A 271,162-nucleotide genomic window follows, 5' to 3' on the forward strand; every position below is an offset into this window, starting at 1 on the left:
CCTTGGAATTTAGCAACAACAAAGTTTTTCTTTTGTTGTATAGTCTTTTTAAAATGAGGTTGGCGCTAATACTAATTATTTTCGTAAAACTTAAAATCTTTAATCAGCAATATATTAACACTAACAAAGTGAACCAAATTGGTTTTTTTTTTTTTGAAAAATCACAAAAAATGGGCATTGAGTTGATGCACAAAAAGTAACTTATATGCACTTTTTGACCCTTTTAACCCAAAACCTAAACCAAACCAAGCGCGTCTGTTTAGATCGAGGCCGGTGCAGCGGTGCTGAACTGATCGACGTGGGGTGGGAGAGACTGGGAGAGCAAATTAAGGTATATATTACTGGTATTTTCATACCCTAGCCTCGTAACTAATCAGTAATCACAATCATATGTTATATATAATACCCAAATGCTTCTGTACGTATTAGCTACAAGGTAAGGAAAAGACAGATTAAATGAATCGCAGAAGGATAGGGGTGTCAGGGACTCAGGGCCTCAGGAGTATACGTACGTATACCTAGGTACGTACTTGAGGTTTAGGAGAAAGCGGGTTGCGCGCGTACTTAGCAGCATTAGCCCAACATAATTTGTATGAGCCAATTAAGGGCGTATGGTTATGTGTACGGCCTTCATTTTTCAGTGGAGCTGCTAAAACTGTCGGTGGCAGCATGGTGGACCGGCGGTGCTCTCTTAAGTCTCAATAATTTGGTTATATATAGATGAAGGCGATTTAATCTATAATTATTGTAATTAAGATAAAAAATGTGGGGTTCAGGTAAACCGATCGAGATGTCCGTTGGCCAGGTTTGGGGTTTTCTTCGTTGAATCGGTTGTACTATCAGGACGAGCAGGGTGAGTAGTCAAAATATTGATCCTGGCATCCAGCAGTTCATCGTAAAGTGTGTACTTCTTCAAATATAGTAATCCTTGAACCTATAATTGCCCACAAGTTTGTACCCATATTCTGTAGGCAGCACACCACCTCTCAGTCCGACTGTAGAAGCCGGATCCGTCACCGGCCACCTCTCTCGATCACTCCGACTGTGGAGGTCGGATCCATTTGGTAATTACCAGAGAGAGATCGAGATCGAGAGAGAGAGAGATGTTAATGAGCTGCGCGTCTGAGCAGAAAATGGGCCGGAGGATATTGCTGATTGAGTGGGGATGGGGGAGGATGAGTGGATGATTCACTTTCTCTCTGGTTTGATATTTCCTTTAGTTTTGTCCAAAAGGTAGGTACAGTGATACAGTGGATTCTGAATATTTTTTTAAACTTCTTCTCAAAATGAAAAGAAAGGAAGTTTGAACCAAAACAAAATTTTGTATTATGAGTGTCGACAGATCTCTTATTTCTCTCTGTTAATATTTTCATTAGTGTTTTTCGTGCATCTCACCTTATTTCGATTTATAGTTTTCTCATTTTGGGTGAAAATTGTAGAAAAGGGAACTCATGAAATTAATATACAAGAAAGTGATTAAAATATATTTTCTTTTCATCATGATATATAGCGATAAAAGTTGATGCCAACAGAGTAAATGATATCGTTGTTACGAATAACTGAACAAGTATGTTGGAGGTGCTTATTTGTATGGATCACTGATAGCAATTATATCTATCTCTTCATATGATAAGTTTTGTTCGAACTAGAAGTTTTGCAAGGGAAAATTAACAAAGAGTTAACATTATAAAATTATTTTCATTTTCATGTTCGAGCTAATTGCATTATGTATATATGTTAGAGCAAACAGTACGAAAACTACCGAAATGTATCCCTCTGATGACTCCTTTGCCTATAACCTGGATCGAAGTTCATATCAGCTGCAGTATAGGCTCTTCTTTGTAGTCTCATTTGTATATAAGTAAAATTCATCAAATAGAAAAACCTATACAAAATCTTTTTGATGCTATCCCTGTACAAAGTTATCATTATTTGCAATATATTCATTGACCAGGAAGCAAACACGTACGCACATAATCAATATTTTTATCCCGCATGACCATTTTTTAAGGTAATCACCTAGCAGGGACTAGGTGTCTCAATTGTTATTAATAATAAAAACATTATGCAACGGGGGACGTAAAATTAAAATCATGTACTACATGAGAAAAACCATATATATCCACGTAGAACACATTATGTGTAATCTCAAGAGGCTCCTCAAACCATACAGTATCTAAATCTCCACCACAAGCAAAATGACCTAATCTATCTGCAACACAATTTGCTTTTCGGAAAGTGTGACTTATTGTGGAGGACGACAAAACACGTAGATACTGTTTGCAATCCTCTATAATACAACCCACCTCTAATATATCCACTATGCTATAATTAACAGCATACACAAACACAAAAATAATCACTTTCAATGTTTACATTCTCCCAACCTTGGCAAATTCCAATAAGCAAACCCTCTCTACACGGTTCGACCTTCATAGCAAGAGCTGAGTTAGCATATAGATATGACTTAGCAAGCACAATAATACTCCTTCCACTATCCTCCCTACACACAACACCAATACTACCTTTCTCCATTAGAGTCAAAAGCTTCATCAACATTAATTTTAAGCCGACTCTAAGCGGAGACTGCCACTTCACATGATGCATTTTCTTAGAACCAACAGACCAGGTTAATTTGTTACATGATATAGAATGAGATTTGAGACATAATTCACGTTTTGGCCAAATAGGAATTCATTCAAGTTGATTTTATGTAGTTCATGGACTGATGGACCCATGTACCTCCAAACCTCCAAAACTCATTGTGATTATGAAAGCATAATGTTTGGGAAGTTCGTTCACTTTTCTCCTTAGTTTGTTCTTTTGAATCTTTTCTCATTATTCTCGCCTCCTTGTACATGCAATTCGACGTACTTTACCGATCTACTATTGTAGTCGTAACACTCATAGTGGCGCCGCCGAGCTACACAATAACCAAACCATATATTAATTCCAATTAAGGAAAACCAGAGCAGGTAACTGGTCAGATTTTCTTCTTCTTCAAGCATGTTGCCGCCCTGGCTTCCCTCCTCTCCCGCAATATGAACCATTGCCGACACGCCGTGGGTGACTCATCCTCGCCCTCAGTCATGCTAACTGATATAGTTGCACGGTGTGAGTTCAATAAGAACATGTGTAATATTTTGTTGAGGTGAAATTAAAGGGTCATTTGAGTGGTGATCTCAAGTGAAATTTACTTTCCTAATCAAATTTACAGATTTTCTTACCAACTTTCTTAATATCAAAACCTTTCTTACCAAGTGAGACCTAAGTTACTCTAAAAAACCTTTGGAGCTACCTGACGCATCGAGAGACATCCCAACGAGAGTTACCTGAAAATATATAACCTTACACCCCGGGTGCCGAAATTGGTTTTTAAGAACAACCATGACTCAAAAATAATGAAGACCCAACATCGACCGTCACCTAGCATTCATAGTAAATCATAAAATCATAGTTATATTTACTATGGAAAGGAAATTGAAGAGCAGAGGAATCCAAACAGAAAATGAAGAGGACGTATTAGATATTCCATGAGTGTTTTGTTAATTGTATTTAAGTAAGGGCGTAGCTACACACATGACTACGGTGGGCTCAATAGTCAATTTCAAATTACTACAAAATTTATTTTTCTAGCTAATTTTTAGTGTAAAAATTAAAATCTAAATAGTAGCTAACCTCAAATTTTTATATTTAACTCATAAATAATTGTAATTTTTGTTTAACCTAATTCATGATAAAATATGGCCCCGCCCTTATATTTAAGTGAATAAGGACAATTGAAATTTAAAAGAGGCTAGGGCTAATGCAAACCTTGTAACAAACGTGTACTTGGATTAATAATAATAAACACTTATTTCTATATATCTTTTGAAATTTGGACAATACCGAATAAATGTGTAATCCAAAACAAAATAAATACAAGACCAAATGATGTTTCTAAATAATTCAAAAAATATTTATACAGTAGATAAAGGAAGGGCACAATATTTACGCTGAGCCGCCGCGAGACAATTCATTAAAAAAAAGAAAAAGAAATCTCGCCCTTTCTCTCTCCATAGTTTTGAATTTCAGCCGTCCATTAGCTCCCTAGGTCAAGCACACTCAATCGCCACCTTCCACGTGCCCCCATTCACCAACCCCTCAATCCTCCCCCAGGACTCCAATTAGCGCCAAATTCCACTCCCGTCGCTTTCCCAGATAAAAACCTAATACCCCACAAAATCACACGGCTCCCGACTCCTCCTCACTCCCACGCTAAATCACCACCGTCGATGAAACATTCAACCTGAACCGTCCGATCCTCCAATGGGCTCATCAGACCCTTCGTTATTTAGGAAATTGAATTTCAAAAAACGTAGAGAGGGAGAGAAAAAGAAAAAAGAGACTAAAAGCGAGCGAGAGGTTCTTTCTATCTATCGTCCCTAATCTCCCGAAATCCCCCAATTCCGTTCAGCCTTCGCCGCTCTCTCATCGGCGGCGGGGCTTCCAGAAGCTTCCGATTCAGCTAATTCGATTCTCTCCTCCTTCTAAATCTCCGATATTTTTTTTTTCAAATATTTTTTGCTTCGTAACTTGTTATCTCACCGCCGCGGAATTCCGGCCGGTCCGCGAAGGTTTCTGGTACGGAAGCAGATCGGTTTAATGTGAGAGTAGTCTGAGTGTTTACAACGATTTTGAGGAGTTTTTATTTGAATTAAATGTGAGATTTGGAGAGAGAAGGCCAATTTTTCCGTGCTCGTTTTTTTGAATTTGAGAGATTATATGGAGCAGAGCGAAACGGCTTCCGGCGCGGCGGCGCCGAAGAAATTGGCGAGGCAATTGGATTTCACGGCCCCTCCTGTCCAGCCGTCCGCCAACGCCGCGTTGCCGGAGCGGTCTGGACCTCCGTCGGTTCAGCTACAGCCGCCGCCGCCGCCGCCGCCAGTTTCTCAGCCGCAGCCGCATCCGCGGGCGCATCCACAGACGCAGCCGTGGGTGCGGCCACAGCTACAGACACAGTCACAGCAGCAGTTGCATAAGTCAGCGGCGCAGCTGGCCTTGCAGTCGCAGCAGCAGGGGACGGCGGCGCAATCGCCGAAGCCGTATATGACGCAGACGGTTTTGCACTTCCAGGCGAGGCCGGTGGGGCCGACGATGCCGGTGAACGGCCGGATTGCTCAGATTCCACCTAGGTACTAAATTTCATAGCTGAAAGATTTGAATTTTACTGTTATTTTGTATGTGAAGTTTGGAAATTTATGTTCTTTGTGGTTGGAAAACATTGCAGAATAGGTAAGGTTAGTGTGAAGTGCAAATGTGTGGGTTTATGTACTTGTTTTAGCTATGCACATTGATGGTTTATCAGAGAGAATATTAGTTATGGAAAATGGCGGTGAGATTAAAGACTAGCTCTTTTAATCGTAGAGAATATTGTAAAGACTGAAGAGCCTGACTTTATACATGCATTTAATGCTTTGTTTTGGTACAAAGAGGCTAGAGGGAGAAAGGAGGTTGTGATTTAGGTCTTTGGTCTGTGTGCATAATGCTCCCTCGTAGGAGTTCCGTGCCTTCCAACTGCTTTACTGTTTATGTGATCAATTTTGGTTCACCTCAGTTTTAATAGGCATATTTTTCAATCCAACTGATGTTGAATGTTGCGTAATATTTGGTTTATATTGGTTCTGACATTTTTTGTGCATATGCTTTTTCAGGAGATATGAGTCTCCTAAACCACGTGCCCGCAGCGAATCTAAAGACAACACTCCAAAGAAGCAAAAGCTGTGCAATTGTAAAAATTCCCGGTGCCTGAAGTTGTAAGGACACATAATCCTCCTTTTGGCTTTTAGCATGTAGAATGGTCCATCTGTGCTTTACCCCTATGATGTTTTGTTAATTTGAACTTAAACACCTATGTGGAATTGTGGATTTTCTCTCACATTACATATGGAGATTTTACAGATACTTACATTATTGCCTTATTGGTACAATTCAGTTTACATATCCTTTCAATCTGCCTGAATGAAAACTTGAAATGCTTTGTGCTGCTCTCATGCATGCTTTCTAGTAAAATGTTTTCTTGGGGATACAGTATAGCATTGCGTTATAGCCTGATAGGGCATATGCATGAATTTTGCCAATCACATAAGGCCTCTACCTTCCTTTAGATGAATACAGAGGTGGCTCATAATTTATCTGGTTGGACTATGATTCAAAGATTGTTCATTTGGCAGGTACTGTGAGTGCTTTGCAGCTGGAATTTATTGTAAAGGCTGCAACTGTTTGAATTGTCATAATAACGTGGACCATGAAGCTGCTAGGCAGGATGCGGTTGGAGCAATTTTAGAGCGTAACCCAAAAGCATTCAGACCAAAGATTGCTAGCAGTCCACATGAATCTCGCGAGTCTTGGGTATCTAATCTTTACTTATTTGGATCTTGAGTAGTTAGTGGCTATACTTTTTATCACAGTATCACATAATTTTCTTTGTAAGTAACTTGTGCCAGTACAGTCTGTTTAGTAATTTAAGTATTCATATATTTTGTTCAAGCATGCATTGATAACTCTAACAGATCCAATTCAGAGTGCATTGACTAGTTGTTTAAACGTATTCAGGATGAGGCTGGCGAGGTTCAAAAGCACCACAAAGGATGTGCTTGCAGAAAATCTGGGTGTCTCAAGAAGTATTGTGAGTGCTTCCAAGCCAATGTTCTATGTTCTGAAAACTGTAAATGCATGGACTGCAAGAACTTTGATGGAAGTGAAGAAAGAAGGGCTATCTTTCATGAAGATCACAATACGATAGCCAACTTGCAACATGCAAATGCAGCCATTAGTGGGGCCATTGGATCCTCTGGGTATGGGCCTCTTGTGTCTAGACAAAGACCGAGTGATGAACTTTTTTCTGGCGTTGGAGCCAGAGATCAATCAGCTCAACGTGTTACACAGGCTCAGCAGGTACAGTTTGTTAGATTACTAGAATATATGAGTATTGCTAAGATAAACTGATTGCTTACAATGAAGGATGCATTATGATGTTTCCATTAATGTGTCAAGAATTAAATAAACTTGTTATTGCCTGGCTTAGAGATCACACCATGAATGGTTATGCTGCTGTTAAATTGTCACTGATGCATAAAATAATGAAACATTGCAATCTCTTTAAGTTCAAACTAGGTCCTTTTTTTTCTTCTCCATTTTCATTTTTTCTACTTTAGCCAACTGGCTGAATATTTATTTATAAATAATTTTTATTTATTTCAAATTTTGACTTAACTCAGGAAAATCACTTAGGACCTCTGATGACATCGTCGTCTTTGTCATCTGTTCCTACTCCTCATGTTTCAGTACCAGGATCTTCAAAAACCACATACAGGTTCTCAGAATTGCTGTCAAAAATTTTTTTTTGGTTTCCATTTTTCCTTCAATATATAACTTGTTGTCAGTTTTATTACTGAAGATCTATGTTGGCAAATATCATCCAACCTGAGAACATAAAGGAACTGTGTTCACGTCTGGTTGTAGTTTCAGAAGATGCTGCAAAGGCGCTTGCAGGTTTGGCTATATACAGACTTTCATCTTTCTTTTCTGCACGATATCTTTGCATCTCATTATTGTAGCCTTTGTTATCTATATTGTTTAATTTATTTATATGTGTGTCTTTGTGTGCCTGTGTGTGCAGTGTGCACCCTATAAGGAAACTTAGGGGTTAATATGAGGTTGAACCTTAGGAAGTAGGTGAACTTACCATTGGCTGTGTGCCCAAGAATCAAACTTTCAGTTGAAATGGCCACCTTTTTAGGTTCAGAGTTTTTCTTTTGAGCTACTAGAATTAACTTCTCTAATAAAATAACACTGGGGACAGTGGCGTAGCCAGAAATATCATTTAGGAGGGTCAAAATTTGAATAATTCCGATCGTAGTAAACGCATACGAGCATTATGAAATAACATAACATAACGGTTATTAGAAACAAATAATTATTTTATATGTCATTCTTCTGATTTCAAAGGGACATTCTTCGTATAGTTATATATTTTAATTAACTTGTACACGTACATTTTTGTAGCGTATGTCAAATCATAAATCTATTCTATTAATTGATCAACTTATTTATCTAAACTACTCCTTATCACGCAAATTTATCTATACATACAATAGCTAATTTAATTATATCTAGAATAGATATGTCAAACAAAAAGAGATAGTGACCATGAGAACACAAGAAAAAAAAAGTATATAAAAGTGAAGCATATAATCAAACAAATTATATATGGATTATAGGGCAAAATCATTATTTATTAATAAATAAATGCTGTAAAAAACTACATAAGCAACGAACTCTACAGATGAATGGGCCATAACTTCCTTTCATTTCCAGATATTCTTATGTGAGGAGGGTCATTATGTATGTTATCTGTATGTAATTAGCACAATAATCAAGCAATGGCTGCCTAGCTTCAGAAACTGAGATGGGTCAATTGGCCCTTCTCGCCCTACCCTCCCTACGCCTATGACTGGGGAGCTAATGAGTTACGTTTATTAACTGACATCAAGCATAGCCTTTTTCCATTTTGTATTTTTCTTTGTCATATCCATTGTGTTTTAGTTTCTTTTAGGGTACTATATTTCTGATTTTGTTTTGAACTACGATGTAGGAGACCTATTGTTTGGCATGTAGTCCAAGTCAATATACTGATACATATAAGCATCTAATAGATAACTTCTTCGCTGGTGTATAACCAATCTTCCCCTACTGGATCACTAGAGTCTGGTCAGATGTTGTTTATGTGCATCGAGTGATGTGCTATCTTTTGAGTTCCATTCAACTTGTGTAAACTTAATATGCTATGAGTTGCTTGTCCTTTCCTTTGTGTAATTCAACACTCAATTTCTACCGTAACATGTACAGAAAATAGGCAAAAGGTGACGGTTGATAAGACTACTACCATTTCAGCCACTATAGAGGGGAAAGAAAGTAAAAGGGAACAGGAGCAAAATTCTGCGCATGGCGACCATTTGGTAATGAATCAATCGGATAAAGATGGTGGCAGTGGTTCTGGATCAGATGGAGGTGATGTGCAAAATAGTAGGCCAATGTCCCCTGGAACACTGGCCCTGATGTGTGATGAAGATGATAAGATGTTTATGGCAGCTGAGCTGCCAAATGGAAACACGACTAATAGTCAAAGCACAACTCAGAATCAATCTCAGGAAATAGGTTGCACAGAGGTTTATGAAGAGCAGGAGAGGGTTGTCCTCTCAGGATTCAGGGATTTCCTGAACGTTCTTATAACTCGTGGTAGCATAAAAGGTGAGCTTTCTTAAGTTCAATTGTAAAATTATACTTGTTGAAAGCCAAAATGGGATTATATACTAGGGAAATTGCTAACTAAGGCCCAAAGGTGTGCATTTTTGAAATGTAGAATTACTTGATCCAACTAAGTTTGAACGAGTTACCAAATGTCAAATATGGTAAAATGAAGCAGGACCCTATATGACGACCACATATGTTTTTTACATGTCCAACTACGAGACAGTCCTTACTCATTTGTTTCCACATTGCAGAAACAATGTATTCTCCTGTAGTTAAAAGGGAGAGGGAAATCCAAAAGGATCTTGTGGAGGGTGGAACCCCAAAGAAACCCATGGGCCAGAAAGTGACATGCAGCAATGACATTGGGAAATCTCCTTCCACAAATGGTAAAGTGCTTCAGTCAGTAGTCACTTATGTCTCGGGAGTTGGAATGGCCTTGAAAAATAATACCGGGCAATAAAATTTAACATTAATAGAATCGTTACTTTAGGATAGAATTAGTTCAAGTGCTATCACTGTGCACGATATTTGGGCATGATTTCTTGTCATATATTAGTTGACCTTAGGTCTTGTAAAACATTTTTGGAGAATCTAGTCACAAGTAGACCCTTCTGTTTCAGCAGAATTTGAACCCAAAAATAGCTCTATGTTTGTTATGCTTTCTATATTGATGTATGATGCCGTGAAATCTGGGTAACTTTTAAACTTGCTAAAAGAGCTGTTGTTTAATATTTAGCTCCTCACAGTCACAGTTTTACATGAGAACTTGCTTCACCGAAAATCCGACATTAGATCAGATATAGATAGTTGATATAGTTGAGTTAGCCGTCTTCTGTGGGCCTTGTGGATTTCACGTATTGTGCTAGCTCGTAGTTTTTTTATTTTCTCTAATAATGCTCCTCTCCTTTGGTGAGTGTAGGTAGTGTAGCGGGTCTCGACCCTATATTACGTTTAGTTTAGTTTTATTCTGTCTAATAGATAGTGCCTGCCTAGGATGGCTTGTCACCCTTTGCATGATCCTTGTGATCGTTAGAGCCTTGTGCTCGTGTTGGCTTGATGCCTGAGGAATTTGTTTCATTCCCCTAAAAAAAAAATTACAGAGCAGAGGAGAGCATAATACATAGCTGTTCTCCAGTTGAAACACTAATATCAGGGAATAGTTTGTTATGCTATTAGATACATGACTCCTTCTATGTCCTTCAGTAATTTGATACATGATAGTTTCTTTGTCTGTTTATGCCTCTACTCATGTACCTCTGGCCTATCGATGTTTTAGTGAAATGTCATTGTGTCGATCCAGATAGCTGGGTTTTTCCTTGTTATTGCTCGACTTTTCGTCCCAATTGCGTGTTATACATGCATAGTGCACAACAGTTGTGATAATTTTGAAGTCTAGAATTTGTAGTAAGTTGCACAACAGTTGTAATAACTTTTCGTCCCATCATGTCCAACTAGGAGACAGTCCTTACTCATTTATCCACTTTCTCATTGCGTCCCAAATAGATGCCTTGGAACATTGCCGTCACCTTAGCCTCTTAAATCCACGAAATGACTTTCATGAAATCAATCTTGTTGTACTCAAGTCTGGTGGAGCTTCATTGCATCTTCCTACTCTTGTTTGATCAGTCTGAATTGTGCTTCCTACTGCTTTCGTTTCCTTTGGTCATTTTCATTCAAACAAAAACTTGTTTACAGCAATGAAGTTTCGCCAAAAATACAAGCTCTTGAACTCAAATCCTTAACGGACTGTTGCTTGTGGACTTAGATAGTTTTGGGGTTTTGTTATATCCTATTCTCTAGCATAAAATTGCAGGATGTCCCTCTCAACATATGAAAATAATATATTTTGTTTGCATCTTAATGAGTGCTAATCAAAATTGCATTTATTTTGTTCGGACAAAGTTTGTGTGCTGGTATAGATTAAAATAGAAACGAATCGAATCAGAATAAGGCACATAAACCAGAATCATGCATTAACAAAACGAATAAAAATTGACTATAAATCCCATTATAGTCCAAGAAGATCAACTCTCTCTTCACCTCATGCAAGAATTTGTACCCAAAACACCATCTGCTTTAGGTTTAACTTATCAAGTTAACCCCCCAAATTCAAATTAACCATATCAAGAGCTTCATAAAACCCAGAATTATCATCAATGAGACAACACTCCAAAAACACCTTCACAATTTGTAATTATTATTTCCCCAAAAACAATAATAATATTGTTATTTCAATAATTACACCAACACAAACACAACCTTTCTCTCCTAAAATCACAATGACCCACTCTCTCATCATCCCTCTACCTCTGCAGCACACCACTCTATCATCACCATCATCCCATTCACCACCCACCACCCTCTCCGACGTGTCACCTCCCCTGGCCCACACGTGGCAACGCCAAGGCCCGTACCCGCCACAAATATTCCCCTATAAAACCCGGTGCCTGTCTCAGTCGACAAGACACAGATCAAACCGCAACACTCAGATCACCCAAATGGCCGAGGAAGCTGTTGACGCCCAGAAGCTTCGTTCCGAGTTTCACAAAGTGTTGAGTAGCAGGCGATGTGGCGAAGGTGAGCTTATTCAGAAGTGATTTGTCTTTTTTTATTGATCGGTCATCAGTTTTAAGTTTCCAGTGACATGAAAAGTGGCGTTGTTTCAGTTCCGTTGACGGTGGAGCCGGCGAAACCGGTGACTGATCCTCTGTTTCAGGAGGTTAACCCTCCAAGCTTCAGCGAGGTTTGAGTTCTCGCGTCCAACGTTTGATTCCTAAGTCTAATGTTGTTGTATTATTCAAGGTTTGAGTTCTGTTGTTGTATTATTCAAATGTTGTTGGTTTGTTGGGTATTGTACATTAGGCAATGAATGCTTGCCCCAAGGCTAACGTTACTAACTTTAAGGAGAAGCTTCAGGAGGAAAATCTTTACCTAATTACTGAGGTAATTGTTGTGTTTGTTTTGAGATTGTTAGGATGGAATGATTTAAAAAATTGTGTTGGTAAATTTTGGATTGAGTTGATAGGCAGGAGAGCAGGGGAGGTTACCTGTGTTGATTTTGAGCATGAAGGAGGAGAATGGTGACCAGAAGAAGCCTGCTGTTGTTTTTCTGCATAGCACTAACAAGAACAAAGAGTGGCTAAGACCACTGCTTGAGGTAGCTGTGTTTGATCTTTATTGTTTCACCCTCAAATAGTTGTTTATGATCATTGTTTCTGTTTAACCACAGTTTGTAGAAATGAGGTGTATTTGGCTTTTCTTTTCCAGGCGTATGCTTCGAGGGGATATGTAGCAATTGCCATTGATTCTCGCTACCATGGTGAACGTGCCACCAATAGAACCACTTACCGAGATGTGGGTATTCTTATGCCGTGCACTTTAGTTATGAAATATTGGCTTATTGATACTAAAATTACAATCTGCAACTGTTTTGTTTGACACATTTACTGTCTAAGAGCTAGTTCATTGGCTTATCTCTGCAAAAATAAAGCATCATATAAATACTGATTCTAAGAGCAAGGCTTGGTTTTGATTGGTAATCTTATTCATGTGCAGGCTCTCATATCAGCATGGAAAAGGGGTGATACAATGCCTTTCTTATTCGATACGGTAATTACTAAAATCCCTTATAAAGTTGTCTGCAAGTTAGATAGTTACACAACTATTAACGATCTTCATGTAATAGTTAAATCGAAACATAGTTGAAATTCTACCCTGAGAAAGTATTGTTAGTGAAATAATTAGGGTTAGTACTTTGATGGTTTGTTTCTTGAACGATGCAAGTTTTATTATGGCAGGTCTGGGACTTGATAAAATTGGCAAATTATCTAACACAAAGGGAGGATATAGACCCTGCTAGGCTTGGAATCACTGGTGAATCACTGGGAGGTGTGCAAAGATTACTTCATAAGATGGGAACTTTTCAACATGAATTTTGTGAAAAAAGAACTGATCTTGTTAAAACGCAATGCAGGTATGCATGCATGGCTAGCTGCTGCTGCTGACACCCGCTATGCAGTGGTTGTCCCTATAATTGGTGTTCAGGTATCATGTCTAATTCATTTACCTCTATGCTTATAAAATAGGAGTACAACCAATTCACCCTTTATGCTACTATGGTAGGGGTTTCGATGGGCACTAGAGAATGATAAGTGGCAAGCTCGAGTTGCCAGTATAAAACCTGTTTTTGAAGGTAAAAAATAGTATAATGTTCAGTTTTGATGTCCATTTTAATAGCAATTTGCAGAGCTATTTTTGTGTTTGGTTCTCTGATTCTTTTATTTTGTTGGTTGCGTTTCCAGAAGCACAAACTGATCTAAACAAAAGTGCGATTGACAAAGAAGTAGTGGAGAAGGTTAGTTGCATACTTCTCTCCTGAGTTCTGATGTAATATCTGGATAGAGTTTGGTAGCATACTGAAGTTGGATGCATCTACCAATTTTACATATCTGAACAGGTGTGGGATAGGATTGCTCCAGGTCTGGCCTCTCAGTTTGATTCTCCCTATACGGTTCCAGCTATTGCACCGCGTCCTCTATTGATCTTAAATGGTAAGCCCTTGTTTGAATTTTAACCAATAATCATCATACCCAGATTATAATGCAGTACAATACTTAAATTTATCATTATAACCCCTGAAATTTCTGTTGTCCACTGAAGGCTGGACAAGTCCTACAATGCTCTCAAATGTGTCAAATTTTCTGTTAACCCTCAATTGAATAATCACCTATATAATTTTTTTGTTTGTTTCTGGTCATGAAAGATCATATCTTTTATTCCAGTCTCATGTAAACTTTTTCCAAATATTAGGTGCAGAAGATCCTCGATGTCCACTCGCTGGTCTAGACGTTCCTAAAGCGAGAGCACTCAAGGCTTACGAAGCTGCAAAGACTGCAGATAAATTTAAGGTATCCCCTTCTCTTTAAACAAGTTACCTTCATCAGAATATGTAGAAAGCGGGATATTCAGTTTTAACTCTACATCCCATATTTTACAGTTAAATGCAAAGTAGTGTTTCCTTTGTTTTTTTTTTTTTTTTTCAAATTGGAGATTAATTGGCATAGCTGATGTATATTCGCCACTTTGTTTAAACTCAGTTAATAGCAGAGCCCGGCATCGGCCACCAAATGACCGCTCTTATGGTAAAAGAGGCAAGCCATTGGTTTGATCAATTTCTCATGTGGTGAGGCGCTGTTTGGTGAAAATTGTTGTCTAAAATCTCTCTTCCAGTGTATAATAGATGTGTCTGTCATTTCTTGGCGCTTGTAAGAATAACTGTGAGAGTTGTGGTTATCTCATTTATGTTGTATTCATTATTGGTGAAGTATGTAAGAACCATGCAACAAATTAAATGCTTAGTAAGAAGAGTATGTCAGTTTAATCGGTTATCCTTATTTGACTTCGTATGTTTACCTTTGCTCATTAGGAATGAATATTGGTTGATTTTATACATCTAGAATTTGGCTGTTTACCTCTGCTCATTAGGAATGAATATTGGTTGATTTTATACATCTAGAATTTGGCTGTTTACTTTTGTTCATTAGGATTAGGAATCAATAAACAAAATCTGAGATCAAACCAGGGCTATAAGTTTAAATCAAACAACAAAATCTTAGAGATGGAGCAGGTGGCCAGTATAGAAGACCTCTTTGAGATTCTTGTGCGCGTTCCCGCTCGACCTCTGGTCCGATTCAAATGTGTCTCCAAGCGTTGGCTCTCTTATCTCCGATCCACACCCTTCAGAACCCCCGCTCCTCCGTCTCTGCCGTCTTTCCTATGATATTCGAATTCACTGCTGCCTTATCTTTCATCCCTCTAAATGATCTTGATCCTGGAAACCAAAATCTATCTGGTTCACCCAACTCAGGCAACCCTCTTAACATCGTTCTAGACCTGCATGAGTGGATCGAGATTCTCCAGTCCTGTAATGGCCTCTTTTTATGTCGTTCCTTCAGAAGAAAACTAGTAACCCCATCGGTCTATCACTTCTATGTTCTTAATCCTACTACCAACCAATTCTCCACACTTATGCTTCCGCCAGGTCAAACAGGTAACATCGTCAATCAATTGCAAGCTTTGGCTTTTGACCCTTCCAAATCACCTCATTACAAGGTGATCTTCTTTCTTCTATATAGTCGTACGTGATGTTAATTCTCGCATGTCCGAAACTAAAAGTTGGAGACAGAAAGAGATATCTCACAGTTTTAAGCTGTGTTACGATGGAGCGGTATACTGGAATGACACAGCTCATTGGGTAGGGATTCAGAAAGATATGGTGTACTATCACATAGATGATGAGCCTGTCGGACAGCTCGTTGGATGTGGCATGTCATCCCTCCTTTCGTGTATATCCTTAGCTTCACTTGCCAGTTGCCATGGTCGTGCAGAAATCTATTTGTGGTTTAAATTCTAAACCGATACTCTCTTCTTTCAATAGTAAAATAGCCATGTATGAAAATTGTTCTCATAGTTTAATCGGGTTATTTGACTCGGCTTGTTTTCCTTTGTTCATTAGGAATCAATAAGGATGAATAATTCGATTCATAGACGTATTCATTTGACTGCTATCTTTTGTTCATTAGGATTAGTAATGCATTATAATTCAGTATTACTTTTCAGATTTGATGGCTATATAAAGCCCAAAGAGTTATAAAATACTTTCAGAGAGATTTTATTGAGATATAACATGCAGCATTTCTCCAAGAAAAAGAAGGATGACATGGAGCAGGTGGCCAGTATAGAAGAGCTCCTTACTGAAATTCTTGTGCGCCTACCAGCTCGACCTCTGGTCCGATTCAAATGTGTCTCCAAACATTGGCTCTCTCTTATCTCCGACCCAAAATTCTGTCGCCGCCACACCCTTCAAAATTTCAGCCCCTCCGTCTCTGCCGTCTTCCCTTATCCATCCAGATCCACTACTGCCTTATCTTTCATCCCTCTTGGTGCTCTTGGTCATAACCCTAGAAGTAGTAACCATGCAAACCAAACTCTACCGTGTTCCACCAACTCATGTCATCCTTTTAACTTCGTTCCAAACCTGCATGAGATCATGATTTTCCAGTCCTGTAATGGCCTCTTCTTATGTTGTCCCAGAGTCACAACTATACCACCACGATACTACGTTCTCAATCCCACTACCAATCAGTTCTCCACAATTATCTATCCAGGTCATGTAAGCACTTACATCTCCCATCAGGCTTTGGCATTTGACCCTTCCCGATCACCTCATTACAAGCTGCTCCTCTTCCGGGGAGTTAGCTTTTGGGACTCGGATTTGTTCATAGACATATATTCGTCTGAGACTAAATCTTGGAGAATTGCCGAGTCCTCCTTCAGTAATCTCGATTGTCATCCCAAATATAATGGAGTGGTATACTGCAATGGCGCAGTTCATTGGGTAGGGGATCCTAAACAGATCTCATACTACCACATAAATGATGAGCGAGTCGGACATGTCTTTGAGCTTGACAGACGTACTCATGAGTCTAAGTATGGATTTCTTCAGGAGTCTCATTGTGGTGGCAGCCATTTGCATCTTATTGATATATATTCTTCACATATCCAAGTGTTGGAGTTAGAGAGAGACTACTCTGGTTTTCGTCTTAAGTATCATATTGAACTTGATCGCATTTTCACTACCTTATTATGGCCAAGAAAGATGAAATTTTCTGTTCTCTATCTTAGTCGAGAGAAAATTGAAGGAGATGAAAGTTCATACTTGCTACTGCATAATCCTGGTCAAATCTTCTGGTATAATCTCAAAAGCAACATCTCCAAATCTTTTCAGCTAACTCCCAGGCGAGCAAGTAAGGAGGAACTACGTGTTGGATTACCCAATATTAAGGGGGTGTTGAACTTTCAATATATGGAGACTTTGGCTGGTGTTTGATTCAAGTTATCAGATTGCTTGCGGTAACGGCCACAACAGGTTCTTACAAAAGGAAATTTTCCAGGCACTGTTAGGTATTTGATGGTTTACCTGTTGACTTTACTTCCATGTTAATTTCAGCTTGAATTACTCCTACCTGGTTCTTCACAACATTAGGTAACCGTCTTTGCAATCTAGCAACTCTTTTTTCAGTGTGAAATCCTGGTTCTTGTAGGTTCATAACATTTTGTTTTAGCTGCCGCTATATTTCAGCAAATTCTAGCAATATTTTTACAGAACCAAGATACTTTGGAAAATGAATGTTGCTACTAGCTATTATTTTTATACATGTTTAAGTGATGAACAGAAAGACTGGCTGATCCCCAATGAAATTTGACAGTATTATTACACAATACCATACACAGTGGCCGAAACCCTCACAACAATTGAGAAGTTTTACAACACTTCACCCTTTCTTGGGCATGGCGGCAAGCCTAGTGTACATTCTTGCCATGGAATGGTACCCCTTGATATCGCCAGCACGCAGAAGATTGCCTGCAAGGAACATCAATCGCTGAGGAATAAAAGAAGGTACATCAAAAGATTGGATCTCTAAATATCAGGATCTGACATATTTTCATATCCCACAAAACATGTTCTTTGATAAACTAAAACTACAATATCTTATCCTACTTTGCCTTTTTCTGTCATTTTGCCCTATAGGAGGTATCGACTCACTGAACGAACAGTCACTAGCCCACTTTTAAGTGAAAGAGCAAGAGATTTATGGTGTTAAGCATCCTTTGAAGATTATAAATATGAGCAAGCATCTGTTTGTCGTTATTTTTTCTGGCTCTTGACCATTGAGGTTGCTAGAATTGATAAATTCAAATGTATAACTAACTTACCTGAATCACAGTTTAGCGGGCTATCAGGTTCTGGATGAGCCATTAAAGCAATTATGGCCCTACAGACAGACTGAAGTGTCCAAGCAGGGCTCCATGCATTCTTCAAGATGTCAAGGCATATCTCTCCTGTCTGCGTTAGAGGAACAACTTATTATATGGATCAGAAGTTGTTTTCAGTTGGTGATATAGCACTAGTTGTAAGAGGATAAACCCAGTTCAGGAAACAACTACTCATGGATTTCAAGAAGTTAACAGTAATGAGTGGCCCCCACCCCAATAAAAACAAGAATAAGTAAAAGAGCTTCAAATAAGTCAATTTTCATTACTGAATAAAAGGCTACTTCAAACTCAGAAGAAATTTAAGTACTCCTAAAAAAAGGTGACTGAAATCCATGACTAAAATATCTTGGAGCCTTTAACGCACGCTCATCTTAGAAATCTTTCCACATTTTGAAACTTGGATTATACCTAACATAAGGTACCACATGAAAGTTTTAGTCTTCTAGAGAAGCTGTAATTCAAGTTCAAACATATCAGAGAGTTTTCATACCTTGAAATGCACATTTGGATGGAAGATTTTTGTCAGGAACCTGACTTGTGGGGGTTGCAATGGATATTGCTCGGGCACTGCAAAAGCCAGCTGAAATATTCCACCCTCAAACGGAGTCTCCGACGGTCCCTACATAATAAGTACACAGTTGAGATCAACCCATATAATTCACCAAGTTCAACTTGACACAACCGAGCTTACCTTGACGAGAGCCGTCCACTTAAATATGTTGGAGTCATCACAAACTAACTGAATATCTGGATCTGCAACTTTCTCTCGTTGAACCTCTTTATATTCCTTGAAAAGCCTAGCTCTTGATGCCTGCACAAAACCTTAATCCGTCAACAAAGGCCATAGTCAGTTAATTCACCTCTGACACCGTACGCAACATAACAATCACTTAAGTTTCTTTCATTCATAACCATCCAAGGAGGCTTCATACTCTCTTCATGTTCTCTCTCAATCATTAAGTAAACTCCCCTATGTCTTTTTTCGGTTACCGTTCTCCCCTCAGCTCCCAAAACTTATGTTCAACCTGCATATCTGATCCTTATTCTCCCTCATATCTCACCTTTATACCAGTTTGCCTCATATTTCCCTCCGAAACTAGTATTAATCAGCTAAGCTAACCCTCATCGAATTCTTAATGTTCTAAACCTAAGCAGCATTAGGATAAAGCATTCACACACAAAAAACCCCCAAAAACTCAACTAACCTGCATCTTAATAATGGTAAAGCTTAGTATACAAGCACTAGACCGCAAAGCCCAATATCCTGAACGGGTTCTGATTGGTCCTACATGTACATAACAAACAGTAAAAATCATAAGCGAATGGATTTCTGATATTGAGTTAGATTAAAGCTGAGCTGAAAGTTTGATTCAAACATAAAAACAATTATGGTTTAGCGACGACTGATTTTGTCTCTATCAGAATTGAAACTACTGAAGATTTTACGAGTCGTACCTTTTTCCGGTGAAGCGACGACGGGAAGAGAGAGAGAGAGAGAGAGAGAGAGAGAGAGAGAGAGTCGAAGATCTGCGAGGGAACCCTTTTCTTTACGATGGAGTTAGGAATTGGGTTTTATATATCGTGCGGGAAGGGGTACTGTAAGAACTCTCTCGTCTACAAATGACAAAGCGCCACGTCAGTAGACGAGTTTTATCATCCAAAAACAGAAACCAAGGTTTCTAGCGTCTTCGTGTTTTGGTCTTCAAGACTTCAACGATAAATGAGGTTTCATGTTCAAATGTTCTTTTTATTGAATAGAAAAATAAATGTGATTACGTCTCTCATGTAATTGAAAAATAATAGATTAATCGTGGTGAGAGGTCATGTCAAAACGCTTATTCCTCTTGACGGCTAAGAACGGACTCTAATCAAGAGGTTTTTAGTAACTCAACTACTAATCAGAGTTGGGAAGACTACAATGTAATTAAAATGAGGAAGGTTTACACTGTTGTGATTAACAAATTACATGGCTGGATGGAGAATTACATTATTTGTGCTGTGATCTGAAAGTTATCGCTATATCTCGAATCTACACTGTTGCGTTGGTAATCATATTGACGACCAGTTAAAAACCCTCACATCGTCAAACCAGGCGGCCACAGGCTTACCCAACAACAATCAAGAATCAAACAGATGGGAAACAAGGTTCAGACTAATTGGAAAGTAAACTGACAAAAGCAAATTTCATAAATTCAATCTAATCCACAAGGCCTCCCTTTTTTGTCTGGGTTTCTTTTTTCTTTTTTCTACAAAGAATGTACATGATCCCAATGCCATACAATGTGCTAACCCAAATTTGGAGCCAAAATCTCATATAAAAATTATATATAACGAAAGAGAAAAAAAAAAAAAAAAAGGCAAATCAACTAAGGTGGCCAAAATAATGGGGAAGGGGCAAAAACCACCAACAATTTCAGAGACTACCAGTTGTGCCGGCAGTCGGTTTTGATGGTTTCAGTTTTGCAAAATCAACAAGGTCTCCAAACAGCTTGTCCTCTGGCTTGGCTGGCCTGCTAGGCGGGTTATACGATGATGTAGGAGCCTGGTAGGCGTTTCTCATACCATTATCATTGACAGACATACCGTGCATCTGCTGCTGAAGATAATGCGCCTGCTGCTGCTGCTGCTGCTGTTGCTGATGATAGTATTGCGCATGAAGCTGTTGCTGCTGAAGGTATTGCGCTTGTTGATGCTGCTGCTGATAATATTGCCCTTGTTGATGCTGCTGCTGAAAGTATTGTGCTTGTTGTTGCTGATCATAGCCATAGGGGGTTATTTGATTGCCATACATTTGTTGAGGGTACGCAGATGACATTTGACCGGCTTGAGTAGGTGGCTGTGGAACCATACCCATAGATGGACCTTGAAGTGGTTGAGGAGGTGCCAAACCCAACTGACTGCTTGGAGCAACCTGCTGATTGATTGCCGACAAATGGTTACTTGTAATTGGTTGAATGTACATACCAACTACCGGGTCACTAGTTGACCGTTGAGGACCCTGTGGAACGAAACCACCCTGTGCATGTGTGACAACCACTTGAGTGACTTGCATTGGTGGTGCATATGGAGAACCTGCTACTGGGCTTCCATCATCTACTGACTGAGCCTCCCAAGGGGGTGGTGGTAGTGATCCACTGGTTGGTGAACCTGCCCAACCATGTGAAATGTAAGAGCATTGTAAATTTACAGTATCCAAAAGCACAGGATAAATAGCAAAGCATAAATATTTTTTATGCCTTATGCAATCACCAACTGCTGGCACATCACCAGAAGTGGATAGGAGATCAATCTCACATTTCTATCTAACAATATTCAAGGAAATGAAGTCATAATCATGATGTACGCATGCGGTGATTGTATCTGCCTATGTGCAAAAGAATGTGAATGCAATGTACTGTTTTGTGCCACATAAAACAACAATAAGATCAAAACGACTAAAAACTATCAAAATGCACCATATCCTGGTGAAGATGGCTGCTGCATCTGACCATTCCAAGCAGGACCACCACCTTGCGCGTACTGTGACTGCTCATACTGTGGTGCTCCCATGTTTGGGACAATTCCATTTGGGTGAGTTCCCCCTTGTGTGCCTTGAAAATTCCGCTGCTGTTGAAATTGAGGGTTTAATGGACTGGTTTGGTTGGTCGCATGAGGAGGATTTGGGGCACTGTTACCGTCAGAAAACATGTCCATAAGAACAAGGGCATTGGATACAGGAGCACTACTTGTCTGTTGATCACCTACAGGAACAAGAGCCAGCGAATCTGCCTTTGGTGAGCCAAAGTCATCTCCGCTAAGAAGATCCATCTTGGGATCAACCTTTGTCGTAGGAGTTGCACCATTAGTAGTTGGAGGTCCAGTAAGTAATAACTGATTAAGTGGGTTTGAGCTTGCACCAGCACCTGAAGTGGATCTGTAGAAAGAAGCCAACAAATACAGACAATTCAAAAACCTAGTAAAAGACGAACTTGATTTTGTTCTTGAGAAAGATGACGATTATCTTTTCTTTGGTTTTAAGAATCACAATTATCTTTTCTTAGCTACAGAGTGCTCTAAAAGTTACGACTTTGAAAACTAAAGCACACGGGTCATCCAACACAGTACATTAATTCTCAATCAACCACTTGGAAGACAAGGCATATTCTCAATAATGTCCCAACTCCTGAGCAACTGCAGAAAATGGGGATCTGTGCCAATCATATACTGAAGACACATGATTGGCACAGATCCCCATGAGAACCATATATCATAAATGCCAAAATTAAAGATAGGATGCTAAGACCCTACAATTCTGCTGTTGTATTCTATTTATACACTGCCGGATTGGTCCTACATCATATAAAGCTTGTAGATATGTTGCAATTACAATTACCTCCCATCAAGCTGTTTGTTATCACTTCCAGTGTCGATAAGAGGACCACCAACATCTACAAGATTTCCAGAAGGTTCTGCCTTGGGTTTATCTGGTTGAACTGGATTGCCTGAAGCAATAGCTTCATGTTTGGCAAGAAGACGCTGCAAGTCATCATTAAGTGCTAGTCCTTGACACAGAAGTGATTCATCCCTGACCAAGAAAAACTCTGATAAGTAAAGAATACTAGATTACCATACCATGGCAAATACTTATATATATATATAAAATATACAATCAACAGAACACATCCTAGTAATGTCTTTAATAATTTTTAGCATTTTTTAATGTTACATGAATTTAATTTACTCAAATAGTGGGCACTTACGAGGTCGAGTTAACAAGGTGTACCACCCTTTGTTTATATGTACGACACTGTTCAACTAGATCAACGATAACCTCTTGTCTAAGCCCCTGCCAATGATAAATAAATGTCAGAAAAGTTGGGACTTTAAAACAAAACAAAAAATGTAAGTTCCAAATATATATAATTTTTTTTGACTTCATGTCACATTTACTCTTAGATGAAGTGACAATGGAATATAAATTTCAAATAGATTCAGCCAACTAGTATTAGTCTGTATTCTATTGTTACAGAAGATTACTTTGTTAGGATTCGTAACAGCAGACTGCTTAATTCAATTTTAAACTCCTCGATATTAAGTTATCAACACATTAAAATCCAGATCATGAAGACTGTTCTTCACTATATATTTCAGCATATATGCTCGCTGAGTTTTGACTGGTTAGAGGTTTTCTCTTTGAAATCGAAGGGAGCAAGATTTGTTTAGAAGTGAATGCATATAATACACAGCTAAGCACATATATACAACTAAATATTTAGTCATATCATTAATTAATATCACACTGCAAGATTAATTTCTTCATATCTAAAACAGAATATGTACCTCTCTGTTCTCTGGATCTATAGCACTTAGCATTTCCGCCAGGACATCCATAATACCCCGTGCATTCTGAATTTCAGTCAAGCTAAAAGACAAATTTATTAATAAACAACCATGATAACATACAAAACTTTGACCATGCATATCATAAAGAATGAGAAATGATCCTAATGCTATTGACTTCTACACTATGGGATTTGCGGCTGCTGGTTTCTTTGGAGTTTGGTTGGGATAAATGGGATACAAGTACTCTTCTCCCCCATAAAAGATGCAAAACATAGGAAATGACATCATCCCCAGTCCTCTAAAGTCAAAATTCTTCAGTTTTGAAAAAGATAAAAGGTAAATTGCACCGATGTATGCACGATAAAAATATGAAACACAAGAGCAAAGCAAAGCTAACAAAGTGCTTTTATTGGATGTTTCTTCAAGCCATCCACCTAATGCTCTAACAAATCCCAATACAGCACGTGAAAATTCAATCAAAATTAAAAAAATCTATAAGGGCAAAAACTAATTATCATACTGGTGAACAAAAAACCTGGCAAACACTATTCAGTCCACTGAATACCGTTTTGAATGCAAAGAAATGCTATTATGTTGACAGAATGTTCATAAATCAAGCATATATTCAGAGGAGGAGGTAAATCTGTACGTTAATGTTGGGAAATCGGGCTCTGCAGAAGGCTCAGGTATGTCTCTCGGATTATCTAGATTTTGCAGATTTTGAGGGAGTGACGACAATGGTTGCGTCTGAGGAGGTGTAAATACAGGAGCAGCTGCGTCAGACCTGTGGGGGAATACTGCTCCAGCACGCTGAGGTTAAGAAATCATTTTTGTCAGACAATGTTGAAGAATAAAGAACTACAACTGTCTAAGGAATGGAAGTAACCATTTCCTGCTAATTATAGTTTTGTCAATGCTTGTGGTGTTGAGTTTATTTTTTTTATGATTCAAGGTATCTCTTCAAGAACATACCAACAATTCCTGATATGCAGCATAATATTGTGGATATCTTGCTCTTGGGCCACCGAAAGCTTCTTGCCAGGTATCTATCAATATCAGTATCTTCTCTTTGACATGATAGTCCGGCTACAAAATACAAATATACCATGAACAATTTTCAATAGAGGTGAATAGCGAAAGCATTTGGGTTGCAATCAAATAATTGAAGAGATACACATACCTTCTTTTTAACTATTTTTACCATCTCATGAAGGAGGTCTTTCTCTGCAACATGCATATGAACAATATCTCCACAATTCTTTATAATTGTTTCCAAAAGCTAGAATAAAGCGAGCAGACCAAAATAAAACCAATTTTAGAACTCTGTAATACAAAGCCATTATATACAACAAGAGGTATGAAGGTATCAGCAGCATTTACAATATAAGAGACTAACATACAAGTTCAATGATATTCCCAACAGCCTGGCATATTACTTCTACACCACATCTAACTTTTAAAATATGGTACCTTATCCTAGTACGACATTCATTTTGTGTTATAACTTATAACTAAATATTTTAAATGAAGACTAACAGGAACTGGCCAGGAGCTCATACAATAGTACAAGCATACACAGGTTGTTTATATGACGGGGCATATTTGTTATGACACCTAGAACTAACTTTGACTTAACATTTAACATCTTTTACTAATGAAAGTACACAAAAAATCAGCCACTACACTGGATTAAACAAGACATAAGAAACTTACAGTAAGGGCAAGAAGTTGAACTTTTGAATTCCTACTTCCAAGACGCTTCTTTATGCCTTTAACAACATCCTTTGCTTGCCTGATATATAAGAACCAAAGGAGAACTTCAAATCTAGGTATTCTATTACGAAAAATTTCAATCATAAGCATAACAAATACATTCAATCAACGCGAAAACCTATACATCACAGTTTCGACTCAAAGAGTTCTCATCACTTTACACCCTCTCCCGTGCTTACTTTACTCGTAGTCACCATAAAATAAATCGACAATCGATGCTATCATGAACATTCAGCTCACTAATGTACACTAACCAATCCTTTTGCAAACACTGACTAACACACATCGAATCGAACAGGTTGGAACTGCCCAAATGTAGACATACAAAAGCCTAGGCTAACCGTACCGCTTGCTTCTAGATCCAAACAAAATCAACAAGTAATACAACACGAAATTCTAACTTTCTTGAATTCTATTCTCACATTTCCAGCCAATTCACTGTTGGATCAAAATTCAACGACCATTTCAAACTCCACCATTATTTCTCTTAACTTTCAAAATTCATATGCCAGATGACACACACATCCAATACCACTAGAAAACTCAGACCACAATCAAAGTAAGCCAAAACAAAAGGAGAGATTGAAATCCAGTGCGGCACATACACAGGGTCGTGGTTGCATATGTCACAGATTTCGATGTTCATGGCCCAATCAGGACCGATGAGCATGTCGCTCGTGGCGCGCTCCACCATAGAATTCACCATCCCTGCTCCTTCGCCGGATCCGAACACGCACACGCGCCTCCGATCACCGTAAACTCCTTCCGGCAGGATCGCTGATAGCTTAAGGAATATTCCGGCGGCTTTCTCTCTCTCTCTCTCTCTCTCTCTCTCTCGGAGTCTGTGAGATCGCTCAGGCTCTCTTCCGTTGAGGAACCGATTTTTCTTGCTTTTTCTTCGTGTCTTTCTTTCGGTGAGGGAAATAATTTGACTGCCAATCAGGAACCTCCACGTAATGGGCCTGGGGGCCTTAAAAGAGGTGTGGTTGGGTTACGCCGTCTGTTTGGCCTACCAGTTTTATTAACGGTTGACTGTTTAAGTTCCGTTAAGTCTTCTCTTCGTCACCGACTTTTGTTATTCAAGTATTTGTTTCTGATTAGGCTTCCATTAATTATCCTAATCATGTTTCCATTTAGTGAGGCTAATACCAAACTAGCATGATGAATGCATCTTATCAAGTTTCAACTCCGATCATATTTCAATTCAATTTTCTGAGTTTTTTCTCGGAAGAAAAATATTCCGGGTCCATAGTCGGCTTATCTCGATTATACAAAAGAATTATTGGTCCCATTTAATTAGAATTGAGCATGATACATGCTTTTAAAAAAATTAAGTGGTTCGACTAAAGCCATCAATTTTGTATAGTAGATTTTGGATGGAAACAAAGTCCAGCCCAACATTTTGTGCCAATTTTGATGAAAATGATGTCTTAATCTTTGATCTCATCATCACAATCTCTAACCTGCTAAGCATACAGAAAATCCAAACACAAAGCTCCATCACAGAAACAAGTGGATAATAATTTTACCTCTAATCTCTGATAACCGCCCCACTACTGGATCAAAACAAATATTTTCAAACACAGAAAGGTGAGTACAAAACAAACAAGCACCCATCCCTTTTGCAATTAGGAATAATCTCCAACTTAGGTAACAACTATGCAGCAAGCACCATAACATATGCTCCACTATATTATAAAACATTGGAATATTTATGTGCTCTTCTCTCTGTTTTAAGCAGTGTTGCAGTAAATTATCTACTATTCCTCTTGGTTTATCAGAATTATTATGAATTAATTTGTTTGATTGTTTCTCCGGTCACCAAGTTTGGTTTCCAAATCCAAGTTTGACCAATCATTAGTAATATTCAAGCTGCAATGCTTGAAACAGCGAAAGCTATGCAAATTATGTAAACTGCCTTTATTAGTCTCAATTACAAGAGAGCTGAGCTCCAAAGCTTACAGCGGATATAACTGTCACAATTGGGTAGTGCTGGTTTGGTGCTTGAGGTTTCAACATGATTGACAGTATCAGACGGCATCAACTAGTAACGAATAGGTGTTCGGACAGTAAGGGGGCCGGATTCCATGTCTTTGACGATCAGATTCAGTAGAATCTGAGTCAAGGGTCCTTCGGTTCCTGTAAAGAAGAAGCAAGAACGGTTAGTTATGGACTCAAAGCATTTCTAAGCAACACCAGTTCAACATGACAACAACATGCACTGATATGAACCTTCAAATGGTGGAGTCAAAGTCTCTAAGCTACTTTTTCATGAGATGTATGTTTAAATACACTACGTAGGGGAATGATTCCGGAATTCCCCATTACCAAGACACAATATTTGGAGGACAACAGATGCAATAACAACGCGGTGAACAGTACTAGTTTTATAATGAAAGCTGTCAAAAGAAAGCCAAAATATTTACTGAGACTGATTAGGTTCAGCCTCATGAACATAGAAACTAATTTATGCAGAAAATTGGTGCAAAGTGTACGTGGCCAATTCAGTTAATCTACAAAAAAAAAGTGCATTGCATATATGTGCCTTGTGTTTAAGTCAACTAAGTATTCTAAAGTTGCGTGACATATTGAAATTAAGCTTTCAGTTCTTACCATCTCCGATGATTTGCTCGTCCCATTGCACTATAGGGCGAACAAGAATCCCACTGCCGATAAGCATCATCTCATCTGCCTTCTTCCCTTCCTCAACAGTCACATTTTCAACTCTCACTCCCCTCAGCTTACCCTCCTTTACCAGGCCTTCTGCAAGCGCCAACACTCTCTTAGCTGTGCAGCCACTTAGTATTTTGTCAAACTTAGGCATCAGAAGTTCCTTATCTTTTGTGACAAAAGCCACATTCATGTTAGGCCCTTCAGCAATGAATCCTTCACCATCCAGCCAAATCGCTGCAAACGCACCTTTTTCTTCAGCCTCCATCTTTGAAAGCACATTCGGAAGATAATTCACACTCTTCATAACAGCAAATTGGGGTGGTTTTATAGGGATCGACGAAGTTACTACTTTAACACCCTTTGAACTAAAAGGCGATTTGTCTTGGACTACAACAGCATAAAGAGCTGGCTGATTGCAGCCAGAAGGAGATAACTGAAAATCACCAGGTCCCGCCGAGAGCCAGTACCTTAGTGATCCTGTTTTGCACTTAGAAGCACTCACTGTTTGTGTTAGTATGCTTCTAATACTTTCTCGATCAAACAGTATGCCAATTTTGGCCATGGATGCTGACCTCAAAATACGGTCAATGTGCTGGTCCAGCTCATATAGATATCTATAATGTAGACATAAGCACAGAAACATAAAATCACCAAACTGCTCTCATTTTAAACATTTAGGATCATAGAGTAGTATTGAATGGTTCACTACTAACCCATCCTTTATAGCAGCAGTGTCAAAAACCCCATGCCCTCTGTGGACCATGTGGTCATCAATGGGGATCACCATAGCAGCTGGATCTGTAGTTATACCTCCAAAAATGCTAGAGTACATGGCTAGAAACTCCTGCGTGCCCTTTCGATTTTCGCGGTTTGTTTTTAGCCTTTTCATTGCCTTTCTAAAAAGGAACAAATAAAATCAAAACCGGAGACATGCTCAACCTAGAACAAAATTACCATCATTTCCAATCATGATGAGTATATATCAATCACTAAATCACCATTTCTTACATAAATCACCAGAAGTGTTGAACCAAGTCAACCAAATATTGTGACACTCTTATCGCAGTTTGCTTTCAAAGAACATTGTAGTATCTTATCTTAAGGAGGGGTTTTAACTTTTAATTGAAAAAGGTGAGAGAAAAGGACCTCAGAGCAAGTAAGCAGTGGGACATCAGAAGCTTGAATGCTGTAATCTGGCATACAAAATGACTCGGTTAGTCTCACTGGTAAATATCAAAATCAATAGTTACACAGAATCTGTATTTTTTTTTTCAAAAAGATTACCATAGAGGCAGAGACCAATACCAATTATACCATAAAGAGTGAATTTATTTGACCAAAAAGAAAAGAGTGAATTTTTACCAGTCACAGCTTCGGTTTGGTTGGAGCTTCTGATGATCTTCATCTCTTTGCCCAACCCATGTTGAATATAACGTAACCCAGGTCCTGAAAATGCAAGGTTTCGCGAAACTAAACGCGAACTAAGCGAAGGACCAACTGGCTTTCTGGTAAGATGTGGATTTTGCGAGGCGGGTTTTGAGAAAGATTGGAGGGAAGCCATGGAAGCTATCAGAGAGCTCTGATAAAAGGAATGCTTGTGAAAGCTCCAAGGTTTAGATACCGACTGGGGTTTTATTCTGGCAAGTTCATTTTCATCTCGGGAGATCAAAAGAGTAATCAAGTTGTCTCTATTTGTACTTTCTCTTGTATCATATGGATGGGTGGGTCCTGCCACAGAAGCATATTAAATAAATTATAGTACCATAATGGAGGGACAAGGACATCACCGAGTTCACTTGGTGGCGCGTGGAGATTACACTCGGTAAAGGGCTAACTTTGGAGATTAGTGGTAATATGGCCATTGTGCTGAAGTCGTTTACATTCAGATTGAATAGAACTATTTCATTCATCGACTTAATTGATTTTAGTTCTTGAATAGTAATAAATGTGGGTGAAAATGTTACCACTAATCCATGTGGAACTAAAAGGGTGAAGATGTTTGTTATGCAAACAAAAGTTAATTCAAACTTAAAAAGATGATGAGTTTCATATATAAACCGGTAAGTTATGTAGCGCCTCTGCATAATGTTATATCAAATCGAACATGAAATTGAATTTTATAATATAGCATGAAAAGCTAATTGATTTATATATATATATATTCTTTATCCGGTAAGGGTATCTGCATCTTAGCTTAAGATACAGATTTCTATTTTTTGCCAATTTTCCGATCGAGATTTCACATCTTCATCGTCCAGTCCTTAGGTAATAACATATAGATTACCTCTGCAATTTTTTCAACCAATTTGGTAATCGGTAAGGTATCTAACTAGATTAAACCAATAAACGGATTGAATATGTCGAACTTGAACCGTTCATGTCTATAATAAAAAAACACATGTTTAAGTGACTTAATGATTATCAAATTGGCTTAAAATTTGCAAAGGTACTCTATACATTATCACATAAGAACTGGACGGTAAACATGTGAAAACTCGGTCAGAAAGTTGACAAAAAGTACAATTTTGTACCTTAACTTAAAGTACAAACGTCAGCATCTGAAACATACTATATATATATATATATCGATTTAAATAGATAAACAAAGACAAAACACACTAGACCTAAAAATTGCCTTAGTTATGGTTATTAACAAGGCATGTATAGACAAACCGCACTAGCGCATATGAACAATGTTATTTCAAATCGAACATGAAACCGAATTTATAATATAGCTTGAAAAACTAATCGATTATATATATATATACACATTGATTTAAATAGATAAACAAAGACAAAACGCACTAGAGCTAAAAATTGTCTTAGTTATGGTTATTAACAAGGCATGTATACTTGCTAAGTAAACATATAAAAGCAAAATGTTGCACGGGCTAAAACTCAGAGCTATCTGCCATATCCCCAATCTATTGTGGCCTTGTGGGTAGATCAAATTAAGAGTAAACGTCTTCAATTATTTTGAAAAGCAGAAATACAACTCCATTAACATTCCTAACTAAGTTGTGACCGAAGATCATATATCAGAATAATTCAGAACGTTCCATCCATAGTTAGTGACGGCCGGTTTTTATTAGAACTTCTAATCAATTAATATTAACGGCTTAACGCGTATAACCTACCAATTCACTGGACAGTCCAACGAACCCAAGTAGTTGGTGGAAGTATACGCGCCACCGCACAGCCCAACCCCGCCAAATCTCACTCGGCAACTAGCGTAAATATTGGAGTTCATCTTTATCCCAATTCCAACACCCACCGACTTCTCTCTTTGACATTTCTTAGGCTTTACCCATTTCTAATCTCCAACTTCCAACTCCCCCAATCACACTCCGATCACTCGCCCCCAGATTCTGGCCCCAAAAAAATCGTAATTCCTAGGGTTTTGCTACTAGTCATCTCCCCAATTCGGAGCTCTGGGGTTTTGTTGACCGGCGACTGAGTTTCCAGATGGAGATAATCGGCGACGCGCTTCGCCAGGCGTTCATGCCCAAGCGCGAGTACGAGTGCCTCCGGGAAGAAGACCGCGCGTGGGGGAAGCTCCAGAGGCCGATGCTCATGGCGTCCGTGGCTTTCATCTGCCTTGCGATCTTCGTCTGCTCGATTATCAGCTTGAACATTGTGTTTCCCGCCGACGCATCCAAGCGGCCGTTCTGCGGTGACCGGAGGCTGAATTCGCTGCCGATGAATGTGAGAGGCGGCGACTCCGATTCGTTTAGCGGCGCGTTTGATCTGACGGACCAGGAGGTTGTGGATTACTATTGGATGGTGGTGTTCCTTCCCTCCATGATCATTTTCTTGGCCACGGTGGTTTATCTGGTTGCCGGTAAGAAAGTTTTAACCTCTAGTTCGATTTAATTTTTTTTACTATCAAGTTGAAACTGAAGTGGGAACTTGGTAACTTTTAGTTAATGAGTGCATCAAGAAATGATGTTATGATAAGAGAGTTTCGAAATAAGGATATCTATCTCTGATTACTGAATTACAGTTTCGGCATGATGAATAATTCTTTTCTTATACGGATTTGATAGCTTTGTAGTTGATTGAAAGACTAAACATAATCTAGGTGCTGTGTATTAAAGCCCATATTACCAGGAGGAGCATAGTGATATTCGACATAGGGTCTCATCTGCTTGGAATGTATGTTATGCTTATTGAGTTATTGTTAGTACATGTGGGTGGTTCTATTTTTCTGTATCACGATTATAAATTCGTCGTAAAGCAATGAAGAAGAATGCAGCAAAACCCCAACTTCACCTAATAAATCTATATGGGACCGCAGCAAATGAGCTTTTGTTTGGATCATGAGGTCCTATTTGTAATCTTGAATCTTGATGTTTTGATGTACATGCACTGTTGTGAGAGGGACATTGGATCCTTGGATATGGTCTGCACAGACGGCGTCTAATTAATTTAAGGGCAATGTTTGTTTTGGATGTGCTAAATGGATTTCACGTATTCATAGATTTAATCTGGTTGCAGGAATCACTGTCGCTTATTCTGCCCCAGCAAGGAATGGATGCTTAATGGTAGTTGAAAATAACTACTGCGCTTCAAAAAGAGGTAATACCTCTCTGTCTCAGTTTGTGTGTGGCTTGTAATTCTTGTTTCTTCTGTCATGCTGATAGTTTGTCGATTTAGAGAATTTAGTGCGTCACATTTTGTTGATACTTCATTTAGTTGTGAATTAGTTAGTGTAGAGAAAGTGATTCAAAGATTCTTGCATCTAATTTGTTTGGTAGGACAGCATTTTATTTGTTGATAATTGTTTGCATTGCTTTCTTAAAACTTCCCATATTCTCTTGGTAATTGTTGGTGTTTTTATCCTTACATAAGCATAACAATACAATTGCCATATCATGTGATCCTAATAGTCATTTCATTTTATCATATCATCTATGTTTTGTAGATTAAAAATATGTAGTTCATTTATTGGCTTTTAGTGTTGTAGAGATGTTGACTGCAACTAAGTTTTGTTTTTGAGAAAGTAATGTTTTTAAAGCTTTTATTTTGCAAGACAATTAATTGACTTTCAAAGTCTTATCTTTCAGCGGAGTAAACATAATAATAATAATAACAATGCTGTGTCATTTTGTTTTTATCATTGCATTTAGGCCAAAAGGCTTGGTGTTGCATGATATATTGTCCTCTGTGATGTTTGAACTCCCATACTTCAATCTGCAGGTGGGGTTCGATGTCTATCAATTCTGAATGCTGTCTTTGCTATCATATTTGGTCTTCTTGCCTTGTTTCTTGGTACAACCCTCCTGACATTAGGAGGTAGCTACTGCTCTGTGCCTTTATTTTGGTGCTATGAGACTGGCACTTGGGGGCTTGCTATTCTCTATGGAGGGACTGCCTTCTTCCTGAGAAGGAGAGCAGCTGTAATCCTTGATGAAGGGGAATATGGTGGCCGAAACTTGGGGCTTGAAATGTTGGAGAGTCCGGTGGAAGTGACACCAGACGTGGAAAGGCGGGTTGATGAAGGGTTTAAAACATGGATGGGCTCCTCACTCCTATCATCCGATGAAGATGAACCTGACAATTATTAGGAACTTCCTGGTGCTACTTCACCAACTCTAACAGGCGAATGGTTTGACATTTGAAGGAAGCCTTTGGAACCAAAGCTTTCCGGCAAAATTTTCCACACTTACAGAAGAGGATTAGTATTGAGACTTTGGCTGATCGAATCTTCCTGCTTGAAAATGATTCAACAGATGATGTAACATGAGGGAATGCTAGAGTCAGGATGTCCATTTTGTAATCTGTCCGCTACACATGTGCGTTCTTCGCCAATCGACAATAGCCTGTGAATATCAAACCAGTCTGAAAGTGAAAACCAATCCGTTCGTTTCTGAATCTCTGCTCTGGCTTTCCGAATTCACACACTTGGTCTAAAGTTGACAGCACAGGTTTTGTTTGTTTGAGTTATGGAGAAGGTTATCTCATAAATGGAATACAAATCATATACTGTATTTTACTTGTTCATTTTCTTCATACTTTCTTCAAACCCAACTCTAATTGAAATACGGTAAACTCATCCTCGATTATCACATGCATTACCTCTGTTAATAATTGGGGATGAACACGGTACCTTTAAGGTTAGAAATCTTTACTGTGGACGGTCATGTTATAACTTTCCTCTCCGCAAGCAATCAAACTCGAATAGTGAGCTGTTTGGTGCATGTTGGGCCTTTAATTAGTAAACGAAGCCCAAACCCAATCGTTCATGGAGATCCGTTTCATGACCCGGTAGAAGTATAAAACCCTAACCTCTCTTTCGCTCACTCTCTCTCACCGTCTCAACTGTGACTGGGACTCTGGGAGTCTCATATCCTTCTCAGCTCGAATTCCCAAAAGCTGCGACCAACCATGGCGGCTTACGACTACGACGAGCCCTCGGCGACTCACCGCCAAGCCTCCTCCGACGCGCCGTCGCAGGAGCCCGGATACGACCCGAACCACGTCCCAGACTCCGTCAAATCCTTCGTCGTCCACCTCTACCGCCACATCCGCGAGAAGAACGTCTACGAGATCCACCAGATGTACGAGACTTCGTTCCAGGCGATCTCCGAGCGGTTCTTCAAGGACACGCCGTGGCCCTCCGTCGACGCCGTCGCGCACTACGTCGACAACGACCACGTGTTCTGCCTCCTCTACCGCGAGATGTGGTTCCGCCACCTCTACGGTCGGCTCCAGCCGACGCTGAAGCAGAGAATCGACTCCTGGGACAATTACTGTAGCCTGTTCCAGGTGGTGCTCCACGGCGTCGTCAATATGCAGCTGCCGAATCAGTGGCTGTGGGACATGGTTGACGAGTTCGTGTACCAGTTTCAGAGCTTCTGCCAGTTTCGGGCTAAGATGAAGAACAAGGCTGAGCAGGAGATCGCTCTTCTCCGCCAGTTTGATCAAGTGAGTGAATAATCCTTCTCCTCGTTTCGATTTCGAATTGCGGTACATTTTGTGGTCTTCGAATGTCGAATTTCGACCGGTTGTTGTGTTTTTGCAGGCTTGGAATGTGTATGGAGTGCTTAACTTCCTGCAAGCTCTGGTGGAGAAGTCGGCGATTATTCAGATTCTGGAGCAGGAGAAGGAAGGCTTGGAGCAGTTTACGGCCACGGATGGGTATGATTATGACGGTGGGAGTAATGTGTTGAAGGTGTTAGGGTATTTCAGCATGGTGGGGCTGCTGCGTGTGCATTGTCTTTTGGGGGATTATCAGACTGGTCTGAAATGCCTGCGGCCTATTGAAATTACTCAGCAAGGGGTTTATACAACTGTGATTGGAAGCCACATTACCACCATATATCATTATGGTTTCGCCAATCTTATGTTGCGGAGGTAAGCTGCTTTGCTTCGTTTTGTTTGTTCATTGTGATCGAATGTGTCCCAGTATATGCATTTATTTATGTTAGATGACTGCAGTGTTGTAAATTTGTTCGTCATTGTCCTGTATTAATTTTGGATATTTTTGCATCTAAATTGTTCTCTCTTTACTAAAGTATGAGAATGAAGTGTGGGTGAAGGTGTGAAAACCTCTGATGAGCCTCTTTGGTTTTCATAGGTATGTGGAGGCAATTAGGGAATTCAATAAGATTCTATTGTACATCTACAAGACCAAGCAATATCATCAGAAATCTCCACAGTATGAGCAGATTCTGAAAAAGAATGAGCAGATGTATGCCTTGCTGGCAATTAGCCTGTCACTATGTCCCCAGATTAAGCTTGTTGAAGAAACAGTGAACGCTCAGTTGCGTGAGAAGTATGGTGAAAAGATGATCAGAATGCAAAGATATGATGATGAAGCATTTGCAATCTATGATGAGCTCTTCTCCTATGCATGTCCCAAATTTATTACTCCATCTGCTCCCAGTTTTGAGGAGCCTCTTGTTAATTACAACCAGGTAAGAATTTGGATCCCAATGTGCAGTTCTTCGAGTTGTTATTATGACATTGACCATTGTATCATTTAGTTGGTAATTTAAATTATCCCAAAGTACCGTGAGTCAGTTATTGATATTTACAAGGAAATCCTAAAAATATGAACTTTCACAGAGACTAATGCCACATAATTTTAGTCAGTTCAAGGTTCTATTTGACATTTGACATGATTCCCTGATTGTTAGTTCCTCAGTTATTTGAAACAATGGTGAGAACACACCATTATAATGGTGCGGTGAAGGTTTACCTCTGTTTTAAGCATTACATGGCCCATTCTCTCTCGCTCTCTGTTTGTGTAATATTCGTTTCCACATTTCCAGGATGCGTATAGACTTCAGTTGAAACTTTTCCTTTATGAAGTGAAGCAGCAGCAATTACTGTCAGGTGTCCGGACTTTCTTAAAAGTATACTCATCCATCTCCCTTGGGAACCTTGCCAAGTATATGGAAGTGGATGAATCCAAGTTGAGGTGCTTAATCAGGATTTTCTCTTGACCTTTCTTGTCTGATTCTAGTGTGGTATTGGAATAATGTTAATTTGCTACTGCCTTACAGGACTATCTTGCTGACATACAAACACAAGACACATTCAGTTGACACTGATGGAAAGACCATTTCCAATGCTGATGTGGATTTCTATATGGACGATGTATGTTAAATTTCATCAATGTTCACTTATCTTGTTTATTAAAATGTTATTCTAGGCATTGCACCTCAAAGTTCATGGGCATATTTATAGACTAAAGTTTTGTATATACATTGAGTGCGTGGGGCAAATGCCAATTGATGTGACCTAAATTATTCGTGTGCAGGATTGGGTTCACGTTGTTGACTCAAAATCACCAAAAAGATATGGGGATTACTTCTTGCGTCAGATTGTGAAGGTGCGGGCAATTTCATGTTTTGTAAATTTGTATCCTATTGAGCAAGCTATTAGGGAGTTATTAATACTCTTGCAATGTCAAAGTACACTAATTTTTGCAGAAAGATGATAAAATACTAATCTGGGTCTAGATTGACATTATAGCGGTGTTAATGTCCTTTTTAATTATCCTCCTTTTTGGTTTGTTCACTCCTAATCTTCTTCTGTTGCAGCTTGAAGCGGCAATCAACGACCTGGACAGGATAAAGCTGGATTGAGTCCTCCATTAATTTCTAGTCTACTTCTCCCCTGCCATTTTTTGCTCATTTAGAATTTTCCTATGATAATTGGAGAATTGGTTGTTTTGTTTGAATTAGCCATGCTTCATGTGCCTGTCCTTTTGATTTAGTGGATGTGGTTAGCTGAATTAGCTCTATCTCATTGTAATCATACCTGTTATGCATTTATGTACTTGATTTTGCCACCACACAAATTTGCAATTTATTTATGGATGTGATGCTTCGCCTGTCTTGGAAAGCTCAATATGCTTCATAGTCATGAATTGAAATGGGCTATTCTGGTTCTAGCCGGCCAGAAAAAATTATCCATGATATAATTGATTTCCTAGTGTATCCGAGTGTGACCTTTACAACCAGATAGGAAGTGCCTTGTAAATCTCTGATGTATCAAGACAGGAACTAGCAACTACTTGTTTGTTTGCATTTAGTGTTTAACCAGAAGACCTCGATTGATGCTGCCCTTTGACATTTTCATTTGCATGATTGAGACGTATACTTGCCTAGAATTAACTATCAAACAAGAGAATGAGTCTGATGTACTTAATTTCTGTTTTCGGTATAGAATGAAAATGAAACTGGAGTAGGGCTCGTTTAAAACAACAGTAAAATTGTAACTTTTAGTTTCATGAGTGTTCCATGATTGAAATAACAGGCCAAAAATTTGTGCAACTCGAAATTCCTAAGAGAACAAGTCATCCACTTAGTAGTGAAATTGAAGTCTTGTGTTGTTAATACACATGTTTGAATGGCAGGCTGGTAGGTGTGACTTGAATCAGTATACATTTTCACACCTGCAAGCTAACACTCAACGAAATTCCAGACCATATCACAAAGCAGGTCACATGATCATCAGATCGATCATGTACGCGGTCCAAGAACTATGATCGGATCATTCATTCCATCCCATCATGTATAGCATACAAAAGATACATAGAAATGAAATTCCACATGTTCAACCTACACCAATCACCAACCCCCGTTTTCGATCCAGTCACTTCTTCTATACGCATTGATCTTCATTATTGCAATTTTCAACTGATAAAGACTCAAACTATTTGTTCTCAAGGCATATGATGCGGAAGCCGATGAAGAACAGATAGAAGAGAATCACTACTACTCACCCCGCCCATTTATAGAATGGTATACTGTGCAAGATGCTGCTTGCACTACTCCATGAGAGGTTTGAATTTCTTTGTCAATATCTTTGGTGTCGTAGTGATCATCTACACCCTCTGGCTGCTCAAGAAGTGGCAGGATGGAGTTACTGAGCTGCCTCCTGTCCCAATGGTACCTAAGCCATGGTATACTACTCTTAAATATTTCATTCTATATATACATCTCACTGTGTTATTTGCTCTCATGCTTTGCCTACTTTCTTCAACCTCCATGAAAAGAAGAGGGAAATTGATATGTTTGCTCATTGCCTTGAAGTTTATCGCTTGGTTCTGCTTGACAGGTTTATATATGCATGTTTAGGTGTGGGAATCGCTGTCTGTTTCAGCACTTTCTACAGCTATCTGGTTGCTCATTGCATCACCGATTCTACTCTTCTTCTCATTGTATCCTTTCTCATAATCCGAGCACAAGTTACAACAAAATTTTACTATCTTTTAGTCAAATTAAACTAATTTCATTGGAGAAATGGAGATCCTTGACCAGTTTTAACTAGTACATAGTCTCCATCCTCACTCTTCTCTGCCTTGAAGTTGCAGTGGTTGTAGCAATTTTCTACAAGATGAACTGGGCAGCGGTATGTACACTTTCTAAAAATTGCAACATTTTTTTTTCCCCAAATTTTCGGGTTTCTATATAGCAACTAATTACCTTGATCACATTCACTACAAGGGTTCAACTCTGATTTAGAATTTTGGTGTTTTCTTGCAACAGAAGCTTGCAGAGTACATAGAAGACGACCCTAAGTTCAAGAACTTCATGATATTTCATCTTTACTTGTGTCGTCTCATTGCTATTCTAATTTTGGTACCGCAGGTATTGATACAACTTTGTTTGATCTGATTTTGAAGTTTGGTTTGAAGTGAGAGGAAGTTCATTACACTAATGCTTGCAGTTCCATTTTGCAGGTCAAATGTACAATTTTAGCAATCATTCTTTGGGCTATTGGTACCGAGTCACTCACTCACTGCAACTACTCTGATCATGTAACTGAGTTTAGATATTATTCATTTTTGGTGATACCAAGCCCAGCTTCTCTACTCAATATGACAGGAAATGGCTTGCCAAGATCAGATCAATACCAATATCTGCCACGGCGTAGCTTTTTCTCACATATCAACAGATTTTTCAGAATGCAATTCTATAGAAGAGTCACACTTAGTTAGAACAATAGTACATGAATACTGATTTGATTCCCTAATTAAGTCTTGTAGCATACACTCTTACCTCGTTCATACGATTTTTCATTTAATTATATTGGTGTTGTTAGCAATTAATCATCTAATAATACACAAACCCGGTGTTAAGTTTGGTGTAGAACTTGTTTTGATTTCTTTAGAGTAATTCCTAGAGTCTCCTAGACCTTTCAGGAATTGGAATATATGTTTCTATATTGTAGAGTGTAAAGATTTTAGTTCCCAAAGTTGAAGTCCAAAAAATTGTTCCTACCAATCATATGGAGCTACATGCTAAAATAGAGTTCAAGTGATTCAGGAGGCAATGTTGAGGGTCACATCCAGTGCCTATTTCTATCAATTTGAAGTTTTGAACTACTCGTAACATTATCACTGCAGGTTGTTTCTCGGGTAATATATAGAACTAAAATTTTAGAAATAACCTTGCGTACAAGGCTCCTTTTTTTTTTTGTTTCCGAGGAAATCCCTCGCCATTTTGGGAGAGGAATATACTTTCGAGCCGCGTCGGACCGCTGGGACGTACAAGGCTCTTGAACTATAGCAGAAGTCAGTTTCCAGGATAAAATACGAGCTAGCCTATATGATGTGGCGAGCTGGACCTAATTACCATAAACACCAACAGAGAAACACTACAGAAAAATATCACTCATCATGCCTCCTTGTTGCCTAGAGATAAAATCAAACAGTTGATAAGAAACTCCCACACATCAAAACAAATCGCACTATCAGTCGATCACATTCACCTCATTTTCCTTGCTATCACAAACTTTTTGACTGTGGCCACACATGCATTAACATGTTGTGATCTAAAGCAGTAAGATGAGTTCTCTAGTGGTTTAGTTATCATGGAAATACTTCTGAATCATTTGGTGTACACCAAAACAAAAAAGCTTAACTATGAAAACTGAGATTTTGGAGGAAACTAACAACTAAAACTAATAAAAAAAAACAATTCCAAATGCATGTGATCGTTCATTTCATAATTTATTCTAATAAAAACTTCAATATGTTTACATACATCTTAGAGCCAAGTTATTCATTACTGTACTTGGTAAGATTTTGATTGTTCTCCGCATTGGTTCGATTTAGCTCTCCCATTACTTACTGCTTTTGACGATGGTGACAACACTGCTAGCAAACATTAGTGTTGGGTGTGGTAAATTTGTTAGTACAGCTGCTTTTATATTATTAGTAGGCTAGTGATTGTAGGACTTTTAACCGACGGTGTGAATTATTGAGTTCTTCATAATCTTTATCGTTTGATTGAGTTGGAGTCTCCTACTCTTTGTATTAATTTCTTTTCGGCCTTACTCGTCTTGTAATTGAGTTCGCCCCAATTTATTCATTTCTCATAAAAAAAAAAACAATTTTGGTTGAAGCTTAGTTGCGATTCTAGCAAAACAAACGTATTTAGAAATATATTTTACCACCAAAAATGTTAAGATTCGGTCGAGCACCAAACTCCTCCGACACCGAGACGCGCCGGTGAAAACCAACGGAAAAAGGCTCCTCCGAACTCTCAAAACTGTCGACCACAATAATAAGCACAGCTCCTCCACCCCGACCACTGATGGAGTCTACAGAGCCACAAAACGGTGATTCAGTGTTCGCACACGTTCCTCAGGTTGCTGAAGTCCCAATTTACGCGGTAGGCTGGAAATGAGTTCGTTAATATATACTCTTTCTCAACTTTGATTTCTTCTACGTTTGCCCACCAACTTGGTAATATATTTGTTTAACAGATGATGGCTGCTTTCAGCAAAGACCCAACTCCACTGAAGCTGAATTTAGGAGTTGGTGTCTATAGAACTGAGGTGGGTTACCATTGTGTTTCTACAATTTGTTTTTGTGCTCTGTTAGCTGCATAACTATCTGAGATTAATGTCGTTCAAGGTTTATGCAACTACAGGATGGGAAACCTTTTCAATTGAATGTAGTTAGACGAGTGGAGCGGTTACTAGTCAATGACATGTAATGTGGATGTGATCATTGTTTTTACAGTTGTAAATTTGCTTCAAGTTGTGAGTGTACATTTTTTTTTTTTTGATGAAATGCAGGTCAACTACCAAGGAGTATCTTCCTATTACTGGAACTGCAGAGTTCAACAGATTCAGTGCTAAGCTAATTTTGGGTGCTGACAGGTTTAAGTGATTTTGAGCAACATATTTATGATGCATTATCTTGCTGATGTTCTTGTTATACTCGTTTTCGGAGTTTTCTTATTTCAGAAAAGTGGGTTTCTTTGTATTTTTGTTGACTGCATGTTTCATTTTTCCTTGGAAATTAGCCCTGCCGTTAAGGAGAATAGAGTGACTACTGTCCAGTGCTTGTCTGGTAGTGGATCACTGAGGATCGGAGCTGAGTTTCTAGCAAACCATTACCACCATGTAAAGCACTTAACTTTTATATGTGAAACTTATATGCTTATGGATGAGTGTCACTTAACCTTATTGTATACCGTGCTCGGCAGCATACAGTCTACATGTCCAACCCAACATATGCATCCCACCCGGCATTTTTCTCTGCAGCAGGGCTAGCTATCAAGACTTATCGTTATTATGATCCGGGAACATGTGGACTGGACTTCCAAGGTTGGGTAATTTCCAGTAGCTTCTTTATCTTTTGTTTATGTAAGTGTAAAAATATGCAATGTGTCTGATAAGGTCTGGAAATTGTTTCCCTTGCACATGTGATTGTGTAATCTCCTATTCTCATTTTGTTATTCCATTTTTGGTTAATGACAGGAATGTTAGAAGATCTTTCATCTGCCCCATCAGGAGCTATTGTGCTTCTCCAAGCATGTGCACATAACCCTACAGGTGTTGACCCAAGTCTTCCACAGTGGGAGCAGATACGACAGTTGATTAGAGCCAAAGGGCTGTTTCCTTTCTTTGATTCAGCTTATCAGGTAGGGAAGTGTTTCATCAAAGGTTGTAGCAGTTAAATTTTGAAGTTCTCTAATAGCCTCAAGTTTGAAAGCTTGTGGGAGCTTGCACTTGAGAACATCTGGGCAAGTCTCTTTTGTTTTTTTTTGTTTTTTGTTTTGTTTTGGTAAAAGCCTTGGCTTAATACCTTCATGACCTGGCTTCTATGTAGGGTCTTGTCAGTGGAAATCTGGATGAGGATGCACAATCTATTCGCCTGTTTGTTGCTGATGGTGGTGAATGCCTTATAGCTCAGTCATATTCGAAGATTATGGGATTGTATGGAGAACGTGTTGGTGCCCTTAGCATTGTAAGAAACTAACATTTCCTAGCAGTAATTACCTAAGGCAACATAAACAAAAGCAAAAAACAATCAGTGTTTCCGTGTAGAACTTCTGAGGGAATGTGTTCACTTTAACTTTCATCAGTTTCATGGCCTTTTGTCGATTGAACATTTGAATGAAATGCTTATTGTTTCATAGGTTTGCAGGACAGCAGAAGTGACTAGCCGTGTTGAAAGCCAGCTGAAACTTGTGATCAGGCCCATGTATTCCAGCCCACCCATTCATGGGGCATCCATAGTGGCTACTATCTTAAAGGATAGGTAGAAATCATGATTTTCAGATTTTGTGTCTGCTGTAGGCTTTTCCACTGAAAACATTTTGATCAGGGATTCCAGATATCGTAGTTAACTCCAAGAAGTTCTTTTTCATGAATGCTCATTACAAGACCAAGTAAGGTGAAATGTGGCAGAATAACCAATATATAAATTTAAAAAAATTGCTTCACGTCTGTGATTAAATTATATGTTATTCTGGTTGGCACCACTATACATATACTTTTGTCGATGGTGGTAGGGGTTCTTTTGAATAATGTTAGCTGTACACTAATTGAAATAATTATACGGTGAGGGTATGCGTATGGATTATGTTTTTCTCAGGGTAAATTTCAAATTATGAGACATGCCAAGTAGATAGCTGATAGACTTTTTTTCTTAGTTAGATACTTAAATTTGTCCTTCTAACGTGTGCATGCTTTATTTGCAGGGATATGTATGAGGAATGGAGTATTGAAGTGAAGACAATGACTGACCGCCTTATAAGCACGCGCCAACAACTATTTGATGCTCTGCGTGATAGAGGCAATCTTCTCTCTTTCTGGACTGTTACAAGTGAAAACATGAAATAACTATCTAATCTGTTCTTCAACCTGTCTGGATCATAATAAGTAGACAGGTTGTTGAGTCACAGTCAGGCATTACCTTTCATTTTCGCTGGTTGTACTCTCATGTTTGGTACCCTATCTTCTATTGCCTGGCAGGTACTCCTGGTGACTGGGGGCACATAACCAGACATGTTGGATTGTTTACATTCTCAGGACTGAACACTGAATTAGTGGCCTTCATGAATAAAGAGTACCATATCTACATGCCATCCGATGGGTAACATTCCCAAATTGATTTATCTTGACATGATATGCTATTAAAAACAGTGTACTAGGACTATAATTTTACAATCTGAAGTTTACTATCTACTGTTCTTTCCAGGAGGATCAACATGGCAGGTCTGGGTCCTAAGACAGTTCCTCATCTTGCAGATGCAATACATGCTGCTGTTACCATCGGTGTATGAATTGGTCACTGCATTGCCGGTACACCTCAAATGGCTCAATCTCATCTAGTTGTTGTATCCTCTTCTGTATGGTATACAAAATGCTCCATTTCAATCGGTAAACCGGAGTTGTATGTAAACCTCTATAAAAAATCATGTCTATATTGGTGGTGACTTTACTCCTAGAGTTTGGTGTTGTTAGCAATTAATCATCAATACACAAACCCGATCTTAAGTTTGGTGTTGAACTTATTTTGATATCTTTTAAGTAATTCCTAGAGTCTACTAGACCTTTCAGGAGTTGGAATGAAATTCGAAAGATTTTACTTCCCAAAGTTGAAGTCCAAAGAACTGTTCCTACCAATTATAAGGAGCTACCTGATAGGATAGAGTTCTAAGTAATTCAGGAGGCAATGTTAAGGGTGACATCCAGTACCTCCTGTATTGTATTGATTTGAACTACTCGTAACATTATCACTGCAGGTTGTTTCTTGGGTAAGATATATAGAACTACAAATTTAGAAAGAGCCTTGTGTACAAGGCTCTCCAACTATATATAGCAGAAGTCAGTTTCCAGGATAAAACACCAACAGAGAAACACCACAGAAAAAGCCTCACTTATCATGCCTCCATGTTACATAAAGATCAAATCAAACAGTTGAAAAGAAACTCCCAAAAAAAAAACCTTACTATGAAAACTGAGATTTTGGAGGAAACTTTAAACCAAAACTTATAAATTTGATCTTTAAATGAGATGAATCAAAAGTGGGTAGATTAACACATTTACAATGGTAATAATCTTATTCATAATCCGAGAGCTTTGACAAGTTACGAAATATGTAAAATAATAACACTATCCAGATTAGTTTCTAGTAACAGTAAGAAGTTACATCAGTGCGCTTCCGTCACGGGTCAATGAGGAGCGGCCCATAATCCAACCTCGAACCACGTGCCAGTAGATAGCGACACATCAGCTGATAACAATTCCGATCCGACGGCCCCGAATAAACTGGACGGCGGGTTATCAAAATAAGAAAATAACTTGGAGAAAAAGTAAAACAAAACACAAGCGTCACCTCCATAACCTGACACGTAAACAAGAATAGAGATTTCCCTATATAAAACGGAGCCCTGAAAAGGCATATTATAAACCGGGATTCGAAACCGTCTACAAAAATGAGCCCACATAGTTCTTCTTCTACTCTTTCTTCTGTTACTTCTCAAGCTAGTGATCGGAGGCTAAACGCTCTCGTGCGTCACCTCGCTGCTGGAGACTCGTCTCCGATGGACTCCATCTCCGCTTCCCCCACCGCCGCACGTGCCGATTCTGTCTTCGCTCATGTTGTTCAAGGTCCTGAGGATGCCATCCTTGGGGTAAACTATTCTCTTCCTCTCTCTCTCTCTCTCTCGGTAGTTTTACCTTTTGATTTAGTTTATCAGATGATCGGTTTTACTCTAGTAATTTTCAGTTAATCGTGCTCATTTTCGTTTCCGAGTGCTGTGTGTTGGTGTTTGATTGAGTTGAATCGCTAGAAATATTTACTGTTGTTGTTGTGGATCGGATCATTTACCGTCTTCGAGTTGGTGTTGATCGTGATACGCACGTCTTCTTCACGCAACTGAGTTTTGACATTCAGCTAGTACTTGATCGTGATGTGTAGGAATATTCTATTTTATGTGTTCTGATCTCTAATGGAGTTTTGTTTTTGATTTGAATAAAATGAACAGGTGACGGTTGCGTATAACAAGGATCAAAGCCCTAATAAGGTCAATTTGGGAGTCGGTGCTTATCGAACCGAGGTGAGTCTGCTGAATTTTAATTGCTTTTCCTAAGATTTGATTACAGTAGTGTTTGTACTGTTAGACTAAGTATGTGTTTTCTATTTTATAGTGCTGATATATGTTAATTCCTCACCGGTTATTTTTCCTGTAATATTTTGTTCTCATGATAGGAGGGAAAGCCACTCGTTTTGAATGTAGTGAGAAAAGCAGAACAGAAGCTCATTAATGACATGTAAGCTATGTTAATGTAATTAAAACAATGTCTGTCATTAGAATCATTACTTAGAGGAGTATGTTTGTTACTAGACCTGTGTGGTTACTTATAAACGAGTTGTTGAAATATTCAGGTCACGAGTTAAGGAGTATCTTCCTATTGTTGGACTGGCTGAGTTCAATAAATTGAGTGCTAGGCTGATTCTGGGTGCTGAATGGTAGGGCCTTGTTAATGTTTTATTGTTTTCCAGTCTCGCTTTTTCACTTGTTTAAGTTGGTTTCATGCATGGTACTTTCTTGATGCAGCCCTGCTGTCAATGAGAACCGGGTTACAACTGTCCAGTGTCTGTCAGGAACTGGGTCATTGAGGGTTGGAGGTGAATTTTTGGCAAGGCATTACCATGAAGTAAGTACTTTAATTGTTACCTCACTTCATGCCTACTCCATAAGTTTATGATTTCCCTTAAAAAAAAAGTTTATGATTTATTGAACTTGACCTTCTCCATTTTACTGCAGCGCACCATATATATACCCGCACCAACATGGGGGAACCACACAAAAGTTTTCACTCTGGCGGGTTTATCTGTGAAAACTTACCGGTATTATGATCCAGCAACACGTGGCCTCAATTTTAAAGGTTGAGGAAACTTGTTAATTGTTTGTATTTTCTGTATCATAGTGGAATTCCTTTCACGCTTGTCTGTTGTAATGTTTATGATTCTTCTGTCATTGTGTTTTGATATTTCTTTCCGGTGGTTAACAGGCCTCTTAGAAGATCTTAGTTCTGCCCCAGCTGGAGCAATCGTACTTCTTCATGCATGTGCTCATAACCCCACTGGTGTTGATCCAACCCTTGAGCAGTGGGAGCAGATCAGACAACTTATGAGATCAAGAGCTTTATTACCATTCTTTGACAGTGCTTACCAGGTATGTTGTTTATAAAGTTCCGATTCTTAGCACAATAATTTCGTTGTTTCTTGGTTTCTTATCACACTCTATGCACCTCTCTGTAGGGTTTTGCTAGTGGGAGCTTGGATGCGGATGCACAGTCTGTCCGTAGGTTTGCTGCTGATGGTGGGGAGTTGCTGGTAGCTCAAAGTTATGCAAAAAATATGGGTCTGTACGGGGAACGTGTTGGTGCCCTAAGCATTGTAAGACTTGCTTATTAACTTCCCCTTGGAGCTTATTATTTATGTAACTACAGTTGATAATCAAAAGAAACTAGTATCATGGTTTAGAGATTGCTACAAATAGAAGTGAATGTCAATTGTGCACGTTAATTCTATCGTGAGATACTAGCAGTATACATCTTGAGCTCTCTCCTGATTTGCTGTTGCACTTAAATATATAGGTTTTGAAGACTTCTGAGGTTGCGACCAAGGTTGAGAGTCAGCTGAAGCTTGTGATCAGGCCCATGTATTCAAACCCACCCATTCACGGTGCATCTATTGTAGCTACCATTCTCAAGGACAGGTAATCTTCGATTTTGGACTATATTTCTTTATTATGTATTTACTATAGAACTTTCTTATTAATTGATCTTCCCCTCCCTCTTTTTATCAACCTGAATAATATTGTTACCTTATATCTTATTTTGTGATTAGGGACCTGTTCAATGAGTGGACAATTGAATTGAAGGCAATGGCTGACCGAATTATCAGCATGCGACATCAACTATTTGACTCCTTGCGTGCCAAGGGTGAGTGTATTATACGTTTTATATGAATGACATAATTTGCTCCATAGATAGTTGAATTAGTAATGCAAAGAATAGGGAGAAAATGATCCAACTTACAAGATCTCCTCTTTTATATTCCAATTGAATGTTTTCAATGATCCATAGGTGCATTTGCCTTATCCACTTTCTTATTGTTTAGGCACCCCGGGTGACTGGAGTCACATCATCAAGCAGATTGGAATGTTCACCTTCACAGGATTGAATCCGGAGCAAGTAGCTTTTATGACTAAGGAGTACCATATATACATGACATCTGATGGGTAACCGCCTTTTTATGTTTGTTCTTAAGTGTTACACCGAGTGAAACAACTGTCCTTTGTTCCAAACCTTAAACCTGAAAACTAAACATTGCCTTAAACTTGAAGACCTTAAATGGAATTGATTCCACAAATAAAAATGTTTCTAAATTCTCTCTCATTTTACATAAAATTGCAGGAGGATTAGCATGGCTGGTCTGAGTTCCAGGACGGTCCCTCATCTTACAGAAGCGATACATGCAGCTGTTACTCGTTGTGCATGATTAAACATTTTGAAGGGAACAGTCTTGTACTCAACTTAAATATAAGACCCTCTGAATTGTTTTTTGTAATAATTGTTACCTCATCTAATGAGGTTAACTAGTGGTTTTGGGACATGGTTGGGAATTATAAGCATCTAGAGAAGCAGCATACCGTAGGGACTCTGCTCTACACCCATGTAATGTTTTAAACATTAATGATGTAAGTGAAGGTCTTTTTGTTCAAATAAATCTATGATACGTCTGTTAGAACAGCTTCCATTCAAAGATTGCTGTACTCAGTCGATCCAGCACGCTCAACATGAGGCGTAGTGAGGGCGCGTTAAGGAGAATTATGGTGCCTTCCTTGGGTACGTATGGGGAAAAACTTGCGTACAAACTAGTATGTACGCGTGTGTACAAATTCTCATTTATTTGCACATTTTGGGAATATAAATACATGATTTTAAACGTTTAAGTTATTAATAAAAATCGTTATCAACATAAATAAAAATCATTTGTTTTGTCGATTGCATCAAACAAATGAACGGTTATGGTGAAAGTTAGTAGTCTTATGATCAACCGTCAATTTGTTTGATGCAATCGACTATGAAGACGATTTTTGTTTATATTGATCTTTTACAGAAATGATTTTTAGTAATAATTTTAAACGGTTAAAATTATATATTTATATTCTCAAAGTGTTTAAATAAATTAGAGTTTAAACGCACGTGCACATACTAGTTTGTTCGGTTTGTTCCCATCGTCATGGTTCTTGAGGTTACTATCCTTTCAATTGTATTACGAAACGCTGTATTATTCTTGCTTTGAGGCTTTGAGCATTGCAAGTCTGGGGCTAAGAGCCCGATGCTTATATCTTTTAATATTTAATTCCTTATAATTGGAGCAACTGCAACTAAACGAGTTGTGAAATTCGCCAGTGGATCAGAACAGAAAGTGCACGAACAAATATTCAAATTCTTTTAGTGAATCAATTGAATTGAATTCGGCAACTGTATGAACATTAAGAATAATAAAATTTACATACAATATATATATATATGGTTGCAAGAACTAGAATTGAATGGCTGCAACCTAGTTGGCTTCCAATGGCTGCAACCTTGTTGGCTTCCAAGAGCTTATTACCTGCATCCCTTCAACAAATAGCTCGATGGACTTGAGAAGCCTATAGTATTCGAAAGTTTTCCGCTTTCCTTGCCCTTCCCGGGTGTTCCACACTCGCTGAAGTCAAGGGTGCGACATTCCACCTGCATCAACAATAGATACTCATATAGATAAAGCACATAGCTGCATTGATATGAAACCAGTGGAGTAAGCTTTCTGAGTGTAAACTCAAGAGACAAATTATACAGGTTCAAGGATTAAGATTGCTTGACTCAATTTCCAAGGAGAAACATTAACCAACAGCAGCAGGGTTAAATTTTTGTAGTAATTATCTCAAATTTAAGTAATATTTAACACTGGCAGAATAATCATACCATAACATTTGGAGCGGAAAGGGAACTACTTCCCAGCTGATCTGGTGGTGCAAGATTTTTATCCAAGTCCACAATGCCAAGGTCTTTCCGTCTTTCCTTCAACAATGATTCAGGAGTATCATTTCCCAAAACTTCCTGAGCATCGGCATATGCAGAAGCAGTATGCTCGCTTATCTGTTTCATTAACCCTATGGCATCATAACTTCGATCTCCCGGGCTCATAAAGAATTCTATATCCTGCAGAGACATCTCACATATTAGTAAACATGCACCCATCACATCAAGTAAGGAGATAATTGTCTGCTGGAATTTGTGCTACCTCAATCGTTATGTCTGTATCAACCCTTGGACCAGGAAGAAAAGAGTTGATAAACCAGGGGGATTTCCATGCCGAAGGAGATTTCCAAGCTGATGGGGATTTCCATGCTGAAGGGGAATCGATACTTCTTTTAAGTGGTGTAACGCCGAATCTAGAGAAATGAACAGCATCATAAGCAACCTGTCAGATATGGAAAGTAATTCTAGCACTACATGAATCAATACTGACTTCAATCTTTAGACATGCCATATAACAGTATCAGAAACATCACACTGTAAGTTATTAAGGTATGCAAGTCTCAGTTGGAGAATTGACTATTCCCTATGAGATGCCCCAAGGAATAGACAGATGGAGCAATTCCCACAGACCACACTTTCAGCAGTTACAAAGAGAAAAGTTCACTTACATTGTTTCAGTACTAGCACCATTCCCGGGATTATCACTAGTTGTCTCCAGGGGGGCTGCACATAAATCGGATTGTGTGCGTGACTGTGAAACCAAATAACTTTCTCGCTTCTTCACTGTTATAGTTGGGGTAATAACAGAGGCACCTTGTTTGGCAGAAAAAGATTTACAATGCTGTACTTTTGGAGTTCTATCACTCAAGCTCAGGGATTTCTCAGCTTTACCAGGAGCTTGATTAGGAGAATACAATAGCATATCATTTGTGTTTTGTTCCAAAAGAACCCCAGAAGAATGTTGCGCCTGGAAAGAAAAGAGGCACCACCAAATGAAAAATTAATGTTACCTACATATACTGACTGTCTACCAACATAATTATGTTCACTATAAACTCAGGGATGACCTAATTCGGTTCTCTGATACAGTGAAAGATTCAAAAAGGTGATACATGAAATGAAGAAACTCACATCATGGGAAGAGGGGACTGCAGTAGCCTTTGTTGTGCCATCAACATCAGCATTTCCATGCTTCATCTTTTTTGGTGATTCACTGTCATCAAATACTTTTTGTGCCATTTCATCAGCAGATATTGCAGCAGTATCAATGCCTTCTTCTATTCTGGTTTCACACATTTCCATATTCTCTTTGTCTTCTTCATGCACATCAGATGTCATGTGCTGATTTGAAGATGGAGAAGGCGATGGTGCCTCCTGTGTCTCACTGGCTTCAAACATTACCTCTAAACGTGAAAAATCTCTGGCCAGACTGGAGGTCACATCAGTTCCAAGCTTTTTATCAATCCTTCTATCTGATAATGGCGACAATGGAGACAACAGGTCACGGTGGCGTTTCTTCAAAATGGATGGTGTGCCTGTAAATGTTCTAGCAGCACTTTTCAGAACAGCATCAGGGCTACCGTCGCGAGAAGGTGAATCCCACAACCTAAATGGAGTGAGACAATTCATAGAGGACATCATCAGCTGACGAATTCCAAGGGGACTATATTCTTGGTGCATGTCATTTCCTGATTGTACAAGATCACAACTTAAAAATGGAACATCCAAACTCGGAAAGCGAGGAGGTTCGTAACATAGAGCTCTGTCGTCCTGCTGCTCTGTGTGCGCGTCTGATCTCACATCCATAGCAGGAGAAGTTTGTGTGTCCAATGCCGAATCAAATGTATTTACAGGGACTAAATTTGAAGAATCATCAACCAAATCAGATTGCTCTTCCATTCTTTTCTTATTTCCATCAACATTGCTGGGAGATGTGGCAGTGTCATTAGTGTAGACCAACGCATCCTCTGAATGTGTGATATAATCATGTTCTTGAACACTGAGTAAATGATTAGGCTCTACAGCAAACATCAGTGGACCATCATGAGCTGAAACTGGTTGAGAGCATGAAGTTCCAACTACATCCGAGTTCAAAGCACAATAAAGTTGAGAAGGTCTAATGGTTTCAGACATTTGGAGGTTTGACGATTCTAAAAGTAATGAATCTGCACATGTAATCAAATCAACCAAGCTTGTCCCATTTGGAAGCTCTCTAGAGAAACAATATCCCTGATTCATTGCCTCAGAAAACAAAGTCCTGCAACATTCATCGTCGGATATCAACATCCGCTCTGATTTTACCGAACCATCAGCCATATTCCCCATGGAAATAGAACCACATATCCCAGTTTGAAATGGAAAGTTCATCACATCATGGATCTCATTAGAACTCATACAATGGGTTTGCATCCCAGATGCCTCGTGGCCTGATTCTTGTGATGAAATATTAGTGAACTCCTGCATATTAAGCTGGAAATCCACACTCATCAACTCTCCAGCATCATGTGAAAAACTCTGCTCTATAAATTTGGAAGAGCTAACAATTTCAGGAGGTATTTCTGGGATGGAAAAATTGGCATCCCCCATAGACGGGTAATATGGTTCTGAACAGGACGCTGGACTGGAGCTCGGGTCATTTCCTAATCGGGATACTTCACGGATATGCGAACGATCTCTCTTATGTAATACCACATTGACCATTTCTGTTCCAGACTGAAAGCAACCAGCTAGGTTTGAATCTTGGCTGCATTCAGACATTTCTTCTCCTTCAGCACCTCTAGGAGTACTATCATCTCCACTGGTCTGCACTCTTGAACAAGATGAGATTATGGGTTGGTTTTGATGTCCAACATGAGGCATTCCTTCCAAGTCTGGTAGTAAACCCGACTTCAAGTAAGAATCCAACTTCTTTTTCACAGAACTGTTCCAGTGATTTTTTATAGCGTTGTCCGTTCTGTCAACCATACAAACATTAATTATAGCTGATTCTATTGCAACATGATGGAAGAACATCCTGTTCTCATACTCTAGTTAAAGTAAAAGGTGCACACTCCCATTTAGAAAAGGGGATATCAAATTATTTCAAACTTATGTAGAATATCTGATGACAGGCATACCTTCCTGGCAAGAATTTTGTTAGTTCTGCCCATTTGTTCCCATAAATTTGATGAGCGCGAATCAGAGCCAACTCTTCTTCCTGTGTCCATGCTTCTTTGTTTATGCCAGGATTAAGATGATTATGCCACCTAAGGTAAAGAAATAATCAGTATAAATAATCATTACAATAGCTACTCCACTAAATGGTTAACATGGTGCATCTGATCCTGGTTGTCTTCAAAAACAAATAAGTATTTATTGAATGACATTATCTATACATGGTTCTTGTATCATACCTTTCCCTGCATTGCTTACCAATACGTCCAGGTAAATGCTGTGCGATAGTGGACCACTTTTTTGGGCCATACTTTTTCACCAATTCAGTGATAACTTCATCCTCCTAATCATGTTCCAAAAAAAGTAAGGGAACAACCGTATATCAAAAGATGAGGATTCATATGATTGAACAAATAATACCAACAATAGAAACGCAACGAGGATATTGACACACAGAAAAAAAATTAAATAGTGTGGATCACCAACCTCTTTAGACCATGGACCCTTGACCAACTCAGGATTCAAAACTTTCTGCCACCTATGCAGGCATTGCACATCAGTCCGTTCCTTGAAACACTCCGCTACAAATAGCAAGAACGCAGCATTGACAATTACACAATGTCCAATGTACAAGGCATAATGAAAGTAAAGAGTAGCATTACGGTTGGGTCACATTATATATATGTGTGTGTGTGTACAGAGAGAGAGATGACATTCTGATACCTATTTTCTTCCAATTCTTTCCCTTAAAACTCTGAACTGCCCTCCGCAATATCTCATCCTGAAATATAAGAAATCATCGTATTAACTTCATGAAAATGATTAAAGAAAAAGAGGTACACCAAACAAGTCAGCAAAAGAAAAGAAATCCATATTCTAAAATAGATTACAAGGGGTATACCGGTACACTATGTACAAGCATGTAAGACTACAAGCATACAAGTATGAGGTATCAGTGATTTACCTCTTCAGGTGTCCATTGTCCTTTTGTAGAACGCCTCGTAGGCCCAGTAGACCTCCTACAGTGATGTTCAATAACGTTAGAAGATTGAGCATTACTATTGACTGATCTTCTGCATTGATACAAATTAATATGAACTACGACCTCCAAGATTATATCTCAATAATTTTTAGACTTTAAGGGTCACAGAACTATAGCAGTTATCCCCTTTTCACTAGACGAACCTTACCAAATAAGTTGACAAGAATAAGCATATAATAGATTTCCAAACTAGAGCTGACATGAGTGACATCTAAAGACCAAGAATGAATAACGTCGAGTGGACTTACCCGTGAACAGGCCGAGCTCTCGGAAGACTGTCACCACCAGGCCCTTCTGGAGTAGGAGTAGAAATTTTTTTGTCACTTCCCATAGTTATGCAACAGGCAGTTAAAGCTACATACGCCGATCCCTAATCGACAACTTCCTCCACTACTTGTACTCCAAATCATACTAGTCCCCCTATGATATGGCAGGACCAACCCCTTCGCACATCAAATCCACAAGCTGAACCAAAAGAATCGATAAAGACAAAACTTCAGATACATAATGCTCAATCTCGACAACAAATGCGGTTATTGAATCGAATCAGACATCCTGAAGTCAACAATTGAAGAATCTCAGCTAATCAAAGTTATCACAAGCATACAAAAACACATCCCAAACACCAAATTCACCAATCTCAAACTGATCAAAATTCAAACTTGAGACCGCGATTCATTAGGTTCAAATCAAAAGAATCAAATCGAATCAAACTCAAAACTCAAATCCAATCCAAATCAACAAAACAACATTACACGATCGAAACTCCAGAACCGAAAAAAAAAATTAATTTTTTTTTAGAAATGCAACTCTCAGATACCAAGCTCGGGACCGCGAAAGCTTCTCTTATCTATTGAATTGAAGAAATGTTAAGATCAAATTCAAAAATTGATTCAAATCGAAAACCCTAAGTTACTGACCGAACTGAGCTGCGAGGAGCGAAGTGGAGAGCATCAAAGAATAGAGAAAGGCCAACTATTCGATCGAAACGGTGCGTTTGAATCCGAAATAAGAGAGGGAGAGGGAGAGAGAGGGAGAGAGAGAGAGAGAGATCTGGTCACAGAGAAACAGTGAAGATTTAAAAAGAGAGAGAGGAGAGTGAAACGGTCCGGAGCTCTCTCTCTCTCTCTTCTATTCAAAATTGAAGGGGCGGACTTTGGACCTCCTTGAGTTTCAAACCCTTCTCTACCAGAGGTTAAACGTCGAGCAGGTTCCAGGATTGGACGGTGGAGATTTAATAGGGAGGATGAGTTATACCTACTTTGCCGTCTATTTTTTAAAAAGTTCAACGGACAATTTCCTTTTTTTCTTTTTTTTTTCTTCTAGTTTTTGTTTTGTTAAGGGCCAATAATTAGGAATTTGAAATTCTGAACTGTAGCACCGGATTTTCCACCACGTTGACCGCGTCTTTATATAGACGGGTCACTCGTATTTAAATGTGTATTTGTTGGATAATATTTCCAAATTTAATTACAGGGATTAATGCAAAATCTAAGAGTAATGCATTTATTAGAGGGAGATATGAGAGACAGTATTGTTGGATTCCGACACGCACAGATAGATATTAATCATATTAATAACATATCATCACCTGCCAGAATAAATTTTTGCTCCTTATTCGTTATAAATCACTAGTGACATGAAACTATAGAATTCGAAAATTCCCACACTTGGCACAAACATTTTGCAAAATTGTGAAATATTGAAGGAAAAGATCATGAAAAATGAGGGAGAAAGGGCAAAAGCTTGATATAGATTATTTGTTAAGGTCACACTAATAGCAAATGGAATACATTATTGTTCACATATTATTTAAAAAAATGCAACTTATAGGCTTATAGCTAAGAAACACTAGGCCATCATTTTCGCCTGGAATCCGGTATTGCACAAAATTGATTCCAGATACAGGTTAATTCATGGAACTCAAAACTTCCGGTGTTTGTTTGGGCGACCTCCGTTGTTGTCATCCCTTGAACGGCCATGTTTGTAGCCACCCCTATGGTGTCTGCCTCCCCTGTAAGCACAAAATGACGGTCATCAACAAAGAACCGATACATATAGGTCTGAAAATCACTACAATACAATGAATAATACAAACCTTCCACGATTGCCACCCTTGCTTTCACGGAATTTTTCTTGACTACTGCGGAAATTCTTCCAGTACTCCTTCTCAGCCTCACCTGAAAGCATAATAGGCAGTACGTCATTCATTAATAAGAGAAAAACAAGTGCTCGTGCAATATTTACAGACAAAAGGTAATTTATAGAAATAAGGAGGCGACTATGGCTTCCTTACCACTGACTGGTTCCAAAATAGCAATGAAGTTTTTCACAACAAGACCTCCCAGCTCAGTAAGGACTGCAGCAGTACGTGCTTTATGAGCTGCTTCGGGTTCTTCAAACCTAACGAATCCTGATACTTCTCCAATCTTGAAGTCAATGTACTTCACATGACAAGAACAAGGGTAAAAGGTCAGAACGACACAAGAAATCAACAACACCAATCCAGCATTTGTATGGTAATTTCATTTCATTCAAGTGTACAGGTAGAAAGAAGATGATTAGTAGTGCTTTTACAAAGAAATAATAGTACCTACTTAGAAACAAGATGCACACAGAAAATATTCTTGAGCTAACAAAGAAATATCAATAACTACTTCAAAACAAGAGGCACAGAAAAAATCACAGCTAAAATGCAGAAAATATTGTTGTGGTACCTTCACGGTGCCAAATTTTCCAAAGAGAATCTTCAAATCCTCGCGCATAACAACGTCCATATTATCTTTGTAAGTTTCTACAGCATTGAGTTTTTCTTCCTTTTCTCCAGCCTTTCCTCCTTCAACAGGCTTTTCATCATCTTCAGTTTTCTTTTCTTCTTCATCCAAACTACTTTTCTCATCAACATTTTCCTTGTTATCCTTCTCAGCATTCTCCGTGTTAATATCTCCCATCTCCTTTTTTGTTTCTTCAGGAAAACCGTTCTTCTCAGCAGAATCTTTATCTGATGAGCTCTTTAGAGTAAATGCAACAATCAAGCCTTTAGGGTAGCTGCAATGATCCAGAGTGGAGTTAAGCATTTAAAACCCGTAAAAGGGAAAAGTGAAAAAGAGATAAGATAGCATTGTCTACTTACTCATCCTCTTGGTTTGTGTTATTCTTGCGATTTGAACCTTTAAGAGGTCGAGTCTTCTCATATTCCTCCGTCTCTTTTGCTCTTTCAGCGTCAAATTCCTTCCTGTATCAGAAAACTCATCATTAGAAATCAAAGTAACCAACAAACAATACATTCAGACACTCAGATGCCAATAATATTCTCTTAAGAATAATACGGGTAAAATGATACTATACATATTGTTTGTTTTTATTTATGTTCTGAACTGAGTAAGGAAAACTTACTTAGGTTTTAGTTCCAACTGAACACCTCCAAAGTTCAAAGTTTCGGTCAGAATCTTATTGGCGTCTTCCTCTGTCGAAAACTCAACCAAAGCAGTCCCACAGAACAACTTCTTATCCGCAACATGACGAGGCAGCCTCACGCTGTTAACCTGAAACCAATTGACAGCAATTACAATTTACAACAATCATTTAGTTCAGCATTGTTCAATGACGCTTGCATTCGGTAAACCACAATCATCAAAGAACAAAGCATGTACTGCAAAAAACGACAGTCAACACAGTACTACCTTGCCAAATTGTCCAAAAAAGGCTTCGACATCCTCAAGCTTCACATCAAACTCAAGCGGTGCGGCAGCTACTGTTCTAATGTCTACTTGCTCAATAACCTCCTCCGGCTTCAGAATCTCGGTAGCCCTACCGACTTTTTGCCCTGAAACAAACAATGTACCCAAACACTCAGTAGTTTTAATCAAAATACGCTTCAATTTTCACTATTTTTAACTATTTACTCCAAATAACAAACTCACCGTCTTCGGAAACCTTGATAGTGGTGGATTGTTTAAGAGTCTCGGCAACAGCTTTAACGGTATCTTCAGGGACAGCGTCGGCCTTCACATCGCCCAAATTGAGATGACCTCTCATCCTCGCAAACGAGCACACCAACGCCATGCTTATCATCCCATCCTCGCTTTCGCTTATCGTTTTCTTCAGGAAATCGTCTCTCGGAAGATTGCTATCGCTGAAGTAAAACTCAACCTACAAATAACAATCTCACACTTCAGCTCAAATTTTGAAGAAATAACCAAATCGATCGATATCATAGTGAATTCGTATGAAATAGAATTCGAATTTCAAACCTGGCGAAGAACTTTCTTGGCGGTTTCTTCGCTGAGGGAAGCCATGGTTGTACTGAAGCGACTGTGAGAGAAAGAGGATTACGAGTTTCTAGGGTTTTAGGAGGAAGAGTGGGATATTTTTGAGGTTTTGGGCATCTAATTGGTGACTTGCTTTAAATAGTGAAGTTTAATGAGCGAGGCCAATTGGGCCGGGTTAAGTTGAACCCGTACAGTGCGTCACGTCTGACTATAGTGGTGGGACCCACGGGTTAAGTACTTGCTGACCGGGATTTACTGCGTATCTCTGTATTCAATTTTCTTATGATCGAAATGGTCAATACCATTCTAAAAAAAAAAAAAAATTGTTTGTCTTTACAGTTTAGTGGGGGATCAACAACGAGAGAAATTCGAGTTGGTCTCGTTTTTCTTATCTTTGATCAACGACCAAATAAAGTATGGTTTCTTGGGTTACTTAGTCATTGAAGCTCAAAACAAAACTTTTTCTATTAGATGAAATTGTTTCAGTTTGAACATATTTGTATGAGGGGTGAAACTCTTGAATTTCTGTAGTCTGCTCAGTGGTTATTGAATTTGTACTCTTATTAATGTATGCGCTTCTTTGCTTGCATAGTTGCATTTTCTTGGGGTGGAATTGGGTGCTTCTGCAATTTGTAGTTTGTGCTTATGTTTGATGCGGTCTCACTGCTATAAGTAGATTTACTCTTTAAGCTTATTATTGGATAATGTGATATTATTCAATTTTGAGTGAGCATTTTCACTGTCGTGATTTGGTTTGATTCAGAGTTGAAGGCCAACAACAATGTCAGGTCGTTGGTTAACTATTTGTGATCTTAGTTTGTAGTTAATTAAGCTATGTTGGGATGAGATATTTGTTTGGTTTGTATTTTGTTGATTGCAGCCCCTACAACCAAGAGTATCGATCGTGCTACCGTTACGAAAAAAGAGCTATTCACTTGGATTATGCCATCATGGAGTTACTAGATTGTGTAATTTAATTTGGATTTCACTTTGAGACTTTGGGTATTTGTGTTAAATTATGGATTTTGTAGAACTTAGAACTAGTATGAGTAGCAAACACGCATTCTTTTACTTTTAGTCCAGTTTTTTTTTCAAAAATGAAAAAATCGAATTGAACCGAATCAAATCGGTCAGTTTAGTTTTTAATTTAACATGTTAAGAAATCGTGAACTGAACCGAACCGAACTGAATCGAGGTAAAACTTCAGTTTAGTTTACAGTTTTGGTTCAAAATCGAACCGTTTGAACCGAATTCTACCCCTAATAGAGACGATAAGATCTTTGAACTATTTTTATTTTCGATATGTGTATATAGAAAGTTTGGTGTTTTCTCGTGATAGAGAGATTAAGCAAATTTTGTAATTGGAAGACATCATTGATATGTAAAAATCATCTTAGCATGAATGAAAATCAACGAAACTATTAAAGTGAAGTTATCAATTTTGTTTTTACAAAATCTATAAACCTTTTTATGTAGATTTGAAATCTACAAAAACTTCATGATTTTCTATCTATATATTGACATACTCGTCATTTACTTCCAGATCGTTCCTTAATTTAAAAAACTTTTTGTAGAGTAGCTGTCCTCTAGGGTACAGTACTTGTTTCTACAGAACTACAGAAGAGAAATGTTAATTATTTCCCTTCACTAAATGGTTGTTTGTTTTAGTTCTTCTTCCTTGGAAGGAAATGCGGATGCTATTCTTCTACCCAGTATTTCATTTCTTATCCAATTTTCCATTGAGGGCATCAATTTGTCAATTGAGTTTCGTTGTCCTCAATCCAGCATTGCCAAAAATACCACCAGTATTATAGTTTAGTCATTAAAGTCAACCTTATATCCTCAAATCCAGAAACCAGAATCATGGCATCATCGTCCTTACTCGAAAGTAACCCAAACATGTATTCAAGCTAAACAAACATACCCATACCAGAATTTTATGGGTTTCATCCCCATGAGATGGGACGGAAGAAGAAGGAAGATAAATATCCATTTATTTTCCCTAATTTACCGCCATGGTAGACGATAAAATTCGAGCGCGTATTCAGGATTTTGTTATCTCCTTCCAGTCTATATGAGACTCTTTTTTTCTTTTTTTTTATATGAATTCTATATGTGAATCAAATTCATTATTCCATAACCTTTAGCTAGGTTGATGATTTACAAATAAACAACCCACAACAGAGGCACTGCTCACATGAGCAGAATCAGCAGATGAAAATGACTAAATATGACAGTTTTTTTTTTTTTTAAATCAAAACATAGAGACGATAAGATCTTTGAAAACACATCATCACCAGTTTCTTCAGAAAAATTTAAAAAAAAACATCAGAAATTAGTATTCGGTTTCTGTTATTTGATTTTCTATGTTATTATGGTTTCTGGCCAACAATTATATAAGTGATTTGGGCCAATCTTTGGAAGTGCATCCTTGAATTAATAAATTCTTAGAGTAACTAAGTGAACTTCGAGTACATTATTAGCATTTTATGTTCTCTCTGGTGCACTGGTAAAACTGCTGATTTGAAATCGAGTCTTGTAGTTAGCTTTCTTATGCACTACTCCTCTCACCTGCCAACATCAATAATTTCCTAGCACATATTTGGCGTAGTCACCAGTGAAATGATTTCTTCCAGGATCTCTTCGTATATTATGTACAATAGAGTGATATGCATTGATACGGTCACTTTGTCTATCTAAATACTTGGGTCTTTAGCTGTAGAGGGTGAGTGGGTGTATATTATCTGATGATATTATCATGCAGGTATTTTAAAAACAACAATTTTTATGTATAAACTTGGTGGTATCGTCCTTCAATGCTTCATTCACCCACATGTGATAATTTGATTATTCAGTGCATGTCTTCTCTTTGAGGACTGATGAATAATATTTGTCTCTTTGACAGATAAAGGGATCTCTTAAAGATAATGGATATGCTGCTAATATCAATCAGAAATTGGTGATGCTACAAAAGGTGACCTTTTTTTTTCCTCAGAACTTTAATCTTCTAAGTTTTTCCTCTTAGCAGATTCTTAATACAGATCCAGTTTTTGAAGCTCTTGGTAAACTAGGATAAATGAACTCTGTAAAAACCATGAATCAGACACGCTTGTACGTATTATCACAATCGTTTGTGTTACAAACATCTTCTACTATACCCTAAATGAAATCATTGTGCTAACTGCACTCTATGACACATTTAACTTTTATCTTTTTCTTTGACCTTGTTAGTTCTGATTATCAGTTGTTTTAGAGTGTTAAAAGGTTTGCTTTAGAGCGGATCCTGTCCTGTACTTGGAAGTCCTTGATTTCCAGGAAAATTTTGCTTTGATTGAAGGAATGGAAGCCTTGAAACAAGAACTTGAGGCTGAAAAGCTGAAGTGCAGCCTGCAATAGTTTCTGATTATGATCAATCTCACTCTAATTTTTGTACACATCCAAGAAAACTATTTCCAGAGCTAGCACAATCTCCAAGGTTGCTGCTTCCATTGATTATGCGAGAGAGGTGTATTTAAGCTAAATGCTCGCACGGTGTCCGTTGCAGATCTGAATTCGTGATGCTTTCCTGGAAATTGAGTTTTTCTCATAAATTTGTTGTGGACTATCACTGTTTTCCTTTTTATCCCTGCCTCCCTGGTGATAAGTTGTAGTTTCTATAGTTCTAATTGTGATCACAATTCTCCAGATTAGACATGTTAATTCGTATTAGAGAGAAATTAATTTACATGATAGTGATGATACATTGTAAATAAGGTAATTAAGATTAAAGTCTCATGATTCCCAAAGTACTTATTTTGCATTTACAGTATTGGCAAGTTGGCAGACTCGATGTAAACTAATAATTTAGTCCATTTTAATCTTAATTGACCATCACTTACCTTTTTTAGATGAGCAAGCGACTAAAAAGGTGACCTGTAGAAGGTCATGTTAATTCCTCTCAAAACACGACGAATCTGAACGAACTGAATGAAGGCATCACCCCAAATGATATGAATTCCTCTAAAAATCATACAATTAAGCAAAATATCAACAGTCACACGTATTACACGGCCTCTAAGTTGATATACTTTTATGAACATCTACTATAATTTCAATTGATGTCTTTTGTTAAAGAAAAAGAAGAAAGTTACATTAGTGGGAAATGGACCTTCATCCAGCATAAAGTAGAGGATGGTAGAGCTTGCTCAATATTTCAAATACGATATTATCAATATGCAATAATAATGGATCGAACGCGCACACCATCTTTTCTCCTTCTCTATTCGATTAAAAGCACTGGCTCTTACGAAGCTATACGTTCGTTTCGTTGTTTCGTTTAAAAAATCTCTGCTTGAACTCACTACTAGTTGCTAGATGCATCTTTTTTCTGTTTGTCAGTAAACCAACCAGGATATATTGCTGGGAAGTAGTAGCTCACCAGGTGCGTAGCTAGTGACAATGAAATGGCTAGTTCAATACATGATTTTCATTCTATTGTTATATAAATGGAGCATGAGTACAGCATCATCATCATCACCAGAGATAGCAAAGAAGAACTGTATGTCGGTTTGCGGAGGAGTTAACATCCCGTACCCTTTCGGGATTGGACCTAAAAACCATTGTTACTTTAACGACTGGTACGAAGTAGAATGCAACCTTTCTGTTCCAGTAGCGAAGCCGGTCTTGAGACGTCTACAGCTGGAGGTATTTCTGTTGAAAACATCACGCTTTTGGTTGCGAGTCCTATCACTTACTTTGGTTGCAAGGGGAAGCAATCTCGGCCGGCGGCAAATCTGAGCGGAAGCCCTTTCATGTACTCGCTTGACAACAAATTCGTTGCAGCCAGTTGTGGCTTCCTTGTCTCGGTTATCTCAGGTCCAAACCAGACTACTGTTGCTGCGTGCTCGTCGATGTGTGTTGCAGATCGAAGTGTAGGCTACTGTGATTGGGGCGTCAACTGTTGCTGGACTGGCATTTCTCCATATCTTTCCACTTTCAGTGCTGTCAGAAAACAACAAGATGAAACAAGAAATGCGACGGATTGCAAGGATTATGCATTCCTGGTCAACCAAAAATGGTTTGAAAAAAATCTATTAGGAAACACTGACGACATCTTAAACTCTAGCGTTATAAAGGGAATGGACGTCGTTGCTGTAAACTTGGATTGGGGCTTAAGCTTAACGAGAAACAAGTCATTAATCAAATCGTTTGAAGCACTCGTCCACTCCCCAGATCAGAGGAGCCTGAATGACTCGAGACCTTCATGCATAAAAACTTTTGATGTCCTGGGTCAATGGTCTGATTGGTATCAATGTGCGTGTCCGCCAGGCTTTGAAGGAAATCCCTACCTTCTCCAACGTTGTACAGGTAAATCTATAAATTAATGGGAAAAACTTGCGTACAAACTAATATGTACGTGCGCGTCCAAACTCTTGTTTATTCGCACACTTTGAGAATATAAATACATGATTTTAACAGTTCAAAAGTTTAGTTTATTACTAAAGATCATTTATGTAAAAGATTAACATAAACAAAAATCGTTTGCTTTGTCAATTGCATCAAACAAATGAACGGTTATGGTGAAAGTTAGTAGTCTCATGATCAACCGTCAATTTGTTTGATGCAATCGACAAAGCAAACGATTTTTGTTTATGTTGATCTTTTACATAAATGATCTTTAATAATAAACTAAACTTTTGAACGGTTAAAATCATGTATTTATATTCCCAAAATGTGCAAATAAATGAGAATTTAAACGCATGCGTACATACTAGTTTGTACGTAAGTTTTTCCCTAAATTAATTATATCCTTTCTCAAATTACTGATCGAACATATGTTCTTTAATCAAATTATTACTGAACATTTTCAAACTCACGCTTTACAATATAAAAAAAAAAGAAATCTCTTATATAAACCAATTGGCGGAGCCAAGATTTGGTGTGAGTGGGGGCGATTTACTTATATAACTAAAGTAATGAGGAAATTGGGGTGAACTATTAGATTTTATAGAGAAATTAGGCTACTATGATTTATTCACAAGGAAAAAGAGACAAAATTTTCAGTGAGCACAGCAGCCCCGGCCTACTCAACTCTATGCAAGTCCAATGCCGGATCCAGAAATCATACTACGGGAGGATTTTAATTTTTTTTCATGACTGATAGTGATTAAAAAAATGTAGCTCTTGTTAAAAAATTTACTATGATATACTAAATATATACTTTATCGGTTTGAAAATAAAAATACATCCAACATTACTATTAAATCATCGATTATGGACATAAAGTTTTTGGAATTAAGCATATATAGAACTTAATCAAAATTAAAGACAAAATAATCAATTTATTCTTGTATGGACTTAAAACACCAATAATAGTAAGATAAAAATACATCTACATGTAATATAGAATTATTTGGGTGGGTTTGGTGCTCAATGAAACAACATAGCAAAGCTGCAAGACTAAAATATGTAGTGATAGTTGAGTATAGAAGAAGAAAAGAAATTTAAGGAGAGCAAAACCATATCTCAAAAAGACTACATCTTGTGTATTTTTGGTTAGAAACAAAAGACTATAACATTTTCTTTATATCGTCCCATGTAACCTATTGATTGAAATAACCTTAACCTTTCAACATAACCCCTATATTCTTAACAGTGATACCATCTATATATCCTTAGTAATTTTCCTTTAAATTTTTGGGTGGACTTGAAACCCCCAACCTTGCCCCGCGCCTGTGTAAGTCCGCCAAACAATAATCTCTATATCCAAATTTTAACCAATTGTTGACTTGCTGGGAACATAATGTTCCTGACTTAGCGGGATGTGACGATGTGTGGGACAATTCAAATTCATCTTGGTCTCCTTTGAACTCATGATACGTATATGCTTTTTTTTTTTTAAACAACTGAAACTCATGATACATATATGCTGCGTACACCCTTTTCTACATTTTTCTATGTGTACGGGTTCACCACGATGTTTATCTTGCGTTTATGTATTATGTGTTTCAGATATTGATGAATGCAAGGATAGTAATCCATGCGTGGGTTCTGATCTTAATACAACTAAGGGCATGCGGAATATTAGTAATGCGATATGTAAGAACACAATCGGGGGTCATACTTGCTACTCAAATAGAACAGGCCAAACCTGCGAGTTGTTTGCCGGAAATAACGTAGCTCAATGCTTCAATAAAAGTAGACATCACTCTCAGCTCAGGCCTATTCTCTCTGGTAAGCTCCATACGTACTGTCAACTAATTTGCATGCATGTTGGCATCAATTAGCTCAATCCTAGCTGGTGAAAATTGTTAATTGTGAGTAGTAGTACGTTAAAAGAAGAACTAAAAACAAAAATTGTTAATTGTACTTTAATTGCCAACTACATCCAATCTGTTGATATATATGAACAAGAGGGCCGGGTGGCCGATTTACCAATAATATGAACAGCAACGTAGCAACGTATTGATCTTATGCTAATTCATTATGATCTCACTATTATTATGCAAATGGACGTTAAATGTGCAGGTCTTGGTGCTGGTATTGGATTATTGTTATTTCTCAGTGGTGCATGGTGGGTATACAAAGTTGCAAAGAAATTGCAAAGCATTAAACGTAAGGAGCTGTTCTATAGACAGAATGGCGGTTTATTGTTAGAGCAGCAATTATCGTCCAGTGATATTAACGTCGAGAGAATCAAATTGTTCAAATCCAAGGAGTTACAAAGTTCTACTAATAATTTCAGTGTTGATAGAATTATTGGCCAAGGGGGGCAAGGTACTGTTTATAAAGGCATGCTGACGGATGGAAAAATTGTGGCTGTTAAAAAGTCTAAGATTGTAGACAAGGCAAATCTTTCAGAATTCATCAATGAGGTTGTCATTCTCTCCCAAATCAACCACAGACACATCGTTCAACTCTTGGGTTGTTGTTTAGAGACCGAAGTTCCTCTTTTGGTATATGAGTTTATCCCTAATGGAAACTTGTTTCAGTACATTCATGAACAGACTGAAGAGTTTCTACTTACATGGGAGATTCGTTTACGAATTGCTACAGAAATTGCAGGAGCTCTTTCCTACTTACATACCTCAACTTCGTCTCCGATTTATCATAGAGACATCAAGTCCACGAACATACTCTTAGATGACAAATACAGAGCTAAAATTGCTGACTTTGGAACATCAAGATTAGTTGCCATCGACCAAACTCACCTGACCACAAGAGTACATGGCACATTTGGCTATTTGGACCCTGAATACTACCAATCAAGTCAATTCACTGAGAAAAGTGACGTCTACAGCTTCGGAGTGGTGCTTGTTGAGCTCCTGACCGGAAAAAAACCAGTGACAAGGTCAGACGAAGATGGAATGTACAAAAGTCTCACCACATATTTCCTAATGTCAATGCAGGAAGATTCTCTATTTGACATTATTGATGCTCGAGTGATGAATGAAGGCTCTAGAGATGGTATTTTGGTAGTCGCTAATCTTGCCAAGAGATGCTTGGCTTTGCACGGAAGGAAACGCCCCACAATGAGAGAGGTCACATCAGAATTAGAGGCAATCCAATTGTCTGAGAAACCTTCCGGCCCTCAGGAAAGCTTTGAAGGGGTTGAACTTGACCGTGATTATCAAATTGAGCAGTGGGATGATGTTGTTTCTAGTTCAACAATGACAACTTGGGAAGCTGCTCCGACTACATCATCCAGTTGAATTTCCCTTGATGTTTGCGAAGATATGCTGAATAATTCGTTTCTGGTAATGTTAAAAGTATTTTGAATTTGCTGCTTTTGACATTTTATGTTATTTTCCTCTAAATATTCTTCTTTAGTGTGTGCTATATACTTTGCTATTAGTGAATGATCACTAAACCAGAAACGTTGCAAGACGAAGCGACTACTAATTTTATTTTGGTAGTTGCTAATCTTTCAAAAAGGTGAAAGAGATCGATGCTTGTGATCTTGTTTAATTAGTGTATGCTCTATATGCCATTAATCGATCAAAGCACCGAGATATTGGAGTAAATGGTACTTTCATATTTCTTCAGAACTTCTTTATGTATTTACCGCACAAAGTAGAGTACTCGTGATTCCTCGTACTTGCTCAACCTTTAGTCAATACTCAATAGTTTAATCCTGACTCACCAAATGTGGCAAGTAACCCTGGCCATATCCAGCAAGTTACCTAATCACTGGTTGGTAATACTTTAGCAGGCAATTGATTAAAAAAATCTCCAGTATTAGGCAGTTGGTTAGCTATTAGCACCAAAGGCTAGTACAACCCTTAAGGGGAAATTAACCAGTATTACAAGAACTATTATAATTTGATCCAAACAAAGCATATGACTACATAACGTTATCATTCACCTCCAGCACAGCATACTCATGGACATGAATGTGTACTTGAAAAATGGAGACAAACTTGATAGATGGTTTCAAAACGTGAAACATAAGAATGATAAGGAAAACACGTATCAGAATCAGAAAGACAATGAGAGAAATGCCACAGTATATTTCAATTAAGTTCCCATCTGTTCTCTCTGAACGCAGATTTTTAACTGATCAATGTCCATATATTTACCATTTAGGAGAAAGCTAACAACTCTGTAATATAAACAAGGGAGCTAAAACATAATCAAATCCTTTTGCAAGTGAATTTGACGACAGAACAACAAATGTATCTCCCAATATCCAGGGTGATGTTTACTTGTGTATCATCAACATGATTCACATACAACACGCGGTGGTGACAAGAAAGAGATTTTGCCCCAACAGACCCTAACCCATAATTAAATTTTTTTCTCCCTTGGTTTTTGCATCTTTTTTTTCTCTTATCAATACCAATAGAAATAAAATGTTTATGACATATATTACTCAATAAGGGGAGTAGCTGTGAGGACCAACTCACGAACACAATGACAAACTGTATTCTTCTCCAAGGGCGGCGGCAGGTAGCAACCTCTTGCCCAACACACAAACAACATGATGCTTACATAAAGTCCTCTTCCAGCTCCTGCAGTGACTTGTTTGCAGATGCAATTTGTTTGTTGGATGTCATATTTTCATGAACCATCAAGCCTTTGTAGCTCCTCAGCTCTGCTTGTTTCTCCTTTTCAAGCCTTTCCAACTCCTCACGCCGTTTCTGCAAAATACTATCTTTTAGAAACGATTTGTTCTAGAGAAGAATATAACAAAGGTCACCCAAAAGAACACAAAATGCAGCCAGATTCTATTCCACTACAACCAGTTTCCAATATTCTGTATTTTAACTTTCACAAATCCACTACCTCTTCTTTTCAGAAGAGGTAATAAACTTTTGAGAAAAAAAATGGAGCTGTTATAGGCACATATTACTGATAAGTAAGAGTATCATCCTCAGAGAAACCAAAAATTGCACCTAAATAGTTTCAGAAGTCACAACTTAGAAGCCTTGTATTGGCCAAAACTGAACGGTGGAGACTTACCTTCTCTCTCAAAAACCGCTTTCTCTCATCTCTTTCTGCAGAGTTAACTGCTTCTCGCTCAGCTGAAGTTAAAATGTATTTAAAAATGTTAGTTGTAGGCTTGTAGCTCTATCCTGGAAGAGTTAGATAAGCACAACATTTGAAACCATACTACATACAAGCCGTCATGTATGAGAATAGAGATATATAAGAAATCATAGTATACAAAACCGCCAACTTACCAAAAAGAGCCGTAGAATATCGAATGGAATTTCATTTAGAGAAAACAAAGCTGAGAATATATGTTTACCTTTTAAGTCGGGTTTCCTTTCCACTTTAGTCTTGTTCAGTCTATTAACAATCTCATTAACCCTTTTCTCCACTTTCACAGTTCGAACCTAGAGAAACCATTACTCACTATCAACACGTGTTTGTTAAACCCAATGAGAGAAATACATGAATCCAAAGAACAATGCACCTAGACTACCATCCAAATAAGCTTACATTCTTCGAACTGTAGAAACCAACTTGGCCAACATCCATGGATGCAGTCTTCTTCAAATTGGACCAAGGAGTGTAAACCACATCAATATTGTTCACCTTGTTTCCTGCAAAACAACAACTCATTAAAACACCATCCAATGCAGTAAAAAACCAATCGGACCAAAGAAAAACAAAAGCCCCCTTGCGTCAACAGAAAAGTAAAACGAAACCAAAATTACTCTAAAGAAGGAAGAATCAATCTAGATTATGCCTTGGATGGAATTTGCTTTGACAAGCTGCACGCAATCCTCCAGTAAACCTTCACTGATATCATCAATGGTCTGTCCTTTGTGCAGTCTCACATAAACATGCGCCGACGACATTTTATCCACATGGAACCTGCAACACCCCCACAACAAACAGTCCTAACCTCAATTCCAACATTTGCAATAGCATCACAACATTCTCAATCCGAAACAGCATAAATCAAATCAAACCAAACCTCAATTACACACCTAACTGAATCCTATATACACAGTTACGAGATGAAATTGGTAAAATTGAAAAAGTAGAGGGAAATAAGAGATCACCAGATGTCTTCGGGGAAGCCGTATTTGATGAGCTCCTCGTTCTCGTACTTGTCGAGGCCCATGAAGATGGTGAAGTCGCCGACCTCAGGGCGGGCTTTGAAGTAGAACACCATCTTCTTCTTGTTGCTGGCTTTGGGGCCTTGGAAACCACCGATGCAACCACAGAGAGAGAGAGAGAGCGCCTGTGAGGAGCTAGGGCTTCGTTCCGCCTTCAAGCTTTCCAATTGGGATTTTGGGAACGCGGTTTCTTTTCCATTTTTATTACTACGAATTATTGTGTGGTTTTCTTTTTGGGCCTGTTGGGTTTACGAATCGCCCAGAAGGTTAGTAGGTTACAGTTGGCAAAAGGATTCTCCTACCAATTGCAAAGTATTCTCACCAAATCAAACAGGGAATCAAGAACGCTCGGACAATTTTTAATTTTTTATGTTCGTTTCATCTTCTAGAAAAGAATTTTCATTCCCCTTATTTATTAAAATATGACACGATTTGAAAAATGAATTCACTCTGTCACAATTTACACGCTTAAGAATCTTCTTTCGTTAAATGTTGATTTCAAAATATTATATTCTCACCAAAACAAGTAAGCACCATTTGTAAAATTAAAAAATCGGTGAAATTATAGTTTCGTCACTTCGTCTCAGTTGATAGTATGCTTAATAACGACTTACAATGGTTCATTTTATAGAGCAACACTATGATTACCTCTGCAAATCCATCAAATTGTACGTTTGGTCATTTAGTTTCATAGAACAAATTAATAATTCTAATCTCGAACCCAGTAATGATGGTAAGGCTTCCATTATCTTTCAATTTTACTGGCAAATGATAATCATTTTTGTTCTCTTGCACATAGTGGATCATCCAACTATTTTTCAGCGGAAAGATCATCAAAATTGACTAGTCATAGATAAGTGCTCGACTTTATTTTTGGTCAAAAGGGTGCTCGACTTTGCAATTGCTGTGATCATAAGCATTCAGATTCAATGTATCTATGTGTTCCACTTGAGCTTAACTAAATGAAGAACATGTTCCCCCTCATTATCTAGACAGAGCATAGTGACGAAAAATGCTCATGATCTTACCTCAGATTGTCCAAAGGTCGTGTATGTTCATAATATATTCTTACCAATACAATATGTTCATTCTAGTGATACAAGATTTGCACAAACAAGAACATTTAGAGAAAATAGTTATTCGATTTCATCTGGTGTGACCTAACTTGTACAACATGTCATCTATGATGAAACTACAATTTTCTTTTTTCCTCTAGAGAAAACAAGAAGAAGAAAAAAGAAATTTAAGAAAGATAAAAATTGCATCAAGTTCGACATGCTAGCTTGTAAAGCAGGTCATCTCTGATGATACTACATTTTTCTTTTTTCCTCTAGAGAAAAAAATAATAACAAAAGAAATTTTAAGAATGATTCACAGGCTCTACCCATCATACTTGCAGAGGTTTTCGAAACCCATGTATTCATTATGGTTTATCTTATAAATCATGTTCGATATTCCAACCCCACCTGCCAAAAAGAACGAGCACCTCTTAGAAGTTGTAAACTAAATTTGAAGTTTACATATAGGATGTAGTTAAAAACTTAAACTAAAATACTTACCGAGTGAGATTGCACTAACAAAAATCATAAAAGATAGAATGAAAATGATCAATGATGCCCTCCCAAATAAATTGATCAGCCTCCTCACAACATGCTGTCCTATAATGGCGGCAATGAATGCCACAGCCGTGTAGTAAGCAGCTGCAGAAAGATTGCAGAGTATAAAAGCATGCCATGGACTTTGTCAAGAAGAAAATTATTTTATTGTATCTCTCTATTAAGTAACAATAATCGGAGGGAGGAACTTACCATAAGGAACTGGAAATCGTTTGAGAAGGAAGTATTCTACAACAGACATAGATGATGAGAACATCATTGCAAAGGTAGCTGTGGCGCTGGACACCTGCAGGCAAATCATGGAGCTTTAGAAAAAGCTAAACTACTTGCTGCTTATTTGTTTTTTAAGAAATTGGGATTGTAAGCATCGAACACAGATCTGATATCACAGATGAAAATTACAAGCACACACCTGAGGGGGGATTCCGAGCTCCAAAAATAGTGGACCCATAATAAATCCTCCACCTAGTCCTAGCAATCCTCCTACAATTCCTGCAATGACGCCCATGAGACAGTAGACAATCAGCTGGTGCACTCGCCAATTTGTCCCTTCCTCTCCCTTTGAGGCTATTACTTTCCTTCCCTGGTATAGGCCAACTGCCTCATACGTAGATACACCTAAAGAGACTGGGATCTGCATAACAAGAACAATTGATGACAGTGTTCAGGTATAGGGTTCTAAGTTCTAACATGTTATATATGCACAAAAAGCAATATGTCAACAGACAGACAAAGCAAACAGTGGAGGCTACTTGTAGTACCTGTAACAAATTCACTACCCAATAGGCTGTTGAACAAGTAGACGTGTGATGCTGTGGTGGACATAACATGATTATTTAACTGTTAGTTCAACATTATAATATATCCAGGGAAGCTTACGGTAACTTTTTTCTGATAACTAAGTTGAAAGAAGTAAAACCTTGGCGAGTTGCAGTGCAAGAAATGCAACCCAGACAAAAACCAGAAGTCCACACTCTTTCCAGTAAACATTCTCCACAAGAGAGACCTGAAATGTTCGTCTAAATTTAGTTTCAAAACCAAACTAAATGGTCAATACGAGCTTCTGAGGTAGCACTTACATCTGGATCCCTTTGTTGGTCACTTTTTGGGCCACCTGGAAGAGGCTTGTATTCTACATCCCCACCAGCACCTAATTGAACGAGCAGATATATTATGGATGACCATAAGATCAACTAGACAAAAGATTTTCAACTATGTTGGCAAACAATGAATGAACTAACCATTTGACTCTCGTCGCTTTGCAGCTTCCTACAATTCAGAAAAATTGATGTTACAGATACATTTAGTAATTTGGGATAGAAGTTAGACCAAAAGAAGTTGGAAATCATATAAATTCTATAGCTTCTCCCCATAATGCCATCCTGAACCTGATTAGATTTTAGGATGACATGACCAAACATGCAGTACTAGATGAAATAACATGCTATAATTCTTGAATTATCTTATACTAAAAACAGAAAATTGGGTCTCTTCTAAGAGCAATGAAAAGGAACTAGTTCTGATGTCATGGCAGCTTCGGTTATAGATGAGTTACCATTTTCATGATAGTTTCTTTTTTCCATGTTTCAACACCCTTGAAGAATGCTTTTGTTGATGTGCCTGCAAATGACAATTATAAGTAATCCGGCAATTCAGGATCGATATAAAGCCTAGCAAGTACAAAACTAAGCTGACCATTACCTATAAAAAGAACAATAAGCAAAACTGTGACCATCCAATCAGCAAAGATCACATTGAACGCCACTCCTACACTAATTCCCAACATGAGCATGGGTTGGATAAGCACCGCCAAATCATAGTCGATAATGGGCATATCCAGCGTGGGATGCCTCAGCTTAAGATTGTAGTACACAGTTGAGGCAGCTGCACCCATGATCATACCTGATACAGATCAAAACATGATCATGTAATTCCAGTCAGTAAATCAATATAACAGTTAATCAAAAGCACATCGCAATTGAAGAAAAAGGGCTTCATCAATCTGTTGCTTACATTTCGATATAGCTGTTGACGACTTTGGATCAAACCCAACAATCAGGCTAAGCATGGGAACAAAAATCCCACCACCACCTACGCCGCCGACACTCCCGAACGCCGCTCCAAAGAATCCAATAGCAGTCCCAACAATGATCTGCCACCCGAACTTCATCTCCTGTAGACCAAAAAAAAAAATCACATATCTCAAAATTACAACTACTATAAAAAAAAATGTAAAAACTACCTACAAAAATTTCAGACTCCATTCATACATACAATGCACACTACGCAAACCAATCCTTACCGGCCAAACATGTTCGTAGCCGACTCTATCCGATTGCCACAAGAAATTAACTGCTCGTAACAGAGCATCGTTGCCGGAAACAGATCGCTCCGCCGCAGCGAGCCTCGAGCTTTCGAGCCTGAGCCCTCTCTCGGCCTTAATACACACAAAGGCGACGGCGAAGTTTAACATCACCATGCACACGGATCTCACGCCCTGCCATTTCGCGCCCAACACCGCCATTTTCCAATCCCCGAAATTCAAACGCAGCTCTTCTTCTAGAAGCTCGAGCGTCTCAAATAGACTGAAACCACCACCGAACGATTAATCTGGAGGATATTCCGTCAAATAAGCCGGAAAACGCGGGAGAAGATGACACCAGAGCGAGCGAAGCAGAAACAAGATTGCTGAGGAAGAAAGATATGATGTCTCGTTTGCGGTTAGGGGTAGAAAGGGAATATAAAAAATTGGAGGAGAGTGTTTATTTTAAGATTCAAAGGCCAGAAATGGCAGAAGGGAGGGAAGAAAAAGGTGTCTGGTTCTCGACGGCTCTGGTTTGATGTATCAGGCACGGATTACGTAGGCATTATAATAAATGGCAATGAGAGGTGAAGGGTTGAGGATTGGCTAATACGACGTCGTTGGTTGTTGTTGGGATTCGGAGAGTGTGTGGGATTGATTGATTGAAGACGAAGAGGAGAGAAAATCAAGGGAGGGAGGTCAGGGTAGGAGAGGAGAGGAGAGGAGGAAATGAAATATATTTCGGGTCTCTTGGGTTTTTGTATTTATATATATCTTCGATCAGACGTAGAATATGTATTTTCTCATAGAGAAATTTTGATACCTTATCAAATGATTCATCTTTTTTTTTTTAATGGTGTAAAAGGAATCTAGATGGAGTTTAGGATAAAAATGTATGGTCACTTTTTGTGGTTAATGTGGATAAGAGCTTAATTGTCATTGTATAAAGGTTTGGTTGTATCACCCGTATGTGTGGTTATATAATTTCTCTATGATTTAGTGCGGAATTGATTATCATATCTTATTCATTTACGGATATGATTTAGTGAGACTTATTATTGGTGATTGAGTACATTCCATTTTTATTTTAGATAAGTTGTTGCTTATTGTTCCAAACTTCAACATTCTTGCCATTAAAAATAGATTAAGATTTAATTTCAATTAACATCGGTAAAATTCAAATTTGGGTATTGGGGTTTCATACATAAACTTGTACCAGTTATCACATTAACATGTATCATCTAATGTTTAAATGATATTGTAGACTTTGATATCATCCCTCATGTCATCCAAACAAATCATTCAAATTTTTTTTTTGTTGATTATGCATGCGTATGATATATACCTTTTGCTTAATGATATGATATACTCTTCAATATGCACGAAAACAAAAACTTTGTTAGGTTCATCCATAGATAATAGTATTAGGTACATTCATAGATAATAGTCTTTGCACGAAAACAAAAATGTATTAGGTGCACCCATAGATAATAGTATTAGGAGAGACCGTGAGACAAGAAAACTAATTAGTTTTTGATATTTCACAAAACATAGAGAAAATAATGTTATGATGTGAAGGGCAATTGTTTGGTAGCCAATTATAGTTTTAAAATGTAATTATGATTCATGATGAGGACAAATACAAGAAACATGTTACATACAACTGACACAATAATAATAATAATAATAATAATAATGATAAAGAACAAAAAGAGTGATATTGATTAGGACACCATGAATCCAGCTTAACAGTGACATTATGCTACTGGAAGTCAGTAGGTAGGCGCATCATGCACTAATGCCCTATCGTAACTCGCAGTTGAGTTAATCCGTTTAGACTATAGACTGTCTAGAGGAGGTAATTGCTTGTATATTTTGCAATATGATATAAAATTAGTATACGTAAATATTCAATATACGGCGTAATACTGATCTAATTTTGATAAAGATATACGGAGATCTCAATATATAAATGACTAAAATTACACCGTATATTTACATGTTGTGCTTAAGAGATTTCTAGCGAGTACATGGGTTCATTTCCTTTATTTGGCAACCCAAGAAAAATTCATGTGGGGGGAGGAAATTGGGGAAAATTCTAGTATATATCAATGTATGCTATACATCTCACATCCGACGGTTGATATTATTTTATGAGTGGGGTCAAAAAAATAATATCCGTTGTCAACCGTTAGATGTGAGATGTATAGCATACATTGATATATACTAGATTAACCCGGAAATTGGTTCCAAAATGAAAGAAAAATTGGGTGGAAAACGTTTCCCTCCCCACCCCATGAAAACATTTTCGTTTCCCGGTTGATTTCAGTTCTTTTTCTTTTCAGTTATCAAATGTGGCCAAAAGGTTGTAAAAGTGTGAATGGAATCATTCGTGTAATTCTCTTCAACCAAAAGAAACAAGCATGATGCACCTTGGTCTGATAAAGAAAAAGCCAACTCTTTTCTAAACAAAGAATCGATGAATTTCTCATACTATTTTATGCACTTTTAAATTGATGAATAGATTACTCTACTCATTCCATTTGAAAAGTACCAAGTATCTATCTGACTTATATTATTACTGTCGTAAGCTGCTCAATATATAAACAAGTAGATGAAAGAACGTTTATCAAAAGAGAGAAAAAGAAATGAGTAAAGGAGTTGCTCAAATGTTTTGTTAACTGAGTAAAGAGTAGCTACCAAGTTTTCTATCTTTCATCATATATTAATTTTAGAATTGAATCTATATCCGTCTGTTTGAAGTAATCGGATGAAAAATAACAATGAACTGAATGAAGTAGTACGATTTTCTTGACCAATTCACGTAACTATATATAAAAACCTACTAAGTATAAGCATCAACATCCCAAGTATGAACCATTTGCCAATTTAATACACTCAATTCTGCATCTTACGTAGATCCAATGGAATATTCAATGGCTCACGGTCATCGACACGCATGGATGACTTGTATATAAGCAAAAATAACATTACCTTCTTGTCTCTTTTGTCTGTTTTTGGTCCCATATGATTCCCCTCTATTGATCCCTAAACAAGTCTCAGGATCTGAGATCACAATCATTGCTCATATTCAACAGAGAAATAGCAGTCAATTTTGCAATGGCGCCACTTGTGCTGCGCTATCTGTGCTTTCATTCGTTGGTCCAATTCGCATGTGATCATCTCAACTATAATGAATGCCGGTCCATCTTGATCGACCATGCTTGCAATATGGTCCCATATTTACTGCTCTTTGCTTTCCAGCACTGTTTCCTTCTTCAGAAACAGAGCATTACTGGACGGCACTACCTTCATGGAAGATTTGGCAACATTGAAATGGAAAAGCAGGATTGGAGTTATCATCATCATGTCCACGACTCCATGAGCTAAAAGGAACGACGAGTCAGGAGAAACCTTGGAAGCCAAGTTACTTAGCACACAACTGTTCAGATACATTAGAATTTCTTTAGCAATGGTTGGGAGGCTGCATGTAAAACCCACACATGTGAATCGTGATTTGATGTCCTAGATTATTGTCGGCTGACAACAAAGTAAAACCTCTAGAGGAAGACATCCCCTAGAGAGCTGTTAAGGTGTAATTTCGTGCGAGTAATACGTACGAGGGCATGTATATTCCTTATTTTAGTTCATGAAGCTGTTAAAGTGGCCGATACTATGCTGCAGTGCAGAATTGGAGCACTTCATATGCGCCGAGAATTAGCTATTAGGTGTAGAAAGCGTTTCAAAATACCAGTTTTAAGATATACTTCACAATATACATATGGTTAAGATTGCATCTTGTAATCGTACGGCTTACGTATAAAAGTTTATTTTTCTTCTCATTTTTCCCTTTGAAAGGTCTGCAGAGGATTATATTGTTCCATGCCAACAGGGTTTTTTTTATTAGTGCCTGGAGGCTGGCCTTTTGCTATCATTGAATCTAGATACACACGTTCAATTCATGTGATAGCGTAGTAGGATCATGTTGTACGTTAGCTTTTGTCAACGCCTCATTGGTCTCATTGCGAATATAATGAACTTTGATCTTATCCCCATAATGAAATTGAAAGATCCTTGTAGTGCTACCAGCCAAGCCTGGAGTTGAGGCGCGCAACCACACCTATGGGAAGGAAAGGATAGGACGGTGACACTGACGGCAATGGCCATGGAGTGTGTCATTAGCTCGAGAACAACTAAACCAGATTTGCACACGAACCATCTCAATTAGGATCATTACTATGCGATTGTCTCGGCCTCATGATCATAATTCAACATCTTCTGAGACATTCTGGTGCGAATCATCGTAAAATTGCTTTGCAATGAAAGTGGGGAGCATTGGCTTCACCTAACACATGGATTCAGAGAAAGGAACTCGGTCATTCCATTGCTCTTAAAACTGAATAATTCCATTCCCTCCTATGGTAAGGAAAAGAAACCCCACTTTTACCAAACGGGGATTTGCATGTGATCGATAATTACGAGGGTGGGGGAGCATCAGATCCATAAACAAGATAAATGCCTAGGAATTATATATATATATATATATATATCAGAGTGAAGGTTCACTCTGAAGTTTCAGAGTGAAGTTCCAATTTTGGCACACTTTTCGATCAAATTTTTTCACCATAAATGATTCAATATTTAGGTATGCTATTCAAGATCATCTCTACAAAATTTCATCTAATTCAAACATCGTTAAGGTATTGAAATTAGATTAAATCAATGAATGAATTAAAACTGTTCAACGTGAACCGTTCGTGTAAATCTCAATTTTGAAAGCTCAAATCATTGTCAAATTGGATGAAACTTTATAGAGATGATCTTGAATAGCATATCTAAATATTGAATCACTTATGGTGAAAAAATTTGACCGAAAAGTGTGTCAAAATTGGAACTTCACTCTGAAACTTCAGAGTGAACCTTCACTCTGGATAGGGACTGTATATATATATATATATATGAGAAAAGAAGATGGAACAAGTTGAAACATAGCTGTGTTATAAATTGTACGAAACTGAAAATTATATTATTTCTTCCTCATTTCAAAATCTGTTACAAATGTGTGCGGGTTCATAAATTACCAAGATAAGCTTTAAGGCACTCGGTAGCCTTGAGAGAAACAGTTTCTTTTAGTAGGAAGGGTTTGGTGTGTCGGTGGTTTCTCTGTATTTCAACTTACTCCGTCTTCTTGTTAGGTTTGTCATCATTATCTGCTTCAGATTTTGTACTGGTCTTCGACTCATCGAACGCCAATAACTGCATAATATAATTGACAAACCAGTCAGCAAAGTGATCAACATATCTGAAGTAGATAGTCTAAAACTTGCAAGCAGTCACTTTTCTAAACTTAACATTATTTACACTACATTGCCACATGCATGTAATTGCATAACCAAAACATATACAAAAAGGGAAATGCCAGGGTGTATGAACAAACCGGTTTGACATCACCATTCCAGAGGCAATGGGTAGCCAAAAATCCAATAACAGCTGGTACAATATACAACAGTGCAGGCTGCAAATAGAACGCGACAAGGAGGGTCAGGAAAATAATTCACTCAGATGTACTGGAGAAACCAAAAATTTACTGCAATGGGATCCCCGTGCATGTACTAGTTCAACATGAATGCTCATCATGAATGCGTGCAACATAATGAAGAAAATCTCGCCTGTGCAGCCTGAAACCAGTTCATTACAACTATTGTAAGGACCAACCCCATTGTGTATCCCAAAAACGCACTCTTGAAATACTGGCCTTCTTTCCCTCTAGATACATCAAATCTCAATGCCAGCGCCACAAAAATACCTGAAGGGAAGATAAACCCCCGAAGTTAGTAACTAACAAAGCAAATGAGTTAATTCATTTTTCATTAATGCATTAGCCTACTTCATAATTGCTGGTTAACAACACATTGAAAACCTTCAACCTTCAGTAATCACAAAAAACAGGAAGATTGTAGGCTACGACTATTACAAAAACCATTATCACTCTCACCGGGGATAACAATATCACCAAGTCCAAGCATGGAAAATGGACGTGCAATATCTGCTGTAGGAAACAACAGCTGCAGGACAAGTTGAATGAGGATGTCAACAGGTGTATTTGAGCTCTAAAACACATCAAAACTCAGAAGACCAAGACACTGGAAAAATGCTCATTGATTTGATTTACCAACCTTAATAGGAGCATCGAAAGATTTTGCAACACTGACCATAACTGGAGTGAAGAAAACCCAGAATATATCATATACGAAAAGACCAGCCTGCAACGCATAAATAGTTGAGAACTAAATTACAGTACACCTTATATGAGGACATCAGATAAGAACACATTCAAATGATTTAAAAATCAGTACAGGAAGACAGGAGCACAATTGAGGGCACATTTCTTACCAAAAGAATGGCTCCTGTCTTGAAAGATCCAAGAGATAGCATTTCTATTCCCTGAAAGAAAAAAATGAAAATCTTCGTTACATGCCACTCGCAACCAATGGGTTTCAAAAAGTTCACAAAATACAGAACAGAAGACTAAAACTCAAGAGAACAAAAGTAAGCACACATAAAAGTTACTCAATATCTATCTGACTTACCTGAATACAAAAGGCAAGCCCCAATATGTTGTTAGCCAGCCAATGCTTCTTCGAAGCGTACCAAGCACAGAAAAAGAACCCAGGGATTGCAGCAAATATCTGAGACCTTGTGAACTCAATCTCAACAGCTGTGTAAGAACAGTGTAAGATAACAGATCAATCAACATGCTTCAAGTAAGATAGTGTCAACTATGTCGAGTGAGAACTCGGACAGTAAAGTTAGCATGATCATCTCAGGCAGACAGGACACACTGAATAAAATTACCATGATTGTTCTATAGTCTGAGCCAATAACACCCGAGCAAACATTAACATTACAATAGCACTTTTCATGTACAAAACATCTACGTTGGATTTCCAAAATCTTGAAAACTTAAACACAAGATAAGAATGATAAAGATAAAATTTTGTAACTAATGGTGCCATAAAAAAAGATACGAGAAACCTTATGATGATATTCAGAGCAAAATTGAACAAGTCACATACAACGGAAATATGGAAGATGCCAGATGATAAGGTCATTATTCCAACGATCTGGCAAATATCGTGCAATAGCAGGTAACAACGTCGCCCTGAAAATAAAATAAAATAAATGTTGCACTATAATTTAAATTGCAAAGGATAAAACTAAAACTAACAATAATATAGCAGTTTAAACTAAAGTACTAAACAGATGAGAAAAGGACATACGAGAGAGCGATAATTCCAAGAACAAAGAAATAGCACGTCAAAACAGCATTAACCAAGTCTTTGGATAAGAACTTGAAGAGTAAAAACAGTGACAACAGCATCGCACTCCCAACAAACGGGAAACGCATGGCATGTTCATTAGACATCGTCTCCTGCACGATTGAAGGAGCACTATTACAAATTTTCCAGGCATTGTAATCAAGAGAACAACAGATACATAAGTAAACAGATAAAAGAAGCAGCTGTGCTTACTGTGGGGGGAGTTGGCTTCACAGACCGGTAGCATCCCACAAAAACTGTGAGACATGCAGTCAAAACTACATTTAAGTTTGGATCTACCTTCACAACAAGTGGTGCTAACGTTAAACCTGCATATAAAAGAAACATAGTCAAGCTCACTTCTTGTAGGCACTACAAACTTTTAACATAAAGCTAGTTAATACCAAATGATATCGAGGGGCCCCTTAATTCACATATAAACACTAGTCACTACTATTAAGGGATAGCTCATTAATCTTCTAGCATGCAAGCACATGCATTGTAAATTTCACTAGACACATAAGAATCTATTGCACTTATTACACTGAAATCAGTCACAGGCAGGGGCGGATCTAGGGCATTGGTGAGGGGGGGGGGGGGGAAATACTTACCTAAGTACATGCCATATATTCATATGGTGTAGTTTTGCATGCTTGGTTTTGAAGTTTTGTTAATATCAAGCCCGCCCAAGATCAAACCCAACAAATGCATATTTGTGTCTATTTTTCCATTTACTTCCAATCTTCCTTGATTTCTTCAACATGTAATTAATCTATTTTATTTTCATTGTGCATGAATTTTGATTAAGGTCTTTGATAAATTCCAAAAATTTCCTTTTGCAATTGACTAAACTTATGACAATTTTTAATGGATTTCTATTTTCACATCAACAAGGTATACATTTAATGTATTATAGTTGAATATTTTATGCACTATAAATTTTTATCACTTCGGCCATTGAGAAAAAAATTTAAGTCCCCCAAGTTGTGAATCCTGGATCCGCCATTGGTCCCAGGAAACTACAGCCATCCTTGAATATGAATTACAAAGAGCAACAAAATATGAGTATAGAACCAAGTCCAGCACTCTATATATGGGTCTTTAACACCAAAACATGCGCCTACTTTTCTGCACTAACAGCATTGCTATAACAAGTTCATTACAGACTAATCCGGCTAATCTGAGTACTGTTAAACTCGATACCCTAACAACAACAACAATTCTATTCGTATTCAATAAGAGATTGAATTTTTACCGCCCAATTCATACAATGAACAACTCAACCTCAATTCTCTACATGCAAAATAAAAATTAACAAGAACATCAATTCAACAATTCAAATTCGGATTATAAGAACAAACCTGCTAAGGCGATATTGGCAAAACGCTCAATGTTCTTCATCGTTTTTGACGTAAAGAACAGAAATTCAGATCGAATTTGAATCTCACTGAATGTGTTCCCCTCCGCGACGAAACCCTAGAAAAATCAGAATCGAAATTTCGGATGCCCAAATTACAATCTCGAATTTAAAATCGACGGAAATTGCGGTCTGGGTTTGTAAGAGGAGACAAATTACCCGAACCAGTGGGCCGCGTTGCACCTGAATTTTCCACCGGGATTCGTTCCGTACAGATCGGATAGAGAGAGAGAGAGAATTAGAGAGATTTGGGATTTTTTGGATTTTGATTTTGATAAAATTTGCAGAACTAGGGTTTTACCTGTTGAACATTGCCGTGTGGTAATTCAATAGTTGACCAAGCAGACAGTGCTGTGAGGTAGGGGTTGGGTGACAGCCAATGAGAAATGAGAGTTGGTCAGAATGTAGATTCACGAGTGGGTCAAGGATACGTGGGCAGATGTTATTGGCCTGTTTTTACCAATAGTTACGTGGTCGCTGTTGATATCAACATTGCAGATTCGTTAAGCCAGTTACAAAGTTGATGACGGGTTCGGATCTTTTTACACGAGCCACGTAGGTCGATGCCCCGCTTCCAATCAAGTTTTGCCGTGTCGGATATTAGTAGCCTAAACAAATATCCTGCAATTTTACTGGCAGTAATTACTTTCAACCGTGAAACATATTATTCAAAGTACAGTAAATGATAGTTATGATGCACAGTGCCATTGGACAACTCGAAGTATCACATTTCTTAGAAATTATTGCATGCACACATCAATTTAACCGTTATATGTTCCGGCATTAGGACGTGTATTTACATGTCGTACACCGAAAAATAGATAGCATGTTCAAACGGAAATAGACTTTGTTTTAAGTGAGAGAACGAAAAGAGATTGTGAGGACATATGCACAATGGTTATGGTGATATTTAAACAAAATAAATATAGATTGTATCATATGGGCACAAGAGACTTCGCTTCATTTGAGAGAACGAAAACAAATCGCGGAGGACAATGAGGGGCAAAGGATTTTGCTATAGTTATGGTATGGGAAGTCATTTTAGTTTTCAGCTCCTAGAAAGAGGTATTTCGAAACGAATACTGAATAACAACATAAATTTATTTAATATAAAATCGTCATTCTTCTTATTTTATATGATACTAGACTCTCGCACCCTTATAATGTAGATGTTAATTTATCGCACGAATTTATTGTGTAAAAATAAATAAAAAATTATTTGTCGTTACATGTTTTATTTTATTATTTGAAGATTTATTCGTTTTGATTTTTTTAACACAATTTTTTTATTTAATTGTATTTAATAAATACAATATTTTAAACAAAATATAATTTGGCGATTTTTAAGATATTTACGTCAGAAAATCTTGTATAGACGTCAGGTAAAAAGATCGTGAGACGACACGCTTTTATTTTGGAGCACCTAGGTGAATGTTGCGAATGAAACCACCAAAGAAAGAAGGAGAAAAAAGAATAGAAAAAAGGACTGGAAAATATAACAAGGTTGGAGGAGAAGGAGGGAGCAGACACAGCAAAAGGGAATTCCTGCCTCTCTGGAATCCCCAAGAATGGGTCATCAGTTTCAGTACTTCCACCATCTTCAAACAACCCTAAACACTAAACCTCTCTTCTCTTACTCTTCCCACCACCCAATCCCCATCACTTGCTTCTCTCACCGTCCCAACCTCACTCTCTCCTTCCCTCCTTCCCTCTCTACCTACCAAAACCCCTCTACCAAACCCACTAAACCCCTCCGCCTCTCTCTCCCCTCCGCCCTCCGATCTCGCTTTGTCTGCAAATCCAGCGGCTCAGGTAATTTCTCTTCTTTAACTAACTCTACTCGGGTTTTCAATGTCCAAGGATTTAACCAACCTTGTTAACTGTTCAATTTGGCTAGAATTTGATATCCTATCACAGCCAGAAGAGAGAAGAAGACCTCACAGACGCGCCAATGGAATCTTCTGGATTTTACTTGTTAACATTGGGATATACTTGGCTGATCATATTTTTCAGGTACTGTGATAAATTATCATTCTTTGTCCAAGTAATTCATGCAGTACTGAACTGTATTTGAGTTTAGGGTGAATTGATTATGTGCTTTTTATCTCTAGGTTCGCGCAGTTAAAATGCTCTACTTGTATCACAGTTACCCTGAATGGTACCAGTTTCTAACTGCAACATTCTGCCATGCTAATTGGTGAGACCTCTAAAACCCAGTATGTCATAATGCTCATGTAACACATTGAGCTTAAGATCTTAATATGCATTCGTTTCAGGAACCATCTTTCGAGCAATCTTTTCTTCTTGTACATTTTCGGTGAGTGTTTGTATGTTTTCCATTTCCAAATAGATTCAATGAAATACTAAATTAGATGCATAAGTTTAGATATGGTAGGTATCCGATAAATAGTGACGGCCTTTTGTTTGTTCTACAGGCAAGCTAGTTGAAGAAGACGAAGGGAATCTCGCGCTGTGGCTTTCTTATATTCTTACAGGTGTTGGAGCAAATCTTGTTTCATGGCTTGTTTTACCAACAAATGCAGTTTCTATTGGAGCTTCTGGTGCCGTCTTTGGACTGTTTACTATCAGTGTCCTTGTAAAGGTATTACTATTTCTGAATTTGTATGACTTGTCGTGAGAGAATCAGTCTATGCTTAACTAACTCACCCCTGTTTTGTTTCATTTAGATGTCCTGGGACTGGAGGAAGATCCTTGAAGTTCTTATATTGGGCCAGTTTGTCATAGACAAGGTGAGCTGAGCTAAGGCATTTTCGCACTATATTAAAGCAATGTCATATCTTTTTGTGCATTTTCGTTCTTTTGGTTCAGTATGTTTCAATTCATTTTAATAATGTTATGATGCGTGTAAAAGCATAGATTACCCATAGAAGTTTCATGTTGCTACTTATGGCCATGACTAGGTTATGGAAGCAGCCCAAGCTTCTACAGGATTAGCTGTCCGCGGAGGCTCCTCTTTGATGAATGTCAATCACATTGCACATCTCTCGGGTGCTCTTGTTGGCGTGGTTCTAGTTTGGCTCCTTGGTAGAATTCCTTCTGAACCTCCAGAACAAGAAGGATTGGATTTGAAAAAGTAATAGGCAGAGATCAATCATAAGGGGAGTACGTCTGGAACTGATGTGCCACTAATGCACCACTATCTTTTGTATTCTAATTTTTGGTGATCATAAGATCATTTGTATATGGTTCTGATACTAATTGATTCAAAAGAAAAGAGAGAAATAGCCCAATTGGGGTTTTATGGTTATGCCCTGAATCTTGTTGGAGTTTATATGATGTTGATATCCTATCTTCATGAGCAGAGCTTCAAATAAATTTGGATACCCTTATCCATGGCCCTTGGATACTTCTTTTTCGGGTTAGAAAACAAGCATATATATGTTTCAGTTTTTGAACTAAAGCTATTTTGGTTTTTGGTGTAAGATACATGGTGAAACATATTGGTTTTCAGTACATATTCAGCGTGCTCACAAGAAGCAGTGTTCATGAAAAAGCATATAGATGTTTTCAGTATTTAGTATTTACAACAATAATATGCTGAAACTTCGTGAAGACTTTATAAACCGTGTTAAATCCAAAGCAGAATCTCTCCTTCAGTTCAAGAACCCAACTGTACATGACTGTCCAAACTGACCATACACACCAAGCTGCCCACGAGACTGCTTCTGGCATATGATCGGCAATCTTTCCCCAAATCCACAAGTATGAGACAGATTCATAGATTTCGCAGCAAATGATGATACTGCTGATGAAAAATCACCATCTCTCATCATCATTGTTCCTTTCCTAGTTGCTGAAGTTGGCCCTTGATCATTTGTTACTGGTGGTATCTGTAGAATATTGGGCTGATAGGCACTAGCAGATTTCTTTTGATAAATTTTCTCCAAGCTCTCGAAGGTCATTTCTTCTGTTTTCACCTGGTTGGTCTTGACTTTAGTTTTCAGAACACCCAGTATCCGATGTGCTTCTTTTGTTAATCCAATTGAACGCCAAGCATCTGCAACAAGCAAGACTGTAGATTTCTCTGGCTGAACACGAAACTCCTTCATGATCTGGAGTATTTCTTCAGCTTTCCACGGCAGCTTTGCTTCTCCAAATCCCCATATCAGGGTCTCAAATGTCTTCAAGTTGGGAGAAATGCTATATTCACACATTTTATCAAAAACTTTGATTGCATGTTCCATTCTGCCAGAACTGCACCATCCACTCATGATGGTTGTGAATATCACAACGTTTGGATGGACTCCTGCTTTAATCATGGCTGTCAATAGCTCTTCGGCTTTCTCTACTTCTTGAGCTCGAACATAACCTTTAGCAAGAATACTGTACACATGGACATCAGGTTTTATGCCAGCCTTCACCATGTCATCGAAGACTTCCTTACACTTCTCCATAAATCCTGCTGAGCTCCATGCATTCATGATAGTGCTAAATGTTATGACATCCGGTTTTACCCCGAAATCTTCCATCAACTTCAGGACCTGCAAGTGCAAAATAATATCAGTGTTACCACCATTTTGTTTGCGAATACAAGATGAAACAATTAGACACTTCTTTAGATCATAACTCACCTGATCAACCCCATCTCTATCCATGGTGTCAACAAAACCCTTAATAAGTGAATTGAAGACAACAACATTAGGACGCAGTCCAAGATCTTTCCTGTGCATAAACCTTAAGGCCTCCTTCAGTTTACCTTCTTTACAATACCCACCAATAATGATACCACAAGTCCTATCATTTGGTTGCACTCTATTGTTCTGCATCTCAACAATCAATGCTTCGGCCTGACATGTCTCTCCGTTTTGAGCATATGCTGTTGCTAATGTGTTGTAAGTTACACCATCTGGTTGCAACCCAGAAGCTACAATCTTATGCACCACATTCCATGCCTCCATAATGTTCTTCTTCTTACACCATGCTCTGACTAGTACATTAAAGGTCCTAATATTTGGTGTCACATTTTCCTCGCTGGACATCATGTCAAGCAGTTTCATAGACTCTTCAGGCTTACCCGAAATCCCATACCCTTTAATTAATGTATTATAAGTGCTAGTAGTGGGTTTCAATCCACTCTCCTTCATCTTCCTAACCGTGTCCATTGCTTCCTCCATTTTCCCAGCTTCAGAAAAAGCATTAATAACAGCATTGAAAAATATAGAATCAGGCTTCATACCATTCTGTTCCACCTGTGATATAACCAAATGAATGGACTCAAAGCGCTTCTGGGATGTCAAGGCAGCCAGGAGTGTTGTGTAGGATATCAATGATGGTCTGTGTCCTTCTTCAATCAAAGCATTAAAAATGGACTGGACTTCCTGCGGTTTCCCTCTCTCTATCAAAGTGTTCATTAGTTTTGTCCTTGAACGCACAATTCGGCAGCTATCTCTATTCATGCATACAAGGCAATGGGGCTGGCTCAATGAATCTAATGACTTTGAATCTAAACGCAATCGATCCTTATCATCTGGACAAGTTTCCTGTGTGGTTAAAAGTACCAAAACTAGCATTAGTTTTCTCACTACACAAACCTATCTTGCCAAATTATAAACTAGTAATAGTACAATTATCTAACACATAATCACAATCAAATGGCATGGTACCTTGATTGGTAGCGATTGAACACGTCCATTGGTAACAGCATCTACTTCACTCCTTATAGTTACTCTAGAAAAAGACTTCACTTTCCTCGATTCTTCCATATGGGTCATAGCACTGAAAAAACAAGAACAAAAATGATTACTTTGTTTCCTTCTTCACTTTTACATTTCTGGGTTCCTAAAGTATATGGCAACCAAGAAAATCAAGCTGGGTCTTTTATGGTCAAGAAACTTGAAGATTAAGACAAAGATTAATCACAAGGAGATAAGAAGTCCAACCCAGAAAACAACACTGTGTACAGTACTAACCCAATAGTACATGAAAAAGCTCCAATCTTTTCAAAGTTCTAGTCTTTAAACCAGTCGAGCTGATCAGTGAAGAGCTAGCTAGAAGAAAGGTTACAACTTTCAAACCAAAAACAGAAGAAAGGTTGTACCTTTGGGTATTGCAGAATGCAGACTACTACTGCAGGCAGAAGCAGGGATGTGCTACAGTGCTTGCAGATTCAAAAGGGCCAACGGGAAAAATATAATCAACCCATCTCAGACAAAGACAAGAGTGATATGGGATTATGGGATAAGAGCCAAAGTGAGGGGCTCCTAATTTTTCAGAAGATTTGTCTCTCTTATTTTCTCTATTTTCTTTTCTTTGGTTCTGAAAATATCTAAATAACTAAAGAGGAAAGTTCACCAACACTCCCTGAACTCATGTGGTAAGGACAGTTTGATTCCTGACCTTTAAAAAGGATCAAATAGATCCCTGAACTCTTATTCTGATATCAATAAGGTACTTCTGTTAAAACTTTTGGAATATTCCGTTAAAATATTCTTTTTATGTTAATTTTGTCATTTTGTTAAAATTTTGACGGAGCATGGTGGACCTAATTCTTAAAATTTATTTTTCTAAGAAGTTTACTAATCTTTAAATCTACCCTCTATACTCAAAGGTAAACAGTTATTTTATCATCATAGCAATTATCATAGCTTCTAGACTTATGCTTTTAGCGTTTGCTAAACTGTCTTTAAAAAAACTGCAACAAGAAAAAGAAAAATATAAAAAACTAATAACAAAATAGGAAGAACCTTCCAAGAAATACCAAAAATTATTAGGATATTATCTACAGAATACAGCGTAGAATCTACGCATCCCAAGAAAATATTGAAGTTCTTTAAGAAATTTTTGAAGAAGATCATAAACCTCTTCACATTTTGAGCATCGGTTAGATTCGCCCTAGCTGGTATCAGAGCTTGTTTCGCTCAGAAACAAGTGAAGATCAGGCTTATGCCACAAAATTGGCTCATTTTATCGAATAAAAAAGAAGTCAGACATAAAAATTACCAGTCTTTTTGTACTGAAAAAGCTACTGATAAGTGGCAAATGTGCTTTCATTCAAAACATATTCAAGAAAGTCAGTACTCCATAGAATACGTTTGTAGAATATTAAATGTCCTATACGACGAACATATTCATCTCCAAAAAGAGATTGGAGTAGCAGATATTGATCCGTTAAGACCTAGCCGGATTGAATTTCTAGATTATCTATATAGAGAAAAATGCAATAACAAAGTTGCAGAACAACGCGAAAGGTTTAATCTTCGATTAGATCAATTCAAATAAATAAATTCCCAACTAACAAATAACAAAATGACAAAATTAACAGAAAAAGAATATTTTAACGGAATATTCCAAAAGTTTTAACAGAAATACCTTATTGATATCAGAATAAGAGTTCAGGGATCTATTTGATCCTTTTTAAAGGTCAGGGATCAAACTGTCCTTACCACATGAGTTCAGGGACTGTTGGTGAACTTTCCTCATAACTAAATATGCAAAGTTCTTGTCAAAAGGAAAAGACTTGTTTGACCCCTATATCCAGTATTTTTAGGAACACGCGACTTTTCTGATGTTTAAGATGAATTCCCGGAGATGAGATATAACTCATATAAGATAGAGAGAGAGAGAGCAGAATCAAAACAACCAGTCTTTGTCTATCTTTGTTCCTCATCCTCTTTTTGTTTCTTGGATGTTTTGTTTCTTCGTTTGCTTTTACGATCAGAAAAACAGTACCATGTTTGAAAGTTAGATTCATTTTGAATATTCAACCTTTGACAAGATGAGGAACACCCACAATCCATAACATTGCAAATAGTTTGGAATCTCAAATGTTTAGGCTGTGGAAATGGTACCAGAATTGCTTGGGGTCTCACCCAGTTAAGACGCAGGTGATTAGCTCTGGTTTGATTTGGGGGTTTGGTGATATAGCTGCCCAGACCATCACTCACTCCACAGCCAACAAGGACAATCAAATTCAAGCTCATCAGGTAAAACTACCCATTACTTTGAGTCTTAATAACTCTGAAATTTTATCAACATTTTAGACATTCTTACTATTTGCCAGAATGGGTGTGTATTGTTTTGTGCATATCATCTTTGAAGCCTGCTTTTTCATGCTTTGGATGGTTTGTTCTTCGTTCTTTCATCTGTCAATATTGGTTGTTTTTGCAACAGGGATATAAAGTTTGATTTTTGCTTAATGAATCGGTTGTTGCACCAGGATGAAGTAAATCCTCGACTTCAAGCTTATAGGAACCGAGTTCCTACAATTTTTTTTATAAACATCGGTTGCTGGGTAAAAATGTGGTTGAGACCCTGAAATGTTGTGAACTCTCGGCCTATAACTTTGTTTTTGAACTTCACAAACATCCGGTTAATCTCTGTAATAGTTGATGATATATAATATCAGTGATGTGATATTATAAGCTAATTGGTCTGCGGCTCATCTGATATAATGTATGTATCTAGTATCTACCGCGACTGTCTTCCAAAACTAGGCATGGTGATGAATGTTTCGACCAACATTGCTAGCAACATACTGTTAATTACCTTTCTCTTCTAATGACATAAAGTAATCTCTTTTCGTTCATACTTCATAGAGAGAAGAGGAAGAGTTGAAGATCAATTGGAGAAGAGTGGCTACAACTAGCTTGTTTGGATTTGGATTTGTTGGGCCAGTTGGTCACCTCTGGTAAGCATTTTTGGGGTTGAAAATCATACATTCTGAATATGTGGGCATGAAACTTTGACTGTATTTTGAAGGATACACTAGAATTTTACAAAATAAAGGAACCACTAATCAATAATTATGGGCCTTTGAGGCAGCACTTTATTAACTGCAGCAATGCATTATGTTTCCCCTCCTTTTTTGTCACAGAGATAAGAGTTAGATATATGGGTTTCTTCTCTTCAGGTTATCAGTTTGGTTTTAATCATCTTTGGCAGGTATGAAGGTTTGGATCGATATATTAAATCACGCCTTCTACTGAAACAAAATTCATTTCGGTTTGTTGCTTCTAAAGTAGCGATTGATGGATTTCTCTTTGGGCCACTGGATCTACTTGCATTTTTCACTTACATGGGTTTCGCTACTGGAAAGAGTGTTCCTCAAATCAAGGAAGATGTTAAAAGGGACTTTCTCCCGGCCTTTGTTTTGGAAGGAGGAATATGGCCAATTGTGCAAGTAGTAAATTTCCGATTTGTACCTGTAAGGTATCAACTCCTCTATGCCAACTTCTTCTGCTTGTTGGATAGCTCTTTCCTGTCCTGGCTTGAGCAACAGGAGGATGTTCCATGGAAACAATGGTTGAAATCTTGCTTAAGTTTTACCGAATAAAAAGGCAAAGGTGGATGATTGCCCGCCAACTACTCTTTCAGTTTATTATTAGGTGTTAACTAAGCTTTTTTTGAAGTTAGGACTTAGTAAGTGATCAATTTGCTCTTGTGCCTTGTGCAGTCCTCACTAGTCGTGAGATTTACTGAGTCGTGACTGTCAATACATGTTTCCATACATACTAAATTCATTTTCTTTGATTCCAATTGAGTATTTCCATTTAGTTTTCTCTGATATTACCATAGTCACATGTTTTAAAGGAAGATAATTATTAGGAATCTCAATTTGTATTCCCTGCTCCCTGAACCAGGGGAGCAAGGGGCTCTGGTATCTTCAGTGATTAAAACCTTCATTGTCTCATTTCTTTGGTATCTTTTAAGTGTCACAACTCTCACACAGATATGAACAAGCAAATCACAGATTCACTAACTTCTGTATTAAACCCAAAAACGGCAAGAGGAAAGCCTGCTGTTAAACTATTTACCAAAACAATTAGTGTAGCTTTGTTATCTCAGAGCCTATTGTTTGTAGTGTTTCGCTGCTGGAGCCTGAGGGATTAAGACCATACTCACTGGTAGTTTCAGTGTACCTACTAATGCCATACTCTTGACTTGGCATTGTTATGGTGGAATTCTTCAAATCTTCCTCATATTGCCGGGAGTTGTAATATGAATTCTCCAAGCAATTGTATACTGCACTGTTTCCTGGTGTAACACCTTCTGGATCCATCAATGAGGCAACTCCTTCTAAGGCATTGACTATCTGCTTGGTTTGGAATAAGTGCAAGGAATGAGTCAATTCAAGTTGCTGCACAGTGTTCTGTCAGCTAAACCGTTAATGGTGAGGGAGACAAAGGAACTACCTGGCTCATTTGTGGTCGAAGCCATGCTGAATGTCGTACACAAGCAGCGGCACAGGCAACCATTCTAGCCATCTCGTTCTCATTGTAATTTGTCTCCAATCTTGGATCCACAAGACCATCAAAGACACCTTCTTCCAGTGCTTGAGTGAGCAATGGCCTTGCCTACATTGCCAAAATGAAACCTCAGTCATTTGTACACTCAATTTCTAAACTCAAGAACCACAAAGGATCCCCAGCCGAAAATGATTACCATCCAAAATTCATGTATTAACAGACAATTAATTTCATACCCCTTACCTATCTTGTCAAACCAGAATTCACCTAAATACGGGTGCTTATGTAAGAATCAATACTCTGCAAGTTTTACTTTCTCAATTCACACTAATGAAACCATTTTTTTATCTATTTTTTTTAGGTTTTAGAGGAAAAGAAACTCGCAGTATGATGAAAAGAGAACTCACCCACTGAACCAGACCTTCATTTCTTAAGGATTCTATTGTACTGATAGGCGGACGGCCAGTTATAAGTTCTAGAAGTACAACCCCATATGAATACACGTCTGATTTCTCTGTGACTTTTCCGCTCGATGCGTACTCAGGAGCAAGGTACCTATATGGTGTAAAGAACTAATGCATAAGGGATGCTGCATCTGACAGTAATTCAGTAAATAGTGAAACCAAACAAGTAATGACTACATAGCCGTAGTACATTATAGCATAGTCTTACCCGAATGTTCCCACCACTCGAGTGGAAAGGTGAGTATTGTGAGTGTTGGTATCAGAGAACGATTTGGCCAGTCCAAAATCACAAACCTGAACATAAACCCGAAGTTCATTCTCATCATTTACATATAAACTGTCAAAGGAGGCAAAAGAATCATGAAACTTAGATGGACAAAACTAGACTAGATACATAGAGTAGCTTAGTACCACTAAAGTACTAATACCGGATCCTACCTTTGCTTCAAAATCCTGATCCACAAGAATATTAGATGCCTTGATATCGCGGTGAATGATTTTCGGATAGCCTGCAGCCAAGAATGTCAGTAACCACAGATTTGTTTTTCATGTCTTGAGCAAAATTGTGCAATTCATTTAAAGATAAGTGGAGAAAACTCACAATCTTCATGGAGATAAGCTAGTCCTTTTGCAGAGCTGATAGCTATTTTCAATCGAATGTCCCATTCCAAAACAGTCTGTCCTAGTCCTGCAATGCAATTATCCATTGCAACACATTAATAACATCCAATCTATTCTTAAATCACTTTCTCAATAGGACTAAAGAACAACCAAAATAGACTACTCTTACCATGTAAGTGGAATTCTAAGGTGTTGTTTGGAACAAACTCATATACAAGCAACCTCTCAGCCCCCTTAATGCAGTGCCCCACTAATGCAACTAGATGCTTGTGATGCACCCTGCTAATGATGTCAACCTCTGCCTGAAACTCCCGCTCCCCTTGCCGGCTTCCTGACTTTAGCTGCTTCACTGCAACTTCCTTCCCACCTGGAAGTACCCCCTTGTGGACATACCCGAAACCGCCTTGTCCAAGAAGATTGGCATCTGAAAACCAATTTGTGGCTACCAACAACTGATCATAGGTAAAAGTTCCATTTGAGGTGTCCATGGGAAAACCAAGCCACTGAGGTTGATGTGCATATGAAACATCAGAGCCAGTGACACGACGCATTGGAGATGTTGAGGTACTGGATAGCACCCTGATAACATGGACGCCAAGTTGATGAACATTTTGATGGGGCTGTACCACATCATAAGAGCCATCTGATAATTGAGAAAAACTAAGCATGATCATCCGAATGGCAAATAATCTAACTACATAACATGCTACATTGTATGGAAAAGCAAAATAGAAATCTTATATAGGTAATGAATTCATAGAATTATAACCTTTTGGTCCCAAGGACGGTGATTTATGGTAATCATCCGGAATAGTATTGTTCTTTCTACTCCTACGCTTATAGCAAACGAGTACAATTCCGAGAAGGATGAAAAATACAACAAATCCTACAATGACACATCCAACTACGAGACCTGCTGCTGCTTTTGGTTGTGGCTTCTGAACTTGCAAGGGTGCAGGCAACAAGGAGGGTGATGGTGAATGGAACAACGGAGGTGGGGGCAATGCTGTTGTTGGCAAAGGTGTTACAGTATTACTTGGCGACGGTGGCAGATTTCTTGCCAACGTGAGCGGCGGTTTAGGAGAGCTGGCTGCTGGTGGAAGCAGAGTTGCTAAATCAGGTGAAGGAGGGCTGCTGCTTGGAGTGGCTAAAAGAGGTCGAGGAGTACTAGCAGTCACCGGAGGTAGGTGTGGAGGAGTAATGGCGGTCACGGGAGGTAGGGGAGCTGACAATGTAGGTGGTGGAGAGTTGTTGATTGGAGTTGTTGAGGATGCCAGCGGCGGTGGAGAAGTTAGTGGTTTTGTTGGAGGAGAGAGATGTGGTGTTTTTGGTGTTGGTAATGGTGGTGGTGATACTGTAGGCTGTTGAGGTGGAGATGGAGCTGGAGAAGGTTTTGATGGCAATGGAGTTGGTAGTGATATTGAAGGTGGCGGCGGAGAGGTTAGTGAAGGTGGAGGAGGAGAGATGACAGAAGGCGGAGGTGGAGATGTGACTGAGGGTGGTGGAGGTGTGACCACAGTTGGCAATGGTGATGAAACAGGAGGAATAGAGTTGTGTGCAGGAGACAGGGCAGGAGGACTAGTAGGTGGAGATGGCGGGGACACGAAAAGTGGTGACTGTGGGGATGGTGGAGGCAATGCCGGAGGTGCTCCTATTACTGGTAACTGTGAAGGTGGCAGAGGTGGTTGTGTGGTGATAGGAGCGGCAGCCGGAGGCAGAGACCACGGCGGTGAGGACATTGTAAGTAAGATAGTAAGATTCTTGTTGGAATTTGTTACTTGAGATCCTTAACAGCCTATAGCAAATGCAGAATAACTCAACGGCGCCCGTGAACGACATTGATCATTTTTTAACGTTTATTCCAAGGATATACAACTAATCCTTTTCTTATTATATTTCAATGAGGACGTGAACTGTGAATCTGTGATCACTACTACTAGTTGCTGCTTGCTCTAGTTTTGTTTCGAGTGGAATTCCAGTTCACTTTCCACTGACTCAAACTGGTAGTGTGTACCACTTTAGGCTCAGAATGCACAAGCAATCATGCTACTGGAGCCTAAAGCTCTCACCCATTCTGGACAAGTCAGACTGAGCAAACATGTAAGCCTCAAAGGACCACCGATATTCTCATATTCATATAGAAGTCTACTCTGATTGGCTTTTCTTATTGGCAGTGTCTTGCTGAAACATACAAACATGTGCAATTGGATGGAGAAGGTGACAACTAAGCTAAGCTAGGTGCCCACGATTAAGTTACAAGAGTAGGAATGTAGTACTGTCTTCTTCTTCAAGCACTTATTTTCTTGTAATGTATGGGATGCTTTGATCCACGACCAAGTTTCAGATCATCCAGCTTGTCGGATAACCCAGCTCTTCGATACCCAGCAACCAGCAAATCATGAGTTGAATCTGTAAGTTCATAAGAACCCTTGATGCATTCCAAGAACAACTCCAGCCTATCGTACTCCAAGAGCCTGAAATACGAGCATATCACCTTCTCTAAATCATCCTTGTGTTTAAATGACAATCCTTGTTTCAACATTCTTCCCACAGAGTACTCTACATCATCCAATCTATCCATCATGGCACACATCCTTATAATCCCACAGTGTATCGACGACAAAACCTCCAAACTCTGATCTGTTTCCCTTAAAATCTCGAGTAGCTCCTCCAATGGTTTCACCTTCCCAAGTTCAATGTGCAACCCCACAACCATCTCAGCCATTTTTTCACTAACCTTCCACCCATAACCACACACCATTACCAATAAATCTTTGACATCTGCACAGCTTCTCCTCTTACAATGCCCTTCAAGCATACACTCTAATATGGGCAAATTAGGCATGATTCCTGATGACACCATGTCTCTGTAAAACGTATCAGCAAGCTCATAATTCCTCAACTTGACACAACTCGAAATCAAAGACTGATAGGTTTCAATATCAGATTCCAAGCCAGCAGCTTTCTTGGCAAAGTACCAAGCTTGCATCTTCTCCGTTCTCCCCAACTTCAAGAAACCAGAAATGAAAGCATCATATGTGTCGGAGTTGGGTTTGAACCCCTCTGAGCTCTCCATAATCTCAAACAGGCTGATAGCTGTGAACAAGTTCCCAGAAGAGAAGCAAACACGTATGAGGGAATTGAAAACTGCACAAATGGGTCTAACTCCATTAGCCTCCATAGAAGAAAAGACCTGCATTGCAAGTGGGAGGTTCCTCACTATTCCACACAGAGATATCAGCTCCGAGTAGCGAGCATTATCTCTCTCATTCTCCCTTACCAACTTCTCCAATTTCCACTCCAGAACCTGACCAAAACACACACACACACACACACACTAATTAAACCCCAAATAAATTCATGAATATGTTAAAGGTTGAGATAAAAATGACTGATTAATTACCAAGTGGGTTTTTTCACGAGAGGAAGAAGATGCGAGAGAAGTAAGGAGGGATTCCCAGGAAAGAGCAGGGTCTTCCTCCGCCGCAGAAGCAAGTAGGGTTTTGATTCGGGATGTGGGTTCCTCCATCAACCTCAGAAGCAAGCTAGATTGGTTACTGCTTAGCCAACGCCGAGACTGAGAGGTACTCGGAATCAACAAAACCCTTCTCGTCGCCGGTAAAACTCTCGACACTGACGCCATGGCTCTGTTTCTACTCTACACACTACTCAGAACCAAAGCCACCTGAGATAGAAGAAGAGGATGAAACCCCAGCTTTCCTCACAAAACTTTTCTCACAAATTTATTTTCTGAAGAAAGTTCGCAAATAAAAATGTTTTCTGATTAAAGTTCGCAGCAGAGAATTTTCCTTACAAAATTGCTTCTGAAGCTTCACAAAAATATTGAGTAAATTCTTCTTACGGTACCTGACTTGCAACGAAACTGGAGAATTCTATTTTTTCCATTATATAGGTACTGAAGGTCTGTACAGTACCATGAAATTTTATTCTGCTCACTGCTTTTGCTAATACAAAAAAAAAAGGAAAAAAAAAGAAACGTAAACATACCAGTATTTTACATGTAATATTACACAGAAGTTTCACCCCAGAAATGTTCGAGTTGCGGGTTGAGGTACACAGCAGAAACAAGCAACCCACATGCAAATCTCAATTGTAGTTTCATCTACAGCTACAAAATCACTATATTCTTTCATCTGATGAGAACATTGATTGAAGGACCTCACTTCTTAACAATCTATTTTCCGCTTAAGATTTTTATTTTTTATGTCCTCATGGCATGCCGAATTTGGACAAAGCTGATTGGAATACAGATGAGAAGGGCTCTGCTGCACTCTGATCATCAGCTTTGATCTTTATTTGAGCTTTTGCGGAGGATGTGTTGACTATACACTCTACCAAAAATGTTGAAGATTCTTCTGCCTTTTGTGCAAAGAAGAAGAACTTGAAGTTGGGAGATTTGCCACCAGAAGCGATGCAGTGGATGGAATGGCCTTGCATGTGTTTCAGGAGTGACTGGGGCGTCGTCAAAGCTGCAACTCCTTGGGGGTCAATAGAATAATCCTGCACCGAATTATAGATGCCATTTGTTAGAAATATTTGAGGAACTCTGTTCTTTAATCTTTATAACCACAGATATCCAGTAAAGAAACAATTAAATATCCAGAATTACAAGGTCGACCTGTGATAATGATAAGGGCAGTTGACGCCATTTCTGCTGAAAAGTAGTTGGATCCAAAGCAGCTTTTGAATTAAGCTTCAACGGAGGAGGCAGAGGTGCAGGAGCAGCGGGTAAACCCAATCCAAGTAGATCGTCAATTGCAAAGCTAGACTGTGAAGCATGTGCTGGCACTGTGGAGTTTGAAATCATCAAATCCGATAGTTGAGAAGTAGGAACTGACACAGAGGTAAGATCGTATGAAGGAGCATTATATGCAGACGAATTGTAATTGGGAACTTTTGTCTCCTCCTTCTCGGATGTACTTAAAAGCAGATCCTTATCATTTGCCTCAACTCTATTAGCTGGAACAACAGTATCTGCAGATTCTGTCCCAATAGATACATGTCCAATTTCATCCGAGAACTCAAAAGGACCCCGGTGCTCCTTATGAGTGAACATGTATGATGGCTGCAGGCATATAAACATATCAGTATATTTGAGTTCTCCCATCAACAGAGTCCATAACATATGTACGTGTGTGTCAGTGTATTGGAAGTAAAGCAAGAACTGCAAGTATGAGTATTAGTGTATTTGTAGCATATGTATAGATATATTTGGAAGAGACTAGGGGGAGTGCCGTTTTAATATTATTACCTTTTGATATACAACAGACAAACTGTTAAATTCATCAAATATCCGATCTTTGACTTCACTGCTTTGGGTATCAGCAAAGACAGAAACAGCTTGCTTTGGAGGGTTTACCACTCGTTCTGCTACACTTGTGTCGTATTGTAAGAGCCTGTAGTAGAACAAGGCTCTATCATGAACATCCTGCAACCAACTGAGATATTTATGGAATATTCCTTAAACAAAATACAGATGAAGTTACAAAATGGATTAATAATCATAATGAATCAACTAGCAAATTAGAGCAACATTCACCTGGTGAAAATCAGCAAGACCTGCAGCCAGTGCAGCTCCCAAGGACTTTTGAGTCTCAGGCGGCCTCTTAAAAAAGCACTTCATTACTGCTGTGAGAAGATGTAAGCGTACCTGTTCAATTGATAAATTTATACCGTTAGAATCAACTCTAGCTATAAGATGGAGAATGATGGCACCAAACAAACACAAAAAATAATCAAAACTATTGAAATAAATTATAGGTTACAATTGTATAAGTGTGTAAAACAAAGCTGGAACAGAAAAAGTGATTCAAATATTACCTCGGCGGAATGCTCTTCCTCCCAATTCTCCACCAAACCCTCTAATATATAAGGGGCATCCTGCATGTCTTGAGAATACTCACCCAGCATCCATATAAGAGCTGCCTTGGCCTTGGGTTCTTGGACATTATTGCTGCTTATGTTACCAACAACAGCAATGCAATCTTGACTCCATTGGGGATATTTTCTCAGCAGATCTTTTACAAGAACCTACAAAACAGAACTTTATACTTAAAAGTGAACCTGGCCAACTAGTGAGTCTATTTCGTAGTAGTTTGTTGCTTCTTTCTTCTTTCCACTTTCTTTCTCTTGAACTTGATAGCACAATTCTTAGCAGTTTTTGACACATCCGTCACATGAAAGTACAACGGTAAACTATTATGATTAGATTTACCAGTATAGGTGTCTAACTGGGAGAAACAAGAATTTACCAGAGTTTCAGCAGTTACATAGTCCTTCTCCATCTCCAGAAACTGAAGAAGCCGATCAACAATTGCATTCACATCATACTGCTGAAGAGCTATTTTGCCAACTGCACGGATTGACTCTCTTGCAATGGGAATATCAACATTCGCAGCATATTCACATAATTCCGTCACTGAAACAGAATCATGAAATTAAAAGTTTATCGATAAATTAAATGCAGGATGAAAGCAAGTTTGCTCAAATATATGACGGTAGACTGTTTAAAAAGAGTTAATTATGTAAACTATTAGACATCAAAAAATTAAAGTGGAAACAATTCTATTAAAAGAATGAAAGTAAATTTTGCCAAACCACTGGAAGCAAACTTCTACGCAACAAAAAAAAAATTAAAGAAAATAAGATCTTTTATCAAACAAAGGATTTAATAAACTTCTTCACAAACTAATGTATGAAAGTAAACTTGAACCGGACAAAGAATAATAGCACAGTATCCAAGGGGGTCACCCATAAGGAAATTCAAAGTTGACCATATCATGTGCAAAAAGTTTGTTCAAAGACTTGTGATAAACTTGATGATCTTTTCTTACCGATTTCATATGTGTTACTCTCATTTGCCACTGCAGTCAACATCTCAAGCTTCAATTTTTTGACATATGATGGCTCATTATACTGGCAATAAAAGTGTTTATAGTCTGAAGCAAAAATGAAAGGCGCACGCATCACCAAAAGATGCAGGTGGCTTAGAACTGCATAAGATTGCTCTGGACTTCCCGAGCTCACTAAGGTTAGGAGAGGAGCTTTGATACGTTCATAAACCTAGCCAAAAAACAGTTTCATTTGAGAAATGGTTGTCATAAGAACAACAAAATACAATATGGAGATACATCCACTACATGAACACCAAAATGGGAGACCCTTTTCTTTTTCCAATAGTAAATCATTGTGTCATATAGTTACGTAGGTCCTAGCGTTTTCAGTTGTGCAGACTAGTGTCAAAAGACTTTCCACATTTATGCAGGTCATATATAGTTATGCAAAAGATAACTTTTAAAAGGAAAAAAAGAGTAATATAAGATATGTGCCTACTTGTTGATGAACGTCAGTCATTGATAAAGTCATTTGGAGAAATACTTTGATGGTTGCTAGGACGACAGCCCCATTTGCATGCTGAAGTCTATCCTCGAGCAGATTCATAACATCAAATATCTCATTGCTATCTGATGGTACATACTTAGCTACCAACTCAAGCACAAGACATTGTGCCCATTCGCTGAATTCCCGAATCCTGCATAAGATAATGTGAACCAATCTCAGCTACTGTTTAACGCTAAACAGCTCACTTCCATTATCATATCCTTAATCACACCAATTTCCATAATTAATCCCTAAAGGTATGAGCTCCATCAATCTTTATCACATCTTAAGTTTGAAAGTCTTTTATTTTTCATTAAGTTGTTTGACCTTCATTTCTAGAAAATCAGTTGTAAAATGACTAAATCTGCCGCACTGACCTCATATTACAACTAGTATGAATAAAACGAAAGGTACCATGCGCATCACATAAGGAATTCAGAAACAACATGAAATCAATTTAAACTGGCCAGCCCAAAGAGATATACCGATTCAAAAGATAATATATAACTGATTTGCTAAGCAAGATTTCTCTCTCCCTGGATACTTCCTCAGAGCCGCTTCCTTCTAAACACCAAATCTCTTGCAGGGCAGATAAACAATTTGCGACCACCTGAGAATGCAATAATATGAGGTTCTCCTAACTCTCAAACAGATAGAACCGTTCCTAAATCATCAGAGCACTCAACATATAATGGTAAATAGGTTGAGGCAAATGTTAAGATCTATAGTATAGAAAGCTTGAAAGCAGATAGATCCGTCTTGTAAACTGAAACAAAAAGCTTGAAAGCAGATAAATGATAGAATAAAAAGATAATTATTGTAATATTACTTCCAAAACGTGAAAGTCGGTTCTTCTTCATATACTTACAATATCACCTTTAGCAATTAAAACAGCAGACATGTGCCAAATTACGTCATAGTTGACTAGAAGGCATTACCATTTGAAGGCATATGTTTGCATAACAATCTTTATACCAATACTAACGATTACCAAAGTAGTCTAATCTAACATAGGTAATTAAAATTCTTTCGTTCAGGCATCCATAACGTGTTTGATCTTTTACTCTAGTGCTACGCCATATGAAATGTATAAACAAAGAAGTCAAAAAACATCCTCATCCACAACACAGTATTACCAAGTTTAATAGTGAGATAAATGAAATGGACTTACCTGTGTATCTGGATCATTAAGCAACAAATGCTTAAGCATTGCAGGAAACTCTGCATCGACACAAGTTGAAGCTGATATGTGATACAACTTCAGAACCCCCATAGCTGCCACCATCCTCACATAACTACTGTTGTCCTTCAACCCTGCACCCAAGGGCCCGACCAAATACTCCACCAGATTCGTCACTCGTAACGAACACAAGCTCCTCAAAGCAAGTCCTCGGATCATCGGGTCTGCATCCTTGCAATCTCTTTGAAGAAAATTGATCGTCAAAAGTGCGAGGTCAGGATTGACCTTTGCATAGTTCCCAACATAAAGATAACACATTTTCTTCAACACAATATCCGACGTCGCTGAGCACATCACCATCTCTCCGAAAACAGACGACACATCAATGCCGATCGTCATGTAAGAGATAACCTTCTTGAAAAGCTCACGCTTGGAGTCATCCGCTCCCGGTGCTCGGCTGCCAGCCAGCAGGCGGAGCTGCTGTTTCACATCGGCAACTTCGCCTTTTCTGCTCCGAAAAGTAAATTTCAACTACATATTCACTGTGTAAACATCTAATTCAACCAAACAAATCTGCTATATTACCTCAATTTAAGTACTAGCTCAATCAAACCAGCCTAACATAGCAATGTCACTCTAGAACTCTAATTCAGCTAACTCTCACAAGTTTTCAGCAACTAAATCAATAGAACCAAACAAAATGTAATCGAAATTCACTATAATGATCACTGATATCTGAATCGGAGCTAAGCATGCATGCTTTAAATGCTACTTCCTAATCGAAATTCACTTATAGTGGTCGTCTTTCCTTTATCTGATTATCTCAGACTGGTAATCGAAGAGACTAGGGTTTAGAGACTTACCCGGAGGGCTGCGACGGCGACGAAGATCGGGCAGAAGATATGGCCGGAGGAGCCATGACCGATCCGAATTGAGGTCAGGTCCGGCTACGCGCGCTGTAGTGTACACTATCGTTCGGAGATCTAAAACCAAGAACAAGAATTTGGTCACTGAATCTCAGAGAAGCTCTGAACTTACGAACCTTTCCAATAGAGAGAGAGGCTGGTTTTGACGTGGCTAGCTCAAATTCCTCGTCTGTAAATTCTCGCCCCTCCTCTACTCTACTCCACCGTGTCTCATCTCTAATCATGAAAATAATAAAGATAAATAGTAAAAATTATTGCGTCAAAAATGCAATTGTATCTGTCAAAATGCATAGTTAGTTGTGCATACCATCAAAATGTAACAATGCTCCTAAAGTTTTATTCATTCCGCATTCTTAAGTTCTTATCATGTTATTACCACAACTATATTAGTGTAGTAGTTTTATTTTGAACCTGTCAATATGTGACCGAAAAATCAATTTGAACGGTAGTTAGTTTCAAAACCGGAGGATATGCAATGTAACGAGTATGAATAGATGGGAACGACACATATGCTTTGATATAAAAGATGAGTTAATAGCGTTGTTCACGAGAGTACTGCAATACTGCTATCACGACGGTATCAGAGTAGGTATGACACTTTTTGAGGAATGTTTCTCACATATTGATATTCGAACTAGTCTTTTGAAGGAACCGTGAACGAACCGGAGCTTAGGTTCCACTCTCATTCTAGCATGCTTGTATCAGACTGACTCATTGAGTTGTCGCAAACAGTCTCAATGGTATACCAACACTTGGTGGTTTAAGTGGAAATGAGTTTGTTATCCTTAAGTAAAGTCTCGAGTTCGAGTCTTATGAATGAAACAATCACTGTCAGGAGAGTTTTCCCGCCATAACCCGGCGGTCCAACGCGGCTCGAAGATATAATCATCTCTCAAAAAACAAGAAATTTTCCGGTAAATAAAAAAAAATAGTCTCGATGGTATAAAATGACACTAAATTATCCAAAATTACAATTTCGGTAAGTGTTGTGGACATTTACCCGAATATCAGTTTTACCAAACGCAACGTTTAATCTCATCGTCGCCGCTGCAAAGATTTTTATTTTTTTCCTGCTTATCACTAGTTCACTACTCCCCTTCAATTTCAGAGCCCAAAAAAGCCAGCTGAGAATCTCATGGCCTCTCTCACAACATAGAGAGAAACCCAGAAAAAAACACTTCTAACACAAAATGGTGCTACTCCATCATCTTCCACGTAGCCACATCTCCCTCTTCACCCACTTCACCCACTTCTCAAAACCCAAACCCCCCACAACCCTAAACCCCATCTTCTTCTCCTCCCCCAAATCCACTCTCTCAATCTCTGACCCCATCCCCACCTCACCTCTCCCAGAATCCCACATCGAAACAGCCCTCGAAGATTTCCACACCCAGTTCCAAATCCCGGTCGAGAAGCTCTTCGTGCCGCCGGAGACCGAGCTCAAGTACACCGAGTCCGGTGCCCTGAGCACCAGAATATTGAAGGGGTCGAATATTTTGCTGAGCAAGTATGCTAGGGACGCTCAGGTGACTCAGGCTGAGTTTGTGAAGAGCAGTGTGAGGACTGAGGATTGCCCCGGGAATCCGTTGCCGGAGTTTGCGCTCGTCGGACGGTCTAATGTCGGCAAGTCATCGTTGCTTAATTCTCTTGTGCGAAGAAAGAAGCTAGCTTTGACCTCCAAGAAGCCTGGTCAGTCGTAACTAGTCTTGAAAGAATCTTTTCTTATATGGTGAACATTGCTAGAGTTGAGAGAATGTGATGAATATAAATGCCTTAGATTTGAGGAGTTGAAGATTACTGGTGTAGCTTTGCTTCCTTGTGTTGTAGGCTTGTAGCATTGTTAGTGTTATAACTAGAGTTTGGTACTTTGGTTAAAGTTTGGATTTTGATTATTGATGCTTGATTTGAGTGTGCTCAAATGATTGATCAATTGCTTCTTCATTTTGATTCGCGTTCGTAATTGTTTGCAGGGAAGACACAATGCATCAATCATTTTCGGATCAATGATAGCTGGTATCTGGTGGATTTGCCAGGCTACGGGTATGTTGTGTATAATTGATTTTTGATTCATGTGCTGATATAAATGTGGATATGTAATTTGACATTTGGAGTGATTGTTGACTGCAATGATGAAAGCCCTTAAAGGTAGTGGTGCAAACCGTAGTGGCTTTAGTTTCCTCAAACGTAGCATCAGGGTTGGTCTATATGGTTGTCTGTCTTTCATGCTTGATTTGGAATGATAGTCTTATGCTTTTGTGTTCTCTAACTTGGACAGGTATGCAGCTGCACCACAGGAACTTAGAACTGATTGGGTGAAGTTTACTAAAGATTACTTCCTGAATAGGTCAACATTAGTTTCCGTTTTTCTTCTGATTGATGCCAGCATTCCTGCCAAAAAGATTGATCTGGAGTATGCTAGTTGGCTGGGCCAGAATCAGGTACAATCTCATTACATGAATACCAGAATGAAAAGGAAGATATGGTGTAATACCATGGATTCACTTTACTGATATTAGCTGCCTAGTATCTCTTCATGCTAGAGATTTTGACAGAACACTTTACAATTTTGTCCATTGCGCATCTTCCCAATGGCAAAAAGTACAAAAGTACATGGTAGTCGTAAGATTTTGCCTCTCCAAACTAAAATAACTGAGAGGTTTCATACACCTTAAGGGGCAACTTTACATAGAAGTTTGCAGCTTATCCTTCAGGACAGTTGAAACACGAAACTCTATGGAAATCTATATGCATCTTGCTGGTTTTACTGAGGAATGATGTAAAGAGTTGACATTATATTTGCCCACTGCTTTCAGATCCCTATGACATTAATATTCACCAAATGTGACAAGCGGAAGAAGAAGAAAAACGGAGGAAAAAGAGCAGAAGAAAATGTGAATGACTTTCAGGAGTTAATTCGAGGCTACTTCCAGACAACGCCACCATGGATTATGACCAGCAGTCTTACCAATCAGGGTCGAGATGAGATGTTATTGCATATGGCTCAGCTGCGGAATTATTGGCTCAAGCACTAGGAATATCTGAAGTATGCCTTCCTATTTTCAAGTAGCTATCATGGCATCCAAGTACAAGAGGCTGGTATTAAAAACCTCACCTCTACAGATGTACGTATGGCAAAGCAAACATGGTAATATGTTAACTTTTGGCAGCTGCAAATTCCTTCATCGAGCAGATTCAGATGTGCTCCGTTGCAGGCATTGCTCAATCGTGAAAGCCAGTAGTGGATTAGTTTTGTTGGCATGACGATGTAGGATGTTGTACTAGTATTTTGCAGCAAGTATAATTCTGTTTTAAGGGCATCCAACAACTTTTGGTTTATAACTTTGTTGATGAAATGAAAATTTTGGTTGTAAACAGAAATGTGAAAAAGTTGGGAGGCGTAAAGTATGAGGAGCTTCAGTTTACTTGTGCCAGTTTCGGTACAAATTTATCCCTCATTAGCCGAATAAGCAAGTGCAAGGAACTTGAGTTTGTGGAATGATGTTCAACTCAACGGATGATTAATTCAGCGGCTGCAGTTTTGAATCGCAGCAATACACAAGGAAATGTATCAAATCTCTAGATGCCTGGAAGTCAAAAGGTTCACCTAACAGTGATGGACTGAACTAGATAGAGTTCGGAGGAAAAAGCGTGAGCCAGTAGCATAGTCCCAGAACTACCACATCTACTTCATCAAAAACAACTCCGAAACACAAGAACATGTTCTTATCTGCACTAAACACGAACTGAGTACTACAGAATTTACAATAACCCAAGATCTCATGTGAGTGTCTAGGCAATAAAGATCACAACAGTATGATGCAGCAAGTGTCATGAGCACAACAGAGATAAGTGAGAGAAGTTCGTCTTAACATAATGACTTGCCACAACAAACCAAAACGATAAAATACTAAATGTACAGGTTCTGAATGCATCCAACAATCACTCAGGTCACAGCAACAAGTTTAGTCTTAACACAACAAGCAACAAGTTCACAGGTCACAGCAAACTACATCAACTCAAAAATCAAAACCACAAAACAAAAGTCCTAAATGTATCACCAACTTAATGAGCACCTGCTCCGATTAGAATGTAAGCATTCAAATGCTGAATAAAGCAAAAGGTTTGATAACTAGACAACATTGATACTAGGAACAGTAAATCATCAATTCAAAACACATAATTCTAGCAAATCAATATTAGATAAAACGATAGAGTACTTGGCATTCATGATAACTCTCTAGCAAATAAACAAAAGCCGGTCTTAAATCATTCAACAACAATGATCCAAAATTGATTCCACAATATCCAGAACAACTATCTCAAAAGCGAAAACAAAACAAATCAAACTTGAAATTCTTCTTCCTCTCTCAAATCTAGGCAGCAGCAGTTCCCTTGCTCCTTGGCTTAGCTTGTGTACCTTCAAGGAAGCCGCTCTTGAACCTCCTCGGCACGTGGCGGAGGTACCTCATGCGCCCCGTTCCGGTAGTCTTTCTGCGCAGAGCCTTCTCACTCCAGTTATCTGAAACCAGAGAGAACTCAAATTCTCAGTATCCATAGCTCAATCAACAGTAAACAACCGAGTTTTTACCATCAAATCAAAGAAGTAAATAGTAAAAATTGAGAGAGAAAGTTACATTTTCTGAGGCGAGCGGCGGGGTAAGCACAGGCGGAGCAGCGTGACTTCTGGAGATGGAAGCTCCGGCGTCCGCATCGGACACAGAGAGTGTGGGTCTTGTTGCGGCGCTTGCCAAAGCTGCCGGTTCCTTTTCCCTATGTTCAGATTTCACATTCACGAAGTTACAAATCTATAAACATGTTCATGATCAAGGTCGAGAGAGAGAGAGAGAGTACCATTGTGTTGCTTGGCTGCAGAAACCCTAAATCTGGAGGTGAGTGTGTGCGGGAAAACTGACGGAGAAGAATCGTCGTGGGTTTATATAGATTAGGGTTTCTCTTTGATTTTTGGGTGGTATGGACGAAATTGGCCTTGAAGCGGGCTGGGTTTTGTGGGCTGTAGAGACTTCATAACACGAAGCCCGCTTGATTAATGGGTTTATTAAAAAATACGTAGATTGTCAGCTAAAAGGCCCATACATTATCAATGAAATTAGCTTTAATAAAATATAATAATGTATCGTTGGCAATTGCGGGGATAGCTCAGTTGGGAAAGCGTCAGACTGAAGATCTGAAGGTCAGGTGTTCGATCCACCTTCACCGCATTAAGTGTTCTTTGCTTATTCACTATATCTTCACTTCGAATTCCATTATGCCAAAACCGCCTAAAACTTGACTCCTTGTGCATTGGTTCGTGAAACCATCTATTTTTCACATAAATTCATTACAAAAAAGTCTAAACTCTTCCATTATATATTTTACATGCGAGGGTGTATACTTCAAATTTTGGCCGGAGGTGGGGTTCGGAAGAACTATTGAAACCGCTTGTGAGTTTTTTTTCCATGAAAATAGAAGCGTCGGAGTCTTATATTGATAACTAGGCAAAATTGTCAAAATACACTATAAATTTAGCTGAAATTGTCAGTTTGCACTCGAACTCGCATTTGAGTCAATTTATCTCATAAAGTTGGTAAAAATTACAGATTTGCACCTCATCCGTTAAATTTAATGTTTTCAATCCATTTTTAAGTCACATATCATGCATTTGAGATGCAATATTATCATTTATATTTAATAATTAAATAAATTAATACAAATTACTTAAGAGGAACACTTGTTATTATGTTTTTTTAAACATGTTATTAATTTATATATTTATTATATTACGTGATATGATACGTTAAAATATATTAGAAAATATAAATAAATACACATAAAATTAAAAATAAATGTGTACATATAAAAAATATATATATATACACAACACACTATATTTGAATAGTGGGTATGTTGAATATATAGTTCGCAGTAGGGTTAAGTATGTAGAAAAAAGATGTAAATAAATAATTTGATTAAAAAATTAATCCTCAGTTTAAAAAATATTTTTATTTATTTTTAAGAAAAATATAAAATATGAAATGACAACATTACCCCTCGTATGCATGACATGTGACGCAAAATTGGATATAAACAATTAAATTTAACGGATGTGATGCAAATCGGCAATTTTTATCAACTTTATAGGGTAAATTGACTCAAATGCGAGTTCGGATGCAAATTGACGATTTCAGCCAAGTTTATAGTGTATTTTAACAATTTTGCCAGATAACTATGAATCAACATTATTAACACACTCCACCTCCAAAGCCTAGGTAAGAAGAGATCATGTAAAATTACTTGAAAACTAGACAACTTCTTAATTCAGATCATACAATCAAGCTATGAGGCCAATTCTATTTTGGCGTCGAAAATTATTTATATAAAATCAATGTTGCGTGCTCGTTATGATTTTGTTCAGCTAATGTTTGATGTGGACAATAGGCTTGACTTAGATATTGAAAAGAGTATCAATATAAATCCATACAATGAAATTGCCAAATCAGTTTATCGGCAGAAACGTTCACTCATCCTGGCGTGTGATCATGCTAGTTTGTGACAAACATTCTCAGAATATGATCATCATGGTTAGACTTAGGGCTATCATGAACTCGCAGCAATTCGATTTGTGGACCATTTTATGGCATTGACGAATAACTCTCAACCATCCGATCTATTACCGACTCGCGGTCAACTTCATAAAGGGCTGGAAATGGTCCGTCACCATGTATTCATCCATGTACATATCACTGTTGTTAGGGTTCATCAATTTCTTGGACCACAAGAAATTAAATGGGCAAGCAATTTCAGCCCATCAGAAATTGATGGTCCAGATTGACGACCCATGTGAAATGACTATGTATACGTACCTAGCCAATTTGGCAATCTCCCTATCATGAGGCTTGTGGATGATATATATACACCTTAACCAGGACCACTCTTTTAATTTGAGATGTGATTTAAGCTAAAAGCCTCTTTTAGTGCCCAAATTGCTTTCTTTTTTTTTCAGATTGTTCAAGGAACCTAATCGCTTTCTCCTTGATTATCAGACTTCTAATTATACCTCATTATGTTCATTCCGTTTGCCTCAAGTACTTGGATTCTATCAGCGTTTACATCAGGCCATTCTCATTTCATACTCCCTAGCCTTTTCTTTTTCTTTTTTCCTTTCTATAAAAGAAGGAGAAAAAAAATCAATCAAAACAGATCATAAATGCATCAATAATTCGAAGTGGAACGCTACGGTCAATCGTCTGCGGACACGTACCGTACTTTCAAGGAAATAATGTTACCAAGTTTATAACAAGTACCATCATATTGCTTTGATTACAAGTCATCAAGGCTCGTGATATACACAACTCCTGTTCATACGAGAATATCGGACTCGGGTGATCATGTAAACTCGAGTCCAAGTACCTCTGTGATGAAAGTGAAACTAAAAATGCCCAAGTAAAACTTGGTGAAATCAATTTGTAACCGAATCAAGAAATAAAAAGAATACTGATATTGATGGAAGAGTAAAGGCCCAACGATTTCGACGTAAAGGCCCAATGGGGCCCTATCTATGCAGGTGGCCACCAGTAGGTGATCTCATGGGCCACACGGTGCTTTCCAGTCTTTCACCATATTGAGAAGTAAACCTACTGACGTTGAAATATCTCTCTCCTCCACTTCGGCTCTATTATTATTCTAGTATTATTATTGCCACAGAAGGATTAAAGAGCGAGTTGTCATTATTGTGAAGCCCCAGATTCGATTTGTATGTCGCCACAATAACTAAGGCAACTCGGTCGGGACAAACCCTACCATCACGAATTTTCCAACGGCTCGAACTAAGAATCATTCATCCGAAACATAGTCAACCCCCATAGATCTACGTTAGTTACGTCCATATGTACAATAACATACCTATATCCGAACGAGTAAATAAGAACTAGGGTTACGTGATGAATAAGATAGATCATGAGTTTGCGGACAATGAGTTAATATTAATAATCTCGCGGATCACGGTGATACGCCATACGTAGTTAGTTTCTAAAATAACATGTTGACATCTTAACTATTAGTTTAAAGTTTTTGGAGTTAGTATCAATTAACCGAGGGCTTTTAGTCACTTATATATACTAAGAAAGTAAATTTGCCGACTACTTTTCATTTGCTCACCTTGTGCCCATTCTTCTAAATTCATGTCATGTGTCTTTTCTCAACTAAAAGTTAGATAATAATTGAGTAATTAGATACATGATATGAGTTTAAAAAGATGAGCATAATGTGAGAAAATAAAAAGTGGTCGGCAAATTTGTTTTTTATATACTAGCTAGCCTAGCTCCTAACATGTGTTAAGAGTAAAATAGGCGAGAACTATAGATAAGCATTGACGATGACTTTCATTTATTTACAAACGCGTGGATAATTCACTAGAGTATCAATGTTGAAATTTAGTTGGGATCCCTAACTTTTGGATTTTACACACCTACAGCTACAGATCACTTACATATGTAAACAAACACCTTCAGATCATTCTAAACACGACGACAACGAGTGGACAGTGGACGAACTCTCGGACTTGTCTACACACTAAAAATCAGAAATCGCCAAGGTCGATTAGTGAAGACAACATATATATTGTTGTTGTTTTCCCTGACAACATATATGCTATTTTTTTCCCCATCCTATATGTTTCTCTGAAATTTTACTTTTGAATTCTATACACGATTGATGTGTTTGTCTTGACTACATTAGTCATTAGGATTGGGGATCAGAACTGTACTGCAGTATCTGTTTAATTTCTAACTTGGTAATATCTCACTTGCTCAAATGGGATCCGGTGAATTTAAGTATTTGGTTGAAGAAAGAAATTAAGTTAATGCTGGTCCAATCTTCTAGTTGAGAGACAAATGATTTTGAAAGCGAAACTGCAGCTGCAGCGGTAATAAAAATGGAAGATGTTCTAGCCTCCACTACAAAGATATTTGGTACGAATTAAACATTTTACATGCCAAGTAGGTAAGGAAAAAGGTAGGTGCAAGAAGAACTGAAGAAGCAACATGGATATAAATCAAAGAATTGCATTCTCATAAGCGAAAATGTCGATTTTTTTTTTCAATCCAAAAAGCCCTAAATTAATAGAGAATCATCCCATCCACACAAGACTAGCTAGCTACATTAGTGTTAACACTCGATTCTCAACTCTCATATCCCAACCCCCACGTTGGAATTAGTACAATAGCAAAATACGTACATTTCAAGACTACCACCAAACCTATCTTTAAGATCCCTCATTTTTAAGCCATTTGTAAAGGTCATACCTAAATATTAGATATCACTAATGGTAATGTACGAGATGCACGGTGTGCAACGTTTGACACCCCCCATCAAATCACCAAGCTAGCTATAAGCATCTTCTGTGTTCGAGAATTAATCAACCCCCTTTGTTCCTCTTGTATCTTCAGCTTGGTACCAACCCATCACCAAAACCCTTCACTGGACATTCAAGTTAAATCAATTCTTCGCTGAGAGGTTACCGCCATCGGAAAAACAGCACTACGGCGATGATGATAACGGCAAATGTGACCGTGTAAATGGAGTAGAATGCTTTGCCTCGGCTTTCCAACACCGCTCAATGTCTTCTGCGATTCTTTTGGCATCCATTGATGCACCAAGTAGTCCTCGTTTCGTAAACCCCACAGCATATAACCCACACTCACCTTTCCAACCATTTGGAAATGACATTTTTGGTAACCCGTCTTCTTTTGAGAACATCTCTCCCTCCTATACAAAATGAAATGAATTAAGGGATGAATTAATTAATTAGAATAACCCCTACATACATCATTCTCAGTCAGTTTATTATCCAAAAATTAGTATATGTACCTTTAGCCAAGAGGGCACATTGCTTTTGTAACCTGTTGCTAAGACAATGGCATCGAATTGCTCTGTTCTTCCATCAATGAATTCTATACCACGATGTTGTTTTAATCTCTTGATTGCTGGACGTACCTACAATATACAGTATGTAAAAAATTAGGGTTTATGAACTAGCACGTATAATAACATATAAATCAAACTGTTTGACAAGACCTAATTACGTCGACATAGTTTCCTTAAGTTCAATGGTTAGGAAATGAACTGAAGTATTAATTTGACGAGGAAGCATGTACCAGAATTTCACCGCTTTTGATCTTGGCTAGGGTCCCAACATCCAATACCGGGGTCTTCCCCGATAGATTCTTGAGCTCCAAGGGACCCAACTTAGGCCGGTCCAAACCGAGCCGGGACGTGTCGCCGAGAAGCAGCCGTGACGCCACCAGCAACAGGCGATCCACAAGGCGTATGGGCATCCACTTGAGCAACAACATGGACAACCCGAAAGTCGATTTTCCCAGCATCTCTCGTGGTAGGACGTGCACCTTTGTAAGTTCAAACACATCAAAAACAACGCATAAAGTAAGTTCAAACACTAACACTAAAAAAGAAGAACTAGTAGACTTGGAAAATGTACTCAGAAATTAACATGGAGGAAGTGATGTGTGTGAGCCCCATACTCGTGGAGTTATGGAGTTTAGCAACAAGAGCTTAGCTAAGTAGTTCCAGGCCATGCTTCATAGGCCAAGTACTAAGAATGAGGTGTTTGATCCCATAATCCATATCTTTCCAGGAGACAAAAATATAAAGTTAAGTATGATGGGTACTTTGAAGGGATCTCACATAGAAGATCATATAAGTTTCTTATAACCAATGTTACGCATGCTTACTGGGAAGTCCCAAGAAAGTGTTTTGATCAAACCCAATTTATTTTCTTTCCTGAAATAGAGTTAAATATGCATGTTTAATCCATCTTTGAACAGGCCAACCAACCGTTGGAACTTGAACTAAGTAGCAGTTTGGCCTCTCTTTTTCCTTTGGTGCTAACAGAAAGAAGGAAAAAACTTCTAACAGTCTAAAATGACCAGAAGAGCTGAACTTGGGTTTTCTTATATTTGTACTTTGTGTTTCAAAGACCACTAGAAGATTTGCTTTTGATTTTAAAGACAAGAAACTTGAAAAATTGCTGGGGTATAAATCGTTAAAAGCAGAAGCCTAAATGAAAAGGGCAGTTAAATCCGAAAACTTGTTCCACACAAATTTTGAAACTGTGGGACAAAAAAATGGCATATTTGGGAGAGAAAGTAAGGAGAGAAAAAGAGCAGTAAAGGCAAGGGTTGTTCTTACTGTATCTCTGACCACGAGTGAAGGCCTAGCATTGTGGTTACACAGATCCAAACAGACCTCCATGCCTGAATTTCCACACCCCACCACCAAAACTTTCTCTCCTGTAAACTCCTCACCACTCTTGTACAAGCTCGTGTGCCTAATGGGCCCTCCGAACTCCATGATCCCCTCCAGCCTCGGCACCAGGGCCTCAGCATTCTCACCGGTGGCCGCGATGAGCCACCGGGTGACATATTCAGTCTCAACCCCGTTTTCGGACCCTGAGGTCCTCACCCGCCAAAAACCAACCGCAGGGTCGTACTGGGCGGTCGAGACGGTTTCGTTGAAGCGAGGCTGAATGTCGAACTTGGTGGCGTAATCTTCAAGGTACTGAATGAATTGCTGCTTGGTAGGGTAAGTGGGAAAATCGGCCGGGAAAGGCACCAGGGGGAGCTCGCACAATTGCTTAGGCAAGTGGAGGCGGAGGCGATCGTAGGTCTTGAGCTGCCACAGAGAGGCTAGGCAATTGGATCGCTCCAGGATTACACTAGGGACGCCCCTGTTTTTCAGGCACGCTGCCGTAGCGAGCCCCGATGGACCTGCACCCACTATAACCGGGCCGGGAACACACACCACGCATCGAGGAGGAGAAGATGCTGAGGAAGACAGGTCACTCATTTTGTGAATCAAAATAGGATCATTGGATTCCTTTCCTTGGATTTCTGTGTACTCCATGTTGCACAATGCAAGGTGAAGAAGAAGATAGAAGAAGAAAACGAAGCGCTAGGATTGGGAGGGAGGGAGTGTTTAAAAGTGAAGAGGAGAAGAACACATTAAGCTGATACGATTAAGTGTGTGAAACTGTATGTGTTTGTTTTCTGTTTTTTCTCTCTCACACTCTCTCTTCTCTCTGTTCTAACTGATGAAACGGGGAATGAGAAGATTAGGCTTAATAGGGAATTGTCCCTAGAATTATGGGATGGATTAAGAAGGTCTTATCCATTTGTGATCTAGGAGGAGGGATCAGCTAGGAATGAGTAAGGAAATCGGGTTTTTCTAATCTTTTTCTCTCTGCTGTTGTTCAAATGTGGAGTTTAAGCGGAGGAAAGGGAGCAACAACTAGGGGACTAAATCAGCATTCAACACAATGAGAGAGAAGGGAGGGAAGAGAAAAATAGATGGTGATATGTCTATTTATATTCCTTGCTCTCATTCAAGAATTTATATGAGGTTTGGCCAAGTGTGATCGATAAAGAGAAGTAACTCAAGTGGGGACACCATAATATAAATAATAATAATGTTTTTTGTAGCTTATTCCACTAAATATTACAATTAGCATTATAACCTAAGCTTTTCAATTAATATTTATTAACTTTATTTATGGATATAGTGTGTGTGTGTGTCGACAGAATCATTATTGAAAGAAAAGCTCGTATTGTACGTTGAATAAAAATGATCTAGCTTGTTAGGCCAGAATAAGAACATTTAGTTCACTAGTTAGATTAATTGTGTCAATTGTGCATATGTCCTACTTAATTACTCTCTGTTGAATACAAAATTTAACTTGTTTATCTTGACAATGAGATTTTCCAACAAAAATAAAAGTAGAACTAAGTGATGGAATCTCCACACATTTATACAGGTACCTAATCCTCGCAAAGACGCATATACTGTAAATTTATATTTTTAAGTAATTGGCCAGAAAATATATCATAGATTATAGAGTTGGACATTGAGAATTAATCCCAACAGGACATAAATTCTTCGACAAGATTCCAAGTATACATGAACTATAACATATATGTCATTCACGCACTATTGTAATGTATTCGATTCAGTGGTTGAATATATAGCAATTATAAGGTAATTAATTAGTTATATAAATATTAGTCATACTAATTAAATACCGAATTTTTATTTGCTATTTGATCAGTTGAAACAAAGTCGAATTAGACTTCTTTTGGACGAAAGAGATAGAACTTCGATCTCTTTTCTGTTTTGCCATACTTCAGTTAATTTCGTTTGGATAGATTAGGGTTGCATTTAATATGAGTTGGATAAGCAGTTGATGGTCAGATGATTATTGTCCATGGAATCGATGGTCTATTAGAAAGCAATATTATGGTGGTAGTAATGACAACGTGTGTCTTGATTTTCTTTTGATACTCAGTTTTTGCAGGTATTTGAATATGTAAATGTATGAAGCACTTGATGGTAAGTGTTCACTCGAGATAAATAGGTGGCAATTATCTGATTTCACGCATCAAAGTGCACTTGCACATTAACAGTGTGCAAGTCATGAATATATGTTGTTAGCCTTCTTGTCAACTTCGTTAGTATTCTTGAACGCCTCAATGGTTGGGTCGCCGTTGGCCAACTCACGTATATTATTGCCTTGTAAATAATTGGTGATTAGTATTAAATATTAAATGTTGACTCACTTACACCTCAATAATATAATGACTAGTCTACCAAGTGCTCGTTTGTTTTCACATACTTGAGGCTTGGGAACGGTACGTTAAAGTACACTACATCAAAATTGAGGGAAGCTAGCTACTCTATGAGTATCAACAATCTTGTTCTACAATGTTGGTCCAAAGAGGCAAATATCGAAAGAAATCGAAGTCGGATCCACTTATTATCAATGTTAGCTATCTCAGGCTAGTATACCTAATCATTGGAAAACATCAACATACGGGGTATGTGGAATGCAGGCCCATATAATTATTGATCACTGAACGTATGAATTAATAGAGGGCCAACCTTGAGGGCTAGTATGTACGTTATGAGTCAGGTAATGTGTAGGTGGTAACGGTTCAGTTCGATCACATCAATTGAAGTAGCTAATTAGATTCTCTAGCTAGTTCGAATATACATGCATATGCCTTGATCCTTCTCAATTGACAAGTCTCAAGGCTCAAGCGATTCATCTACAGTTTATCTCTGATTTAACTATATAGGTTGTCAAGGCACTAAGTTTTCCAAACAAACAAATTTATATACATGCATATTTAAACCCGCCTGCTCTCTTTATTTAATCGTTTGTTTTGCTAGGGTTTCATCCAACCACAATTTGTTTGTCCTCGTCTGATAATTACAATAGCACACAGATTAAGTGGAAAAATAAAAAGAACCACGTACATTTCTGCTATTTGTGTCAAGATCGATATCTCGGGCTTTTATTTATTTGTTGGAGAGCCAAATTTACAATTATTGGTTCACGAATTATTTGAGAATTCTGAGTAGGTAGGAATTGGAGATAGTATCTATGTGCAGTTTGATGACATAGTGCTGCCATGCATGATGACCCTGTCAACTGTCTAACTCATAATTAGGGCAGGGAAGGTACCACATTGCTGACGAAGAAGGAGCTCATACATGCAGTATATATATGCATATATCGCCATCGCAACAAATAATTAGAATTCTTGCAAATTAATGATGTACGTCATCTCGATCAATAAGACTGATGTCCCTTCCTGCATTATAATTTATAAGCTAGCTAGGGTACGTTGTCATAAATTTATAACCATTATAAAGAAGTGAATTGTTGTAGTTTTGACTTTTGAGAGAGAGATTCATATATGATCTAGAGATGGACTATCATTTCTTATATTCAACTTATGATACGTACCAAAGTAACCAAACATATATACTAGAAGATTCTAGCCGATACATAGTACGTTTTGCCCTAATTGTTATGGAAAATTTTATAGTGCAGCGCTGTATGCGTGTAACGCCCCTAATTCACCGTTCATATACTCCGCACACCCCACGTGCATTTCAAGACACTCTCTATCCACCGTCTGATTCGGTATATATGGTATGCAGCGCTTCACCATGGACAAATCCTAATTGTTATGTTCATATCTGAAACACTAACCTATTGTCCTCGTGCGTGTACATTCCGACTTAAAACTATATATATTATATATATTGTACAAATGTACAATACAATTACGATGGTCGATTATGGCTTATATGTTATTATTTAGGTTAAGAACATAAGGTCTAATTTCAGAATTCGATAACAGTATACATACATACTTTTGTTTTGGTCTTATACACCACATACACATTCGATATATATTCACATGGTTTCCGTACATGCAATGCCCTGGAGATCGACTTGTGTAGCTGTGTTGAGGACGCGTTTGGTATTAGGGTTATATAGGCGACCAATTAATTAATTTGGTGCATTGGTACGTGAAATCCCGCTGAATAACCAATTAAGGTAGCTAGATCGAGTTAGCCTATATATACCAATGCTAGTCATGATCCAAATCTATTTCGATCATTTTTTGATGATGATTTAGGATCAGGGTCACGATTGGGAAGTCACCAAAAATATCCTGATCGATGAACTGAATTAATTAAGTAGAACGAGTTCGAGAGGAGGACAAAAAACTCTTCAAAGTAATTAACGTTTTTGCTACAAACAAAACAAAAACATTAACACAAATATATTTGTAGATGGCCATTGCTGTAGTTGATTGACGATTTTTCAAGATCAGAGTGCTGCATGTGTTCGTCTTGGCATAATAATTAGGTCATGTATTGGTGATTGAGTTGGACTTGTATACATGCATGCCCCATTCCTGACAGGTCCTTCTAAATATTTCATAGCCACTATGGTGTTCCATAACTTAATAGCATTCCAGCCAAATGCAATTCAAGTTTCCTAAATTTTCTTATTAATGGGATTTCCAGTACATATATCACATCAGCATCAAACTGGTTAAATATTCATTACATACTTTGCATCCATATTATTTACAATTAGTATGATGGTTTGGAACAATTAAATCCTCGATCAGTAATCGCTGATTGATGTCAAACACATCAAAATCAACAAAATCTTCCTTCTATTTGTAACTTTGTGATCCAAAAGATTTAACTTTATAGATTGCTAGCTAGCACTATCTTGCATGATAATACGTACTCGAGATAACTAGAGTTCTAGAGCTAAATCACAAAAAGAAATGGGGAAACATTGTAATTAGGAAGGAAAAGGCATGCAGAAGTAGAAAAGCAATCTAGGAAAACCATACAATTAGCTTTGCATGAAGTAGCTAATAACAAATTAAGGTGGAACGAGCCGAAAGCATACAGTAGTGAATGTATATAATCTTTTGAGGTGTTACAAAAATAAAATCGAACATACATCGTGGTATGATCGATCGTACGATCTCCAATTTGAATGGAAGCTAGCTAGAGCCTAGAGCCTAGAGTGAGTCTAACTTAATTAAGAGATTAGAAAGTTGTTACTATAATTAGTAACATTCCTTCGTCCCTCTCATACGGGAACTAAGAAGTCGAATCTAACCTAAGCCTAGTTCTCAACTATACTATATTTCTATAATTATGTCTTTATGCGAATTGTAAAAGGGTTACGCAATACAATTGAATAGATGTTATTCAGTTTGCTATAACCATCAAGGCATGAACCAATTATTTAATTAGGTTTCTTTAAGCACGCGTACCCTTTCGGACTAAAACTTACTTTTATGTACGTGGTGTTAAACTCGTAAAAGGGAGATATTAATTCTCACTTATTTGTGTCGATTATCTTAATTATATATATATCATCGAAAAACAATAATTTGTTGATCGAAGTACGTACGTTGCCTACAATTATGGTAATTCTCCATGCCAGATGATATGAAAAGCGAGTGATTTGCTACTAAAGTGAGTTATATATCATGCAGCATATGATAGCTACGTATACTATATATTATGTTTAAGCATGGCGTTGTATTGCAAAGATTAAAATTGTAATTATTTCCAATCATGTACTCATCTTACTGTAACAATTTTATCATGGTGTCACTAATTAATCATTCTATTATACCTAAGATCTTTTGTTTGTACGTTCTTTGGAAATCTTGGAGAAATTTAATTAAGCACAACATAATAAAACCCTGACATGAAGAATGCCATGCACTCTTTCTTCTTGACGCATAGATCGATGCATATATACTAGTCTTCTTTAGTCCTGAATTGCAGTATTAATATAAATAAATTTGCCGAACACCTTGCCCACTCTCTTGTTCAATTGACACACGTCTTGTTTATTAACCATGATTAAATAACTAATATAAATAATTTCTGAAAAAAAATATATATATATATATATTTCTCTCTCTCTCTCTCTCTCCTTGCGTATCTCCCTCACCACCTAGTATTTCTTCTCACATCAAATTAACATCAGGGGTCTAATATATATACATGTAAAATCAACAATAATGAATCAATCACAACCACTTTAATTATGAAACATGGATACTCTAATGAAATTTACATGACCTTTGTGACTATATAAGTAAAACCCATAAAAAATGTAAAACAATAAAGTTGAAATTTGATGTCTCTACATATATATATGTATGGTCCGTATGGATCTGGGCAATTGAAAACCATTTTTCCATTGTATATATGTGAGCATTAGTTTTAATAATTGCCTTGCAAATATTCATATGTGGAAATGATTAATCATAGTTAGAAAAGAGTACATGTGTCAATATAAGAGGATGAGCATTTTAGTAGGTAAATTAGGATGGTCCGCAAATTAGGATAGTCGCAAATTTGCTTCCCTAAAAATTGCATATCATATACCTACAACCCACATGAGATCTCATGATGAGCACACACCATGATGTTTCTCGATCGATCTCCATCGTGTTATCTGATTGATATAGTTTATTCCAATTGACAAGCCCTAATTATACCACATAATTATCACTCGAACGATTTGTTTACTCTCTGTGTGTGTATTAGTCAACCTAGCTACGATGCTTTTTACCAGTTAATTGATTATATATAGGCGAGACGATTAGCTAATGATTCCATCATACTAAAGCATATATTTGGAAGTAATAATGATTGGATTGGCTAGCTTAGGCTACGATTAATCATCAAATACATTAAATTAAGAGTTTCTTATAAAAAAAAGTTACATTCCATATATGAAATTAGAAAAAAAATCGGGTAAGATTTCAAAATTAGAAAAAGTCATATTCCTAAATCTCTTAGAACTTTGCCACTTAAGTTGAAAGTATTTACAAAAATGCCACTATGACTATCTCTCAACTTGAAACAACAATCAGTCTTTGAACCAATATCGCATCTACGCTTGTAGATTCCTAAGTGAGAAGGTGCGGGGTTCATCGGCGCAAGGTGAATGCGCGGTTCGTCGACGCGGTTTGCATGCTCAATGGAGGCACAAGATCGTCGGCGCGGGGTTGACACATGGTTTGCAGACGCAGGGGAGGTGCAGAGTGGAGGTACGAGATCTTCAGTGAAGGGTGGAGTCGTGGTTGACAGACGTAGAGGAGGTGCGAGGTCGAGGTGCAGGGTGGGGACATGGGTGGAGGTGCGGGGTTGAGACGCAAGATCAGACGGGTTTGACATAGAGGCTCCGGGTGGATGTGCGGGGTTGAGACGTGGGGTGGAGGCGCAAATTCACTGCATTTAATCGGGGAAAATGCCTATATGGGTGCCCAGAGCAATTATCTGGGTACGTATCAAAAATCCAAATTTCAACCTCTTTAGTCCTTCCGTCCTTGTGTGTTCTGATTTGGTATTATGTCTCATATTTACCTATCACACTATCCATCACACTACTAGCCACACTAATTTTCTACTGTGATAGGTAGTGTGATACGTAATGTGATAGGTAGTGTGATGTGTATTGTGATAGCTAGTGTTATAGACACATAATTAGTGTGACATGTAGTGTGACTGGTGGTGTTCTGTACGACAACATGAGTGTCGATATTTTGATCGTATGAGTTGAGTTGAGAAGTTCAAGATCACATAACAGTAAACAAAAAGTTCGTTATTTCTAGTCATTCTTTTTCTTCTCGTCACAATATAGTCATGTAAAACAGTGTGACAAAGGGTGTGATAGATAATATAACAGGTAGTGATAGCGGGTGTGACAATTAGTCTGAAAGGTAGTGTGACATGGGGTGTGACAGCGCGTGTGACATCGAGTGTGACAGCAAGTGTGATAGGTAGTATGACATGGGATGTGATAGCGAGTGTGACAAGTTGTGTGACAGTTAGTGTGATAGGTAGTGTGACAACAAGTGTGACAGTTTGTGTGATAAATAATGTGACATGCCGAGATGGATTTTTTAAATATGCGAAATTATGTTAAAATTGCAATGAAATTGGTATGAGTATGCTCATGATGAAGAGAATAACTAGAATTAGATAACTTTAAGCTCCGGTTTCGTCGGAATTGCTTAGAACACCGCCATCGACTGTGACAACCCCTTGCGAGGGTTGCTACGCTTTGTACTGTGATTAGTTTGAAGTGGGTAGGGTATCAAATGAAAGAGGGGAGATAGATTATTCCAACAGTACCAACCACACTTAAATCCATTGCCGGACAGCAAAGTTATGACTGTAATAAGAAAAAAAAAAGTATAAAAAAAAGTAAAACAGTATAGAAAATATAAAAAAGTGATTATTTTTTAATTTTGTTTAAACATTATTGACTATTTTATAATTTCAATTAAAATGAGATCATTTTTAAATGAGAAAATAAGTTGTGATATTTTTCTAATTTATAATGTGTAATTGCACTTTTTTTCTAATTTTCCCATAAATTAATTAGCAATCAAAAGAAAAGATTATCGGAATAATTAGCACCATATAACTGATATAAGCTTTCACACTTTAATTAAAAAGCATTCACATGCTTCCACTAGCTTCCGTCTGCTTATAATGTGAGTCAATAATTCTTCCGATTCCTAATTTCGTTCATAAGGCAGGTTTTGTAGCAGTCGATCACTCAACAAACTTATAGATATTTAAAGGCAAGATCTATCAAATTATTCAAATATATCGATTAACCTCAACCTATCACCATGCATTTTCGTTTGTTCATTTTAGATAGAGTAATTCGGTAAATAAATAAAGAAGCATGTACTTCAAATAATAGATCATTGAAATAACTACTTGTGAAGGATGATACGTTGAGTATGTGGCCTCCTATGATTTCTAGATCATTAAAATACCATTCATGTTTGGTCTGTTGTCATTTTCTCCTCTATATTCGTCGAATCAAAATCAAGATTATTGTACTCTAAATTGTTAAATTTGTGATATGTATATGTATTAAGCTAGAATATGTAAGTAGTCGTATGAATGCGCCAAAACTCAGCTCTTAAGAACAAAATTAAAGAGACAAATCGGTACTCAGATTCATAATTAACCATTGAAATCAAGACTCGCGTGCACAAGTGAGTACTTTAACCAGGTAAAAGTACTCTAGAATGTTGCCTAAGTTGACAATGATCACTAAATTAATTTTGTTCCTTTGATTAGAGTATTAGACATAATTACTCAAGCCAAAAGCATTATGGAATTGAAGTTGTACTGTAAATTGAGCACTATATTGTCAGTTGTACTATATATGGATATATTTGTAAAACCGATCTAATCATCATGAAATTAAGTGGGTACATGACGTCGAAAGGAAAAGAAACTCACTTTAGAAGTGCTTAAAATAAATTTAAGCACTAAATATGAATGATTTAGTTATTAATATATGTTAATGGCGCGCAATATATAGTAGTGTAGAAATTAGGTCTCATTGCAGCTATCAAAAGTTGAATTTAACTTCAATATGAAGTCAGGGTCTATTTGAAGGCTTGCAATTGGTTACAGAATGAATCAATTACTAACTAGACAATGTGATGAAGTTATTTGTCGAACCTAATTTCTTTTCTAGCCCTCTGTCTTTCCGAAAGCAGGGGCTGATGGAAAGTTCCTAGCTTAAATCATAGACAATTAGTATGTGTGAGGTTCTGGGTTAATTAGTTTAATTAATTAGCATGTAGTAAGCGAGCTAGGGTTGCAGGCAATCAGTGATAGTGAAAACTAAGAAATAAGTTATGTACGTGTCTTCTTCTTCGATTAGATCTTCGATCAGGATCGATAAACTTATATCCTTTAATGGATGATCCATATAATATAAGATTTGCATCTCAAGCTTTCTGTAATTTCTAGGTAGTTGAAATATTAAGAATGAGTATTTAATTCTGGTATTTTGCTAGCTTGAAGTAATAATGCATGCGGTTCAGAAGATCGATATTGGAGACGTACGGTCAGAGACAGTCAGAGAGGATGATAAGATGCTGCATATGCACTCTCAAAATCGATCTACACAGACACATTTGATCTGATCGTGCTTTTACCCATCTGTAAATTACTAAGGGCTAATGAGCTAGAGTTTCTGTATATCTCCGGCTCTCAAGTATTCTCACTAGACCTGGTGATGATTGCAGTGATCCGCTAATTTAATAAGTTCAAACGAGATCTTTTTAAACCCTTTCTAGACACAATAATACTTTATTTTCCATCATGTGTGATCGATCATGTACAACAGTACAAGTGAGGTATCTATTTGATTGAGACACCCTTGTGTTAATTAATTAATTATTGAATTACTGTGAGAAGCGAAATAAGCAAATTAATAAAAACACAAGCACCAGAAAGATACCTGCTTTCCCGAATACTGTATTATGAATTAGGGTTTACTTAATTTCGTTATTTTGTTGGATATATGATGATGAATTGATATTTAGAACCATCGGTTTTGATTAATTAATTAAAGTGGTTCGATCAATTATTTTTTTGATTTGTTTGAACTTAGAAGTATGAGAATTACATCTGAGCATATAAAAAGTAATATATTAGAGTAAATTTTAGAGATCATCGATCTGGCTTCAGTGAGAAGTTTGTTAGCTTATCATGCATGCACTCTCCCCTTCATGGATCGGAGCAACTAGGTATAAGAGACAGAATCAGTGCGGGTCAAGCCTCCCACTCCCTCAAGAGCTCCATAAACCTCCATTGCAAGATCACATATATGTTAATTAATCTCTCAAAGATTGATTAGACAGAGGTGGGTATCGGATGAACTAATTTGCTCTGATTTAAAAAATCTACAATAAATCCCCTTTTGGTAGAATAATTTAGCGGTATCGATATCCCACTAATTCCAGTTGTTCATTTTATAAGCTATATTAAACCCAAGCTATACTTGGTGCCAAGAGATAATATTTCAAAGGCCTGTACCCATTGGAGTATTTGAAAAGATGCTTATACCAAAGAGGAAACTAGTAGCTTAAAGGATTATAATTATATAACCAATCATTCAAATAGATGGGGATGCTTTTCCATAGCCTCAACTTAGAATTTTATATATGTAATTACAATACAACTAATAGAAACCAATTGGAACTAAACATCTGGTCGATATCAGTTTTATATGTACGTATACATAAATATATGATTATGTTATACTAAATTTTAGCTACTTGCATTGTGTCTTCGTTCTTTCTTTTCTAATGTAGTGCGATTGATCCGTTTCGTTTCGTAATGATCAAACTGTGGCAACATGAGCAAAGAGCATACACTGCACATAGCTGTTCCATGAGAGATATTGATCAATTATTTTGGCTTTAAGAGGCATCAGATGAGATTTTGCAAAGTTGTTATATGGGTCACTTGTTGTATAAATAATTTGTGAGTGTTTTAGTTTAAACATACAAGACTACAAGAGTATATCTATACATATCTGTAGTTCCATACGCGCGCAATAACTGAATAAAGCAAAGATATTCATGAGGTACTACTAAAGCATATGTGATTGGAAAGGAAAAAGCTGTGATTGGCAACCTTAATTCCATTCCATAGGGGTATTAAGAAACAATGACGGCAAGTGTATATATAGAACACATTTTATTGCTTGCTTGAAACACCTTGTTAGAGCTATGCTATCTATGGCTATAAACATATCAAGAAGAACGGTAGGTACATGTCTGAGTCTGAGATAAGATAGAAGTTTTCACAGCGAATGATAAATGAAATAGAGTAAGGGAGCTACAATAATGAAAAAGGATCTTCATCAAAAAAATTCACTCAATATTCTTCATATTTTCTACTTTTAGGATTGGAAAGAAGAAAGTATAATGATCACCACAGTGACCACACATAGCATGGTTTCTATACAAGGAGGCTCACTTCCTGCAACATATGGTATCGATTAGGATACAAATAAAGCATAATGGAATGCAATTATTTCCAAACACATGTACCTAAGAAACCAAATCACTAGGATAACCACCCGACCAATAAAATTGCTTCCATTCAAATTTCCCACGAGAAATCACTCATTTGTTTTAATGAGTCACAAAATCCCCCTTACTAGTGGAGAACGCACCCCACCAAAGTTTTACCTGCACAAAAACAAAATAAAGGCTATAGTAAACGCCCTATAAAAGGCACATTATCATCAGTGGGGTCTCTAGATACATACATGTGATTTATGACTTGTGAGAAAGAAAGTAAAAGAGAAGGGTGATATTGTGAGGTGGGTTAATTATTCAAAGTAAAAAAGAAGGTCCATTTCCCTCACATTTTCAAAAGGGGGGCACCGACCTAAGGTTTTAGTTACCGTAAAGAGGAAACACGTATAACGTAGATCGTACGCCCTTTTAGGAAGATCGGAATTGAAACTTGAAATTCAGTAGTTCAGAGAATTTAGGATGTCCATAGTCCACCTTTCTTGGGCTGGGTTTTTATTCATAGTAACAGAACCATGGCCCAGAACCATAAGCTTCTCAAACCCACCCATTTTTTCTAGCATTTAAACTCTACTAGCCTACAGCACTTGCTGCGACATGTCACCAGTACCGAGTTCCATGATATGATGAACACTTTCATGTATTATCCTGCTTTCATTATCTGCAACTTTTCAATCTACTCACCACTGTTGTACACATAAATAGGGACTTGAAAAGTCGCAAACAATCGAAAATGGGAACATTTCCGTAAAAGATTCTGGCAACCATATAATGGGAGACTGAGACCTGCAACCTCCACTAAACCCTAATAAATGGAGCAGTTAGTTGTTAGGGTTTGATCCATTGACAATAGTTTCTTGTACAATAAATAAACGACGGATTTTCTTTCTACAAATTAATGGCCGGGGCCTAAACCCTTACCAGTTCCAGCCATAGAGGGAAGAACCTTTCTTTTGGTTTCTTGATTTTCAGTTAGTGACTAACAAATCATATTGAAAACCAAACTGCAACTGCTTCTTAGTTTTACCCTCGTACACTTGTCCAGACCTCCCCCATGGGCTCACCAATAATAATCGACATAAATGAAAGTGAGTAAGCCAATGGCAGTTGAAGTATTTAAGTTTAGTCCACTATAATGGTAGCACGTTACCTCTGCACCCAACTTTCAGTACATAGTATAAATGTGAAGGCACCTGCTCTATTTCACCATCCAATTAGCTCAGCTCTCAGTTTATACCTTGCTTCTTAGCTTTTGAGTTCCAGTATCCAAGTTATTCCATGGGGTTCCATCTTCCACACGTATTTGCATTCCTCACTGTAAGAAAAACATTTGTGTTCCTGGTTTCTATTATCTAGTCTATATTTTCTACTGAGATTTATACTGATAAGAGTTCCAATGTTGCAGTTCACACTGGTGGTAAGCCATGCTGCTCTATCACCTCAACTTTACTGGAACTCTGCCTTGCCAAACACACCGATGCCCAAAACTCTGAGTGAACTTCTGCAATCTGGTTTGTGACTAGGACCTAAATCTGTTACTCTGTTTGAAAAGTGATTTGATCCTTTAGGCATAGCAATCATGTACTTTTCTGCATATGTCACACAAGTCAGGATAGATTCAAGAGTTTGGCAGACATGTTTCAATTTACGTGAATATTACTCACCTGCTCACTTCTTCTCCATTATGTCGCTAAATTTTGCAGACTTCAGCGAAGAAAAGAGCTCCTCAGTTGTGGTAGGAAAGGGTGGTGTTCATGTTGACACTGGGAAAGGAAAGCCTGGAGGTACCAATGTGAATGTCGGTAAGGGTGGGGTGAACGTGCACGCTCCAACCAAAAAACCAGGTGGTGGTACCAACGTCAACGTTGGAAAGGGAGGCGTAAATGTGCATACTGGGAAAGGAAAGCCAGGGGGCGGTACTAATGTCAACGTAGGGGGAAAAGGTGGTGTTGGAGTGCACACTGGAAAGCCCGGCAAGAGAACCAATGTTAGTGTTGGCAAAGGAGGAGTGCATGTAAGCACAGGTCACAAGGGAAGACCTGTATATGTTGGAGTAACACCAGGCAAAAACCCATTCAATTACCTCTATGCTGCTACTGAGACTCACCTACATGAAAATCCACAGGTTGCTATTTTCTTCTTGGAGAGGGACATGCATCCTGGCACAAAGATGAACTTGCACTTCACTACAAGTTCAAATGCAGCAACTTTCCTTCCACGCGAAACTGCAGAATCAATCCCTTTCTCATCTAATAAACTGCCTGAAATTTTGAACCAGTTTTCAGTAAAACCAGAATCTGTGGAAGCAGACACGCTCAAGCAAACCATTGAAGAGTGTGAGAAACCAAGCATTAGAGGAGAGGAAAAATACTGTGCAACCTCTTTAGAGTCAATGGTTGATTTCGGCACGTCCATGCTTGGAAAAAACATTAAGGCAGTCTCAACAGAGGTTGAAAAGGGAACCACCATGCAGAAGTACACAATATTGCCTGGAGTGAAGAAGCTGGCAGGCGAAAAATCGGTTGCATGTCATAAGCAGAACTATGCCTATGCTGTTTTCTACTGTCACGCCACAACAACCACAAGAGCTTATATAGTGCCACTGAAAGGTGCTGATGGAGTGAACGCCCAAGCAGTAGCAGTCTGCCACACGGATACCTCAGAATGGAACCCGAAGCATTTAGCCTTCCAAGTGCTCAAAGTGAAGCCAGGAACCGTTCCCATCTGCCATTTTCTACCTAGTGATCATGTTGTTTGGGTTCCTACCCAGAAATCCACATAAGATGAATTCATTAGTTGTTCTAGCTTGGCATTTAGGTATTAATGCCAATAGTTTGAAAATCGACTTGCTTCTTGTCGCTATGTACTACAGCTTATACTAAAAAAGCATGCTATATTGGACATGTTATATATCCAGTACATAATAAGCCTTGGCTTTCTGGTGCTACTTATGTTATCTCCGATGGTTCAGTGTTGAACTGTTATATCTGCTGCAATAAAAAAAAATCTCATTATAGTAACTGTTAATTTAGAGAAAGACGTAGATAAGCATTAGACCATTAGCTTCCATCACATCTGTTTATGTATTAATCAAAACACATTTCTGTCACAAAGTTATCACAAAATCATAACACGCCAAATTACTTCCACAGAAACAATTTAAGCAAGCTTACTTGTCATCCACTAAGCTTTGTACATCCAGCAATTCCACTAAGCTTCGTACATCCCGTAAAGCTGATAACGTTCGTGAAACTGAGACAAAAATATTCAACTGTATCAATACAATATTAAACCAAGTGCATATGCCACATAATATAACGGAAACATGAAGAATGGTTACTATAAGACCACTTTTGGCTGTCTTTCAATGAAATACACTGAGGTAGCACAAGTTCAAAAGCCAATTCTTATGCACATGCAAATTCCTATAATCATTATAATTTGAAGTGAAGGCAGAAATATGCAAACAACATTATAAGTCATAGCTCATTCCAAGGAATTTGCTCAACAAGAATATAGAGTGAAGTTTCACATGTGCAAAAGACAAAATTCTAATCGGAACATTTAGAAAAATTAGGAATAAAAAAACAATAATTAACTAGAGGACATGTAAAGCATGGTAATTTAAAACCAGACATGCATAGATTGTTTATAATCACCTTCCAGGGTCATGAAACTTTTGCCTGTTTGAACAGGAACACATCTTGGTCAAATTAAGGATCCGGCAGATCTTCATATTTGTTGGCCTGAAAGGGTTGCAACGAACCCCAAGTTCTACCAACTTTCAATTTGACATGCAGAGGAACTGGATAACAAATAGTTGAACAATTAAAAGCTGTACTTGGACTAAGTATTACATTTAGAAACAATAAAATATATATACCAATAAGCGACACAGCATTTTCCATGCTTGTCTGTAACAGAAAAGCAGCTTTCTTTATCACAGTAGGATCAACTTCCAGTACCAATTCATCATGTACCTACATAAAAAAAGAAAAAAATAAAGAATCTCTCAATGTTCAAGTATGTGTCTTATCGTGAGTAAAGTGATACATGCTGCACTAACAGATTTAATCAGTTTCACTCAGAATATATACAAGCACACACACACAGATAAATATACATATATATTAACTATTCATATCACTTCTACGTTTCTATGTTTCCCGTAGGATTACTTCAAATAGTATCAATAACTTTTAGTAAGGAAACTAATAGACGATTAAGTAAAAAGAAACTTCAAGCAACCTGCAATAGAATTCGGCAGCGACCCTTCAGTTTATGAATATTTGTTGCAAGTGAAGAAGTTGAATCCGGCCACTGAGCTCCATCAACTATTACGGAGTAAATATTTATCATTGCAATCTTAATTATGTCAGCAGCTGATCCCTATCAAATAAAGACATTAGTCCATGACTATTGCACACTTAACACACCTTAGGGAGGGAAATAGTTGTACCTGACATATAGAATTTACAGCCTGTCTCTGTGCCTTTGATTTTTCCTTGCTGTTCCCAAATTTTATTTTTGATAAAAATCGTTTTCTTCCTTTAAGGGTTTCCACATATCTGTGACACAAAAATATGTAGGCAATTAACAATTTTACAGTGCTAATAAGACACCGTTTTTCTCTATTGGCATAGCTCATGTATCTTTCTTATGATTTTAGCCTATAAGTGAAGAGTTGGCAACAGTGCATTACATTTTCATCCCTGAAAGAAACTAACAAGACAAAAAGAATGCTACATTCACACAACCCCTCTTTTTAATGGTGAGAGGCTTTTTCCTACATTATTTTTCCTAACAAGAAACAAAAAACAATTCTGAGTACAAAACAAAAACAATAAAATACGCGACTACTTTCCTAGTACACCAAGAAAAACAACAAAGTATTAATACATAAAAGATATGATACCTTCTCTACAACATAGAAAAGCCTATTCACGTGTAAGTAACAGAAACCAAATCTACATGGATTTTGTAAGCAGTAGCTATCTTTATCTAAATAAGTCAAACAAATTGATAGTATAAAAAAAACAGTAATTAAATCTTCACCCTTTCTTGCGGCAATATGCAACTGCTTCATTGAGCCAAGAAGCAATTCCAGGAAAAGAACTTTTGAAGTTTTGAATTTTCTGAGAAGCTTCCTGGGGACTGCAATCCAGTTGTTCAGCAAGGCTATTGGCACCCATTCCATAGAGAATTCCATACACCAACCTTTTGGTCTGATCTCGTACATCAGAACTAATACAATCTTCTGACAGTCCAGTCCATCTAGCTGCAATCATTGTGAAGACATCGCCATGGGGCTTACTAAGGAGTTCAATGAGTGAGGAATCCTTAGAAAAATGGGCCATTACCCGCAGTTCTATTTGAGAATAATCTGCGGTCAGCAGTATCCATTTGTCCTGCATAATTTTATAAAAAAAGAATCAACTGATGTAAATGAAGAGCATGTTGTGTTTTTGGCTCGTTGATGCATGTTGGAGTTAGGATTCAGTAATCAAATCCAGGTTTAGAAAGGAAATAAGTTAGCACAGCTTTTCTATATGTTTTAGGATAGTATATCTTCCAATATTCTATTAGGATTTGTGTTAGGTTTAGTAATCCTAGTCCATATTGTATCAAGCAGCCCCTATTGATATAAATAGGGCTGCAGGGAGGTTTTTAGAGACAGAGACAGAAACCCTAAAGGGAGAGCTAAGGGTGATAGAGAGATAGGAGCTAGACAGGGAGGGGTTAAGGTCTACAATAAGTACTTGTACCTAAATTCTTCAGTACTAGTAAATCTCTCAAGAGAGATCACAGTGGAGGTATGCTTCAGCTGAACCACTATAACTTTGGTGTGTTTCTGTTTACTCTTCTTTGCTTATATCGCAAATAACTATTAAGATCTAAAGACGCTTATAACAACACGTGGTATCAAGAGCTGGTTTATTTTGCGATGTCGATTGGCAAAGGAATGGCTGAGGCAGGAGAGGTGAGAGCGTCCATAAAGCTATTCAATGGCAAGGACAACTTCACGCTTTGGCAGAGGAAGATGAGGAACGTTCTGATCCAGCATAAGGTTGATGTAGCTCTTGAAGAATCAAAGCCTACAGCAATGTCTGATGCAGATTGGGCAGAAAAGTGTAAGATAGCAAAGAGTTGCATTGAGTTGCATCTTGCTGATAATGCTGTGCTGCAGATCGGAGAGGAGCTGACTGCAAAGCAGGCATGGGACAAGCTGCAAAGCGTTTATATGGGTACAACCATCAGCAACAAGCTACTCTTGAAGGAACAACTCTTTGGACTCAAGATGGAGGAAGGGGATGATCTTACTGATCATATATCCAAGTTTCAGAACTGCATAATTAACTTGGAGAAGGTTGGGGATAAGATGGGAGATGAGGACTCGGTTATGATGTTACTACAGTCTTTGCCATCATCATTCAAACACTTCAAGACCACCATGATATTCAACAAAGAGACCATCACACTTACAGGAGTGTGTGAGAACCTGGAACAATATGTCAGGATGCAGAGGGAAGACGATAATTCCCAAGCACGAGGACTGAGTGTCAGAGGGAAGGAGAGAGGAAGGTCTAAGAGTAAAGGTGGTGGATTTGAAGACAAGGGCAGGTCTAAATCCAAGGGAAAAGGCAAAGAAAAGAAGAAGGATGGTTGCTTCGTATGTGGTTCACCCGACCACTGGAAAAGAAATTGCAAACAATGGAAGGAGAAGAAGGCGCAGATGCTTGGAGGAAGCTCCCAGTCAGCCAATGTCGTTATTGGGAATGATAGCGATGATGGAGAACTCCTTGCAATCTCAGCCAGCTCCGGCGCGCCTAGACATTGGACCTTGGACACAGCCTGCACATTTCACATGTGTGCACACAGAGATTGGTTTGACACATATGAAGAGAGGGACACCGGATCAGTTTTGATGGGGAATGATTCACCAAGTAGAATCATGGGAATCGGCACAGTAAAGATCTCAATGTATGATGGCATTGTCAGAACATTGGGAAAGGTCAGACACATTCCACATTTGAGCAGAAATCTGATTTCTCTAAGTCTATTGGATAGGGAAGGATTGTGGTATAAAGGTAACAATGGAGTGCTCAAAGTCGGAAAGGGTCAGTTGGTCTACATGAAAGGTGTGTTGCAGCCTGATAATATGTATAAACTCACAGGTTCTACAATAGTAGGTGGAGCATCAGTTTGTACGGAAGAAGACAAGACTGAGCTCTGGCATAGACGGCTAGGGCACATGAGTCAAAGGGGGCTGCAAGAATTACATAAGCAAGATAAGCTAGAAGGCATAACGAGTTGCAGCCTTGACTTCTGCAAGTATTGCACACTCGGCAAGCAGACCAAGGTATCATTCAAAGTGAGCAGCAGTGAGAACAAATCCAAAGGAGTATTAGACTATATTCACACAGATGTTTGGGGGCCTGCATCAACAAAATCGTTGGGTATGGCCAGATACTTTGTCTCTTTCATAGATGATTTTTCAAGGAAGGTTTGGGTTTACTTTATGAAGTCAAAAGATGAGGTCTTTCCAAAGTTCAAGGAGTGGAAGGCTGAAATCGAGAACCAAACGGGCAGGAAAATCAAAGTGTTGAGAAGTGACAATGGAGGTGAATATATAAGTAAGCAGTTCTTACAATTCTGCAAGGATGAAGGCATTACAAGACACTTTACTGTTAAGAAAACTCCCCAGCAAAACGGTGTTGCAGAGAGGATGAACAGAACTCTCTTGGAGAGAGAAAGAAGCATGAGGCTTCATGCAGGGTTGCCTGAAGAGTTTTGGGCAGAATCGCTTAATCATGCTTGTTACTTGATTAATCGATCACCTTCAAAGGCTATTAACTTCAAGTGTGCAGAGGAGGTATGGTCTGGAAAACCAGTTGATTATTCCAATTTAAGAGTGTTTGGATGCAGCGCCTTTGCGCATATTCCCAAGGATGAAAGAACCAAGCTGGAACCAAAGTCACTTGAATGTGTGTTTATTGGTTTTCAGAGAGGAGTAAAAGGTTATAAGTTGTGGGATATAATCAATGAGAAAAGAGTGCTCAGCAGGGACGTTGTTTTTGATGAGAAGACTATGCCGTTAAATATAGAAGCTAATAGTAAGGAGGAGAAGATGACTGTTGCTGAAAAAGATGAAGAAGCAATCGAGATATCATTAGCTAAACGATCAGTTGAAGATTCTCAAGCTCAGGTGGAGCAAGTAGGGAATGATCAAGTAGCCATTGAGGAACCAGAGCAGCAACAACAGTCACCAGTTAGGGCTCAGGGGGAGCAGTCCCCACGTAGGGGTCAAAATCCTCCCATCCCACAAGAACCTGAGCCAATGAGGCGAGTCATAGCACTTGACAAACCAAAGAGGAATTTAAAGAAGGTACAACGGTATGGATTTGAAACCGAAGAAGATGTGAGTCATGCTCTGACCATAAGTCAAGGTGATCCAACTACTTATCAAGAAGCTATAGAAAGCGAAGAAAGGGAAGGTTGGATTGGTGCTATGGCAGAAGAGATGGAATCTCTGCATAAGAATTCCGTGTGGGAGCTGGTTCCTAAACCCAAAGAAAGAAAACTTGTTGGCTGCAAGTGGGTGTTTAGGAAGAAAGAAGGAATACATGATGATGATGCCATAAAGTACAAAGCACGTCTTGTGGCAAAAGGGTATTCGCAGAAAGAGGGAGTGGACTATGACGAGATTTTCTCTCCGGTGGTCAAACATACTTCAATACGGTTGTTGTTGTCTATAGCAGCTCAGTATGATATGGAGATTGAGCAGATGGATGTTAAAACTGCGTTTCTTCATGGGGACCTCGAAGAAGACATTTACATGTCGCAGCCGGAGGGTTTTGTCGAAACAGGGAAAGAGAATCTGGTTTGTCGACTAAAGAAGTCTCTATATGGACTCAAGCAATCGCCAAGGCAGTGGTACAAGCGTTTCGACACATACATGCTGAAGATAGGCTACACAAGGTGTCAATATGACTGCTGCGTTTACTACCATGTATTCGAAGATGAGGAGGTAATTCTACTACTACTGTATGTAGATGACATGCTGATTGCATGCAAGGATATGTTGAAAATTCAGAAACTTAAGGAAAAGTTGGGGGCTGAATTCGACATGAAAGATCTAGGAGCTGCACAGAAGATCCTTGGAATTGAAATAAGAAGGGATAGAAACACAAGTGAAATATGGCTGTCACAAGAGAAGTACATTATGAAGGTACTTGAACGGTTCAACATGGATGAAACTAAGGTTGTTTCTACCCCATTAGCTGCACACTTTCGGCTGAGTGCAGAGCATAAGCCATCAAATCAAAAGGAGATTGATGCGATGAAGAATGTTCCATATGCTAATGCAGTAGGGTGTCTCATGTATGCAATGATATGCACAAGACCAGATTTAGCTCAAGCATTGAGTGTTGTCTCTAAGTATATGTCAAATCCGGGAAAGCGTCATTGGGAAGCAGTGAAGTGGATTCTGAGGTACTTAAAGAGAACTAGGCAGTTTGGAATCAAGTTTGAAAGAAAACAAGAAGAAGCTTGTGTGGCTGGTTTTGTTGACTCTGATTTTGCAGGAGACTTAGATAGAAGAAGGTCTACAACAGGTTATGTTTTCACTTGTGGTGGAGGGCCTGTGAGCTGGAAAGCAAATCTTCAAGAGGTTACAGCTCTATCTACTACTGAGGCAGAGTATATGGCGTTGACAGAAGCTTCTAAGGAAGCTATTTGGTTGAATGGACTGGCAGGACAGTTTGGTATTCACCAGGAAGGTGTGGTAGTGAAGTGTGACAGCCAAAGTGCCATACATTTGGCGAAGAATCAAGTGTTTCATGCAAGGACAAAGCACATTGATGTTCGCTATCACCGGATCAGAGATTGGATAGAAGCTGGATATATTATTGTGGAGAAAGTTCACACAAATGACAATGCAGCAGATTGTCTAACAAAGCCAGTTTCTGTAGAGAAGTTCAAGCACTGCTTGAACTTGCTTAGTGTCACAACATGCTGAGTTGTGGTGGAGCACCTCCTCACTTGAGGTGTGATGAGGCAAGAGGAGTATTGCCAAGGTGAATGATCTTGGAGGTTTGTTCAGGGTTACTTCAAGAGATACAAGACATCCTGAAGGTTGCAACAATCATTTGGTATCAACTCACCAAGGTGGAGATTGTTGTGTTTTTGGCTCGTTGATGCATGTTGGAGTTAGGATTCAGTAATCAAATCCAGGTTTAGAAAGGAAATAAGTTAGCACAGCTTTTCTATATGTTTTAGGATAGTATATCTTCCAATATTCTATTAGGATTTGTGTTAGGTTTAGTAATCCTAGTCCATATTGTATCAAGCAGCCCCTATTGATATAAATAGGGCTGCAGGGAGGTTTTTAGAGACAGAGACAGAAATCCTAAAGGGAGAGCTAAGGGTGATAGAGAGATAGGAGCTAGACAGGGAGGGGTTAAGGTCTACAATAAGTACTTGTACCTAAATTCTTCAGTACTAGTAAATCTCTCAAGAGAGATCACAGTGGAGGTAGGCTTCAGCTGAACCACTATAACTTTGGTGTGTTTCTGTTTACTCTTCTTTGCTTATATCGCAAATAACTATTAAGATCTAAAGACGCTTATAACAACAGAGCATACATCAAAAGGAGCAAAGAAAAAAAATAACAGAACACCAATATCCTCCAACGCAAGTAAGCAGGATTCTATTAAAATAAGCTCAGTATTTAAACTTTAAAGAAAGATGGATGTTAGCCAAGGAATCAGAGAGAAAAAAAAATGAAGGATCTCTTTGGGATTGATTCTGTTCCAGATTACTCCAAGTTTGCGCTAGAAATCTAATAATCACACATACAGCGCCTTTGATGAAATGAGCAAAGATCGTACCTGAGTGGGTATAAAGTACTCCCGAGCATTAATTTTGTAATGATCAATGTCAGTTTTGCTCCCATTTTCATCCTTGTTCATTTCAAAGTCAACCATATGTTCCACACACTGCAAAGCCCATAAAAATAAAATAAAATGACTCATAAGACCATTTAATTTCGAGTTTCCAAAGCAACAGGGGAAAGAACAAAATGATTTCTCCTGAAAACACATACCTGGAGATTAGGTTCCTCCATTGAAAGCCGACCAGTAGCTGTTGATGTTTGGAGCCAATGACCGTGTAATGTGTACTTCTGCGTCTTCACTGACAGCCTAGCAAGTGAACAGATGGATCCCAAAGTACAATTTAAGAGTTTTGCCAATGTACGATGCTCTTTGATAACGGGTATAATAGGATGCTCGTCCCTGAAATTAAATCAAAGCTGCTTAAATGAAAGATAGCGTGAAATATATCAAAATGCAACAACCATGAGAGAAGAACATCGATCATTATATAGCTACATGACTGACAGGAAGTGCGCTCCAGTACAAAAGATTTAAAATAACGACCAAGATGATAAAAAAGGAAAGGTCAGGCACATGTATTCTCTACTTACATATCCAGTCAAGATATCAAAACAAATAGGACAACAATATGAATCACTGTATTCAAGCAATGCAAACAACAACAAAAAAAACAAATAGACTGGATTAGTTAGTGCTTAAACAACAACGATAGTGATGCAAATTAACCTTAGAACAGGTAATGTAATGAAGTAAAACAATAGAAAAGAAGTGACTCCTGACCTTAGTAGATCCAAGCAATGCTTGTCAGTACTTGGATGTTGTTTTCCCTTGTTGCACACCTCTGGTATGGGCAGCTTTAAGTGTTCATACAGCACAGTGGCAATATCAGATGCTGTAGATAATGAAAAAGTCCTGCCAGCCAGTTTATAAGCTTCCTTCTCAAGATGCCTCAGCTTTTTCCCCAGTACATTACGTGCTTGCAGACATCCTTCCATGTCAAGACCCACTCCCCAAAGCTCCATGTCGGCAAGAATATTAACCTTAAGGATAAATGAAGCAGTAAGATAGTGTCAAAGTACACTAGCAAAGAAGGATAGGTTCTGGTTTATTCCAAAAAGGGGAGAAAAGTGATTTATTCGACATAAGTGGTTGGGCACTGGTCCCCAAGCACCCAATTAAATTTCTGCATGAATTTATACAAGCATAAGCCACTACAAGAGAGGCAGGCAGCCTTGTTGGAATAATTTTACACCTATTTCAAGGTACTTCACTAAGTTATTTCCATATATGTTTCCTTTCCACTCAAAATGAATCATTAGAGTGGTGTAATGGGGAAAGCAGACACTTCTAAAAAAACTTTACTACGAGGTTCATCATAAGTATTATCTTAACACTTTCCAAAAAGATCACTTTGGAATCAGCAAATTCTGGTCTGATTTTATTCCAATATCCTGAATTATTTGATAGTATGCACCGACATAAAAAAAGCACCATATATAAATTAAATCAGATAAGATTAAGGAAATTACCAGTGGAACTTCAATATTTATAAGTGACTCAGTAAGGTTTTCAGAAACAAGCAACTTCCACAAAACTGAACATAAGGCTCGTGTTTGTGCAACTCGACGGCAGCAACCATTATGTGCAGCTCTTCGCATCTGATTTTTCCACCTGCCGTTTCGAGTTGCAGTTGCTGCAGCGTCGCTAGATAACCTTTTCTTAACTTCCTACAACCATTTAAAAGCCTCATAAGGCAAAGTGATAAAGAATAACACCAAAGTATTACTTAAAACAAAAACATTCAAAAGATCAAGCAGTTAACAATTTTTGCCAGTAAGATATGCTTTAATGGAAAAACAAAAGGACATCTCATCCAAAAGTCAAAAGAAAATGCTCAAATTCTATTTTACCTTTTCCAGGTTTGGACTGGAGTTTTTCTCCTCATCAGGCCAAAGAATCCAGGCCACAATGGACATGTCAATGCCATCTTGTATGTGAACCGGTGGCAACAATATGAACGAGGTGTCTATAATTTGAAAACAAATACTTTTCCCCGCAAGACTCGGACAACCAAATCTCTGAATTTGAACTGCAGGGCATTTTAGTGCCTGAATCTGACTTTTCAACATCCAAGTAAATTTCCTGACACCTCTTTTCCCCATGATTTCACCAATTCTGCTCCATCTACATCTAGCCAGCCCCAACATATCATCAAGAGGTAACACATTAGTTCTATCACCTGATGCAGTCAAACACAGGCCTTCATCTTTACTGCTGCTGCCAGACCACAGCAGATCCTTAGGAATGTTAACATAGTATACAGGAGAATTTTCCCAACAGATAGCCATTCCATGTATTTCAAAAGGAGCAGCAGAGTTCAATTCTGATCTTTTGTTGTAGTGGATATCAAAATGGAACTCTGAGGTATTTTCCCATATATTAAAAAATGAATCAATTCCACCAGGAGTATATATTGCATGAATAGGGCCCTTTTCACAAGCCGGACCCTTACCAAGAGACAAATTTTTCCCTTCACAGCTTGCCAGCTTGTTAGGATCTAATGATTCACGGAATGTCCTATTTCTATCGCCTAAGCTGTCTACCTTGATCGAATTGGTCAAGTCAGCAATTTTGGTTTGATGAACAGTATTTAGCTCCTCCCTAGGGGAACCAGACCCTTCAATTGGTACTACCGAATTTTCAGCCCCAAAGTTCATTTTCATGGCACCACTTGAATTTACTTCTCCTGAAGCCACCACCATACCAATATCTGATGTTTTTGTCAAGTTCTCTCCTGATACAACCTTATCAGAAGGAGCCCTTCTTTCCAAAGATGGTTTAGGAGCATCGTCCACATGGTCATTAACAAAGCTACTAGTATTTTCATCACCAGAGGAATTTATTGTTCCTTGCATACTGGGACTTCCACCAGCAGTCGGAAATAATGGTTGAGAAAACTGGGGGACCTCCAATCCAAGAGATTTAAAGGCCGAGAAGGCAGCAACTCTGGCCTCTTCAGCCTTTTCAAGAACTATTTTGTGTGCCCCCTTCTTGATCTTTTTGGCTACTCCTACTTGGATGCGTCTTTGAGCTGAACCTTCTACAGTCAACTTGCCAATATTAGGAGTGCATGCACATTACAAAAACGATGAAGAATTGCATTTTAAAGAAACAGTTTCTGATAAAAAAACATCATTTACATAAACTATTGTTTATTAAGAAAATAGTCTCTGCAATAATTGCCAGGCTGCCACAACACAGTACAAATTTAGGCATTTGAGGAAACATACAAGCAGGTAACAACTACTTTCAGAATATATGATGGGACTAGTAATTTCTGCGCAGTTAATTGCAAAATGAGAAGGAGCATCATCACATAAAGGTTTTAAATGTTTACGCTTCAACATTTCACAGAAGATTAAAAAAAACAATTCTGGAAGAAGGGTAATATGATATTCAGTAGTTATACTTTAAAAAAAAATTGTTTATCGAAATCTTTAAACCCAACCCACCCATATGTCCGTGAGATTTAAACCCATGACCTCAACAATGAATGCCCTTCATTGTAAATAGATTTTAATACCATGCTATGAAACTATTGTACAGCATATGTTCCTTGTAATTATCACAAATCAATCATTAGCTGATAATGCATACCTCATCAGGAAAGTGAAATGTCACTAAAAATTATTAAATTCACTAATCATTATGAACCAACAACTACAGTCTACATATAACCAGGCCATGAAACTACCTTGGGCTTCCCACGATGAAGATTCAAAAAGAGCTTTGACGATTTCAGGGACGGATGCTTCAGCAATAGCTAAAGGTGCCCGTAAACCAGCTTTATATAGTGCCCTTGCTCGAGAGCCCTACAGATACCAGATCTAGTCAGAAAATACTGATATATAAACTAAAGGCATTTGACAATGAATATCTCGTTTAACCACAATTTACAAATGAAATAGTACCTTGACAAATGGAATTGTAGTCAGTTCTACAATCTCTGCCCTCACTCCGAATGAGACACGGTTTTGGAACTTTCCAACCAGGCCTTCCAAGTCATGCCATCCAAGCCTCTCGCAAAACATAGTTACCATAGATGCAAATCTTCCAGCATTCTCTTGTAACGCCTGGACCATACCTCTAGCCACTTTAAAAGCTTCACAGACCTCATTGATAGCCACTTCCTACACCCATATTAAAGAGTATGTATTTAGCAAAACATAAAACCAAACAAATAAAAAAATTCCAACAAATCTTACAACTTATGCAGAAGAAAAGCCACTTCATATATAAAAAGGAAATTAATTTTAAACCTCGTACAGGACACTAAAACAAAACACCCGGCAAGCGACCAGTAAAGTTGGATGTCACCTTCCCAACACTGGGAACCAGAGGGAAAAGAAAGTGAACACAAGGGAATAATTGTGAATGCAGATTACACAGCATATCTGTTTGTCTATCAGGCAATGACATCAAATTTCGTTTCCTGCGTATATCAGACTCAGGAAGACAAGAGTGGTACCTGAACTAGCCTTGACAAGATGAGAGCAACATATAACCTTTTACACACTCGAACTTTTTGATCATCCGGAAGCACAGTATTCTTTGTAGTCCCAAGTCGGTTTTCATAATTGTTATGCAACGATTTCATATTTTCTCTCATCCTATTTGATGACCGCATAGGTGCACCATGTGCCATTCGCATCAAAAATGGCTCTGTCACTCCAACGCGATTGCCAACAGACTGAATAATCATGAAAAAAAACCCAAGACCGCAACAATTGTGAATTCCATGATATAATCTCTATAGGAGTTCTATTAATGAATCTGTGAAGAACATGAGCAGTGATATTATTATATTATTTGATGCGACATCTCCTAGAACATGTATCCATACAGATCAAAGGCATTTGCAATTGGTGCGATATATTTGGTGTGATACTTTACCATTAAATTATACTAAAGAAAAGAACAAAATCTCACAGTTTTTTAGGATACTGATGACTATAAGTGTGCTAAAAAGGCATCTGCAATTGAGTAAAAGTTCAAACCACCTCAAGTTTTTACCACTCTGATCAGGTGTGGTCCACTCATCTCAAATTTCTAGCTTTAGATATTGTCATAACTCATAAGCTCATGGCATAGAACAAGCTCACACTAACATAGGCTCCATTAAATTTCTAAATATACAGAGAGAGAGAGAGAGAGAGAGAGAGAGAGAGAGAGAGAATTAGTCATATGGTAACTTGGTACGAAGCAATTTACCTGGTCAAGAGAAGACAATTCCATGAACCGTTCATAATACAGTTCCCAATCAGGCTCAACATCAACATTTATTGGTGTTACTAGGTAAACCAAATGCAAATCAGAAGCAAGTACAAAGCCTTCTCTTGCTCTTGAAAGATCCTCCAGCACAATCTAAAGAACCAACAGAAAAACTATGATCAATGTCTTATTACAACACCTAAAGTTCAATTACTAGGGATAAGCTAAACCTTAAAACAACATAACCAGTCGCCAACAATTGAAACAATGATAATTTTTATCTCAATACCATACAGATTGCAAAAGATATTTCGAAATGATTAAAGAATACAATATCCACTGATAACTTTTATATTAATACCATACAAATTGCAAAAGATATTTGGAAGTAATTAAACAACACGATAAAGAACCATACAAGTGATTCTTCAGGACACAGAGAACTGCCAAAAGCTGCACGTCCAAGGGGTGTAGTATTGTATAGTTTCGTATCATCATTCCATTCTAGAAATTTCCTATGGCACAACCACCGGAGAGATTCCTGTGCTGATTTCACCACATCCTGAAAAGGTTTAGTGGAGTTTAAAAGTGTGCACCTAACATACCGATGAATGTCCTTAGCAGTTTGAACAATGCCCCCTGCTACAACTTCTAAGATTGCGTGAGTCATTCCGTTCATATCTTCAGATAAACAAGAGCGCAAAGGCAGACAGCTATCATTAAGAACTCCCATGATCCTTTTGATCTCCTCTGGCTTGCAAATAAGTACCTGGTAAAATTAAATGAGAAAATGCAATAAAACAGACTTGAAATGGACAAATTTATCAACAACGATGATAATAAAAGAATAAAAATAATATGATAAAACAAACAAAGTCAAACAGGAGTTAAGTAATACAGTCAGTTAGTCACATAAGGAGTATCAAGTCCATCAAAGACATACACTTTCTCCCTTTGTATCTATGCCAGTACGACCAGCCCGACCAGCCATTTGCCTGTACCGAGTCCCATCTATAAAATCACGACCAACACGGGGCTGACGGAAAATGACTCTCCTAGCTGGCAGATTAACACCAGCTGCTAAGGTAGATGTGGCAGTTAGGACGCGTACAAGGCCTTTACGGTAACAGGTTTCAACAATCTCTCTTTCCTCAACCTAAGAGTAAACCAGACAAACCCATCAGCAACAGAGATCATATACAAAATGGAAAAAAAAATTATAGGGAGACAAATAGGAAAACTAAATGGTCAAGCACGTGGAAGAGAATACTAAAAGAATACCGTGAGCCCAGCGTGGTGGTAGGCAACTCCAGAAGGAAGGGTTTCTTCTAATATTGGATCCAGACCAGCAGGACACAGTCGTAAGGAATCAATAGCCAATGTCACATCATTGAATTCATTGTCATCAGTGCGAGTATTGACTGTAAATTTCTTAAGGAATCTTGAAATATGCCTCGCTGTTGATTCACATCCTTTTCGACTAGAGCAAAATATTAACACGGAAAATCCCTCTTGTACAACCTGAAGATGCACTATTTCAGTTCATAATTGATCAAACTAAATTTTTTTTCCCGAAGGATAATTGAACCCAAATTGAAAATAGAGCCAGATTCAATAAAAAATCAAATAATAATAATAATTTCCTTATATAATTTCCCTACCTCATTGCACAGTTCCACAACATGATCTGGATCTTTACCACCAAGGTCAACTGCTTTTGGGATTGTTCTAATAATCTCCATTTTCTTGTTATAAATGATATTCCCCACTTTAATGTATTCTTCTAGTGGTACCGGTCGAAATTCTGTCTGATAGAGGGCAGCCTGCGTGCATACATGTCAATAGTACGGAAATATACAAAATGTGGGTTCTGTATACAAAAATGGGAAAATGTATTCTATAACACCATAAGATCCTTTCCACACTCGAAAATAGAGAACTTTTAATCATGAGTAAACCTCAGTTCCAACTGAGCAAATCTCATTTTTTTACAAACTTTGCTGTGAAGTTGGAGTAAAGGTTGCAGGTGTTAAGGGCGACTACAATGAAAAATCTGCTCAACAAAGATACAGAGGAGGGTAATATATATTGTTCCACTTACTTGAAGCCAATCAGCCACTGCTGCCACATTTGGCATAGTGGCGCTCATACCAACAATTTGCAAACCATGAGCAGGGTCAGCCTTACCGCTGCTCACGCCTGAACTTTCTCCACTACTTGATTCAGATATTCCATCACCAGCTGCATAACGAAGTTTTGTCAACAGAAGTTCCAGAAGGTAACCTCTACTTGGATCACCAACCTGTTGTCATTGTTAGCATGAAAAGCGTTAATAAAATCCACCCCAAAAAAAATAGACCCAAAAAGATATTAGCAAACTGCAAAGGCATATTGATGGGAAACTGTAAATCCATAACAGGCTGTTGATATATAACCCAAGAGATATGGCTCAAGTACCATGTGCAGTTCATCTATCACGACAATCCCGATTTCTGAAAGACGGCCCTCTTCTAGCAGCTTGTTTACTAAAAAGTTTGCTTTTTCTATTGTGCAGACAGCTACAGAGGTGTCTTTGGGAAGTGTACCACCACCTTGGTTCCCATAATAACTACGAACACGCTTACCAAGTGGTTCAAGAAGTAACTCCACGTGTTCTGCCTGTGCCAATCCAGAAAGAGAATTGAAAACATTAGATTATCTATAGCCAGAAGAATGATCTCATCTTACAAATTTTGAAAGAAGCTAAAAATGTTACCTTTTCCGCACAAAGTGATACATAGGGAAGTACGAGCAAAGCTATTTTTCCAGATGACAAGACCTGCCGTAGCATCAGAATTTCTGCAACAAAACTTTTACCTGCACTGTGGATGTGCAAAGGGAGCACGATTATGAAACATATAAATACCATACCAATGAAAAGAAATTATATACCAATTTCACATAATAATTCCAAATTTTAGATGTGGAACAGCTATTTATAAAAGATTATCTATACTAACTCATCAAATAAAATAAATAAATAAATAAAAACACTGCAACTTGCTCAGATATTGACTTTACATGAGCCTTATCATACAAAAGAAATAGCATACACAACACTGCTAGAAGAAACTAATCATATCACAGAGGAGCATTCAAAAGCGCTCACATGATAGAAAAGCTAAGGTAAAATACCAATTGCATAACTACCTAGTTGACGCACAATACACAAGATTCCTTCTCTGCAACACACCATCAACCTGAAGGCATTCAACCTGAAAGATAGAATGGATATACATTACACTTCAAACTAGTTGGTAAACACAACAAGCCAGACATAGCTATAGGAAAGAGATGCATGTCCAGTATACTAAGCCCCAGAATCAATGAAATTTTAGTCAAACAGCAAGACAAGCAATCATTTGCTTAAGACCAAACCACAACACAGAACATTTTAACGAAATGGAATACATTTGTGTGAAAAAATAAATTAATAATAATCAATTTGGGCGCCAGTTCACAAAGTCTGAAAGATACCTGCCAAGGATAAAGTTTTGAAATTCCTTTCTTTCTATATATGCTGCATATTTCTGGAGCAAGCCAACCATCTAGATCCAGACAATCTTTCAGTGGCACAAAACTGGAAGGTGTACTCGCTTCGCTCGATTCACACATACCATTCAACTTAATGACTTCATCACCTTGTGAAGAAAATGTCGGGTCACCATTATCCCTGGTACACAAATTCTTCAGTTTGGTCACTGCACTAACAGGATCAGCATCTTGCACTTGATTTGCCTGAGATTTGTTGCAACGACCCATAGTGATATCATGTCTTAGACCTTTGGGATCTACAATACTGGATTCAGATTGCTCACCACCTGCATAAGCTGTGATTTTTAGATTAAACACATTCATATGATGTGGCATACTTCCATTCGAAATCTTGTCCTCACGAGAGAAATCAAAATGTTTAACAGGCAGTGGGGAAACTTTTTTAAAGAAGTCATTCCTGTGCTTTGCAGTTGGATCCAAATCAGCACCATCACCCATATGTTCACATTTGTCTGACATTTCATTCGGCTTCCCATTACAGTGTGCATTTCTTAAATTGCACGAGTTTTTACCATGATATTGGCTATCCAAAGCAGTAGTTGTTTCTGCTGCCTGGGCGCATAGACCATCAGCAAGTTGAATCGCATCATTCCAAAAGGCTTCACCGGGTGAAGATAATGAACTACCACGTGTTGAATTGGGGGTTTGGCGGACACAGGATTTAATCAATGAGCCTGGTGTGTGACAGTCAACTAGGTCTACAGACAATTTATGTGTATTACTGCACGTTTTTAAGGTTTGTCGAAGCTCGAGCAACTTATTAGGATTGGTAGCCTGGCCATCACGTCAATAAGATAATATTTCAAAAACAAGTATAAGATATAAGGAAGTAACCAAGTTTAATCACAGGTACCAAAAATTTAAAAGAGCCTTTAGCACATACCCCATCTTTATCAAAACATACAGATTGCATTGCTTCGCAGTGCTTCTCTGAAGAGCTGCTTGTTTCACGTTCCTCACGAGATTTATCACTAGTGCAATGCCTCTTTTTACACATATTACCCTCCCCATCCAGCAAAGATGGGCTAGCATGTCTCTTATGATCATTCACTTTCGGCTCCACAATAGAACTTTTGTTTGACTGAATATCACTACATATAAAAACCAATAGAATTTAAAAGAAAATAACAATTACAGAGATAGTGCATAAATAATTTAGAAGAGGTTAAGGGAAAAACCAACTCGCAATTCATGACCTGATAAATCAGTAGCATACAACAAAACAAAGTACATTACAATACCTGCAATACAAAGACAAAAAGTCATCTGCAAACTTCTTCATCTCTACATTCTCCACACTTCCTGCAGAATCCAAGCAATCCTTGGAAGAACCCCCAGCTGAAACATCAACAGCTTTGGTTAGTCCCTCCCCTATCTCCTTCTGATTTGCTCTGAAAGCCTCACACAGTTGAGAAGACGAACGGAGATGTATGGTTTCATTTCTTGAATAACTATCCATCTCCATTGCCAAATTCCTTCTAACTTGATCTTGCTGAGCCACTGAATCACCGAATTTGCACAAAGCTTTCGCAACATTATAACTCTCCGGCGATGTCTGCAGATAAATGTCCAGTGTGCCCTTGGCACTTGGTGAAGTTTCTACAGTTTTCACATCCTTTTCATTTCTCCCAGACTTCACTGCAGGTGACACAGGCTTCCGTTTCTTCGAAGCAAAGAACTGTAAATTGCAACACATAGTGAAACAAAAAACCCCCCAATGAATACAAAACGGTGCGTTTGATCAGATATAGAATTGATATCTAGGGCTACTGGAGTGTGTTCAACGCGCCCAATTCGAACCTAGAAAATCTTGAATTCTTATAATAATTCGATGAAAATAAAGACACATAGTCGAATTTGTAGTGCGATGTGAGTTTCTAGGGTTTTGTACTGCGAATTGGATAGGGAGCCCAAACCTGATTGATGCGCGAGGGAGGAGGCGAGCCAGACGCCATGGTGGAAAGCGCGGCGGTTCCACTGCGATTGGAGGAAGCTAGAAATCTCAGGCGGTTGGTGCTCTGAAGTCGACGACGGAGATGAGGTGGCTGTTGAGCTCCGGCGGAGACGAGAGTGGGAAGAGTATTCCAGAAATCAAGATTCTGTGATTTTGAGAGCGGACGCACCCGGGAATTTCAAGTTTTGGGGACCCCTCTTTGCAGTTGTGCCCGTTATTATTTCGGTATTTAATTCAAACCCAAATGTTACGAGCTTTTTATTTTTATTTTTCCGAGCCCGCCAAGTGAACTTTTAAAAGCCCACGCAGACCCGCCTAACTTCCGGCTAGCCCGCCTACTTCCCTTTTATCGACCATTTGACAAAATAATGAACTCGTTGCTTATTTAGAGACGACAAGACAAAATATTGAGTGAACTCACAAGAACGTAAACCAACTAGCCCTACATCACTAATATCAGACTACGGATGAGATTTTGATGCCCTTGGGTGGTGCGCTGATGAATATGGCCTCTTTAATTAACGTTTTATCGAATCATATTTAGTGGTTAAGTGATGGAGCTAGATCTAGGTTGCTGTTGTAGTCTAGTGGACCCTCCATCGGTCCTTTTCAACAAATACACAATAGCACAAAATTGGGGTCTTGAGGAGTGTTAAGGTCGTGGTGTTGCAACTCAAGTCTACTCAATTTGGCTGAATGGACTGTGTTTCATTCAATTTGACATAGGAAGAATGAGGAGTACGGTTACTTTTGGTATAACTATGAGACTCGAGGTTGTGTTTGACAACTTTGGCTAGCCCTCGCAGAGGTGGCAAGTTCACGTTAGGTGGTGATGAGGGCATGAGTATGACGTGGGTTGTCTAACATTGCAAATGTGGTTGGGTGTGTCATATTAGGGTGTGTCAAAAGTATGGCGTGGGTTGTCTACCATTACAAACGTGGTGTTGCGGCTCAAGTCTACTAATTAAATCGGGTTTCATTCAATTTGATTTAGGAAGAATGAGATGTATGGTTGCTTTGGGCACAACTATGAGACTGGTGGGTTGTGTCTGGCAACCTTGGCTAGCCCTTGCAAAGGTGGTGTGTTCTTGTTAGGTGGTGATGTGGGCATGATACAGCCTGCATTGCAGACAACTATCTCTTTCGTCTGGATGGTCGAAAGAGCATGGGTCGTAACTGATATGTTAAATGCATTTAATGTTTTGTCTTAATTAGCTGAGTCTTTTATTTTCCTCTAAATCAGTTTTGGTTTACTGGAAGCCTTAAAGCTTCTGTAACTGATTTAGATTTCTGTTTAAAAGCTATGGTATAGCTTTTGGTATGTAGTTTTTGGGGAGATTAAAATAAACAGAGAAACTTTCTCTTCTATCAACTTGGTATTCCTTAGGAATCAACAAGGCATAGGTCTCTTATTCTTGGCTATTCTCTTATGTGAGAATCAACAAGAGTAAGAATCAACTCTATTTCATAGAGTTTGTCATCTTACCTATCACGCACGTTGTCAATTGGTATCTAGAGCTCAGGCCATTATGCCTCTAAGGAGGGGACGTGGAGGAGCGACTCAGGGACGTGGCAACGATGAAGAGGTTGAGCGTTTGGCTCAACAAGTTGAGCGCCTCACCCAATAGGTGGAGGCCTTAGTTCAGCAACAACATGATGAAGATGAATTTGATGACGAAATCAATCTTTTCAGTGAAGAAGGTGAGAGAGGAGAGCGGAGGCTGGTTCAGAATGTTGATACAAGGCGATGGGAGACGGGCATGAGGATTGACATTCCTGAATTCCATGGCAGTCTTCAGCTTGAGGAATTCGTGGATTGGCTAAATTATGTGGAGGAGGTTTTGGAGTTCAAGGAGGTTCCTGAAGACATAATAGTGTCACTTGTAGCTACCAGATTTCATGGGCGTGCCTCAGCTTGGTGGCGACAATTGAAAGCAACTCGTTCGCGACAAGGCAAAAATAAGATCACAATGTGGGAGAAAATGAAGAAGCACATGCGCAGCTCTTTCCTACCACCCAACTACTCCAGGTTGATCTATCAGCAGCTGTAAAATTTAAAGCAAGGAAACCGAACAATGACAGAGTATACCACCGAATTCTATCATTTGATAGCTCGTTGCGATCTTGGGGAAACGGATGAGCAGCTAGTGTCAAGGTATATTGCAGGTCTCTGTACCGAGTTTCAAGATACATTAAATTTGCTAGATCCATTTACTGTGGCAGAAGCACAACAACGAGCCCTATAATTGGAGAAGCAAATCGCTCGAAAAACAGGCAGAGGTGGGACCTGGTCCCCTAGCAGTCCAAGTAATCGAGGTGTTGTCAGCAACTCAGCCCCTAGTCGCACACCAGCTTCACAAGTTCAGAATGTGAAACCATACATGAGCGAACCTCCAGCCAAAATACAAGATGTGGGGGTTGGACGTGCTGGTACTCGTTGCTTCAAATGTGGTGAGTCTGGACACCATATGGCTGATTGCAAGAAAGAAGGAAGGGCTGGTAAGGGCTTGTTCATTGAGAATGAAGAAAATTCACTACAATAATATGCCGATTTCGCACAGGCTCCTATTTATGATGACTATGGTGGGGATGATGATGTTTCTGAGGAGTTTGTGAAGGGTGATGAAGGGTCGTTGCTTGTTGTACAAAGGACATATTTTACCCCTCGAGAAGTAGAAGGTAGTGATGGGTGGCTTCGCAATAATATTTTTCAGTCCACTTGTACAATTGGTGGAAAGGTGTGTAGGTTGGTAATTGACCCAGGCAGCTGTGAAAATGTTATCTCTAAGGAAGCAGTTACCAAGCTGTGATTGGAGACACAACAACACCCTCATCCATATAAGCTTTCATGGCTGCAGAAGACTAATGATGTGAAAGTTTCAAAGAGGGCTCTTGTTCCTTTCTCTATTGGTACAAGCTACAAAGATAAGGTGTGGTGTGATGTTGTGCCGATGGATGCTTGCCATATTCTTTTGGGACGACAATGGGAGTATGATAGACATGTGACACATGATGGACGGAAGAACACATATAGCTTCATGTTCAATAATACTAAAATCACTCTCCTGCCAACTCGGGAACAAGTCCCAAAGCCAACCCATGGTAAGTCTTCGATGATTTTATTATCAATGAAGAAATTCGTGGGAGAAATTCATGATACCGGGGTGGTCTACTTGTTGGTTGGTAAAGAGAAATCCAGTGATTTGTCTCATATCCCTGTCCCTGTACAAGCTTTATTAGAGGAGTTTCAAGATGTATTTCCTGAAGAAATGCCGGCAGGACTGCCACCTTCTCGTAACATCCAACACATAATTGATTTGATCCCTGGAGCAGCCTTACCAAATAAGGCGCATTATCGGATGAGCCCCAAAGAACATGAAGAACTGAGACGACAAGTAGAGTTATTGGCAAGAGGATACATCAGGGAAAGCATGAGTCCTTGTTCAGTTCCGGCCTTAATTACGCCAAAAAAAGATGGGACATGGCGCATGTGTATAGACAGCAGAGCCATTAATAAAATCACGGTACGTTACCGTTTTCCCATTCCTCGTTTGGATGACTTGCTAGATCAATTGTCAGGTGCTACTGTTTTCAGCAAGTTAGACCTTAAAAGTGGGTATCACCAAATTCGGATCAAAGATGGGGACGAGTGGAAAACAGCTTTCAAAACTCGTGAAGGCTTATACGAATGGTTGGTCATGCCTTTTGGCCTCTCTAATGCTCCTAGTACTTTTATGCGGGCAATGAATGAGTTGCTTCGACGGTTTATTGGAAAGTGTGTGGTGGTTTACTTTGATGACATCCTTATTTACAGCCCAAGCATTGAATTGCACCTACAACATCTAAGAGAGGTCCTAGAAGTCTTGAGAAAGGAGAAGTTTTATGCAGCAGTGAAGAAGTGTTCTTTTATGACTGACAAGGTGCTGTTCCTTGGCTATGTGGTGTCAAAAGATGGGATTCTTGTAGACCAGTCCAAAGTGGAAGCAATCAAGAATTGGCCAATGCCGAGAAATCTACAAGAAGTCAGAAGTTTTCATGGGTTAGTATCTTTCTATAGACGCTTTATACAAAACTTCAGTTCTATTATGGCGCCTATAACCGATTGTATGAAGAGTGGGAAATTCAGTTGGACTGAGGAGGCCACTGTAGCTTTTCAAGCCATCAAGGAGAAGCTAGTTACTACCCCTGTTTTGACATTGCCGGACTTTAACAAACCATTTGAATTGCATTGTGATGCATCCAAAGTCGGCATTAGGGCTGTTTTAAGCCAAGAGGGGCGACCAGTAGCTTTTTACAGTGAAAAGCTAAATGGCTCCAAGGTGAACTACAACACATATGATGTGGAGTTTTATGCTGTTATTCAAGCCATCAAGCATTGGCGTTCTTATTTAGCTCATAACGAGTTTATCTTATATTCTGATCATGAGGCGTTAAAACATCTCCATGCACAAGATAAGCTCTCTGCTAGGCATGCTAAATGGGCATCATATTTGCAGCAGTTTACATTTGTGATTAAGCACAAATCTGGTGCCTTGAATAAAGTGGCGGATGCTCTTAGTAGGCGAGCGAATTTTCTCACCACCATGAATACTCAGGTGCTTGGGTTTGATTCATTGCGTGACTTATTTTCTATATATTCCTACTTTGGACCTATATTGAAGGATGTGGAATCAGGCCTACGATATGACTTTATCCTTCATGATGGTTTTTTATTCAAAGAAAATCGATTGTGCATTCCGATGTCCAGTTTGCGTTTGAAGATCATTAGTGAGCTGCACAATGAAGGTCATATGGGGCGAGATAAGACATTGCAGCTGGGGATGAATTCATATTATTGGCCAACCCTACGACGTGAAGTCACTAAATTTGTTGAAGGTTGTAGGGTGTGTCAGTTATCCAAAGGTGTAGCAACTAATGCTGGCTTGTACATGCCATTACCAGTTCCTGAACGACCCTGGGAGCATGTCAGCATGGACTTTGTGTTGGGACTTCCTCGCACTCAGCGAGGTAAGGACTCCATTTGTGTGGTGGTTGATCGGTTTTCAAAAATGGCACACTTTATTCCATGTAAGAAGACCACAAATGTTGTTAATGTGGCACTGCTTTTCTTTCAAGAGGTGTATCGACTTCATGGATTGCCAAAATCCATTGTTTCTGACAGAGACACTAAGTTTCTTAGCCATTTTTGGCGGTGCTTGTGGAAGCTTGTTAACACAAAACTTAATTACAGCAGTGCCTATCACCCTCAAACCGATGGACAAACTGAAGTTGTCAACCGGTTGCTTGGTAATCTGTTGCGGAGTTTGGTAGGAGACAATCTCAAGTCTTGGGATCAGAAGTTAAGTCAGGCTGAATTTGCTTTCAACCATTATGTCAACAGGAGCACTGGATTCAGCCCATTCTTCATCACTTATGGCTATAACCCAAGGTCGCCTCTAGACCTTGCTCCTACTCCGAACCTGCAACATGTTCATGTGAAGGCTGAAGACTTTGTGGCTAACCTCCAACTAATCCATACCACAACAAAGCAGCGACTTGAGGACGCCAATACAAAGTATAAGCAAGCAGCTGATTTGAAACGGTGACATGTGGAATTTGAGGTTGGTGATTTTGTATGGGCTGTGTTGACAAAAGATCGTTTTTCAGTTGGGGAGTACAACAAGTTGGCTGCCAGAAAGGTTGAACCAGTGGAAGTTATAGAGAAGATAAATCCGAATGCATATCGTTTGAAGCTTCCCAGTCACATCCGCACTGCTGATGTGTTCAATGTTAAGCATCTATCACCTTATCGTGGTGACAATAGTGAGGAAGAAGAAGTAAATTCGAGGGCGAATTTTTCACACCCTGGGGAGGATGATGCAGCCTGCATTGCAGACAACTATCTCTTTCGTCTGGATGGTCGAAAGAGCAAGGGTCGTAACTGATATGTTAAATGCATTTAATGTTTTGTCTTAATTAGCTGAGTCTTTTATTTTCCTCTAAATCAGTTTTGGTTTACTGGAAGCCTTAAAGCTTCTGTAACTGATTTAGATTTCTGTTTAAAAGCTATGGTATAGCTTTTGGTATGTAGTTTTTGGGGAGATTAAAATAAACAGAGAAACTTTCTCTTCTATCAACTTGGTATTCCTTAGGAATCAACAAGGCATAGTTCTCTTATTCTTGGCTATTCTCTTATGTGAGAATCAACAAGAGTAAGAATCAACTCTATTTCATAGAGTTTGTCATCTTACCTATCACGCACGCTGTCAGGGCATAAGGATGATGACGATTGTTCAGCGTTGCAAATGTAGTGATATTACCGAATATAAGGAGAAACATGAAAAGGTTACTTGGGAAAATGACCAAATGAACAAAAACACTCAAAAATATGACAAGTCCAATTCAATGTTCCCATTTTCAATGTTTTTGTTCTGGAAAATACAAAATTACCTTTTTTTTCCAACTCCATATGTCTCACGCATCTGTCACCCTCAAATTATATCTCTTTCAACTTTGGCACCTGACGCTTGTCGACGCCGACCCATACAAACACACGCCAACACCGTCAATGACACTCCAGTTCGAGAGCCGAATCACATCCTTCATGTAGGACTCCACCCATGGGCATATCTTATGTGTTAAAGGGGGTGACTTAAGCATCTCCAGCCAATAGGAAAACAAAAAAAACCTAGTATTAATTTTGTTTTGTTTTTTGGTTTTGTGTAGACCTATCATCCCCAAACTGCCCCAATTTCCCATTATATTATATTATAAATTGAATAATTAGAACAAAATAGACCATATTCCCTTCTTTTTCTTCCTTGACCCCAAATCTCAAATTCCTGAAATCCCCAAACTCAAATTTAACGAGTTATCTCCACCTCCACGATCCTTTAGTCCTCCACCAAACCACCACCGTAAGGGTATGGCGGGCTCCAACCTTCGTCAACAATTTGATTTGGTGATTTTGCGAAGGTATTGTTGCTGCTTCAAGTTTGACACTCCGACTCCAACCCTCTAAGCCTTCTTCCAAGAGTTTTAGGGTCTCGTTGAGATTATCTCTCACTCCCTCTCATATAGTCCCTTATCGTAACTTCGTAAGCTCATCAAATCCAATTCTCAGTTTGTAAAAACAATTGATTTTTTTTTCCGGTTTGTAATTCTACGGTGATTCAGGATAGGAAATCTAGTAGTTCATTACTTGATTTACTTCATTTTCCCAACATAATCTACATCTAGAGACCATAATTTAGAGAATCATTATCCAACATTCCAACAAATTGAGCATGTAAGAAATTTTATTGATTTTTTCTTCTTAAAGTAATGTTTACTGATTTGAAATGAGTGTATTTAGTGATAAAGATGTGTATGTTTTATAATTGTAGTCATTTTATCTATAGTGAAAATTAGTAATAAGCATGATGTTATGATATTGAATTGTTTCAAATTGTGCTATGTGCATTTGTCAATTTGATAGATGTAATATTTCTAGTTGTCTAATATATGCATTGGTATACAATGATTATAAGTTATTAGTCTAAGACAGTAAAATATCAGACCCTCTGTCAAAATTGAAGCGTTTAAAAAAAATTACTTCATAGTTTTCAAGGGATGTTGAGTATAGAAGTTCCAATCTGAATTATACTCATTCCATAACTTCTCCAAATCTTGATGATGACACATCCAAATGTTGATGACGAACCACATATATTTTTGTTTCAATTAATAAATAAAAAATCGCAATGCCAATATTTTAATTATTTTCTTCTTCTTTGGTTTAAAGTTTTCAAGCATCCCCAATTTAGCCATCCTGGATCCGCCAATGACTTCACCTCCGTCGCCAATGTGTCAAAGCCCTCCTCGCCGTCGCCGGAGGGCTGGTCCTCGAGCCACTTGACCTCCACCACCAGATAAGGCTTGGTCCATACCAAATATATGTACCCATAAACCGCTCCTAGCCTTTACAAATCAGGAAAAACCGATCGTCGATGAGGCGCTCGTGCTTGACGACCTATGCGTTGGCGGTGCCGGAGACGACGTCGCTGTAAATGATGCCGACTCAGAGATCGTTTGGAGGAGCAAGTGCATCATCATCTTGTACCAGAACTCAAAGATTTGCAGCGGGACAATCGCGCCGAGAAATAACACTAGCGGCAAGGGGAACAACGAGAGCTCGATGACGTCGTCCGACTTCGAGTTCGTGTGGTGGCGCTCGGAGAAGTAGGATCCAGAGCATTTGAAATAGGATGAGCGATGGCAGTGGCGGAGGAGGAGGGAAAATGGAGGAAATTAGGGTTACAGTTTAGGGGATAGGGAGTGAAGCAGGGTTTAGGGTGAAGGGAGGAAGAGGAAGAAGGAGAGGTAATGAGCTGAGGGATAGCCATTGATGATGATGAGGATTTGAGATTCTGGAGAATCTAGAGCGTCATTAGTGCGAGTGATGGTGTTTTAGTGTGGTTATGGGTTATATGATTAGGTAGATAGCGTTTAGTTCTTGTTCTTATTGATTTTGACTCATCCTCTTTCTATACTTTGTTGGATTAGTGGGTGTCAATAATATGATTACTGTGGGTCAGTTATTTATTATTAGATTTTACTGAGAATCAGTAATATGATTACTAGGTGTCAATAATTTATAATTGTGATTTAATGAAGGTCAGTAATTTATTCCAGCGAAAGTGGTTAGAGTCCGGCAACAGGGATCAAAGTCCGGTGATCAGAGCTCGAAGTCCGACAAGGTAATATCACTCATAATTTTTTTTATCTCTATAAGTGTTTAAATAGATAAAAATAAAATAATCTAAAAAATATATAATATCATAATTTTTGTACTATTTGATCAAATAGTCATTGATACTCTTAGAGTGAATAGTTATTTTTTGATTTTTTTTTTCATTCAAATAGTCAATAAAAAGTCTAAATTTATATGAATTAGTCATTTGAGTTTAGGGTTTCAAATAGTCATTGATACTCTTAGAGTGAATAGTTATTTTTTGATTTTTTTTTCCATTCAAATAGTCAATAAAAAGTCTAAATTTATATGAATTAGTCATTTGTCCTTATTTTATGCACATTTTATAAGGTATTAAGAGTATTTATGCTTGAGTTAATAAGAGAAAAAAAACCACAAAATTGTTTCATTGACCATTAATACACTTTTTGGTAAAAATTCAATTTATATCTTGTTCATTATTTTATTTTTTATTTGATAAACCTAATAGAAAAAAAAAGTTAATTAGTATATAAATGAACCGAATGGCGATAACTGCCGGAACACACTGAATCAGAGAATTTGTGGAGGCGCGAAGGAGAGACGGCGATTCTCGATCAAAAACACTAGCTGTGAGAAAAATCCTTGATTATCTTCTTTCCGTAGCCGTTCGATTTCTCTCTCATAGTTATTTATTCGACTCGCATTACTTTCAATCCTTTGCATAGAACTCTCCGAGCTTTACCGGGTCGAAGATCAGGGATTATATCTCTAATTTTGTTCATTTGGGGATTTCATAGCTCCAGGCTTTCATGCATGCACGGATTGTTCTCTCTATTTTGACTACGATAAATCATTACTAGCTAGTTCGTTTGACAATTTATTTTTCTCCGGAAATCTTATCAGTAATTGCGTTATCAGTTGTGCGGAATTAGTTCTCAGGCAAATTAGGTTTTCTCTTTGTTTCAGTGTTACGATTCCGATTCGAATTTGTTTCTTGATGTTAAGAATTTCTCAGTCATTGAAGCAGTATAGTGTATGATGGTAAAGGTTGTGTTTCAGGCTGAGTGTTAGACTGTAAGATCGGATGTGGAGAAGCCTGCTCCTAAAATATGGCAGAACCTGATGGGACCGAAGCTCTCCAGTTTGAGTGGGGAATGTTGAAGGGAATTGGTGGAAAAAACAGAGATGTTAAGTTTTATAAATCTTTTATGTTTGACGGGGAGCGGTACGACCTCTATGACTGTGTTTATCTATACAAGGAAGGTGAGGCAGAGCCTGAGATTGGCAAGATAATAAAGATATGGGAGACTCCGCAGAAGTTAAGGAAAGTGAAAATCCTGTGGTTTTTCCGTCCTTGTGAGATTACCAGCTTTCTTGGTGATGAAAAGAGTCTAGAGAACGAGTTGTTTTTGGCATCCGGTGCGGGTCCTGGCCTTTGTAATCTGAATCCACTGGTAACTGAATTTGATTAGTTTTTATCTTGCTTATATTGTTAGAGATATAAGTGTTGCTTGATTTTGTTGCAAGGGTTATATAAGGTGTTGGTTTCTTGTATAAATTAATTTGAACTGAAGTATCTTTTTGTCTTTATTATTACTTAAATCACGCCACCGCTTATTTCAGTTCTGCTTATTGTTTGTTATCTTACAGCAGTTGGTAGACATAATGTCTCTAGAATTATTTTGTATTCTAATGCTATATATCATACTCGCTGAATATGGACATGCAAAACAGGAAGCCATTGCTGGAAAATGCAATGTTGTGTGCATTTCAAAGGAAAAGGAAAACCCTCAACCTTCAGATGAGGAGCTTCAAAAGGCCGATTTTGTTTTCTTCAGAACCTTTGATGTTTCACGGCAGAAAATCATGGACAAGTTAGAGGGGAAAATTGCTGATGTTGATGGTACGTAAACTTGTCAAGCCCGAGTCAATTAGTTTGACCTATATTTTTTTCGTTTCAATATAGAATTCTTATACCTTATATGTTTACAAAATTGCTGCAGTTAAATTTCTTTTTAACAGAATTAATATTCAGAAGCCTGCTGGCGTTCTGAATGTTGATTTAGGAAAAAACAAAGTTTGTGGTAATGACACAACAAGTAGTGAAGCAATGGTTCCCTCAAAGCTAAACTCATCTAAAGAACACATGAACTTAGAGACAACGAGAAGGTCTGTTGATAAGCCTAAACTTAATGATGAAAAGCAGATATCAGCCGTAGGTTTAGAACCAAGTGAGATTGATAAAACTGTTGAGATACAACAAGATGCCTCAAGTCCTAAGACTATCTTAAGTTTTAAAGGTAAAAATAGGGATGAAGAGTTGATTCTCGATAAAGTTCTTCCAAGGAAGCTCGATGTGGAAGAAATAAGGTCTACCAATGATGTTGGTGATTTGGACAATAGACCAACTAAGGTGGAGTTTGCTACTAGTGAAACATCTAGTGACAAGAGAAATAGTCATGAGCAAAGACATGTTGAGGTGGAAGAAAATAACAATGGTAGAAAGAGTAATGCGTCATTGGAGCACGCACAACCCAAGAAGGCAAACATGAACGGAAACCAAAGTAGTGAGCATAGACGCAAGATCAATGCTAATGGGAGTTATATGAATGATTTATCATTTGTTGCTTCTCAAGTTGATGAAAGATGCAAACTCAAAGGTCTAGAGGATACTATCGGAACAAATAAACGCCCTACCAAGAAGAGGAAGCCCGAGGGTAACACATCAATTCCTTCCAATAAAAAGTTGCCCAACTCATCGCATGGAGACGATGAGAGTAAGGTCCAAAAGGCTTCACTACCGAGTAGCTCCATTGGCGATGATAAATGTAAACGTAAATATGGAGGGGAGTCTTTAGTGGTGGATAAAGACTCCAAGAAGAAGATGAGGGTTGACGATAAGGCAACAAATCTTCCTTTAGCTGTGGACGAGGACTCTAAGATGAAGATGAAGGTTGGCGACAAGACAACAAATCGTCCTTTAGTGGTGGGCGAAGACTCCGAGAAGAAGATGAAGGTTGGTGACAAGGCAACAAATTGTCCTTTAGTGGTGGGTGAAGACTCTGAGAAGAAGATGAAGGTTGGCGATAAGGCAACAAATCTTTCTTTGCCGGGGGACAAAAACTCTGAGAAGAAGATGAAGGTTGGCGATAAGGCAATAAATCTTTCTTTGCCGGTGGACAAAAACTCTGAGAAGAAGGTGAAAGTTTGTGATGAGGCAACTCTTTTGTCTGGCAAGCCACCTAGACCATCTCCAAGGCTGCCGCAAAGTAAGGCCAAAAAGTTTGATGGTGAAGTGTTGGAAGTCAACCTATGTGCGGATGCGGTAAGCAATAATGTTCCTTCATTTAATGTTAGTTTAATCGTCCTCTCATGGTCTTCTTATTAGAGAATTTCACTTAGTTGGGTGTGGAGAATTATATCGTTTGGGGAATCAAACCATAAAAATGTCATAACCTAGACGTGGACTTTAATGGTCCACGTCATATATGGCATATCATTTCCTTGATCTTACCATTGCCTTGATTGTTTTACTTCGTGTAGAGTAATGTTTTTGGGAATGATAATAAGGCTTCATCACCGATTGCTTTTGGATCGGATGATTCTCTTGGAAAACAAAAAGCCCCTCTCGAGAAGATGAACGCAAAGTCCGCCGTTAAGGCCTCGAGACTTTCCAATGGCGAGTTGCAAGGACAATCAACCGCACAATTGCAAATTAAGTCTCAAAAGTTAGATGGTCAAGTTGTGGAAGGCACTCAACGTTCGGATGCGGTAAGTGATACATTCATATGCCTTTTATTATTCCCTTTGATGTTTCTAATAGTTGGTACGACATTTTACGCACAACCAATATTGGTGCACGATGGTTGTTCGAGACTCAACGGTTTTGGTCTAAAGAAAGCACAAAAAGTGTTTGTGTACTAAGTATAAATGTCATTGTTTAAGGTTTGGCATTACCTTATTTTGGAACACCACATAGATCGAAGAAAGGCACTTATACTTTTGCATAGGCGCACGATTAAGCGTGAGTTTTGACTCTTGATTCTAGTACTTGGTGAGTTCACTAGAAGTCAACATGTTTGAGTTTGGTACACAAATATTACAAACTTAGTAGTGAGTTAGTACTTGGATCATGTCGAGGGTTTCATGCATTGCGAAATTCATCTCCATGCCTTTTTGCCATCATGGACACCTCTTGTCCAAGTTCTATTCTGATATTTTAATTTTTGTAACTAATCTTAAAATTGCATTGAGTATTCACTCAACTTCTTAACGTCTTTCTTGGAAACAAGTGATGGGACACAATTTTCATGTACTTGATGTTTGCATAAACTCATTGATTTGTTATAAGCTCATCAACTCGTATTGATCTCCCATAATTACAGTTCCTTTTGACCAAGGTGACTTGTGTTTGGGTTTTTCTTATGCAAGGTGCAAGGTGCAAGGTGCTTTCACAAAGGTGTTTTTTTTCTTCCCAAATTATGATTATTAAAAGTGCTCTGGCGAAGTTGGGAAGCTTTGTCCAAATGAGCACAGTATTATAGCTTTGCATACCCTTTTCACCCGACTTTTTCACTGTAGTGTACATGTAGTGGTTCATTTGGTGTCTTTTCATATTCGTATTGAATATATGGTTGACCTTCAATGGTTTAATTGTAGTTGATTAGACACCAATCAATCCTATTTTCTTAATTGTAGTGTTGACCCACACAAAACTAAATTTCATCCCCTTTTTTTTTGTTTTGTATTGTTTTTGGTGTGTTTCGAATTGCAATAGTGCATGCTATTACTGTTGGAATTGTTTCACGTTCATGCCTATTTTGTTTTCCATCTTGGTTCCTTCGAATGCAATATATAGTAAGTTAAATCAGCTTTTCAGTTTTAGACATTTTGTACTCTCTTTCATCTGTCCCATTGCTCACCTGGGATATTGCAACAAGAAGGATACATACTGTGCCATCCCAACCAGATGGTGATAAGTATTTAAAGTATGCTCCAACAACTCTGAATTGTTATCTCCACTAGTTTCCTTTGTATATTTGAGCCTTTCTGCAAGCCTGTTTGATGAAAATATCTTTCACTTGAGCTTGCAATGAGTTAAAGTTCATGTAAAGCACCTAGGTGCCCTTTGTGGTTACCCCAATTTGTTGCTGGAAGAACTGATACCAACGTGTTACTTAAAATATATTTATTGTGGTTGATAAGGTTGGGGAACTCTAATCCTAAGTCAAACTGTGGAAGTCGATACCGAATGGCAATCAAGGGATAAACAATGCAAATAAGATGAATAACAATAAAAAAGAAACAAAATATGCATGAATAAGATGTGAGATGTTTTGTGGCTAAGAGCCTAAGATACCTAGTTTACAGTGTTGATTTAATATTTGTCAGACCAACAAGAGGTTATGACACTACCGATCATTTTTATACCCAACACAATTCTCTCTCTATCTCTCTCTCTCATGATATCTCTGTAATTAGTAAAAGATGTATCTCTCATTTTTTATTTGTAGTGTTTGTTAATTTACCTAATCCGTTTTTATGGTGTGCGGCTACTTTGTGTTATTAAACTTTAATTTTACAATATTACTTTTCTTAAAAGGGATTTTCTCTTATTACTCTTCTCACAAGTTTGTTTGTCTTTTATTTTCCATTCTGACAGGATAAAAAAAAGTGGTTCAAGAATATGGTGAGTGCTTTATTCTCACTTCTATTTTTATTTGAAACGTATATTTGCTTGATTTCTTTGTGATTCCCTTTCGTGTTTGTGGTGAACATTTGATTTTTAGCCTTGAACTTTCTAAATTTGAACCTCAAGTCTAATCTGAATTTCTTTCACCAATAAACAAATATGGATGGCATTTAGTGAATAATTGAATGAAGGCTGGGATGTATAGTATCTTGAGCCATGCAGGACTAATAATTTGATTTAAATGTCAGCCCTGGCAAGAGAAAATGCAAGCTGCAAACGAGCAAGGAACCCTCATTCTGCTTCAGAATTTGGATCCAGCATACACTTCAGCAGAAGTGGAGGTAGTGATCATAATAAAAGTTTTAGCAGCTTATTGTTGTGGCCTAGTATGATTTTGAAGCTCGTGTCTTATTTGAAATAATCTTGTAAATTCACAAGGCACAAGCATATCAACTCTTGTAATATTTATGCTCATCTTCAAGCTTCCTTTTAAGTGGTGCTCTGTGCTTACTTAATAGAATCATCTCTTTTTTTTTTTGGTACTGCATCCCAGGATATAGTACAGAATGGTTTAGGGGAAAGTTGCACAGCTAAGATGATTCAGCAGACTGCAAATTCGAGCCCTTACTCTGGTGTGCCTCTCTTCTGTAATGACATCTATAAGTTAGCTGATATTCCGTCCTTTCTCTCTCTCAGATACTGTGTTGAACTACCTGTTGGATAATTACTTTGATTTGTAAACATAAAACAACTGAAGTCTTTTATTTTATATTATTTTTTGCATTGTGAATCTCAATGACATCCATGCTTGTGTGGCAGGACGAGCTCTTGTAATTTTAAAAAATCGGGAAACAGCTAAGAAGGTTGTTAGAAAATTAGAACAGGGCTGTTTGTTATTGCCAAATGGAAGGTATGTTGATGTTCTCTCATGCATGAAATGTTTCTGTTTATCTCTTTTGACATATTGCATTCTTTTTCCCTATGTTATTCGTTGCTAAAACATCAACGTCCATTGAATTAAGTTTCATGCAATCATCATTTTCTTATGATGGCATTGTGGGGTAACTGTAATATTTCTGTAAATTGTAGACCTCTTGTTGCCAGCATTGCAGAAACTTCTTGTTCTGCTGAAAAGAAGCCAAAATTTTTTGGTCATCTAGTCCTTGATAAACTTCGGCACTCAATGCTAAATGAAAGGGAAATGGTACATTCACAACTCTTTGTCTTATAGACACACATACTTGAAGTATATAGTTTCTGTTCCTGTTTAATATACTTCTCCCCCTTAACATATTTATCTTTTTTTTTCTTGTTTTTTTGTGCAGAGAGAAGCTGTTTCTACTTCACATTTTTCTCAGCCCAACACTATCGAATATGATATGTCCATGGAATGGTGTGCACAACAAGAGAAAACAGATGTATTGTGGAACAGCTTGTTTAAGGTCTTGGAAATTCTCCCCACCTCTCCAACTTAGATATGAATTAGAATTATGTGCATGTTTGTTTCAATCAATGTTGATCAATGTTGCATGTTGTTTCCCATGCCAAACTAAATATATTTGCCCCTCTTTTTATAGCAACAATTGAAGGAGGTGAGAGAACTCAAAGCTAAACTGGAGGCAAAATGAGCAGTGTTTGGATTGCAAAACTTGCATTTTGAAGTAAGTCTTAAAACTAAGAAAAATTCCTGCCTCCGCATCTAATTAATTATATCCATGACTTTTTTTTGCCACCATCTCTCACACTGGCACTGGAACACACAATATTTTATTGGGAACTATGTTTAGTCAGTACACAAGCCAAGGCATGCAAAATATGTAGTTTCCTCTGTACACCGCCTTAGCTTTGTGCTCACACTAGGCTTACTACTGCTGTATAGATATTAATTCCATTACAGTCTCTCCATTGCATAAAAAAGTCTACTCATCTTTCCATGGTTGACCGTCTTGCCACTTTTCTGAATAGAAACTAAAATTGACAAGGTATTTTTTCTTTTGCTTCAATATCTGGCAGAAAGCTGATGGAAGGTGTGTATAACTCCAGGAACGGATAACTTTTTGGTAGGGCATTTTCAATCTTATTTGTGCAAAACCCATATCCTGCGGTTGTGGAATGGATCTGAATTTTCTGAGCGGGGAATCACCAGACAGCCCGGTCGATCCGAGCTCCATCAAATGTAAATTCATGTTGGGTTAATGAATATCCAGCTTTTGTACAGCATTTCGTCGTACCAATATGGCAATCTAATGGCAAAATGTGTTACCAGAGTTGTTTTAGTTGTTGAATTTAGTCGTAGATTCTTGATTTTCGGTTTTTTAGTTTAGGACATCAGGGTTTCGGATAATTTTCAAAAAATTAGAAACAAATACTGTTAAGTGATATTTATATAACATGGGCCTAGTATGCAAAATTTCACAGATTTGTATCTTTTGTATGAGTCCTATTTCTCAAAAAAAGATTTCAAATGGTCAATAATAAGCTCATTTTACATTGACTAGAAACTGCTGATAGAGTGAGGTTAATTTTTTTTTAAAATTATTAATTTATTTGATTGAGGAAAATGGATTGGTGACGACGAGCACCTTGCTGAGCTTCTCAAGTTCTTAAATGCACAAACCAAGACAACAGTCAAGCTGGGACTCAAAAATGTTGGGGTCTTTTTTCTTGTTTAGTCATGTCCCTTTTGAGGGATCGTCCTGGTTATCTGAGGCCTGAGGGGATCCCTTTTGATAATTAGGCTACTCGTTTATTGTTTCAAGGCCGAAGCAGATAACTACCAAATTTGAAGCGGTGGTTACTGGTTAGCGAAACGACATCGTTAGTACTGCCTCAAAAAATGTGACCGTTACTTATAATAAAATCTTTGATTAGGACACTCTGTAATCAAAGCGCGCGAGTACACATCGAGCTCTCTAGTGTGAGCGAGTAGACTAATAAACCCTCTCTCTCTCTCTCTCTCTCTCTCTCTCTCTCTGCATTCTGCAAGTGCTGCTGTCTGCTCAATGCTCATCCCTCTGTACCAGTTTTGGCTTCACTCTCTTTTCATGTCCTTCCCCATCTACACTCTCCCCTCTTTCCTCTTCAACCTCAAACCCCCCCCCATCTCCCTTTCTCTCTCTAATCTCTTTCTCTCTCTCTAATCTCTTTCTCTCACTCTAAAACCTTCTCTCATCCATGAACTGATGAAAGATTGAAGGCCACACTATTTTAAGCACACCCGGCACTTCCAAGACCCAAAGCTCCCAACTTTATACCTCAAAATCTCATCTTTTTATCACTACTAACTCTCCGGTTCCTCAAAGCTTGAAGCTCTTTTTACTGTAAAAGCTCTCACTCTCTGTGTTATTATCAAACCCAACACCATACTAGACACGCCCATCTGCTCCAATAGTCCTAAAGCACACACCTTTATTGAGCCTCGTTCTCATACTCCCATCTTTTTTTCTCCTCTTTGCTTTGTAAAAATCAAACCTTCTGTATTTTACTGGGCGCAAAGTTAAAAAAATGGGGTGCGCCCAATCGAGAATCGACAATGAGGAATCGGTGTCGAGATGCAAGGAGCGGCGCAACCTCATGAGAGAAGCGGTGGTGGCCAGGAACGCCTTCGCCGCGGGCCATTGCGGCTACGTCATGGCCTTGAAGAACACCGGCGCCGCCTTAAGCGATTACGGCCACGGAGAATCGCTCCCGTCGCAAGAGCAGTTACTCCTCCACCACCAGCAGCAGCCACTCGCCTCCACCGCCACCGAGCCGCCGCCACCGCCTCCTCCGCCGCTCGAGACGCTCCCGCCGCCGCCTCCGCCGCTTCCGACGTTCACTCCCAGCCCGCCGATCAAGCGCGCCTCCAGCCTGCCGACGATGCCGACGGAGGCTCGGAAGACGAGGATGCAGGGGGTGAGGTTGGCCATTGCTGAGGAGGATGAGGAAGAGGAGGAGGAGGAGGAAGGGTTTCGCCGGAGATCGAGAAATGTGGCCGGAGAAATGGGCGCCGCGGCGAATGCTACGGGGTCCTCATCGCCAATGACGCCGGGGATGAAGGCGGTGCCGCCGCCGGAGTCCAAAGGTGCAGCGTGGGACTATTTCTTCATGGTGGATGATAACATGGCAGGGCATACATTGAGTGAGAATGAAGAAGGTGAGGAGTTTGGAGATGATGAGAATGTGGAGTATGAGCATGATGATGAGCCCAAGACTCCGGAGAAGGCGGAGGAGATTCAGGTGAAGCCGGAGGAGATTATGGCGTCTCCGGTGACTCCGGCGACAATTGAGCATTCCAAGACAGCCCCACCGGATTTCCAGAGGATGGTGATGCCTGGTTTTACTTTGATGGACATATTGAATCAGATTGATGATCATTTCTTAAAGGCCTCCGAGAGTGCTCAGGAGGTTTCCAAGATGCTTGAGGCCACTCGTTTGCATTATCACTCGAATTTTGCAGATAATCGAGGTGAGGTTTCGGTTGCTTGATATATGTTGCTGATTCACTTTTACTTTAGAAATCCTCACAAGTCAGGTTTGTTCTTAGATTTGATTCCTATCTAAATTGTTAAGTTGCGATGCAATGTGTTCCTTTGCTTATGTGGAGGCTTGAAAGAGACCTTTATTGCCCTATAAAAACCAGGCCACTTTAGTGATTCAAACTACTTTTTAGACATATGATATCCAACTTAGATATTTTCACTTTCTGATGTTTCTAATCGAGCAAAAGTGTTTCACTTGAAGATGTTTGTCTGTATTGCGCCCTTTAAGGTATGATAGTTATGAGTACATAGCCTTTCTGCTGTAAAAATGGATGCTTTTCTAATTCATGTATCAGGATTCAAAAATTTTTACCTTATGAAACTACAATTGAATGGCAGTTCTACACATAGCATGCTAATTTTCTTATTAGTGCTCCTACTTCATTGTAACGGTCATTCATTTTAAGATATTTATTTGGGATCACAATGTTTTGCAGGACACATTGATCATTCTGCACGGGTCATGCGTGTTATTACATGGAATAGATCCTTCAGAGGCATACCAAATGGTGATGGAGCAAAGGAGGAAGACTCAGATGATTATGAAACTCATGCCACTGTTTTGGACAAGTTGTTAGCATGGGAGAAGAAACTATTTGATGAAGTAAAGGTGCGTTATATTGCATTAGTTTGTTCCATCTCATCTGTTTGTTACTTCATATTAATCTAATATCATCATTCTGCATTCATAAAAAATCAAGTCATGGAGGTGATTGGACTGTAGAATCAGAATAATGACCATCTTACTCTCATTCACTTTTGTGGAACCTAATTAATTTAACTTCCTTTTTGTTGATAGCAAGGGGAGCATATGAAGGTCGAGTATCAGAGAAAGGTTGCTCTCCTAAACAAGCAGAAAAAACGCAATGCTAGTGCTGAAACCTTGGAAAAAACCAAAGCAGCTGTAAGTCACTTGCATACAAGGTATATTGTTGACATGCAGTCAATGGACTCTACAGTTTCAGAAGTGAATCAAATACGGGATGAGCAGCTGTACCCTAAACTTGTTTCTCTGGCTGACGCGTAAGTTTTGGTTAAATTATATATTTTGAATCTCCTTATTTCATCATTTTAACTCTTGGTACTTCATAGTCTCTTGATTGTATTTTTTTAGTTCTAACTAATGTAAAGCTGTTCATTTAACAAAAGGCCCTTCATACATAATGTAACACTACAGAAACCATTTTAGAGAGACAAATTGAACGGATTCCTCTTTGAATGTATTAAATTTCCATCTTTCCCTCCTTACTAAAGGTCACTGTGAAGGCAAATCATAAGTCCTAACTTTTTCTTTTGTATTGTCACAAAGTTTGGCCATATTTATTGCATTAGACTTGCATACCAGTCAGAGGCATCTCATTCACAGATCTTGGGTGCATAAGCTAGTTTGCCTGGTTTGATTTTTGGATATGATTGTTAGACTGAAAGAAGTTTTCATATCATTTCTGTGACACAGAATGGGAAAGATGTGGGAAGATATGAGTGCGCATCACAACAGCCAGCTGAAGATAGTTTTGGACCTGAAAGCCCTTGACATTGCCCATACTCCTATGGAAACGACCAAGCACCACCATGAACGCACTGAACAGCTATATAATGTTGTCCAACATTGGTATTCCGAATTTGAAAAGCTTGTGCTTCATCAGAAACAATACATCCAAGCTTTGAATAGCTGGTTGAAGTTGAATCTGGTTCCTATTGAAAGCAGCTTAAAAGAGAAAATCTCGTCTCCACCAAGAGTTCAGCGTCCCCCAATTCAACCACTTCTTCATGCATGGCATGATTTTCTTGAAAAGCTTCCTGACGAACTTGCAAAATCTGCTACATCATCCTTTGCGGCTGTCATAAAGACTATATTACTTCATCAGGAGGAAGAGATGAAGCTGAAAGAACAATATGAGAACACAAGGAAGGAATTCTTGCGTAAAAATCAGGCATTTGATGACTGGTACCAGAAGTACATGCTGCGTAAGGGGCCTGGTGAAGCAGATCAGGATAGAAGTGAAGATGCCAATCACAAGGATCCTGTTGCAGAGAGGCAATTTGCTGTTGAGAGCTTGAAGAAGAAAATGGAAGAGGAAGCAGAAGCTCACCAGAGACACTGTATCCAGGTCCGAGAGAAATCGCTCGGGAGTCTCAAAACTCGCTTGCCTGAGCTCTTCCGTGCTATGTCAGACTATTCTCAATCATGTGCTGATAATTACGGAAAACTTAGGTTCATCACAACACCACAGGCTTCAAATGGTAACTCCCATGTGTAATATCGGTTTGCAGTTTGCTAGATAGTAGTAACTAGTAAGTTTATCCAACTTCAACCACAGTGAAGTGTTTCTTGTATGTGACAAAACTTGTTTTTCACTTCGGAATCCAATGCTTAGTATTCTATGCAACTAAACAGTTCCATATTCGTTTCTTTCTTCTAGTCATTAGATTCTGAGGAAAACTTTAAAACTGCAAGGGGCATTTCGACTTTGTGAGGAGAAAGCTCAATTGGTGGGAACTGGGAACAGCCCATGTTTTCATTCTCTTGAAATATAGTGGAAATTCATATTCCTGAATCTATCAGGCCTTGAATTTGCTTTGCTGACTTGATTGCTAGATCATCCCTAAATTGCAAATCTTTCTAGGACTCTATAGGGTACTGATAATCTATTCTTGCTTATTGGTCCCAAGGAGAGCAGACCATCTAGAGAAAGGTCAGCTTTCAATACTAGTAAATTGGTAATGGTCCCTACCATATTGGCCGTCACTTCTTCGCCAACTCAATTATTAATCATTAAAAGGAAGAAATTCTATACCACCCATATAATTTAACTGATGTCATTTTGTGATGGCAGAATGTTCAACTTATGTATTGAGTTCAATATGAAGATGGCAAATAAGTAAAGATTACCCCTTTTCCAATTAGTTGAGGTAAAGCCACGAGTCCATGACCCTTGTTTTGCCAGATTCTGGTGGGTGACATTTGAAGAAGCTCCATACACGAGCTACATTAGTGTAGTCAAAACAGTGGGTGGCCTGCAGCTAGCACAAAGAACAGAAGATATGCTTCAGCTCCTTCAGTTCATCAGACTGTACATGGGTTTTTTTATTATCAGAATTTGAGCTCCATTAGGAAAAAGCTGTCCAGGAACTGTTCTGTATAAGTAAAACTAATTTAGATGACCTCCATAACATTTTTTTTTGAAGAAGATGACCTCCATGACATATTTCAAGCCAGTTTTAAACTTTTAATATATAAGTTGGGCTCAACTGTGATTGAGGCATTGAGCATTGGAACATTTCAAAGACTACTGATTATTTTGGAATAATTTTACTTTTCAAAAGGAATGTGCATGGTAAAAATAGAGGTTGGCAAGCAGCTATCAGAGGATGACTCTTTCGGCTGTCTGACTCTGACCAATTATTCAAAGTTTGCTGACAAAGGGCCATCGCTTCTAATAATGAAGCTTCCTCAACTGAAGATCATTTCTATTTTATGATTTTAATCCATCTATTTTTCAAATGAACGAAGATTTACACAGGTCTTAACAAGAGGCTTCTCATTTAGTTTCTCTTTCCCAGTAGATTCTCATTCCCACTTCATCTAGTTTTCAGAGCAGCCAGGTTGTGCCAAGTCAACAACCATAGCCATACTTGCATTTTATATACACACATGTGCTTTCCACGAATACATAATCTACATCCTAAAGTCTTCTTACATGTATATATAAACAGATGCATAAGCTAATTCTCTACACAGCTTAGATATTTGAGGTGAACGAAACCTGGTATTTGCGATAGAAATGGGGATCAAAGAGTGGTACGGTTCACGTAGTCCAACTCCAAGCATCAAGTTGGGACAGCCAAGCACTACGTACACTAAGCCTCAACCAAAGTGGCATATTTTTTTGAAGAAATTCAAGAAGGAGAAGAAGAAATTCAGTTCTGCAGGTACTGATATATCACATTCGCAGCAGACTAGTTATGATCCCAAAACATACTCCAAAAATTTTGATAGAGGCATGGGGTGGACAGAGCCTGATAACTCGTCGCGGTCTTTCTCAGCTCGGTTTGCTAATCCATCAAGGGTTGTACATAGGACTGACTTGTTAGATTGATGTTGTGGATGTCAAAGAAATTCTATGAAAACGTATATTTTGATCTTGCATTAGAAACCATCTGATTAAATTTCATCTTGTATCTCTCTCAAACTCTCCTGATTAAGTTCAATTCACCTTCAGTTTAAGATGATTGTGGATCAAACATAATCAACAATACTAGCCTAGAGAATTCATTGTAAATATCAGTAGGATACCTTGTGTTGTAAACAACAAACCGAAAACATATGAAAGCTCCCGATGGTTTTTCTTGATTTCTTCATCTTAGTTGAATGGTTTGTACAGAACTTAAGGAATTTCTGGGTTTTTTTAGCAGTGCTAGGGAAACATGTACAAGACATAAAAGAGAACCTTGGATGCTTCAACTCTATATCTTTATTTGGGCTCAGGGCTCTAGATAAGATGCTTGCAGGGGCCTGGGCTCATTGGCCTCTCTTGTGGAGGGCACTATGATGAAAAAGGTATTTTAAAACTTCATGGGGTTCTTACATGTTGTAGTCGTCTTTTACTGGCTTTACTGGGAATTACATAAACCAAGGATGGCATGGAGATTCCCACTTCCTATAGGAATCAACACCCCCACTATCTCGAGCTCTCCGCTACAGTATTAAAAACCTCCACATCCTAACCATAGATTGCAATGCCAGACTTCATGTGCATTTCTGACCTAGCTAGCCTGTGACTCCTTATGCTGTGGCCTGTGGGTTCTAGATACATGCAGACTAACAAGGACAAGGCTTTCTTCACTGTCATATATAATCAAAATAATCAGTCTTACTTCTATACTCATAACAACTGACCCAGTTATTTACATTTAGGTGCTAAGAAGTAAACAACTGGGTTAATTGTTATGCGTTTAGATCCTTAAACTCCTAAATCCTGAAACTATTGCAGCTCTCTAAATCAAGCAGATAGTCACTTCAGCAACACATTAACCAGAGTAAGAGTAAACCTTTGGAGCTTTTATATTAATAATGGGCCAAGGTAACAAACTAACAACCAACACACTACAGAAGTCTTGTAATTCATTTCGAACACTAGACTGAACTTGCTGTCGTTATTGTTGTTGGGTCGGAGTTTGAGTCCCATTCTGAGGTTGACCCTTCTTCAGCTGATCTCCAGCCACAAGGAAAAAAGCAGTGTGCTTGAAGAAATTGAACATCTTTCGCTTCGAATCTTCATCAATATCCATAGAGCTCTCCAATGCTTGCTGCATGTGATGCAGCCACCTCTCCGCCGCTTCATGCGTCACCGGAAATGGCCGGTGCCTTCCGATCAGGGCAGGATGGCCTTCAAAAACCACACACAAACAAAGTTTCAGTCTTTCACTCTCATTTTTTTTCTGCTAAACTTGACAAAAATAACAAAACAAAATCCAAAAAGAAAAAAGAAAACCTCTTCTTTGAGAAAAGAGAGGCGGCCCTCCCATTCGCTGCACGAAGAACTCGTACTGGTTCTGAATCGCGTCCTCCTTCTTGGAATTCGCGAAGATTGATCTGAACCATTCCTGCTCATCGTCGTAAACCCTGCAGTACAGTAGCGAGGACAGAACTGTAACTTCACAGTCGATTAATATCAATTGGATGATCAAAGCAAAGAGGAGAGAGAGTGAAAGGAAACCTGGTGTAGAAATCGGTAGAGAGATTGATGAAGGCCTGGAGGCCGAGCTTCTGGAAGAGGTTGGTGTCGTCGATGGCGAAAGCGTCGGCCGAGTCGACTCCGCTCCACTCGGAGGCCTTGGCTTGCAGAGACTGCATTTTTGGCGTCTGCAGTTGAGTTTAGTGGCCGGAAAAAAGAGGGCGGTGTTGTTATATACGGGGTCGCGTCGCTTGCACGCTCGTGAAGTATCCGAGTCTGATTCTGATTTGCTGACCAATAAAACAGCGGAGAACCTCAATACTGTGGGTGGTCACTGTTTTATTTCCTTCATTACTTCTATTTTCGTTCTCTAATGGCACACTATGAGCTAACCATGTCGTTACTACTCGCAAATTGCAATGTATTTAACAAAAGGAACTTTTATTTTTGTCTCATTTGAAAATTGGATAGAGGGCGGCGCAAGTTTGAGAGGTTTCTAGATTCGTAAACTGTTGGAAAATTAGTCGGGTTTTATTTATCGGTATCATAGATAAGTTACAAGGAAATTCTATGGTAGAGCGCTGCACCTTTAATCCACCATTCATACATCATACGGACTCCACGTGCATTTCAAGACACACTCTATCCACCGTTGAATTTGGTATGTATGGTATGCAGCGCTGCACCATAGACGAATTCATAAGTTACACGGAATATAATAAAACCACAACATGTGATCGAATTGTTAAGAAATTAAGTGTAAAAACCTTATATTTATGTTCGATTGTTCGAATCTCGTTGTGCTTATGAAAGTTAAATCCATTCTATTTTTACTGACTAGGAGAGAGAGAGGTAGAATTCCTGCTTCATTTTCCGGCCCTAATCCCCTAACCATGTGATTCCGATCAAAAAACAAGTCGTACAAAAAGCATACAATACAACGTGGGGCATGTCAAACAAAAACCATAATTGAAACAGCTTGGGTTTGAAATTGAGTCGTCCAAAGTTAATAAGGCTGGGTTGGGTCAAGATGAACCCTACGCAAGATTTGTGGACCGAACACGTCGTATTGTCTTTTGGCCCATTACAGCCGCCGACGAATTTAACATAACAAACCCACCCTCTTGGATTCTCTCCCGTCTTTACTGTTCATCGCTACCTAATCTCTTTCCCTCTCTAATTCTACCTCACGCTCCCTCTTCGGTTTTTCCCCCAGAAAACCCTAATCCAATTCTCCCCCAATTTTTTCCCCCTCAAAATTTTGGTTGCAGACACCGGAGATCGGTTTAAATGGCGGCGGCGGGACTAGACTCTAGAGTGCTAAAGAGAATCGGGAAAAGACCTCGCTCCGCCTGGGACGTTGGCCCCTCGGATTGCGAACCAGAGGTTGGTTTAGCGATCCCCAATATTAATTAGGGTTAGGGTTTCCAGAACCGAATTGAGAGCTCAGGGCTTGCTCGTTTTGTAGGCGCAACGGCTATTGCTGGCGGCCAATGGAAGAAACGGATCGCCTCCAAAACGTGACGATGATCGTGAAGGCCATTATGTATACAATCTCGGCGAGAATCTCACTCCAAGATGTGAGCTTGATTTTGCTGCATTTGTTTTATCAACAAAGTTGGATTCTTTTTGAGTTAAATTATGCTGTTCTTGTGAAAGTTTGGATTTTGATTTGGATTGTTTTTGTTGGCAGATAAGATACTGAACAAGATGGGTGAAGGTTAGCTGTCAAAAAGTGCCCTGAGTGTGGTTTTATAAATTTGATTCATTCTGCTCAGCATATTGCTAGTGCTGTAGGCACATTTGGTCGAGTTTTGGAATGTTGGGATCGTCAAACGAGAGAGTATGTGGCCATCAAGGTTATTAGGAGCATACGAAAGTACCGGGATGCGGCCATGATTGAGGTGGATGTGCTTAATCATATTGCCAAGAATGATAATGGCAACTCATGGTACTTATGTCTTCTGGTGTTTTGCACAGATTTAAGGATTGTGTTAAGTTCATTGTTGTGATGTAATCTAACAAATTGAAATACGTTGCTGCAGCTGTGTGCAGATTCGCGATTGGTTTGATTACCGCAATCACATATGCATAGTAAGTATCCAAATTAACTTTCTTGCTGCATTATATTACTTTGGTTACATTGTGATTGACTGTTCTGCTGATAGTGTGGCTTAGATAAAAGATAGTTTACTTCTCTTGGTGTTTTTTTATTTGATTAAGCATTTACAAGTTTACAATGAACTGCACTTGATATCAGTAGAGCTTAGAATTGAGTTACAATGTGATATTAGTATGTCCAAGACTGTGTTCATAGAACCTGGAACTAAACAGAGACCTTCCTTTGAATGAATTTAATGGTTTTATCAGGTGTTTGAGAAGCTTGGACCAAGCTTATTTGATTTTCTAAAGAGAAATAAATACTGCCCATTCCCTGTGGATCTTGTTCGGGAATTTGGACGACAGCTTTTGGTATCTGTAGCATGTGTGTGGATAGCTCTTCATTTCATTCTCCTGTTTTTTCCTCTTCTCCTAACCAGTCACCCAAATATATTTCTTGGCCTGATTTTTTTGTCCAGGGAGTGTAACAGGGTGTTTCAATTGAGTCGCATTCTTTAACTTGTCTTCTATTATTTGTTATTATTCGGCAGATATGCATGATTTACGCTTAATCCACACTGACCTGAAGCCAGAAAATATACTTCTTGTGTCTTCTGATTATGTAAAGCTTCCTGGCTTTAAGGTATTTTGGCACTTATAATCCAAGAATTCATATACATATCATATTTGGGTAGACTCATGTAATAAAAACTTCTTTGAAAATGGTACAGAGATTTTCTTCAGATGAAATGCAATACAGGTGCTTGCCCAAGTCTAGTGCAATTAAGCTGATTGATTTTGGTAGTACAGTGTTTGAAAATCAGAATCATAGCTCGATTGTTTGCACAAGGCATTACAGAGCCCCTGAGATAATTCTAGGTAACTGATTATGGTGTTGGCCAGCAGACAGATGTTCTATATTGTACTCTTTTTTTTCATTTATCAGTGTTCCGGCTACAACAAAACTAAGCAATTCTTTCGTTAATGAAAAGAATCAAGAAAGGTCTGACAGTAGCAAGCACTATTGATTTTGAAGAAAGTTTTAAAGAAACAAAAAAGAAAGTGATCCTTTAGTCTCCGTAATGATATAGGGTACTAAATTGGCCCAACTAGATAAAGTATGTAGGTGCATTTTGCATATTGGCATTTGGTGTGCAGTCGCCTTTAATTTTGACCCGATTGGTTCTGTGAGAGTTAGTTCAGCAAGTTTTTATTGTTTTGTTTCGTTTGGCAAGCTATGTGTTCTGTTAAACATGGTCTATTGCTTTTTAAGAGACTAATATATTGGGATTTTTATTACAACATTTTTTAGCCTTGTGCATTCAGTGCTTGACCCCTCTTGCTGTATCTGTATTTTGCAGGTCTAGGATGGACTTATCCTTGTGATCTGTGGAGCGTTGGTTGCATCCTCGTTGAACTTTGCGCGGTTAGTTAGTTTGTTTTTTTGTACAAATGCTTTGGATATGGATCATCCATTTGGGACTATGTTTTAAAGTGTGAAATCTTGTCAGGGTGAAGCACTGTTTCAAACACATGAGAACTTGGAGCATTTAGCAATGATGGAGAGGGTATTGGGACCTCTGCCCCAGCATATGACTCAACGGGCTTGGTATATATAGTGAAGTTTTATTGATCTTTTTGCTGAATAGTTTAGAGCAGCATTCATACTTATATGTTGTCCACTTTTTGTCCTTGCAGTCATGGTGCTGAAAAGTATTTTAGGCGGGGTGCAAGGCTGAATTGGCCTTTAGGAGCGGTGTCACGGGAGAGTATAAGAGCCGTAAAGAAGCTTGATAGTTTGAAGGTATCTATCCTCTTGTTGGTTTCAGAATTATTTGCTGATATGGTAGCTTATAATACGTTGATATCACGTTAGAAATGATGTATTGCTGACATGTTGTGTTGCCTTTGTATTCAGGATATGGTATCACGACATGCAGGGTCCTCAAAATCCAGTTCAGCCCTCACTGATTTGTTGTATGGGCTGTTGAACTATGATCCGTCTGAGCGACTCACAGCTCGAGAGGCGCTTGCTCATCCCTTCTTTAAGATTACAGCCTGATGAGCCACAATCAAATTCTATCTAAGAGGTGCACCGTGATCTGAATTTGGTTAACCATATGCTAGTGTTGGTTAACAAACTTGTGAAAGCATATTTCTGGTGAACAAACCAGAGAGCTTGGACAGCAGGCAACTTGTACATGGACAGAGACCGGATGAATGAATGTTGTGATTTTGCCCTCTCCGATATCTTTAGAATATGCCTCTCCCCGCTGCTGCTTTGTAGGCTTTGATTAGATAGTGTGAAATATCTAAAAGAAAACTCCGAGATTGTTGTAATTGTTTTTTCGATGAAGAAAGTACGAAATTCGTAGTTTAACAGATTATCATAATGGATTCTCAATCCCATACAGTATTGGGTAAAATGACCTAAAGATAAACTCGTTCCACATAGGTGTTCCTGTGCGAATAAGAGATGATTCATTTGTCCACGAGGGACTACGAGTCGGTATTTTCTATGATGAACTATAAAGATATCAAACTAACAAGGATTAGAGAAAACTAGTCAAACTTGTGAAAACTAGTTGAACAAATGGCTACATATCACCAATAATCTCCACAGGAACACAAGCCATCCTCAAACTTGTGAAACCTATTTGCATCTCTCACCAGAAAAACCACCTTCAAAACCTTTGACAAGCCTTTAATGAAAGCATGACAATCACCACATACCCTCAAGTTTTTGAAAATCCTGATTGTTCTGTTCCCTTTCTCAAGCTCACCTTTTACCAATGCCAACCCGATTGCCAGCTTTTCACTATGAAATCTCAAACTCTCTTCCTTCGATTCCTCTTCTACATCATGTAGTACAAATCTCACCCCATGAATATAACCAATCTCAGATTTTATTCTTTTCTCCATTTCCTTCAATACCTGATGTATCTTATCTGTCAGTGGGTGAGTCTCATCTCCATTGTAGAAGAAGTAGACCTCTTTGTCAATCTCTACCCAACTCCGCCCTGCATCTTTCTTTAACCCCTTCCTCTTAAACAACTGTCTTACTCTCTCACACTCTTTCCAGTAGCCGGCCTCTGCGTAAAGGTTTGACAGCATCACATAGTTGACGGGGTTGTCACCATCCAATCTCAGAAGCAATTCTCCCACTTCTCTCCCTATCTCCACATCTCCATGTACTCTACAAGCACTGAGCAATGTCTGCCATATTCCAATATTTGGTTTTATCAGCATGCTGTCGATCAGATTCTTAGCTTCTTTTAATCTTCCTGCTCGACCAAGGAGATCAACCATGCAAGCATAATGCTCTACAGTTTTCCTAATCCATTTTTGGCGACACAATTTTGAGAAATAGTCTTGGCATTCTTGAATTAGTCCGGAATGGCTGCAGGCTGAGAGCACCGCCAAGTAAGTCACTCCATCAGGTTCCATTTCCTCCAATTGCATTTGGTTGAAAAGATGCATAGCTTTCTTCCCTAAACCATGTTTTCCATAGCCCGTGATCATAATTGTCCAAGAAATTACATTTCTCGATGGAGTTTCATTGAAAAGTCTTTCTGCCTCATCTGTCAAACCACACTTGAGATACATATCCAGAATAGAGTTAAATACCGATATGTCTAAACCAGATGGGATTTTAGTGGTGAAAGCATGCATTTGCCTACCTTGTTCTACTAGAGCAAAATCAGCAAACACACCCATAAGGCTCGACAGAACAAACCCATCTACTTGATGACATATACTAGCTCTGAGCTGCCCAAACAAGTCCATGGCCTGTGTTAAATTGCACTCTTGAGCATAACCAAGGATCAGGGCACTCCAAGATATTAGATTCTTCTGTTCAACTTGATCAAACACTCTCTGAGCTTCAGTTAAGTGCCTGCATTTCACATACATATCAACAAGAGCACCTGCAATAGGAACTGAACACAATAACCCCCTTGTGATCATGGAAGAATGTATTTGGCTACCTTGTTGAATTGCTCCAACGCCACTACAAGCCTTGAGTGTGCTTGTAATAGTATAGTCGTCGGGAACTTCCCCCAGATCTTGCATTTCCCTGAACAAAACCAAAGCTCTCTCCCCATTTCCTTCAATCGTGTACCCAGCTATCATTGCATTCCAAGTAATAAGATTCCTAGCCGGCATAACACTAAACATCTTGTACGCCTCACCAACTCTTCCACATTTCGCATACATGTCAAGGATAGCATTGCTCACCACTGCAACCCATTCATAACCAGACTTAGCACACATACAGTGTATCTGCATGCCATTCTCAGCAACGCCCAACATCCCAGACGCCTTGAGATTAGTCGATAAAGTATACTCATTCGGCTTAACTCCCGAACATCCCATTTCAGTAAAGAGAGTTAATGACTCTTTAGCATCGCCCCTGCTTAAATAGCCGCACATTAAAGCTGTCCAGGAAACCACATTTCTCTCAGGCATTCTATCAAACACCTCACGTGCATTCTCTATCTTACCACATTTGCTATACATAGCTACAAGGTCATTGTTCAACATCAAATCAAACCCAAGTCCCATTCTCAATACTGACCCATGAGCTTGCATTCCCTTATCAACCAGCAAATTCTTCGAACACTTCCTCAGCAAATCCGCCAATCTCTGCCTCTCATTCATTTCTCAAAACCCTAAACACTAAATGACCACGACGAGAACCGCTGCCTTAACTATCAGGGAATTGGAGAACTCGTTCGTACCCAAGTTGCTAAACTGCAAAACCAAAACAGGGTTGAAGTCAATTCATGCTCAAATGGTGAAGCTATTCTTATCCCAAAGCAATTTCTTGGTGACCAAAATGGTGGATGTGTGTGACTACAGTGGAAATGTTGACTATGCTAGCTTACTATTCCATCAAGTGTTAGAGCCAAACTTGTTTCTGTTCAATGCTAGAGCTTATACCCATTATCATATATATTGTTCCGCTGTAACTTTGTATAAGCAAATGCTGAGACACCCAGAATCTGAAACCCAGATTTTTCCAGACAAATTTACATTCCCATTTGTGATAAAATGTTGTGCAGGGCTGTATTGTGAGGGTTTAGGGAGGCAAGTTCATGGTCAGGTGTGTAAATTTGGGCCACAGTCGCATTTGCTGGTTGAGAATGCACTCATGGATTTTTATACCAAGTGTGATAATATGAGGGATGCACATAAGGTGTTTGAGGAAATGACTAAGAAAGATGTGAGCTCTTGGAATATGCTTCTTACTGGGTATGTTAGGTTGGGGCAGTTGAAGAAGGCAAGAGCGGTGTTTGAGGAAATGACTGACAAGACTATTGTGTCTTGGACAGCGATGGTTTCAGGGTACACCCGAATTGGGTGTTAGCCGGCATGCTCGCAGCTTGGAGCGCTATAGGTTGGGAAATGGATTCATAGGTTCTCGGATAAAAAGGGGCTACTACAGTCAGTTCCTGTGTGCAATGCGCTCGTTGAAATGTATGTGAAATGTGGCTGCATCGACCAAGCTTGGCAGTTGTTTGATCACATGTCAGGGAGGGATGTAATTTCTTGGAGTACAGTGATTGCAGGGCTGGCGAATAATGGTAAAGCTAGCGAAGCAGTTGAACTCTTTCAAGGCATGCAGAGAGCGAAGATTGAACCTAATGAGATTACATTTCTTGGTCTTCTATCGGCCTGCAGCCATGCTGGTCTGTGGAAGGAGGGACTTGACTATTTTGATTGTATGAGAGAACATTATACAATAGAGCCAGGAATCGAGCATTATGGATGTTTGGTAGATCTTCTGGGACGTGCCGGACACCTTGACCAGGCTCTCAACAAGATAAAGCAGATGCCAATGAAGACAAGCTCGAAGATCTGGGGCTCCTTGTTAAGCTCTTGCAGGACTTATTGCAATCTTGAGATCGCTCTTGTCGCAATGGAGCAACTTCAAGAGCTTGAATCAGATGATGCAGGGAACTATGTACTACTTTCCAACATATATGCAGACCTGGGGAAATGGAAGGATGTGTCCAGGATTAGAAAACTGATACGAAGCAAAAACATGAAGAGGATCCCCGGTTGCAGTTTGATTGAAGTTAACAATGTAGTTCTAGAATTCGTATCAGGGGATGATACGAAACCATTCGCAAAAGACATCTTTTCCATGCTAGAGCTGCTCATTTCAGACGAAAGCATACAAGATGATAGCATTGAAGCTGTGCCAGAGGATTGCAGTCAACTACTGTGGTAAAATCAAGGTGACAAGGCATGCTCTAGCCGAAATGTTCATGTTTAGGGTAGCAAGAATTAGGGATCTGTTATTATCAATAAGTCGATACATGCAGAAGAATTACTTAAAGAAGTCACATTTGCTATCCTGCAGTGTAAGCTATATAAAGATGGGGAGCAAGTACACAAGATGATCTCAACAACAACAGCAGTATTTGAAATTCGCTTCCAAGTTCAACAAGGTTTCACTCAAAATAGCAGATACAACTAAGGAAAACACACACTTTCCTAGAGCAACTGCTACGCAGAAGAAGAGAGACCACATACAACTATAATCGCATAGACAGCACAATCCATAAACAGAGCATCAAGTACCTTTTGCACTACCATCCCTATCTCTAAAGCCTTCCCCAACAGTGCAAACCAATCACCTCCCTCAAAAGAACTCCCAATCTCTCCGGGCAATCCAAAGACTCTCTGCTTAAAAAGAATCCTTGCCAGCACAAATGTCACATTGGTCAGCAAAACCAGATACAACGGCCTAAACCCCAACAGGGACTTCAAAATGTTACTACTCCCCAACAATGGAAACCCCACATGAACCAGAACCACCATAATTGCTACTGCTGCCGAAATCAAAAGGCGGGTTGTTTCTGTTTCTGCAATGGCATTACATAGTCCACTGGCAGTAAAAAGCGGTTGCCTTTGTGGTCGAATTAACTGCGGCGGTGGTGCACTTTGAGCCGTTAATGAGGAGATAAGCTGCTGGACTTGTGAATCAATGGCCCTCAGTGTTTCAGTGTTTGTGTCAGATTGGCTTCTTGGCAATGTTGAATCAGACTCGTTTTCCTTCTCCTCAATCTCAGAAGGTGACTCTGCAAAAAAAAAAACCCAACTACACATGAAGCAAGAATAACAGAAAGATTACAACTTTAATAATGAAGAGCTAAAGAGGGTACCGGTGATTTGGTCCTGAACATCGGAAACTGGCGGCGGAGAAGATGGGTTTGTTGTGTGTTCAAGTTGGGTTTGTGGGTCGGATGATGAAGAAGAAGAGGAGGGAAGGGTTTGGATTTGACCCGTGATTAGAGCAAGCCTGTCGGACCCTCGCTCCAGGATCTTCCTCCTTCTGGCTTCTCTGCTGTTTGTGGCCATGTTCCTATGAGTCTATGACCGTCAAAAGAGAGCTTCTTTCTGCTCCAACTCATATATATATATATACTATATAGGTTATATAAGCCATTCTGGGTCGGTTATGTATAAAGCCGGATTTGATTCGGATCTTTTTATGGTTAATCCTCCTTTTTATAACTTGTGTTTTACTTTTGTCACCCATTACATTGCTAACTTCATCAAGTTATAACTATGATAATGATGAACCCATCCTTCAGGTTTTGAGAATGATAACAGTGTGATTGTGAAGTGAAGACAATGTATAGATTGAATAAAATAAGGGGGATCCAACACTTCAGAAACCACAATCCTTCTAAAGAGTAAAGACTACTTTGAGAGTTGCTAGCTCAGTACAATAGTAAATAAAAGAGAAGAATACAACACTTCCAAGTAATCAATCATTCTATTGGTACAGAAGAACAAAAATCATAGCAATGGAGCAATGCGTCTGTAAATTGCGCGGAAAGTCTGTCCCCCATTTCTGTCCACCTTCTGGCCTTCCTCGGTTGCAGAACTTAAGAGTTCTGTGACTGGATCTGCTTTGAGTTCTTCAGTTGTGAGAGCTTCAAACATTGGGTGATTCTCTAAACAAGTCTTCATCCATTCTCCAAGTTCTTCAACATCAGTTATTGTGTAAATAATGCCACCAACTTCTAGAGCATAAGCATACTCATCCAGCAAGAATGGACTGATCACCCTACGGCGATGGTTTTTCTCTTTGAAGTGAGGATCAGGGAACAGGAAAAACATCTTTGACAGCTGTGCTTTCTCAAAGTAGTTCGGGATGTACTTCATGGAATTAGTGCGAACCACTGAGATATTCTGGTATTGACCTGGATTTGTCGACCTCAGAGCCAAAATCCTTTCCTTGACATACTCTGTCACCTTATCCCTGAGTTCCATTCCAATCATCAGAGTCTCGGGGAAAAGGGTTGAAAGGCTTATCAGAAGCCCGCCAAAACCACAGCCAATATCTGCAAACTGGATCTTCTTGCAACTACTGGCTTCATCAGTAGAGGGGAAGAGCTGCGGGTAATGAAGAGAGTAGTCCACATGACTTGGGGCGACAGGCACTGGAAAGTGGGAGTCACTCAGAGGGTTACTGTGTGCTCTTGCTCGGTAGAAACGCTTCCGGGGCAGACCAGTGGACTTGCTATGAGTCGGTTGTACTTTGCTTTCCAACATGACCTTTTCAGCAAACTGCAGATACAAAGTAGCAACCTTAAGGGACCGCAAGTTCAGTATAAAGGGGGACATAAAATGCAAAGATAATCCAAATATTAAACTTTCTAACCAAACCAATTCTTCATGAAACTAGTCTCCTACGGAAGATGAAGAATACAATGCAATGAACAATGTAAAAACCGCAAAGAGAAGTACAGAAATTGTGATCTGCTGCACAGGTGTGCAGTAAGAAGCGTTCCATGAGAAGATAGAAGAAAATCATTCACTAACTGAACACTTCATAATGGTCAAACCCATAAACAAGTAGTGAAATTTTATTCCTTGCACTTACAGTTTGAACCTTGAAGTCAATCTAGCTCAACAGGTAGTCATAGTAACTAACTGAGGTTAGCACCATATCCATGTAATGTCACTACGTCATTGCTTCGAAAACAAAATCTAGGTTTCTGTGTTCCATCTCAACTAGTGAAATTTGAAAACAAACAATGGTGTTGTGGTTTGCCTCCTAGTCTGAATTTCAACATACCCAAAAGCATGAAAAACACCCCAAAAATTACTGGGCAAACAAAACAACAGCTAATGGAAAACCTAATCAAAGTTCAGAATCAATTCTCACACTATCAATAACCTAACTAGGACGAAATCTAATCGCCTTCAAACATAGTAACAATCAGAAGTAAAGAGAATAGCTCTTTGTAAAAAGAAGGAGAGCACGGAACTTGGTATCTTACGTGTTGGAGCTGACGCCGGAAAGTTTCTCAAGGTTTTGGAGAGCGCTCTGGCTGCACTCACCGCCTGAAATTTCTCAGATTATGCGGCGGCGCAGACTCGGGGGTTTTGGAGCGGAGAAGAGAGATTAAGCCTGGGCCTCTTATAGGACGGGCCCGAAATCAAAAGATATAGCCCATTCATTTTGAACCTGTGTCCGTTCTCACTAACCCTGTAAACTTGACTATTATCATTTATCAGTTTAGAGTTTACGTATAACTCCATCGTTTTCTCGTAATGTATTAGAACATGTGCTGATCGATCAATTAGAAATATATGATTTCAGAGTAGGCAAAACGTGCCCGACTTGGAGTCTAATTCCTCTTCGATATTGTAATAACCCACGTTTTCAAACAATATTTGAATTTAATTAAATTCTATTGAGTTGTGAAGTTTGTTTTTAAATCGAATTTGAGTTGTTAGCAATCGTTACGAAACGGAAACGGAAGCGTTCCGAGAACGTTTAATAAGAAAACGTTACGTTTCCGAACGAATTTATCAACTTTCATTTCGTCGCTCGGTTGTGAAAACTTTCTTCACGGAAGTTGTAGAGCTCGTCGATACGAGTTCGTGTATATGTGACGCGTTCGAATCGGACGTCGGAAGTAAAAGTTATTAACGTCGGAAGTTAGTTTCCGATTTGGAAACTAGTATAAATAGATAATTATGGGATTAGGGTTTCCATAATCAGAAACCCTTTCTCTCCCTTCTCTCTCATTCCGCCGCTCTCCCTTTCTCTCTTCTCTCTTCTCTTCCCTTTCTCTCTTGGTTCTCTCTTCTCTTCCCTCTCCCTCTCGACCCGAGTTCCTCCCTTTCCTCTTCTCTCTCCCTCTCTCGAGGTCCCCTCTCTTCAGCTCAAACCCGAGTTCCTTCGTCGACGAGCTCGGGCGAGCTCGCCACCGCCCATCTCACCCTCGCACCCGCGCCAAAGGGATGAGCCACTAGCCTCCACTGCTGCTCGATCTCCTCCACCTTCATCGTCGATTCAAGAGCTCTACTGTGAGATTCAAGGTAAGGATTGATGATATTGATGTTGTGTGTGGATTTTGGATGATTTTGGGATGGATGTGTGGAGATCGGAGGGGGTTGGAGGAGGTTTGGAGGAGATTGGGTACCGCCGCCTAAAGGCGGCGCGTGGGAGGGTGTAGGGTAGCGTAGGAGGGATTTGAAGCCGTAGGAAGGTAGAGGAGGAGGAGGGGGAGAGTTTGGAGGCGACGGTGGCATCACACGCGCCTTGGTTGGCGTCGGCGCGTGGGCCCCACGCGCGGCCGGCCGGAGGTGGCGCGTGTGCCACACGCGCCGCCGGGTGAGGCGGTGTAGTTAGTTTTGACTGAAAGGGTATTTTGGTAATTTACTGTGTAACGGTAAATGTAAATGTAATTTTTATTTACTACGGTAAATGTAATTAAATTTTACCTTCGGTAAATGTAATTATAAATTACCTTCGGTGAATGTAAAAATGTAATTAGTAAATTTTATTTACTGAGGTTGTATTTACATTTAAAAATACGTATTTATATTTATACGTACAGAAATACGTATTTATATTTATACGTACAGAAATACGTATTAATATTTATACGTACAGAAATACGTATTAATATTTATACGTACAGCAATACGTATTAATATTTATACGTACAGCAATACGTATTAATATTTATACGTACAGAAATACGTATTAATATTTATACGTACAGAAATACGTATTAATACTTATACGTACAGAAATACGTACATAGTACTTATACGTACAGAAATACGTATTAATTGAGTATTGAACAGTAACCGTGAATAGTGAACAGTGAACAGTAACTTCGTATAAACCAAAATTGCTGAACAGTAACCGTTTATTACTGTTTTGGCATTTAAAGGTTTACGAAACGATTCTAAATTCCTTTCTGATCTTTTCAAGGTGATCTATAAAGCGAGGCAAGGAAATTATCTTCGGAATTGTGGGATTACGCTCAAGTTATTAAGGTGAGTAAAATCTCACTGAATTTACGAATCTACCCTTGTGGTGATTCAACATTTGGCATGTGTGTGTATCAAATGAATTATAACATGTATATAATTTAGTGGACTACATATATATAGTATAATGGTAATAGGTACATAATATATATATAGTTCATTAAATTACGTACTGTTATTAATGCATTAAAAATAGTCATTTCGGTGACGGAAAATTGAGCATGAGTATGTGAGAATATTGTACGTAATTCTTCAGGTGTTTATGAAATATGACATGTATAGGATATAGTGGACTATGTATATATTGTATAAATGGTAATAAATACGAATATATATAGTTTGCTATATAATATACTGTTATGATTTTTATTGTGGTGATATCGTGAAAGTTTTAAAACGTACAATATGATGAGTGATTATTGTACATGATTTTATCACGGAGAATGTTAAAAAAAAATTGTGATTTGTCTTCGGACGTGATGTGTGGTACAATATGATGTGGGATTATTGTACGTGATTTTTAACATTGAGATTGTTAAAATGTGAATTGTCTTCGGACCTGATTTTTGGCACAATATGATGTGAGATTATTGTGCGTGTTTGGCAAGTCGGAACCTAGCCTTTGGCCGGGCGAAAGTTACGATACAGTTAGAGCTCTAGTCTGTCTGCCTTAGTACTGCATGTGAGGTAACGGGTGGTTATCTGCTCATGGGTACTCGGTGTATTTTGGATGTTGGGTAGCGGGTGGCTATCCAATATCAACGGTGTATTACGAGAGGGGTAACAGATGTGTACCAGCGTTCTTGGTACCCGTATTATAAATGCATTGGGTAACCAGAAGGGTTACTTAATTTCCTCATGAGCTTTTCATTTCCTATTTCTTTGGGTCAACCAGATGGGCTGACCATTGGCTCATGGGGGCATTTATATTTGTTGTGTTGTGATCTTTCGTATATATTGATATGCGAACTGTATTGTGATTTTACTCATACGAGCTATAAGCTTACCGGGTTTGTGTTTACAATCCCGGTGCACCAATTCGATGGTGTAGGGGATAATTCTGCAGGTGCTGATTAGTGGTGGTTGAGTGACGACTACAGAGGCTCGAAGTCGTTCGGATCCTACTTGTGGTGAGATTTTAGCATGGATTCGTGTGTGAGGATTTGTGTATTTTCATTTGTGAGATTTGTGAGTGATTTGTGAGAATTATTACATTTCCATTTTGTGTATGGATTATAATTTGGGTTGTAATAATTGGTTGTCTGAGTTGTATTGAGAACTCAGAAATGATCCGCTGCGACATTAAAATGATTTCGGTTTATTTGAGATTATTTTTGTGTTTAACGATCCTAAGATTTTGAGTTTTGAAGCTCGAAATTTTAGGGTCGTTACAGTTGGTATCAGAGCCTAAGTGCGTATTTGGCGATTATCAATATCATCCGGGAGCGATGATCCGACTGCAGGCGGGCCCCCATCACATGCTCCTCGGTATTGATATGTCGTCGGGTACGCGAGAGTGTTTTAGGAGCCATACCTAATGGTTTGGTCCTCCGAGATGTATCGTGATGATACTTCGATGATTCATCATATGCTGAAATTTCATGTTAATACCTATTGAATCTGTTTTAGTTGAATTCGAGATTTCACAAGTGTTGACTAAGTGTTTCGTTGTTTGAAGGTGATGAACGCTGATAAGGGCCGAGGACAGGGCCGAGGACGGGCGAGAGGACGTGGTCGAGGTAGGACCGCGGGCCGAGTCCGCAACGTGGAGAACCTTTATGAGGAGGCTGCTCCACAGGTAGAGCGGGTAGGCCGAGGTCGAGGTAGGGCCACAGGTCGAGTCCGCAACGTGGAGAACCTCTATGAGGAGGCTGCTCCGCAGGAGGAGCAGGATGAGCCAGCTCCTGCGGTTAGAGATGACGGTCGAGTGTTGAAGCTGATCAAGGATATTAGTGCACTGTCAGCTCCGACATTTCATGGGGGACTAGATCATATGGTAGCTGACCATTGGATCGAGGGCATGGAGACTTATTTTGAGATGATAGAGTGCCCAGAGATTGAGAAGAGAAAGATAGCTACATTCTTTCTCAAGGGTGATGCTCTAGATTGGTGGAAGAGCATGAGACAGACTGTGGATGTGTCTACACTCACATGGGGAGATTTCACCACCATATTCCAAGAGAAGTACTTTCCAGCCTCAGTACAGGAGGACTTAGAGTTGGAGTTTCTGGCATTGGTACAGGGAGACATGACCATTAGAGAGTATGATGCTCGATTCTCGCAACTGTATCGGTATGTCAGGCCTATGGGTACGACCGCTTTAGCTCAGAAGTATCTACGCGGGCTGAAACGAGAGTACAAGACCATGATATCTGTCCTTTGCCTGACTACACGGGAGCAGATATTTGAGAGTGCTATGAGCTTGGAGCAAGCAGAGAAGACTCCAGCAGGTGATGTGGGGAACAGAGATGCCAAGGGGAAAGGCAAGGCGGTCTATACAGGCAGCGAGTACTCAGGGCCGAAGGATAGGTCATGGAAGAGGCCGAGACCCCACTATCAGGCCCCAACAAGGGCACCGCCCCTAGCTATCAGGGCAGCACCAGTCAGACCATTAGCAGCAGTGAGGTGTTATAGCTGCAATGAGATGGGACATTACGCCTCAGCATGTCCGAAACCGAAGAGAGGAGGGTGCCACAGGTGCGGGCAGGTGGGGCACATAGCTCGAGATTGTACCCGACCACTTCCGGGTAGACATGAACGGCCGCAGAGACAGCTACCAGCAGGCCAAGCTAGAGTGTTCGCAGTGGGTCAGCGAGACACAGGGGTGGAAGGTACATTATCACTATTTGACTACCTTGCTAGAGTACTGTTCGATACGGGAGCATCGCATTCATTTATTGCTAGTTCAGTAGTGGAGATGCTAGGATTGATTCCTACACCTCTCGGGGACGCCTTATGTGTCACTTCACCCCTTGGAGTGTCACTGGAGTTAGAGACAATCTGCAAAGCTTGTCCTATATTGATTGGAAGTAGAGAGTTCTCTGCTTCGTTGATTGTGATTCCGGACCACACTTATGATGTGATCTTGGGAATTGATTGGTTGAGACCACAGCATGCTGTGATTGATTGTTTTGACATGGTGGTGTCATTTCATAGACCTGGGGAGCCAGTGTTTCGTTATCGTTGCCTCAGGTCAGATAACGCCATGAGATCAGGAGTTTTAGCACACGTGGAGTCGGTGGATCAGAAAGTGACTATCGCAGACATTGTGGTAGTATCTGAGTTCGGTGAAGTGTTCCAAGAGATACCGGGACTACCTCCTCGAAGAGGGGTAGATTTCTGCATTGATGTAGTACCTGGTACGGCACCAGTGTCAAAGGCGCCTTATAGAATGGGACAGAATGAACTTAAGGAGCTGAAGGCGCAGATCGATGAGCTATTAGACCAAGGGTTCATTAGACCTAGTGTTTCACCTTGGGGAGCACCTGTTTTGTTCGTGAAGAAGAAAGATGGTTCTCTGCGGTTATGTGTGGACTACAGAGAACTGAACAAGGTGACCATCAAGAATAGGTATCCCTTACCTAGGATTGATGACTTGTTCGATCAGCTCAAAGGTGCTACAGTGTTCTCAAAGATTGATTTGAGATCCGGTTATCATCAACTCAGAGTGAAGGAAGAAGATATATCGAAGACAGCCTTCAGGACCCGGTATGGACATTATGAGTTTGTTGTCATGCCATTTGGTCTAACGAATGCACCAGCTGTCTTCATGAGTTTGATGAACCAAGTATTTAGTCCATACTTGGATGAGTTCGTAGTGGTGTTTGTGGATGACATTCTGATATACTCCAAGACACAAGAAGAACATGTGGTGCATCTGAGAACAGTGTTGCAGACCTTGAAGGAGGCGAGACTGTATGCCAAGCTAGAGAAGTGTGAGTTCTGGAAAGAAGAGGTCAAATTCCTTGGTCATGTTGTCTCAAAAGATGGAGTACTAGTGGACCCAGCAAAGGTAGAGGCAGTGAAGAATTGGAGTCGTCCAAAGAACCCTACAGAGATACGTAGTTTCCTCGGGTTGGCAGGTTACTACAGGAGGTTTATCGAGGGGTTTTCTAGTATCGCATCTTCATTGACCAAGTTGACCAAGAAAGATACTCCGTTCGTGTGGACGGATGCATGTGAGGAAGCATTCAGCAAGCTAAAGACTAGACTGACCACAGCTCCAGTGTTGACGATTCCCTCTAGTGGTGGTGGCTATGTCATTTACAGTGATGCTTCGCTCCAAGGTTTGGGTTGTGTGTTGATGCAGAATGGAGGAGTTGTTGCATATGGCTCGAGACAGTTGAAGATTCATGAGAAGAATTATCCGACACACGACCTAGAGCTGGCGGCAGTAGTATTTGCACTGAAGATTTGGAGACATTACTTGTATGGGGAGAAATTTCAACTCTTCTCAGATCATAAGAGTTTGAAGTACTTATTCTCACAAAAGGAGCTGAATATGAGGCAGAGGAGGTGGATGGAACTCCTCAAGGACTATGACTTCACATTAGAGTACCACCCGGGGAAGGCAAATGTGGTGGCGGATGCCTTGAGCAGGAAACCGAGAGGTGTGGTAGCTTCTCTTATGGTCCAGGAATGGTTCATGCTAGAAGCTGCATCAGAGTTTGATTTGGTACCATCGGGAGGAGAACCAAGGGTCTTTCTTGGTAGTGTCACAGTGCAACCCACATTGATCACGAGGATCATACAGGGTCAGGCGCAGGATAGACACTCACGAGCCAAGTTGGCGGATCTTGTAGTTGATACGCTTGATGAGTGTCCTTCTGAGTGGAGAGTTGGACCCGATGGAGGGTTGAGGTTTGGGGCAAGGTTGTGTGTCCCAGATTGTGATGATCTTCGGGAGGAAGTTCTTCGTACGGCACATCGTTCACGCTATACCGTCCATCCAGGGAACACCAAGATGTACAAGGACCTATGCAGACAATTCTGGTGGAACGGTATGAAGAAAGATGTAGCAGAGTTTGTATCGAAGTGCCTTACATGTCAGCAAGTGAAAGCAGAACATCAACGACCAGCTGGCATGTTGAAACCACTGACTATTCCTCTTTGGAAGTGGGAGCAGATATCTATGGATTTTGTGACCGGGTTGCCTAGATCGAGGAAGGGTCACGATGCCATATGGGTAATTGTCGACCGATTGACGAAGTCGGCTCATTTTCTCCCAGTGTCGATGAAGTACTCAGTGGACGTGCTTGGGAAACTATATGTGGATGAGGTAGTGAGACTTCATGGTGCTCCAGTTTCTATTGTTTCCGATAGAGATGCACGTTTCACTTCGAAGTTCTGGGGTGGTTTGCAGAAGGCGATGGGCACTACCTTGGATATGAGTACAGCTTTTCACCCTCAGACGGATGGACAGACGGAGAGGGTGAATCAGGTGATGGAGGACATGTTGAGAGCATGTGTGTTGGATTTCAAGGGTAGCTGGGAAGATCATTTGAGATTGATTGAGTTTGCCTACAACAACAGCTACCATTCTAGCATCGGCATGGCACCTTATGAGGCACTTTATGGTAGACCATGTCGATCTCCGATCTGTTGGGCCGAAGTTGGTGATGAGGCACTGATGGGTCCAGAGGTGGTTCAGGAAACCACGGAGAAGATCTCGATCATTCGAGACAGAATCCGGACCGCTCAGAGTAGACAGAAGAGCTATGCAGACCTGAAGAGGAGACATGTGGAGTTCGAGATTGGTGATCATGTGTTCTTGAAAGTTTCACCTATGAGGGGCGTAGTGAGATTCGGCAAGAAGGGAAAATTGGCACCGAGGTATGTTGGGCCTTTTGAGATACTTGAGAAGGTGGGCGAACTAGCATATCGCCTAGCCTTGCCTACTAGTATGTCGGGTGTTCACAATGTCTTCCACATTTCCATGTTAAGGAAGTATGTACCAGATGAGTCACATGTGATTGATCATAGCACCATTGAGGTGAAGGAAAATGCTACATTTGTGGTCGAACCGGTTCGTATCCTGGATAGATCCACAAAGAAGCTTCGGAGAAGAGAAGTTGGGCTAGTCAAAGTGTTGTGGAGTCACCATGATGAGGGTGATGCATCATGGGAGCTAGAGTCGGACATGATGACCAGATATCCACAGTTGTTTGTTGAGTGAACTCGAATTTCGGGACGAAATTCCTTTAAGGGGGGTAGATTGTAATAACCCACGTTTTCAAACAATATTTGAATTTAATTAAATTCTATTGAGTTGTGAAGTTTGTTTTTAAATCGAATTTGAGTTGTTAGCAATCGTTACGAAACGGAAACGGAAGCGTTCCGAGAACGTTTAATAAGAAAACGTTACGTTTCCGAACGAATTTATCAACTTTCATTTCGTCGCTCGGTTGTGAAAACTTTCTTCACGGAAGTTGTAGAGCTCGTCGATACGAGTTCGTGTATATGTGACGCGTTCGAATCGGACGTCGGAAGTAAAAGTTATTAACGTCGGAAGTTAGTTTCCGATTTGGAAACTAGTATAAATAGATAATTATGGGATTAGGGTTTCCATAATCAGAAACCCTTTCTCTCCCTTCTCTCTCATTCCGCCGCTCTCCCTTTCTCTCTTCTCTCTTCTCTTCCCTTTCTCTCTTGGTTCTCTCTTCTCTTCCCTCTCCCTCTCGACCCGAGTTCCTCCCTTTCCTCTTCTCTCTCCCTCTCTCGAGGTCCCCTCTCTTCAGCTCAAACCCGAGTTCCTTCGTCGACGAGCTCGGGCGAGCTCGCCACCGCCCATCTCACCCTCGCACCCGCGCCAAAGGGATGAGCCACTAGCCTCCACTGCTGCTCGATCTCCTCCACCTTCATCGTCGATTCAAGAGCTCTACTGTGAGATTCAAGGTAAGGATTGATGATATTGATGTTGTGTGTGGATTTTGGATGATTTTGGGATGGATGTGTGGAGATCGGAGGGGGTTGGAGGAGGTTTGGAGGAGATTGGGTACCGCCGCCTAAAGGCGGCGCGTGGGAGGGTGTAGGGTAGCGTAGGAGGGATTTGAAGCCGTAGGAAGGTAGAGGAGGAGGAGGGGGAGAGTTTGGAGGCGACGGTGGCATCACACGCGCCTTGGTTGGCGTCGGCGCGTGGGCCCCACGCGCGGCCGGCCGGAGGTGGCGCGTGTGCCACACGCGCCGCCGGGTGAGGCGGTGTAGTTAGTTTTGACTGAAAGGGTATTTTGGTAATTTACTGTGTAACGGTAAATGTAAATGTAATTTTTATTTACTACGGTAAATGTAATTAAATTTTACCTTCGGTAAATGTAATTATAAATTACCTTCGGTGAATGTAAAAATGTAATTAGTAAATTTTATTTACTGAGGTTGTATTTACATTTAAAAATACGTATTTATATTTATACGTACAGAAATACGTATTTATATTTATACGTACAGAAATACGTATTAATATTTATACGTACAGAAATACGTATTAATATTTATACGTACAGCAATACGTATTAATATTTATACGTACAGCAATACGTATTAATATTTATACGTACAGAAATACGTATTAATATTTATACGTACAGAAATACGTATTAATACTTATACGTACAGAAATACGTACATAGTACTTATACGTACAGAAATACGTATTAATTGAGTATTGAACAGTAACCGTGAATAGTGAACAGTGAACAGTAACTTCGTATAAACCAAAATTGCTGAACAGTAACCGTTTATTACTGTTTTGGCATTTAAAGGTTTACGAAACGATTCTAAATTCCTTTCTGATCTTTTCAAGGTGATCTATAAAGCGAGGCAAGGAAATTATCTTCGGAATTGTGGGATTACGCTCAAGTTATTAAGGTGAGTAAAATCTCACTGAATTTACGAATCTACCCTTGTGGTGATTCAACATTTGGCATGTGTGTGTATCAAATGAATTATAACATGTATATAATTTAGTGGACTACATATATATAGTATAATGGTAATAGGTACATAATATATATATAGTTCATTAAATTACGTACTGTTATTAATGCATTAAAAATAGTCATTTCGGTGACGGAAAATTGAGCATGAGTATGTGAGAATATTGTACGTAATTCTTCAGGTGTTTATGAAATATGACATGTATAGGATATAGTGGACTATGTATATATTGTATAAATGGTAATAAATACGAATATATATAGTTTGCTATATAATATACTGTTATGATTTTTATTGTGGTGATATCGTGAAAGTTTTAAAACGTACAATATGATGAGTGATTATTGTACATGATTTTATCACGGAGAATGTTAAAAAAAAATTGTGATTTGTCTTCGGACGTGATGTGTGGTACAATATGATGTGGGATTATTGTACGTGATTTTTAACATTGAGATTGTTAAAATGTGAATTGTCTTCGGACCTGATTTTTGGCACAATATGATGTGAGATTATTGTGCGTGTTTGGCAAGTCGGAACCTAGCCTTTGGCCGGGCGAAAGTTACGATACAGTTAGAGCTCTAGTCTGTCTGCCTTAGTACTGCATGTGAGGTAACGGGTGGTTATCTGCTCATGGGTACTCGGTGTATTTTGGATGTTGGGTAGCGGGTGGCTATCCAATATCAACGGTGTATTACGAGAGGGGTAACAGATGTGTACCAGCGTTCTTGGTACCCGTATTATAAATGCATTGGGTAACCAGAAGGGTTACTTAATTTCCTCATGAGCTTTTCATTTCCTATTTCTTTGGGTCAACCAGATGGGCTGACCATTGGCTCATGGGGGCATTTATATTTGTTGTGTTGTGATCTTTCGTATATATTGATATGCGAACTGTATTGTGATTTTACTCATACGAGCTATAAGCTTACCGGGTTTGTGTTTACAATCCCGGTGCACCAATTCGATGGTGTAGGGGATAATTCTGCAGGTGCTGATTAGTGGTGGTTGAGTGACGACTACAGAGGCTCGAAGTCGTTCGGATCCTACTTGTGGTGAGATTTTAGCATGGATTCGTGTGTGAGGATTTGTGTATTTTCATTTGTGAGATTTGTGAGTGATTTGTGAGAATTATTACATTTCCATTTTGTGTATGGATTATAATTTGGGTTGTAATAATTGGTTGTCTGAGTTGTATTGAGAACTCAGAAATGATCCGCTGCGACATTAAAATGATTTCGGTTTATTTGAGATTATTTTTGTGTTTAACGATCCTAAGATTTTGAGTTTTGAAGCTCGAAATTTTAGGGTCGTTACAGATATAGAACAGGCTGTATTGAACTCTTACTTAAACGGCTGTTGAAGTAGGAATTCTGACCTAACCTAACTAAGAATATATAATCGTGTGGTGATTTCATTAATTTGACAAGAAATGCAAGATAGGGACAAAGAATAGAGTTCGATATAACTGCATGCAGCACTTCACTTTCGTGCTGATAAAATTTTCTGAGATACGTGCATAACTAAAACTACTGCAACTACAAATCAAATCATTGAGAAAACCAGATCATCTAATTGGTATGTATTAGCACGCCGGCTCTTTTGAATTTTGCACACCTTTCGGGAGCATCTCACCCTTATGCTGTCTTAATTGCTATACTCTTTAATTCTTGCACCCTAGCTTTCGCCAAAAACAACTTATAATTTATATTATTAATTTCCAACATATAACTATCAGTTTCTGCGCACCATGAGTATTGGCCGGGAAGGATGTAACATATATAGTTGCATTGAGATCAAACAGCAGCCTGGCATTAGTTTATATTGAAGTGTTTGACAATTAAGTAGCCTGTCAATCATGATTTTAGGGGTTTAGGGTTCTTCAACTTATTCTAGAGAGTCTGTATCAAGAGAAAACCTGTCAACTACTACTCTAATATCATCAAAGTCGACAAAGTCATTCCATTTTTTCAATTTTGGAAAGTGAATCTGCGAGTGAGAGAAGTGATTAAACACGAATCCTATGATCGTTCATGTGTTCTACAAGCTATTCGAACCATAATTTTCGTTACATTTAATTTGCTCATACAAGCACGCAATGCGTTAGTATAATATGGTAATTGGTACGTTACATAACAAGATGATAGCTGGCTAGATATCTAGAGTTAATTGCTCCGGCCACACGAAGGCGATGACTGACGGACGCTCGTCCAGTTAATTTCTCTTCATCGATCCATAGTTTAATTTCTTTCACGTACTCTGTAACGACCCCAAAATTTCGAGCTTTAAAACTCAAAATCTTAAAATCGTTAAACACAAAAATAATCTCAATGAAATCGAAATCATTTTAATGTTGCAGCGGATCACATCTGAGTTTAAAATATAACTCAGTCAAGCCGATTATTACAAACCCAAATGATAATTCAACATATAACAAATGGAATTGTATAATCCTCACAACAACCTCACAAATAAAATCACACCAAATCTCACACACAATCCACGCTGGAACCTCACCGCGACTGGATGCGATCGACTTCGAGTCTTCGGAGTCGTCACACAATCACCACTACTCAGCACCTGCGGAAGTATCCCCTACACCATTGAAATTGGTGCACCGGGATTGCAACACAAACCCGGTAAGCTTTACAGCTCGTATGAGTAAAATATTAAAATAACTCTCGTCTCATAAAAGACACAACTCCACATCAACACAGTATAATGAAAATCATGAGAAAACGAGCAACCCATCTGGTTACTCTAATACTTTCACAAAATGGTAACTAATGAGCGCTGGTACACATCTGTTACCCCTCACTTAGTATACCGCTGATGTTGGGTAACCACCCGCCACCCAACATCCAAAACAAGCTGAGTACCCATGAGCAGATAACCACCCGTTACCTCCCATGCAGTACTATGGCAGACAGACTAGAGCTCTAACTGTATCGTAACTTTCGCCCGGCCAAAGGCTAGGTTCCGACTTGCCTCACATGTACAATAATCTCACATCATATTGTACCACACATCACGTCCGAAGACAAATCACAATATTTCACATTTTCCGTGATAAAATCACATGTACAATAATCTCACATCATATTGTACCACACATCACGTCCGAAGACAAATCACAATATTTCACATTTTCCGTGATAAAATCATGTACAATAATCACTCATCATATTGTACGTTTTAAAACTTTCACAATATATCCATAATAAAAATCATAACAGTATATTATATAGCAAACTATATATATTCGTATTTGTTTACCATTTATACAATATATACATAGTCCACTATATCATATACATGTCATATTTCATAAACACCTGAAAAATTACGTACGATAATCTCACATCATATCGTACCATTAAAATCACACATGCACAATTTTTCTATCACCGAAATGACTATTTTTAATGAATTAATAACAGTATGTAATTTAATGAACTATATATATATATATGTATTTATTACCATTATACTATATATATACGTAGTCCACTAAGTTATATACATGTTGTAATTCATTAAATAAACACACTTGCAAAAATGTTGAATCACCACGAGGGTAGATTCGTAATTCAGTGAGATTTTACTCACCTTATTGACTTGAGCGTGAATTCCACAATTTCTGAAGATAATTTCCTTCCCTCGCTTATAGATCACCTTGAAAAGATAAGAAAGGAATTTAGGATCGTTTCGTTAAACCTTTAAATGCCAAAACAGTAATAAACGGTTACTGTTCAGCAATTTTGGTTTATACGAAGTTACTGTTCACTATTCACTATTCACGGTTAATGTACAATACTCAATAAATACGTATTTCTGTACGTATAAGTACTATATACGTATTTTCTGTACGTATAAATACTATATACGTATTTCTGTACGTATAAATAATATATACGTATTTCTGTACGTATAAATATTATTATGTATTTCTGTACGTATAAATACTATATACGTATTTCTGTACGTATAAATATTATATACGTATTTCTGTTTAAAGGTAAATACAATCTCAGTAAATAAAATTTACTAATTACCTTTTACAAATTACTTTTTACATTTACTGAAAGTAATTTATATTTACATTTACCGAAGGTAAAACTTAATTACATTTACCGTAGTAAATAAAAATTACATTTACATTTACCGTACACAGTAAATTACCAAAATACCCTTCTGTCAAATCTGTTCCCACCGCCGCACGTGGGGCCCACGCGCCGAGGCTAACCACGGCGCGTATCACGCCACCGCCGCCCCATTTCTCTCTCTCCTCCTTCTCTCCGTCCCTGCACGGCCTAAGGCCACCTCCTGACCACCTCACATACACCCACGCGCCGCCTAAGGCGGCGGTGTTCAACCTTCCTCCAACACCTCCGATCCTCCCCCAAAAACTTCTCAATCCAATCAAAATCATCACAACCATGAATTGAATGTAACCTTACCTAGATCGGAGCTCAAAACGTATTGGAAACGATCGATTCGTCGACGGGCTTCTCACATAATCCTCATTTGTCGATCCGACTCCTTGGCGACGAAACGACGCACGGGGTGCTCAAGGGTGGTAGCTGAGGGTCTTGCGGCGTCCCAGGGAGCGACGGTGAGGTATCGAGGAAGGCTCGGGGCGAGAGGGAGGACTCTTGGCGGCGGAGCAGAGCGGCGCGAGTTCAGGGTTTGGTGCGGAGGGCCGCGCGGTCCTTTTGGGATAGGCGGTGTAGCCTACGGAGGGTCGGTCGGCAAGATCGCCGGTGAGGCTTGAGGAAGAGGGAGGGAGTCGGGGAGAGGTGAGAGAGAAGAGAGAGAACGAAGGAAAGAGAGAAAGAGGCGCGGGGTAAGGGTTTCCAGAAATGGAAACCCTAACTCCAAAAATTTCTATTTATACCCGTTTCTTAAATCGGAAACCAACTTCATTCGTTAATAACTTTTACGTTCGACGTCCATTTCGAACGCGTCACATATCCACTAACTCGTATCGACGAGCTCTACAACTTTCGTGAAGAAAGTTTTTGAAACCGACCGACGGAATAAAAGTCGATAAATTCGTTCGGAAACGTAACGTTTTCTTATTAAACGTTCACGGAACGTTTCCGTTCCGTTTCGTAACGTTTGCAAACAATCATATTCATTTAGACTGAAAATCATAACTTAATAGAATTCAAATTGAATCAAATACTGTAATGAAATTTAGGGTTATTACATACTCGATCACATCTCTATAGTTGAACTGAAAGATGTCTAACACTGTTTAATTTGATCTCCTTTGACACAAGTTGGGAAATTTTCGTCACAGAAAAGGTTTCCCAATTAAGAGGAGACGTACGCTGAGTTTATTCACACTTGATACATGCTATTTTACTTTCCATGTAAATTAATAGATTTTACTTTGATCAACCTGCTGTTTGTGAGTTTGTCTGTCAGTTCGACCTGAAGACTATATATATTCATATATATTCATATATATATATATATATATATATATATATTATGAAACGGTTTGACAGAAAAGAAATTCATATTAGTTTAAATGAATTGTCAGAGAACACAACCTATGAGAAGCTAACGCTTTCGATCATATTTTTGATCTTAACCAGTCACACGAACCTTGCAGTTAATCGAAAATCAAGCGTCATCCGATCCTGGCAGTTTCGTTTAGCAACTTGTCATCGAATTAAGCTTGGATGGTGGCCGGTACGTTAGTGGGATCCAGAATTCCAGGTCCCTTCCACAATCGGCCAAGTAGGTAGTTAATTTGATACTGAAGTGTTTGTTAAGTAAACTGGAGATCGTGATGTATCGCTACTATATACAATACGTGTTTACCACTATATAGATCCACATTATGCATGAGAGTTAACAAAAGTCCTGGCGCGCGATTGATAGTTCAGATTAATGCTAAACCTCTCAATCTTTCCAAAATCATAATTAACCTACTTTATAGTATAATGCAGAAAAGTTAATGTTACACTGATATATATATATATATATATATATCATATTGTTCAAAGAGATTTACAGAACAAACGACTGACTAATCAATTATAAGGCAAATACCGTGTAGCCATTTTGTAAGGCACATGTCGTTGGAGGGTGTATTTCCTCAGAAGTGTCAATTTCTGAGTTCTGAGAAGAAGAAAAAAGTGATTATAAGGTAATCGCACTTTCCACACTCTACTAGGAGATACTGATCGATTATATCAAAAATGAACTGTGAATCAAGAATCGAAAGCAAGGTTCAATTTGCCGCCGGCCACCAGATCGGTATCCAGTGCAAATACATTGCTAGGTCTTGATTGAGCAAATAGAAAACATTGATGGTTTGTTCCGCGAGCAATTAAGTTCCCGTCTACCAGCAACCACAAAGGAACGAAGCCTTTAGTTTTGTCAAACAAGAAAAGTACCAACCCTCATATATTATTCAACAAGAAGGCAAAACATGCATACGAACAAGTGGATCAAAACAAAAAGTTATGTTAACTTTCAGGGTTTTCCATAATAGTCATATATTAATCAAGGACATAGAGGAATAATTATGAGATCTCAATCACCCCTGGCAGTATCTAGGTGTATATACACAAGTAAAGATCTTAAAGAGTAAACTCTACAATTTCATATACACAGGAAAATGCAGAGGCTATGTCGATCAAAGGATCGGAGGGAGCTAGAAGCCTGAACAGAAAACACGTACGGTTCGGAGCTTCGGATTATCAGCAGCCCCTAGATTTCTTAATATGTACTTTGATCGAGGGAGACTTGGTGACGTACGTGGTATGTATTAATTGGAGACAGGAATGAAGTTTTTAATAGTGGAGTTAAGTAAGATTCTTACCTAGCTTTGATTGATAGTAAATTAGTAATGACTTAATTAGGGCTGCTTCTGAATCTTATCCCAGTTTACGTACGTGCAACACTGGATATATATTGAAAGTGTACGAGCTAGTCCTGACTCGGTCTTATTTCCATCTACCTTATTAAGTTACACATCAGCTGCATAAGCACTTAGCTTGCTAGCTAGTTAATTATATATATATATATATATATAATTTCTCAGTTGCAGACGTCCGCACCGTCTGTAAGGTGTAAATTCGGTGATTCCGGCCACCGGCGATGCGCATTGCGCCGACCAGCATAGCCGCACTCCCCTCTTCTCGGCATTCCTATATGTGTTGGCCGGAGCTGCAGTGCCGGCGTGGGCCGGTCGGAATCTCAAAATCTCCGCACGGTGCCCAAAAACTTAAAATTTCGAGATTCGCGGCCGGCCCACGCCAGCACTGCAGTTCCGGTCGGCACAGACAGGAGCACCGGGAGGAGGGGAGTGGGGCTGTGTTGGTCGGCGTCGTTGTTACCCGTCGCCCGTGGTCAGAATCGCCGAATCTGCACCGTACAAACGGTGCGGACGTCCGCAGCCAAGAAGCCATATATATATATATAAATGAAATCACCCTCATACATTTATATGAGGGGTAAATACACTAACCTTAGCCTTTCAGTATGATGCATATATTGCATGTACGTCAGCACATTTTCTCTCCTAATCTGACTAAGCTATTAAGATATTGATTCATGCAATTAATTTGATATTAACATTTGAACTGTTTCGAGTATATTTGTTTCAAACTTTACCAAACAGAGGAATTCGATGTGGATAACGTTTTAGCAAGCCAGATGAATGTACATAGATAGGTGTGTGTGTGTGTGTGTGTAAAGCTAATTATGCAAAGTAATTTTATGGTAGTTTTAGATAACATAATAATTACCTGGTCATTTTGGGCAACTCGATCACTATCCAGGAGTAATGCAAGTTGAAAATCATGTAGTAATCAGCAGTGTAATTCTAAATCAACGATTTCGTATTATTAAAACTACTAAACCTGGCCCCTTGTGTCTGAATATCCATAGTAGGTGAGAGCTTCAGAATCACACCAATTACTTTTCACACACGTACTACAGAGATACAACTTCGGGTTTGAATATAAATTCCACATTTCTTGTGCAGGGTGAACAAGCAAAAGCCCTCATCTATCGATCTCATCAAGGAGTTTCCGATCTTCTCTCGTGCAGCATATCGATCTTGATATTTTCTGAAAAACTGGTTTTCTTGAACTGTCAAACCTAATCAAAGTACGTACATGATCCTCCTCTATTTCCTCGCAAGGAAGCTAGCTAACTGGCTCCTGCAAGTTTCCAATATTTCCCCATCTAGGGTTTTATGTTCATAGAGCATGAATAGACAGCTTTATGCTTCTTCTTTTTCACCAAAATGACAAGATTTTCTTTGGTTAAGGTTCGCGATTGGTTTTCTTTTGATCTATCTGATCTATTGTTATTTTCTATCCATACAGAAACCAGTTAGTCAGATCCAAGTAGCAAACAAGCATACAGCAAGTAGCTAGCTAGCTAGCTAGAGATGAGTACAGGAGATCATGCAAATAAGGAGGACAATTTGCCACCAGGGTTTCGATTTCATCCAACAGATGAAGAACTAATCACGTATTATCTGATGAACAAGATATCAGATGCTACATTCACAGGAAGGGCAATCGCTGATGTTGATCTCAACAAGTGTGAACCATGGGAACTTCCTGGTATATATATGTATATATACTATATAGTTGGATCCAATTACTTAATTAATGATGAATTTATGAATCTATATGATGAATATTACATGCTCAGATAGTACCATCAGCTGTACGTATTCTTGTTAATCTACAGCTGCCTTTCAAACAAAACCCTAGCTGCTAAAACATCACCGATCAGATCTTTGGTTCTCAACGTACTCTTCATGTTATCTCTAGCTTCCTTAACTATACATATTTATATATAGCCCTCCTGACACTGATTTTTTTTTTTTAATTTTGGGTTCAATACTATATGGAGTTTGAGTTCTGATTTACTGTAAAAATACAAATTTAATTTAATTTATTGACATAATTTTGTTGAAATGATTAGCAAAGGCGAAAATGGGAGAGAAGGAGTGGTACTTCTTCAGCCTTCGAGATCGGAAATACCCAACCGGAGTGAGAACAAACCGAGCCACAAACACTGGTTACTGGAAGACCACAGGAAAAGACAAAGAAATCTTCAACAGTGCCACTTCTGAGTTGGTTGGGATGAAGAAAACGCTAGTTTTCTATAGAGGCCGAGCTCCCAGGGGCGAGAAATCCAACTGGGTTATGCATGAATATCGCATTCATGCCAAATCCAGCTTTAGACCTGCTAAGGTAATTCTAGCTCCTTGATTCTTAGCATACATACATATATATAGATCTTGATCTATTCACAAGCGCAGAAATGATAATGATGCGTATATATAAACATAAACAAAGATCTTAACTGTTAGTCTGACATAAATTTCTTGAAATCGGATAAGATTTTTGAGTTTCGAAACCCTGACTTGATAATTGTTAGTTCGAACCACATCGATCCGTGACTGCTTGCATACTTAACTTAAATTGTTTGTATTGATCTATCATCTATCTAACGTATTTCCTAAAATCATAAGTTGCTTACCTTGAATACTTGCATGTACGTAGTATGTATATACATCATTAGTTAGATCTGGTTTTCGGGTCTTTCATGTCAGTAATGTTGGGAACTCGGGGTTTTATGTGTGTTGATGTTCAATCCAGTATTCATGCAAGTAATAATGTAATATGCTTCCCAAAGACTATGAAATTAAAAAAAAAAGTGTGGATCAATATTGACGTTGTGTTTGATTAACAGGATGAATGGGTAGTTTGCCGAGTATTCCAGAAGAGTGCTGGTGTTAAGAAGTACCCTCCCTCAAACCAATCCTCATCTTCATCAAGAGTAGCAAATCCCTACAACATGGAATTGATAGGTCCGAGCGTTAACGTAGTACAATCACCAATAATGCACCTAGGTCATGAGCACCAGTTCCCTAACTACGGCAGAAGCTACATGACCAATGCTGATATGGCAGAGCTTTCCAGGGTCCTAAGAGGTGGTGGCATTGCTCCTGGTTCGACCAGTAGTCCTATGAACCTTCCATTACTTCAACCCCAGTTCAACTACCCTAACATCGGAGGAGGAGGCTTTACAATTTCCGGGCTCAATTTGAACCTTGGAGGGCCATCAACTCAGTCTAATTTAAGGCCAATGCCTCCATTAAATCAAGCTCATCAGGGAATGAACAATCAACAAGATGTTGCTAACTCTTCTATGATGACTAGTGCTAATGGTGCTGTTGGTCAAGATCAAGCTGGATATGGTAGCATAGACATGAACAATGGAAATGTTCCTGCAGGGAACAGGTACATGAACATGGTCGACCATTGCGTTGATCTTGATAACTACTGGCCACCGCCACCGTATTAGGGCGGTATCATATTCTCGGAGAATTCCAACACAAGATAAGTTGGACATGTTTGATGTTAGTTATAATTATGTTTCTATATAGAGATATTAATCCTGATTCCTGTATGTTAAAATTCCAAGGGCCTTGATGGGGTAAGAACTAAGAACCCAGGATAATGGGCATGTATTCGTAGCGCATTATGAATTGAGAGTTAAATTCACTACACTGCCTAGCATCGTCTTATTGCTTTATCCATTTTGCCAGGATGCATTTTGATAATGTTCTTCCATCGCGCCACTGCGTCGTTCTGATCGAGTTGCCTGTCCAATCATCAAGGTTACATTTTACCCAAACTAGTGTTACGAGTATTACCCAAAGTAGGTTTAGTTGATGCCTCAATGGAGAAGTAAGACAGCACCTCACATGCAAGCTGAACGGATCTTATGCACAGTTTGCACACCCTGCTTCACAAAATAAATAACAAATTCCTTGGCCATGGCTCTTAAATATTTGATTTCTCATAATTCTTCACAAACAGTAAAGGGAACTAAAACAACAAATGTTATAATTCACAAGGGAACGTGTGGAACACATGACACGCTTTTAGACCGAGCATCTGTAAGAATAAAAAATAAAATACAACCCCGTAGCAACATAAACACTGTCCACACTACGTGAACTCCCCCCTCCTAGATGTCATCCTAAGATAATGTCTCTACTTCGTTTAGTATGCCAGATTCTAACATATAAGCAAAAGATTTGAACACCACGAGGGCTGCATCTGACCGACAACAAAATATAGCTTCACGTATACCCCTGCCATAGCACAAACCAGCCTGCAAGCAACCAAAGAACTGACTACTGAGTTAGGTAACATAAAAGTCATTATCAAATTAGCAAGATGGAACATTCTGTTTTGGAAACTATACCGGAACCATTCCCACTTCCCAGAAAAACTAGTCTTCTGATCAAACTAGCACCATTCTACTTGTCTGGATGACCCCTCTTGGCCTTGCGACGTGAATGGTGGGAACTCCGTACAGGTTTCTTTGACTTTGTACTGCACAAAAGTTTGCAATCAGCAAGTTCATAAGGTTGGGATAGTTATAGACTTCTTTTTTACGGAAATGTCAGCCAGAAACCCAGATTAGAATAAGTAAAATAGTCTAGAAACGAACCAGAAAAGTGAGGATAAAACTCTGAACAGAATTAAGACGGGAAGAGCCAACAGGGCAGAGGCCTGCACGATTTAAAGAATTACTTGGTGTTACTTGTTAGGACGCTAACATAAAGTTTCTAAGAGAAAGTTTAGGAAGTTCCACAACACATACCGCAAACCACTCCAACTCTTTTGTAGCAAGAGGTCTTGTCAGTTCATGATTTTTCAGCGTATCTCGTACGGAAGTTTGAACCTTGAAGAAATTACGTATTAATACCATAAGCTAAAGGCTTAAGATAAGGTATATGCAATATAACTTGAAAGTAAAAACAAAAAACCAGATTCCATATCAAAACAGCATTGTAAGCAATTCTAAAGACAAAAAACAAAGAAGCACACTAAACTTGATATTTAACAAACTTGTATCGTTTAGAAGAAGTACAGTAAAAGGGCCCCCAGGTTGATGTAATCAATACTTCACTAGAGATCACAATCAGATTAGTCATATTAGGTCGATATTAACAAAACAGTTGCAAAAACAAAATGCTGCCCTGGCTGTCAAACAAGGAAAAGGAAAGGGAGATGAACATTGGACAAAAGAAGATAAACTTATGACACGTCCTACAGTCCACCTCAGAAACAACTAGCATCTAATAGTTGCATAACAAAGGGTAGGTTTTGCCAAATTGATGCTGATACCTGATGATGATATGTTGAAGCGGACTTGAGAAACTTCTCGTAGGCCTGAACTGCCTGCTTTGTATAGGGCTTCAACACCACTCTAACTTTCTCAACATGAGGTTTTGCAACAGTGGCTACCTGATCAACATATGGCTTGCTGATCTTTTTTGCCTCCTGTCACCCCAAAAATACTGTTGTCATCAACATGTAACAAAGCAGATGAACCAAAAAAAAAAAATTCAATATGAGAGAAATTTGCCTGAAAGTAGGGATCAACAAATTCTTGTGCTTTTATAACATGAGGAGCTAATGTACTTTTTGATGTCTCATAAGCTTCAATAGACTTTGTTTTTAGTGATTGCACATGAGGTTCAACAGATTCTTTCACCACCGACCACTGTTCCTTGACTGCAGGGACCCATTTCTTCAAGAGATAGGTAGGCAAAGGTATAAGGGAGGAAAGTCAAGTTTAGTAGACAAACACCATGCTATCAACATAAAAAATGAAATTATGTAAGTTAGCTTACAGTTTTAACTGCTTCCACATGGGGTTCAGCCCATTTTCCAGCTTGAGCCTTTTTCTCCAGGGCCTGACAATTACAAATAGACCTTGTCAGTTAATAAATCAAATTGATCTCCAGTCCCTACAAAGATCAAAGTCTTCAAATGGCCATTCAATTGTAATACCTTCTGAATCACCAATTCGGCAGCAGGTTTTCCATGCTCATTCCAGTGTTTCTCTACATAGGACTGCAAGTTGATATTAACTTCAACTCATCAATAAAAGCTGATCTTTCACAGTTGTTAAATTGATTGAAGTTTACCTTGCAATAGCCAAAGTGAACAGCAAGCCAATGTGGAAGCCATGCACCATGAACCTGATTGATTTCACACCATGCATCAGGGCTTGCAAACAAAACCTAATCACATTTTCTACCATACAAAGATAGAACAAGAAAGATGTATGAACCTATATAATATGAGCATATAACACTACAAGAAAATGCACATGGAATTTCAGGTGCATCAGGGTTACTTTTCATGATCAGATAAAAAAAATTTAAGTTAATCGAATAAGTTACCTAAATTACTACAGACAATTGCAAGATGAAATTATCTGCTATTTAAGATGCCTTACTAAAGATGCACGAATCAGTCATGTCTCGCATAACTGACGTACTAAAGTAAGCCAGCTTTTTCTAGAATCTCACAGAATTCTGACACACTGATAAGCTTAAAGAAAACCTTATCCTTCTAGACTCTCAAGAAATAATCCTTCTATGTTCCCAACAGACTTGTATAGAGCATAATACAACCGCATATGGTAAAACTGAAAAACAATAGTAACCTATGTAGCACCACACTTCTAAGGCTGGAGTGTCCGACACTCCTTGACACTTCCCCGACATGCCACGTGGCGCGTCAATAATATTGACTTTTTCGACATTTCCCCAATACTTTGACCAACCCGCCACATCATCATTTTAGATAAAAAAAACAGAACTAACCCAAGTTTTGTTTCAACCCCATCATTTTCTCTTTCTTCTTTCCTTAGATTTATTTCTTTTGAATTGTTATGCAATGGAATGAACTTGAATCTTTAATTTGACATTATTTCATGTGTTATATATTTCTTTTATGCATTGATAAATATATTAAATTATATATAAATTGTTGTGTCGACGCCGTATTGGAATCTAGGTTTTTTAGATTTGTCGTGTCGCACCTTGTCGGTGTTACGGTGTCGGTGCTACATAGATAGTAACTAATAAATACCTCTGTTAATGCTTTTGCTTTTAGAGTAGCCTCAAACTTTGCCTTCAACATTTCTTCCTGAAGATGCACATGGAAAATAGATTGAGGATAAGCACCATGACAACATCTAACATAATATAAACATTTAATATAGCACCTGAAAATTACCTCGGCAACTTTAAGAGCACGCTCAGTATTTCGAATTTTGGTCTTTTGTTGATCATTAGTCTTCTCAATCTGTAAAGAAGTCAAGTAACTATAAGCATCCCAGACTTTATGTTGAACAACATACTATTAGCATATTCAGTAACTCTAAAATATGCTATACATGCTCGTAATGGCATAGTAATGGATTATAATTGTTTACAATAGAGGAAACAATTGCATCGACAATTTCAGTTACAAAATAACAGAGTAAGGATGATAGTAAGTACTAATAAATTCGCACACAGACTTCTGAAGATATGGTGACCACCCAAAGAACATTTGAGTGAAAGCAACAAGTATGATTCATTATTAGCCATATCACTAGATTGATGAGCACATTCAGCAGTACATTGGCTTTCTTCTCCAACGGGAAATCAATAACTCACCTTATCTATTTTTAAGATCAAAACATCAACCTTCTTCTCCGCTTGATTGGCCCGGGCTTCCAAAGCCTCTTTCTCCTTATGTTGTGCTTCCAACTCCTTTTTAAGCTTCTCAACCTGCAGAATGGGGAGCGAACTTACAATACGGTGGTTCTCAACAGACCAGAGAGTTCAGTGGACTATATCAAACCTGTTTCTCTAATTCACCAGCGCGTGCATGAGCCTTGTCAACCTGCTTCTCAGCATCCTGCGATCCCTTTTTCTAAAGTCAACAACACAGCACGAACGACTTAAAAATCTTACCTTTTGCCACATACCAAGATACTTATTATACCAAACAATGGACTACATATTCCAATACAAAAATGCCAAACCTGGAGAGAATCAACTTCTTTCTGCAGAGCAGTGATGACATCCGAGTTCACTTTAATGATTTTATTCTTCTGCTCCACAATCTCATCCTTACTTTGCAGTTGCTTGACTTTCTCGTCTACTTCGAATTCTTCAAAAAGTCAAATTCAAACGACACAAACCATTAGCAAACAAGCACAGGCAGGTATTAAACACCATTCTCACATCAAAAATAGTAAAAATTAACTCCCACAACTTTCACCACCAACACTGATTCTTATTTAACCGGAAAATCATGATTACTCTTCAGATATACACTATCACTCTGCAAACTTACTTCTAGTAAAAAGTAACTACTACCTCTACAACTCAACCTCAAATCTCAACGCAGTTATACGAATCAAATTCCACAAACTAGCTACAGAAACTAAATTCCATAACTTCAAAACTCACAAGTAGAAAAGTAGAAGGATCTCAAGCTCTAGTATCATCACTCGGCAAGCGATAGAACCGAGGCAAATCTCACAACAGAAAAATCAAAGAATTTGAGCACAAACAAAACCCTAGAGTAGTGAAATACTAACCAAGGGAGTGGATCTTCGACTTGAGCTGATCCAACTCGATCTTCAGAGCGGAGGAATCAGCGCCGTCCGATCGGACTACTTCCAGTGGCTCACGCTCTCCGACTGAAGCGTCGGCCCTAATCTGCGAGAAAATCAGGGCCAGAAAGACTGAGAGTATCAAGAGCTTTGAGGACGCCATAGATTCGAATATCGCATCCACAAAAACTCAGAGAGAAATGCTGTGAATATATGAGTGTTTATTTGTTTTTTGGGGTTTTTGTTTATTCGAGTTTAAAATATTAATGAGCATACGAAATTAGACCAGAAAATGTTTTTTATTGCCAAAAAGAAATGGCTTTTTCCAGCGGTTCGGTTTCTCCGGCGAGTGACACGTGGTGGTCAAGTAAGGAAGGGGAGAGGTGAAGGAAGGGCGTGGATTGATGACGCGTGGCGGTTGGGTTACCTGCGTGGTTTGTGGTTCACAGATTTGGGTTGGTGGAGTAGGTGACGTTAGCGACTGCCGACTGGGCGCCGGGTAAGTGAAGGGAGGAAAGAAAAAAGAGTGTGGGAATACCGAAATAGTAGTGTGGAAATATCGAAGGGCTCGTGGGTGGGTCGTGGCTCGCTTTGGTTTAAACAAAGGCAACAACTAGCTACAAACCAAGGAGTGTATCACCTAAAATAATAATGTGTAGTTTAATGGGAGATCCGATCTAGCATAGACTTTAGTCCAAAAAGAAAAGTGGTATTTTAGACGGCCCTACGAACTTGTTAGTAAAAGTCTCCGATGAACCGTAAAAACCTATGATAAAAATAAGTAATTGCTACATAAATTATAATACAACACTAAAGAAAACAGTTAAAATGACAACGAACAATGTTGTTATGATATCCATATGATCATCAATCAAATAGATTCCAACTATCAATAGAATTGTGGTACGAGAAACCAATACATGTGTATAGAAGCTCAGTAAATAGTTAACCACATAAATGACATGGTGAAGTTAACACCTCGTTTGGTTCACGATAAGAAAAATAATTCATTTAAATAGAAAATAAATCAATTTTTATAAGAACTTTGCATTATGATGTTTTGATAACATAAGAAAATTCATCGTGAAACTTGTTAGAAAGTTTGCACAACTTTTATTTTGTGATGCTTACTTTATGCAAACTAAAATGATGAGATGCAACATATACCAAATAAAAGGAAAATCAAAACTAAGACTTATATCTTTCGTTTTCATACAAGTTAAGATGAATAATTTATATTGATGTATGATAAATGCAACCATAACTAAGTAGTTGTACAAATAATTTTATTGTGTTTGGTTATCAATTCATTGGTTACTGTCACTTGTTAAGATGTAAAGGTTGTGTGATCCGTGGATTCTTATGTTGGTTTGTGGTTTAAATTAATAAACTCATCAATTATCTTTTGTATTAAACTCATATTATGACCTAACTCTATTTGGTTTAGGTTGTTGTCTAGAGAGAAATAAAGAGAGCCGCATCTTTGGGGTTATAAAGAAGTAGCCGCAGTTTAGTGTTCTATAGAAGTTGTTTTTCTATTTGGTGTTTTCTCTTTGGTGAGTGTATTTAGGTACTATTGGGATATTGGGTTTGAGTGATAAACACCTTGTAATATCCTTTTGATATTAATGGAATCTTCTTATTGTTTCTGCCCATGGATGTAACCCTTTGATTTTGGGGTGAACCACGTAAATCTTTATTTCTATGTCTATTTATCTTTTCTCAAGTTTTTGGTACTTCATACTTGTTATGCTTCCGCACAACAAGTTGTATCAGAGCTGGTTTATGTGATCCTGGATTCAATTATGAAGTCTACTTCAGCGAAATTTGAAATTGATAAATTTAACGGGAGGAATGATTTCAACCTTTGGCGTTTGAAGATGCGAGCCTTATTAGTCCAATAAGGGTTATTGAAGGCGCTAAAAGGAGTGAATGCTTTGCCAACTACCTTGTCAGATGAATAAAAAGAAGACATGTTAGAACGAGCACATAGTGCAATTTTGTTATGTCTAGCATATGAGGTTCTACATGAAGTGACCGATGAGACGACTGCTTCTTAATTGTGGTTAAAGCTGGCAAAGTTATATATGACCAAATCCCTCACCAGTTGGTTATATTTGAAGCAGCGACTATACACTCTTCATATGTCTGAAGGTACGCTTGTTCAAAATCATATTAATGAGTTTAATAAGCTTATATCTTATTTGAAGAATATGGATGTGAAAATTGAAGATGAAGATCAGGTTTTGATATTGCTATGCTCTTTGCCTCATTCTTTTGAGAATTTTGTTGACACCATGTTGTATGGAAGAGAGGCTATCTCTTTAGAAGATGTCAAAGCAACTTTGAGTTTTAGATAATTGAAGAAAAAAGTGTCAGAGAACTTGAATGATAATCAAGAACTTAGTTTGACAGTTCGAGGTAGAGAAGAAGAAAAATTCTAAGTCTAAGTCTCGAAAGGGTAAATGCAACTATTGTCATAAAGAAAGTCATTTGAAACTTGAATGTCCTAAACTCAAAGAGATAGGTGAGTCTTCTGAAAATTATGGTGATAATGTGAATTATGTGGATGACGAATCTACTTTTAATTTTGCCTTATTTGCTGGTGATTGTTCCATTGATGGTTGGTTACTTGATTCGGTTTGCTCGCACCATATGTGCTTTAATCGAGATTAGTTTTACACTTAGCATTCTTATTAATGGAAATTTGGTATATACGGGAGATGATTTTCCTAATGAAGTTATGGGTATTGGATCAATTCGAATTAAGATGCATAATGGAATTATCAGAACTTTGACAAAGGTTAAACATGTCCCAGATATGAAAAATAATTTGATTTCTTTGGGTACTCTTAACTCACAAGGCTATGAGTTTTCGTCAAAAGGTGGAGTTTTAAGAGTTAGTAAAGATTATGTTGTTGTGATATTGGGAAAGTTGATTTGCCATAAGCTCTACTTACTTCAGGGTAGCACTATTGTTGGTGCTCCATCAGTTGCCTTTTCATCAAATCTATATTCAGATATTAGTACAAGTGTACTTATTGAGGGCCAACTTGATCGGTTATATGAAGATATGATAGTGAAACACCACACTATTTTGAAGACACCACGTATGAGAAGTGCAAAACGTATTTGTGGATCCCTCTTAGGGAAAGTGTTTTACATGCTTTCTAATTTGAATAAGTCTACGAACTTTGGTGCTGGATCTGGTAATTCCTGCTATTTGGTTAATTGTTCTCCATCGACTACATTTTGTTTGAAGATTCCAATTAAGGCATGGTTTGATACTCATGCTAATTATTTTGATATTAGTTGTCCTGTTGGCAATGGTCTAAATATCGGTTATCGGCATCGTATCGGTTTTGTAAAATAAGGATATAACGGGGATATATCGAGATATATCGGATTATATCGGATTTATCGTTTTTTGTTAATTTTTAATTTAAATTTAAAATATTTATAAACATATACTTCAAAATATTCAAAATATACCAACTAATATTAACTACTAAGTACTAATTGAACAAAAATAGGTGCACAAAAAATAGATTGAGATATTGATTATGCATTCATCCATTATAAATTCTCTCATCATCAGAATCAAAGTCAAAATCATCTTCTCCATTATCTTCATCCTCATATTTTGAGATAAAATCATATTCATAAATCACCTTCTGTCTATTTGCGTTGAAATTCCTCAAAATGACATCGTCTCCTTAAAAAAAATCACAAAAAAAAGTAACAAGAAAAAAAGTCACCAAAAAAAAAAGTCAACGAAAAAAAATTATCGAAAAAAATCATCGAAAAAAAAGTCCACGAAAAAAAAAGTCCACCAAAAAAAAAGTCAACCGAAAAAAAAAGTCAAACAAAAAATCCACCGATATATCGCATGTTGACCCGATATTTTGAGTTGACCGATATATTAAGGCGATATGGCATTTATCCTATCGGTTTCTAAATATCACCGATATATCGCCGATATATCCCGATATTTAGAACACTGCCTGCTGGTACTCATGTGAGTGACGGTGAACTTAACTGGAGGACAAAATTGAGATTCTATGGATTTGTATTTGGGGTGAATAATTATGGTTTGTGGTGTGTTCGGTCTAAGTCACATAAATTTGTGATCAACCAGTTTATGAACTTTGAAGAGTATGTCATGTTATTTGAAAAACAATCTATTAATGTAGGTTATGACCACGGTGTTACTAAGCAGGTAGAGCTTGTTCAAGCTTTAAGGAAAATGTCTGACTACACTTTCATTCAGTCTGGCCAGGAGGTGCTTGTTTTTGTTAGTGATATTGAAGAGAAGCAAATTTGGCTCTACAATTTTGCTTTGTGGGAAGAAATTCAATCTCTTCGTTGGAATTATTTATTTTGATCAAGCTAGTTCATGTTTGCAAGTTCAAGCTTGGCTTGAGCTTGATTGCTATATGCAATTAGTACCATTCGGGGTTTGATGGAGGAAAATTTGGGAGGAGATTTTTACTTTGGAGACTTTGATTAATTTAAGCCAAGGTGGAGATTGTTGGTTTGTGGTTTAAATTAATAGGCCAGTCAATTATCTTTTGTATTAAGCCCATATTATGACCTAACCCCATTTGGTTTAGGTTGTTGTCTAGCAATATAAATACATGCTTTACCAGCAGTATTGTAGAGAGAAATAAAGAGAGCCACTTCTTTGGGGTTATATAGAAATAACCGCAGTTTAGGGTTTTATAGAAGTTGTTCGTCTATTTGGTGTTACACTTGGGACTTGGTATCTCATACGATCAAATTTAGTGGAGCTCCCATTTGAATTTGGGTCACAAGATTTGGACTTGGATTGATGCTTGTGGTCAAGGTAGAGCTATTCGGATCGTGAGACAATTGGTGATGACTCGAATCACGCCAAGGTGGAGTTTGTTGGAAATTGATTGGCTTAAATTTGAGTCATTTGGAATCCCACATTGGAAAATATGAAGAGTCATCATTGAGTTATATGGATTGATACCATACACACTAATGTCGAGGCATTTTGTGAAAAATCTCATACCCGAACTCTACCGAGTGGCTAAAGTGGAGGGAATATCGATATTATTGGATCCATGTGTGTGATATGTTGGCCGCTTCCGCACAACATCTTACTCAACAAACACGATAAGAAGACAAATACGTGGCATGCATATCACATGACATGCTACCACCATATATCGCGTTAACTTATCATTTGATTCACCATTATGAAACAAAAGACATGGTATGAAACAACATACGAACTTGAAATGACATAAAACACTTGTGATCGAATATGTATTGTCTAGTTGGGTGTCTGGCTCAACTTAGGTTCAAATCACGAAATTATTAAAGTGGCTATACACTCTGCGTAATATATAACATAGAAAATATATAGTTTTGAGTTATGACTCTTCTCACTTAAACATATTATTAATCAACATATAATTACATCTTTTCACTATTAGATGCCCCAGGAAAGAGGGCATATAGCCCGAGTTGTGAATACAGGCTAGAGAAGTTTGCCATAATCGTATGCGAAAACGTCACACCATATGAGAAGTCCAAGTCCAACTTGGTGTGCCTAATTGCATAGAAACTTCTTACCCTAAAAACATTTATATGAACAAGGCTCACGTCGGTCTATTTGGTAGGCCTCGAATAATTATCAGCTTTTTCAAAATCAACGACGATCGAAAATTCAACACCGGCCGTTCCAATTTCCAAATTGAGGCGGTTAGCTTAGCGCCACGTTTTACAATGCCCTCGTTTAAATTTCCGTTTTAGCGTTTACACTGCCTTATGCTCCCTACCCCACGCTAACCTCACCTGTAGCTGCACGGAGCCAGCCCGTCCGAAGGTGACACGTAATTATTTTAAATTTAAATGCAGGTGGTTCATTTCTCTAATTGGTATAGTCCGAGGCTTACGCACGACCCATTTTTCACCGTCAGGTCCGGTGGAGGCGGCCAAAAACGACAGCAGGAAAAAGCGAAAGATGGAGTCGCGTAAAGAAAACGACAGCCCGTTTTTTCTAATTCGTTGCCTCTCACTATCTTCTATTCTTCTTCTTCCCGAAAGCTTTAAACCACACTAGTTTCGTATCTGTTGGAATCTCCGCTGTGCTTCCCTGTTCGTAAGAGCTCATTTCCCAAGTCTTCAGGTATAGAATTCATCGAATTCCGAATTCTTTTTTATTTAATTTGTGACGTCATTATTTTTTTTGTTGCGTTTGGCGTGATTGATGAATTTTATGTCAATTTCGGAGAGGTTAAGATCAATTTTGTTATATGGAGTTTGGAATTGAGAAGTTTTACAGAGAATTGCGATTTGTAATGATTTTTGAGTTGTTACGTTTCTCATTTCGGTAGGTGGGAGTGGGAGTAAAACTGTAAAAGGTGAATTGATTAGTTTGTTTAGAGTTACATCGATGAATTTGAGTGTTGCTGAGTTCATTGTGTGGTGAATTTGGAGAAGGAAAGGTAGATGAGCTGGTTAGTAACTACGGGTATAGCTATTGGTGTGCTGATTTCTGTTCTCGAACTCGAATTGGTACTCTGATTATGGTCTGTAACAGCTTTGTGATCCGAAAAGAGAGTGAAGTGAACATGATGAGGTTTGAGATTGTAGCGAGTGTTGAAAAGGTTGTGGGAAGTACACCTTCATTTCTTCTAATTCAGTGGGAGTACTAGTTTCACATATGGTGAATGTCCTAAGTATTACGATGACGTTAATAACTCACTAATTATTCAAGGAATGACACTACATTTCAAGCTTTATTGTAGGCAAATGATTTGTTGATATAGGCACTTGACTCGTTTGTTCATTTCTTCTAGGAAAAGGGTTGTGAATTGGGTCTTGGCTCTATTTGCGCATAGCCTCCTCCAATGGGATGGGGAAGCATTTACAAGAGGCGCATGAAAGTATGCACATTGGCCTTGCTTATATACCTCGATTACAAGGTAAAATTCATTTATATCCCTTCACTTATCAGTAGGCAATTTATATGTAGGAGAGAATCTTACTTGTCATTTCTGTATCACTGAAGGCTTTGCAGCAAAGAGACAAATGGATTAGCAAATCTAAGAGTGCTACTTTATGGGAAAATGCACATGAGCGGAATGCTAAACGAGTTCTCAAGTTGATAGTACAGTTGGAAGGTTTGTGGGTGAAACTTGGGCAGTATCTGTCTACAAGGGCAGATGTTCTTCCTGAAGCATATATATCTCTTCTCAAGCAATTACAGGACTCTCTTCCTCCTCGTCCTTTGGAAGAGGTTATTTCTTTAGGTTTTAGAACTTATCTTATCAATAACTGTAGAAATGTGATTTGGCTGCTCTAGAAAGCATATATCTGCTTGTTGATGTTCATGTAGTGTGTTGTATTATTTTCTACTGTTGCAATGGTTTATGTCAATTTACACTAACTCTTATGGTGAATGGACGCATGAATATATAAAAATCCTATTTTTCTTTTGCTATGCTGATATCTCCATCTCATGTGCACACAGAGATATCTGCATTCATGTCATGGCCTTCCCTTTTGTTTTGTCGAGTTATCATTTTCCATTGATGGCTGAACTGTAATATTTGTTTGCACAGGTTTCTCAAACTATACAGAAAGAGTTGGGGAAGTCGATGGATCAGTTGTTCTTAGATTTTGTCAAAGTCCCTTTGGCAACTGCATCTGTAAGATTTTCTCACTCAAATAGACTGAACAGTCATTGGTACTTAGCTCTAGTTCTTAAACTCTCTTATGATATTGTAAAATATCTTATTGGTTTTGCACTCATTATATGCAGATAGCACAAGTCCATCGCGCAACCCTGCTTGATGGGCAGGAAGTAGTTGTTAAAGTTCAGCATGAGGGCATTAAGACAATCATATTGGAGGTTTCTCGTACATTATATTTGAAAGTTGGGGTAAACATAAATTAAGATGGGCTCACTGTATTAATATTCTATTCTTGGAATGTTTTCTTTTAGGACTTGAAGAATGCAAAGTCCATTGTTGACTGGATAGCATGGGCAGAGCCTCAGTACAATTTTAATCCTATGATAGATGAATGGTGCAAAGAATGTCCAAACGAACTTGACTTCAATCATGAAGCTGGTGTGTTCAACTTTTTCTTAATTAGTCATAGACTCATAGCTTCTTGTGCTTGACATTGACATGCATGCAACCGTTTTTTTTTTTTAAAGAAACATGACTTTTATTGGATATAACTCATATAAGAGACCCACTCCTTTTTTTTTTTTGCCTCAAACTGATCAGCTTACTGTTAATTAAGAATTTACATGTCTGTATAGTTTGAGAATCGAGACAAATTTGTATCATTTCATCATTGACAGCCTTGATGAAAAATTTGTGTTATATATGCATATGTTACTTCTTCTAAATTAATTGTTAATGTCTTCTTTGCTTCTGTAGAGAATACTCGAACAGTGTCTAAAAATCTTGGGTGCAGAAGCAAACATGACTATAACCCAAGTACCAATCAAGTGGATGTTTTGATACCAGAAGTTATTCAGGTAATATTTGCTCTGTTCTCGTAATATTACAGGGTTGTTTTACACTAAATATTGTGTCAGCAATTATAGGACAAAGGAATTAGAGATTGTTTATGTTTTGCTAATGACATATATCAGTGTCTTACTTTCCTAGGCTAGTCCCGTCTCTGTATTTTTTTTATGGTTGTTGCTGTAAACTCTTTTTCTAGGGAAATAAGGATGTTGTTCCTTGTTTCTCCTCCTCTCTTTCAATAAAAGTTTGTTTCTTAAAAAAGAAACATGTGTATATGTGAATCTGAAAAATCTAAGATAATGTATAGTTGAACAGAGAGCATTGCAACTCCAAACTGAAGAATGAGATCCAGAGGAGTTTGCCTCTTAGATGGCCTGATTTTAACTGGTGTTTATCTGATTCATTTCAAAATAGAAAAATTTGTTTCCCTATATTGTTTATTAATCTGCATCCTGCTTCATTTGCTGTCAGTCAACAGAAAAAGTACTCATTTCAGAGTTTATGGACGGTATTCGTTTAAATGACATAGAATCATTTGAAGTATTTGGTGTCGACAAACAAAAGGTTGTCGAAGAAATCACACGTGCGTATGCCCACCAAATATACGTTGATGGATTTTTCAATGGTGACCCTCATCCTGGTATCCCTCTTCTCCACTCCATGTGTTACTTTTTCCGCTTGGTGTTTTGAATAGAACTTGTTAATTCTTGAGCGAACAAATTTAATATTATTTTCTGCTTGGTTCGCTGCTCTATGAGTTTCTATCATTCTATTTGCAGGAAATTTTCTTGTGAGCAAGGAACCTCCTCATCGCCCTATTTTGCTGGACTTTGGACTTACTAAGAAACTATCAAGCTCTCTAAAACAAGCATTAGCAAAGATGTTCTTGGCATCTGCTGAGGTTCGTGAATTATTGATCATGTTACTTTTTGATTTAATGCAAAGGGTTTCTTTTGGATAGATCTATGACTGAGAAGTATCAACCTAGGCATTTACTTTTCTTTGATGCATGATAAATAATAATTCCTTTGAAGTCATAAGATAATTTGCAATTATTCTTTGTAACAGGGGGACCATGTTGCTCTATTGTCAGCTTTTGCAGAGATGGGACTGAAATTACGCCTTGATGTACCAGAGCAGGCAATGGAGATAACAACTCTATTCTTCCGTAGTACTACACCACCAAACGAGTCTTCTGTAAGTATGCAGTGACTTATGGTTGCCAATACTACTTGTTACAATGGTTCCCATTTCTAACTTTGTGACTCCTGTCCCATTCAGTTTTAATTATTTACTTGTAATTTTCATAAGGAAACGATGAAGGCGTTGGTAGATCAAAGAGAAAAGAACTTGAAGGTCATACAAGACAAGATGAAACTTAACCGAAAAGAGGTTAAACGCTTTAATCCTGTAAGTTCTCCTCCTATACTTTCTGTCCCTCTGGCCTCCGCTATTGCTCAAATCCTGGCTGAATCTAGTAGAATCCACTTCTATAGGTTGATGCATTTCCTGGTGATATTGTGATTTTTGCACGAGTCCTCAATCTTCTCAGAGGTATGTCTTCAAAATGTTCTCTGGTGACATGTATGTTAAATAATAATAATAATAATAATACATAATGTATTGTTTATTTCACTTGGATTTAGGGCTTTCTTCCACAATGAACGTCCGTATTGTATATCTAGATATTATGAGACCATTTGCTGAATCCGTTTTACAGGGGTGAGTTTATTCTGTATATTATTTACATTCATTTAACATTCTCATACGTTCTTCAATTCTGATGGAGCTGAATTTGATATTTCCAGAAGCATTAATAGGGGACCAATGGTAAATGATCAGTGGATCTATGACACACCCGCCCTCTCTAATGTGGAGGAGAAGCTGAGGCGAATCCTCCTTGAGATGGGGAATGATAATAAAATTCTGGGTGTTCAGGTGTGCACAGTTTCTCCGTTAATAACATACATTGCTGTGGAAATCTATACTTTTTTATTTTTAAAATGAAGCTTTCTATTGTACTTATCCTATCGTGTTATCTTAGATTCTGGCATTCCGATTTTCCGTTTCATTAAAATGGTGTTTTCCTATATGGTAGAATAAAAGCTAGTGTGAGTGAAAAATGGAATTACAGTCAATTACTTGTGATGAATTCTGAAAAAAGACCTATAAGATGCTATTGATGTATTGGGTGGTATAACTAACTCAAGATGAATTTACTATTTTGGCCGCCTTTTGTTCTTGATGTATAATTATATTTTACTGACTTATTGTACTTTTGAGAATTATGAATTATAAATGCAATCAATATTTCTAAAATGAATGTTGTCACATATCTTTTAGTTCAGGTTAGTTGATCTCTCTATTTTTTTTTTTACTCCTATGGAAATGATGATCCTTATCCCCAAAATTTCATGATTGTAGGTATGCGCCTACAAAGATGGAGAAGTAATAATTGACACCGCAGCTGGAGTGCTAGGTAGATATGATCCTCGCCCAGTTCAGCCTGACAGCCTTTTTCCAGTGTTTTCTGTGACAAAGGGTATAACAGCTGGAATGTTACATTGGCTGGTTGACAATGGGTGAGTATTACTGTATTTCCATTTGTTGAATCTTTTGATATGCTGTCACCTAAAGCTTCCAGGGTACCTTCTTTCAGTTGTACAAATCAGTCCCATAGTCACTTGGAATTGTTGCTTGTGTTTCAGAATATATTTTGATTATATTAGTATCATCTGGCCTGATTGCTTGAACATCCATTTTCTGAGGTTCTCTAAATTGGCCACCCTCTTCTACATAGCAGGCGAATCCATTCACTTGGAATGTTGCACGTGTTTCAGAATATCTTGCAACTATATTAGTATCAACTGGCCTGGTTTTGAGAATTCATTCACTTGTTATGTTGCACGCTTGCAATATATATGAATATTGTCTCGCGTCATTTTAGAAATTCCATTATCTGAGGTATTCTAAATTGGGCACTTCATTCTACACAGCAGAGCACTCATTCACTTGGAAATGTTCCACGTGTTTCAGGATATTTTAATTATGTTAGTGTCGTCTGGCCTGATTGCTAGAACTTTCACTGTCTAGGGTAGACTAAATTGACAACTTCATTCTACTCCGTGGGTTGTGGTAGAAATCTTCACGATGTGATCCATTAAAACAATGAAGCTGGTGGTATGTGGGTGGCAGTAGTTTGAGTAAAATGGTTATAGTATCTTTTGAGTTCATTTGTTTGACATGATATCATGGTTGAAAAGCTAGATCATTGCCTGATGATGGTATCTTTTTCACATTAAAGTTATAATCTTTGTCTGTTGTGAGCGGAATTCACGGCCTCTCACTTATAAAGAAGAGACTGATGCCACTAGACCAAACTCATATGAACTTGCATACTTTGATACTATTGGTATAGTCAATGAGAATCAGGGTATTTATCTCATTATTCTGCCTTTCAGAAAATTGAAGCTTGAGGAAAGTGTTGCTAGTATATGGCCAGAATTTGGATCAAATCAAAAGGATCTAATAAAGGTTAACAATTTGTGATTCAGCTACAGTAACTAGAATCTTTGTTTTGTATTTGCTGTGATTAATGTTCTCATTATGTTTTAGGTCCATCATGTGCTTAACCATACATCTGGATTGCACAATGCCTTGGCAGATATTGGAAAAGAAGACCCCTTACTTATGGCTGACTGGGAGGAGTGTTTAAATCGCATTGCCATGTCAACACCTGAGACTGAACCTGGCCAGGAGCAGTTGTATCACTATCTATCTTTTGGGTGGATATGTGGTGGTATCATTGAGGTATGACAGTGAATTCCATGGTTGAAAGCTTTTTCTTTTTGTTTTCAATGGTCTAACTATTTATTTGGATGTCACAGCATGCATCAGGGAAAAAGTTCAAGGAGATTCTGGAAGAAGCATTCATACACCCCCTACAAATTGAAGGGGAGCTCTATATTGGAATACCTCCAGGCAAGTGTACTATGTTTTGCTTCATTGAACAAAAGGAATATATATGCATGATCTGCTTTCACACTTTTCTGCATCAGCTGTCAACCGTTTGATTTCTGTTGTAATCTATCAACATCAGCTATGTATTATTATCTGGGTCTCTGTCATCACAGTGTTTCATTGATCCTCTTCTAGGCTTGGAATCTCGACTGGCAACCCTAACCGCTGATAAAGACAATCTGAAGAAGGTTTCAGGGATAAGCGGTCGCAAAGACCTACCTTCCACTTTCCAGGCCGATAACCTTGTGCAAATTGTGAGCATGGTGCCTCCTCTATTTAACATGCTGAACATTCGTCGCGGCATCATACCTGCAGCTAACGGACATTGCTCGGCCCGTGCTCTTGCACGATATTATGCAGCCTTAGTTGATGGTGGTGTTGTTCCACCACCTCACTCCTCTTCCTCTAAACCAGCTCTGGGTAGCCACCCTCACATTCCCAAATTTCCTGTTGAGTCATCTTCCAAGAAGCAAGATAAGAGAAGCAAGAAGCTTGCTGCTGCTTTCAAATTCCAGACTAAGAAGTATGAGCAGGCCCCTACTAGCGATCCCGATATTGGTAGCCCCAGTGGAAACAATAGCAGCAGTAGTAACATCAGTACTGTAACTGACCTTGGTTCCATTCCTAAAAAAGGTAATGCTGGTAAAATATTCAGCAACCCCAGAATCCATGATGCTTTCTTGGGTGCTGGCGAATATGCAAATTTGATCAAGCCCGAAGGTACCTTCGGACTTGGGTTCAAGAGATATCATTCGAAGGAGGGGTCCCTTATAGGCTTTGGGCACTCGGGCATGGGTGGATCAACCGGTTTCTGTGATATTGAAAATAGGTTTGCCATTTCTGTAACCTTGAACAAAATGTCATTTGGTGCCGAGACTGGAAAAATCATCCATTTTGTTTGTTCAGAGTTAAACATCCCGGTGCCACAAGATTATTTGAGATTTGCAGAGACAGCATCCGAGGGACAGTCGGATTCTGGAAGACCTTTGATAAACTGAGGCTGACCTCGTTTACTCTTCATTGTCATCATAACTGTAAAACATATTGTTACTTACTACAGATGACTGTATATGAATTATAGGAATTCTAATTTACTGGTGCAGGTTTATCTATATGCTACAGCCGAAAGATCAATATTGAAGTAGATAATTAGTATAGACGTATAGTAGATCCCACGTGAGATGGTGGGCAGCGCATGCAGACGATTAGACAAGGAACACTAATCAGTTTAAGTTTAATATGGCAATTAGATAGTGTATAGTCTGGAAAACGCGGTTTATGCAATTTCATGTGCACTTAAAAAATTAATTGGATGATCTGGCCAATATTAACTAGTGGGAGGAAATTGATCCAATTGATGGAAAATAATGATACCATAGTCTGATCTCTAGGAGCCTCATTTTAGTGCGCGCCCACACACACACACAGTCTTCCACTCATTTCGATCATTTAGCAGAAAACATATAATAACAAAGAAAGTGCTGTTATATTTCTTAGTGGTGCAGAGAGTTTCATGTGCACTTTCTTCAAGTCATGGATTGTATGCTTTATATTTATTGGTGGTGCTTCTCAGTCTTCTTATTTTGCCAAATAATTTCTTTTTCAGTAAACTAAACTTTGAAGATACTGTATGCATTACCACAGAAAATGTAAACCAGAAGTTCAGTAATACATTTTTCTTAGAGGAAAATTCACCAACAGTCCCTGAACTCATGTGGTAAGGACAGTTTGATCCCTGACTTTTAAAAAGGATCAAAGAGATCCCTGAACTCTTATTATGATATCAATAAGTTACTTCTGTTAAAACTTTTAGAATATTCCGTTAAAATATTCTTTTTTCTGTTAATTTTGTCATTTTGTTAAAATTTTGACGGAGCATGGTGGACCTAATTCTTAAAATTTATTTTTCTAAGCAGTTTACTAATCTTTAAATCTACCCTCTATACTCAAATGTAAACAGTTATTTTATCATCATAGCAATTATCATAACTTCTAAACTTAGACTTTTAGCGTTTGCTAAACTGTCTTTAAAAGAACTGCAACAAGAAAAAGAAAAATATAAAAACTAATAAAAAATAGAAAGAACCTTCCAAGAAATACCAAAAATTATTGGGATATTATCTATAGAATACAGTGTAGAATCTACTCATCCTAAGAAAATATCAAAGTTCTTCAAGAAATTTTTGAAGATCAGAAACCTTTTCACATTTTGAGCATCGGTTAGATTCGCCCTAACTGGTATCAGAGCTTGTTTCGCTCAGAAACAAGTGAAGATCAGGTTTATGCCACAAAATTGGCTCATTTTATCCAATAAAAAAAAGTCAGACCTAAAAATTACCAGTCTTTTTGTACTGAAAAAGCTACTGATAAGTGGCAAGTGTGCTTTGATTCAAAACATATTCAAGAAAGCCAGTACTCCATAGAATACGTTTGTAGAATATTAAATATCCTATACGACGAACATATTCATCTCCAAAAGGAGATTGGAGTAGCAGATATTGATCCGTTAAGACCTAGCCTGATTGAATTTCTAGATTATCTATATAGACAAAAAGGCAATAACAAAGTTGCAGAACAACTCGAAAGGTTTAATCTTCGATTAGATCAACTAAAAGAAATAAATTCCCAACTAACAAATAACAAATAACAAATAACAAAATTACAAAATTAACAGAAAAAAGAATATTTTAACGGAATATTCTAAAAGTTTTAACGTAAGTACCTTATTGATATCAGAATAAGAGTTTAGAGATCTCTTTGATCCTTTTTAAAAATCAGAGATCAAACTGTCCTTACCACATGAATTCAGAGACTGTTGGTGAATTTTTCTCTTTTTCTTAAGAGTTGGCTTGATCTGAAAAAACAAGCATTAGAACATGAAGTAATCGATGTGCATCTTTCGAAGAATGACTGATCCGTATACAAGGTTTGACTATAGTACTTGTCCATAAAGTCTTATAAGAAACTTTTAGCTCTCAGGAAAGTTGTTAAAGCTAGCAAAGATTAATAAGATATATACTTGATGTTTTGATCAAGATCTTAAATCAAATCTCCAGGGAGCTAAAGGAGAGAAGATCCTCTGTTACTTCCAAATCTGAAACACAAAATTAATATCCGTTTGTGATGTAGGACGAGATTTCGGACAATCTCGACAAAGAATCTTGAAAAAAAAAAAAGAAGCGTCATCATATTAAAAAGAATAATTTGAATATTGGAAATTGGTATTTAAATAGACTTCTTAATGATGTAATCAATCACAAATTGTTGTTTTAGATATATTGAGATACTCGGGCAAAAGCCAAATCTTGTATCGCGAATCAAATTAGAGCATATTCAGGATTTATGTTTTAATTAGGATTTTAAGTTTCATTTAGAATATAGATTTTTTAATCTTAGCATATAAGCTATTATTTCCTAGTTCTAATACAATAGGTTTATTTCAATGCCTATATAAGACACATCATAGATTGTAATTTGATGGAGATTGATTCAAGTTATTAGTAAACTCAAGTATTAAGAGAAGTTTCTCTTGTTTCTTACGGGTGTGCCGTAGTTGCTAGTTTATTCTAATTTGTTATTAGTAGATTCTAGTATTTTCCATTAGGTTTTTTACGTTTGTCTAAATCTTATTTCTACCTTACACGCTTTTCGTATCAGCTTAATTCTTATAACCACTATTTTATTTTTCATTTACAATGCTGGGATACAACCGACCCAAACATTTTAAAAATAAATGAGCATTGTCTGTGCATTGCACCAGTGTCACATTACTCAATTCATTAGCAATTGCCAGCTTCCTTAGAACTGAGAGATTTTTCAAACAATTATTACCATAAATTATTGTTGGAATGGCATTCAAGTAGTATTTCATATGTTCAAGGGTGTTTCCTGATGGTTACCACTATAAAAGAGTGACCACAGTAGCTCTCAAGGAAATCATATCTACTTTTTCATATAGTAAATACTGTCGTTCTCTCCATACTTGCAACACTTGAAAATGCTGGGGATCACTGGAGTGTGTTCTAGGTTGATTGGTGACTTGGTTCGTGCCTTTCATGGAGTCTCAAAGTGCTCGAGCACAGAAGCTCACATTGATGAAGATTGCAAGCCAAAAAATGCAATCAAATTTGACGAGTCCATGGCAAGGGCACTCATGACTGTGTTTGGTATGGAAACCAATGGAAGAATAAAGAAGGAGAAGGCAAAGAGAGTGGTGGAGAATCTTGGCTTGATATGCTACGAGGAGGAAAATGAAGACAAGTCGACATTTGACTTGCCGGGAGATGATGATCATGATGAAGTGCCAGTTGAAGAAGTTCTTGGTGAGTTGGAGAGTGATGACGGGTCTAAGAGAAATGAGATGCTGCTCGAAGCGTTTAAGATTTTCGATGTGGATGGAGATGGATTTATAGAGGCAGTGGAGTTGAAGAGGGTGTTGGAATGTCTAGGGTTGGATAATGGCTGGGAAATGGCTCAGATTGAGAAGATGGTGAAGGTTGTGGATTTGAATTTGGATGGAAAGGTTGATTTTAGTGAGTTTGAGTTAATGATGAGATAATATGCATGTCATTGGATTCATTTTTACTGGAATTGTTTATTCTTTTTATGAACAATATGTTGTGCTAAATGTAAATTCCATGAATTCATAATATATTGTACCTGATGAACCTCTTCATCTTCTGTTCTCTAACTAGCTATTCATAATCAGTCATATTATTAGTGGACTGTTATGTATGGCTGGCTGTATGTACAGGAACTCAGAAAATAGATCAGAACTAGTTTAAACATAATGCCATAATTGATTAGGCCAATAATTATATCAGATATTCTGCTTAATTAAATCCTGCACAAGCCTGGATCTGTCTGAACTGCGAGGTTTTGTATGTTTAACTATTAATATGGATCTGAAGTCTAACGACAAGAGAAACGCGGTTTCTTTCTTCTTCAAATATTAAAGAAATTCAGCTTATTTACTTATTGTAGCACGTACGGTGGAGCATGATCTTTCTGAATTATTCTGCAGAAACAATATATAATAAACTTTGATCGAGGGCTTAATTAGCTGGTAACCCTGTTGACTTGTAGAGGGTGATATATTTTCACATTGATTGGTAGGGATGCTCAATTAATCGGACCTATAAGATATGTTCCTTCTCACGCTAGGAATAGGAATAACCCAACTCAGACTAGGAGAAAGTGGAAAACCGATTGTTACTAATCTAATAAACTTTTACCCCTGGTATGAGATGTAAATTTTTTGACGTTAAAAAAAAAAATCTAGAATGCCACTGGCATAAAACAGTGCGACGAATGGGGATTCTAATGATGTGACTCATTCCAGGTTTGAATGAGGATCACTCCTTGTCCATAGGAACATTGATACTTAATTTAGCAAGAAGCCCTATAAGTGATTCCTTCCGAAATGAATGTGAGTTTTGCAGAACCTAATAGGAGACCGATGGCTAATGATCACTGGATCTACGACACACCTCCCCTCTCTAATGTAGAGGCCAAGCTCAGACCACTCCTAGTTCAGCTGGGAAAGGACAACAAATTACTTGGAGTTCAGGTGATATATTGATCGATTTATAGTTTTGATTGTTTGATATGACAATCTTGATCAGGTCGGTCTTTATGATCTTCTATCCAGGTTTGCGCTTACAAAGATGGAAAAGTTATTGTTGACACTGCTGGTGGATTGCTTGAGAAAGAAAGTGACAGGCCAGTTCAGCCAGATAGCCTCTTTCCAGTTTTTTCTGTAACAAAGGGAATAACAGCTGGAATGTTACATTGGTTGATTGACGCCGGGTGTGTTATTAGTATCTTTCTGCATTCTAATGTTATAAATCCGGCCTACTCTATCTTAAATGGGTTTTAATTTTGATAAAAAAAAGATTAGTGTTCTAATACATAGTTCTGTATTTCAGAAAATTGAAGCTCGATGATATTGTGGCAAGTATATGGCCAGAATTTGGATCAAATGGAAAAGATAACATAAAGGTAGCATACCTAAATACCTAATCCAGTATCCACTATACTATATCTAAGAAATCTGTATATACACCATTTCTCTTTGATTAATTACATGCTGTTTTCTTTTTGTTAGGTCCATCATGCGCTTAACCATACATCTGGACTGCACAATGCCTTGGCAGACGTTGTGTTAGGAAACCCTTTTCTCATGTCTAACTGGGAAGAGTGTTTAAAAAGCACTGCCATGTCGGTACCTGAGACAGAGCCTGGAAAGGAGCAGACATACCACTATATATCTTATGGTTACATCTGTGGCGGAATCATTGAGGTAATGCCTTAACCAGTAGTAGAAAGAAACACACAGACAATTTCTTCATTTTCTGTGGAGATTATGGATCTATTTGTGTCATTTGATTTGTGATTGTTCTTCCAAATGTAACAGCGCGCATCAGGGAAGAAATTTCAAGAGATTCTTGAAGAAGTATTCATTCACCCCCTAAAAATTGAAGGCGAGTTATATGTTGGAATCCCTGCAGGCAAGTCAGCGAGTGTACTATGTTTTCAAGTGCTAGTTTCATTTGAGTTACAGTGCAAGGAATATGTATGCATGACTCTGCTGTCACACACAGTTCTTGATATTTACTATCTTCAAATTTGGTTTCTTTTCTTGTCTTAATTAGGTGTGGAAGCTCGGCTTGCAAGCCTTGCACCGTATGGAGATGATCCAAAGAAGCTTTCAGAAATTGGCAGCCATTTGGACTTGCCCTCCAGCCTCAAGCCAGACAACCTTCAACAAGCTTCTGCCATGGTGCCTGCTCTATTCAACATGCTCAACATCCGCCGCGCCATCATCCCAGCAGCCAATGCACATTGCTCGGCACGTGCACTAGCGCGTTACTATGCATCCCTAGTTGATGGTGGAGCTATTCCACCACCGCATTCCACTTCCTCCTCAACACCACCACTCGGTAGCCATCCTCACATTCCTCATTCTCCTGCTGCTGAAAACTCACCCTCCAGTCCTAAAAAAGATAAGCTATACAGCAACCCCAAAATTCATGATGCTTTCTTGGGAGTGGGGGAATATGCAAACTTGGTTAAGCCGGATGGCATATTTGGACTCGGGTTTAAGAGGAACCACAACTCGAAGGACAGCTCACTTATCGGCTTCGGCCACTCAGGAATGGGTGGATCTACAGCCTTCTGTGACATACAAAACAAGTTTTCTATTGCTGTCACTTTGAATAAAATGTCATATGGTACTGAGACTGCAAGAATAGTACAGTTGGTTTGTTCAGAGCTGAATATCCCAGTGCCAGAGGAATACTCAGGCTTTGAAGACAATGATGCAAAGGTTTTGATTAATTGAAGGCTGTAACAAAAACAAAAACAAAAAAAAGCCTTCTGATTCCATATATATGTACTAATGTTTTTGTTCTTAACCAGATAAAATTTAGATAGTGGGTAGTGATTTACTTCTATACAGTATATGCGTAATCATAGTTAGGATCAGAGATGCATGAATATAAAAGCTTTGACATTAAGTTGGGTGCCCGTGCAACCCTGGAAATTGTCTCTGCTTTGCCAACAGTGGAGGTGACAACCATAGATATAAAATATTGATCAATCTGTACAAAACATGGTTTCTCTCTGTGTTTTCATGTGATCCTCATTCTTCATATAATAAAGAAAACCCATATTAATTATTCTTGTTGCATAGAACAGTTGGCACAGCATGATCTTGCCCTTTGTAAATTTACCTCAATTATTAATTTATTATACAGAGAAACGAAAATAAAGGAGAAAGAGTAGCTATGAGGGTTTAGCAGGATTGCAGAACCCTGTTGACTTAATGGAGTGTGTAAGTGGGAACATATTAAAAAAGCTTCTTCAGTATAATGCTAAACTTTTAGTGGAGAAGTGGAACACTTGTTTATTTGGACCTAACATGTACATTTCCCAATCTGATGCCATATTATAGCTGAAGTATGGAATTCGGACCGAGTTGTCACCAAAGGAAGAAGGTAAGGGAGTAACAAAACAACATGTGCATGACAACAGGGTGGTGTATAAGCAGAAACACAAACAGAGAAACCTTCCTTCACTTAGATACTACACATTACAGAACACTTCAAAAGAAAAAAAGAAAAAAAAACAAAAGCACACTTCTGAAATTACTGTACAGAAATATACCTAAAGCAATCAAGACGGTGAAGCTAGTTAACAGACTACACATGAGACATTACAATCTTTTTATTAGCTTATCACCACATATCAGTCACACAGCTCATTGCATCACTCGCGATCCTGGTACTCATATTATTATTAGTCATACCAGCAGCATTTCCGAGTCCCATGCCCGAGTTCTGGCCAGAGACTGTAATTCCAGCATAAGAGGCATCGTCTCCATGAATGGTAATGGTTGGAGAGACATGTGCCACACCGCGCAAAGTATGAGGATTAAGTGGTTGTGGTGTGCTCAAATGACCTTGAAGAAGTTGATTGAAGCTAGAGGTTAAAGAACCGCGAGCAACCATGTCTTCAGCTAGCTTCACCTAAAATCATGATACGCTAATAAAATTTCTAATACATTTTACAACTCACATGGTAATTCTATAAAACACACAGATAACATAGTATAATTTAATAATTTTATAAGTTATATTCTTCTCATTTTACCGTCTTAGTATTGGATAGTGTTTCAATCCTATACCTTAGCTCTTAAAGCTTCCACATCTGATTTCAGCACTCTATTGTTTGTATCAGCATCACGGTACTGTTGTGAAGCATCTGTAAGCTGCCTAAATAAGGTTGAATTTTCAACTCTTAGTATATCAACCTGAAAGAAAAACAAAAATGAGCTTGCAGACCAGACTTGCTCCAGGTAAATCACTCAATGAACAAGGGAAAACTTAAGAGCACGAAAGAAAAATGCTTCTGTCTCATTAGTACCTGCCCCTCGAGTTCTTGCAAATGTTGCTGCTTTCTTCTTCTTGATCGCCTAGCAGACTCCCTGTTTGAGACCATCCTGCAAAGTAGTCACAGGGTAATACATGTTAGACCAACTCCCATATATAGTATCTCGTTCTCTAATGCAAAACCAATATGAAAGGAAATTATGAAAACTGAAATTATACCTTCTAATACGTTTGATAGCAAGAGGGTCCGTGCTGTCTCCACATGGACCGGCTTCTATCTCAAAATCATCCTCATCTGATTGATCTCCAGAGGAACCACTAGTCGCTCCTCTTGCTTGGTTATCTCTACCAATTGGGTTAGCAGCTGATGTGGGAGTTCCAACTGAATCCAACACATCAAAATACCAAGTCATAAAACATAGATAGGAGCAGCATTTACATGTCAAATGTATACAGATATCCATGTGAACCATATATAGCTCAAAAATGTTCTACCAATTAGACAACCACTAACACAAGCGAGTGCAAATTAACGTGCATGTTTGAGGTGTCGTAAAACATACCACATATCGATGACTGGGCATCCATGGTTGCTGAGATGCTGGAATTCTTGGGGGTCAGATTCTGAGGGCTTTGTATGGTTTCAGTGAGTCCTCTGCTTGAATAATCATTTAGTATGTCCTGCATTCAATTTATATACGTACACTGTCAATCATCTGCTAGCTTAAACTTCTAATTATACTAGTGCCTCTTAAGTCCTAAGCCAATGAAGTTCTTGCCACAAATTAAGAATTTTAACAGTTAAAAGCAGACTGACAAGAAGACAAAATGATGAACTAATTTGGGCTTGGTTGGGCTCACGTAAATGTGCACTTCCAAAAAATAATATATGATTTTGTCAAATTATTTTCATTCTACTTCTAGAACCATGCATGATGTAAATTTACAAATCATTTGAACGACCCATCTCGTGACCTCCTACTTACTACTATGATACGTCACTAGACTAAATGGTACTCGGGGCGTAGTTACATGTTCTTTAATTAATTGATACATATTATATGCTTAATTAACTAAGAAAAACATAATTAGGCAAACATTCCTTTTCAATCCACGACGGCAGCTGTATATTAATACTCAAATGTGATATAAGATCCAAGTCTAATGACGTATTACAGTGCATACCACGAAGCCACGTGGCACGAACGTAGACTTGGGGCAGGTGAGACTTGAAAGTAAACAAGTGAGTGTGACTAACCCGGTTCTTGAAAGCGAAGCTGAGCTCACCGGAGCAAAGTACGTCGCCGAAAAAGCCGTCAGTATCGGCGAAACTCCGGTCCCCACGAAACTCCCCGCGGGCGATCTTCTCTAAACACTCCTCGAAATCCAACTGCGAGGGGCTTCGCTTCAAGTGGTCACCTGCGCATGCTGACCCGAACATCGCCGACGTCGTTTTGGGGTGAACCGCAGCAGAGTTCCGGTCCATGTTGGCTTCCAGCTCCGGCGAGATAAAGGGGGGAGTAATCAAAGAGCAAAGAAAGAGAGAAAGGGAGGGAGTGAGAGCCAAGAGTGAGGTATAAATAGCAAAAGGTTGGGTGTAGAAAGCAAAGTACGTCGTCATCGCAAAAGCAAAGTGGGCGGCACATAAAGTTAAAAGCCGAACGTAGTCAGATTACCAAAATGACCTCGTGAGTCGCCGCCGATGGGGGCGATGGGATGAGATGAGCTTGGGGATGCAGGGGTGTTGTGGTGATTTCAAGCGGCGAGTTCTTCGTGTGCAAGTAATGCGATTTGCGTAGCTTTTATTTAATGATTTAATTGTTGGAATCTTTAGACGTGCTGACACTGCCACGTAACAAGTTTATGGATGTGGTGGGACACCTGAATCTGATGGGCCTGGCTTCTCTGTTAACCCTAATCTATGTCTTTCTTTGGGGGAAAACAACGTAAAATTGTAAACCACATTCTGTGAAATTGTGGAGTGTGTTCTTCGCAATTTCCTTTCCTCCATTTGGTACAAGTTTCTTTCATCCGTTTGTGTTTCTAACTTAGGAGTGTACATACAGTTCATCTTTATACTAAATTTAAGATTAAAATTTTGAACTCATTCGGAAGAATATTCGCGGGAATGAGCCAATAAAGTTAAATCTTATAAATTGAACATACAATTGAATATTATAATTAATTTAGATTTGACTATATAATCACAAAATTAATTCAAGAATTGAACACGATTCAATATGACCTGAGAAGCACGATATAAGCCTACATACTTAAATGAATAGGTTGAGACTTACCATCATGCAAAGATGTCACCTAATAGTGATCGATTCTTAATTTTTATTGTGAATTAGTAATGGTATCCCATGCGTTTACTGTCTAATTATTTGTTGGATTACACACATTTCCACTCTAAGATAATATCTATTCTAAATTTTATTATGTTACAAAAGATGTATAATGTCCTTCTAGATTATGCTACAATATTTCTGTTTCATGGGTCATAGTCCATAGGAATCAGACATAGTTTAATAAAAAGGAACTTATATTCATACCTCCTAATATTGTACATATATATCAATTAGTCAATGTAACTCTAATTTATTTTTAAAAAATAGAAAATGTTATTTAGACCTCCATATTTTCCCAAAATATCCATTGTCCAATTAAATCAATAAAATAATATCCATACATCCACAACTGTTAATTATACCTCTTTTAATCAGACCTCCATCTCATTGATTCTTTTTTTTCGTTCAATAAGTTCTTAGTTTTGTCTAGATTCATAGCTAACTTGTTTGTTCAAAGTTACAATACGTTACCAAATATATCTATTTACAAGATATCATCATTGATTATGATAATTATAATGGAACTGAAAAATGAAATCACTGTAAGCAGAAGCTAAAAACAATGAAAATTAATATCAACATAGTGTGCACATCATCTTTCAAAAATACATCAAAGTCAATGCATACATAATATATAACCTTTGAAACTGACATAAAATTTTACTTAATCATCAATTGTAAATGATTCTGAATATATTGTTCTTGGACAAATTTCGTTGAAACAATCAAGGCGGTCTTGGTACATTGAGAATAAATGTCAAACTCTTATATCAACATTTTTTCCCCAATCCATGTTCTACGCGCAATAGGTTGGGATAAAAAATTTCTTTTTGGTCATTTCACATGCATTGACCTTGTCAAAGTTGATATGAAAAAAATAAAGTTGTGTGTGTGTTATTTTGTGAGGTATGAATTGAAGCTCACTTAGTAATAATTGTAAGTGCCTGCAGTTATATTTAATGTTTTGAAGAAGCGTCCGGGAAATCCGGAAGGAGTACGTACGTACTTATAATAGATCGATATAGGTAATATTAGTCGTACAAGCAATGGCTTTTATTCATAAGGCTAGCTAGTTGTAGCTTAAAATTAACATTGGTATTTAGAAATGAGGACGGACTACGAGAAGACAATATGATAAATCATGCATGTAACACTTGTCCATTCAGGTCACATGAACGACTAGAAAAGTTAATTAGTGTGCGTAAGTATGAGTGTATTACTGTAACGCACTTCACATTGAGTCCAATATATAGAATTGAACTATAACTATTGCTTTAATTGGCAAATATATGTTGGGCGGAAGTATAAACAAACAACAATATTGATACTAAATAAAAATATCATAAAGACACAAGATTTATAGTGGTTCACCCAATTAATATGATTGAGTTATGTCAATTCCCGGAATTGACAAATATTTCACTATGATCAAATAGGAGAAACAAACAACTAGAGTTAATAATAACTCTCTCCACCCAAACTAATACACCTGATCCTATTACTATTATCTTCAATTACAATACATAACAACCCCCAACAACCAAGTTCTAGGATCTTTACCAATGGAATAGCTGCATTACCACCAAGAGAATAAAGAGAAGGAGTAGTAAGTAAGGTTCTACAATTTTCTATTTCTGTTCGAATAGTTGATGCGGCTGCATCTCAATAACACTAGTCTCGTACTCGTGTGATGCATGTGATTTGATCGAACATAATTTTATTTGAAGCGTATTATTGAAATGCAATCATTGTATGCAATTTTGTTTCCTACGAAAGATACTTTTGGTAAACTCATCAGTGAAATTTTTGTATTTTTACATACTTGTCATTTTGTCTGTGTGTGGATAAAAATATAAAATGGTATTTTAGGTGTAACGACCCCAAACTTTCAAGCCCAAAAACTCAAAATTTCAAAGTCGTTAGAACACCAAAACAATCTCAATGAAATCGAAATCATTTAACGTGCACAGCGGATCATCACTGAGTTCTCAATACAACTCAGAAAACCAATTATTACAAACCAAACATATAATTCAACATTATATCAATTGGAAGTGTATAATCCTCACAAGATAGTCACACCAAATCCTCACTCATGCTGGAGATAAATAACTTTAAGTCCTCTGAGCGGTCCGTCAATTCCCGCTAATCCACACCTGCGGAGTTATCCACTACACCATCGAATTGGTGCACCGGGATTGTAAACACAAACCCGGTAAGCTTTACAGCTCGTATGAGTAAAATGAAAATATATAACTCGCATATCAATATATACAAAAATCCACAAATCAAACAAATATAAATGCACTCATGAGTCAGTGGACGGCCCATCTGGTTGTCCCAAAGAAAAGAAGCGCTCATGAGAAATTAAGTAACCCTTCTGGTTACCCAAATGCATTTATAATACGGGTACCAAGAACGCTGGTACACATCTGTTACCCCTCTCGTAATACACCGCCGATATTGGATAGCCACCCGCTACCCAACATCCAAAACAATCTGAGTACCCATGAGCAGATAACCACCAGTTACCTCACATGTAGTACTAAGGCAGACAGACTAGAGCTCTAACTGTATCGTAACTTTCGCCCGGCCAAAGGCTAGGTTCCGACTTGCCAAACACGTACAATAATCTCACATCATATTGTACCAATCACGTCCGAAGACAAATCAACATTTTAACAATCTCAATGTTAAAAATCACGTACAATAATCTCACATCATATTGTACCAAAAATCATGTCCGAAGACAAATCAACATTTTAACAATCTCAATGTTAAAATCACGTACAATAATCTCACATCATATTGTACAAATCAAAATCACATGCTCAATATTTAAATCTCGTCATCGAAATGACATAAATCACGATAAAATCATAACAGTATATTATATAGCAAACTATATATATATATATGTACATATTTACCATTTATACAATATATATATAATCCATTATATCGTATACATGTCATATTTCATAAACACGTCCGAAGACAAAACTCGTCCGAAAACGAAACATTTTAACAAACTCATGTTAAAACCACGTACAATAATCACACCTCATATTGTACAAAAATCACATCACATGCTCAACATTTAATTCTCGTCATTCGAAATGACCAATTCCAATGAATTCATAACAGTATATAATATAGCAAAATATATATATATGTACTTATTACCATTTATACGATATATACGTAATCCACTATATTGTATACGTGTCGTAATTCAATATTAAAAACTCTTACAAAAATCTTGAATCACCGCAAGGGTAGATTCGTAAATAAGTGAGATTTTACTCACCTTATTGACTTGAGCGTAATCCCACAATTCCCGAAGATAATTCATTTCCTTGATTTAACGATCACCTTGAAAATATAAGAAAAGAATTTAGATTCGTTTCGTAAACCTTTAAATGCCGAAACAGTAATAATCGGTTACTGTTCAGCAATTTTCGGGTTTACGAAGTTACTGTTCAGTGTTACTGTTCACTTTTACTATTCACGGTTACTGTAAAAATATACAATTAATATGTATTTATGTACGTATAAATATTATATACGTATTTCTGTACGTATAAATATTAATACGTATTTCTGTACGTATAAATATTAATACGTATTTTTGTACGTATACGTACTATTTAAATGTAAATACAATCTCAGTAAATAAATTTTACTAATTACTTTTTACATTTACTGAAAGTAATTTATATTTACATTTACCGAAGGTAAAATTTAATTACATTTACCGTGGCAAATAAAAATTACATTTACATTTACCGTACATAGTAAATGACCAAAATACCCTTCTGTCATTCTGATGCTGAATGCCGACGCCACCAACGGCGCGTATCACGCCACCGCCACCCCATTTCTCTCCTTTTCTTCCTCCTCTTCCTCCCCGTGGCCTTACGCCGCCCCTAGACTACTCCACACACTCACATGCGCCGCCTAAGGCGGCGATGTTCCACACTCCACCTCTACCTCCGATCCTCCTCCAAATCTTCCCCAAATCAATTCAAATCACCACACAATCACACATAAGCATCAAAATCATCATCTCATACCTAGATCGAACGGTGGAGGCTTCGAAAATCGTCGGAGAGGAACGAATCGCCGATCGTGTCGATTCGTCGAGGAGGTGTCGTCGTGACCCTTCCCTCGAGCGTAGGTGTAGCAGGATTGAGGTGTGATGGAGGCGCACCTGCTCTACCCCTTAGCTTCGTCGGAGAAGGCTTGAACAGTGGCGAGTCGTTGCAGGGCAGAGGAGATAGGCGTCGCTCCTTGGCGACGAGAGGAGTCGCGTCTTGCCCGGAAGGAGAAGGAGTCGAGCTCACGGATGCATGGAGACCGGCAGTGAGAGACACGGAGGTCGGAGCCCGTCGGATCGTGGCTGGAAATTTTCTGAAGAAGGGAGTGAGGTTTCGGGGAGAGAGCGAAATGGAGAGGGAGGCGGAGAGAGTGAGGAGAGAGAGGGGTTTCCACAAATGGAAACCCTAAAACAGAAAAAGTTCTTTATATACTCGTTTCCAAATCGGAAACTAACTTCCGACGTTAATAACTTCTACATACATCATCCGATTAGAACGCGTCACATACCCACGAACTCGTAACGACGTGCTCTACAACTTTCGTGAATGAAGTTTTCGCAACCGAGCAACGGGATAAAAGTCGATAATTTCGTTCGGAAACGTAACGTTTTTCTTATTAAACCTTCCGAAAACGTTTCCGTTTTTCGTTTCAAAACATTGCAAACAATCACATTCGTTTTAATCGAACTTCACAACTTAATAGAATTTAAATTTAACCAAATATTGTTTTGAAATTTAGGGTTATTACATTCTACTCCCCTTAAAGGAATTTCGTCCCGAAATTCAATCTCACTCAACAAATAACTGTGGATATCTGGTCTTCATATCCGACCCTAGCTTCTATGATGCATCACCTACATCATGATGGCTCTACAATACCTTGGCTAGCTCCACTTCCTTCCTTCAAAGCTTCTTTGTGGATCTATTCAAAATACAAACCGGCTCAAAACAAACGTGGTATTTTCCTTCACCTCAATGGTGTTATGATCGATCACATATGCGACACATCAGGATCATACTTCCTCAACATGGAAATGTAGAAGGCATTGTGAACGTCCGACATGCTAGTAGGCAAGGCTAGTTTTCCCACCTTCTCGAGAATCTCAAGGCCCAACATACCTCCGCCAACTTTTCTTTCTTGTCAAATCTCACTACTCCCAACTTTGGCCCAACAGATAGGTGATCAACATGGTCTACCTTAAGTGCCTCATAGGGTACCATGCCGATGCTGGAATGGTAACTGTCGTTGTAGGCGAACTCAATCAATCTCAAATGATTTCACAGCTACCTTAAAATCCAGCATACAAGCTCTCAACCTATCTTCAGTTACCTCAAACTTCCTCCATCAGACAATCTGTCACATGTCCTAACAATAATAGTCGCATGTGAGCTACTCAAAATATAATCATCCTCCCGAAACCTAATGATGTTTTCAGCATGGAGGCGTCAACGCCCTCTTTTGTCTAGTTCACCACTCTCTTGCGATTTGACAGACTATCCTCACGTCATGAGTTAGCTCCCACCACTGAGCATGGTTAAAACTCTCAACATCTAACATGAGTCAAATTAATGATTAACACATGCCTACTACCTTCATCACTCATAGTGGTTTTCAAATAAACGTGCTTTATCACGACAACACCTTCATGACTTCACCACAAATCATCATTAGAATAACGAACCTACCATTCATTCCAATCAACAAAATAATCCCCTTTCATGATCATCTTATTATAACCATAAAAAGTTGTCGTGCATGATACCCACTCAAGTACCATATTTGTATCGGCAACACAATAAAGAAATCTTAACTCATTGAGTTCACAACCACCACAGAACACCACCTTGGATTAAGAATTACTCTCAAACAGTTCACCAGAGAATCGACTAATATACGCAAAAGGCTGTAGAAAATTCTACCACCACCACAAGAGAGATGCATCACGCATCCTACCACCTTCACCAAAGCTTACCGTCGGAAAAGAAGTTACAGTTACCTGCTTCAAGTCGCAGGACAGGTAAAGAAAATATTTATCTTCCGATAGTGGAACATGAAAATTAGGTGGAATTACAGTGCAAAATAAACACAACCACAACTGAGATATACCATACCCCTTGGTTCATGCATACCTCAAATGTATGACACATGGTCCCACACAACGCCCCAGTGGCATCATCTATAGTATTGATTTTTCCCACAGTCGTAACACAATAAATTCAGTAAACAATTCAACAACTGAATCCTGATATTGGGTCCACCATCTCGTCCAGACTAACCCAAGATTGTTGCCACACTACCACTCTAACAGTTGTTTCTTTACTTTTATCATGACTCTCATGGCCAACGCATTCTGCCAAAAAAACTCATATGCAAGCAGCAATATAATTGATCACTCTCTTATCATAAAATGTATCCCTTGTTGAACACTTGAGTCAACATCTCCTTATCCAACAATAATAATTTGATGCATAGAGGGAAAAAGAGCATCTAAGTCTCGAATACTAACACTACTTGCACTTGAAAAGAAAATCTGATTCTCAACCATTTCTTTACCGGTTGGAAGGTGCTTGTCACGAAAAATTCGTCAAAACACCACTAAGCTAGGGTCATCTCATACCTTACCTTCAATAGAGTTACTTCACCGCCATTGCGTCTCATTTGGACCTGTGGCATTGTGAAGTTCCAATCCCCAACACCAAAATAATTTAATTCTGAAAGATCAGCGTTCTCATTTAAATGCTCATCTAGCAAATAATTAATTCATATTGTCACATTGAGATTTCTCCATCACCTTATATTCTTGCTCACCCAAGAACAATGCGTAACATCAATTGTCTATAGCCGAACCAAAACAAGTTTGGAATGTCATGTCGAAAAAATGTGAATCTCAATTCAATAATTGTATTACCACTTTATGGACGTATCATACGCCCTACCACTCTGTTACCAATAGCGTTAGAGATGCTAGTCACGAAAATTTTCGTTAACCACCTCCAACCTATGGTCCACACATCTCTTACCTGAACATAATATCGCAGCCTTGTTAGGCTTCAACTTAGATTAGTTGCATAACTAAAATCTAGTCCTCAACATTTAAACACTGAACATCCCTCAATATAGGGTCAACGCTCTCTATCAAGACTCCTTGATAGTTCTCTGCCCTGATAGGAAACTATATACTCAAACCTGTTAGCATTCCAGTATCTGGATCGCATGTCAAACTCAGAGAGTATTGTAGTCTCTCTAAGCTGATCGCACCGGTCATTAAGTCTTTGAATTCATTTGCCCCATCCATACGGCGTCTTCGTTATAGGGGCTATAACACAGTATCTCCTGAAACGTCTCGCTTTACTCTGATATCACAACGATGTCTGCGATAGCTACTTCAGATCCACATACTCAACATATGCCATGACTCAAGCTCTCATGGCATTATCCGCCTCGAGTCAATGATACGAAACTCTGGTTTCCTGGGTCTACGAAGGAACCCACCATGTCAAAACAATCAATCACCGCGTACTGCGGACTCAACCAATCAATTCCTATGATCACATCATAGGTGTGATCCGGAATCACGATCAAATAAGCAGAGAACTCTCCACTTCCATTCACAATAGGACAAGCCTTTCATTGTCTCCAATTCGAGGAACACTCCAAATGCGAAGTGACACATAAAGAGTTTCTCATAGATGTAGGAGTCAATCATACCATCTCCTTTACCGAACTATCACTAATAAGTGTCGATATCATCTTCTTCTCTTTCTCAGGGTACTCAATCATCTCAAAGTAGATTATGATGCCCTCGATCCAGTGGTCCACTACCATATGATCCAGGCCTCTATGAAATACGACGTTGACAGACGATTAAAGTCCTTGATCAACTTAACACACGACTATCGTCGTCTCTAACGACAGCAGCATGGTCAACCTGTTCTACCCGTGGAGCAGCCTCCTCGTAAAGGTTCTCCACATTGCGGACTCAGCCTGCAACCCTACCTCGGTCGCGACCTCTCGTCTGTCCTCGGCCCTGTTCACGGCCCTTTTTCCAATTTCATCACCATCCAACAATTAACACTCAGTCATACATGTGAAGTCTCGAATTCGACAAAATAGATCCAACCAATATCAATCATGAAATTCCAGAAGAAGGTGAATCATCGGAGTATCGTCACAATACTCTCTACAGGACCAAACCATAAGGTATGGCTCCTAACACTCTCGCGTACCCGACGACATATCAATACCGAGGAGCATGTGATGGGTGCCCGCCTGCAGTCGGATCATCGCTCCCGGATGATATTGATAATCGCCAAATACACACTTAGGCTCTGATACCAACTGTAACGACCCCAAAATTCCAAGCCCAAAAACTCAAAATTTCAAAGTCGTTAGAACACCAAAACAATCTCAATGAAATCGAAATCATTTAACGTGCACAGCGGATCATCACTGAGTTCTCAATACAACTCAGAAAACCAATTATTACAAACCAAACATATAATTCAACATTATATCAATTGGAAGTGTATAATCCTCACAAGATAGTCACACCAAATCCTCACTCATGCTGGAGATAAATAACTTTAAGTCCTCTGAGCGGTCCGTCAATTCCCGCTAATCCACACCTACGGAGTTATCCACTACACCATCGAATTGGTGCACCAGGATTGTAAACACAAACCCGGTAAGCTTTACAGCTCGTATGAGTAAAATGAAAATATATAACTCGCATATCAATATATACAAAAATCCACAAATCAAACAAATATAAATGCACTCATGAGTCAGTGGACGGCCCATCTGGTTGTCCCAAAGAAAAGAAGCGCTCATGAGAAATTAAGTAACCCTTCTGGTTACCCAAATGCATTTATAATACGGGTACCAAGAACGCTGGTACACATCTGTTACCCCTCTCGTAATACACCGCCGATATTGGATAGCCACCCGCTACCCAACATCCAAAACAATCTGAGTACCCATGAGCAGATAATCACCCGTTACCTCACATGCAGTACTAAGGCAGACAGACTAGAGCTCTAACTGTATCGTAACTTTCGCCCGGCCAAAGGCTAGGTTCCGACTTGCCAAACACGTACAATAATCTCACATCATATTGTACCAATCACGTCCGAAGACAAATCAACATTTTAACAATCTCAATGTTAAAAATCACGTACAATAATCTCACATCATATTGTACCAAAAATCATGTCCGAAGACAAATCAACATTTTAACAATCTCAATGTTAAAATCACGTACAATAATCTCACATCATATTGTACCAAAAATCATGTCCGAAGACAAATCAACATTTTAACAAACTCAATGTTAAAATCACGTACAATAATCTCACATCATATTGTACAAATCAAAATCACATGCTCAATATTTAAATCTCGTCATCGAAATGACATAAATCACGATAAAATCATAACAGTATATTATATAGCAAATTATATATATATGTACATATTTACCATTTATACAATATATATATAATCCATTATATCGTATACATGTCATATTTCATAAACACATCCGAAGACAAAACTCGTCCGAAGACAAAACTCGTCCGAAGACGAAACATTTTAACAAACTCATGTTAAAACCACGTACAATAATCACACCTCATATTGTACAAAAATCACATCACATGCTCAACATTTAATTCTCGTCATTCGAAATGACCAATTCCAATGAATTCATAACAGTATGTAATATAGCAAACTATATATATATGTACTTATTACCATTTATACGATATATACGTAATCCACTATATTGTATACGTGTCGTAATTCAATATTAAAAACTCTTGCAAAAATCTTGAATCACCGCAAGGGTAGATTCGTAAATAAGTGAGATTTTACTCACCTTATTGACTTGAGCGTAATCCCACAATTCCCGAAGATAATTCATTTCCTTGATTTAACGATCACCTTGAAAAGATAAGAAAAGAATTTAGATTCGTTTCGTAAACCTTTAAATGCCGAAACAGTAATAATCGGTTACTGTTCAGAAATTTTCGGTTTTACGAAGTTACTGTTCACTGTTACTGTTCACTGTTACTATTCACGGTTACTGCAAAAATATACAATTAATATGTATTTCTGTACGTATAAATATTATATACGTATTTCTGTATGTATAAATATTATATACGTATTTCTGTATGGATAAATATTAATACGTATTTCTGTACGTATAAATATTAATACGTATTTTTGTACGTATACGTACTATTTAAATGTAAATACAATCTCAGTAAATAAATTTTACTAATTACTTTTTACATTTACTGAAAGTAATTTATATTTACATTTACCGTGGTAAATAAAAATTACATTTACATTTACCGTACATAGTAAATTACCAAAATACCCTTCTGTCAAAACTGTTCCACACTCCACCTCTACCTCCGATCCTCCTCCAAATCTTCCCCAAATCAATTCAAATCACCACACAATCACACATAAGCATCAAAATCATCATCTCATACCTAGATCGAACGGTGGAGGCTTCGAAAATCGTCGGAGAGGAACGAATCGCCGATCGTGTCGATTCGTCGAGGAGGTGTCGTCGTGTCCCTTCCCTCGAGCGTAGGTGTAGCAGGATTGAGGTGTGATGGAGGCGCACCTGCTCTACCCCTTAGCTTCGTCGGAGAAGGCTTGAACAGTGGCGAGTCGTTGCAGGGCAGAGGAGATAGGCGTCGCTCCTTGGCGACGAGAGGAGTCGCGTCTTGCCCGGAAGGAGAAGGAGTCGAGCTCGCGGATGCATGGAGACCGGCGGTGAGAGACACGGAGGTCGGAGCCCGTCGGATCGTGGCTGGAAATTTTCTGAAGAAGGGAGTGAGGTTTCGGGGAGAGAGCGAAATGGAGAGGGAGGCGGAGAGAGTGAGGAGAGAGAGGGGTTTCCACAAATGGAAACCCTAAAACAGAAAAAGTTCTTTATATACTCGTTTCCAAATCGGAAACTAACTTCCGACGTTAATAACTTCTACATACATCATCTGATTAGAACGCGTCACATACCCACGAACTCGTAACGACGTGCTCTACAACTTTCGTGAATGAAGTTTTCGCAACCGAGCAACAGGATAAAAGTCGATAATTTCGTTCGGAAACGTAACGTTTTTCTTATTAAACGTTCCGAAAACGTTTCCGTTTTTCGTTTCAAAACATCGCAAACAATCACATTCGTTTTAATCGAACTTTACAACTTAATAGAATTTAAATTTAACCAAATATTGTTTTGAAATTTAGGGTTATTACATTAGGCAAAACATAATTTAGTGAATTTTGAAGGGTGCTGACTTTATAATAACTATACTCATACGTGTTAATTTATTGGTTACTGTGTAATAATGAAAAAGGCAGATTATATTCATGGCCACATCTATTTTGATTTTTATAACACAATCATTTTGTGTAATTGAGTATAATAAAAAAATGTATTTTAGGTAAAACATATTTTAGTGATTTTCGAAGGCGCTGACATTTATAGATAGAGATATATGCACGTCTCTTCAATTATGCTAATACCCTAGCACGTGCAAGGCACATGATGACTTAAAGGGTTATCAAATTGTACTAAGCCAATATGTTGAAGCCAACATCAATAATATATTCACTTAAAGGATCACTAAAGTTCTAGTTCAATCCTTTCAAAAAAAAAAAAGTTCTGGTTCAATTCCACTCTAGAGTCTAGACTCGTGATGAGTTTGGTTTTATCGGATAAGACTTATCAAAGAATCGAAAAAGTCCATTCCTTGAGTTATCAGGTAAATTATAGCCTTATAGGAGTCATAAATTATAGCCTTTGATTAAACTAAGTTACCCGATCGAGTAGAAGACGTACATGCGCTAGCTAGATATATATCAGTCCATATCCAGATTGAAGTTTCACTCTGAAATTACAGAGTGAAGTTCCAATTTTGACACATTTTTCGGTCAAATTTTTTCACCATAAGTGATTCAATATTTAGGTATGTTATTCAAGATCATATATATAAACTTTTATATAATTTGGACATCGTTAAGATATTAAAATTAGATTAAATCAATGAATGAATTAAAACTGTTCAACGTGAACCGTTCGTATAAATCTCAATTTTGAAAGCTCAAACCATTGTCAAATTGGATGAAATCTTGAATAACATACCTAAATATTGAATCGCTTATGGTGAAAAAATTTGACAGAAAAGTGTGCCAAAATTGAAACTTCACTATGTAATTTCAGAGTGAAGCTTCACTCTGGATATGTACTATATATATACGAGGTTTTTCAGGTAAAGAGGCCCTTATCTTAGCTTAAGGTACGGATTTTCATTTTTAACTAACTTTTCGATCGAGTTTTCACATCTCCACTGTCCAATATCTAGGCTATAATGTATAGATCATCTCCACAAAATTTCACCTGATTCCATCATCGTTAAGGTACTCATAACTTCGATTTTCTACTCAAAATATGAACGGTTCAGGTTCGGCAAATTCAATACATCAATTGGTTTTGATTAGTTTGATACCTTAACGATCATGAAATCGGCTGAAATTTTGTGGAGATGATCTATACATTATAGCATAGATATTTGACGGTGGAGATGTGAAAACGCGATCTAAAAATTGAAAAGAAATGAAAATCTGTACCTTAGCTTAAAGTACGGACCTCCGCACCTGAAAAGCTCCGTGTGTGTATATATATACACACACACGGACCTTTTCATCTCTTTGTTCTGCGCAATCCCCAGCTAGTTATATCCGTTGCAATTAGACAATTCTTGGGTTTTGGTGATGCGAATGTACGTGTTTAGATGAAAATTGATTGCAACAATGAGATCAGCAAGCAATGAGGAGCTTGATTTGGACAAGCACCGACTGTTGAAAAAACAAGTCGCTGACAGATGATGCTTCACTAAATAGCAGAGATAGCTTAAGCTAGAAAGGCTTAACTTTCTTTTGAGCATTAGGGTTTCAAAGTAATCACATTTGCTTTACATAACACTTTTATTTTACTCGTATGAAATGAAGACCAAGACACCAAGTAATACCTAACTTTATAGTTTTTAAGGTTCGTGAATTATCGGCAATGCCCACCATCGTCGAGCTAAAGAAGCTTTTGTCTCGTTTGGTTTTCTTTGCAGATATAAAATGACCAAGTGGTAGAAAAGTAGACCACAAGCTTGATGATGATGAATGGTACGTGCAATGAATAGACTAATCATATTCCCCTGTTCTGTTTAGGTATACTTTGAGCACAAGGCTTTGCTTCCTTCTAATTATGTCAAGGTCTTCTTTGAGTTCTTTCTCTACCCTAGCTAGTTCTTCATCGTATATCATTCCTTTTTAAAAAGAAGGGATATAATGGAATTGGGGTCGATGATAAGAGATCAGTACTAATTATAATATACATGTGATTGGCTCCAAATCTTGAGGTTAGCGAGATCCATATCTATATGTCACTTATAGTGGGAATTTGAGCTGGTGGTGCTCTTGCTTCTTCTATAATAGGGCCAATACTGGTTCATTTTCAGGCATTCATGTATTCATGCTGCGATTCGGTGATTCGTCAAATGGTTAATTACTTAGTTGTTGTGCTACGAGCACCAACTTCAGCTGGTAAACCAAAATGATTATAAAATCACAGCACAATGAGGAAGATATAATGATTATGCAAGAATTGAAAATAGAAAGACCACAAAAGATATAACAGGCCCAAGCCTAATATTTGGTTTGCTCCAGGCTCAAGCCCAAACCGAACTATTTCCAAAACTGTCCACCACCTTGTGGAACTGGTTTGCGGTTTGCCTGCTTTCAAGTTCCAAGTTCCAAGAGGCTTTTGGCTTTGGGATGTTTCAGTGTTTCACAACGGAAGCTGCAGCCTAGGTACTCTCCAACAGGTCGACGACCACAAGTAGCTTGTCATCTAAGTTCCTTACCTATTTGACAAAACTTGCAACAAGGGTCACAGCTTCTGTACTGTAAACTCCAAAAAAATTTCCCTCAGATGATCGAGTTGCGGCTGTTGCTTCAACTGGATGCTGAGGAACGGTTCTGTGCAGCTCCATTCCACCATTTCCTTGCAGAAAACAATCTGGAGACTAAATGTTTCTGGTACTACCACAACATTGTCGATATTTGCCCTGAAAATTTTGGCATTTCCTTTATGCAAATATGTGAGACATCTGTTTGATCAATGTAGGAAAATAGCCATTCAGTCCAACTTGACAACAACAAACACGTGACATAAAAGATATTAGGCTATTAGCTGCAGGACATGGAGTATATTTACAAGGCAGCGTTATGATCATAAGTAAAGAACAATGGCGGATCCAGGTAAAGAACATTGTTACTGTAAACCTCCTAAAGCACCAAGTATAAATCAAACATGAGACAACTAAACAAAAGACAAAATGCCTTTTCATTTCTTCAAAGAACTGAGCAGTACAAAGGTACAAGACGATCGATCTCATAGGTAGTATGATTCAATCATTTCAATGTAGAATTCATTCTAAAAAAAAAAAAATCATTTCAATGTAGAACAGTTGTACAGCAGCCATCCAATCCATTTTGACAACAATGCCATACATGAGACAGCTAAGATAGTAAGATAAGGCTGATTAGCAGAGAACATGAGAAACTGCATTGGCAAGGTAGCATCATAATGTTAGTAACTACAGAACACATTACTTTAAACTCGTTAAAATATCAATATAATCAAGCAGGCATCGCTTGGTTCTTGAGCAGAATGGGGAAGAAGTGCTACTCTATTTTGATTTCAAAAAAGGGCATCAATTATGATTGATCACAAAGCACCAATTTCCCTCCTTTTTGACACAGCCCTTGTTCACCAACAGAATTGACTACCTTCCCATAACTATACCTCAGAGGAATTCTCCCCAAAACCTTATGAAACTCACCTATACACTCCCCTCTTCTCTTCCTATGCTTCTCTTTCCTACTACTAGAACCCACCTGCGCAACCACCCCAGTCGATCCTCGGCGTCCTTCACCATCCCTATGGTCATGATCATTGCGTGCATCCCCCCAATCTCTGGCCTTCTCAGCACCGACCAATATAGGTCCGGCATTGACCTCATCTGCAATCACAAAATTCATTAATATGTCCTCACAATTATGCATCTTATCCACGATCTTCCTCATGTTGGCCATCACAAGCCCTCCTGCGCAGCTGTACTGAAACAAATACTCACTTTTCAAAATCATAAACTTAGTGAGAATAATTGAGTACTTGTCTGGATGCACAGTCTAAATCCACTCTTTCATCGATAAGTCTATGTCATGTGATCTGACAAAGAACCCAATGAGACGAGCAGGGTTTAATCCCCACATTTGACATGCAAATTCAAAGGATTTGGGATCAACCTCAACATCATCATCACACACCAACACAGCTCGGGTCTTCATTAAGGGTCTGGGGAGGAACCAGTTATTGAGACTGTTTGATGATTGACAGATTAAGAAGATGCTATTAAAGCCAAATGAGAACTGTGTGAGATTGTTGGCATGTTGGGCCAAGGTTTGGGATGGGTTGAAGGGTTTCCCCAAAGTACAAGAATTGATGACACCAAAGAGGAGGCTGCACATGCAGTGACAATAGATTAGATGAGAGGGATACGTGTCTCTGAGTAGCCATTGATTAGGACTGTTAGCTGGTCCGAGAGGAGAGTTCTTGGGTCCTGCTGAGCTATAGGGTCACAAGGATCGGAGGAAATGGTACGATAAGAAAGCACAAGAACTTCCACAGAGTAGAAGAAGAATATGAAGCCGAGAATGACAAAGGTTGTTTGCAAGCAATTCATATCTAGTGAGTGATTCTAACTCATTATAATGTTTGCATCAACCATAATGAGAATCATCAAAAGAGTGACTCTAACCTCTATATATCACGACACTCTTTGCATACAACAACATAACCCCAATCGCACTGACAAACAGACCAAATCCCCCTTAATTATCAATTTGTTGTGAGAAGACCGAAAATCCGGAATCAAAATTATCACACTGCAACAAGTAGCAAGACATTCAAACTTATTTCGTGTAAAATGCAGAAAGCAATTAATAACACAAAGTATCTCATGCAATCCAATGTAGAATACCAGCCATCATTTCGATAGTAAAGAAAAAACATATTTCCCAAACAAAAGAATGGTCTTTGATCACGATGAGATGTGTCCGACAGTAAAGGCATAAACTTAATTACGAGAGTATCTTCGAATCAGTTCTAGTCCAAAATACAAGCCAAAGCATATCACCTCATTCAATCGATCCCAAATAGAAAGAATGTCATAGAGTTTAACTTGGGTTTCTAGCTAAGATTCAATACTTGCAAGGTAGCTGAATATACAAAGCTACAACCAACCAACTACCAACTACCGCAACAAGAACAAGTAGTTGCAAAATAGTGAGATTGAAAAGAAGATATTGCCCAAGTTGGTACCTAATCACTAAGCAGAATCGCAGTGAGACGCTTCAGAGGCAGAGTTGGGTTCTCCTACCAAGAAGAAGGAACGTCGATCCGGTCACTCGGTTTTCCTCGGATTTGAAATCGATTTTTTATATATGAAGGATTTATATTTCAACTCCAAAGGCGCGGCTTTGGGATCTGGATGAAAAAGAAAAACGTAAAACCTATTCTGAGTAAAAATGTGAGCTATGGTAACGGATCAAGAGAAGTAAACTCTCCCAACGCATACCACTTGATTACAGTAGAGTAGCATGCTCCAAAGCACCATATACAAACCAATAAAGACTTCCCCATTCTCATGTTCTCAAGTCATTTCGCATGGTATATATATGCTCCATACTTTTTACTTTATAAACGATTACATTCAGGCCCCGTGTGACTTAAAGGGACATAAAATTTCTTATTTCTACTCTTTACTTCAAGAAGTTGGAAATCAAATTTAGTCACCAATTCTTTTCTAATGATTGTGATTTGTGAATGTAATATCTGATCAAATGTTTGGAAAATACTTTCCGGTTCTCCCAAAGGTGTACAGTCGTTTCCTTTGCTTGATGCCTTGATGGGTTGCATCATGCATGATATGCATGCTCAAAATTAAGTAAAGCAGGAAATGATAGAGTCGTGTAAGATTGAGGGAAATCATAAGAGATAACAAAGCATTTATACAAAAATTCTTGAAATTGCACTCGTTTCTTTGTTTATCTTCGTTCCAACTAATTGAATCATCACCAAATGCCTCGACGATGAGTAGGGATATTGGCATATTCAAACAAAGTCCGAATCTCCAGAAGAATCCATATTCTTTCCTTTCTGATCAGGGCTTCTAATCACAAAATCCAAATTGTAAAGCATTGGCACCATGGTTATGGAGCACAAGAACACCAGCACCGGCCCAAAAATCCAAAGCAGTAGAGGCAGTGCTCCGTAGAACAGCCTATTCCCCACAGTGTTCAGAATGTAACCTTTCTCTAGAAGCTCCGCCACGTACTCGGGGGTCACTGGCGAAGTGGGATCTTGAGGACTGTTGATGAGGATGTTCACTTGGTTTATAAACCTGATGGAAAGCGAGTGACACATGAAGGAGAAGAGGAAAATGGTGAGTAGGGTCACGTATTTGAGGGCGACCATGAACTCCCCATGAGCTCCGTAGACGGCGTCGTTCAGTGGCTTCTTCACGCTGTACGTGCTGCTAATCACGGCCGCCAGGCCGGAGCAGAGAAGGATCGACGTGGTGGCCATTAAGGTTGATCCCATGATCGTATTTCGAAGCGTTTGGATTGCCAGAATGTTCTTCTTTTCATTGTCCTGCCAAAGTCATTGTAGGCTTGTAGCATAAGTTACGTATAGATCACTGATATCAGGGTACTAAAGCAGTGATGTTCAATTACAAAGTAGAATACATTTGCTTTAAATTCTAGAATGTTTTACGGTCAAGAATTAATTAAACATTTGATTGACCCCATATATCAGAAGTTATCAATTTTTAGGGTTTATTATCTTATATCCTTTGTATCCCACTGATCATGATCATCATGCACTTGGGTATTATAACTTAATTTGGGTCTTATATATCCAACTATCCAAGCCTTTGCTCTGAATTTTGCAATTTTACTTGGTACCTCGATCGGGCAATATTGTTTCAATAAGGCTTATACTCAAAGGCAGAAAGAAAACGATATATACTCGTAAATCTTTAGTCAATGATTGAACTTTACCCTGTTTTTCATAGGACCAATCAATATAAGCAGTACTGCTGCTGCTGTTGCAGTAATGATGAAAAACCAATCAATATAATTAAGCAGTACTGCTGCTGCTGTTGCAGTAATGCAGTAGCTGACGCGGGAGGCAATAGAAAACCTAACTGAGTGGATTTGTGAAGTAAAAGGAAGAATATGTTTGCGTAGTACGGTGTCTGTCCTGCAATTAGCTCGAGTTATCTCATAGCTTGTGCTGGTCGGACTGACTACGCTACGATGTTACTGTTATATATACTTCTTTTACTACCATAAATGAACGGAAAAATGGAAAATGCTCTTAATTGATTGAGCCCTAAAATTGAAGGATTGTTTCCCACTAACTACAAACGGTGTCAAAAACTTAGTAGGTATAGAGTCGATCACCATTTGTTCGAGAATACATGATGCACAAATAACCACAGTACTTTTAGTTCTTGATCGATCAAGTAAGTTTGATCTGATATGAAATAATCACTTCCGGTTCTAGATACTTCTCAGTTTAATAAAAAATTTAGGTCACACAACTAAAATTAACCGGTAATGAATTGATCGAAGAGTCTAAATTAATGCGTACAACTCAATGCTAAGTTTATATTTCATATGAAATTCCTCATAATCTGACCACAAATGTGTACCGGAATTTTAGTCATATACGTAGACAAATAAGAGTATAAGACGAATGACTTTAACCCCATATGAATGATTAGTTTAAGACAGCGTACGAATAGTTATTCTATATAGATAGGTACCTTGATCATTGCAGAGACCCATAATCTTCTTCCTCTGGTATTTATGCCGATGATTGTAGTCTCTGGATTATTACGAACGTTGTGCCACAACCATCCATGATAACCAGCTGTTATCAGAAACCCTAGGGGAACCAGAATCACATCCAAGTAGCACTTTCTCCATTCCATGATATATTTAGCTAGCTCTCTTCTTATTTCTCACACAACTTGAGTGTTTTTCCTCTTCTTGCTCCTATAAATATATAGCCTTCAGTTTCCCAGCCTCCACTATCGTGCCTGGGCTCAGCTCTGTATATATAATACAGAAATGAATCTGGACTTGTTTAACTGTGTAATTCATTAGTCCGGAGCTCACTATACATAGTTCGTCGTCAAGGAGGACGAGGATAAAACATGAGCACAGCAACTAAAGTAGCATTACGAAAAGCAAAACCCACACTTTATTGCTAAATTACAGACATGAGTCTAATAATGGGGGTTATATCATGCATATATGAATAATTAATCTTTGCCTTTTCTCATCTGTCCACCTTATATTTAGCTTTTTTTGTCTCTCTCACTGTTTTTCTAACCATTTTCTTTTATCAATGGAGCTTATTTTCTATGCCAATTTGCCGCATTTAGTCTATGAGGAGATGCTAGCTAGGCCGATCGAGAGTTTGGCTCTGTCTACCTTATTATTATATGTTGTTTGAGTGCATTTAATTATATGACCATTGCATATATAGATTAGCACTAAGTAATTTGATAAAGTAAAATTTTTAAATGTTAGGTCAGAAACTAACAGTACTAAAGAGTAATTATTATGTGTACCGGATACATATAATATTTTTTCCACAAATTGGCTTAATAACAATCGTGTTTATTTTTTTAGAAAATTTGTAGACTTGTGTCCGAGGTCGAATAATTATTCACTATCAAACTGAAATCTATTGACATTTTCTTGAAGTGAATGTCATTTATATATCATATCCCATCTCTGTATGGTTCACAATTAAACGTGAACTCTAAACCAAAGAAGGCTATAGGGTAAATGCATGAGCAAAGAGAGTGAGAGTCTGACAAGGAACGGGTTCATAGAGCACGCTTTGTTCATGACTCACCAAGGACTATATATACCAGCATATTATGTCGATCCACTAATTTGAGGGAAGGTTAACTAAGCAATACGTAACACTAATCAACATCAACATCCAACGAGCCGTTTCACTTTCCTATTAATCTGTTACTTATAATTCCTCAACTGGATGCAGAAAAAAAACGAAGATCATAAATTTTGTATCACTAAATTAGTACGTAAGATATAATCTATATATCCATGCAATGTTCATCAATGACAATCAATAATATCCAGCCAATATTTGTAAGTTGATTGGTTGATCCCATCTGCTCTCGATACCTGGATTGGTTATTGTAGCTAACTAGTTCGGTCATTTGGATCTCTCTCACTAAAAAAGAAATATGTAAGTTCAGATCGTCTACTTATTAATATCTTAGCACTATCACAATTAGGTTCTTCCACAAGTAGGAGATTACATATCCACTTAGTTATCGTCGACTGTGCGCCAGCAATGAAGCAACTATATAGACCTAATCAAATACAACAATATTACTAGCTTATAATGTGCCGTTTTGGGCAATGCCCGTACGTCTGTATAAATATTTAGGATGATCAGGGTACTTAATCAAGGTCCCTCTATCCTAGCCTCTACATACATTCGTGTTTGATCAGTCAGCAGTCCAAACATTTATAGTGGGATACACACACGGATGATTAACTGAAGATTTTTTTTTTAATAAGCGTAGAGAAGACCAACATCTTTCTACGAAAATTTATTGAAAGAAAAAAAGATATAAAGAGAAATAAATAATAACAAACAAAATTATCCATCAACCAACTAAGAAACAGTTAACGAAAACGAAAATTAAGAAATTCTAATCAATCTCTATTACAGTGACTCACCAGAAAATCTGAAATTAAATCCCATGAAGTAAAACTATCTGAAGAAGCACCGAAATTAGCAAGAGCATCAGCAACTTGATTGCCCTCACGAAAAATATGGCTCGATCTAAAGTACATTTGGGAGATTCGATGCAAGCAATTGGACCACTTCACACGAAGACGCCAAGGAACTAGATGAGAAAACTGTAGATAAAGAAAAATAAGATAAGAGTCCACCTCTAACCATATAAACTTCCAGTCTCTAACCCAAGCTAGTTCAATAGCCTTAATGACCGCCATGACTTCAGGAGCAACTGAGCTAGGGATATCAAAAGTAGAAGAGAAAGCACCTAAAACCGTACATGTGTAGTCTCTATAAACACCACCATAGCCTGCCTTATTAAAACTAATTTTTCATGCTCCATCAGTATTAACTTTGATCAAACTAAAAGGAGGGGTTAACCAGTTCACCTCAATCACTCGATGTCACTGTCCCGAAATTTCAAATGATAAAAATTCGAATTCGAAGCCATGAAAACTCTAAAAAAATCTCAAAATATTGAAATCATCTTATAATAATAGTGTATCGAAACTAAGTCCACAACACGACTCATTCGACTTGAATAATACATAACCAGTTTATATCTCAGTATTATAACCAATGGAAATGTAAAATTCACTCAATCCTCACCGCAAACAAAATAAAATAAAGAAATCTTCAGAGTAAGTCATCTGAATCTGCTAATCCCCACTTGCAGAACTATCTCTTACACCATCGAATTGATGCACCAAGATTGTAAACACAAACCTCGTAAGCTTTTCAGCTAGTATGAGTAAACCAACAGTATAACATACGTCGCATAAACAAAGGAAATATGACATATAACATTTAAAGACTAACATACTCATGTGACACTGGGCAACCCATCTGTTACCCAATACCATCTAAAAATATGTGTAATCATGACACTGGGCAACCCATTTGTTACCCAAAATCATTTTAAAATATGAATACTCATGAGACCCAAGCAACCCATCTGTTACCCCTGATGCAGTATACCGACAGACACTGGGCAACCCATCTGGTTACCCAAAATCATTTAAAACATGGGTCCTCATGAGACCAAGATACTCATATGTTACCCCTCATGCAGTACACTGACAGACACTGAGCAACTCATATGTTACCCAATATCACTAAAAAATATGGGTACTCATGAGACTTAGGCAACTCATCTGTTACCACTCATGCAGTACACCGACAAACAAACTAGAGCTCTAACTGAATCGTAACCGACACATGGCTAAGGCTTGGTTTCGATTACTACCAAAACGTCCGAAGACCATAAAACGTTTTAACAAGACTCAATGTTAAAACCACATACAATATAACAATCAACACATGTTTATGTACTACAACCAAGCGACTTTTGTACAACAATATAAATATCATCACCAAAATATAATCTCATTTTTTGAAATAAGAACCGTAACATTATATAATATAACAACTCATATATATGTATCGTATTTACTATTTTTGTACACATACACAACCCACTATATTATAGGGGTGGGAGTTGGTACCGAAAAAATGGTACCGAAACCGACCGTCCCGTACCGAATACCGACGGGTCGGGACGAATCGGTAAAATGTCTTCATCCCGTACCGAATTTAATACCTAAATTTTATAAACGGTACGGTTCGGTATATGTATAATTCGTACCGAATGTATAAAATATATTAAACATATGCATTTTCAATATTGTCTTTAGTTTTTTAGGTTTACATTGTACTTTTAAGGACTTAGAATGTTAATTTATATTAGCTAATAGTTATAAATAGATATAAATACATGCAAAAGTGTACAATTTTACCGAACCGAACCCATCCCGAATCGATATGTACGGGTTCGGTTCGGTATTAAGTTTCAAATTTATTATCCCGAACCGAAACCGAAACTGAATAAATTATCGGTATTGGTATCAGTTTTGGCCGAATCCTGAACCAAACCGTACCGATCCCAGCCCTACTATATTATATAGATGTCACAATTCACTTTTTTTAAGAAATCATAAATATGAGTCACCGCCAAGGGTAGACTTTTCATAGTGAGATTTACTCACATTCACCATGGTCCATAATCACTAAAATCTTTTAAAATCATTTATTAAAATAATGTTTCACTTACCCATGAACCGTAGATGATCAAATTCACGTAATTTAAACCAAAACATATTTTTAGAACAAATTTTATAAGCTAGTGATGCAATGACTATGTTAACAACTCAAAATAAATTCAATAATTATAACACTACTTCGATCATGATGACCATTGTGAGATTTACTCACCTTATTTCCTGCGTGCAACTTCCACGACACCGAGATCGATTCCCTCACTCATTTCGTCGATCACCTAATAGTATGATAAAGTGCTTACAAAACTATACGTAAAATCTTAGGTGAATATTCATTACAGCTGAACACTGATAATAAATCACTGTCATAAAATCAGTGTTCACGAAACAATGTTCATGTGCCGCCACCGTTCCGGTGACCACCAATGATCACCAAAATTTACTACCACAATCTAAACAATATTTCCAATAACTTTCTAGTTGACACCAAAGTCTAAATTGAAGCTTAAACAATCCAATCGACGAAGAACATAAAATCGGCACTATTCATATACCCTAGAAAAAGAAATCGTTGATTCTCCTTGTGTGTTTCAAAATAGATAAAACTATTTTAGAGGGTTGATATACATTCTACAAGCTTTAAACAACTCTAACTCTCCCAAACACTAACCCAGATCGGTAGGGGACGAAGAGACGGTTTCAACGCCACCGGTCTCACTCAATTCTGTCGCCGGACGACGGAGATATGGCCGGAGAAAGATTCGGCAACAAATAAGGAAAAATCATGTGAACAGTAACCGAGCTGATTTGAGAAAAAAACTGATTTTCTGATTTTTAATCTCATCTCTTTTCTTTTATACTCATCACAAAATTGGAAATTAAACTTCCGTTGCTAACAACTTTCACATATGACATCCGATTAAAGTGTGTTCGTGCGTCTACGAACTCTACGACTTTCATGAATGAAGTTTTCTGAGATTCCTAACGGATAAAAAGTCAACTATTGACCCCTCACGGTAACGTTTTTGAGTATAAATCGCTCAAACACTTTCGTTTTCTCTCTCGTACTATATAATCGGATCACCACTAATTTAAATATCTCCGAACAATAATTAGAAAAATAAATAAATTTCCGGGATATTACACTCGAGGTGCCCAACGAGGCTTGCAACTAGCACCCATACTTTTAATTACACAAAGCTCTTGAACATTATTAAACATAGAACCATAAGACAACTTACTAGAGGCTGTAACATTACCCGTAATTAAACGGCAAACTTGAGAAACAATAACTTCAATACCATCATACCGGGTTCGATTTCCACAATGTCAAATGAACCAAAGAGCTGAGGCAAAACATGCAACCCAAAGATCATGTAATTGAGAACTTCGGCCAGCCGACAACCCCATATTCAAAAGATCAATAATAGAGTTCGGGACACCATGAAGCTCAAATTTCTCTAGCATAATGGACCAAATAGCTGCTGAGAAAAAAACAATGAAGAAAAATATGATCTAATGATTCTCCATGGCAGCGACAAAGCACACATATTGAAGCTAGAGATATGCTTCTTCTCTGTAAACAATCTTCTGATAGAACCCGCCCCCTTAGAACTTTCCAAGTCAATAGAGAAATGCGAGGAGGAATGTACTTTTCCCAAATTAGCTTGCCCCATATCAATGGAGGAGTAGTCGGCTTTAATAAACTATACGCTTCTTTAGCAGTGAGCTCCCTTGATGAAGAAGGAGACCAAATAAGCTTGTATTCAATAGGAGTAGTGATAGAGATTAGAACTTTGTTCACAAGAGCACATAACGCTGGAAAGTGAAAGTGCAAAAGGAAGGGAAAATTCCAACTTCCATCATGGACATAATCAATGATTTTGACCTCCATTTGATGAGATAACCCCCTATTCACGTTAAAAAAATGAATGAGAGGCCTACCCATGAAATTATCATGCCAAAAAGAAACCTTTGAACCATCTCCAAGAATCCAACGTCCATTTGCAATGACAATGTCCCAATATTTTCTTATACCTGGCCATATTGAAGAAATAACATAAGAGCTTCGTAGCTGGTCATTCTTCCAAAATTTGGTGCGAATTAAATCACAACCCTCCGACGAGCTGGAAAACACCTCCCATGCTTTTTTAAGAACAAAAGAGTGATTCCACATCGTCAACTGCTTGAGACCCAACCCTCCTCTTTATAAGGCAAGCAACAATCCTTCCAAGAAACCAAAGATATACCTCTCTTATCAATAGAACCAAACCCTAAACTGAAGATAATAGAAGCAAAACTTTATTAACCAATAAACTGGAATAAAGAAAGCATACTTGTGCTCCATGCCGACCATGCATAGTCTGAAAAGAAAAATCAACCGTAATTTAAACTTTGAGGGTAATTTCATCTAGGGATCGTCAATGGGCCGGGTCTTAGTAAATTTAAATAAGTGACGGGCCGGGCCGGGTTGGGTATTTGATGTACTCGTATTATCCTATTTTTCTATGCATCATATCCTTGGTTTATATGTTTAGTTCTCCAATTTATGATTGATTTATGTTATTTTAGTGTGTTTATAGGTTTGTGTCAAAAATAGAAGAAAATAGGCTAAAATGAATTAATAAATATTAAATGGCGATTATATTTTTCATTGTCAAAATCTGCTTGTGCAGCTTGTGACGTTGCAGAGCTACTGTGGGAGTTCCAGATCAAATCAGACCATGAGCCTTATACCACTGGAAAGATACGGATGTCTATTTTATGTAGGATTTTACGGATCTTAATTTCGATAATCTGAGAGGAAGTTATGATCGTCGAGATGTCAGAGTTGAAACCTACCCGGGTTCACTAGCATTCATGGAGAACTCAAGTTTCATGGCACAAATGCATCAATTTTAATACATCAAGGTCAATGATCAGATGAAGATGCAGATAGTACATGGATTCCTACTTTTACAAAAGATATTTCAAGGTTTTCTCATTCCATATCAAGTTAGGAGTCTTAAATCAAGTCTTACAAGAAAACGGAAGTCAAAGATGAGTAAGAATCTTCTCGATATAAAGGAGCAAAAATTTCATATGAGAGGGAGGTCTCCAGAGCACAATGTAGATGCCAAAGGAGCAGAGACCATCCATCTATCCATCTTCACCATTCCATTTTTTTTTATGTTTTGTTATATTTTTCTTAGTCGTAATTTGTTAAATCTTTTTCTGAGGTTAGGATGATGCCATATCATGATTATTTTTGTAGTTTGATGTTTCATTGATGGATTTATAATTTTTTTTAATGATGAAGTCTTAGTCACTATTTGAATTGATGCTTTATGTTTAAGTTCTTTGATTGATCATCTTAGGGTTTTGCATATAGTAATTAGAAGATGAATTTGAGGCTTACCTGCAATATAATTCAACTTAGCTTCTTGTGATTAAGAGTTGTGAATTACATTATTGTCGTACATGAAGTAATGGTTTGCATGATTCTCTTGTTTTCTAGAACGTAATGAGTCTTTCATGTTAAATTTATGTCGTACCTAGATAGACTGCATGTTACGATATACGACATCTACCGTACTTGAAAAGTATCATACACTTAAGGAAAACTATGGTCTAAGTGCCGTACCTGGACTTAGATACGAGAATTGTCATCTAGAGATACAAAAGAATTCATTAGTTGTATTGATATATAAATAAGATTGTTAGTGGTTGATTCTGATAACCTAGTTTTATATCTTGTTTCTTTCTTTTATAATTTTTTATTTGAAAACCTAAAACCTATGTTTTTAGTTTAGATCAATTAAGTTAGGATTAAATCGATTCTAAATCACTAGTTGGAACGACTTCATACTCATACACTATACTAACGAAGATTCCTGCACTTGCGAGTGTTTTAAATAAAATTTCACAACAGTATTTTTACAAATATGAAGATCCAACCCCGTCCACCTAAAGCGGGTCTTGCGGGCTTGTATTAGAAAAACAAACATAATACTCTTATATAAGGGTTTGGAACAATAAAAGAATTATTAGAAAACATTTTTTTAAAAGTCACAAATAAATTCTAGTTTCGAAATATTGTCGATCGACACCGATAGATGTGATCGATATATATATTTAGGGACCCTGTAAAAATTTCGTCAGTTTTGAACATGGTTTAACCGTCCGTACCTACAGTCAACAAAAAAAGAGGCGTTTTGACATAATAAAACCTCATTGACCGTGGTTTTGTCAAATGAGTTTCCTTATTGCGACCACGCATGATTGGTGACAACAGTTATGTGATTTCAAATATATAAAAAACTTTCGGCATTCGCATATGGGTAATAGCCTTAGGGCATATTATTGGTGTTTTTAGTTTACCGGAAATTCTGACGGTCAAACAAGGTATGAATTGGATGAAATTTTTACATGGTCACTAAATATATATACCGATCACATTGATGGTGTCGATTGATCCCGAGAAGTTTCTTTCATATAGTCGTTTCATAATGTGATAGTTTTATTCTAAACCTAATATAAAAGTTATGATACAGTAGTGGACACTTATGCGATCGACAACTCCAATTCGTAATATAGTCGATCGACACCAGTAGATGTGATCCCTATATATTTAGGGACCCCGTAAAAATTTCATCCGTTTTGGACATGATTTAACCGTTCATACCTACATTCAACAAAAAAAAAGGTGTTTTCACATATTAAAACCCCAATTGACCGAGGTTTTGCGTAATGGGTTCCTTAGTGCGACCGCGCACGATCGGTGACAAAAAATTTGTGATTTTAGATATGCAAACGGCTTTCGATGTTCGCATCTTGGTAATAGGTCTTCACTTAGGGCATATTAGTGGTGTTTTTGGTTTACCGGAAATTCTGACGGTCAAACGAGGTCCGAATTAGATGAAATTTTTACAGGGTCACTAAATATATATACCGATCACATCGGCTAATGTCGATTAATCTCGAGAAGTTTCCTTCATATAGTCGCTTCATAATGCGATAGTTTTATTTTAAACCTAGTATAAAGGTTATGATACATTAGTGGACACTTCGGCGATCGACAACTCCCGTTCTAAATACGGTCGATCAACACCAGCAGATGTGATCGGTATATACATTTAGGGACCCCGTAAAAATTTTGTCCTTTTTGGACATTGACTATCCGTACATACGGTCAATAAAAAAAGAGGCATTTTGAGATATTAAAACCCCATTGACCGAGTCTTTGCCAAATGAGTTTTCTCGGTTCGACCGCGCACGATCAGTGACAAAAATTAGATTATTTCATATATGCAAACGGTTTTCAACGTTCACATCCTGGTAATGGGTCATCCCTTAGGACATATTAATGGCATTTTCGGTTTACCGGAAATTTTAACGGTCAAACGAGGTCTGAATTAGATGAAGTTTTAACATGGTCCTTAAATATTAGTACCGATAACATCAACTGATGTTGATTAATCTCGAGAAGTTTACTTCATATACTTCATATAATTGTTTCATAATGCTACAATTTTATTTTAAATCTAGTATAAAGTTATGATATAAAGAAATATAAATTTTTAAATCTAGTATTATTAACATATATAATATTTTATGTATAATTATTACCAAAAAAGACATATAATTGATATATGTATAATATTTTTTTGCGGGCTTTTACGGGCCGGGCTAAGTTTCACACCTCTAAACTAAACCCGACCCTCTACAACAGAAGTGGGCTTTTGCGGGCCGAATAAAAGCACATCAAATTTTTGGGCCTCTGCGAGTTTTTCAGATCCGCGGGCTAAATGAGGCCTTTATTTTCAGCCATACATGGTACTAATTAATTTGTCTCTGATGATGACCAAAAAGAGGTCCAATCAGTATCAGATATATAATGGGCCAATGGGGGTGGCTTAGAAAGTGGGTGACCAACATCGCTTTGCATCTGTTGGGTTTATGTCATCCACCTAAGGCCACTGTGAGTAATTTGTCTATAGTGCTCCGAGCAGACCAGACATGGTAGAAGTAAATCGCAGCAGCTTCATAGTATGTATAGGCAGTATAGCCAGCTGCAGTTTCCTTAGTTGACCTTGCTCTTTGAAAAGAAGGCTTAATATTTCTGGTGCAACATGTACGTGACAATTCGTGCTAGTGCTCCAATAAACCTAACTTGGAAGACCAAGACCAATCTTCTTATCTCCAAGATCTCCACTGATAAGTGAGGAGTAATCATTTTGAAGAATATTCTACGTATAATGCACAGTGAATTTTAAGAAATTTTATCCTCGAGTCATCGTGCAGTAAAAGGGGTTTATCCTCGATTCACTGAAGCTGCACATTCAAAAGATGTCATATATATATATATATTCAGTTTATATAGATCAATAGAGTTCATGATCAAAACATAAGGAGAATAATTACGTGACTCTAAAGAGCTAAATCAATTTCCACTTGCGTTAATTAACTTATGAGGAATGGAAATTAACTTCTTGCAAGTAGAGGTGGCAAACGGGTCTGGTCAGGTCCTGACCCATTTTGAGCGGGCCAAAACCGTACCCGTGTCATGTTCCGGCTGGTTAATTTATTTTTTGTGCCGGCTCATTTGCTTAAATACTAAACCTGGCCCGACCCACAGCCCAAGTCTATGTCGGGCCGGACCTGGGTCCGTGCCAGGCCAAGAAGCAGGCTAGCCCGGCCCATTAACATTATAAGATACAATTAACATAAAAAAATTGTGTGATTAACAAATTTGTTTTCTATAACTATTTAGAATAGTATAATAATAAAATGCTACAACACAGTTGATAATCTTATTTATGGGTCTAAATGGGCCGAGCCGAGTCGAGTATTGTGTTGTTCATGTTTGGCTCGTTTTCATTCGATTGAATTCGAGCCGGACTAAAATTTCATTTTTTTCCCTTCATGTTCAAGCTTGGCTTGAATAATTTGAAATTAATATTTTAAAATCAAGAATTCAAAATAAAATTCAAAATTTAATGTCATAGCATCATATAAAATCTCTTTTAATTAAGAAAAAATGGAATAATAGAGTACATGCTTGTGACTCTATGACGATGTGAGTTGTTTGTTTCTATAGAGTTTGACCATTTGGGGTGGTGAAAAATTTATGGAACTGATCGAATTATGGCGTTTAGTAAACACTATTTATTCCACAATAAGATTAGAGTTTCATTTAATTATTATTTATAATACTTTTTAAATATTATTTCTCATATAAAAATTATACTATATATATTATAAATTTTTTTAAGTCAAGCTTAATAAACGAGCCGAACTTTTAACGAGCTCGAGCTAACTTTCGAGTTAAATGAGTCGAACGAGACGAATACTTGTTGTTTAAACTCAGATCATTTTCAAGGTCGGGCTTAATATTGAGCTCAAGCTTGACTCATTTAGCTTTACGAGTTCGAGCCGAACGGGCTAAAATCAAGCCGAACACGAGCGGCTCGAGCCTACTTACAACCCTAATCTTATTTATAAAATGTTACATATGTCAAAACTATGACTTTTTTCTCACTATTTTGATAATATTTGTGACATAATGTAATTAAAATAATGAAATAATTAAGAGATTTATATGTAGAATGTTTAATATTCAATTCTCATTATTATAATTATTTAAATATTTATATGAATAATATAAAATTATATGTTTAATGGGCCTATAAATTTATCGTGCTGGGCCAAAAACAGGCTCGAGCCGCCCCAACCCATGGGTTACAATATCTAAGCTCAGCCCGGCTCGGCCCATTACAATAACGGGCTCAGACCGAGCCGATTTTTAACGGGCCAGACTCGGGCCGGGCTTGGACTTTTCGGCCTACTTGCCCTTCTACTTGCAAGTATTGCAAGTTTCAATCTTTCCAAGTCTTTAATTGATCCCTATTTTGAGCCCAACCTAAACCTCTGGGCCTTAACTGTTATCACAAATATCTCTAAAGGCTTCCTCTTCAATTTTGATAAGGACATAAGGTTTAATTTCCAAGGCAAGTAACCAGTTATGTATCAGAGATAGAGATGGTAATGCAAATGTTGTTGAACTGTTCGAAAAACCAAGTTCCCATACTGCAGAACCAACCGGAAGTATGGAGGAGGTTCTTGGCTAGCATTTATATATACATATATGTATGGATGCCACTCCGCACTTGGATTTCCTTTATAGGATTTAGAGTTTAATGTTTAGTGTTTAGTATTTATAGTTTAGAGTTTAGAGTTCTAAACACCATCTTTTACCCAAAAAAAAATATGATATCGATCTAGATATATATAAGGCTTTTTGGCTAAGTACTTAGGACAACAATACAAAATCTCACAAGAATTTGACAGAGAATGCCTGACAATATGTTATTTTTATACTGAATTTACACAATTTTTTTGATTTTCTGCCTTCTTTTTTGTGTTTTTATTATTTACCAATAACTTTCCCGTAATATTAATCTACAATTAGAAACTACAAGACTCTCAATCCTAATTGACCTATACGAAGGTAACCTAGCTATTTCTCCTCTCCCAACACAACAAAACCTAATCCCTATCCTTCTCACTTTGAAACCAAATAGAAAGAGACGATGAGTTTCATCCCTCATTTATATGATTAGCATTAAATTTAAGGAAAAAAAGACAGAGTCATTTTCATCGCCTATTTGTTTTATTGGCGCCAATAAATTTGAATATAAGGGACAATTTTTGAAAAGAAATTTTGTCTCTAATTTTTTTGTTCGGCTAATTTTAAATCAAAATTTTTGAAATTTGAAAAATTGAAAGAAAAAAAATTCAAATTTCAAATTTTGAAATAAAAAAGGAGACGGATAGCCTCTATCGTTCCTTGTATTGGCGCCAAATTGATTTAGTTTCCCCCTATTTTATCAGCATTCAAAAAGTATGGAGGATTTATGTTCATTGAATAGGGAAGGTCTTTATTTTATCCTCAAACACATTAGGAAACAAAATTTACCGGTCGTCACCTAAAACAATGCGGGACGAGCTTTAGGAGACGACATTAGCAATAAAGCCATTTTGTCTCAAATTTTCTTAGGGGACGTAAGCTCAGCTTCTAAAGACAAATTGATTTTGTCCCTGAATGGGTTATCTCTAGTAGTGATATACAAACCGAAAGTCATGAACCTTTCCAAGGCTTAACTAGCTTTAGCTTTCTTCTTGATATTTACGTACAGTACTCGCAACCAGGTACAAATACAACCAGTGATATGAAATTTTGCAGCAGAATGCGGATGTATATAATGAACTAGATGAGCTAGGGTTGCAGATTCATTCATGTGAAGCACAAAGCGCGGACCCTATCAGAAGGATCGAGCAACGATGAGCCTTTGCATGTGCCTGGAACTGCACATTGATTAATTAATAAGCAACCCAGTAGCACTGGGGTTCTGAGTGCTCTGAAGCCATAGCTGCACGCATTGGTGTTGAAGATATATATCTGCTCAGCCCAAGTTAATAATTACATGCAGTGATCGTTTCTTATCCATTCATGGATCATGATAAATTGAAAACCAAACAATGATAATAAAAACCTGTAATAAGCACTGAATTAAGCACTTAAATATGCAGAACATGATTATGAAGCTAACTCCATCACTTGTAATAGAAGGTGACGAAAGTAGAAATGAAAAAAATCTTATAGGTGCTGCGTACCTCTCACACGGTGAACTTCGTATACCAACAAACCAAAGATTTGATTAAGTTAGATCGACAGATCACATCTGCAAAAGATAAATTTGTTAGAGGAGATGATCATAAACTAATGAAGATTTATACGTCAGGCTAACAACTTACTGATCTAACCTCAAAATCATCAGTTGAAAAAGTTGTGGGGAAGAGGGATCTTAATCATTATTCTATAGGGTTTAAACATTCTTGGACAATTGGAATATGAATTATATATCTAAGTCAATATAGTATGTGGCAGAAAGTTATGAAAGGAAGAAGAATATAATCGAAACCCTTTGTGAGAACACTCATTTGCAGGTACATACAAAAAACAAAGACAGCTAATTACAAGTTTAAAACACAAGACAACCATATTGATTAGCCAGCTAGCTTCCTCAGTTCTTGATAGAATACAATGCAAATCAAGGGTTTAGGGTCAGAGACTTTTAGTTAATTAACTAAACTAATTAGATTGATTATGTGCGTACATGGTAACCAACGAGAAGAGGAAGATTATCAAATTAAGGTTCGTTTAATCATTTATCATTTGTGTGTTTAATCATTGGCTGGTGGATGCTATTGTGGCTGGATTTGGTTTATGGAGGCTTTTTTAGAGTTTACCTCCAAAAAAAAAAAACGAACGAACGAATCTTATTTGTTGATCGAGTACGTTCGTATTTGTTTAATTAACAATGGGGGTCAGTGGGTCACTATATTTGTCTTGATCCAATGCTCTAGCTAGCACTTTGAACTACGTACATGCCCTCCTAATTGGACTCAAGTACGTCTTTCTATCTCGACTAATTTTGATGAAACTACGTACGTACGTAAAATGGTTGGTCTGCCAAACTTTCGAATGCACAACGTTGACCAATGAAAGCAGAAGATTACTTCATCGTATCACATAATAACCTAATTTTAAATCGGCTAAAAGATGATGCAACGAGTAGCAGAAAATTAACAATTGAAGAGTCGGTTAATACTGATAGGACGAGCCGTAATTTATGTCTACTTAGATAATTAAGATGAGACAATTGAAGCTCAACCAGTAAGTAATTGAGTTTGGAAAGCAACATTTTTTATATGTTGATCGAGGAATCAGGAGACCTCCATGGCTTAACGAAACTCTTTGATAATACACGAAAGGGTCAGATGGCCATGTTTGATTGCTAGATCAGAATTCAGATCGTTAATGCGGATCACGTTATAGTTGCAGTTTTAAATGTAGTTACCAATCATCATCTGTTTTTAATGAATCTCGGAGTCAAATTTCATGTACTTTTGGATGTATGTACATGTTTCTAGTATAATATATGCTCGTGTACCTCAATGATGCACCTTTGCTTCAACGTGCAATAATTAAGTTAAACCCCCCGTTAATCAATCATTTAGGTCATTATGCAAGAGCTAATCGGAATATCATACAAACCCTATTCTCAGATACAAGTTATTTACTCTACTTCAATTTTTAATAGTTCACCAACAACAGAGTGATTATGTAGCAGACCTGAAATCCCTGAAATCTGTAAATTGACAAATGATGATTGTTTAGATGGTATAAACTTTAACTGATAATTTAAACTCATTACTAGATTTGGGTTTTTAAGATCAAAAGACGGACTTTGGAACTTGAAAGATTGATGTTTTGTTTGAACTAAGATAATTAAGACGATGAAGTCCGTCTCCGCTCTAGCTTTTCCTTTGTTGGGGTAAAGTTCTAAATAGAGGAAGAACCCTAGAGTGGACTTCGCCGTCTTGAAACTTGACTATGTGGACAGTATATCTACGTTCATATGGTGTCTGCATTTTAACGGAGTCCTAAGGTCCGTTACGGTGTCTGTCATTAACATAAGAAAGAAAGAAAGATAAAAGGCTTGATTCCGTGAAGGAACACTAGCATTCCATTGGTCTTCTGGATGAAAATTCCCGTGAGGTTTTCTGAGAGTTGATGCTTCTAAAATACCCCTCAATTCAAGAAGAGGTTAAATGCTACAGTTGAATTTTGCGAGGTCCCGTGAGTGTTAGTAACAGTCTGATTCACAGATCATAATCAGTGCTGGTTTGGTTTTAAGCAGTAAGGCTTTGAAAATGGAGGACAAACAGAGGGATATATTTAACTGGTGATGCAGAGGTCGGTATCAGTCCCGAGACTATAGGTTGCAGATGAAAAATTACAAACCTCCCCTTATCGGCCTAATGAAGTTATGATGGGTTATTCCTATTCTATTTTATAAATACAAAAAAAGGGGACCATGAATATGAAATTATTTATTTTAGGAATGCACATAAAACAATTCAAATTTCCTGAGGCCAACTACTATAAATTGACAGCACAAATCTGAGATAGGCAAACACAAACAGAAGCAGTTTACAAGGCACAAGAGGTTACTTAGTTACATACACACACAAACTAGCTAGCTTACATTCACAAAGCTTACTTGAAGAATGAGCAACATCACCGCCATGGATTCAAAGAAGTCTAACAAGATCAGGGAGATTGTGAGGCTTCAACAGATTCTCAAAAAATGGAGAAAGATCGCTAACTCGCCAAAAGCGAGCTCCACTACCATGAGCGGCAGCAACAAGAGCATCCAGTTTCTAAAAAGAACACTTTCTCTATCAGAGAAAACCGGCAGTACCTGTGAAGCTTCTAACAATGCTCATGTCCCTAAAGGGTACCTTGCTGTTTGTGTTGGAGAAGAGCTCAAGAGATTCGTCATTCCAACAGATTATCTTGGCCGTCCTGCTTTCCAGTTTCTGCTTAGAGAAGCTGAAGAGGAGTTTGGTTTTCACCAAACCGGTGTTCTGAGGATTCCGTGCGAGGTTTCTGTGTTTGAAGAGCTTCTAAAGATGGTGGAGGAAGATAGGGATACATTCTTCATGCAAGGATGCTATTCAGAAAGCCAGCTCAACTTTTACCACCCTGAAAGCCCAATGTGCAGATAATAGTAAACATTTTTCTTTTCTGTACTACTCATTCAGATCTCTTCTTCAGATGAGAAGGAGAAGCATTTTTATGTTGAGTATGTAATGTGTATATCAGTCCGATGCATTTTCTCAGGCATCAAATCCAGTATCTCATTCCTATGGGATTCATTTATCTAATTCAAATCTCATAGTCATTCAACAAACAGCTGAAGCAAGCATTTTGTTTTCAGAAACTACAACAAGAGCCTGTTATACTGTGAGACACTACCATGTTTATCATAAACTCAAACAATATTAGCAGTTTAACAACGTAACATATTAAAATACCGCAGTATTTCACTTTTTTGGCATCCAATCCGAAGACTCACAATGATAGATCACCAGTTTTGGAACCAGCATATACTTGGTTAACCAGTTTCCTTGATGAGGCAAATGTTGATAGGGTAGGATGAAAGCAATTATTGTATCCGTTTTATCATCCCAATATGAGTCTTTCACATGTCTGCAGAGCAAGTGAGCAATTTACAATACAATAAAAGAAATCAGGGATGGATTAACTCCCACCCTAAGAAAAGTTCATCGCCCCCACTATTAGGTAAGCATGTTTTCTGGAATCCAGTCTAAATTACACAATAGTCAATAAAGTGATAAGGCAGTAAACCAGTTTTCATAGATGAGGCAAATGGGGGATGGGATGAGATGAACTCATGAAAGCAATTAATGGCACACAATTATCATCCCAATAATTAACTCTTCACATGTCTGCAGAGCCACTTGCAATCAGAAACAAAGGATGAACTGAATCCCTACCATAAAAAAAAACTAAGAACCAATTTTTTTTTTCTAAAGGTATATGAATGTAGAATCCAATAAGAACCATATAAGTTCCCAAAGTTTCTCCACCAAACCAGATGACAAATTATGCACAAGGAATAAACTAATCATCTGTACTAGACTTGTAAACTAATTTAGAGATCTAAATTTGAATACAAGGGTTACTTCATGGAAAAGTAATTGGTAGTCTTGGTCAACATTACTCTGAGGACAACAAAATGTTTACCCATAAGTGTCAGGGCAAATTCAAGTGCTTTGAAAAATGGTCATTTATAATATAAAATTTAAGACAGCTAGATTTGGTAATCAGTACTGACTCAGTAAAATTTAGCACCTAATGCTCCTATTCTAACAGTTTTATAAATTTTCAATAGTTTCATTCCATGCAAATTTGTCATCACCACTATTTTGAATCTGTCGTTGCTTATACACCCGTAGAGTACGCTATATTTGATGCAGAAAGTCCTAAATAAATGATTAGTTCAAAGATATAAGGATTCATTTAACATATCCTAATTCATTTGCAAATGAATTAAGTAAACAGCCATAAATCAAATCCCTTTGACAGATTTTCACAGCCTCTCTTTGTTCATTCACATGCATCCAGGAAGCCATGTGTCAGTGATGACTAATCAGCCATTTGAATTTGGGAAACTAATGCAATTTGATGTTAGAATAAGAAACAGTAAGATCCAGTAAAGAATGAAGGATCACGTGAGACAACTGCAATGAAAATGACTCTCCTTCCAATTTGCAAGTAGCACAAGATTAATAGTAATCACATGCAATACAGTTTCAGTTTCATAAACCTGGCAATTAGTTTTGGGAAAACCTGTTTCTGTGCTTGTTATCTTCATCACTATCCATCAAACAAGACAAATCAAAATACTGGGTTCCTTACAAGTACATGAAGGTACATCAAAATTATTAACCATCCATGTTGTTATGAGATATAAGATACACACATATCAAATCTAAATACCGACTTTGGATCCATGTGTTGATCAACTAGCGCTAACACCAAATCTTTGAGTATCTCAAACATTATAGTTTTAGTTGCAACTTGCAATCTAATACTTGAAGGTACAGTTAGTACTATATCATGTGCCTTTAAGCAGGAGGTTTAGCTGTCATTTAATATAAATCTGTCACTCACTGGGTTTACTTATACGGTTATACCCAATGGACTATCTAAACTAATAAGCTAATAAGATCATAATCTACTGTATGGGTAATTTCAG

At 38.3% G+C, this 271,162-nt stretch overlaps 45 protein-coding genes and 1 non-coding gene across 59 annotated transcripts; 22 read left to right on the plus strand and 24 right to left on the minus strand.

Moving 5' to 3' along the window:
• The first annotated feature begins 4,403 nt into the window (after positions 1-4,403).
• On the plus strand, positions 4,404-9,925 carry LOC126784913 (protein tesmin/TSO1-like CXC 6). Its single transcript, XM_050510459.1, has 8 exons — positions 4,404-5,174; positions 5,694-5,795; positions 6,213-6,390; positions 6,595-6,936; positions 7,260-7,354; positions 7,439-7,533; positions 8,890-9,291; positions 9,546-9,925. The coding sequence occupies exons 1-8, from the start codon at positions 4,765-4,767 to the stop codon at positions 9,752-9,754; spliced, it is 1,833 nt and encodes a 610-aa protein (XP_050366416.1). The 5' UTR covers positions 4,404-4,764; the 3' UTR covers positions 9,755-9,925.
• A 1,606-nt stretch (positions 9,926-11,531) lies between these two features.
• LOC126784914 (uncharacterized) lies at positions 11,532-14,681 on the plus strand. Its single transcript, XM_050510461.1, has 13 exons — positions 11,532-11,871; positions 11,961-12,037; positions 12,157-12,237; positions 12,320-12,451; positions 12,562-12,648; positions 12,850-12,903; positions 13,092-13,182; positions 13,268-13,338; positions 13,417-13,486; positions 13,596-13,648; positions 13,751-13,844; positions 14,104-14,201; positions 14,391-14,681. Exons 1-13 carry the CDS (start codon positions 11,574-11,576, stop codon positions 14,478-14,480), a joined length of 1,296 nt encoding a protein of 431 aa, XP_050366418.1. The 5' UTR covers positions 11,532-11,573; the 3' UTR covers positions 14,481-14,681.
• A 2,803-nt stretch (positions 14,682-17,484) lies between these two features.
• On the minus strand, positions 17,485-19,664 carry LOC126784916 (protein PEROXIN-4). The gene is made up of 6 exons (XM_050510465.1): positions 19,585-19,664; positions 19,335-19,414; positions 18,821-18,940; positions 18,620-18,748; positions 18,070-18,199; positions 17,485-17,716 (listed from the first exon to the last, which is right to left on the minus strand). Exons 2-6 carry the CDS (start codon positions 19,338-19,340, stop codon positions 17,628-17,630), a joined length of 474 nt encoding a protein of 157 aa, XP_050366422.1. The 5' UTR covers positions 19,341-19,414; positions 19,585-19,664; the 3' UTR covers positions 17,485-17,627.
• A 634-nt stretch (positions 19,665-20,298) lies between these two features.
• On the minus strand, positions 20,299-26,120 carry LOC126784912 (TOM1-like protein 9). Its single transcript, XM_050510458.1, has 10 exons — positions 25,830-26,120; positions 25,165-25,243; positions 24,632-24,730; positions 24,424-24,537; positions 24,101-24,261; positions 23,449-23,530; positions 22,869-22,954; positions 22,502-22,693; positions 21,585-22,042; positions 20,299-21,276 (listed from the first exon to the last, which is right to left on the minus strand). The coding sequence occupies exons 1-10, from the start codon at positions 25,928-25,930 to the stop codon at positions 20,543-20,545; spliced, it is 2,106 nt and encodes a 701-aa protein (XP_050366415.1). The 5' UTR covers positions 25,931-26,120; the 3' UTR covers positions 20,299-20,542.
• A 1,011-nt stretch (positions 26,121-27,131) lies between these two features.
• Positions 27,132-29,547, minus strand: LOC126784915 (D-amino-acid transaminase, chloroplastic). 3 transcript variants are annotated; one of them, XM_050510462.1, is made up of 5 exons: positions 29,260-29,547; positions 29,044-29,090; positions 28,611-28,789; positions 27,838-28,511; positions 27,132-27,363 (listed from the first exon to the last, which is right to left on the minus strand). In XM_050510462.1, exons 1-5 carry the CDS (start codon positions 29,456-29,458, stop codon positions 27,269-27,271), a joined length of 1,194 nt encoding a protein of 397 aa, XP_050366419.1. In that variant the 5' UTR covers positions 29,459-29,547; the 3' UTR covers positions 27,132-27,268. The 3 variants fall into 3 exon arrangements, with proteins under 3 accessions (XP_050366419.1, XP_050366420.1, XP_050366421.1); XM_050510463.1 differs by having other exon boundaries at positions 28,611-28,793; positions 29,260-29,405; XM_050510464.1 differs by lacking the exons at positions 29,044-29,090; positions 29,260-29,547 and adding an exon at positions 28,906-28,920 and having other exon boundaries at positions 28,611-28,793.
• A 1,622-nt stretch (positions 29,548-31,169) lies between these two features.
• Positions 31,170-33,888, plus strand: LOC126783454 (uncharacterized). The gene is made up of 3 exons (XM_050508928.1): positions 31,170-31,738; positions 32,395-32,475; positions 33,097-33,888. Exons 1-3 carry the CDS (start codon positions 31,363-31,365, stop codon positions 33,462-33,464), a joined length of 825 nt encoding a protein of 274 aa, XP_050364885.1. The 5' UTR covers positions 31,170-31,362; the 3' UTR covers positions 33,465-33,888.
• Positions 33,889-34,230: 342 nt separating this feature from the next.
• On the plus strand, positions 34,231-37,235 carry LOC126782879 (uncharacterized). The gene is made up of 7 exons (XM_050508218.1): positions 34,231-34,824; positions 34,922-35,253; positions 35,477-35,816; positions 36,174-36,322; positions 36,408-36,501; positions 36,665-36,736; positions 36,948-37,235. Exons 1-7 carry the CDS (start codon positions 34,285-34,287, stop codon positions 36,990-36,992), a joined length of 1,572 nt encoding a protein of 523 aa, XP_050364175.1. The 5' UTR covers positions 34,231-34,284; the 3' UTR covers positions 36,993-37,235.
• Positions 37,236-37,905: 670 nt separating this feature from the next.
• LOC126784566 (tetraspanin-19-like) lies at positions 37,906-39,352 on the plus strand. Of its 3 annotated transcripts, none has more exons than XM_050510030.1 (5): positions 37,906-38,314; positions 38,470-38,572; positions 38,683-38,763; positions 38,901-39,002; positions 39,095-39,352. In XM_050510030.1, exons 1-5 carry the CDS (start codon positions 38,151-38,153, stop codon positions 39,350-39,352), a joined length of 708 nt encoding a protein of 235 aa, XP_050365987.1. In that variant the 5' UTR covers positions 37,906-38,150. The 3 variants fall into 3 exon arrangements, with proteins under 3 accessions (XP_050365987.1, XP_050365989.1, XP_050365988.1); XM_050510032.1 differs by having other exon boundaries at positions 39,082-39,282; XM_050510031.1 differs by having other exon boundaries at positions 38,134-38,314; positions 38,490-38,572.
• A 1,424-nt stretch (positions 39,353-40,776) lies between these two features.
• On the plus strand, positions 40,777-44,080 carry LOC126782169 (aspartate aminotransferase, cytoplasmic-like). Of its 3 annotated transcripts, none has more exons than XM_050507357.1 (12): positions 40,777-41,030; positions 41,125-41,196; positions 41,292-41,353; positions 41,440-41,523; positions 41,670-41,769; positions 41,853-41,973; positions 42,127-42,290; positions 42,479-42,616; positions 42,789-42,910; positions 43,353-43,447; positions 43,627-43,747; positions 43,853-44,080. In XM_050507357.1, the coding sequence occupies exons 1-12, from the start codon at positions 40,953-40,955 to the stop codon at positions 43,935-43,937; spliced, it is 1,242 nt and encodes a 413-aa protein (XP_050363314.1). In that variant the 5' UTR covers positions 40,777-40,952; the 3' UTR covers positions 43,938-44,080. The 3 variants fall into 3 exon arrangements, with proteins under 3 accessions (XP_050363314.1, XP_050363316.1, XP_050363315.1); XM_050507358.1 differs by having other exon boundaries at positions 40,984-41,030; positions 41,276-41,353; XM_050507359.1 differs by lacking the exon at positions 41,292-41,353 and having other exon boundaries at positions 40,969-41,030; positions 41,440-41,769.
• Positions 44,081-45,082: 1,002 nt separating this feature from the next.
• LOC126805515 (aspartate aminotransferase, cytoplasmic) lies at positions 45,083-48,330 on the plus strand. Its single transcript, XM_050532292.1, has 12 exons — positions 45,083-45,290; positions 45,645-45,716; positions 45,869-45,930; positions 46,046-46,129; positions 46,218-46,317; positions 46,428-46,548; positions 46,675-46,838; positions 46,925-47,062; positions 47,263-47,384; positions 47,516-47,610; positions 47,789-47,909; positions 48,085-48,330. The coding sequence occupies exons 1-12, from the start codon at positions 45,093-45,095 to the stop codon at positions 48,167-48,169; spliced, it is 1,362 nt and encodes a 453-aa protein (XP_050388249.1). The 5' UTR covers positions 45,083-45,092; the 3' UTR covers positions 48,170-48,330.
• A 935-nt stretch (positions 48,331-49,265) lies between these two features.
• On the minus strand, positions 49,266-54,966 carry LOC126805517 (transcription factor MYB3R-1-like). Its single transcript, XM_050532293.1, has 12 exons — positions 54,817-54,966; positions 54,145-54,361; positions 53,819-53,873; positions 53,578-53,635; positions 53,341-53,435; positions 53,094-53,197; positions 52,818-52,946; positions 50,833-52,654; positions 50,370-50,668; positions 49,964-50,114; positions 49,645-49,881; positions 49,266-49,413 (listed from the first exon to the last, which is right to left on the minus strand). Exons 2-12 carry the CDS (start codon positions 54,225-54,227, stop codon positions 49,288-49,290), a joined length of 3,159 nt encoding a protein of 1,052 aa, XP_050388250.1. The 5' UTR covers positions 54,228-54,361; positions 54,817-54,966; the 3' UTR covers positions 49,266-49,287.
• Positions 54,967-55,621: 655 nt separating this feature from the next.
• Positions 55,622-58,271, minus strand: LOC126783111 (la protein 1). The gene is made up of 9 exons (XM_050508514.1): positions 58,150-58,271; positions 57,820-58,048; positions 57,580-57,722; positions 57,293-57,441; positions 57,030-57,131; positions 56,614-56,944; positions 56,193-56,340; positions 55,995-56,076; positions 55,622-55,910 (listed from the first exon to the last, which is right to left on the minus strand). Exons 1-9 carry the CDS (start codon positions 58,192-58,194, stop codon positions 55,820-55,822), a joined length of 1,320 nt encoding a protein of 439 aa, XP_050364471.1. The 5' UTR covers positions 58,195-58,271; the 3' UTR covers positions 55,622-55,819.
• Positions 58,272-62,473: 4,202 nt separating this feature from the next.
• LOC126782792 (putative wall-associated receptor kinase-like 16) lies at positions 62,474-67,024 on the plus strand. Its single transcript, XM_050508106.1, has 3 exons — positions 62,474-63,513; positions 65,158-65,379; positions 65,674-67,024. Exons 1-3 carry the CDS (start codon positions 62,796-62,798, stop codon positions 66,855-66,857), a joined length of 2,124 nt encoding a protein of 707 aa, XP_050364063.1. The 5' UTR covers positions 62,474-62,795; the 3' UTR covers positions 66,858-67,024.
• Positions 67,025-67,768: 744 nt separating this feature from the next.
• Positions 67,769-69,942, minus strand: LOC126782736 (uncharacterized). The gene is made up of 6 exons (XM_050508044.1): positions 69,660-69,942; positions 69,341-69,468; positions 69,091-69,194; positions 68,897-68,984; positions 68,608-68,669; positions 67,769-68,285 (listed from the first exon to the last, which is right to left on the minus strand). Exons 1-6 carry the CDS (start codon positions 69,770-69,772, stop codon positions 68,133-68,135), a joined length of 648 nt encoding a protein of 215 aa, XP_050364001.1. The 5' UTR covers positions 69,773-69,942; the 3' UTR covers positions 67,769-68,132.
• An 896-nt stretch (positions 69,943-70,838) lies between these two features.
• Positions 70,839-74,337, minus strand: LOC126782492 (sulfite exporter TauE/SafE family protein 3-like). The gene is made up of 12 exons (XM_050507750.1): positions 73,635-74,337; positions 73,346-73,505; positions 73,034-73,234; positions 72,888-72,952; positions 72,574-72,601; positions 72,412-72,482; positions 72,252-72,338; positions 72,094-72,144; positions 71,745-71,966; positions 71,525-71,618; positions 71,276-71,416; positions 70,839-71,182 (listed from the first exon to the last, which is right to left on the minus strand). The coding sequence occupies exons 1-12, from the start codon at positions 73,854-73,856 to the stop codon at positions 71,097-71,099; spliced, it is 1,428 nt and encodes a 475-aa protein (XP_050363707.1). The 5' UTR covers positions 73,857-74,337; the 3' UTR covers positions 70,839-71,096.
• A 4,292-nt stretch (positions 74,338-78,629) lies between these two features.
• On the minus strand, positions 78,630-82,679 carry LOC126782962 (signal peptide peptidase). The gene is made up of 12 exons (XM_050508320.1): positions 82,530-82,679; positions 82,315-82,429; positions 81,167-81,282; positions 80,915-81,066; positions 80,711-80,796; positions 80,225-80,352; positions 80,028-80,078; positions 79,811-79,897; positions 79,630-79,699; positions 79,304-79,440; positions 79,072-79,149; positions 78,630-78,890 (listed from the first exon to the last, which is right to left on the minus strand). The coding sequence occupies exons 2-12, from the start codon at positions 82,352-82,354 to the stop codon at positions 78,810-78,812; spliced, it is 1,026 nt and encodes a 341-aa protein (XP_050364277.1). The 5' UTR covers positions 82,355-82,429; positions 82,530-82,679; the 3' UTR covers positions 78,630-78,809.
• Positions 82,680-83,841: 1,162 nt separating this feature from the next.
• LOC126783576 (rhomboid-like protein 11, chloroplastic) lies at positions 83,842-85,629 on the plus strand. The gene is made up of 7 exons (XM_050509069.1): positions 83,842-84,182; positions 84,268-84,383; positions 84,482-84,567; positions 84,647-84,687; positions 84,806-84,972; positions 85,058-85,120; positions 85,292-85,629. The coding sequence occupies exons 1-7, from the start codon at positions 83,939-83,941 to the stop codon at positions 85,466-85,468; spliced, it is 894 nt and encodes a 297-aa protein (XP_050365026.1). The 5' UTR covers positions 83,842-83,938; the 3' UTR covers positions 85,469-85,629.
• A 242-nt stretch (positions 85,630-85,871) lies between these two features.
• LOC126783004 (pentatricopeptide repeat-containing protein At5g25630) lies at positions 85,872-88,621 on the minus strand. The gene is made up of 4 exons (XM_050508382.1): positions 88,429-88,621; positions 87,995-88,106; positions 86,963-87,871; positions 85,872-86,872 (listed from the first exon to the last, which is right to left on the minus strand). Exons 2-4 carry the CDS (start codon positions 88,100-88,102, stop codon positions 85,985-85,987), a joined length of 1,905 nt encoding a protein of 634 aa, XP_050364339.1. The 5' UTR covers positions 88,103-88,106; positions 88,429-88,621; the 3' UTR covers positions 85,872-85,984.
• A 1,303-nt stretch (positions 88,622-89,924) lies between these two features.
• LOC126783014 (uncharacterized) lies at positions 89,925-91,916 on the plus strand. The gene is made up of 3 exons (XM_050508393.1): positions 89,925-90,313; positions 90,926-91,017; positions 91,272-91,916. The coding sequence occupies exons 1-3, from the start codon at positions 90,155-90,157 to the stop codon at positions 91,660-91,662; spliced, it is 642 nt and encodes a 213-aa protein (XP_050364350.1). The 5' UTR covers positions 89,925-90,154; the 3' UTR covers positions 91,663-91,916.
• A 235-nt stretch (positions 91,917-92,151) lies between these two features.
• LOC126784313 (proline-rich receptor-like protein kinase PERK1) lies at positions 92,152-94,582 on the minus strand. The gene is made up of 8 exons (XM_050509782.1): positions 94,430-94,582; positions 93,830-94,303; positions 93,641-93,727; positions 93,478-93,548; positions 93,248-93,333; positions 92,983-93,130; positions 92,522-92,683; positions 92,152-92,421 (listed from the first exon to the last, which is right to left on the minus strand). Exons 2-8 carry the CDS (start codon positions 94,209-94,211, stop codon positions 92,152-92,154), a joined length of 1,206 nt encoding a protein of 401 aa, XP_050365739.1. The 5' UTR covers positions 94,212-94,303; positions 94,430-94,582.
• A 1-nt stretch (position 94,583) lies between these two features.
• LOC126783011 (extensin-like) lies at positions 94,584-97,365 on the minus strand (the record flags this gene model as incomplete). The annotated part of the gene is made up of 2 exons (XM_050508389.1): positions 97,064-97,365; positions 94,584-96,967 (listed from the first exon to the last, which is right to left on the minus strand). A coding segment is annotated over exon 2 (816 nt), but the record flags the coding sequence as incomplete, so codon positions are not given.
• On the minus strand, positions 95,948-97,303 carry LOC126784314 (putative pentatricopeptide repeat-containing protein At1g31840). Its single transcript, XM_050509784.1, has 2 exons — positions 97,064-97,303; positions 95,948-96,967 (listed from the first exon to the last, which is right to left on the minus strand). The coding sequence occupies exons 1-2, from the start codon at positions 97,301-97,303 to the stop codon at positions 95,948-95,950; spliced, it is 1,260 nt and encodes a 419-aa protein (XP_050365741.1).
• Positions 97,366-97,644: 279 nt separating the features above from the next.
• On the minus strand, positions 97,645-103,343 carry LOC126783001 (beta-adaptin-like protein A). The gene is made up of 11 exons (XM_050508378.1): positions 103,105-103,343; positions 102,233-102,749; positions 101,547-101,671; positions 101,014-101,212; positions 100,515-100,743; positions 99,933-100,099; positions 99,502-99,711; positions 99,221-99,331; positions 98,933-99,109; positions 98,300-98,746; positions 97,645-98,181 (listed from the first exon to the last, which is right to left on the minus strand). Exons 1-11 carry the CDS (start codon positions 103,158-103,160, stop codon positions 97,891-97,893), a joined length of 2,529 nt encoding a protein of 842 aa, XP_050364335.1. The 5' UTR covers positions 103,161-103,343; the 3' UTR covers positions 97,645-97,890.
• Positions 103,344-104,287: 944 nt separating this feature from the next.
• Positions 104,288-106,480, plus strand: LOC126783009 (GTP-binding protein At2g22870). Its single transcript, XM_050508388.1, has 4 exons — positions 104,288-104,856; positions 105,138-105,207; positions 105,443-105,605; positions 105,981-106,480. Exons 1-4 carry the CDS (start codon positions 104,358-104,360, stop codon positions 106,197-106,199), a joined length of 951 nt encoding a protein of 316 aa, XP_050364345.1. The 5' UTR covers positions 104,288-104,357; the 3' UTR covers positions 106,200-106,480.
• Positions 106,481-107,363: 883 nt separating this feature from the next.
• Positions 107,364-108,158, minus strand: LOC126783016 (60S ribosomal protein L37-3-like). The gene is made up of 3 exons (XM_050508395.1): positions 108,019-108,158; positions 107,802-107,937; positions 107,364-107,686 (listed from the first exon to the last, which is right to left on the minus strand). Exons 1-3 carry the CDS (start codon positions 108,019-108,021, stop codon positions 107,541-107,543), a joined length of 285 nt encoding a protein of 94 aa, XP_050364352.1. The 5' UTR covers positions 108,022-108,158; the 3' UTR covers positions 107,364-107,540.
• A 155-nt stretch (positions 108,159-108,313) lies between these two features.
• Positions 108,314-108,386, plus strand: TRNAF-GAA (transfer RNA phenylalanine (anticodon GAA)). The gene has a single exon. It is a non-coding gene; the product is annotated as a tRNA-Phe (tRNA).
• A 3,917-nt stretch (positions 108,387-112,303) lies between these two features.
• LOC126783006 (indole-3-pyruvate monooxygenase YUCCA6) lies at positions 112,304-115,517 on the minus strand. The gene is made up of 4 exons (XM_050508384.1): positions 114,370-115,517; positions 113,319-113,567; positions 113,032-113,157; positions 112,304-112,929 (listed from the first exon to the last, which is right to left on the minus strand). Exons 1-4 carry the CDS (start codon positions 115,081-115,083, stop codon positions 112,702-112,704), a joined length of 1,317 nt encoding a protein of 438 aa, XP_050364341.1. The 5' UTR covers positions 115,084-115,517; the 3' UTR covers positions 112,304-112,701.
• Positions 115,518-126,930: 11,413 nt separating this feature from the next.
• Positions 126,931-129,238, plus strand: LOC126783007 (BURP domain protein RD22). The gene is made up of 3 exons (XM_050508385.1): positions 126,931-127,766; positions 127,855-127,960; positions 128,153-129,238. Exons 1-3 carry the CDS (start codon positions 127,728-127,730, stop codon positions 129,229-129,231), a joined length of 1,224 nt encoding a protein of 407 aa, XP_050364342.1. The 5' UTR covers positions 126,931-127,727; the 3' UTR covers positions 129,232-129,238.
• A 53-nt stretch (positions 129,239-129,291) lies between these two features.
• LOC126782999 (helicase and polymerase-containing protein TEBICHI) lies at positions 129,292-148,345 on the minus strand. 5 transcript variants are annotated; one of them, XM_050508375.1, is made up of 28 exons: positions 148,126-148,345; positions 147,451-147,887; positions 147,093-147,300; positions 146,132-146,983; positions 145,805-145,869; positions 145,371-145,476; positions 145,073-145,273; positions 144,717-144,917; positions 144,277-144,438; positions 143,897-144,136; positions 143,559-143,771; positions 143,034-143,384; positions 142,616-142,768; positions 141,873-142,094; positions 141,316-141,534; positions 141,099-141,216; positions 139,255-140,441; positions 138,874-139,071; positions 138,125-138,384; positions 137,554-137,743; positions 137,339-137,446; positions 131,505-131,857; positions 130,909-131,017; positions 130,698-130,838; positions 130,333-130,429; positions 130,109-130,223; positions 129,623-129,701; positions 129,292-129,436 (listed from the first exon to the last, which is right to left on the minus strand). In XM_050508375.1, the coding sequence occupies exons 1-27, from the start codon at positions 148,162-148,164 to the stop codon at positions 129,626-129,628; spliced, it is 6,621 nt and encodes a 2,206-aa protein (XP_050364332.1). In that variant the 5' UTR covers positions 148,165-148,345; the 3' UTR covers positions 129,292-129,436; positions 129,623-129,625. The 5 variants fall into 5 exon arrangements, 3 of the variants coding, with proteins under 3 accessions (XP_050364332.1, XP_050364329.1, XP_050364331.1); XM_050508372.1 differs by having other exon boundaries at positions 139,255-140,444; XM_050508374.1 differs by having other exon boundaries at positions 129,302-129,439; positions 139,255-140,444.
• Positions 148,346-157,388: 9,043 nt separating this feature from the next.
• Positions 157,389-164,957, plus strand: LOC126783000 (protein ANTI-SILENCING 1). 2 transcript variants are annotated; one of them, XM_050508376.1, is made up of 13 exons: positions 157,389-157,484; positions 157,915-158,309; positions 158,590-158,758; positions 158,859-160,180; positions 160,399-160,626; positions 162,518-162,544; positions 162,796-162,888; positions 163,101-163,179; positions 163,367-163,457; positions 163,637-163,751; positions 163,873-163,989; positions 164,125-164,208; positions 164,561-164,957. In XM_050508376.1, the coding sequence occupies exons 2-12, from the start codon at positions 157,965-157,967 to the stop codon at positions 164,173-164,175; spliced, it is 2,637 nt and encodes an 878-aa protein (XP_050364333.1). In that variant the 5' UTR covers positions 157,389-157,484; positions 157,915-157,964; the 3' UTR covers positions 164,176-164,208; positions 164,561-164,957. The 2 variants fall into 2 exon arrangements, with proteins under 2 accessions (XP_050364333.1, XP_050364334.1); XM_050508377.1 differs by lacking the exon at positions 157,389-157,484 and having other exon boundaries at positions 158,131-158,274.
• A 717-nt stretch (positions 164,958-165,674) lies between these two features.
• Positions 165,675-169,416, plus strand: LOC126783002 (protein ROLLING AND ERECT LEAF 2-like). The gene is made up of 4 exons (XM_050508379.1): positions 165,675-166,994; positions 167,505-167,677; positions 167,867-168,090; positions 168,524-169,416. Exons 1-4 carry the CDS (start codon positions 166,052-166,054, stop codon positions 169,326-169,328), a joined length of 2,145 nt encoding a protein of 714 aa, XP_050364336.1. The 5' UTR covers positions 165,675-166,051; the 3' UTR covers positions 169,329-169,416.
• A 2,692-nt stretch (positions 169,417-172,108) lies between these two features.
• On the minus strand, positions 172,109-172,977 carry LOC126783015 (two-on-two hemoglobin-3). Its single transcript, XM_050508394.1, has 3 exons — positions 172,788-172,977; positions 172,563-172,693; positions 172,109-172,457 (listed from the first exon to the last, which is right to left on the minus strand). The coding sequence occupies exons 1-3, from the start codon at positions 172,922-172,924 to the stop codon at positions 172,225-172,227; spliced, it is 501 nt and encodes a 166-aa protein (XP_050364351.1). The 5' UTR covers positions 172,925-172,977; the 3' UTR covers positions 172,109-172,224.
• Positions 172,978-173,922: 945 nt separating this feature from the next.
• LOC126783008 (serine/threonine-protein kinase AFC3) lies at positions 173,923-177,090 on the plus strand. Of its 2 annotated transcripts, XM_050508386.1 has the most exons (12): positions 173,923-174,131; positions 174,214-174,325; positions 174,439-174,465; positions 174,543-174,696; positions 174,791-174,839; positions 175,116-175,230; positions 175,397-175,488; positions 175,577-175,724; positions 176,207-176,271; positions 176,357-176,454; positions 176,544-176,649; positions 176,764-177,090. In XM_050508386.1, exons 1-12 carry the CDS (start codon positions 174,036-174,038, stop codon positions 176,905-176,907), a joined length of 1,206 nt encoding a protein of 401 aa, XP_050364343.1. In that variant the 5' UTR covers positions 173,923-174,035; the 3' UTR covers positions 176,908-177,090. The 2 variants fall into 2 exon arrangements, with proteins under 2 accessions (XP_050364343.1, XP_050364344.1); XM_050508387.1 differs by lacking the exon at positions 175,116-175,230 and having other exon boundaries at positions 173,993-174,325; positions 174,439-174,696.
• Positions 177,091-177,228: 138 nt separating this feature from the next.
• Positions 177,229-179,517, minus strand: LOC126783003 (putative pentatricopeptide repeat-containing protein At3g15130). Its single transcript, XM_050508380.1, has one exon. The coding sequence runs from the start codon at positions 179,502-179,504 to the stop codon at positions 177,450-177,452; it is 2,055 nt and encodes a 684-aa protein (XP_050364337.1). The 5' UTR covers positions 179,505-179,517; the 3' UTR covers positions 177,229-177,449.
• LOC126783005 (pentatricopeptide repeat-containing protein At2g20540) lies at positions 179,517-181,330 on the plus strand. Its single transcript, XM_050508383.1, is given in 2 exon segments — positions 179,517-181,087; positions 181,213-181,330. A coding segment is annotated over 1 exon segment (1,554 nt). The 5' UTR covers positions 179,517-179,526; the 3' UTR covers positions 181,081-181,087; positions 181,213-181,330.
• On the minus strand, positions 181,253-182,260 carry LOC126783012 (uncharacterized). Its single transcript, XM_050508390.1, has 2 exons — positions 182,018-182,260; positions 181,253-181,933 (listed from the first exon to the last, which is right to left on the minus strand). Exons 1-2 carry the CDS (start codon positions 182,211-182,213, stop codon positions 181,359-181,361), a joined length of 771 nt encoding a protein of 256 aa, XP_050364347.1. The 5' UTR covers positions 182,214-182,260; the 3' UTR covers positions 181,253-181,358.
• Positions 182,261-182,473: 213 nt separating this feature from the next.
• Positions 182,474-184,249, minus strand: LOC126783013 (tRNA (guanine-N(7)-)-methyltransferase). The gene is made up of 2 exons (XM_050508391.1): positions 184,148-184,249; positions 182,474-183,431 (listed from the first exon to the last, which is right to left on the minus strand). The coding sequence occupies exon 2, from the start codon at positions 183,414-183,416 to the stop codon at positions 182,658-182,660; it is 759 nt and encodes a 252-aa protein (XP_050364348.1). The 5' UTR covers positions 183,417-183,431; positions 184,148-184,249; the 3' UTR covers positions 182,474-182,657.
• Positions 184,250-202,320: 18,071 nt separating this feature from the next.
• LOC126783359 (protein CUP-SHAPED COTYLEDON 1) lies at positions 202,321-204,648 on the plus strand. Its single transcript, XM_050508816.1, has 3 exons — positions 202,321-202,687; positions 203,055-203,326; positions 203,829-204,648. Exons 1-3 carry the CDS (start codon positions 202,510-202,512, stop codon positions 204,441-204,443), a joined length of 1,065 nt encoding a protein of 354 aa, XP_050364773.1. The 5' UTR covers positions 202,321-202,509; the 3' UTR covers positions 204,444-204,648.
• Positions 204,649-204,912: 264 nt separating this feature from the next.
• Positions 204,913-209,783, minus strand: LOC126782287 (golgin IMH1-like). Of its 2 annotated transcripts, none has more exons than XM_050507502.1 (15): positions 209,544-209,783; positions 208,983-209,110; positions 208,799-208,870; positions 208,612-208,725; positions 208,187-208,255; positions 208,040-208,096; positions 207,088-207,141; positions 206,951-207,013; positions 206,791-206,853; positions 206,523-206,687; positions 206,282-206,437; positions 205,755-205,835; positions 205,602-205,663; positions 205,353-205,483; positions 204,913-205,259 (listed from the first exon to the last, which is right to left on the minus strand). In XM_050507502.1, exons 1-14 carry the CDS (start codon positions 209,719-209,721, stop codon positions 205,408-205,410), a joined length of 1,338 nt encoding a protein of 445 aa, XP_050363459.1. In that variant the 5' UTR covers positions 209,722-209,783; the 3' UTR covers positions 204,913-205,259; positions 205,353-205,407. The 2 variants fall into 2 exon arrangements, with proteins under 2 accessions (XP_050363459.1, XP_050363460.1); XM_050507503.1 differs by having other exon boundaries at positions 204,913-205,277.
• A 5,772-nt stretch (positions 209,784-215,555) lies between these two features.
• LOC126782013 (uncharacterized) lies at positions 215,556-223,199 on the plus strand. The gene is made up of 19 exons (XM_050507157.1): positions 215,556-215,718; positions 216,392-216,517; positions 216,604-216,831; positions 217,157-217,243; positions 217,357-217,446; positions 217,540-217,666; positions 217,985-218,085; positions 218,549-218,717; positions 218,857-218,978; positions 219,146-219,274; positions 219,389-219,487; positions 219,574-219,631; positions 219,724-219,799; positions 219,886-220,015; positions 220,502-220,659; positions 221,539-221,611; positions 221,693-221,887; positions 221,965-222,058; positions 222,233-223,199. Exons 2-19 carry the CDS (start codon positions 216,443-216,445, stop codon positions 223,093-223,095), a joined length of 2,874 nt encoding a protein of 957 aa, XP_050363114.1. The 5' UTR covers positions 215,556-215,718; positions 216,392-216,442; the 3' UTR covers positions 223,096-223,199.
• Positions 223,200-226,080: 2,881 nt separating this feature from the next.
• LOC126784315 (probable calcium-binding protein CML43) lies at positions 226,081-226,655 on the plus strand. The gene has a single exon (XM_050509785.1). It carries the CDS (start codon positions 226,095-226,097, stop codon positions 226,653-226,655), a length of 561 nt encoding a protein of 186 aa, XP_050365742.1. The 5' UTR covers positions 226,081-226,094.
• A 900-nt stretch (positions 226,656-227,555) lies between these two features.
• LOC126784316 (uncharacterized) lies at positions 227,556-229,439 on the plus strand. The gene is made up of 6 exons (XM_050509786.1): positions 227,556-227,666; positions 227,748-227,905; positions 228,025-228,097; positions 228,204-228,398; positions 228,513-228,606; positions 228,751-229,439. Exons 1-6 carry the CDS (start codon positions 227,556-227,558, stop codon positions 229,437-229,439), a joined length of 1,320 nt encoding a protein of 439 aa, XP_050365743.1.
• Positions 229,440-230,204: 765 nt separating this feature from the next.
• On the minus strand, positions 230,205-232,519 carry LOC126783558 (basic leucine zipper 9). The gene is made up of 6 exons (XM_050509042.1): positions 232,247-232,519; positions 231,552-231,669; positions 231,208-231,370; positions 231,023-231,098; positions 230,784-230,909; positions 230,205-230,625 (listed from the first exon to the last, which is right to left on the minus strand). Exons 1-6 carry the CDS (start codon positions 232,472-232,474, stop codon positions 230,335-230,337), a joined length of 1,002 nt encoding a protein of 333 aa, XP_050364999.1. The 5' UTR covers positions 232,475-232,519; the 3' UTR covers positions 230,205-230,334.
• A 15,559-nt stretch (positions 232,520-248,078) lies between these two features.
• On the minus strand, positions 248,079-249,259 carry LOC126783505 (glycosyltransferase family protein 64 C3). Its single transcript, XM_050508983.1, is given in 2 exon segments — positions 248,079-248,989; positions 248,992-249,259. Coding segments are annotated over 2 exon segments (1,026 nt in total). The 3' UTR covers positions 248,079-248,231.
• Positions 249,260-250,525: 1,266 nt separating this feature from the next.
• Positions 250,526-252,780, minus strand: LOC126783789 (uncharacterized). Its single transcript, XM_050509321.1, has 2 exons — positions 252,410-252,780; positions 250,526-251,229 (listed from the first exon to the last, which is right to left on the minus strand). The coding sequence occupies exons 1-2, from the start codon at positions 252,575-252,577 to the stop codon at positions 250,690-250,692; spliced, it is 708 nt and encodes a 235-aa protein (XP_050365278.1). The 5' UTR covers positions 252,578-252,780; the 3' UTR covers positions 250,526-250,689.
• A 15,751-nt stretch (positions 252,781-268,531) lies between these two features.
• Positions 268,532-269,284, plus strand: LOC126784469 (protein SMALL AUXIN UP-REGULATED RNA 51). The gene has a single exon (XM_050509930.1). The coding sequence runs from the start codon at positions 268,605-268,607 to the stop codon at positions 269,103-269,105; it is 501 nt and encodes a 166-aa protein (XP_050365887.1). The 5' UTR covers positions 268,532-268,604; the 3' UTR covers positions 269,106-269,284.
• Positions 269,285-271,162: the final 1,878 nt, after the last annotated feature.

The sequence above is a fragment of the Argentina anserina genome, chromosome 2, assembly GCF_933775445.1.
Source record: "Argentina anserina chromosome 2, drPotAnse1.1, whole genome shotgun sequence".
In the NCBI taxonomy this organism is placed as follows: domain Eukaryota; kingdom Viridiplantae; phylum Streptophyta; class Magnoliopsida; order Rosales; family Rosaceae; genus Argentina; species Argentina anserina.

What these genes read in the sequence shown, in the direction of transcription:
- LOC126784913 (XM_050510459.1), top strand. Translation starts at nt 4,765, where the DNA reads ATGGAGCAGAGCGAAACGGCTTCCGGCGCGGCGGCGCCGAAGAAATTG. An exon ending in ATTGCTCAGATTCCACCTAG is followed by an intron (nt 5,175 to 5,693) that starts GTACTAAATTTC and finishes ATGCTTTTTCAG; the next exon opens with GAGATATGAGTCTCCTAAAC. An exon ending in AACTCGTGGTAGCATAAAAG is followed by an intron (nt 9,292 to 9,545) that starts GTGAGCTTTCTT and finishes TCCACATTGCAG; the next exon opens with AAACAATGTATTCTCCTGTA.
- LOC126784914 (XM_050510461.1), top strand. Translation starts at nt 11,574, where the DNA reads ATGACCCACTCTCTCATCATCCCTCTACCTCTGCAGCACACCACTCTA. An exon ending in ACCCTCCAAGCTTCAGCGAG is followed by an intron (nt 12,038 to 12,156) that starts GTTTGAGTTCTC and finishes ATTGTACATTAG; the next exon opens with GCAATGAATGCTTGCCCCAA. An exon ending in GGCTAAGACCACTGCTTGAG is followed by an intron (nt 12,452 to 12,561) that starts GTAGCTGTGTTT and finishes TTTCTTTTCCAG; the next exon opens with GCGTATGCTTCGAGGGGATA.
- LOC126784916 (XM_050510465.1), bottom strand. An exon ending in AGTGGACGGCTCTCGTCAAG is followed by an intron (nt 18,749 to 18,820) that starts GTAAGCTCGGTT and finishes CTTATTATGTAG; the next exon opens with GGACCGTCGGAGACTCCGTT. An exon ending in ATCCAAATGTGCATTTCAAG is followed by an intron (nt 18,200 to 18,619) that starts GTATGAAAACTC and finishes CCTCTAACGCAG; the next exon opens with ACAGGAGAGATATGCCTTGA.
- LOC126784912 (XM_050510458.1), bottom strand. Translation starts at nt 25,930, where the DNA reads ATGGTGAATTCTATGGTGGAGCGCGCCACGAGCGACATGCTCATCGGT. An exon ending in ATATGCAACCACGACCCTGT is followed by an intron (nt 25,244 to 25,829) that starts GTATGTGCCGCA and finishes CTTATATATCAG; the next exon opens with GCAAGCAAAGGATGTTGTTA. An exon ending in AACAAACAGCTTGATGGGAG is followed by an intron (nt 22,043 to 22,501) that starts GTAATTGTAATT and finishes TTCTTTCTACAG; the next exon opens with ATCCACTTCAGGTGCTGGTG.
- LOC126784915 (XM_050510462.1), bottom strand. Translation starts at nt 29,458, where the DNA reads ATGGCTTCCCTCCAATCTTTCTCAAAACCCGCCTCGCAAAATCCACAT. An exon ending in CCAAACCGAAGCTGTGACTG is followed by an intron (nt 29,091 to 29,259) that starts GTAAAAATTCAC and finishes TTTGTATGCCAG; the next exon opens with ATTACAGCATTCAAGCTTCT. An exon ending in ACTGCTGCTATAAAGGATGG is followed by an intron (nt 28,512 to 28,610) that starts GTTAGTAGTGAA and finishes TCTACATTATAG; the next exon opens with ATATCTATATGAGCTGGACC.
- LOC126783454 (XM_050508928.1), top strand. Translation starts at nt 31,363, where the DNA reads ATGGAGATAATCGGCGACGCGCTTCGCCAGGCGTTCATGCCCAAGCGC. An exon ending in GGTGGTTTATCTGGTTGCCG is followed by an intron (nt 31,739 to 32,394) that starts GTAAGAAAGTTT and finishes ATCTGGTTGCAG; the next exon opens with GAATCACTGTCGCTTATTCT. An exon ending in CTACTGCGCTTCAAAAAGAG is followed by an intron (nt 32,476 to 33,096) that starts GTAATACCTCTC and finishes TTCAATCTGCAG; the next exon opens with GTGGGGTTCGATGTCTATCA.
- LOC126782879 (XM_050508218.1), top strand. Translation starts at nt 34,285, where the DNA reads ATGGCGGCTTACGACTACGACGAGCCCTCGGCGACTCACCGCCAAGCC. An exon ending in CTCTTGTTAATTACAACCAG is followed by an intron (nt 35,817 to 36,173) that starts GTAAGAATTTGG and finishes CCACATTTCCAG; the next exon opens with GATGCGTATAGACTTCAGTT. An exon ending in TGGATTTCTATATGGACGAT is followed by an intron (nt 36,502 to 36,664) that starts GTATGTTAAATT and finishes ATTCGTGTGCAG; the next exon opens with GATTGGGTTCACGTTGTTGA.
- LOC126784566 (XM_050510030.1), top strand. Translation starts at nt 38,151, where the DNA reads ATGGTATACTGTGCAAGATGCTGCTTGCACTACTCCATGAGAGGTTTG. An exon ending in CCAATGGTACCTAAGCCATG is followed by an intron (nt 38,315 to 38,469) that starts GTATACTACTCT and finishes TCTGCTTGACAG; the next exon opens with GTTTATATATGCATGTTTAG. An exon ending in ACAAGATGAACTGGGCAGCG is followed by an intron (nt 38,764 to 38,900) that starts GTATGTACACTT and finishes TTCTTGCAACAG; the next exon opens with AAGCTTGCAGAGTACATAGA.
- LOC126782169 (XM_050507357.1), top strand. Translation starts at nt 40,953, where the DNA reads ATGGAGTCTACAGAGCCACAAAACGGTGATTCAGTGTTCGCACACGTT. An exon ending in CGGTTACTAGTCAATGACAT is followed by an intron (nt 41,354 to 41,439) that starts GTAATGTGGATG and finishes GATGAAATGCAG; the next exon opens with GTCAACTACCAAGGAGTATC. An exon ending in TAGCAAACCATTACCACCAT is followed by an intron (nt 41,770 to 41,852) that starts GTAAAGCACTTA and finishes CGTGCTCGGCAG; the next exon opens with CATACAGTCTACATGTCCAA.
- LOC126805515 (XM_050532292.1), top strand. Translation starts at nt 45,093, where the DNA reads ATGAGCCCACATAGTTCTTCTTCTACTCTTTCTTCTGTTACTTCTCAA. An exon ending in TCGGTGCTTATCGAACCGAG is followed by an intron (nt 45,717 to 45,868) that starts GTGAGTCTGCTG and finishes TTCTCATGATAG; the next exon opens with GAGGGAAAGCCACTCGTTTT. An exon ending in TCTTTGACAGTGCTTACCAG is followed by an intron (nt 46,839 to 46,924) that starts GTATGTTGTTTA and finishes ACCTCTCTGTAG; the next exon opens with GGTTTTGCTAGTGGGAGCTT.
- LOC126805517 (XM_050532293.1), bottom strand. Translation starts at nt 54,227, where the DNA reads ATGGGAAGTGACAAAAAAATTTCTACTCCTACTCCAGAAGGGCCTGGT. An exon ending in GACAATGGACACCTGAAGAG is followed by an intron (nt 53,636 to 53,818) that starts GTAAATCACTGA and finishes CTTATATTTCAG; the next exon opens with GATGAGATATTGCGGAGGGC. An exon ending in AGGGTCCATGGTCTAAAGAG is followed by an intron (nt 53,198 to 53,340) that starts GTTGGTGATCCA and finishes GAACATGATTAG; the next exon opens with GAGGATGAAGTTATCACTGA.
- LOC126783111 (XM_050508514.1), bottom strand. Translation starts at nt 58,194, where the DNA reads ATGGCTTCCCTCAGCGAAGAAACCGCCAAGAAAGTTCTTCGCCAG. An exon ending in CCAAGAAAGTTCTTCGCCAG is followed by an intron (nt 58,049 to 58,149) that starts GTTTGAAATTCG and finishes TGTTATTTGTAG; the next exon opens with GTTGAGTTTTACTTCAGCGA. An exon ending in CAGTTGGAACTAAAACCTAA is followed by an intron (nt 57,132 to 57,292) that starts GTAAGTTTTCCT and finishes TTTCTGATACAG; the next exon opens with GAAGGAATTTGACGCTGAAA.
- LOC126782792 (XM_050508106.1), top strand. Translation starts at nt 62,796, where the DNA reads ATGCAACCTTTCTGTTCCAGTAGCGAAGCCGGTCTTGAGACGTCTACA. An exon ending in CCTTCTCCAACGTTGTACAG is followed by an intron (nt 63,514 to 65,157) that starts GTAAATCTATAA and finishes TATGTGTTTCAG; the next exon opens with ATATTGATGAATGCAAGGAT. An exon ending in GCTCAGGCCTATTCTCTCTG is followed by an intron (nt 65,380 to 65,673) that starts GTAAGCTCCATA and finishes TTAAATGTGCAG; the next exon opens with GTCTTGGTGCTGGTATTGGA.
- LOC126782736 (XM_050508044.1), bottom strand. Translation starts at nt 69,772, where the DNA reads ATGGTGTTCTACTTCAAAGCCCGCCCTGAGGTCGGCGACTTCACCATC. An exon ending in GGCTTCCCCGAAGACATCTG is followed by an intron (nt 69,469 to 69,659) that starts GTGATCTCTTAT and finishes GGGGTGTTGCAG; the next exon opens with GTTCCATGTGGATAAAATGT. An exon ending in AGCGGTTTTTGAGAGAGAAG is followed by an intron (nt 68,286 to 68,607) that starts GTAAGTCTCCAC and finishes AGTATTTTGCAG; the next exon opens with AAACGGCGTGAGGAGTTGGA.
- LOC126782492 (XM_050507750.1), bottom strand. Translation starts at nt 73,856, where the DNA reads ATGGCGGTGTTGGGCGCGAAATGGCAGGGCGTGAGATCCGTGTGCATG. An exon ending in AAGAAACTATCATGAAAATG is followed by an intron (nt 72,602 to 72,887) that starts GTAACTCATCTA and finishes TCTGAATTGTAG; the next exon opens with GAAGCTGCAAAGCGACGAGA. An exon ending in AAAGCGACGAGAGTCAAATG is followed by an intron (nt 72,483 to 72,573) that starts GTTAGTTCATTC and finishes TCGTTCAATTAG; the next exon opens with GTGCTGGTGGGGATGTAGAA.
- LOC126782962 (XM_050508320.1), bottom strand. Translation starts at nt 82,354, where the DNA reads ATGAAGAACATTGAGCGTTTTGCCAATATCGCCTTAGCAG. An exon ending in GCATCTTCCATATTTCCGTT is followed by an intron (nt 80,353 to 80,710) that starts GTATGTGACTTG and finishes GTTCTTACACAG; the next exon opens with CTGTTGAGATTGAGTTCACA. An exon ending in GGCTTGCCTTTTGTATTCAG is followed by an intron (nt 80,079 to 80,224) that starts GTAAGTCAGATA and finishes TTTTTCTTTCAG; the next exon opens with GGAATAGAAATGCTATCTCT.
- LOC126783576 (XM_050509069.1), top strand. Translation starts at nt 83,939, where the DNA reads ATGGGTCATCAGTTTCAGTACTTCCACCATCTTCAAACAACCCTAAAC. An exon ending in CTGCAAATCCAGCGGCTCAG is followed by an intron (nt 84,183 to 84,267) that starts GTAATTTCTCTT and finishes CAATTTGGCTAG; the next exon opens with AATTTGATATCCTATCACAG. An exon ending in GCCAGTTTGTCATAGACAAG is followed by an intron (nt 85,121 to 85,291) that starts GTGAGCTGAGCT and finishes GGCCATGACTAG; the next exon opens with GTTATGGAAGCAGCCCAAGC.
- LOC126783004 (XM_050508382.1), bottom strand. Translation starts at nt 88,102, where the DNA reads ATGACCCATATGGAAGAATCGAGGAAAGTGAAGTCTTTTTCTAGAGTA. An exon ending in TTCAATCGCTACCAATCAAG is followed by an intron (nt 87,872 to 87,994) that starts GTACCATGCCAT and finishes TTAACCACACAG; the next exon opens with GAAACTTGTCCAGATGATAA. An exon ending in ATAGAGATGGGGTTGATCAG is followed by an intron (nt 86,873 to 86,962) that starts GTGAGTTATGAT and finishes TTGCACTTGCAG; the next exon opens with GTCCTGAAGTTGATGGAAGA.
- LOC126783014 (XM_050508393.1), top strand. Translation starts at nt 90,155, where the DNA reads ATGTTTAGGCTGTGGAAATGGTACCAGAATTGCTTGGGGTCTCACCCA. An exon ending in ATCAAATTCAAGCTCATCAG is followed by an intron (nt 90,314 to 90,925) that starts GTAAAACTACCC and finishes CATACTTCATAG; the next exon opens with AGAGAAGAGGAAGAGTTGAA. An exon ending in GGGCCAGTTGGTCACCTCTG is followed by an intron (nt 91,018 to 91,271) that starts GTAAGCATTTTT and finishes CATCTTTGGCAG; the next exon opens with GTATGAAGGTTTGGATCGAT.
- LOC126784313 (XM_050509782.1), bottom strand. Translation starts at nt 94,211, where the DNA reads ATGCGTCGTGTCACTGGCTCTGATGTTTCATATGCACATCAACCTCAG. An exon ending in CTTAGAATTCCACTTACATG is followed by an intron (nt 93,728 to 93,829) that starts GTAAGAGTAGTC and finishes ATTGCATTGCAG; the next exon opens with GACTAGGACAGACTGTTTTG. An exon ending in AGCTTATCTCCATGAAGATT is followed by an intron (nt 93,549 to 93,640) that starts GTGAGTTTTCTC and finishes TCTTGGCTGCAG; the next exon opens with GCTATCCGAAAATCATTCAC.
- LOC126784314 (XM_050509784.1), bottom strand. Translation starts at nt 97,303, where the DNA reads ATGGCGTCAGTGTCGAGAGTTTTACCGGCGACGAGAAGGGTTTTGTTG. An exon ending in CTCGTGAAAAAACCCACTTG is followed by an intron (nt 96,968 to 97,063) that starts GTAATTAATCAG and finishes TGTTTTGGTCAG; the next exon opens with GTTCTGGAGTGGAAATTGGA.
- LOC126783001 (XM_050508378.1), bottom strand. Translation starts at nt 103,160, where the DNA reads ATGGCTCCTCCGGCCATATCTTCTGCCCGATCTTCGTCGCCGTCGCAG. An exon ending in TTAATGATCCAGATACACAG is followed by an intron (nt 101,672 to 102,232) that starts GTAAGTCCATTT and finishes TTGCATTCTCAG; the next exon opens with GTGGTCGCAAATTGTTTATC. An exon ending in AGGAAGAGCATTCCGCCGAG is followed by an intron (nt 99,332 to 99,501) that starts GTAATATTTGAA and finishes TCAATTGAACAG; the next exon opens with GTACGCTTACATCTTCTCAC.
- LOC126783009 (XM_050508388.1), top strand. Translation starts at nt 104,358, where the DNA reads ATGGTGCTACTCCATCATCTTCCACGTAGCCACATCTCCCTCTTCACC. An exon ending in TTTGACCTCCAAGAAGCCTG is followed by an intron (nt 104,857 to 105,137) that starts GTCAGTCGTAAC and finishes AATTGTTTGCAG; the next exon opens with GGAAGACACAATGCATCAAT. An exon ending in GTGGATTTGCCAGGCTACGG is followed by an intron (nt 105,208 to 105,442) that starts GTATGTTGTGTA and finishes TAACTTGGACAG; the next exon opens with GTATGCAGCTGCACCACAGG.
- LOC126783016 (XM_050508395.1), bottom strand. An exon ending in CGCCGCTCGCCTCAGAAAAT is followed by an intron (nt 107,687 to 107,801) that starts GTAACTTTCTCT and finishes CTCTGGTTTCAG; the next exon opens with ATAACTGGAGTGAGAAGGCT.
- LOC126783006 (XM_050508384.1), bottom strand. Translation starts at nt 115,083, where the DNA reads ATGGAGTACACAGAAATCCAAGGAAAGGAATCCAATGATCCTATTTTG. An exon ending in CACTCGTGGTCAGAGATACA is followed by an intron (nt 113,568 to 114,369) that starts GTAAGAACAACC and finishes GAACTTACAAAG; the next exon opens with GTGCACGTCCTACCACGAGA. An exon ending in TCAAAAGCGGTGAAATTCTG is followed by an intron (nt 113,158 to 113,318) that starts GTACATGCTTCC and finishes TGTATATTGTAG; the next exon opens with GTACGTCCAGCAATCAAGAG.
- LOC126783007 (XM_050508385.1), top strand. Translation starts at nt 127,728, where the DNA reads ATGGGGTTCCATCTTCCACACGTATTTGCATTCCTCACT. An exon ending in ACGTATTTGCATTCCTCACT is followed by an intron (nt 127,767 to 127,854) that starts GTAAGAAAAACA and finishes CCAATGTTGCAG; the next exon opens with TTCACACTGGTGGTAAGCCA. An exon ending in GAGTGAACTTCTGCAATCTG is followed by an intron (nt 127,961 to 128,152) that starts GTTTGTGACTAG and finishes TAAATTTTGCAG; the next exon opens with ACTTCAGCGAAGAAAAGAGC.
- LOC126782999 (XM_050508372.1), bottom strand. Translation starts at nt 148,164, where the DNA reads ATGGCGTCTGGCTCGCCTCCTCCCTCGCGCATCAATCAG. An exon ending in TATGTTTTGATAAAGATGGG is followed by an intron (nt 146,984 to 147,092) that starts GTATGTGCTAAA and finishes CGTGATGGCCAG; the next exon opens with GCTACCAATCCTAATAAGTT. An exon ending in AAATGCTGTGTCGCTTATTG is followed by an intron (nt 130,224 to 130,332) that starts GTATATATATTT and finishes GAAAGTTGGTAG; the next exon opens with AACTTGGGGTTCGTTGCAAC.
- LOC126783000 (XM_050508376.1), top strand. Translation starts at nt 157,965, where the DNA reads ATGGCAGAACCTGATGGGACCGAAGCTCTCCAGTTTGAGTGGGGAATG. An exon ending in TGCTAAATGAAAGGGAAATG is followed by an intron (nt 163,752 to 163,872) that starts GTACATTCACAA and finishes TTTTTTGTGCAG; the next exon opens with AGAGAAGCTGTTTCTACTTC. An exon ending in TGTGGAACAGCTTGTTTAAG is followed by an intron (nt 163,990 to 164,124) that starts GTCTTGGAAATT and finishes CTCTTTTTATAG; the next exon opens with CAACAATTGAAGGAGGTGAG.
- LOC126783002 (XM_050508379.1), top strand. Translation starts at nt 166,052, where the DNA reads ATGGGGTGCGCCCAATCGAGAATCGACAATGAGGAATCGGTGTCGAGA. An exon ending in GAATTTTGCAGATAATCGAG is followed by an intron (nt 166,995 to 167,504) that starts GTGAGGTTTCGG and finishes AATGTTTTGCAG; the next exon opens with GACACATTGATCATTCTGCA. An exon ending in CTTGTTTCTCTGGCTGACGC is followed by an intron (nt 168,091 to 168,523) that starts GTAAGTTTTGGT and finishes TCTGTGACACAG; the next exon opens with AATGGGAAAGATGTGGGAAG.
- LOC126783015 (XM_050508394.1), bottom strand. Translation starts at nt 172,924, where the DNA reads ATGCAGTCTCTGCAAGCCAAGGCCTCCGAGTGGAGCGGAGTCGACTCG. An exon ending in TCTACCGATTTCTACACCAG is followed by an intron (nt 172,694 to 172,787) that starts GTTTCCTTTCAC and finishes ACTGTACTGCAG; the next exon opens with GGTTTACGACGATGAGCAGG. An exon ending in TCTCTTTTCTCAAAGAAGAG is followed by an intron (nt 172,458 to 172,562) that starts GTTTTCTTTTTT and finishes TGGTTTTTGAAG; the next exon opens with GCCATCCTGCCCTGATCGGA.
- LOC126783008 (XM_050508386.1), top strand. Translation starts at nt 174,036, where the DNA reads ATGGCGGCGGCGGGACTAGACTCTAGAGTGCTAAAGAGAATCGGGAAA. An exon ending in ACTGAACAAGATGGGTGAAG is followed by an intron (nt 174,466 to 174,542) that starts GTTAGCTGTCAA and finishes CTAGTGCTGTAG; the next exon opens with GCACATTTGGTCGAGTTTTG. An exon ending in TCCTCGTTGAACTTTGCGCG is followed by an intron (nt 176,272 to 176,356) that starts GTTAGTTAGTTT and finishes AAATCTTGTCAG; the next exon opens with GGTGAAGCACTGTTTCAAAC.
- LOC126783003 (XM_050508380.1), bottom strand. Translation starts at nt 179,504, where the DNA reads ATGAATGAGAGGCAGAGATTGGCGGATTTGCTGAGGAAGTGTTCGAAG.
- LOC126783012 (XM_050508390.1), bottom strand. Translation starts at nt 182,213, where the DNA reads ATGGCCACAAACAGCAGAGAAGCCAGAAGGAGGAAGATCCTGGAGCGA. An exon ending in TGTTCAGGACCAAATCACCG is followed by an intron (nt 181,934 to 182,017) that starts GTACCCTCTTTA and finishes TTTTTTTTGCAG; the next exon opens with AGTCACCTTCTGAGATTGAG.
- LOC126783013 (XM_050508391.1), bottom strand. Translation starts at nt 183,416, where the DNA reads ATGTTGGAAAGCAAAGTACAACCGACTCATAGCAAGTCCACTGGTCTG.
- LOC126783359 (XM_050508816.1), top strand. Translation starts at nt 202,510, where the DNA reads ATGAGTACAGGAGATCATGCAAATAAGGAGGACAATTTGCCACCAGGG. An exon ending in TGAACCATGGGAACTTCCTG is followed by an intron (nt 202,688 to 203,054) that starts GTATATATATGT and finishes TGAAATGATTAG; the next exon opens with CAAAGGCGAAAATGGGAGAG. An exon ending in CCAGCTTTAGACCTGCTAAG is followed by an intron (nt 203,327 to 203,828) that starts GTAATTCTAGCT and finishes TTTGATTAACAG; the next exon opens with GATGAATGGGTAGTTTGCCG.
- LOC126782287 (XM_050507502.1), bottom strand. Translation starts at nt 209,721, where the DNA reads ATGGCGTCCTCAAAGCTCTTGATACTCTCAGTCTTTCTGGCCCTGATT. An exon ending in GTGCTCTTAAAGTTGCCGAG is followed by an intron (nt 208,097 to 208,186) that starts GTAATTTTCAGG and finishes GTGCATCTTCAG; the next exon opens with GAAGAAATGTTGAAGGCAAA. An exon ending in CCGAATTGGTGATTCAGAAG is followed by an intron (nt 206,854 to 206,950) that starts GTATTACAATTG and finishes TGTAATTGTCAG; the next exon opens with GCCCTGGAGAAAAAGGCTCA.
- LOC126782013 (XM_050507157.1), top strand. Translation starts at nt 216,443, where the DNA reads ATGGGATGGGGAAGCATTTACAAGAGGCGCATGAAAGTATGCACATTG. An exon ending in ATAAAATTCTGGGTGTTCAG is followed by an intron (nt 220,016 to 220,501) that starts GTGTGCACAGTT and finishes TCATGATTGTAG; the next exon opens with GTATGCGCCTACAAAGATGG. An exon ending in ATCAAAAGGATCTAATAAAG is followed by an intron (nt 221,612 to 221,692) that starts GTTAACAATTTG and finishes ATTATGTTTTAG; the next exon opens with GTCCATCATGTGCTTAACCA.
- LOC126784315 (XM_050509785.1), top strand. Translation starts at nt 226,095, where the DNA reads ATGCTGGGGATCACTGGAGTGTGTTCTAGGTTGATTGGTGACTTGGTT.
- LOC126784316 (XM_050509786.1), top strand. Translation starts at nt 227,556, where the DNA reads ATGGCTAATGATCACTGGATCTACGACACACCTCCCCTCTCTAATGTA. An exon ending in ATGGAAAAGATAACATAAAG is followed by an intron (nt 228,098 to 228,203) that starts GTAGCATACCTA and finishes TCTTTTTGTTAG; the next exon opens with GTCCATCATGCGCTTAACCA. An exon ending in TCTGTGGCGGAATCATTGAG is followed by an intron (nt 228,399 to 228,512) that starts GTAATGCCTTAA and finishes CAAATGTAACAG; the next exon opens with CGCGCATCAGGGAAGAAATT.
- LOC126783558 (XM_050509042.1), bottom strand. Translation starts at nt 232,474, where the DNA reads ATGGACCGGAACTCTGCTGCGGTTCACCCCAAAACGACGTCGGCGATG. An exon ending in GCTTCGCTTTCAAGAACCGG is followed by an intron (nt 231,670 to 232,246) that starts GTTAGTCACACT and finishes AATTGAATGCAG; the next exon opens with GACATACTAAATGATTATTC. An exon ending in TGGAAGCTTTAAGAGCTAAG is followed by an intron (nt 230,626 to 230,783) that starts GTATAGGATTGA and finishes TCATGATTTTAG; the next exon opens with GTGAAGCTAGCTGAAGACAT.
- LOC126783789 (XM_050509321.1), bottom strand. Translation starts at nt 252,577, where the DNA reads ATGGAATGGAGAAAGTGCTACTTGGATGTGATTCTGGTTCCCCTAGGG. An exon ending in GGGTCTCTGCAATGATCAAG is followed by an intron (nt 251,230 to 252,409) that starts GTACCTATCTAT and finishes TGACTTTGGCAG; the next exon opens with GACAATGAAAAGAAGAACAT.
- LOC126784469 (XM_050509930.1), top strand. Translation starts at nt 268,605, where the DNA reads ATGAGCAACATCACCGCCATGGATTCAAAGAAGTCTAACAAGATCAGG.